General features: G+C 37.6%; 1 protein-coding gene across 1 annotated transcript; it reads right to left on the bottom strand.

Moving 5' to 3' along the window:
• Positions 1-55,238: 55,238 nt before the first annotated feature.
• On the bottom strand, positions 55,239-182,758 carry LOC101046196 (cytosolic beta-glucosidase). The gene is made up of 5 exons (XM_003927481.3): positions 182,623-182,758; positions 136,760-136,987; positions 124,456-125,252; positions 123,584-123,707; positions 55,239-57,750 (listed from the first exon to the last, which is right to left on the bottom strand). Exons 1-5 carry the CDS (start codon positions 182,678-182,680, stop codon positions 57,548-57,550), a joined length of 1,410 nt encoding a protein of 469 aa, XP_003927530.1. The 5' UTR covers positions 182,681-182,758; the 3' UTR covers positions 55,239-57,547.
• Positions 182,759-288,358: the final 105,600 nt, after the last annotated feature.

Genomic DNA, 288,358 nt, shown 5'->3' with positions numbered 1-288,358 from the left:
CAAGCATTACCTCTGCAGTTTCCTGATTTCTCTGGCAATGAAAACACAGAACTATTCAGGAAAACAAAAGCAAGCCAACGTATAATGGAGTTTTTTTTTTTTTTTTTTTAATGTAAAACTGACCACAGCCACTTCTACCTTCTAAAGGAGTGGAGAGTGGGGAGAGGTTTAGTGTAACTTAATAACTGTAAAGTATCGTGGAAGTGTCCATTGCACCAGGGGGCTACCACCTCTAGGACTGGGAAAATTAAGGGGGAAAGTTGACATCATTAAAACAAAACAGTGAAAGATACAGGGAAGCTGAAACCTAGACTTTGGAGGAGGGAGTGCTACTTGGCTGAGAGTACATAAGGAGGGTGTTCTTGCAACTGAAGTCATATTGGAAAAACTTCAACACGCCTTCAGCTGCTGGGGTGAAGAAGCATCCCCTGAGTGATACTGACATGAACTGGAAGTTGAATAAGCAAAGAGAAAAGAAATAGGAAGAAGCCAATCCCTTCTCCCCTCCCACGTAGCTCCAGTCTCTCTCTAGCACCTCCTCTTGGCAGGACTTAGGGAGGAGCAGGCAAATCCAAAGGCGGTGGCTGAGTCCAGGTCCAGCCCCAGCATCACAGAAAGGAATAGAGAAGGGTCAGTTTGGAGTGGAGAGAAAATTACTTAATAACTGACACGGGGTGGAGAGTATCATCAAGGACAGATAAAGGTGTCTACCATGTTGGAACTAGTGCTATAAAGATACAAGGTAGAGAATAAAACTTGAGGGAAGCAGAAAACTGAAATGAGAGGTAAGTAGTTTTTGGACACAGGGAGGGGAGCACTACACACTGGGGTCCGTTGGGGGGAAATGGGGGAGGGACGGGGGGGTGGGGAGGTGGGAAGAGATAGCATGGGGAGAAATGACAGATACAGGTGAGGGGACGGAAGGCAGCAAACCACACTGCCATGTGTGTACCTATGCAACAATCTTGCATGTTCATCACATGTACCCCAAAACCTAAAATGCAATAAAAAAAAACTGCAAGTCCTTGGAATTTACAAGCAAAATTTGAAATAGGATTAAACATAACACAGACCACAAAGTCAAGGTGAGGCAGTGGGGGTGCTGGGGGCAGGTGGTAGTGAGCCGGATCTTAAAGGATAAAGCATTAGGAGCAAAGACTTTGACTTAAATACAAGTTCCACTAATGACTCAGTGTATGACCTTGGGCAACTTGCTTCAACCTTATTTATTTATTTATTTTGAGACAGAGTTTTGGTCTTGTTGCCCAGGTTTGAATGCAATGGCATGCGACCTCAGCTCACTGCAACCTCTGCCTCCCGGATTCAAGCAATTCTCCTGTCTCAGCATCCTGAGTAGCTGGGATCACTGGTGCCTGCCACCACATCCAGCTAATTTTTTTTTTTAACTTTTAATAGAGATGGAGTTTCACCATGTTGGCCAGGATGGTTTGAACTCCTGACCTTAGGTAATCCACTCACCTTCATCTCCCAACTGCTGGGATTGCAGGCGTGAGCCACCACACCTGGTCAACTTGCTTGAACTCTTCAGTCTTTATTGTCCACATCTGCGAAGTGGGAATTATAATGTTCTCTATGTCATAAGGTTATTGTGATGCGTGATTGAGATAATTTTGTGAAAGAGCTTAGGGAAATACCTGCATAAAATAAATACTAAATTTTAAAAATCCTTTCAAGTCTGTTTATATGTATTATTTATACTTATTAATGATGCTATGGCAGAAACTTATTTGCTCCCCAGTATCTGCTTTTTCTTTCAAGCACAATAGTGGAATTTTAGCTGGGCATACGGCTGCAAAGTAAATACTTTATTTCCCAGCTATACTTGTCCTTATAGCCAGGTGACTAAATTGTGACCAGTAAGATATTAAGCCAAGTAATGTGTGGAACTTTTGGGTGGTGCCTTTAAAAGGAAGTTGCCTCCTCTGCTTCCCCCACCTCTTTTCTGCGGGCTGGAATGCAGACACTGGGGGAAGCCATCTTGGACTTTATGGATGAGGACAGCACCCCATAGATGGCAGAGCAACGTGATAAGAGAAATCTGTTCGCATGACAAGATCATGGAGCCATCACAGCATCCCAGACTGTGTGTAAGAATGAAAAAAATTTCCATCATGTTGAAGTCACGGTAATTTGGAGTGACCTAAACTTGATCTCTGCCCTCAGGGAGTTTATATTTTAAAAAAATTAAAGTGTAATTTTTAGAAAGATGTATCCAATAAAATGTTTTTTGTTTCAAGAAACACCTTAATAAAAACACGAAGAGACTTTGAGATAAACCTTTGTTTGTCTCACATTTTAAAAAAGGCTGGGTGTATGCAGGCTTCATTCAACAGCTCAGTAATACCGAGGCTCTATGTCAGTTTATCTGTGATGCTCTTGGATCCTCATCCTCATGATCTAATGATTGTTGTCATAACTCCAAGCATCACATCCTCTGACATGGTTTTGCTCTGTGTCCCCACACCAATTGCATATTGAGTTGTAATCCCCAATACTGGAGGAAGGACCTGGTAGGAGGTGATTAGATCATAGGGGCATGTATTAGTCAGGGTTCTCTAGAGGAACAGAACTAATAGGATATATATATATATGAAAGGGAGTTTTGTTTTTTATTTTTTGAGACAGTTTCGCCCCTGTTGCCCAGGATGGAGTGTAATGGTGTGCTCTCAGCTCAGTGCTACCTCCACCTGCCAGTTTTAAGCAATTCTCCTGCCTCAGCCTCCCTAGTATCTGGGATTACAGGGGCTTACCACCACATCCAGCTAATTTTTTGTATTTTTAGTAGAGACAGGGTTTCACCATGTTGGCCAGGCTGGTCTCGAACTTCCCACTTCAGGCAGTCCAACCACTTCAGTCTCCCAAAGTGCTGGAATTACAGGCATGAGCCACTGTGCCTAGCTAAAAGGCAATTTATCAAGGAGAGTTGACTTACATGATCACAAGCTGAAGCCCCACAGTAGGTCATCTGCAAGTTGAGGAGCAAGAAATCAGTGGCGGATCAGTCTGGGTTCCAAAACCTCAAAAGTCAAGAAGTCAACAGTACAGCCTTCAGTCTGTGGCCAAAGGCCTGAGAGCTTCTGGTAAACCACTGATGTAAGTTCAAGAGTCCAAAAGCTGAAGAACTTGAAGTCTGATGTTCAAGGGCAGGAAGCATCCAGCACTGGAGAAAGATGAAGAACGGAAGACACAGCAAGTTTGATCTTCCATGTTCTCCTGCCTGCTTTATTCTAGCTGTGCTGGCAGCTGATTAGAAGGTGCCCACCCAGATTGAAGGTGGGTCTGCCACTCCCACTCCACTGATTCAAATGTTAATCTCTGGCAATGTGGAAGAGTTTTGTCCCTTGGCAATGGGGCTCTGAGTACTGTTTCTGTGTCCTTTGTTCTGTCTCCTCTGCTGCAGAAGCTCCTAGGTGACTCTACCACAGCCCCTGTTATCCTGTGACCTGCAGGTACTGGGAGATCCCTAGGGAGGATGTGGCAGCATCCAGAGGCTGGAAAATTACCACATGAAACCCCACATTAAGTACAGTTGAAAAGAAGACCAGTAAAGACAGCCATATAGGAACAGCTCCAGAGCGCAGCTCCCAGCAAGAGAGATGCAGAAGGTGAGTGATTTTCAACTGAGATCAGATCTCCACCAGGCTAAAAAGTGCCATGAATTACCAACACAGATTTGAGTGGCAGCTCCAGCAGATACCGCAGGTCATCGTCACAGATCAGGGCGAATATTTTGACTAGCATCCAGAGCACCTGCGGGATGGAGCTACCTGCTCCCCAGAAAGAGAAGGAGCTGAAAGCTGGGAGACAGGCAATACAGCTCAGGGGGTTCCACTCCACAAAGACCAGCAAGCTAAAGCCTTCTTGCTTGAGAGTTTCACAGCCAGCACATCAGTTCAAGCTGGACCAGAGACAATCGAACTTGGTGGGGGGAAGGTCTGCCATAGCTGATCTTACCTGTGTAAACAAAAACCAGAGGAAGCTTACACAGCAGCTGGACTGAGTCCATGACAGCTCAGCAGTGCCTCTGAAGGCAGACAAGGGACAGACTGCCTCCTCAAGCAGCTCCCTGATTACTTTATAACTAAAAAGACACCTCATAGAGGAGAGCTCTGTCACAGAGATAAAGCTACCAGAGGAAAGATCGGGCAGCAATACTTGCTATTCTGCAACCCCCTACCGGTGATTCCCAGGCAATCAAAGTCTAGAGTGGACCTCCTGCAGTCCTACAGCAGAGGAATCTGACTGTTAGGAGGAAAACTAAAAAACAAAAAGAAATTACTTCAACATCAACAGAAAAGATGTCCACTCAGAGACCCTATCTGAAATTGCCAACTTCAAAAACCAATGGTAGATAAATTCTATGCAGATAGGAAGAAACCAACATAAAAAGGATGAAACCATCAAAAGCCAGAATGCCTCTCCTCCTCCAAGGGCTCACAACTTCTCACCAGCAAGGGAACAAAACAGGATGGAGAATGAGTTTGACGAACTGACAGAAGCAGACTTCAGAAGGTGGATAATAACAAACTTCTCTGAGCTAAAGAAACATGTTCTAACCCAATGCAAAGAAACTAAAAACCTTGAAAAAAGGTTAGACAAAATGGTAGCTGGAATAACTAGCTTAGAGAAGAACATAAATGACTTGATAAAGCTGAAAAACACAGCATGAGAATTTCAAGAAGCATACACAAGTTTCAATAGCTTAATCCATCAAGCAGAAGAAAGGATATCAGAGATTGAAGATGAACTCAATGAAATAAAATGAGTAGGCAAGATTATAGAAAAAAGTAAAAAGAAATGAACAAATATTCCAAGAAATATAAGATTATGTGAAAAGACCTAATCTACACTTGATCAGTGTACCTGAATGTGAAGGGGAGAATGAATACAAGCTGGAAAACACTCTTCAGGATATTATTCAGGATAACTTCCCCAACCTAGCAAGGCAGGCCAACATTCAAATCCAGGAAATACAGAGAACACCACAGAGATACTCCTCAAGAAGAGCAACCCCAAGGCGCATGATAGTCAGATTCACCAGGGTTGAAATGAATGAAAAAATGCTAAGGGCAGCCAGAGAGAAAGGTCGGGTCACCCACAAAGGAAAGCCCATCAGACTCATAGTGGATCTCTTGGTAGAAACCCTACAAGTCAGAAGGGAGTAGGGGCCAATATTGAACTTCCTTAAAGAAAAGGACTTTCAACCCAGAATTTCATATCTGGCCAAACTAAGCTTCATAAGTGAAAGAGAAATAAAAATTCTTCATGGACAAGCAATTGCTGAGAGATTTTGCCACCACCAGGTCTGCCTTACAAGATCTTTGAAAAGAAACACTAAACATGGAAAGGAACAACCAATACCAGCCACTGCAAAAATGAACCAAATGGTAAAGACCAATGATACAATAAAGAAACCGAGTCAACTAACAGGCAAAACAACCAACCAATAACAAAGTGGCAGGATCAAATTCACACATAACAATATTAACATTAAATGTAAATGACCTAAGTGCCCTAATCATAAGACACAGATTAGCAAATCAGATAAAAAGTCAAAAGCTATCTGTGTGCTGTATTCAGGAGACCCATCTCACATGCAAGGACACACATAGACTCAAAATAAAGGAATGGAAGAAGATTTACCAAGCAAATAGAGAGCAAAAAGAAGGAGAGGTTCTAATCCTAGTCTCCAATAAAATAGACTTTGAACTAACAAAGATCAAAATAAACAAAGAAGGGTACTACACAATGGTAAAAGGACCAATGTAACATGAAGAGCAAATGATCCTAGACATGTATACGTCCAATACAAGAGCACCCAGATATGTAAAGCAAGTTCTTAATGATTTACAAAGAGATATAGACTCCCACACAATAATAGTAGGAGACTTTAACACCCCACTGTCAATATTAGACAAATCTACAAGACAGAAAATCAACAAGGATATCCAGGACTTGAACACAGATCTGGACCAGGTGGACTTAATAGACATCTACAGAATTCTCCACCCCAAATCCAAATATGTACATTCTTCTCAGCACCACATTGCACTTACTCTAAAATTGATCTCTTAATTGGAAGTAAATCACTCCTCAGCAAATGCAAAAGAATGGAAATCATAACAGTGTCTTAGACCACAGTGCAATCAAATTAGAACTCAGGATTAAGAAACTCATTCAAAACTGCACAACTACATGGAAACTGAACAACTGGCTCCTGAATGACGACTGGATAAACAATGAAATGAAGGCAGAAATAAAGAAGTTCTTCAAAACCAATGAGAATGAAAACACAACATACCAGAATCTCTGGGATACATTTAAAGCTGTGTCTAGGCTGGGCGCGGTGGCTCAAGCCTGTAATCCCAGCACTTTGGGAGGCCGAGGCGGGTGGATCACGAGGTCAAGAGATCGAGACCATCCTGGTCAACATGGTGAAACCCCATCTCTACTAAAAATACAAAAAAATTACCTGGGCATGGTGGCGCGTGCCTGTAATCCCAGCTACTCAGGAGGCTGAGGCAGGAGAATTGCCTGAACCCAGGAGGCGGAGGTTGTGGTGAGCCGAGATCGCGCCATTGCACTCCAGCCTGGGTAACAAGAGCGAAACTCCGTCTCAAAAAAAAAAAAAAAAAAAAAAAAAAAAAAGGGAAATTTATAGCAATAAATGCCCACATGAGAAGTGAGAAAAGATCTAAAACTGACACCCTGTTGTCAAAATGGAAAGAGCTAGGGGAGCAAGATCAAAAAAACTCAACAGCTAGCAGAAGACAAGAAATAACTAAGATCAGAGCACAACTGAAGGTGATAGAGACACAAACACAGAAATAAACCCTTTAAAAAATCAACAAATCCAGGAGCTGATTTATTGAAAAAAATCAACAAAATAGACAGAACACTAGCCAGGTTAATTAAAAAAAAAGGAGAGAAGAATCAGATATATGCAAGAAAAAATGATTACGGGGATATCATCATCAATTGCACAGAATTGCAAACTACCATCAGAGATTACTACAAATAACTCTATGCACATAAACCAGTAAACCTGGAAGAAATTGGTAAACTCCTGGACACTTACTTACTAAACCAGGAAGAAGTTGAAACCCTGAATAGACCAGTAACAAGGACTGAAGTTGTGGTAGCAATTAATAGCCTACCAACAAAAAGAAGTCCAGGTCAAGATGGGTTTACAGCTGAATCCTACCAGATGTACAAAGAGGAGCTAGTATCATTTCTTCTGAAACTATTCCAAACAATATAAAAAGAGGGAATCCTCCTTAACTAACTTTATGAGAACAACATTATCCTGATACCAAAATCTGGCAGAGACACAACTAAACAGAAACCTTCAGGCCAATATCTAGGATGAACGTCATTGCAAAAATCTTCAACAAAATACTGGCAAACCGAATGCAACAGCACATCAAAAGCTTATCCATCATAACAAAGTAGGCTTCATCCAGGGGATGCAAGGCTGGTTCAAGGTATACGAATCTATAAACATAATCCATCACATAAGCAAAACTAAAGACAAAAATCACATGATCCTCTCAATAGATGCAGAAAAGGCCTTTGACGAAATTCAGCAGACCTTTATGCTAAAACCTCTCAATAAACTAGGTATCTATGGAATGTATCTCAAAATAATTAAAGCTTTTTATAGCAAACCCATAGCCAATATCATACTGAATGGGCAAAAACTGGAAGTATTCCATTTGAAATCTGGCACTAGACAAGGATGCCCTCTCTCACCATTCCTATTCAATATAGTATTGGAAGTTCTAGCCAGATCAATCAGGCAAGAAAAAGAAATAAAGGGTATTCAATAAAGAAAAGAGGAAGTCAAATTATCTCTAATTGCAGATGATAAGATAGTGTATTTAGAAGACCCCATCATCTCAGCCCAAAATCTCCTTAAACTGATAAGCAACTTCAACAAAGTCTCAGGATACAAAATCAATGTGCAGGAATCACAAGCATTCCTATACACCAATACCAGACTACATAAGAGAGCCAAATCATGAGCAAACTCCCATTCACAATTGTTACAAAGAGAATAAAATACTTAGAAATACAACTAACAAAGAATGTGAAAGACCTCTTCAAGGGGAACTATAAATCACTGATCAAGGAAATAAGAGAAGACACAAACAGATGGAAAAACATCCCATGCTTATGGTTAGGAAGAATCAATATCATGCAAATGGCCATAGTGCCCTAAGTAATTTATAGATTCAACACTATCCCCATTAAGCTACCATTGACCTTCTTCACAGAACTGGAAAAAACCACCTTAAACTTCATATGGAACGAAAAGAGAGCCCACATGGCCAAGACAATCCTAAGCAAAAAGAACAAAGCTAGAAGCATCAAGCTACCTGACTTCAAACTGTACCACAAGGCTACAGTAATCAAAACAGCATGGTACTGGTACCAAAATAGAGATATAGACCAATGGAACAGAACAGAGGCCTCGGAGGTAATGCCACACATCTACAACCATCTGATCTTTAACAAACCTGACAAACCCAAGCAATGGGGAAATGATTCCCTGTTTAATAAATGGTGTTGAAAGAACTGGCTAGCCATGTGCAGAAAGAAGAAACTGGACCCCTTCCTGATACCTTACACTAAAATTAACTCCAGATATATTAAAGATTTAAACATAAAACCTAATGCTATAAAAACCCTAGAAGAAAACCTAGGCAAAACCATTCAGGACATAGCAAGGACTTCATGACTAAAACACCAAAAGCAATGACAACAAAAACCAAAACAGACAAATGGGATCAAATTAAACTTAAGAGTTTCTGCACAGCAAAAGAAGCAATCATCAGAGTGAACTGGCAAGCAATAGAATGGGAAAACGTTTTTACAAGCTACCCATCTGACAAAGGCCTAATATCCAGAATGTACAAAGAACTAAAACAGATTTACAAAAAAAAAAAAATTTTAAAGTGGGTAAAAGATATGAACAGATACTTTTCAAAAGAAGACATTTATGAGGCCAACAAACAGATGAAAAAAAATGCTCATCATCGTTGGTCATTAGAGAAATGCAAATCAAAACCACATTGAGATACCATCTCACACCAGTTAGAATGGTGATCATTAAAAAATCAGGAGACAACAGATGCTGGAGAGGATGTGGAGAAATAGGACACTTTTACACTGTTGGTGAGAGTGTAAATTAGTTCAACCATTGTGGAAGACGGTGTGACGATTCCACAGGGATCTAGAAATAGAAATTCCTTTTGACCCAGCAGTCCCCTTACGGGGTATATACCCAAAGGATTATAAATTTTTTTTATAATAGTGGCACATACACACGTATGTTCATGTAGCACTCTTTACAATAGCAAAGACCTGGAACCAACACAAATGCCCATCAATGATAGACTGGACAAAGAAAATGTGGCACATATACACCATTGAATACTATGCAGCCATTAAAAAAGGATAAGTTCATGTCCTTTGTAGGGACATGGATGAATCTGGAAACCATCATTCTCAGCAAACTGACACAAGAACAGAAAACCAAACACTGTATGTTCTCACTCACAGGTGGATGTTGAACAATGAGAACATATGGGCACAGGGAGGGGAACATCATATACTGGGGTCTGTTGGGAGATGGGGGCTAGGGGAGGGATCACAGGGGGTGGGAAATTTGGGGAGGGATAACACTGGGAAAAATGCCGGATGTAGGTGACAGGGGGATGGAGACAGCAAACCATCATGGCATGTGTGTACCTAAGCAACAATCTTGCAAAATCTGCAAGTGTACCCCAGTACTTACAGTAAAATAAAATTAAAAAATCTTCTTTGGCAACACCCTCACAGACATACCCAGGAACAATTCTTTGCATCCTTCAATGCAATCACGTTGACACTCAATATTAACTATCACAGGGTGGATTTCCCTTATGCTGTTCTCTTGGTAGTGAATGAGTTCTCATGAGATCTGATGGTTTACAAATGTGTGTCAGTTTCCCCTTCACTCTCTCTCCTGCCACCGTGAGAGACATACTTTGCTTACCACTATGCCATGCCTCTCCTTCCACCATAATTGTACATTTTCTGAAGCTTCCCAAGCCATGCTTTTGGTACAGTATGCAGAACCATGAGCCAATTAAATTTCTTCATAAATTATCCAGTCTCAGGTAGAAATTATTCAGTCTCAGGTAGATCTTTGTTTTTGAGATGGAGTTTCACTCTTTTTGTCCAGGCTGGAGTGCAATGGAATGGCCTCGGCTCACCATAACCTCTGCCACCTGGTTCACGTGATTCTCCTGCCTCAGCCTCCTGAGTAGCTGGGATTACAGGCATGTGCCACCATGCCCCACTAACTATTTATTGTTAGTAGATAGAGATGGGGTTTCTCCATGTTGGTCAGGCTGGTCTCGAACTACTGACCTCAGGTGATCCACCTGCCTCAACCACCCAAAGTGCTGGGATTACAGGCATGAGCCACCATACCTGGCCCTCAGGTGGTTTTTTATTGCAATGTGAGAACAGCCTAATACACCCTTACACACATACAAAAATATGGAAAAGCAGGGAAAATGCAAAAAGCTGTGTTTCCTGTTTGTCTTTCTTTTATATTAGAATGTAAAGTCTTTGACAGCATTGTGAGCTGGTTTGGTCTTAGGTGCTACTGGTCAGGATTTGAACACAAGTCAATGCCCTGGCAGCAAGGGAGGCCAGGGAAGCAAGGAACTGGCATTTCAGCCTCTGTAGGCTTTGGAAGGGCGACTGTACAGGATAGGAAGGAGGCTGGCCATGCCGTTGGGTAGGCTTCAGTCTTTTCAGGAACCCTCCTTCGCTTTCTATAATTTTCATGTGGTCAGGTTAGTGCTGAAATTCTTCTCCAAACATACTTATTTAACTCCTGACTTCCTGTTGAATTGTCACTTTGTATTACAGAGGTAGTAGGATAAAGGTTAATTATTTTTTAGAAAACATCGTTGTAACTACTATTTAAATTCCACCAAGTGTCAGGTTCTGTGTTGAGTACTTGATATACATTATACTATTTAATAAAGCATTGTTTCTGAAAATTGCTGGTGATTGTCTTGTTACCTTCCAAAGCACTGCATTTTAGTATGAATAAAAATAAAGCTGGATGATAGAAGCCACTGTGAATCAATTTTCAATATGCTCAAGAATCAACATTACAGAAAGCAGACATCTTATTATCTTGGCCAAACTACATAAAGTGTTGGCTTAGCTTTTAGCTATGTCTTCAAATCAATTCTGATAATGGTGACAGAAAACACAACGGAAAACTAAAACATATCTGGCATTTTCCTGTCAAATGAAGCAAACACTCCTTGGGAAATGAAACATTGGTCAAGAATTTAGATCAATTCACCAGGACTGTTCCAAGACTTATCGAAATCTCTCCAACTTCTTCTTATTTGCTTAAATATTTGCTGCAGAAGTTGTGCACTCTGCCAGTTATCTGTAATGTATAAATTGCTGTACTTTCTACTTTGGAACATGGGCTTGCCTGTAAATCTGCTGAGCTTACAGAATTAATGTTTGAAAACTTTACTAAAACTGCCACCACCCTCAAGCAAATGGCTAGACTACAGATGCAGTAGAAGTTACTGTGGATGTAGTAACGAAAGTTATTGAGCCTGGGCCCGGTGGCTCACGCCTATAATCCTAGCACTTTGGGAGGCCGAGGCCGGTGGATCACGAGGTCAGGAGATGGAGACCATCCTGGTCAACATGGTGAAATCCCGTCTCTACTAAAAAATACAAAAATTAGCTGGGCATGGTGGCACGTGCCTGTAGTCCTAGCTACTCAGGAGGCTGAGGCAGGAGACTTGCTTCAACCCAGGAGGTGGAGGTTGCGGTGAGCCGAGATCGAGCCATTGTACTCCAGCCTGGGTAACAAGAGCGAAACTCCATCTCAAAAAAAAAAAAAAAAAAAAAAAAGAAAAAGAAAAGAAAGAAAAAGAAAAAGAAAAAAAGAAAGTTATTGAAAGAATTGTCCAATGAAACTAGACAGATGCCACATCACACACATGGCCAGAGATGGAGTCAGTTCTGTTCTTTAACCAATTGTGCAGGATTTCTCAATACTTGGTGACATCTATGATTCTAGATGTATAGGCTAAACAGACTATAGCATCATTTGTTATCAAACTTGGGTGGCCAAATAAATAGCATAAGGAGCCTGTGAAAAATATAGCTTCTTGTAATTTTTTTAAAAATGTCTATTCAATTGATCCGTGTTAAAGTAAACAAATCTACATTTTTAACCCATCTCCATGTACTTTTGATGTAGATAGACCACAAATCACAATTTGAGGAACATTGGCTTAGATGCTGCTTGCTTGACATTTGCTTTGCAACTTTAAGTTATAAAATTTTGTCTTTGCAAGTAATTATGAATTTGGCCTAAAAGAGGACTCCTTTAAAACGGAGAGTACAGAGGCTAAGTTATACAATAGTTAAAAATCAGATAAATTAAGGTGACATTACCATGTTGACTGGCATGAGGTTTGTATATACATGTACACACACACACACCAGCCAGGTGACTTAACAGAGGCAGAGGCTTGCATTTGTCCATGTGCAGATTGTTAATTAAAGATGTACTCGAGACTGGGAAGAAAAAGAGGTTTAATTGGTGTTACAGTTTCACATGGCTGAGGAGCCCTCAGAATCATGGTAGGAAGCAAAAGGCACTTCTTCTGTGGTAGCAGGAAGAGAAAATGAAGAAGAAGCAAAAGTAGAAACCACTGATAAACCCATCAGATCTCGTAAGATTTATTCACTATCATGAGAATGGCATGGGAAAGACCGGACCCCATGATTCAATTACCTCCCCATGGATCCTCCCACAACATGTGGGAATTCTAGGAGATACAATTCAAGTTGAGTTTTGGGTGGGGACACAGGCAAACCATGTCAGGTTTTAAGAAAAATTTCAGCTTCATCGCTTAACAAATGAATTATCCAGTGTAAAAGAGACATAGTTTAAAGACAATTACACCTATCTTAATGCCACCCCAAACATATATAATCGAGCCACCTAATAGTTCTTTACCTACTGGTGTAGCAAAGATAAACTGAAGGTACTCTCTTCCAGAACATTTTATATTAACGTTAGGGTAAATGTTGAATAGCCAAGGACTTAAGAATCTTACATATTGCCCTGACAAATAACCCTGTCTTCCCGTTAAGATTTCCAAAAAAGATATGCTTACATATTGCCCTGACAAATAACCCTGTCTTCCCATAAGATTTCCAAGAAAGATACATGCAAAATAGAGGAGGAGGGTGCTTGGAATAAAAGAACCACTAAGTTAATGGCAGCATGAGAGCCTCATTCCATTTCACTCTGTTACATGACAGCACTGGAACAAGAGTGCCTTTGTCTGTAGTCCTAAACTGGACATTCAGCTCCCTTCCTGTAAATCGAAATATTGAGACAATTATATTTGCTAAATGCATAAGGGGAGGGAGGGAGGAAGAGATGGAAGACAGAGAGGAGGATACAGAGAAGAGAGAAAAGAGAAAAAAGAAAATGAATGAGTGCTAACATGGAGAGCAGGGCCTGACCTGAAATACTCACCATAGTCTAGGGGAAATTGAAAAATAAGGAACGTAATTATTTAGGATGGCAGGCTCTTCCTATAATAAATCTACTTAGTATATAAAGAGAAATCACAGGGGAGAGGGGCAGATGCCATTTCCACCTTTCAGGACTTTAGCCATGCCTGTAACAACAGTATGGCCCAAGGAGAACTTTAGCATCTGAACAGTCTTATCAGCATCTGTTTATTGGCAACAAGTTCAAAAGAATTGCAAAGCGGAAGAGAAGTGCAAGTTTGTTCCTGCTATGGTTTTCTTGATAATTGGTTTCGACATTGAGAGGGAATGTCCCATCTCTTTCTTAACCTCTATTCACCTTTCTAAAGCTTATCCATCTTTAAAGGTTCAGCTCAAACCCCTTCTCCTGCCTGACACGTTCACACACTTTTTTCCAGCCTGATTTTTTTTTTTTTTTTTTTTTTTGAGACGGAGTTTCCCTCTTGTTAACCCAGACTGGAGTGCAATGGCACAATCTCGGCTCACCGCAACCTCCGCCTCCTGGGTTCAGGCAATTCTCCTGCCTCAGCCTCCTGAGTAGCTGGGATTACAGGCACACACCACCATGCCCAGCTAATTTTTTGTATTTTTAGTAGAGACGGGGTTTCACCATGTTGACCAGGCTAGTCTCAATCTCTTGACCTCGTGATCCACCCGCCTCGGCCTCCCAAAGTGCTGGGATTACAGGCTTGAGCCACCGCGCCCGGCCTTCCAGCCTGATTTTATGGCACACATCTATGCCACTAATTTGCCTGCTCACCATTGGACAGATTTTGAGCATTATACTTCTGTCAAAGTAATCTAACCCTTGTATGAATTCACAGGACAATCAGAAAAGGATCTTAGAAATGTTATTATGTCTTGTCTCTTAACTGAAGTCTCTATTTCTTAAAAACATCAACTGTGCTTTGAATATTTTGGTCATCTTTGTGTCACCCATAATGTATAGTTTAGACATTTCCTTTCTTATGAATATTCAATTTACAAACTTTCATAGTCAGAAAGATTCTCATGAAAAGTGAAGGAATTTGCCAAACAACCACAGCTCTTTGGGTGTGGTCTCCTGAGATGTGGCTATCAAGTCTCTTATTAAATAATAGCATATCTAAAGCATGATCACATTGCAACTTACTTGTGATTTTAAAAAATGAAAAAAAAAATATTTAGAAAATGTCTCAGAGGATTAAAAATCAGAAATTTCAAATAGTCACAGTTCTTTTACAGACTTATCTTTACATAAATTGGCTCATAAAGATTGCTTGTAAAGTATTCCAAAACATTTTAATTTAATTTTCTTAAATTTTCATTTATTTATTTCTGATACAGCGTCTCCCTCTGTCACCCAAGCTGGAGCACAGTAGTGCAATCTGTGTTCACTGGAACCTCTGCCTCTCAGGTTCAAGTGATTCTCAGGCAACAGCCTTCTAAGTAGCTAGGGCTGCAGGCACACACCACCATGTCTGACTAAGTTTTGTATTTTTAATAGGGACAAGGTTTTGCCATGTTGGTCAGGCTGATCTTGACCTCCTAGCCTCAAGAGACCCAACCACCTCAGCCTCCCAAACTGTTGAGATTACAGGCGTGAGCCACTACCCCTGACCTCAGTATTCCAGGACTTTTCAATAAACAAACCAATAACTAGCCATTTGGATCCTGATTGGATCACAAGTTAATGAATATTTAGTACCCTGTACTCGATATAATAATTACTCAGTACATTTAATTTGATTTTAACTGCTTTGACTCTACGACCACATTTTAATATTTTCAAAGCTAAGCATCACATTCTCCGTTTCTTTTATAAACCCCTCAAAAGACCAAGCCCTGTGCTAAACAACATTGTCAACCCTGGACAGAAAACCAGTTAACAAATTAGCGTCAAAACAAGCCCACAGCACATGCATGTGTGTGTGACCCTACATGTGAATGCAAACATTCAGATTAGTATTTAGCACCTTTCAATAGTCCTGAAAATTCAAATTGGTCCTTAATGCAATTCACAAGTCTGAGTGCTGCAAATAGCCACCACCTTTAGGGGCCATTTGGAGACCCTGAGTATCAGGTAAGCATCAGAGTCTCTTACAGATTTGTGTTTCTGGAAACACCTTGTCATAAGGAACAGGAAAGCAATGTTGAGTGGTCAATACTTCCGAGAAAGCATTCTGGGAAAAGGGAAGGAACAACCTTGTGAAGATCCTTGGGCACTTGAATGCAGCAGAATGTGCAGGTTCAGATCCAACAACCTGGTTTGTTCAGCTAGAGGCACCCAGGAAGTGCATCACATTGGGTAAGTACCCTAGACTCTCTGTGCCTCAGTTTATTGTTTATTCCGTTTTTGTGACTTTCTGTGCTGCAGTTTACTCTACTATGAAATGAGGGTGACAAGAATAGCAAGACCTGTCTCATACAGACACTCTGAGGCTTAATATTCATGCATTCGAAGTGTGCAGAGCGTCTGTCTGTCACCTAGCTGTCGGTGTCAGCTATTGTTTTCATGGTGTTGGGTCTAGACTCTAGTCCTGGTTCCACTGATATGGTGCCTTGTGACTGTATTTTACCTCATCTGAGAAATGAAAATATTTAAACTAGATGAACTCTAGTGCCAATTCTAACTTGGGTTGCTCAAAAAAGACAATACATGTGGTACTTGGGAGAAGAATACAGGTAAGAAAAAACCAGAGCAGAATAGATTAATTGACAGAAACAATCCTGCCTCTCTTTGCACAGCCGAAATGCACAGCAACTAAGAGAGGGAATAGGATATAGGAAGAGTTAGTGACAACATAAAAAGAAAGAAGAAGCTGTATTTCATTTAGGGCTCTATTACTTTTATTAACCGGGAGACAAATTCACTCAGAACTTTTAATTCTTCAAATAATAAGATCATCATAAACACCATTATCTGTTTGCTTGTGCCTGTACTATTTGCTGTAACTCCTTAGATTAAAACAACAGCCTCTAACGTTACAGGAAAAAGATGGAGTGAGAAAGGCTTAATGCAATTCAAGATATTCAAAGGTAAAAAGCTGCAAATGAAAATTATCACAATGAGCAAGAATAAAATTATTATAAAACTGTCACATTTCTAATATTTCATATCACTTCTGACCATAAGCTCTGCAGCTATAAAAGCAATATCTTTTCCTCCCCAGTGTGCAGCAGTGATGGTTTGCATTCTTCAAGGCTTATGATGTTAAAATGCCTTTAATTATGTCCTGGATAGCTATTCGTAAGGCATTCTTAAACCTCTCCAAGGTCAGTGTCTTTCTTCTCACTGATTCTCAGATCATCACTCTATGATTCTAGCTTCACTGACACAATTTTCATTTTATCTCTGGGAAAGATACAATTGCTGAATTGGTCACACTGGCATCCGGGACGGGAGCAACTATTTTCCCAAAAGGTTGCTTTGCTGGGCACTTGATGTCTGCACCGGTCTCCTCTGTCATTCTTTAGAGGTCAGCCAAATAGAAAATTCAGATTGGTACTCAATGCAATTCAAAAGTCCAGGCGCTGCAAACAGCCACCACCTTTTGGGGCCATTTGGAGACCCTGAGTATCAAGCAGATGGTAAGCGGCAGAGTCCCTTATACATTCGCGTTTCTGGCGACACCTTGTAATGCGGAACAGGAGAGCGGTGCCAATCACGATGCTTGTTAGGCATTTGAAAACTGAAAGTGTAAGTCTATCCATAGTTTATTCTGAATTTAAACAATTGCTAGCTATGCTGCATACAGTAATAGACTTTACTCTCTCTCAAACCATTAATTTAAATGCTCAGGCACCAAAAGCCAAAAAAGAGTCAACTTCATGGACCGCTGGCCTTGTTAGCAAGTAGAAAATGGGATAAGTTATATTTCAGAAGCACTGGCTTACCAAGTTCTGTATTAAGTCAGGGATTTCCTTTTTATTCACACACACACACACACACACACACACACACACACACACGACCCATACATCTATTTTCCCTGTGTGAAATCTCTGAAAGGTTGTGTGAAAAGCTCGAAGCCACAGAGAAAGACCCAGTACATCATGGGGTATAGAGGCATCATTTCTAGGGGCTACCGAGGTAGTAAGAAATGACTTCTTTTTCTTTTAGTAATTTTTAATAATAATTGTGATGTGATTTTTCTGATTATTAAGAAAAGTTTATGCTGACTATAGGAAATTTAGAAAATACAGAAATATTAGAATAAGTTCTGCTACCCAGAAACTCCCCTGATAACATTCTGATTTATCTTTAACAGGTCACTTTTCTAAGTGTTGCTGCATTGTTAATTTGTTTTACACCTGTTCATTTCTAGCCTAGCTCCAATCATAACCATTAATTACTTTGCTTATTTATTTGTTGATTGTCTGTTACCCAGCCCTGTCCAAAAACCCTCTTCCTTCACTAGAATATACACTCCCAAGAGGAAAAGAGTTTGGTCCTGTTCTTTGATTTCACAGAACCAGGAACATATCTGGCACTGATATGTTTGAATTAACTGAAATACAATTGAGCATGTAACTTTAGCTCTTAGCTTTTCCTCACAACATTGTAACAATACAGTGAGTGCATCTTGGAATTAATGGAGAATCTACATCAGTCCACTATCTCATCAATCTCACCACTAACTCCAAGCACTGCAAGAGTGGCCAGTTCCATGCAGGTTTTGATGGGCTTTAGGCAAGCACAGTTGGAGAGGGTCTCATACAGACTTTTGCTTCCAGCCTGAAGACTTCTCTGATTCTACAAACAGGGGCACTCATGGGGACCCTATGTACAACCTGGAGTTGTGCACATGAGGCCACTCTTGACCAAAGAGAGGCAGGATCTCCCCATTTTGTTTACTGAGAAAGCTTTTGATTACTGAGAAAGATACTTATAACCTCTGTTTTATAAGACCCCTCTGAAGGTCCTGCTGGGTTTGAACTCCAGTCAGCCATGAACAACACGAAAACGCATCCTTATATTGGCTATTTCTCTGTCACTCTCTTGTGTTCTCCATACCTGCACCATGGAATCTCACCCTAAAAAAAAAAAAAAAAAGAACCTGCACATCTCAGATTCTCCTTCCAAAAGGACCAGCCTAAGAAAAATAGCATTTTACATATTTTGATAAGTTATTCTAAGCATAATTTAGACGGATGTATAGTATTCTACTAATATGAATTACTATAGTCTATGTAATCATATTTTAATATTTCTGGACATTTAGGTGGTTGATGGCTTCTTAAAAATAAACCTGCGATGATCATCTTCATATATAAAGACTTTTCTTCATTTAGAAAAGTAAGTCAGCAATTAAGAATGATTTTTCAGCTTTTGATTACATTGACAAATTACTTTCGAGCAAAGACTGTCCCACTTTATGGTCTCAGTAGCAAAAAGGAGCCTTTTCCTTTCATTGCACCCTTGCCAGGACAAAGTATTGCCTCAATTTTATTTTTGATAAAGTGGAAGATAGAAATAATTTTTATTTTAATTTTCATTGCTTTTGTTTCTATTATTTCTCACTTAGTAATTCTGTTGTCTCTTCTCAAAGAACAATACTTTTAGAAATTTGTGAGGCTCGGATTTAGACATACTCTGTGACTTGAGCCACGTCACCTAAGAGATGACCATCAGAGTAACTGAGGGTTGGAGAGGAAATCTGAGGGAAGTTGTAGGTTGCAACAAAAATGAGAAAAGAGCTCTTCAGTGTAATAAATATGGATGCCTACTACATGCTGAGCATATTGGGAGATGTTAGAGATCCACAGATGAAAAATGGACAAAACTGTCATTTTGAAGCTAATAGTCTAATGATCATGCTGAAGAGGGAACTGAATGTCTGAATTGAAATAATTTTAGAGGAAAATTACAGAGGAACTTTCATTATATTTGGTTTGACTGGATAGGGGAAAAACTAGTCCACAACCTTCCCCCCAATCCTAGTAGATTAGAAAAAGTGGATTTTCCATTTCCATTTAGTTTAGCATTGGAAGAAATTAGATAATGTTGGTGGTTTAGAGCTGGATATAGCTGAAGCTCCAGTGATAACAAAAACGATAGACGGCAATGTGATATTATAATAGGAAAGCATGAGCATAGGAGTCAGGCAGTTCTGGTTTCAAGGCGAAATTTAACCACTTCTAGCTTACGGCCTTGGGCAAGTTAATTTCTCTAGTCTTCGGTTTTCTTATCTGTGAAATGAAAACTATAATACCTTCCTGCTAAGGTTGTTATGAGACTTTAAATAAGATAGTGTGTGGAAAAGACTGGCAAATTATGTTACAAAATAACCAATAAAAGCCATTAAGAAAAACAGTTAATTTTTTGAATGAAAGACAAAAAATTCCTCCTAAGATTATGGACTGCCGGGAAACTGGCTAGCCATATGCAGAAAGCTGAAACTGGATCCCTTCCTTACACCTTATACAAAAATTAACTCCAGATGGATTAAAGGTTTAAACATAAGACCTAACACCATAAAAACCCTAGAAGAAAACCTAGGCAATACCATTCAGGACATAGGCATAGGCAAGGACTTCTTCTCAAAAGAAGATATTTATGCAGCCAACAAACCTATAAACAAAAGCTCATCATCACTGGTCGTTACAGAACTGCAAATCAAAACCACATTGAGATACTATCTAATGCGAATTAGAATGGTGATCATTGAAAAAATCACAGATACTGGAGAGGATGTCAAGAAAGAGGAACACTTTTACACTGTTGGTGGGGATGTAAATTAGTTCAACCATTGTGGAAGACAGTGTGGCAATTCCTCAAGGATCTAGAACTAGAAATATCATTTGACCCAGCAATCCCATTACTGGGTATATACCCAAAGGACTATAAAACGTTCAACCAAACACATGCACATGTATGTTTATTGTGGCACTGTTCACAATAGCAAAGACTTGGAACCAAACCAAGTGCCCATCAAAGATAGACTGGATAAAGAAAATGTGGCACATATACACCAGGGAATACTATGAGCCATAAAAAAAGACTATTTCATGTCCTTTGCAGGGACATGGATGAAGCTGAAAACCATCATTTTTAGCAAACTGACACAGAAACAGAAAATCAAACACCACAGGTTCTCACTCATAAGCGGGTTTTGAACAATGAGAACACATGGACACAGGGAAGGGAACATCACACACTGGGGCCTGATGGGGGAGTTACGGGGGCTAGGGGAGGGATAGCAGGGGGTGGGGGGATTGGGGAGGGCTAACATTAGGAGAAATATCTAATGTATATGATTGGAGGATGGATGTAACAAACCACCATGGCACATGTATACCTATGTAACAAACCTGCACATCTGCACATCAGGAGACAACAGATGCTGGAGAGGATGAGCTTAAAGTATAATAAAACAAAAATAGATCATTTAGTCTAAGAAAATAGACCTAAATCCAGAGTCTAAAAAATGGGGAAAAGGCTGCAGAAGACAGAAACAATGAAGAAGGTAAGAAGTAGAAACAGAATTAAAAAGGGTTGACTAAAGAGAAATTACCCAACAACTTTTTCAAGAATGAAAGATGTAAAACAGCCACTTAAAAGTTATATGCTGGGCAATGCTGAGATATAACCCTGCCTTCTCATCCCAAACTACAACCAAATTAACACCTCCACAAAATATTCTATATATGTAGTCTACTATAAGTTAACTAAAAGGTACACATAGATTGAGGTGATTAGAAGATCTCTTTTCTTCCACAGTCAGGACCAGTTCACTGAAAAATGTGTTTTATTGAGTAATTATAAAAGTGATTCATACATACCTAAGATATGAGTAGCTACAAATCTCTGTATGTGAATCAATGTCTTCTCTTCAAATTAAGTTTCTCAAGTTGACTTCCTTGTCATCTCTCTTACATGCATGATACTGGTAACGCAGCATTAATTTCCATTCTGGTTTCCTCAAAGAGCTTATAGAAAGTTGAAATCCAAGCATTGTTTTAAATGCTAGAAGCATATATTTTTTTATATCCAGGTTCGTATTTTCTTTGCCAATGAAAGTTTCCTATAAATTTAATAAACGTGATTTATTTGCATCTAGTCATTTACTTGTGCTAATAATAATATCGTAAGTACTCTTAGAAACTTTGTTTTTAGATATAATTTACTTCTGTGTTTTCTTGCTCCCCACACATCTTCTCTCTCTCCCTCTCTCTCTCTCAATTTAATGGTAGCTACTTTAATATTATCTAGAACAACGAATGTGGTGGCCATGCATTAATGTGATTTTTATCCTGAGTCATTTTTTCTATTGACAGGCTTTGCTTGTTGCTGCTTTTAGATCTTTTGGCTTTCCCAATTCTGCAAGGTTATGAGTTCTTAGAACCTCTATATTCCCTTTTATTGTGCTTTGAACATAATCCTATCTCTCTTGAACAAATCATATTTTTTTAAATATTGTCATAGGCCTCCGCCTACCTAGAGAAGAACTGGGCCCTGGGAGGAAGAAGGATAAGGAAGAAGAAAGACCACATGATAGGCCACAGAATAAGTCTCAGTAAATTTAAGAAAATCAAAATTATATCAAGTACTCTCTCAGACCACAGTGGAATAAAATTGGAAATCAAATCCTCTTCAAAGGAGGCAATCAGATATGCATTTATCTCAGTGAGTGGAGAGGTGACTTTGAATAGAATGGGAGGCAGATTGGCCATAAACAGTTCCTAGCTTGACTTTTCCCTTTAGTTTAGTGATTTGGGAGCCCCATGATTTATTTTCCTTTCACAGTATATGCATCTGTCTGGATGTGTTCTCTCTGAAGTGGAGAGGAGAGAGGAGAAGACCGAGTAGAATTGAGTGCTCCTGGTTTGATTTCTTGTACGCTGCTCTGGATCCTGGATATGGATTTGTCTGACAGCAATGCCTGCAATGTTAAGAGTGTATGTGTTAACTGCCTTAGTCCTTGTGAGCATACAAAATTTCATTCTTTATGGGCTGTATCTCTTCCCATACAGCATTTTCCACCATGAAAAGCAAAGCAACAGGTTACTGTTTAACAAAAAGATGATAGTTAATGAGGCTTGCATTTATTTTAAAGTTGCCTGAATAGTTTCTGCTCAGCTCCCTGAAGAAAGTAGGATAAAATAATGGTATACCGTTTAATAAATATGCAAGGAGTTAAAACATTAAAATTGCTATTATCAGTATTACCATTATCAGTAGGGAAGTTGTATACCTAATTCTCCACACATTATGTAAAAAAAAATTAAAGTATTATGTGTAATACAATGTCAAAGACAATGTTAATAAAAAACTTAACTACAGGAAATTGAAGAAGTGAAAGAATGGAGTTCTACAAGGACAGATTTGAAAGATGGTAGCAAGCAATAAAATATTGTCAGCTTCTAGAATACGAAGTTCTCTACTACAGAGATCTGAAAATTTTCATTCATGAAAATTCTGCCTATGGTCATTTGCATTTCCATAAGTGATATGTAAAATGACCAGTTGTTAAAATGGAATTTTGTCCTTAGCTTGATGACAAATCAACAAGTAAGAGATATCCAAAAACGTATTCACGCAAATGATCACAACTTCCCAGACACTTTACTGGGCCAAAGAAGACTACAAGAATAAAATGATCCGGATTCCTGCTCAGCTGGATGTGTGAAGAAGTAAGTAAAGAGGTTCTACGTTTGCACAGTGAGTCCTTGTCTCTCAGTCTGTCTCATATTACTATAATGAAATTTTAGTTGAATGATGACTATGAGGTTGAAGGGTCCAAGTATTTTTTGAAATACCAAGGAGTAGGTAATATCTGAGCTAAATATTGAAGAAAAAATGAGGGCATTTCCAAGTAGAGAAATATTTATCTAACCAGGATGAAAGAAGAGAAAGATTGCTTTCTCCACTGAAAATGTAAGGTAACACATGAGTTGTGGATATGTAAATCCTGAGAAGTTCTGAGTGCCTGCAGTGAGGGTGGAGATCAGACTTGGAGGTAGATTGAGACATATTATGAAATATATCTATTCCAAAATGAAGAGCTTGCATTTTCTCCTACAGAAGATCCTGAGCCTTGAGGGGATTTTTTGCAGGAACATACTTGATGCAGGTTTGTTTCTATCAGGGGGATAGCTCATGTGGCAACCTGGAGGGTGAATTGGGAGAAGGGTACCACATCCTAGGCCCTGTGTTTGTAGCAACACCAAGAAGGAAAAGACACTGTCAGTGGCTTCAGGAAAAGACACTGTCACTTACAGCCTAGTGGAAGAAGCAGGTAAAATCAGAGAACAAAAAATCTTGTATAACAAGTGTTATGATAATGGTATGCACAGTAGTGCTTTGGAACTACAGATGAGAAACACCTATCTTCTTTTTTTTTCTTGCTAAAATCATTTTTTTATTGTACTTTAGGTTCTGCGGTAAATGTGCAGATCATGCAAGATTGTTGCATAGGTACATAGATGGCAAGATGGTTGCTGCCTCCATCTTCCCATCACCTATACCTGGCATTTCTCCCCACTTCATCCCTCCCCATCCCCCACTGCCTCTCCCCAGCATCCCCCAACAGATCCCAGTGTGTGATGCTCCCCACCTTGTGTCCACATGTACTCACTGTTCAGCACCCACCTGTGAGTGAGAACATGTGTTGGATAAACACCTACCTTCTAATAGAGAAGTTGTGGAGAACTTCCAGGAGAAAACGTCAACTAAACTGCATCTTGGAATTTGAATAAGGGCATATATGATGGACTTTAATTTACTACTCCAGCCACACCAGGGGTTTAAGAGATCATAACTGAATTGTATTCAACTGCATGTATTTTTTGGAATATAGCAGGGTATAAATACAAGAATAATTAATTTAATACATCATTAAAGTCACAAGAACGATATTTAATCTTGTTAAACACAGGAATGCTTAATTGTTAGTCATGCACAGAAAGTGCTTATCAAGGTCTGGACACCAAAGAAACTTCAGGAGAATTAACAGAAGTGCCTGAACTGTGGCAGGTGGAATTCCCACATTGGGAAAATGGTTAGAATGGGTGATATATCTCTAAGCCCCTTTGAGTGCTGATACCTTCCAACTCAAGAAGCTTATAGCTTAATTGGTGATGGAGATTTTTCATGCCAGAAAAAATAAAGGACTAAAGCAAGGCTCAAAAACAGCAGGAATAGGTGGGTTGGTACAAACTGAAATTTCCATGAGGGTTCTGAGAAACAAACCTACAAATATAAGCCAAAGGGTTTTGGGCAGAGAGAACAGTCTGTACTGAAGATAATGAAACAAGCTAAAGCGTGATTTCTCTTTTTCTCCCTCCTTTTATTCCTTCTTTCCTTCCAATTGATATTTACTGAGCTTAGACTTTTTTTTTTAATCGAAACATAATTTCTTCCCTGGAAGTGCTTGCAGTTGAGTGAAAGAAAACCAAAGGGAAATCTTCCTTCCCCTCTTAAGCCTCATTCTACCTTCTTGAGGCAGGAATAGGGGTTGATCAGGGGATACATCCCAAAAGATGTAATAGCCAAGCTAAATCCTGAAGGAGCTTAGAAAATATTCTAGACAGAAAAGTAGCTTATGCCAAAGCAGGATCCAGAGTGTGGTGTCTTCAAGAAACTGCAAGGATTTGCCTATAGCAGAAACTTGGAGTGTGTTGGAGAGGGATGAGGGACAACATCAGAGGGGCATTCTAATGATAACTCCCAAGACAAGGGACTGACCTGTCTTGTATGAGGGAATGGTAGGAAATCAGGCTGAATAGGTCATTTAAGGTCATGCTAGCTAGAGGACAGCAGATGGACTTCACATAAAAATGGTTCCTGATAGTCCTTCAGAACTGTGTTTGCTAAGCAATTTTGCACACTTGAAAGCAATCTGAGTACATTTAAGCCTTCCAACTATAGTTTGTGTTATCTGTAATTATTATTAATTAAGGCAGAGGCTCATGTATATGAAAGGGGTCTGAAAATCTACAGGGTTCATTTTTGTATTTGTCAACTTTTATTTGAAAACAGCAGGTGAAATTCTGATTTGAGCAACGTTTAGCCTCAAACTATCATGCAGATTGTTTTGGTAACTATGTAATTGCAAAAGACTGCTTTGGTCGAAGCTCCTGAACACTTTTTATTGCTAATTTTGGCAATAAACCTGTTAATTAGTTAATTGTAAAACATTAGTGAATCAAGCAAAAAGAATCCATCTGTTTATAAAATTTCAAAGATCTCTTCTGGGCATAACATTTAAAAACAAGAGCTGGCTTGCACTGTATTGCCTACTAACTGCAAACCGTCGCTTTTGAGTATTTGCACAGTCTCCTCCTAGGGCTAAAAGGTGATATTTTCATGTAATCATTTGCTGTACTTTAAGGTAATTTTGTAGGCTCATGGTGTTGCATACAATTTGTTTGGGGACTGTTGGAAACTGGAAAATTGGTAAGAGATATACAACTTTTTCATCTATTTCCCAAGCTGAAACGAGAAATAATTAGCCAAGCAGAAAGGAAGCAGGAGAGCATTCAACATAGAGAAAAAACATTTTAAAAGAAAGGAGAAAAAAAGTCAAAGAACTGTACAAATTTCTAAGCAAATAGTATGTACATCTAGGAGAAGGACAAGAGAGAAGACAAGTGAGCCTGGTAGGAAACAGACTGCGAAAATGTGAAATTTCCATGCAAAAACTAGTCAGGTGTGGTGTTAGGCTCTGGTAATTCCAGCTACTCAGGAGGCTGAGGCAGGAGAATTGCTTGAACCTGGGAGGTGGAGGTTGCAGTGAGCCAAGATAGCGTCACTGCACTCCAGCCTAGGCGGCTGAGTGAGACTCCATCTCTATATTAATTAATTAATTAAATATAGATTTGACTTCTGAACAGGAGCATCCAAGGGTTGAAAATCTTTAAACATCCCACCTTTTATTCATGCTTTCCCTTTCTGTGAACCTTTTTGTGTCTTAACATCACCACTATTGTCAACACCATGGGGGACAGAGTCATCACTAACTCCCACACTCATATCTCTGGCTTGACTAATGCAGACCTACCTACAACTTGTGGGTCAAAATTATATTTATTTCATGATTTTAAGGTCTTTTTTGCTTTAATATTCCTACTGGGGTTCCTAATGGGCAATTACTAAGAACTGTGATCTGTTTACACAGTTCTCACTTAACTACTCAGGAAAACTTCAGAAAGAAGAGGTACCATGATGTGATGAGTTGGAAAGAGCACTGAGTTGGGAGTCAGGAAATCTAGCCTCTAGCAAGTATTGAGAGCCATGTAGCTTTTAATTTTATTTAATGTCTTTAAGTCCTAGTAGCTTCAACTACGAAAACAGAGAGTCGGGCCAGATATCATTTTAGGTTCCTTCCAGTTGAAGTATTCTGGATTTTATTTCCCAGGATGCTTTGCGGGCTTCATTTGCTTCCAGCCCAGGCAAGCAGAGGCCGATGCTATTATGACTTGACAGCTGGAGCAATAGACAAGAATTAAAGCTTCCCTAAGTGCTCTTGATCCTCCTTTTTTTGTAAATAAATGAAAAGACTTCATTTTCCAAAGCAAATCCTAAGTCACAGATGTCATTTTTTTCCTTCATGGGAAGGTTAAAAAAAATAGCATTTAAAAATATATCAGCATGTAACATTTCATTTGTTTCCATACTGTCTGATTTCAGGATAAAGATCTTATTTCAACACTGAAAGCAAAACCTCCTAAATTCATCTAGCTTACAGGATCATTTACATATCCAATGAAACATTTATTTTATCTGACCAGAAAAGAAGATGATACAACATTCTTGGCTGAGATTAAAAATATATAAGGATGGAATATTGATGGCAATACACAATATAGAGAAGAACAGCCCAGATGAAGCACTGTGGATGCTGATAAGAATGAAATGCTTCCTAGCTAAAGTGAAATGATAACCTCAAAAGATATAGATTAATGACAGTAGTCTCCAAGATTGAAAAAGGAGAGGCGAGGATAAAAGAGGAATAAATTTAAGCATTTCAACAAAGGATGGAGAAATTTAAAGGATAATATTAATTGAATTATGTGTTGTAACCAGATAATACTCCATTATACAAAGATGAAAGCTACCGTCATATCAAACCATCTAGTGGAAAGACGTCAACTTGAATCCACAAGGGTTATTTTTAAAGTGGCAGACTCTAATATAAATCTGAATTTCAGAAGCACAATTCTTGTTTAATCTCCTTAATTTATAATGGTGATAAACTTAGTTTGATTGCTCAGGAACATGTATCTAGATTTATGACAACATTGGGAAAACTGATTGCATTGTTGCTTTTCGTCCAGAATTCATTGAGTCACACTCTCTCTTCATAAATATTTGGGATTATAAACTCAGAGGGAAATTCTCTCTCCCCATGAGAGAAAGAGAGAGAGAGTCAGAGTTATACAGAGATAATTCTCCTTTGTGTCCATAATCCCAAATGGCTCAAAAGATTCAAACAGCTCTGTTTTACGTGGCCTTCATTCATTCAATAAACCGTTCCTGAATACTTCCTGTGTGAGAAGCACTGTGCTAAAGTTCAGAGACTAGGATAAATCAATATGCTTTTTGAGGACATGAGCTATACCACCTTTACCTTTCCATGCCTAGCAAGAGTGCACAGCCTAATGCATGTACTTGGTAAATGTCTGTTAAAATCAACTAAACATCGTAGGGAGATAGACATACATGAAAATATTAACTGTTAGTTAATGAAACCACATACCATCTTACATGTCTAGAATCATTAACCCTAAAAGTCAGAAGAGATCTTACATATCAGTTAATCTGTTGTTTCCTAACTTTGTTCCGTGGAACAAAAGTAAGGATGTTGCTAAAACTAAAGGGAATGGGAGATTCCTTGGTCAGACAAGTTTGGAGAAAACAAAATTAAACACGTTTTCTTACTTCTCAGAGATTTTGATATGCTAATCATTTGTGTTTCTCTCAAAATGAAATACAGTAAATACATTTCAAGCTTTGTTTATCCAGAAGGTACTTTTATTGAGTCATATCTTTTGAAACTTATTTTCTGGGAAAAACTCAACTGGTACCTTTTTTCTTGCTGTATCTCTCAATTCCAACTATCCTTCATCCAGTGTAAGAGAACTAGGTAAGTCTGCTTCAATAATCCTGTGGATAAGGGAATCATCTTACCTTGGGGGCAAACTAGTTCTATCATTGGATAGTCTTAATTGTTAGAGTGCTTTTGAATTCTGAGCTAAAATTTGCCTCACAGTCCACTAGAACAGATACTGCCAAACTATGGTCTCTGGATAAAATCTGTCCTGTTCCCTATTTTTGTTTGGCTTTCAAGCTAAAAATGACTTTATGTTTTTTACAGGCTGTTAAAAAAATATTCAACAGGGGCCACATGTGGCCCATAAAGCCTAAATATTTATAATGTGGACTTTTACAGAAAAGAGGGAACCAATGTATCCCCTAGGGAAAGGGTCTCCAGACTTTTTGATTACTTGCTGTGTGGTGAGCAGCCCCAAAAATACTCATCAATACAAAGATGAGGCCTGGTGAGGTGACTCACTCCTGTAATCCCAGCACTTTGGGAAGCCGAGATGGGAAGATCACTTGAGGTCAGGAGTTCAAGACCAGCCTGTCCAACATGGCAAAAACACTAAATGTATTTACTAAAAATACAAAAATTAGCTGGGTATGGTGGTGAACACCTGTGGTCCAAGATACTCAGGAGGCTAAGGCATGAGAATCACTTGAACCTGGGAGGTGGAGGTTGCAGTAAGCTGAGATTGTACCACTGCACTCCAGGCTGGGTGACAGAGTGAGATCCTGTCTTACAACAAAACTGAAAAACAAAGATGAATCATCCTTTTATTCACACTCTTGTATAATCCACTTCCCTTGAGCATGGGCTGGGTTTAGTGACACATGTATTCTATTCCACACCATCTCATCCCATCCCATCCCATCCCATCTTATTCTATTTCTATTCAAATTGCTTCTATTTGATTCTGCTGAATAGTGTATGGCAAAAGTGATGTATGCCTCTTCTAAGACTAGTTATTAAAAGACTTCAGCTTATGAGTTGGATGCATGCTCTCATTCTCTCTCTCTCTCTCTCTCTCTCTCTCTCTCTCTCTCTCTGTCTCCTCTCTTTTACTCACCCACTCTGAGGGAAGCCAACTGCCATATTGTGAGCTGCCCTATAAAAGGCAAGGAAAGAAGGAAGCCCTCCAGCCAACACCCGTGAAGAACTGAGGTTCTCAGTCTATCATCAACAACCAGGTGGGTGAACTTGAAGCAGATCCTCCCTGATTGAGCCTTCAGTGTGACCCCAGCCCCGGCCAGGATTTTATGAGAAGCACTGAGCTGGAGGCAGCCAACTAAACTGCATTCAGAGTCCCAACCAGTAGAAACTATGAGATAATACCTGCTGTTGTAAGCTGTTATGTGGAGTCAGGGGGTGGTGGGGCAGTCATTGTTATATAGCAATAGATAACTAATACATATTCCCAACAGTAAAAATTTTTGGAGCATTCATTCTCCCTCCTTCATTCTTTCTGCCTCTCTTTATATATATGTTTGTGAATTGAATATGCGCTAAATATTCAAACTAAATATTAGTAAAACTTGCATCTTTTCTTACTCTTGTTTTGTTCAGCTCTATTAAGGTACATTTGGAAAATAAAACTGTGTAAATGTAAAGTGTACAATGTGATGATTCAATATATGTATATATTGTGAAAAGATTGCCATAATAAAATTAGCACATATACTATTTAATTACCATTGTGTTTGTGTGCATTAAGAACATTTCAGATCTACTCTTTTAGCATATTTCAAGCATATAATACAGTATTGTGACTACAGTTATTGATGCTGAACGTCAGATCCTCAGAACTCTTTCAGTCTTGTAACTGTAAATTTGTACCTGTTTCCTCCAACCCCCATCCCCAGAAAACCTCCATTCCACTTAGTTTCTGTGAGTTTCACTTTCTTGTATTCCACATGTAATCGTTTATTGTGAAGTATTTGTCTTTCTCAGTCTATGCCATTTCACTTAGCATAATATCCTCAAGGTCCATTCACGTTGCAAATGGCAGGATTTCCATCTTGTTTCCTTTGAATATATATATTTCAACCAAGCTGTTTATTTGCAGATATAAAACAAGATCCAACGAGTGGATCCAAAAGTGGAGAAAGACAGACAGGAGGACCGGCAGCAAGGACATCCCAGGCTCAGCTGCAGCAGTGCCTCCAGAGCCAGAAAGGGTCTGTGGGACCAGAAATGTCAACTCTCCCCCATCCCCTAGTCAAAAATAATTGGGACTCCGAGCATAAGGGTTATTCCACTTAAAACCAACTCAACTAAGAAGAATGAGACAGACCAAGGGGGATGTCAATGAATACAAGAAAGTGAAACTCACAGAAACTATATATATATATATATATATATATATATATATATAGATATAGATATATATATATATATATATATATATATATATATATATACCCACAAGTAGAATTGCTGTATCATATGGTCATATTTTTAATATTTTGAGGAACTGCCATACATTTTTGCATAATGCCTGTACCAATTTGCACTCTTGCCAGCAGTGGACAAGGGTTCCTTTTTCTCCGCATCCTCAACAACACTTGTTTTCTCTTGTCTTTTTGATAATAGGCATTCTAACAGGTGTAAGGTGATATCTCAGTGTGGTTTTCACTTGCATTTCACTAATGATTAGTGATGTTGAGCACTTTTTCATATACCTGCTGGGCATTCGTATATCTTCATTTTAAAAAAGTCTGTTCAAGTTATTTTTCCATATTTTAGTTAGATTTTTTTCTGCTGTTGAGTTGTATAAGTTACTATTTTCCTAATTGTTAGATAAAAATGAATATAGAGAGATGTTTTAATAACTTGTTCTCATACCCACTAAATTGCTTTGTCCATCCCCAGATGTAACCACATTTTACATTGGAGAACACTGTGATGAGAAACATACAAATTATAACAATATCAACACTCCCAAAAATTGTCAACATAGGATAATCTTATTTATCTGATTACTATAGCCTTCCAGTAGAGTCAGATCTCCTTGTCTGAAATACTTTATTTGTTCGGAAGTGTTAGCTCTTCATTTATATTAATCAATGAACAACTTATCACAGATGTCACCTTGGAAGCCTATACTTAGGTCTGCAGAAAATTTTCAGATGTCTTAGAGAGTTCTGTCTTAAGGGTTGCTTGGCTACTGAAGAGAAATGTTAACAGCTGTGGGAGAAGCAATTAGTGTCCATTCTGTCCTGATTGACAATTCTGCAAAATGCCCAGTAGCATTTTCTCTGGTTTTACAAAATGGCGACCTTCTGTTTCAGAGTGCTGGGTAGCTATTGAGTTCTGGTACAGTTATCACCATGCAGATGCCCCATGTGGCTCCCAATTAGGGAATCAAGCTTAATTTCACTCCCCGACCAGACTGAAATATAAAAGAGAAAGATAAGACCTTCATAGTGAGATATGAACAGAGATTTCTGGCAAGCAGAATACATGAATATAAACTTTTAGGAGTATTCAATTAAAAATGCAAAGGCAGAGCTCTCTGAGAAACTGGGAGGCACTGGATGAAAGGAGAGAGATTAGTGAGAACCCAGCAATGAATGCACTGTTTTCATACAATGCCCTAATCAGGAGGACAAGTGATAGTTGTTATGAAGCAGTAAGATTCAGAACAATGCCTTTCCCAGGAAAGTAGTCACCACAAAACAAGGGCTACAGTCGCTGCAAAACAAGACAATACTGACTTGAACACATGAAAGAGAATAATTCCTTAAAGACATTATGCCTGACATGTGCTGAGCTTCCTCAGTCCAGAAACAAAAATAGTAAGAGCTGGAAAATGGTGGGTTATTTTTCATTTGGCTTCCAGACTTATTTTTCTATGTATTTCATATTATCCCAATTATCTTAGTGTATTAATACAGAAACACTATGGTTTTCTATTTTCCCTAATTAAGACTATTAGGAAGATATTTTATGCTCTTATTTTTTTAATGAAATTGAATTTAAAGTCACTGTATCAGATCTTATTAACAGCTACATTATAATATATAATATTTCATTAGGGGCAAAGTGCCTAAATCAAAAATTAGATACAAACTTCAAGAATATAAACTATGATAGTGACATAGCCATGGTCCTTTGCATATATTTTACCCTGTATAAAATAAAAACTTTGCTCAAGTCAACTTTTAATCAAGTATGTCCCCAGGGAATACTAAGATGTGGAAGACCTGTGAAGAAATTTTGCCATTTTATTTTTTAAATCCAAAGGAGTTCAAAGTAAAGGTTGCATAATATATTTTAGGGGAGGATGAGAAATGAATAAAGGAGTTGACCCGCACTGTACCATTTTATTTTAAAGAAACTAAATCAGAAGTGTTTATTCAATTAATTAATCAAGTATATGTAAACACTGCTTGCATGCTGACCATGGAACTATTCATACTGGGATGGCATAGGTAGTTGGAGGCAGATAGCCCTAGTCTCCAGCACATTGTAACTTTTCCAAACAATATGTATTAATAAATGGACAAAGACCTTGTTCTCTTCTTTAAATGAATAATCCATTTGAAACTAACAGAATCTTCATCATACACATGTAAGGAAGGAAATATTTTAAGCTAATTTTGTAAAGGAGGAAACTGAGGCTCTGAAAGGTTATTTACTCACAGTCAGAGAACTAGAGAGTGATAGAACAAAGAATTCAGCCTCATCTGTCTGACTCTAGAGTCCCAGCTATTGATTTAGACTTGCATCTTACAGTTGCTACTGGGTCTCTGTTCTAAGATCTGGAGACCGCTCTCAAGGATCTCCTGTTAGTCCTTCAGTCCTGTACCCTTTTAAATATATTTTCTTCCTTTATCTGTTATTCCCTCCTAGAAATGCTATTGAACAATTCAGCCTCCTATGGGAAATCTTCCAGCTATAATTATGAAAACACAAGAAAGCATGTACCCGCAAAGCTTAAGGGCAAACCATATTTCAAGTCAAACCTTGAGGACTGCCTGGCAAGCCATTTGGAATGCACCCGGGGCTCAGAACAACCATGACCAGGACAACCAACATGCAGGGATGTTTTCCTTGTCATTGCTGGACAGCAGAAACCTCTCTCAAAGATTTTCTGTCACCATTTGAAATGATAAGTGTTATGAACAGTTTAATGGCCAAATAAAGGATTTCAGGATACCCCATGGAAGGGATTCTCAATTTTGCAGTTCTCCCAGGACATTTCACAGATTTGCCTCAAGGACACATTGATGTTCCAATTTTCACCAGGGTTCAGAGTTGCCCACTTCTCCCAGACAGCTCAAGTTCGGGAGGGCCCAGCTGAGACTAGAGATAAAACACATGGTTGATAGTCAATAAACTATGAGACCTTGATTTTAGCTGATGATAATAGAAAGACTCTTGGTGTACAGTTTAATTGTTTTTCAAAACCCAAATGCATTTGGATAAAAGTAACTGTGCAGTAGATAAATACACCAGAAAATAAGAACGGCAACTGGGATTTTCAAAGCTTATCAATAAAAGTGAGTTGTTTTACAAAACCAAAATAACTTGTTATTTGTTTTTGTTCTTGTTTTTACATCATTTAATACTTAAACGATACCATTCATTCTTAATACCCTATCATGCTTGTGGGATGTTCAATCATACTTGGCCAGGAGGCTTCATCCATTCACCTAAAATTAGATCAGACAGCTCTGATTTCTTAAAAAACAAAAAACTGACATATTTCCAAAGGCAACTATGACAAGAGACCACAGAATTGGTCATAAGTAAATTTTTCAGGACTGTCTAATTCATAGCATATAAGCAGTCACTGCAATCTTCCTGCTAGCATGCCTGTTGGAGATCAGAGATTTGCTCTTGCAACCCTCTAGGACACCCCAAATTTTTGAACAATTGTTCATGACGGAAACTCTCCAAACATACGATCATGATGAAAGCTAAGAAAAAGGTTTTAATCTCATAGTTTTTTTTTTTTAAGTTTACAAAACGCTTTCAGATATATTGTATAATTTAGCCCTTATATATATAACTTGTATAATGACAAATTCTTATAAAACATGCATCCTACAGTTGAGGGAAGACATTTGGAGAAATTTAATGACAAGATTAAGATTAAGATTGTCAAGACATTTATACAGCAGAGCTTAAATCTCTACTCAGGTCTTCTGATTTTTAGGGCAATCCTCTTTCACCTCTCATGATTAGGGTTACTTGACTCATTGGTGTACACCAAGGACTCTCAAATGGGCAGAAGCAACAGCAGCAGCACCTGGGAACTTATTAGAAATGCAGATACTCAGGCCCCACTCCAGACCTCATGAATCAAAAGCTCCAGGTGGGGCCCAGCGATCCATGTTTTAACAAGCCCTCCAAGTGACAATGATTCCCACTGAAACTGAAGACCATGGCATATGCTAAATACAGTAGCTTAGATCATACTGTGATTGACACACAATTTTGAGGACCCTCTAATATCTTCCTGCTTTGGTACCATGAAGCTATCATGTAAATAGTTCCTATAATCAAGCCTCCCTTGACCTCAAAGTCACGAGGAGTGAAATGTTTCAAGCTTATCCATACAATGTGAAGTGGCCATTACTTGCAGCTTCTCTTCCCTATATTCCTACCAATGGAAGGGAAAGGAAATATCTTTTCCTTCTTAAAATCAAGATGTCAACTCTTCAATTTTGTTAGAGTGAAACATCTTTACTGTATCCAAGTTCTGTTTCAAGGGCTTTCAATTTTTTGTTCAGTTTATGGGCCGCCAGATGGGATGACTCCCACCCCTAACCCTTCATGCATATCAAGCTTCTGAACACCAACTCTTTCAAGAGCTTTCTTGCACTACAGCTGAAAATGTGTATGTCTTGGACTTCATACAGAAAAGGAAAGGAAAGTTAGGGTCCCCTTATCATATGTCCCATAGCACTCTGCATTTCTCCTTTACAGTACTCGTCACGCTTCTAATTACTTGTTCAATGTCACTGTCTCATTGCTTGTTCCCCACATGTTCTCTGTTAAGAGTTTGGAGCCCCTAAGCTCTGACAAGATAATGGTGTGTCTCTTCCAACATCAGACGGATTTTGAAATTTTTTAAAAAATCAAAACTAGCCAGGCGCGGTGGCTCAAGCCTGTAATACCAGCTCTTTGGGAGGCGGAGGTGGGTGGATCACGAGGTCAAGAGATCGAGACCATCCTGGTCAACATGATGAAACCCTGTCTCTACTAAAAATACAAAAAATTAGGTGGACATGGTGGCGCGTGCCTGTAATCACAGCTACTCAGGAGGCTGAGGCAGGAGAATTGCCTTAACCCAGGAGGAGGAGGTTGCAGTGAGCCGAGATCGCGCCATTGCACTCCAGCCTGGGTAACAAGAGTGAAACTCCATCTCAAAAAAAACAACAAAACAAAATCAAAACTTTAGAATGAGTTTAAGAAATTCAATAAAGTTTCAATTTTACCCATTATGAGTATTTCTTTGCTTTGCTTCAAATATAGTATGCTAAACTTTAATTTTTAAAATAAATTTTAGTGTGTATACTTAAGACATATCACATTATGTTATGAGCTATATATAGACAGTAGAAAGGTTACTATCATGAAGCAAGTTAACATATCCATCACCTCATAGTTACCAATTTTTAAAAATTTAATGGCAAAGAGCAGCTAAAACCTACTCATTTAGTGTGAATCCCATATGCAATAAAATTTTATTAACTGTGGTCCCATGCTACATATTTGATTTCTAGACATTTTCATGCCATGTGCCAGTTACTTTGTATCCTCTGACCTTCATCTCTTCATTTCTTCCCTTCTCCTCATCTCCCACTCCTAGTATTTTTTTTTTTTTTTTAAGATTTCACATATAAACTTGAGACTATCATGAAATAGTTTTATTTCTGGATCTGGGTTATTTCACTCAGCAAAATGTCCCCCAGGTTTATCCATGTTGTGGCAAATAGCAAGATTTTATTTTTTAAGGCCTGAATAATATTCCATTACGTATACATGTACTACAGTTTCTTTATCCATTTGTCTATTGGCAGATACTTAGGTTGTTTCTATATCTCAGCTATTATGAACAATGCTACAATAAATATGAGAGTGTAGGTATTTTATGAACTGGTGATTTCATTTCCTTTGGGGATATTCCCAGAAGAGAGATTGCTGGATCATATGGTTGTTTTAATTTCTTTAGGCCATGCTATTTCCCATAATGGCTATAACAATCTACATTCCTATGAACAGTACATAAGTGTTCCCCTTTACACTCTCACCAACATTCATTATCTTTTGACTTTTTGTTAATAGCCATTCTAAAGAGTGTGTGTTTGTATTTCATAGTGTTTTTTGACTTCCATTTCCCTGATGATTAATGATGCAGAGCATCTTTTTATATATGTTGGTCATTTGCATGTCTTCTTGGTAGAAAATTCTATTCAGGTCTTTTGCCTATTTTGTATCCATGTTATCTGTTTCTTGACTATTGGGTTGGGTTCTATGAGTTTTTGATAAATTCTGGATGCTAACCCCTTACCAGATACATGGTTTGCAAATATATATTTTTTCAATTCATAGGCTAATGTTTTATTTCATTAATTTATTTTTCCATGCAGAAGCTTTTTGGTTCAATATAGTCCCATTTATTTATTTTTTCTTTTGTGGCCTGAGTTTTTGTAATGATATCCAAAATATCATTGCCAAGGCCAATGTCCAGGAGCAGGAGTTTTATAGTTTTTGGTCTTATATTTAGCTCTTTTATTTATTTTTTGATTTAATTTTTGTGTATGATATAAAGTTCTAATTTCATTCTTTTGCTTGCAAAAATTCAATTTTCCCAGCACCTTCCATTGAAAAGACACTGATCTTTTCCCCATTGTGTCCATTTTGTATCTTTGTCAAAATTAGTTAACATTTTTGTTTTTGGGTTTTCCATTCTGTTCCATTAATCTGTGTGTCTGTTTTTATGCCACTACCATTCTGTTTTAATTACTATAGCTTTGTGCTGTAATTTTAAATCAATAACTGTAATGACTCCAACTTTGTTTTTCTTTCTCAGATTATTTTGGCTATTTATGGTGTTTTATGCAGTCATACGAATTTAGAATTGTTTTTTATATTTTTGTGAAGAATGCTACTTGGATTGTGATAGGGATTGTATTGAATCTGTATATTGCTTTGGCTGTATAAACATTTTAAAAATACCAATCCTAATCCATAAGCCATGAATATTTTTTCATTTTTGTTTCTTCTTCAATTTTTTTCCATCCATGTTTTATTGTGCTCAGTGCACAGATCTTTCACTTCTTTGGTTAAATTTACTCCTGGGAGGTTTTTTTTTAATACTACCATAAAGAGGATTGCTTTTTTGATTTATTTTTTAGTTAGGTATTTCTGTATTAAAATGCTATTGACTATTGTATGTTTATTTTTTATCCTACTATTTACAGAATTTATTTTTCAGTTCTAAAATTTTTCATGGAATATTTAGGGTTTTTGGGTATAGAATTCTGTCATCTACAAATAAAAGTAATTTTTCACTTCTTCCTTTCCAATCTGTATACCTTTTATTTCTTTTTCTTGTCCGATTGCTTTAGTGAGTATAGTTGACACCTGAACAACACAGGTTTGAACTGCACAGATCCACTTATATGTGGGTTTCCCACTTCTGCCACCCCGATACAGCGAAATCAACCTCTCCTCTTTCTCTTCCTCCTCCGCTTACTCTATGAAAGATGACAAGTATAAAGACTTTTATGGTGATACATTTCATTTAATATGTAGCAAGTATACTTTTTCTTCCTTATCATTGTCTCAACAATGTATTCTTTTCTGTAGCTTACATTACTGTAAGACATGTATTATATATATATATATATATATATATATATATATATCATACAAAATATGTGCTAATCAACCATTTATATTATCTTTAAAGCTTCCAGTCAACAGTAAGCTATTACTAGTTAAGTATGTGTGAAGTCAAAAGTTATATATGGATTTTCAACTGTATGGAAATTTGTGCCCATAACCTTGACATTGTTTAAAAGTCAACTGTCTACTTCTAGCACTATGTTGAATAGAAATAGAGAGAGTGGGTATACTTCCCTTCTACCAGATCTTAGTGGAAAGCTTCTAATTTTTCCCCATTTATTTTAATACTTGCTATAGATTTTTTTCATAAATGACCTTTCATATATTGAGAAACTTTTCTTCTATACCTAAACTGTTGAGAAATTTTATCAAGAATGGGTAATGGGCTTTGTCTAATGCTTTTTCTGCATTGATTGGAATGATAAGTGACTTTAAAAATTCTATTAATGTGATGAATCACATTAACAGAATGAATCTCATTTCATCATGATGTATAATCTTTTTAATGTGTTGTTGGATTCAGTTTGCTAATATTTTATTGAGAATTTTGCATCAATGTCCATTAAAGAAATTGGCCTATAGTTTTCATTTCTTACTTCATTCCTTATTTCATTTCATTTCTTATGGTATCTTTGTCTATCTTAATCATTGATATAGTTCAGATATTTGGCCCCACCCAAATCTCATGTTGAATTATAATCTCCAGTGCTGAAGGTGGGGTCTAATGGGAGGTGTTTGGATCATGGGAGCAGATCCTTTGGGGCTTGGCGTTGTCTTCATGATAGTGAGTTCTCATAAAATCTGGTCATTTAAAAGTGTGTGGCACCTCCCCTCTACTCTTTCTGTCTTGCACCTGCTTTTGCCATGAGTCATGCCTGTTTCCTCTGCCTTCTGCCAGGATTGAAACCTCCCTAAGGCTTAACCAGATATTGAGCAGATGCCAGCACCATGCTTCTTGTACAGCGTAAACCATGGGGCAATTTCACCTCTTTTATTTACAAATTACCCAGTCTCAGGTATTTCTTTATAGCCATGCAAGAATGGACTAATACAGGCATCAAGGTGATACTGGCCTTGTAAATGTGTTTAGAAGTCTCTTCTTTAACTCCATTTTTCAAAAGAGTTTGAGGATTGATGTCAATTCTTTGAATATTTAATAGAATTCAGCTGAGAAGCCATCTGATCCTGGTCTTTTCATTTTTGGGAGATTTTTTACTACTTCTTTAATCTATTTTATTTGTTATTGGTCTCCTCAGGCTTTCTATTTATTCCTGACTCAATCTTGGTAGGCTGTATTTTTCTAGGAATTTTCCATTCTCTCTTAGTTAGCTGATTTGTTAGCATATGCTTATTTATATTAGTCCCTAATAATCCACTTACTTCTCAGGTGTCGGCTGTAACATCTTCATTTTCATTTTTGCTTTATTTATTTTGGTCACTCTTTTTTTCTTAGGATAACTGAAGTTTTGTCAGTTTTATTTATTTTATAGAAATAACTCAGTTTTATTAATTCTTTCTATGGTTTTTTCATTATTTGATTTGTTTCTGTTCTAATGCTTATTATTTTCTTCCTTCAACTAATTTTTGGTTTAGTTTTTTCTTTTTATATTTTCTTGAGGCATAATGTTGGACTATTTATTTGGAATTTTTATTATTTTCTAATGCAGGCATTAATTGCAATAAACTGTCCCTTTAGAACTCTTTGCTGCATTATATAAGTTTTTATTCATTGCTGTTTGTCTAAAGTTATTTTTTAATTTCTTTTTTGATTTTTTAATCCACTGATTGTTTGGAAGCATGTTGTTTAATTTCCACATATTTGTAAAGTTAAGATTTCTCCTGTTATTGATATCCATAATATTGTGGTCTGAAACAATAGTAGGTATGGTTTCAATTTTCTTAAATTTGTTAAAACTTATTTTGTGAACTAGCATGTGGTATATTCTGAAGAACATTCCGTGTACACTGGAGAAAAATATTCATTCTACTACTATTGAATGCAAAGATTTTTTATATATTAAGTCCATTTGGTCAAAAGTGAAATTTAAGTTCCGTGTTTTCTTATTAATGTTCCATCTAGTTGATCTATTCATTGTTGACAGTGGAGTATTGAAGTCTCCTATTATTATTGTATTGCTCTCTATTTCACCCTTCATTCCCTTAGTATTTCTTGATGTATTTTGGTACCCCAATGCTAGGCGCATACATATTTACAATGGTTATTCTCTCTTGAAAACACAACCCCTTTATTATCAAATAATAACCTTCTTTGTCTCTTGTGAAGTTTTTGACTTAAAGTCTATCTCATGAGATATAAGTATAGTCAGTCCTACTCTTTTTGGTTACTATTTGCACAGAATATCTTCTTCTATTCCTTCGCTTTAAGTCTGTATGTTCCCATACAGCTTAAATGGATCTCTAGTAGACAGCATATAATTATATCTAGTGTTTTTGTTCATTTGGCCACTCTATGTCTTTTGATTAAATAATTTAATGCATGTACATTCAAGGTTATTATTGATAGATAAGGGCTTACTATTCCATTTTGTTGATTGTTCTGAAGTTGATTTTACTTTATTTCACCTTAATTTCTGAAGCACAGCTTTGCTGAATATAATACTCTTGGTTGTCAGTTTTCATCTTTCAGTATTTTGAATATATTATCACATTCTCTAACGGTCTGCAAGGTTTCTACTGAAAAATCTACTGATAGTGTAATGAAGATTTCCTTACATGTAACTTGATACTTTTACTTTTTAAAAAATTCTCTTTCCCTTTGACTTTGGACAATTCATTAAAACGTACCTTAGAGAAGATCTCTTTGGGTTGAATTTATTTGTGGACCTACAAACTTCATTGATCTGGGTCTTCATATCTGTTTCCAAACCTAAGAAGTTTTCAATAATTATTTTACTAAATAAGCATTTTTTACTTTCTCTCTTTTCCTAATAAAATTATTATAATGCAAAATTTGTTTGATTAATGGTGTTTCAGAAGTACTGTAGGGTGTCTTCATTCTTTTTCATTCCTTTTTTCTTTATCTTCCAACTGAATCATTTTGAATGACCTGTCTTCAAGCTCACAGATCTTTCATATGCTTGATCTTCTCTGTTGAAGTTCTCTTTTTATTTAGTTAATTTAATTCCTCAGCTCTAACATTTGTTCTTGTTTCTTTTTATGGTATTCCTTTCTTTGTTGAATTTCAGTCAGATCATAAATTGTTTTCCTGACTTTACTGAATTGTCTGTTTGTACTCTCTTGTGTCCCACTGAGTTTCATCGAGATTATTATTTTGAATTTCTCTTCAGGCAATTCCATTTTTTTGAGGTCAGTTTCTAGACAATTACTTTATTCTTTTGGTGGTATTATATTTCCTTACATTTTTGTTTTTCTTGTCTCCTTGTATTAATGTCTGTACATCTGGTGGTGTGGTCACCTCTTTCAAACTTTACAAAATGGCTTTCATAGAGGAAGACTCCCCTGAAGATTAGCCTGAGGGTGCTGATCTGGCAGGGTGCAGTGGCTCTGGTTCTATGTGGGCATAGTGGTGTAGTCTCTATGCAGCTTCTTCAGTTGGGATCAACATTAGTTATGACTGTGGGAGTGTCAGTGGTCTAGGCTGTAGGAGCTGTGACTGTGACAGTAGCTACATAGGTTATTAGAGTAAGGTCTTTAGGGATCCTTTTGTTTTTATTTCCTCACAGTGAAGCATCTTAGCTGATATGTCTGTCTCTTTGTGTTGAGTCTGACACAGCTTGAGGGAAAGTATTCTCTTTCCAGGTCCACAAGTGGGCGTAGTTTTAAGGGCAAGAACTTCCCAGTGCCATGCCCGCCTCCCATCTCTCTCCATCCAGCAGATTTAATTGTCTTTGTTTAAATTTTTGCCGGCCCAGGAAGGTGTCAAAAGCCAATCACTCCAGTGGAAGTTCTAAGGAACTTCTTTCATTTGCCAAGGGACTTGGAGAGGGAAGGAATTCCTCCCAGGTTAAAAGTCCTCTTCTTCCACACCCCTTTGGGACTCTATGTTTGGACCCCATTCCATGAACACTCCTTTCATGGAAGCTTTCTTTCTCTCTCCTGGATTTCCCCTCTGGGGTTCCCTTATACACATTCTCTCTCTTGTGGAAGCTTTCTCCCTTCCTCTCCCTTTTCTCTTTCTTTAACTAAATAAATCACTTTTCTGCAAAAACTTTTTGAGTCTGTTATTTTCTTTATGAGTGCACCTGCCGTGGTCCCCTCTCTCATTCTTGAGAGAGCAGGAGACCAAGAACCTTGGAGAAACATCCTCTCCAGGGAGCTAAGGGCTCCTCTGAACCCCTGAACCTGGAAACAAGCCGATAGGGAGCTACATGAGTACCAGGATCCAGGGCACAGGTGCTCAGAGCAGCTGCACAGTCAGGTTCCTGGGCTCAGAGTCTTGTGAAACTTTTGTTATAGCTGGAACTTGAAGCATAGTTTTGCTTTCCAAGGCACAAATGGGTGTAAGTCAACCACCAAGTTAGAGTCTGTTGCTCTAAGGCATGTTGCAGCAGCTCAGACCCAGGGGGCTAGAATGCAGCTGTGGTTCTAACTCTGGGGTCAGAATACATCATTGGCATGACTTCTGGGTGTAAGAGGTGTTCCAGAGGCTCAAGCCACAGGGAGTAGAGCACAATTACAATTCAGGACCCAAAACCAACAGGGCACAGCAGCAGCTCAGGCTCCAGGAAATAATAAACCATGTAGTGGTGACTTCAGACTCTGGGATGATGGGATGCAGAAGTAGTCCAGGTTCTGGGATGTCAGGGGCAACAGCAGCAAGGACCCTGAAACAGCATGATCCCACTGTGGCTTGGACCCCAAGGGGCAGAAAGCAGTGCAACAATGACTCAAATCCCCAGAAAGGCAGGTGGCTTCCTTCAGTAGCTTGGACCACAGGAACTAGTTAAGTTCCATATAGAAAAGGAACATGGATATTTGGCCTGGAGGCCAGGGTGGCACAGCTCACCCATCCCTGATTTCCTGGGATGTGAGGCACTGCATCTGTTTGGCCATACAAAGTGCAGCTACATGGGTTAGCAGAGCCTCTGGATCTTTCAGGGACAGAGGGAGGCAGCATGTAAGCTGTGGTGTTAGCAGGTGCAACTGCATCAGTGTGCCAGAATATCAGAGCCCTGAAGGGGTGGGGGAATAGGGCGTTACTTTGGCTGTGGTACCAGGGGCATGGCTGCTCCAGTAATTTGAGGCTCTGGATCCCTGGGAGCAGGGCACCATTTCAGCTTGGCCCTAGTGGGAGGGTGTACTAGTGACTGGGATGGGAAAATGAAGTATGGGAAAATGAAGGGGATAAGGGTTAGCAGTAGCTCTTCTTGGAAATGATGTGTTTGGGTGGGTGCAGTGAGGCAAAAGCTGCATCTCAGGAGTGGATGGATGGATGCAATGGGTCCTCATCCTCAGGAAGGATGCACTGTAACAGTGGCTTCTGTTGCAAGATGGTGTAGAGAAGCAGTAACATGGGCTGCAAGCATGTGGGGCACAGCTTCAGCTTTTTCTCTGGGGGTAGCTCAACATGTTGACCCAAGAGAGTTCTCTTAGATGGGCTCCAAGTCTCTGAGGACTGTAGGATTCTCCAGTAGCAAAGATTGCAGGTGTCCGCAGTGGTGATGGGGGTTGCTGGGAACTTCTTGTTTACCTTTTTGCTACAGGGAGAAGTTTCTCCTGGTTCTGAGCTGGCTGTGATTAGGGGAAAGAAGTGGTAGAGGCAAGATGCTTCCTCCTCTTCTCCATGCCATCCTGAATTTCTGTGGTCTTCAGGATTTTGCTGCCTCTTTCCTGTTCTCCAGTGCTCTCCTTTAGTTATTTTGATCAAAATGCAGTTTTTTGGTTTCTGTTTGTTGGTTCTTTTGGCATTGAGGGAAGGGGAGCAGGGACTCTCCCTGCTACTAGGAGCTTCTAGCAGACCTTCTTGCTAACATCTTCAAACTTGAGTTTTAACATATGAGAAAAGGATGGATACTTTTTTGCTATTACTGTAAGCACAGGCTTGGTCTTCCTACTGGATAATACAGCAATGTTTTCACATAAATTGTAAGTTTCATGAGGATCAAAACTATTTCAGTCTTTTTGAGACGAAGTTTCACTCTTGTTGCCCAGGCTAGAGTGCAATGGCGCGATCTTGGCTCACTGCAACCTCTGCTTCCTGGATTCAAGTGATTTTCCTGCCTCAGCCTTCTGAGTAACTGGGATTGCAGGTATGTGCTACACCGCATGGTTAATTTTGTATTTTTAGTAGATACAGAATTTCTCTATGTTGGTCAGGCTGGTCTGAACTCCCGACCTCAAGCTGATTTGCCCACTTTGGCCTCCCAAAGTACTGAGATTACAGGCATGAGCCACTGCCTCTGGCCAACTATTTCAGTCTTAGTCACAATGTATTCTCAGTGCCAGCACAATGCCTGAACCAAGATGGGTTCTTAAATAAATGTCTGATTAAAGAATGAGTGGGTGAGTGGATGGAGAGAAATAGAATGAGTAAAAAATATAAAGTAATGGAGAAGAAAGGGAGAAGAGAAGAAAAAGAGAGGAGAGATAACGGTAAAGAAGGAGGGAGAGAGGAAAGGCAGTAGAAAGTAAACCAGTTGGGGCTGGTTGGGCTCACACCAGTAATTACAGTAATCTCTTCTTCCAAAGTGCTGGGATTACAGGCTCACACCTGTAATCCCAGCACTTTGGAAGCCAAGGTGGGGGGATCACTTGATGTCAGGAGTTCGAGACCAGCCCAGCCAATCTTAGGAAACCCCGTCTTTACTAAAAATACAAAAATTGGCCAGGCACGGTGGCACGTATCTGTAATCCCAGCTACTGGGGAGGTCAAGGCAGAATTGTTTGAACCCAGGAGATGGAGGTAGCAGTGAACCAAGATTGCACCACTGCACTCCAGCCCAGCCTGGGTGATAGAGTGAGACTCAGTCTCAAAAAAAGAAAAAAAGTTGGTTACTATCTTAATTTTGCTATATGTTAGGAGAGAGGTGTGTTGGTCTTAAACTTCCTGGTTCATTGCTAGAGCTCAAAGAATCATCTGTTTCATTATTGCTTAATTCTGGAATAAACATTGCCATCATCCTTTTGTACAATTGTTAACTGGATCTTTATTTACTTACATGGCATAATTTTCAAATACATGATAGCCCATTGCTCATGTTGTCTTTTTCATGGAATTAGGAAAATGTAGCCTAAGTCTTAAACTTGCAGCTGCCATCCAGTGAATGAGTAAGGCCTGCTTTGTGGATAGGGCTGTGATATGTGACATTAGCTACCCAAGAGTTATAGTCCTTGGGATTGCTGAATTCTGTCACCCTAGATAGTGAACATCATTTGTGCTGACAGCTTTTTCCCCCTCCTCAGTCCTTTCTAATGAATCTATTCTAAACTAAGGTATGTATTTAAATACATTTTATATAATATATTGAAACAGCTATATTAACTTGTGCCTACAAAATCCCACACAAATTACAGGAAGCTTACACATTTGAAAAAATTTAGCCAAAATGGAGCTTTTAGGTGGTATCAATCTTATAAGGTGCCAATGAATGACATTGATGCAGACCTTATTTTCTACTTTCTTGATAAGAAATAACACAATGCTTTGACATAACATCCAAATTCATAAAATAAGCAGCCAAGAAATAGATTTATTTCACAGGCTGAACTAGAGAAAAGAAGGCTCATATGCTGTGAAAACAACAACAATAACAATGAACAAAAAAAAAAAAACTCCTCCTATATCTTTAGGTCCCCAGATCCTAATGTGACAAGGATATTATTATCCACTGGAGTCATAAAGCCTTTTATAGAGATATTTCCTGCCTTAGCCCTGTTATTTTAATTTGTGCACAGATTTTAACACAGGCAATTTCCCTCTGCAAGGGCTTTTCACTAATAGAATTATACTGCCTAAGCGAAAAATGGCCTTTGGTTCTTAGTCCACTGGGCTCAAAAGATTATTTTCTTGTGGTGGAGAGCTCTCCACACTGCCTGGGAGCCCACTATTATCTGCACTGAGCACCCCAATCCTCTACATCCTTCAAGAGGCTACACAGCTGGACTCAGCATGAAAATGACAAGCATTAGAAAGCTCCAAGAGTTTATTTTCCTCTGGCTGGGCATCACGGCTTCTGGATTCCCGTCAATGCCATCACAATGCATGCCTTTCAATAAGAAGTGATCCTAACAGGATTAAATGTAATTTAGAGTCAATAAGGAGAAGTTTGCCATCAGGCAGAATTATAATAGACAGTATGATTAGAAGGTGGAGAATCTGGAAGGTTTTCAGGGATGCATTCTATTGTAAAAATATGAAACACAGAGGGGAAAAAAATGTTCATGCTCAGCCAAATCTTTCACTAGTTTACTCTTGCACACAAATCCACTCATGGTTTGTATCACTCCATTCTCACGCAGCTATAAAGAAATACCCAAGACTGGGTCATTTGTAAAGGAAAGAGGTTTAATTGACTCAACGTTCAGCATGGCTGGGAGGCCTCAGGAAACTTACAATCATCGTAGAAGGGGAATCAAACATGTCCTTCTTCACATGGCAGCATGAGAGACAAGTGCAAAAAGAGAAGAGGGAAAGCCCCTTATAAAACCATCAAATCTTGTGAAAACTCACTCACTATCAGGAGAACAGCATGGGGTACTGCCCCCATGATCTAATCACCTCCCACAAGTTCCCTCCCCCAACACATGGGGATTACAATTAAGATTATAATTAAATATTAGATTTGGGTGGGTACACAGAGCCAAACCATATCTCATTCTATTTAAGTAATACGAACTGTGTACTGCACTTACAGAGAGGAAAAAAAAGGAGAAAGGCATTTGCAGGAAAAGAAAGAACACAGTGTGATTTCGCTAGAGTCATCTTCATTGCTCTACAAATGCTAAATAAAATGTTTTCACTTTTGCATGACGTAGAACTCAAACCCACAAAAGACACATGGAGCCCACTACAGAATTATGCTTCATTCAGGATAGCTCCTGAATCATCACTCAACAGGCAGTAGCTTTGGGAGGTGGCCACTCTTCTGGAAGGCAGCTCTCCACCTTCTGGGCAGAGTGGATCTGAAAAAGTAGCAGAGGAATTGAGAAATTCTAGTCCAAGGAAGAACAAGCCCACACTGCAAGATTAAGATGCTTTCATGGAGCTACCATTGAATGTCCTTCACTGGAGTCAATTGCTCCGTAATAATGCAATGGATAAGAAAGTAAGGTGGGCATGTAGCATGAGTTGGTTGTCTGTGATTAGTTCCATAATGTTAGAGGCTTTACAATAAAATTAATGGTAAATAATTCCAGAATCTACAAAGAACTAAAACAGATTTGCAAGAAACAAACACACAAGCCCATTCAAAGTGGGCAAAGGCTATGAACAGACACTTTACAAAAGAAGACATACAGGAGGCCAACAAACATGAAAAAATGCTCATCATCACTGGTCATTAGAGAAATACAAATCAAAACTACATTGAGACACCATCGCACACCAGTTAGAATGTCGATCATTAAAAATTCTGGAGACAACAGATGCTGAAGAGGATGTGGAAAAATAAGAACACTTTTACACTGTTGGTGGGGGTGTAAATTAGTTTGACCATTGTGGAAGACAGTGTGGTGATTCCTCAAGGACCTAGAAATAAAAATTCCATTTGACTTGGCAATCACACTGGTGGGTATATATCCAAAGGATAATGACATATGCACACGAATGTTCATTGCAGCACTGTTTACAATAGCAAAGACTTGGAACCAACCCAAATGCCCATTGATGATAGACTGGACAGGGAAAATGTGGCACATATACCCCATGGAATACTATGCAGCCATAAAAAGCAATGAGTTTGTGTCCTTTTTAGGGACATGGATGAACCTGGAAACCATCATTCTCAGCAAACTGACACAAGAACAGAAAAATCAAGCACTGCATGTTCTCACTCATATGTGGGTGTTGAAGAATGAGAACACATGGACACAGGGAGGGGAGCATCATACACTGGGGTCTGTTGGGGGTAACTAGGGGAGGGACAATGGGGAGTGAGGAGTTGGGGAGGGATAACATGGGGAGAAATGCCAGATATAGGTGATGGGGAGGAAGGCAGCAAACCACATTGCCATGTATGTACCTATGCAACAATCTTGCACGTTCTTCACATGTACCCCAAAACCTAAAACACAATAAAATTATATATATATATATATATATATATATATATATACACACACACACACACACACACACACACACATATATAGATAAATTAATGGGAAATAATAATAGCTACCACTCAATAGGCATTATAATGAGCATTTAGTGGACAACGTTCTAAGTTATTTTACGTATATCATCTCATTTAATTCTTACTGCAGTTTTATAAGGTATTTTTTTTTAACTCTCACTTTACAAATGGTGAAAATGAAAGCAAAGATATGAGTAAGTTGCTTGAGGTCACACATTCCATGAGATGTGGAACTACAATCACACCCTGGGTTATGTGACACTATCCTTGTACTTAACCCTCTGTTCAACTGGTGACTGGAAATGCAAAGCTTTAATCATGGGGATAATTTTAGCCTGGGCCATATCATTACTGGGAAGAGTAACAAGCTTATTCGAAGACAAGATTCAAAAACAGAATGGCCTGGGTGAAGGTAGAACCAAAGAAAATAATTTTTGACGTGGATAATTGTAATCTTAGGAGAAAAGAAACTATACCTCCACTACTCTGTGTAATGACTAGCTGTGAGGTATAGAAAATTGGCTGAAGTTTCAGAGACCTAGCATTTTATGTTGTGGTGTGGTGGTTTTGGGGCAGCACACTGAAAACAACCAGGAGTCAAGCCCTAGTTCCAGGCCTGGTTCTGCTACAACCTTGTTGGGAAAGAATACAAGGCAGCACATTAATGTCTACAGTCAGAGTGTGTGGGTCTCAGTACTGGCTTGCCACTTCCCAGCTTCATGGTTGACACAAGTTACTAATTTCTGCTCTGTCTCAATTTACAAATCTATAAAATAGGGACAATAATTGTAGAATTTACCTTATAAAGTTTTTGTGAAGTTTAAGTGAGTCAATCCACATCTTAAGTCTCTGTTGCAAATAAGAACTTGACTACTTAATATCTACTCCATCAACGGCTTAATATGCACTTATAAATTACTTAGATATGCCAAATATTGTGCTAGGTACTGGAAATATAAATATGAATATAACTTAAAGTTGTTCATTTGGAAGAACAAAGTATCTCAAAACCAAAAAACATTGAAAACATGTGTGCATCATATTACACCGTAAGAATGATTATTATCTAAAAGACAAAACATAGGTGCTGACGAGGATGGGAAGGGAAGTAAACCCTTGCCCACTGTTGTTGGGAATAGAACAGCTATTCTGGGAAATAGAATGGGGGTTTCTCAAAAATTAAAAATAGAACTGCTATATGATCCAGCAATCCCACTACTGGGCATATATCCAAAGAAAATGAAATCAGAAGTTCAAAGGAACATATGCATTCCCATGTTCCTTATAGCATTATTCACAATAGCCAAGATACGGAATCAAGCCAAGTGTCTATCAACAGATGAACAAATAAAAAAAAATGTGGGAAATACAGACACATACATATGTATGAATATATGTACATATATGGATGAACTATATGTAAACTAATGTATGTATATACACTAAAATACACACAATAGAATACTATTCAGACTTTAAAAAGAACAAAATTCTGTCATTTGGGCAACATGAATGCCTGGCAAGTTAATTGAAATATGTCAGGCATAGAAACACAAATACCAGGTAATCTCACTTATATGTTGAATCTAGACAAGTGAGTCTCATAGAAGTAGAAAGTAAAATGGTGGTTACCCAGGACTAGGGGTGAGAGTAGAAAGAGTTGTGGAGATGTTGAATAAAAAGAATTATGTGTGACAGAAATATAAATTAGTGATTATAGACTAGAAGGAGCAGTTAATTTTTAAGTATCTCAAAACTGTAACAAGTACTTTTAAAACATGTTACAAAGAAAAGATAAATGTTTGAGGTAATGGATACTCCATGACCTGAATTTGGTCATTGCACATTGTATTATATGGGTATCAAAATATCACATGTACTAAAAATTACAATTTTTGCATATCAATTTAAAAATTATTAAAATGGAAAAAAATATCTGTTGTCTTAATATGCACCTAGCTGAAGTAATGTATATACTGGCCAATTTCTATCAATGTTATCATTGTTTGTATTCAGAGCCATTGCTGACCTATCCATTTCCATTCTCCAAATATCCAATAAATTTTCTTGACCACTGAAGTTTGTCTTTAAATGTGTTTTTCTAATTGTAAAAGAAAACAGAAGCTAAGTATGAAAAAATGGGAATAAATTATAAAGAAGAAAGAAAAATTAGCTGTAACACCACAACCTAGAAAATGGCCAAAAAATCTAGATATTCGTAGTGGTTATTTCTTTCCATCTGTTCTCTTTGTCTGTCTGTGTGTGTGTGTGTGTGTGTGTGTGTGTGTGTATAGAGAGAGAGAGAGAGAGCAATTATAATATATATCCTATATGTAAGGTATTGCATGAATATATTATTAACTCTTCCATATATGTTTTTCATTTTTCATTTTGAGATAATTTTGTATTTACAGAAGATTTTCAAGAAAGTACACAGACTTCTATATATTCTTCACCAAACATTCCCTAATGGTAACTGTCTTATATTTATCAAAACTAATGAGTTAACACCGATAAAGTAGTATTAATCAAACTGCAGGCTTTATTTGGATTTCCCAGTTTTTCCACTACTGTCCTTTCTTCTGTTCCAGGATCTAATCCAAAAAGCCATCTTGCATTTCAGTTCCCATGTACTTGAGATACATTAATTACAATTATAAATTAACTTTCCGTGTATGTACTTCCCAGCCCACATAGGGCTCTTAACACATCGACTATACTCTGCCATAGAAGCTTTAAATCTGGTTCCTATATCCCACTTCCTTTACTATTCCTCAAAATGTTACCTTTAAATAATCACCATCCTGCTCAGAAACCTTCAACCTTACTCTAAGAGAAAAACGAAGGTTCTTTGGAGAATGTTAGAGACTCTCCACATTCAAGTCTCAGCCTGCCTGCTCCATTCCCTGGGGGAAACTGGCCTGGGCACTGCCCACAGGCTTTATGCTTTCTACTTCCATATTTATATATATATATTACTTGTATTATTACTCAGATTATTTTTTAATTGTATTCTTTTCCCTTGCCCATGAAAGCCATCCCCACTCACCTCGTTCTCCTCTGCTTATACACAGTCATGCATCCCTTACTGACAAGGATACATCCTGAGAAATGCATTGTTAGGCAATGGCAGCACTGTGCATACTTACGCAAATCTAGGTGGTATAGCCTACCACGCACCTAGGCTTCGTGGGGAGCCAATGGCTCTTAGCCTACAAACCTGTACAGCATGTGACTGTACTCTAGGCAATTGGAACACAAGACCAAGTTTTTGTATAGCTAAAAATATCTAAGCACAGAAAAGATATGGGAAACATACTGTATAAAAGATTTTTTTAAGATAAAAAATGATAGGACACTTACCACGAATAGATCTTGCGAGATTGGAAGCTGCTCTGGGTGAGTCACTGAGTGAGTAGTGAGTGAAAATGAAGGCCTAGGACATTACTGTACACTAAGACTTTACAAACACTGTACACTCAGGTTATACTCAATTTAGAAAAAGAAATTTTCTTTAATAACAAATTAATCTTAGCTTAAAATAATTAATTTCCCTAATTTTTGACTCTCATAATAACATAGCTTAAAACACAAAAACATTTTACAGATGTGCAAGAATGTTTTTCTATCCTTTTTCTGTGAGCATTTTTCTATTTTTATTTATTTTATTTGACTTTTTTTCACTCTTTTGTTAAAATCTGTGACATAAACACACATTGGCCTAGGCCTACTCAGGGTCAGGATCATCAATATCACTGTTTTCCATCTCCACACCTTGTCCCACTGGAAAGTTTTCAGGGGCTGTGAAAGGCATGGAGCTGTCATCTCCTGCGATAACAATGTCTTCTTCTGGAAGACCTGAAGAATCCTCCGGAGGCTATTTTACAGTTAACTTTTTTTCATAAGTAGAATGAGCACACTTTAAAATAATGATTAAAAGTATAGTAAACACATAAAACCACATCAGTCGGTTATGATCATTATCAAATATTATGTATCATACGTACTCATATATGCTAGAGTTTTATGCAACTGGTAGCACAGTAGCTTTTACACCAGCATCACCACAAACACATCTTAGCACAATGATGGCTGTGGTGTCCTGAGGTGATAAGGATTTTTCAGCTCTATTATAATTTTATGGGACCATCACCACGCACGTGGTTTGTCATTGACCTAAATGTTGTTATGTGACACATAGCTGTAGAGCTCTGATTCTCTGAAAATTCACCCAGTATTGTTTGCTATCATTTTAGTCTCTATCCTACTTCCTCAACCAGTTCCTGAGCTTCTTTGGAGAACTGTCTTGTCTGCAGTATTGCATCTCTTTAAAGTATTGCACAATTTGGTTCAATCAATATGTACTGATTCAGCAGCTGGAGAACTTCAACTCTAATGATATAAATAATGCCATCTTTCGGTGTCCAGTCCAGCACTTAAGGAGCTTGGAAGTTGTCACTCCCATCATTTAAGGAGCTCAGAACTTGTCACTCTCATCCTAACACAAGCAGAAAAGCCAAACAGAAAATTAACATCTTTTTTTAGAGGCATCACAGAATTAAGTCATAGAAAAAACCACTGTCACCAAAATTAGAGACACAGACAGGCAAAAGAGTGAGTCCCAACTTAGCAGAACAGAAACTCACAAACAGGTACCTCTGCAGGAACCAGAGATATTCCTATAACAGGAAAACCAAAACTATCATTGATAAATTGCTGGGGACTCAGTGTGGACACATTTGAAAGTTTAAAATAATAGCTCGACACTAACTGTGCCTTTACCATGCTCCAGCATATAAACATGTTATATGTACCAGCTTAATCAACTCTCACAACAGTCTTATAAGTAAGTCTATCTCAATTTTACAGATAGGGAAACTGAGGCATGGGAAACTTCTAAGAGGTACTTATTGTCAAGTGGATAATAAACGCAGAGCCAGAGTTTGAATTCAGGTGAGTTGGCTCTGGAGCCCACACTTTTTTTTTTTTTTTTGAGATGGGATCTGGCTCTGTCGCCCAGTCTGGGGTGCAGTGGTGTGATTTCGACTCACTGCAGCCTCCGCCTCCTGTGTTCAAGCAATTCTCCTGCCTCAGTCTCCAGAGTAGCTGCAATCAGAGGCACAGGCCACCATGCCTGGCTCATTTTTGTGTTTTTAGTAGAGATAGGGTTTCACCATGTTGGCCATACTGGTCTTGATTTCCCGACCTCATGATCCACCCTCCCAAAGTGCTGGGATTACAGGCATGCACCACCACACCTGGCCGAGCCCTCACTCTTAATGATGACATTACATTTGCCTGATACCAGGCAGAAACAACCACTCTGGCAAGGTCATGTAAGTCGGTCGTTGGTCGGGTATCACATTAAGACACTGGTAAAGCCTGGGATCACAGGTCTTGTCTTCTCTCTTCAAGACGTACTCAGCAACTCACACAGTTGGGGATTGTTCTTTCCTGTGACCGGCCCTAACCAGGCATTTCAACCTCCACCTCCCCATCTTACCTACTGCCACAGTTAACAAGGTTTATTCTCTCTTCCCATTGCCATAGCCCATATTATGAAAGACAATCATCAAATGCCTCTATGCCAGTTTTTTTTTTCTAATTTCATTCTTTAGGGCTCATCATGCTTTGTACTCTCTACCATGTCCCCTCTAGGACAACAAGAGCCTAAAATATTCTGATCAATGATGAACGTGTGTTCTCCGGGTGAGGTGTTTCGCTAGTAAAAACAGTATTAATTCTCCCAGCTCCGATTATACTCTGCTCTCTCAGTAACGAGGGTCAGTATTCTATTTTCATTCTGCCTAGTACTGAGTAATAGAATTGGTGTTTAAGAATTATCATAGAAATCCGTTTTTTGGTCAGCCAGTGTTAAAGATTCTTTTTCAATATATTACAAACGTATTCATTATTCCCTAGTTCATAAAAATAATTAAAAGCTACAGGCCAAAGACAAATTCCCAGAATGCAAAAACCTGACTGGCATTCTACTGCCAAATACCAAGGTTGCCGGCTTCTGGAGTTTATGGGTTTCTTAATGAGAAATTCTACCTCCTCATTCGATAATGGGCTTAGGTGGACAATTCCTCCTGGTGTTCCTAGCATAATTCCTGGCATAACCAGGAGCTGTAAAACTGAAACCCTACACATCTAAAATGAAACAGGGCTACTGTTATTTTATATATGTTTTTAGAAATTTAGAAATGACTTGCCCTAAAATAAAAACTGTCAAAAATAAATCTCTTGAAAGTGATTCCCAGAATGTAAATAACATGTGTTCCTACTCTTCCGAAAAAGAAATGAGGGAAATAATAGAGAAAGAAATACAAATAGATCCAATTCATCATTGTGATACCTAAGCTTCTCCTTAGAAAAAACAGACATAAAACATGTGATTTACAAGTCTCAGTTGACCTTCAAGACATCTAAGTACAGTATCTATGGATTTTTAAGTGTAATTAACAACTCTTGTTTTTCTATTTAAAGAATTTTAGTTCTGTTTCCTTGACAGGCAAAAGTCAATCAATCTTGTTCTCAAATGCTAATACAAGCAATTAAAAATAACATTAATTGAAATACTGCAGGGGCTGTTAGGTTTTTGGATGGTGAGCTGATTTTTTTTTCCCCATCATAACCTGTGGCAATTCTAATTTATAAGACCAATTAAGGAAGCGTCCTTTGTATGATCCATCTCTAGGACAAAGAGCTGGCCTTTAAAACCCAGCAAAGAACCGCAGAAGGCCACCGCACTGTGAGTCAGCTTGGGCGCCAGCAGCTAGAACATTTATTTCACCTGGAAGACCAAACATGACAGATCATCTTATTTACAGTGTGAATATTATTTTTTTGGTTTTGGTAACGAAAATACAGTGCTCATTTGTATTGCTGGAAAACTTGTAAATATGCCCTGCAGGATAAGTAATATTCACAGCAACATCCTAATTAAAAGGAAAACTCAGTTGTCTTGCAAGATAATATAAAAGGGCACATAAATTGTAAATAAGATACATGGTAAAAATGAAAAAGACAGTCTTGATAGGAGAGGAATGAAATAAGATTTGGAAATGTGCTTCTTAAATGAGCACAAATAGTGAGATAATGTCTCATTGAACAATAAAAATAACAAATCAGTGGCAAAGATGTAATAGAATTTCCTCTGTATACCATTTTAATCTTAATATAATTTTCCCCAGTTCATCCACGTTTATTGAACTACTACAACCGTTTCTTTCTCACTCTGTCCAAAGTTACTGTGAGTGTGTTTTTCTGCTGTAAATAATTCCGATTATGAACATGAAAATGATCTAGAAATTGACCACAGTTTATAAAAGAAAAAAATGACAGAGCAGCTGCTCAGGGCCAAAAGCCTTACAAGAATGCCAAAAGCCTGTGCAGTTTCCTCCAGGAAGCAGAAGCTGAATGCAAAAAAACCATCTTCTCTTCCTCCTGCATAAGGCAACTCTACACCTCTATTTCTTTGTTCCTCTCTTCAAAAAATTCAGAGAAGACTTCCATGGTACCTCAAATGACAGTTTGCCACAATGGGAGAATAGGGCTGATGCCAAGGAAGTGCCACGTCCAGTTAATCAGAACCAAAATGGCTTGAGAAAGATGCTCATCAGTGTGGCCTCAGTTTCTCAGTCTGCAAAATGGGGATGATCATAGTTAAACCTCTTAGCTTCAAGTCTAATATGTAAGTGGGTACTTCGTACGTACTAATCAAATATAGATGGCAGAGGCCAAACTCCACATATGTGAAAGGTTTGCTGGAGGGGAAACACAGAGTCCAAAAGGAGCCCTGAATCTACTCCTGACTCCTGCCTTAGGAAGTTCAGTAAAATCTCCAATTCTAGTCAACCCCATACTAATCTTAGATATTTCAACTACCAGGGTAATAAATCCCTGCCCCACCTTTGCTTACACTGAGGTTGCTCATTCCCTTTATGTATTTTTTCACAGGGTTCTTAAGGATCTAAAATTTAAAGAAATATTCAAAAGTGGAGATTATGCCCTGCTTATCACTTGGCTTTTAATTTGTTACCACTCTGCAGTTGGAATCTGTTTTTGACTGAACAGCAACACTCAAATACTTTTTCTGCCATTCAAAGTCTAATTAATTCTATTAATTTATTATGTTTCAAAAGTTCATTGGGCAAGAAGGAGTTGTATTTGTTCAAACACATAAAATAAATGGCCAATATATTAACAAATAGATTATCAATTCACTCTTTTGTTGAACAGAATGTACAACTGTATAACGTGACTAAGTTTTAACTTTGATTTTTTTTTTTTTAATTATGGACCACATGACAGTGGATCTTCTAAGCAAAAATAGCTTATGGAACCAGAATAAGTAAGTTCACAAACAAGTACTCTTATAATAAGTGGTCTGCGGTTACAGCTGCAAATCATGAGCATGTTATCTTTATAAACTTTGCATTATTTTTTCCTAGAAAAATGTCTAAGGATTTAAATTTATGTTTCCAGGTCTATCTGATTTTGTAATATGAAAATCAAGGTTACTGCTTTTCTCTTCTACTTCTTTTTAAAAACCTCAATGATCGAAATACAAATAAAGTAAAGGCCATGATTAAATACTTCACCGGGTATTCCATAGTCAGACTTTATAATCACAGATTGACGGATATTAGATGTTGATTACAGAAGTAAGTTGAGATTGCCTGAAAGATCATCATCAAAGCAGATTTTCTTTCCAAAAGCAGAGGCCTCGCCTGTATTTCTCAGCCATTTTGCCTATAGATGTTCCTCCAGGCCATTGTTTCGGATGATCTTGGCATATTCCTTGGCCGATGTGTATGGGACTCGGGGTCTAGCTGGGTCTTCAAAATCAACATGGAAGAGACCAAACCTGCTGCTGTATCCCTGGTTCCACTCAAAGTTATCCAGAAGAGACCATGCACAATATACTTGAAGATTGACTTTATCAAGTTGGATCGCTGAAATTAAAAAAAAAAAAGAAAACCATCATTTCTGGGAAGGCCTTATGAGAACACAGACAAAATTACTGATGAGCAGTTCTTTCTACTTCTCTGCAGGAGACCACAGTGCAAGAAGACAAAACCTATTTTCCATCCCCTTTTCCACACAAAAAAAGAAATAAGTGCATAAGATAATGCATGCTAACTTGATATAGCCATTCTATAATGCTGTACTTATTTCCAAGCATCATGCTGTACACCTTAAATATATCCAATTTTTATTTGTCAATTTTAAAATCCCATTTTCCAGTTTTCTTCTTGAATCAAGCAGGGGCTTAATTCAATAAGCTATTTATTCTATTCCAATTATTTGGCTATTCATTCATTTTGAATGTGTTTTATTCATTTATTTACTCAATGAACAATTTTTCAGTCCCTATCACTGTTCAGGCACAAAGACACACATACAAGTTCCTCTCTGGTACCCAGAAGGGTATTCAGTAAAGACACTGTGCAGTTTCTAAGTACAGCCTCCAGATATTACAGAAAGTCCATTAAAAAATTGGAAGAGATAATAGTAGCATGCCTCAGGAAGTCTCAGAGCTCGCCTGCTGTCCCTATGGCCAAACTGAGACATGTCTTCATACTGGCGACAGAGCCTCCAAAATGAAAAGGATCAAGAGTCAGCACGCAGCTTTAGCCATGACTGTATCCTAGACCAAGTGAATACAGAAATGCTACAACATCCTTTCTTAGTCTGATAGGGTGGCTATAATAGCACACCATACACTCGGTGGCTTATAAAGAGAAAAAAAAATATTTCTCACAATTCTGAAGGCTGGGAAGTGCAAGATCAAGGTGGCAACAAATTTGATGTCTTGTGAGGGACTGTATCCTGTTCATAGATGAGTGTCTTCTTCCTGTGTCCTCATATGGCAGAAGGGGCCAGGGAGCCCTTTCATATCATGAATCCCATTTATGAGGACTCCATCCACATGACTTAATCACCACCCAAAGGCCCCATCTTTGGGATACTGGGAGCTAGGATGTCAACATGAATTTGTGAGGGGCGGGGGTTGGGAACAAAACTTTTCATCTATAGCACATCCCCTTTACCCCATGTCTAAACTGTGAATGGTGCTTACGCCCTTTAAGAGCCAAAGCAATAGAGTATCTCTCCCCTAAGGGTATCCATATATAAATATTCAGTATGATTTTATTTGTGAATGCTCAGAAGTCCATCTACAGACTACATGTTAAGACATCAAAATGTGGATTCCATGCATATAACTATTCTCCACATAGTTTTACACTGATTTCCACCAGTTTAATCAGGGAATTAACTTACATTTTCTTAGTATTTTAACCTTGGCAAAGCTCTGAAGTCTTGTTAGTCTGTGCATTGTGCATTTTCTTTTTTAAAACCAGAATAAATAATTCCAATCTATAGGATACACTTCCAAAACCACCAAATATCCATTTCTCAATGCAGAAATTAAATGAAAAGGCCAGTTGCTTTACAAGGGGGATATGTTTCTAAATAAGCTGGGCAAGAATAAACATTCATACACTAAATCATATTTTAATTGTTTCAGAGATTGCTTTCAACCAAAATGACTCCTCAAGCTAAATATTCAGCTAAGCAACACCTAACCTTTAATTTTTTCATTGGTGTCCACTTTGTCTTTCAGGTCTCTTAAAAGCTCTACATCTATATTCCACCTCACATGTGTTGGTCTCCAAATATTCTTGGTATATTTTTCTATGGATATTTCATAGACAAAAGGCCCCTCCACATTTGTGCATGGAGGCAGAAGATTTGCTTTGCTTAGAGAATTTCTTATACATATCCTTAAGCCAAAAATTAAGCCAAGCTAAATTGACTCCTTTTAATTTTTTTAATTTTTAATTTTTGTGGGTGTGTAGTAGGTGTATATATTTATGCAGTACATGAGAGACTTTGATATAGCCATGCAATGTGTAATAATCACATCATGGTAAATGGGCCAGGGCACAGCATCAAACATAAGACTGTCCTCACTGTGACACCAACCACAACTACATAGCAAATGATGTGATTTACCGTGTTGCTATTATTACACATTGCATGCCTATGTCAAAGTATCTCATGTGTCCATCTCCTTAAGCATTTATGTTTTATGTTGTAAACAACCCAATTATACTTTTAGTTATTTTTAAATATACAATTATATTATTATTGACTATTGTCATCCCATTGTGCTGTCAAATGCTAGGTTTTATACATTCTTTCTAATTTTTGTACCCATTAACCATTGTCACCTTTCCTCCCCTGCAAACCCTGCATTACCCTTCACAGCCTCTGGTAACTATCATTCTACTCTCTATCTCCATGAGTTCAATTGTTTTAATTTTTAGCTCCCAAATATAAATGAGAACATGTGAAGTCTGTCTTTCTGTGCCTGGCTTATTTCACTTAATATAATGTCCTCCAGTTCCATCCATGTTTTTGAAAGTAACAGGATCTCATCCTTTTTATGGCTGAATAGTACTCCATTTGTATATGTACCATATTTTCTTTAACCATTCGTTGGTTGGCAAACACTTAGGTTGCTTTCAAATCTTGGCTATTGTGAATGTGCTATAACAACATGGGAGTGCATATATCCCTTGAATACACTGATTTCTTTTCTTTAAAGCATATACCCAGCAATGGGATGGCTGGATGATAGCTCGATTTTTAGCTTTTTAAAGAACCTCTACACTGTCTTCCATAATGATTGTACTAATTTACATATTGGCTCTTTTAAAATAAATATTGTTGATAAATAAGAAATATAGCAATAAGCACATTATGCTCTGCAGGAATAAAAACATTATTAGATATCCCTTTTTCTCCTACCTGTCCACACCTGCTATGTGTGCCTCCTCCTCACTCTGTCAGTTATAATCTGGAAAATCAGTTTTTTATATAATTTGTTTTTAAGGGCCCAGTTTAAGTACTGTATCACATATCTCTAAGAATCAAAATGATCTGGCCAGTCACAGTGGTGACTCATGCTTTAATCCCACCACTTTGGGAGGCTGAGGTGGGCAGCTCACCTGAGGTCAGGAGTTTGAGACCAGCCTGGCCAACATGGTGAAATCCCATCTTTACAAAAGATACAAAAATTAGCTGGGTGTGGTGGTAGGTACCTGTGGTCTTAGCTACTTGAGAGGTTAAGGCAAGAGAATTGCTCTTACATGGGAGGCAGATGTTGCAGTGAGCCAAGATTGCACCACTGTACTCCAGCCTGGGCAACAGAGCAAGATTCCATCTCAAAACAACAACAAAAAAGATCAAAGCCAAATACCAGGCCAGAAAACAATAGTCTCTTTTGCCTTGTAATTCAACCTGGAGACATGTGAGAATCTGCATATTTTCTTTCTCATTTGTAGAACTACTGCCCAAAAAGAAAGCCTGCCAGGTATAAAGCCAGACAGTTTCTGAAAACACACATGGTCCCACTGATCATATATAAAAGGATTTATTCATGTGCTAAACCACTGGACAAAAATGATGCCTTGTGTGCTTGGAAGGGAACAAAAAGGAAATCTTGACAATTTCATTGTTAACTGCCAGGAGTTCCACAGTAGGCACTAAACTGCCGGAGTGACACTGGTGAATGTCTGTGCATTTTCATTGCAGGAACGTTCAAGTAGAGAATCACCTAGTTAGGACTGAGGAACTAGCCTGCCGGAATCCTCCTCACTGTGCCACCACCAGGAAAAATTACAAAACCACATTGGACCTGCAAGCCTATCATCTTCCAATCTCCTCAAGAACCTAAAGAGACCATCACTACATTTCTTGCCACCATGATTTATGAGGTCCTAAATCTTGCCAGGGGAAAAAAAAGTACTTCTATGATGAGTTCACTTTCTGTTTCCAGAGTTGAAGCCAAAATAAACACAGGAGTTTTGGATGAGTATGGAGCACACTAGGATAACAGTGACATGCAGCACAAAGTCAGGGTGTAAGTTTGGACCATAAGACCAGTGGAAAACGTCTCACAGTAAGCAAATTGGATATAAAAATGTAAGAAGAGAAGTATCTAAGCCTTACTAATATGGTCTAGCTTCCTTTGGGCTGTTCTAATTATAAAAACCCTATGCTGGCTGGGCACAGTGGCTCACACCTGTAATCCCAGCATTTTGGGAGCCCAAGGTGGGAGGGTCACCTGAGGTCAGGAGTTCGAGACTAGCCTGGACAACATGTAAAAACCCCATCTCTACTAAAAATACAAAAATTAGCTGGGCATGGTGGCACATGCCTAGTAGTGGTAGTCCCAGCTACATGGGAGGCTGAGGCAGGAGAATCACTTGAACCCCTGAGGCAGAGGTTGCAGTGAGCTGAGATTATGCCATTAAACTCTAGCCTAGGAGACAGAGCAAGACTCTATCTCAAAAACAAGCAAAAAATCTATGCTAGTGTTGTACTCTACACATGCACACACATACACACTCTCACAAACACACATGCACACATAAACACACTACCTGCTTAGCCAGACTGAAAAGGTTGAGGTCATAATATCAGCCATAAGACTGTCCTGACTGTGACATCAACCACAAGATCGAGGTTTGCCAAAACCTCCCTCAGTTTTGGTAATCTGCTAAAAAAGACTCACAAAAGTCACAGAAAGCTGTTAGATTTGCAGTTCTGATTTATTACAGAAAAAGATAGATTGGCCAAAAAAAAGAAATATATAGCACAGGATCTGAGGGGTTTCAAACATGAACTTTCTATATCTTCTCCCTTGGGAGTCAGATGCTCTGTCTTCCTGGTATTAACATGCACAATATACTTAGAGAATTGCCAACCAGGAAATCATACCTGAGCTTCAGTGTCCAGAGCATACCTGAGCTTCAGTGTCCAGAGGTTTTATTGGGGGCTGTATAAGTCAGGGTTCTCTTAGAGGAACAGAACTAATAGGATATATATATATGTATATATATACATATATATACACACACATGCGCGCACACACACACACACATATGTGTGTGTGTATATATATATATATATATATATATATACATATATATATATACTCCTTTATATATAAAGTATTAACTTACACAATCACAAGGTCCCACAATAGGCTGTCTGCAAGCTGAGAAGCAAGAAGAAAGAGCCAGTCTGAGTCCCAAAACTGAAGAATGTAGAGTCTGATGTTTGAGGGCAGGAAGCACCCAACATGGAAGAAAGATACAGGCTGGAAGGCTAGGCCTGTCTTGTGTCTTCACCTTTTTCTGCCTGCTTTATATTTGCTGACAGCTGATTAGATGGTGCTAGCCCAATTAAGGGTGGGTCTGCCTTCCCCAGCCCATTGACTCAAATGTTAATCTCCTTTGGCAACAACCTCACAGACACACCCAGGATCAATATTGCATTTTTTGGTTCAATCAAGTAGACACTCAGTATTTGCCATCACAGGGGCTTTATTACAAAGACATGATTAATCAATTGACTGCCCAAGTACATTAATTCAGTTTCCTGTTAACTGATGCCAAGAACTTAATGCCCCCACATTAAATGTGATTGGTCTTCCTGATATGATAAGCTCCCACCCTAAATGAGATTTTATCAATTAAAACACAGATTGCTTCTTAGAAGCTGAGTGTAAAAACCAAAGCACTCTTTGGGCAAAATTTATTTCTTCACCACACCTGTGTGTATACACACAAACATTATTTTAGAAATTCATTACTTCATGGTGGGGACAGAATCTTTTCAAGTTACCGGTTTATGAAACATCCTTATTTATGCCTTTGTCACATTAAAAAATTGTAAAAATTGGAAGCTCAGCATCAGTGGAATTTATTTTTCCACAATTTATAAATAGAGATAGTCTGTTTTCAGGATGGTCTAGGACTTATACAAGATACCCATGAATGTGACAAAACTATCAAGCTATCAGAAAATCCACTCATCCATAGATCCAAGCTGCCATGTAGAGAATCAATGGAAAAATTCAGGACAGTGCAAAAAGCAGTCACCTCACAAAGGAAAAAAGAGAGAGCAGTAAAGTCCCAGGAATGAGCAAGGGAAAAAAATATATGGGCTTCTAGATTTTTGTGATCAGCTAATGGCAAGCTATAATATTCAAGGAAACCTTCCTAAGGAAAACTAATAAAGAATGCTGAACATGGTTTTGAAGAAATAAACCTTCTTCAAAACAATGGAAAGCTGACAAGTTAGTAGAGAATAAATAGGTCAAATTTGAAAGTGGAAATCGAGGTCGGTAGACATGGGAGCTACTTTTGCCTGATGGAATTTTCCAATCTTAGGAAATCTAAATCTTTTTCTGTTTCCTGGGGTAAAGCTAGATGTCAAAACTCAGAGTCATAGCACGTGGGAAATCTGGTATGAGACCCCACCCAGAGAAGACCATAAACCCGAAAGACAAACGCTCAGTGTAATATGAGAGAGAGCCAGAGGCAAACTAGTCATTGGAAAGTCTCGAGTTTAACCCCTAGTGGTTCAACAAGTGGTCAAGTCTGGATCTTGGTTTCAGGTGATGCAACACTGGTAGTACCCCGCAGATGGACATTCAAATTATTTTTGAAAAGAGGGACCTATATATTCTAAACCTCTGATTATTACTACAATATTTTAAGTATAATAATCATTAGCACATAATCAAATACAACCAGATAAACATGGAGAATTATGACATAAAGAAAAAGAAATAACCAGAATCAACAGACAACAGAAACAAACTCACAAAGCACTTAGTTATTAGACTTGTCATACAGACTGTACAATAAACACATTCACTGTGCTTACAGAAGAGAGACAAATTTGAAGAATCTTAAAGGTTTAGGAACCCAGAAAAGCTGAGGTGATATGTTTGGAAAGGGAACCTCTGCAGGCTTAAATTTTAATCCCAGGTGTACCAGCTAGCTAGAAGGAGCCCCTCATTTCTCATGAATACAATGGAAACACTATTATCTATTCCTAGTGCTGTTAAAAAGATTAATAGAAATAATAAGGAATGCAGAATCCAAGGTAAAATAAAAACCAGGAAGGCACATGGACAGAGGAAAGACCATGTGAAGACACAGCGAAAAGATAGCCTCTGCTGATAAATGCCATATCTCCTTCCAGGAATGTATGGAGACCACTCAGAAATGAAGATGATGCTGGAGACTCAGCAGGGCCAAATGCCTTTTTAGCCCACTGCATAGTTGTGAAATCCAGCTTCATCCCCAGTGGATCAGGAAAGGTTCTCTCAATTCACAATGTGTGTGGGTTAATGGTGTCCCTGGCACCATTAGGATAAGTCTGTCTACCCAAAACTTGTGAATGTGACCTTATTTGGAAAAAGGGTCTTTGAGAATGTAATTCAATTAAAGATCTCAAAGTGAGATCATCCTGGAAGGTAGTGTGCCTTAAATCCAATGGCAAGTGTCCTTCAAAGATAAGAGAAAGGGCAAAGGCATGCAGGAAAAAAGACAATGTGAAGACAGAGGCAGAGATTGGGGTGATATATCTGCAAGCCAAGAACACCAAGGGTTGCCAGCAGCCACCAGAAGCCAGTACAGAAGCAGGAATACATTTGCCCTTAGACCCTCCAGAAGGAACCGGTCCTGCTGACACCTTAATTTTAGACTTCTGGCCTCCACAACTGTGAGAGAATAAATTTCTGTTGTTTCAAGCCACCAGGTTTGTGGTAATTTCTTACGGCAGCCACGGGAAACTAATGCACCATGCTCTTTTAGAGTGGTTGCCAACTGGGCTCTGAGTCCCAAGCCACCCACCTGATCTTGCTGGGGGCTTATGAGAACCTCTCTCAAGGCCTGTCAAAGTTGGAGAAAGAAAGCCTTCCGGGGACTCCGTTTGAAGCCAATTTTCTGGCAATTGCACCCACACTCACTTTGAAAATGTTTCTGCGGTTGAAATGCACAAGAGCATCACAATTGGAGTGCATCTCTAGCTGGATAACAGATTTGCAAGAAAACTGGTATGCTGGTTGTTTTCCCTTTTCACTGGAAAAATAAAAATAAAAAAACATCAGGAAGATCTAAACATAGAAAATGCATCATAAGCCCCCCGCTTCAACTCCAGCTGAATATCAGAGCCTGGACAACATCTGTGAAAAATGCCCAAATAATCCCAGTGCAGGAAGCCCCACCTGCAGATGGGAACTCTTAATAGCAAAAACTGTGACTTTCTGAAAAGAGAGTCATTGAAGACCAAAAGCTAATTTTTAAATATTTCATAGGAAAATGTCAATTAACTGAAAAAACTGCACAGATTTCTTAATTGTCAGTATTATTTCTACTACTTACATTAGACTTTGGAAGGAAAAACCTGCAAATAGCAAGTCGTTGAAAGGAATTATATTTTAAAAATCTAAATATTAAAACTGTTCTGAGTCTAGGTACATGTTCTGGGTCATTGTCTATAACTTCTCAATCAATTTTTTTTTTATAGTATCTTATGCTCCAGTGGAGAAGTTTCTCTTATGGGAACCAAATTTCTTCTCGGTAAGGGAAGTTCTCTTCTATTGGGAAAGCTGCCTTCCTTACCGAGTTCCCTCCCTTTCTCTCTACTTGCCTTCCTTTCTTTTGCTTTTCTCCTCTGTGGTTTACTTTCCTCTTCTGCAAAATGGGGTTATAGGACATTTTTCATAGACATGTGGTATTAAATAATGAATAATGCCTAGTAAACACCCAATATAAACTACTTTGTTGTTGCTGTTGTTTTTAATTCTCTCAGAGTCTGGGAGGGCAATGAATGAAACCTGTTTTATCTCTTTCTCCCATCTGGCTTCAAACAGCTTTCAAAGGGTATAGAGTCAGCACAAAATGATTAGTGCTGAGAAGCAGAGAAATCAGGCCATAGAGGGAAAGTTCAGCATCTGGGACAAGGTTTGTGCACTGTGAGAATGGGTCATTTGTGGGTCATGAAAAATAATCAGCAAAAACAAGCAGGTTGGGGTGATTCTACCAGGAACACTGGATACTGCTGAGGCTCCCCTGCTTTCGTGTGCTGGGAGATGGGGAGGGCATCACTCGAGGTTTTGGGGATCCTGCAACATCTATCCTACATGCATTAAGTAAATACACGTTGTGCTAGGAACTGGGAGTACAATGATGAACAGAAGAAGCAGCCCTTCATTTACAGCTTAGGTGGAACGCATATCTAAATCAAATGATCTCTCTGTGAGTACTGAATTATAGTCTGTGAAAAGTAGTATGAAAAGAAAGAAGTGGTTGACATGAGAAAGATGACACATTAGTTAACATTGACGGAACATTTGGTTACCACTTTAAGGATTTCATGTATGCATTCATCCATTTGGTCTTTACAACCAACGTATGACTTACATAGTTGTTATCAGTGTCCCTATTTTACAGGTAAGGAAATTGACACACAGAGCGGTTAGGTAACTTTTGCAAAATTCATACATCAAATAAGCAGGAGAGTTGAGGTAGAAACTCAGGCAGGGTAACAACAGCAGCAGCAGGCCAAGCCGGTATGCCATACTGGGTCTTGACAGCACAGCAGCGTGGAAGATCTACCATAATCAGTAAAAGTGGGAGAACGAGGCTAGTGGAACAGTTACCTGGGGTAAACGAGCTGAATGCCCACGAATGAGCTGAAGTTACCAGCCCTAACCACCAGGACTCTTTCTCAGTTGTAAGCAGCAGAAGCTTTGGCTATTGAAAGAAGCATAGGAAGGGTTGGGCTGATGAAATAGGCTCAGATAAAGCTCTCAGGAACAGTGCTCAGAAGCACACCACAGAACTAGCTGGTTAAAGAAACTTCCTCAACTGCAAATGACCCAGTGAGCATGAGCTTCTGTAGTTCATGTGGCTGCCCAAATCCAACTTTCTTGCAATCCTAGCAGCCACCAACATCTTGGCAACTTCTGTACCAGAAACTAGACCTTACAAGGACTGTCATTCTCAAAAGCTGGATGTCTCTTCTGTCATCCTTACCAGCACAATAGGTTCCGCCTTTGTCAAGCTGTTCATTTTTGAATTAAATTTACACATGGATGAGTCTGATTGGTGGGACACATGTCTGTGCCCTTGCTTCAGAGAAACCTGGAGAATCTCATTCTCTACCTTGGCTAGACAAAACTCATAACGCTGGATATCTTTCAAATGTAACCAATGTGTTCAACAAACTCTAGACAGCAGAAAACATGACAGATGTCTACTGCACTAGGCAAAGAACGACAAGAGCAATCCAAGAAAAAAGAGCAGCTCATTTGAAAGCTCAGATATGGGAAGGGCTCCCAGCACATGTAAGGAACTTAAAGAAAACAGTTCAGCAGGACGAGTTATAAAAAATCATGGGGAGAAAGTCACAAGTAGTACCTAAAACACGCAGGTCCCTATAAACGTTTTTAAAAGTTTGATCTTTATCCCAACAACAACAACAAATCGAAGGATTTCAAGTAGGGAAGTTGCTTTAGCTAATTTGTATTTTTTTCAGGTTTTTTTAATCTTATTTTATTTTACAGGTTCTGGGGTACATGTGCAGTCATGCAGCATTGCTGCATAGGTGCATTCATAAGCACGTGGTTTGCTGCCTCTATTCCCCCTTCATCTATATCCGGCATTTCTCCCCATGTTATCCCTCCCCACCCTCCCCATCCCCTGTGCTAATTTGTATTTTTAAAAGATTACTGTGACCTCTGTGGAAAACAGATTTGAATGCAGCAAGAACGGAATCAAAGAGAGCATTTAGGAGTGATTGCAGTATGTCACAAGGGAGATGATGAGAGCTTGGTCTTGGATGGCTTAAGTGAAGATGGAGAAAACAAGATGGATTCAACAGAGGAGATATTCAGATAAAAATCAACAAGATTTAGCAATTCACTGGCTATCAGTGCAGAAGGAGATAAGAAAGCAAAGTTAGCACAATTTAATGAATGTTGGCAATGTCTGAGTTAGAAAATATTGAACATAGATAAGTTTTAGGGGAATGGCAGGGAAGATAATGAATCAAACTTTGGTTATGATGACTTTACATTGCCTTATTTTGACCACCAAAGAAAGAGTTGAAAAAGTAATTGGATAGAGAAATAAAGAGCTCAAAGTGGAGTCTGAGATGGCAATGGAAATTTTGGACCATGATGTGGAAATGTCAATTGAAATCATGGACGGTGAACAGAATTTAGAGAATTAAGAAAACAAGACTTTGGTACAAGCCTTACAGCATTCCAGCATTTAAAGACAGCCTGGAAAAGGAAGACAAAGAAAGAGGGTCAGAAATAAACCCAGACCCTTAAACTGATAAAATCACAGGAGATGCTTTCTGGGGATGTGGTTTCACAGAAGTCACACAGCCAATACAAGGAGAACTTGAGGATAGAACCAGAGACTATCTGACTCCAAAGCCCATGATCTTTCCATAGGGATAACATTTTGCAAATGTAGAACACAAGGACTGGAAGTGACAAGCAAAAGTCAAAGCCACTATGGAAAGAACAATGCTAGACCATGTGGAAAGCATGAAGTGGGTGGAAGTGGAAGAAACACCTGGAACACCAGACCCCTAATAACCAAAATCCTCCTATGACCCTCAAGGTCCTAGATGATGAGACCCTGCCCTCTACTTGCCATTTGCCAAGCACACTGAGATTCTTTTTCTTCTTAGAAGGTGCTAGCTCCTGACCATCTCATAGCCTTTATACTAGCTTTTCCATCTGCCTAAATCATTCTCCTAAGTCTTCACTTTATGAGTCTTCATTACCATGAAGGTCTTAGTTTCGACTCAACCCCATAAGAAGTCTTTCCTAACTCTCCAATTTAAAATTTTATTCCCAACCAACCCATTCTCTCCCATATCATGCATGTATTATTTTCTTTGTGGCCTTTATGATTAAAATAAAATGTTTTATTCACATATTTATTTATTTTGTAATGTTTATTTACCCTCAGAAGATTAAAAGGGTCATGAGAAAAAAAGACTATCTTCATCTATTCTTTTTTTCTTTTTTCTTTTTTCTTTTTTTTTTTTTTTTTTTTTTTTTTTTTTTTGAGACGGAGTTCTGCTCTGTCACCAGGCTGGAGTGCAGTGGTGCGATCTCAGCTCACTGTAACCTCCACCTCCCAGGTTCAAGTAATTCTTCTGCCTCAGCCTCCCGAGTAGCGGGGACTACAGGTGCATGCCACCACGCCTAGCTAATTTTTGTATTTTTAGTAGAGACGGGTTTCACCATGTTGGCCAGGATGGGCTCGATCTCTTGATCTTGTGATTCACCCGCCTCGGCCTCCCAAAGTGCTGGGATTACAGGCGTGAGCCACTGCGCCCAGCCCATCTATTCTTTGTAATATACCCCACCCTGAGAACAATACGTAGCACAGAGTAGATGCCACGTAAACACTTGCTGAAGGAACAAGTGGAAAAGGGAGGGAAAGAGACATGATAGGAGAAGGAATGAAAGAAGGGAGGGAAAGAGAGAGGGAGGAAGAAGGAGAAGGAGTCAAGAGGATCATCTTAACATGACTTTAATAGGACTCTGGTCTCACTATTCCCATCTGGGTGGTGGAATTGCTGCATCTCCAGGCTGAACAACAAAGATTTCAATGACCATTTATTTAAAGTCTTCATCCAGCATCTTAATCTCTGTTGCAGCACTGCTGATAGTCTCTGTCTCCCATACATACAGCCTCTGCTTCCACTCCCAACCGGATGATTTTAACTCTCCAACCATTCAGGCCAAATATTCCCCATCACTTCCCACTGTCCTTCTCCTTTGTGACACTGTCTAAAATCTCCTCCACTGTCTCTCTGGCTGCTACCACATTTCCAACTCTGATTCCCAGTGCTTCTCAAGAACTCCCTATTCAGCCCCTGGCTGCACTTCTGGGTAGTTCTCTTGAGTGCTTCCCCTTGATCTGTTAACTTTGAAAGCTTCAGATATTCTGGGGTAATAGCACCACACTTTTCTGGGGCCCAGCATGAAACTTGTATAGTGTCTCTCTGGTCCTGGGAATCCCTTAGGTTACCATAGCACAGATGTAAGAAAACATTTTCCATCATATGATTTTATCCCTAGGCCTAAGATACACACTTTGAAATGCTATCACTTTTTAGTTCATAAGAATATTGATCTACTTGTATATAGAAATAGCTCATTTCTACCAACCAAAGACCTAAGAATATCCCCCAAAGTAAGTAACAGATACTCTGAAGAGAAAGATCCGAGTTTTATATTTCTGTACTGAAGTAAATGTTAAGTTCTAGGTTCTATGACTCTAGAAATGGAAAAGTAGTTATCATGGGTAAATTTTAAAATGACAACCCTGAATGTGGGGGCAAAAGAAAAATATGTAGCTTTCAATTTAGGGCTTTCATATTATAATTCATTAACTTGTATCCTGAATAAATGGAATAATCTTAACACTTTCTTCTTACTTGCATTCCTCCGTTATGTCCACAAATTTTTATTAAGTAATTCTATGGTTTTAACGTGTTCCCCAAAAAGCATTTTTTGGAAAATTGATCCACAATGCCTCAGTATTGGGAGAGGGGACTAATGGGAAGTATTTATATCATTCTCTTTCTTTCTCTCTCTCTCTCTCTCTCTCTCTCTCTCTCTCTCTCTCTCTCTCTCTCCCCACTCCCACCCCGCTTTCTCTTTCTCTCTCTCTCACTACATGATAGCTTCTGCCAGTTTATGAAATAGCAAGAAGGTCCTCAGTCTTGGACTTCCCATCCACCAGAACTGTAAGAAATAAATCTCTACTCTTTATCTATTAAGCAGTCTGATGCATTCTGTTATAACAGCAGAAAATGAACTAAAATACTATATACAAGTTATTGTTTCAGGCAGAGTGAATCTTTACACAGGAGGAGAGAAATCTGATGTAGATTTTTCCTTTAAGGCAAGTAGAATCCAAAGATCACACATAGGTTTTCTTGCTAGGTGCATTCATTCAGTATCTTTCACTTTCTTTTTGTAACATATGTAAGACATATAATTAACTATATGTTCAATGTCTGTCTTCTACTTTAGATTCTAAGTTCCAGGAAGGCAAGAATCCTGGGGATCTTGCATTCTCAAGTCTTAGCACAGTAGCTAGTAAAGGACAGGTGCTTAATGAATATTGTTCAAATGAACAAATGGCTACCAATATATATAATATTGAATGTCAGCAATAAGAGAGTGGAGAAAAGACAGTACTGAAATCGACAAGATATTTTCCTTGGCCAAGATGACAAAATTCAACTTCAAGTTCAAATTTTCCAAATAACCATAAAGAGATATGAGATTTAATCTTCTCCCATTATGATCAACTCACTGCCCATTTTGTATGCTAGGAACCAGAACATCTTCTTGTGATCACTGGACTTCAAAACCAAGTCTCTTGTCAATAACTGCCATTTGTATAAATATGCAATAAATGATGAATAAATTATACTAAATCCCCCTTAAAAAAGACATTCTCAGAGGAGTCAAGGCTACCCTGTGATACAAAAAGAGATCCCATGTTAGCATCATTCTCACCATGACACCACAGAAACCCCTTAAGTGCTTATGGACAGCAGTCACGGCAGTTGCCTAGAGTTGAGAGAGAGAGGAAAATGAATACAGTTGAGAAGAAAGAACAGTGACGCCTCTTTAAAATGCTACTGTGTAAGTTTTCATATTGCTGGCACCAAGTTCAAGCCCAGGTGGGCACACCTCACCCAGACTGTCCATCCTGACCTAATGTACAAGTCTCGCTAGTCTGCTTTTTAAGGACAAGGAAGGACACTGCTCGGTGATCTGGCCACAAGCTGTTCAGGGAAGAGACTTTGCTCAGCACATTTCAGCCACTGAGCAGGGCTGGGCTCATTTCAGAGAGCCACATAAAATAAATAATCATGCAAAAGCAGATTTGTTCTGATAGGTCTCTGACAGCCGCTCCGAGAGGTGGGTCCTTGCAAGCCCATCTTTCAACAATGATCTGACCCAAAGATCCAGGAAAGCTCCAGACAGGACCATATGGCCTAGAATAAAAACATATTTCAAACTCTGTTTATTATGCATATCTTTCAAAGGTTCACTACTCTGTGATGAAACATTGCACCTGCAAGGCTTTAATAAGCTCACCAACCAAGTACAATTATAAAATCGCAGGCACCTGAAGAATTTGTCTTCTCTTAGACTTAGCCATGCACTGCCCACCAATGACTGGTCTCATTATTTTTAATTATATGGGTTTGCAGTATTTTGTAAGCTGTGATCAATACTTATTCAGAAAATAAAACTCCTTATAGACTTCAGAATGAGAGCCACGATATATCTCTCCTCCTAAACTTGGAGACTCCATTGTTGTATACAAAACCGTCTGGTCTTCCTGAAAAGAAAAAGAAGCAATGCAACTGTGCATCCTGCAAAGACAGGAGAGCATTTGATATAAATTTAGGCTGGATATCATTCATCAGGAATGTCAGGGGCAGAGGGGATAGGAACAGCTTTTCTTCACAAGTGAGCCCTGTGACTTCACATCTGGTCCAAATATGTGAGAAGCACAGTTTGTTCATTATCACTCCACAAATATCCACTGAACAATTATTATGTGCCAGACTCCAGGCTAAGAGTGATGATTTAGAGATAAATAGCATGTAGTTTCTGCCCTCAGGTATAAATGCTCTCATCAGAAAAGCAGACCCAAAAGAACTGGTCTGGAAACACAGAGAAACATGAGCTATAAACGAATTTGAGGTACAAAGGAGGAGATCATTAACCCGTCTGGGAAGTTCTTGGACAACTTTCCAAAGGAAAAGGGATTTGAATATAAATTTGTAAGGTAAATAATGTCGTGTGAGCTAGTCATGAAAGAGAAGGTATGAGCCACATTGGGTTGAAGCTATGTTCACATGTCATTTTCACTAACCTCTCCCAAGGCCCTGAGCAGTGTGATACACTTTGATGCCCCAAGTGTTGTTTCCATCTCTATGTTTAATGAGCTTATCCATGAACAAGACATGTGTACCTGTGAGTGCTCACGTGATTAAATGAGTGGTTTGGAATGGATGATTATTATAGATCCGCTGCACTCAAATCTCTTCCCAAATGAAGAGTCTACGTAAAATTTGAAACTCTTTTATTTCTCTACCCCAAAACAGTGTACAGTGGTACCTGTTAGGGTTTTAAGAATGGATTTTATATAAGATGGCTTAGTCTAACCATTATGCACAACGATAGAGGGGCTGAGTCTTGCCTGCTAAGATTCTTTCTCCCCTAAAGCCCTTGTTCAACATCAAAAGAGGCTTTGACTTGTGTCATAGAAGGATTATAGCATACTTGTACTATAAAATGAAGAGTGTAGAACCAATAGCAAGAGATGAAATGAAGATTTCAAATACAAAATTACATGGTAGACATGGAGACGCATAAAATAAGTAACTGTTGCTTCCTAGAGGTACTATTGATGGCATCAATAACATGCAAAGAGATGAGCCTCTTTGACCAAGGGTTGTTAATTGGGAGACATATTGAGGAGAAGGAAGGGAGGAATGGAGGAAGGAAGGAAGGAAAGAAGGAAAGAAAAACGGGAGCAAGGGAGGGAGGAAGAGACAAAGGGAGGGAGAGATGGAGGGAAGGAAGAAAGGAGGAGGAAGGGAGGGAGGGAGGGAGGAGGATTAGAAGGGGGCAGGGAGGGAAAGGTTGGAGGCAGGGAAAAACATTTACTTACACAATCAACAGTATTTCTAAACTCTTTTTATCTCTAAGCTCTCAACAAATATGTAGCCATGATATTATCTTTCAATGCTTTTCAGATTCAAGGAGAACATCAGAAGACTGCCAAAGATGGTACCTGATACTTCTCTTGTACATAGGAGAAAGAACAGCTCTTATATATTGCTAAAACTCATGCTATTTACAAGAATCCTTAAAGAGTGATGCTGTTAAGTCCATTATTTGGACATAGAAAATGAAGTTCAAAGAAAATAAGTATGTTCAAAGTGATTAAGAAAAATGATAGAGAAAGGATTGAAATCCAGATGTCTGCCTCCAAAATCCATGCTCTTTTCAAGATCCTATCCTGCCCTTTTGCTGATTAATCTTCATCAGAGTTCATGCCCCAGTTTCAGATGTAAAGATTCTCTGGTATTTTATTTATTGTACTTAACGCTTTGAAAGATTGTTGATCACAGCACTGCAAGTGGCCATGGCAAATGAGGTGACACAGGAACTCTTGACAGGTGCCTTGCACTGAGCATGTGACTGACAGTGATATGCCAACTAGCATCTCTCCTCATTGGACCTCCCTGTCTTTTATATATCAGTTATTCTTTTATCAGTTTGAATATTAAAAAGACAAAAGTATTACTAAAAGGAATCAGCAGAAAGGGAGGATGATTAGAGAATGTGCATGGGAATTAAAGACCTTGTATTTCACTGTGGACTGCAGGGCAGAGAAAACCATCAGACAAAGGGAAAGGAGATAAACAATTTCTTTTTTCTGGGTCATGCCAGGATCTTTTAAGTCTGTGAGTTCCATTGTTTTACCTTATATTTACTTTGCTGGATTTTAGTAAATGCATTCTATTATGAGCTACTTCCGTGGGGTCAAGGGAATCCATAGACCAGCTCTCAAACCAACTTCATTGACCACCTCTAATAGCAACTATCTTGGGTGAAGGATGAAGTAAGTTTACTCCCACTTTGGAGCTAATAAGACAGTAGAAAGTCACATTCACTGGGTGTTTACAGGACACCAATAACTGCTTTAAAAGTTTAATATGCATATTTCGTTTAGGCTTTCCAACAATAAGGAAGGCAGATACGATCCTATAAGGTAGATACTATTTTTATTCCCATTTTACAAGTTGAGAAAACCTATGCAGAGAGAGTCTGTGTCATTTGCTCAAAGTCATTCATTTAGTAATAAATCTCAAGTATGATCTCTTGTTGAGAAGAGTGAATTAGCAATTTGGACATAGTTCTTGAAAGGCAGCTACATCATCCTATATTTTTTATTAATTATGTATATTCTTTCATTCAATCAATGTTGAGTGTTTTTTGCCCAACCCACTAGGAATCCAGAAATAAGTAGCTTGAAAATCCTGAAGGTTTCCTCCATAAAGGACAGAAGCATAAAGGAGCAGCTATGGTACCATGTGATCAGATCAGAGCAAATACGGGCTGCAGTGGGAGCACAGAGGAGGGACATTGAACTCAGCAAGGGTGCTGAAAGGGACTGTCAGAGAAGGTTTCTTTAGAGTACGTGTTAGATGTAAGATGCTAGAATAATCTTGAAGGGTAAGTAGGGGAGGATGGGAAGGAAAAAGCTAGAAAGCACAACAAAGAGACAAGGGCGTTGTGTAAGCCAGGGTTCCCCAGAAAAATGAAACCAATAGGAAATATACATGAAGAAGAGAGAGATTTTTAATAAGGAATTTACTCCTGTGATTATAGAGGCTGAGAAATCACAAATCTGCAGTCAGCAAGCTGCAGACCCAAGGGAGCCGATGGGAAAGGTCTAGTCTGAAGGCAGAGGCAGGAGAAGATGGATTTCACCAACTCAGAGACAGCAAGGCAGGAAAAGCAATTTCTCCTTTACTCAGGCTTTTTATTCCACTGGTGCCTTGGACAAATTAAATGAGGTCCACTCACAATGGGGAGGCAATCTGCTAGACTCAGTCCACAACTCAAATGTTTATCTTGCCCAGAAACACACTCACAGACACACCCAGAATAACGTTTAGCAAAATATGTGGGCGTCTCATAGCCTAGTCAAATGGACACGTCACGTGAACCATCAAAGATACATTCTGGGAACCATGTTTAATTTGGTGTGACAAAGACCAAAGGTAACAGTGACACTAAGGAAGTTAGTGAAAGCCATGACATGGAAGGCCTTGCTTGCCATGCTAAGAAATCAGAATTTTATACTGAGGCAATGAGGGACCACTAGGGAGTTTTAAGTAAGGGAATGACCAGATGGAATTTGTACTTTTGAACAATCATCCTGCTAGCAGACTAGAGACTGGAGGCAGGAGGCCAGTTAGGAGACTGCTAAACGCCTATCTTAAGGAAGTTGCAATGAAATAGGAAGAAGTGGCCAGATGCTAGAGATATCAACAAATCTTAAAGGCCAACTAATTGGAAAAAAAGAGCTCAAGATGACTCCTAGTTCACTAGCTGTGTCATTAGGACTAATACAAAAGAGAATTCAATAATAAGAACCAGATTTGGGGAATTAATGATGATAATGAACAAGAAGCTTTACAGTGTGGAAATGAAATTGATAGATGTTAATTATTTTGTGACTATTCCTTTAAACAGCCCTATGAATTTGGGGTTTTTCTCTCTTGGGATAAGAACACTAAGCTGAAGGAGTAAGTGACTTGCCCAAGCTCCCAATCATAGTAAATGGAATAATCAGAACCTGAATTTTTCCAAAGCCCATTTTTTCCACTGCACAATCTGACACAAATAATAATAGTAGTAAAATAGTCATGAGATAACTAATATGTCTTGAATGCCTACTGTGGCCTGGCCATTCTTCTAAGTACCATATTTTTGTCAATTCTTAACACTCACAACAACACCATAGGGTAGGTATTATTGGGTATCATTGCTAGCCCTATTTTATAGATGAAACAAATGGGGAACAAAGAGGTGACAGCAATAAATGGTGTCACTTGGAACAAATAATCTACATGTTACAGTTTCCCCTTTGGGCAGGATCTGGGATAATGGTGAGTAGAACAACAGTGTGGTAAAGCTCAGTGACTTGACCCCTTTTACAGGAGGCCATGCTTCCTTCAGAGTATGTGAGCGGAGGAAAAACCCAGAAACAAGCTCCCATTGTTTTCACTCATAAGTGAAAGGTGAGAACTATTTCCCCCAACCACCTCCAGCTTAAAAGCTTACACCCTAGTACACCCAGGACCACCTGGCTGGCCTCCTAGTGCTGAGTTGCAAAACTACGTATTGGCCATTATGCTCACTACCTGGATGACAGGATCATTCATACACCAAACCTCATGACACACAATTTACCTATGTGACAAACCTGCACCTGTACCCCTTGAACCTAAAATAAAACTTGGGGGAAAAAAAAGAAAGAAAAGAAAGAAAGAAAGCTAGAGCCAGGCTCTGTTCATCCAGTTGAGTTTTAAATAGAGAATCATTTTCCAGCAGCATTAATGTGCTGGGCTGCGTGATCCTGGAGTGGGATAAACAACCGAGGCTTGACTGCCTGATATGTCAGGCCTGGGAAATAGCCCTCTGGAGGACACCACTCACCCTAAGCCCATTAGCCAATTACTCAGAGCCCTTTTAGTAAATGAGCTCTTTCAGTGTACTAATTGGAGCCCTGTGAAAGTAAACTTGCAGCAAGAAAGAAGCTGGCTTTCTGTGGTCAGATTTCCCTCTCTGGTACACCACAGGACCTGGTGGGCTGGACGGGCAGAACGGGGTGGGGGCACAGACCACTGGCGCTAAGCCTGGACCACCTAGGCTCAAATCTCAGCTCTGATGCTTGCCAGATGTGCACCCTTCAACAAGATATTCTGTTTTCAGTTTCCTCATTTGTGAAATGGGGATAATTTCAGGAGATTTAGGGGTCTCAAATGAAGTGATAAACCTGTATCCCACATATAGGAACAATTCAATAAATGTGAACCAATATTATTTACTGTTCCTGCTTATTTATATGCAACAACCCACCTTAATCCAAGAAATGGGATTAAAAAATAATGTCAGGAGAAAAAATAAATTTACTCAGGTGTTGAATAAATAAATTTACTCAGGGCCTTTGTTGTATCCCCTACTCTCTCAATCGGCAATTAAGTTATATTTTATTATTAGTTTACATTACTGTGTAGCTAAGCAAATTATCATATGCTTGAGCATTAGGTAAGTCTTAGATATAATTTTCTCATCAGTTTAATTTTATGCTCCTTGAAGACAGGTTCCATGTATACTTTCATAGCCACCAGGAACATTCATTCAACAGATATTTGTTTGTTGATTGACATTCTTGATTTCTGTCATTCCTGATAAGAATCAGCTAGACTGAATATTGGTGAGTTAACTCTACTACCCATGAGTACTAACGCTTTGAGATTGAATAATCCCAACCATTTAAGATCTAGTCATGTTTTGGTATTCGATTAGACAAACATGCAGTCATATCCTACCTTAGTCCATTCATGCAGCTATAACAAAATACCCAAGACTAGGCAAGTTGTAAAACACAGAACTTTATTTCCTATGGCTTTGGATCTGGGAAGTCTAAGATCTAGGTGCCAGGAGTTGTTGTCTAGTGAAGGCTTTCTTACCGTGTCCTCACATGGCAGAAGAAAGAACCAGCAAAAAAAGATCTAGGTAGTTCCCTCCAGCCCTTTTGAAAGGCTGTTAACCCCATTCATGAAGGTGGAGCCCTCCTACCTTAATCATCTCCTAAAGGCCAACTTCTTAATACCATCACATTGGGTCTTAGGTTCCAGCATATGAATGTAGAGGGGACACATACATTGAAACCCTAACAGGTCCTTAGAACAAATTAGTAATTTTAAAAAGCCAAGAAAAAAGCCTACCTTACTCCTGAGCCAAAGGTGGTTTATTTTATGAGGACTTCAAAATAAAATCAAAGGTATGAATACTAAAGCCTTCATGATCTTAACTCCTCTAGAGTTGGGCAACAGCTAGCCTAAGAAGTAGAATAGACTCTGAAAAGTAAATTAAAATCCTGCCCGAATTAACTGTAATTATCATTGAAGCTGTCCAAGCTTGATCAAATAATTTTGTGGTCTACAAAAATTTAAGTCTCTTTTAGTATATAAGAATATTACACGTTTAGTATTATTGAAAAAGCATTATCCCTGTAACCATTTTACAAGTTCGAGTACTTGATGATCATTGATTGAAAATTATAATTGTCAGGGCAAATATTGAAGATAATCAGTTTCTAATATAATACAAGTCAACTTTTCATTTATATTTAATCTCTTTTAAAAGAATAAAAATGGGTCTGTTTAAAGAAAAAATAGAAAACATATTACATCTTCTGTTTAGCAATATGTAGCAATTAAACAGAAAAGTCAGAAGTGGATATCTTCAGGCTTGTTATTTGAACACAATTCCGGAAAGAACTAAGTTGCTTCTCATTAAGAAGTTCCTAAGGAAATATTTTTGTACTTTAAAAAAAAGTTTTTAAAAAAGCACCTTGAAATAGCTTCTCTTCTTTAGTTCGGTCATTTTCCTGATTCCACAAGCAGAAGCAAATACAATATGACTAGCTAATTCCCAGCTGTGTAAAAATTTAAATCCATGTCTGAAAACTGAACAATCAAATTATGTAGTAGCACAGTAGCCAGAAATAAACCCTATGTATTGGGTTTGAATGCTGTTTATTCAACATTATTAACACAAATAAAATTTACACCTACAGTCCTGTGCATTAAAAATAACTTCTCCCACATCAAATGGCAACATTTTCTTCTGCCAATCAAATTAAACCAATAGAAACATATGGAAAGAAATCAATTATATAACAAACCTTTGAAAAGTATGGCATTTATCATGTTCAAGACAGGTTAATTCTAGCTCTAAATAAACTTTCTCCTTCCAAGTTAGGGCTTTTATTTTGCTTTCTTTCTTTTTTTTTTTTTTTTTTTTTTTTTTTTTTGCTGGAAATGTACTCAACCCAAACATTCTGTTATTCCAGCCATAAAATCTTTTTTCTCCCATGCTACATAAATTAAAAGGGAAAAAAATCACACACCCACACACATAACTAATTTTATTAGACCCAGACAAATATAAGTGTATTGATTTTAGGCAAAAGTGTAACAAAAATCTTATGCCATGAATGAAAGGCTAAAAATTCTGGTGAAAAATGTTTACAGAAAAAGCCCTGTCCCCTGTTCCCTGTCAACAACCTCAGAGACTAACTGAAAAATCACCTCTGCAAATCTCCCTGACTAAAGGGAAAGAAGCCATTTTTAATGGCCTTCAGAACCTTAAACTCCACACAGCTCTACAGATGAGAACTGATCGCCTCAAGCAGCACCTTAGTCTGAACAATAAGTGCATATCCACACTACCTGAATGATATTCTTAAATTAGCGGCTTCTCCAGCCACCATTAACTCAGACTTGAAAGACATAGTCAAGATCAGTCTTCCGTATCATGTCCCACGATAGCTTCATCTGCAAGTTATGAGCAGGCGAACAATACAGATGAGGCCAAAAGGAACAATGTCTGCACTAAATGCACACAGAACGGAATGGAAGGAAAAGAAATGCACAGGGTATATATTTTAGACTAAAAAGAGATCTTACCAGTTATCTAGTCTGGTCTTGTAGCTTCCATCACAGGAGCGTGTGGGAGTAAAATGTGGAATGTAGTAACAGCCCCACCGGCAAAGCAGAAATGAATGTATGGTGCCAAGTGCCCACAGGACTTCTCATCATTTGTGCAGCTCCCTAGTTATTTCTTACAAAAATGGAAACAGTCAAAACTATTGTGTCAAAATTAAGAGAGGAGCTGGCTTTTCTGTCGGGGATTTGAAATTTGCATTTGGTTAAAACCAGTCAACTGGAACTTTGAAATAAGTTTCTTTGTTTTGTCTCAATTTTACTATACCCATTTTTAATGTATTCATCTGTCATTCACTTATTAAGTCAGCAAGTATTTACTTACTAAGAGCTACCAATTGTCAGGTGCCACCCTGACTGCAAGAGTATAGCAACTAACCAAACAGGAAAAGTGCCTGGGAGAAAATTGTCAATAAACAGATACAGATACACATGTACCTGGTGGTGATAGATGATATAAAGAAAAAGAACAAGAACTGAGACTGTCAGAAGAGGCTACTTTATATGAAATGTTCAAGAAAGACCTCATTGATGAAGAGTCATTTGGGATAAAAGTTATAAAAAATAAAAATAAAAGGAACAAATCCTGAGAATATGTGGTAAGAACATTCTAGGCAGATGGAACAGAAAATGCAAAGGCCCTTAGATGAGAAGCATTTTCAACATGTACTAGAACAAGAATCGCAGGTTAGATGTATAGTTAGTGAGCAGAGGAAGAATGAAAGAGCAGGTAGGAGAGAGGAAGGGTAGTGAGGACCAGATCAGTTAAGGGTCTTGAAGGCCACAGCAATGATTTTGGATCTGATTCTGAGAGTGCAATGAAAAGCCATTACAGTGCTGTGAGAAGAGAAATAGCATAATCTGACTTGGCTGCCACGCAAAGACTGGAGGACTAGGAAGCAAATATAAGCAGGTAGATTAGTTGGGATGTTATTTCAATGGTCCAAACAAAAGATGATGGTGAAGTGAAAGAGTAGTACTAATGGAGATAGTCAGGATTCTGGACAGATTTAGAAGAAACGGATGTGAAATATGATATAAAGTTAAGAGTCAGTAATAGCTCCACAATTCTTAGCTTGAGCAACTGGACGTATCACTTATTTGGGCAGAGAAGATTGTGAGACAGTTCTTCAAATTCCTTGACAACACGTTACAATTTGAGATGTTTATTAGGACTCCAAGTATAAACCTTGGGTAAGAAGTTGAATGTACAAGTCTGGAGTTCAAGGAAGAGTTTTTGATGGAGTTATAGAAATGAGAATCTTCAGCTTATAGAGTTACCTAAAGCCATGAGACTGGCTGAGATTCTCTTGGAAGTGAACATGGATAAAGAAAATTTCTGGAGACTGAATCCTCATGTAATTCAGTGTTTAGAGGTCAAGAAGAAGAAAAAGATATGCCGAAGAAGCTGAGAAGGAGCTGCCTGTGAAGTAGGAGGAGAACTAAGAGAGAATGAATTGTGCCTTGGAGACCAAAAAAAGAAAGTATAGTAAGGAAAAGGGGAACAACTATGTCAATTGCTGCCTACAGATAAAATAAGACAGGACTCAGGAATCACCATTTTATTGGGCAATTAGAGGTCACTGGTTTTCTCATAAGAAATGCTTTATTGAAGTAGTGGGTACAAAGGCCCAATAGAATGGGTTCACAGACAGAACTGGGCATAATTATGAATATCTAAGTGTTTTTGAATAAGCTTTCCATACACAATTAACCTGGAAATAATAAATTCTTGGACATACATTGCAATGCTAGCTTCAAAGGAGATCCAAAGAACACATCCCCACTCTGTCATATACACAAATGAGAACTGAGCAGACAGAAGAGGCTGCAGGAACTGTGACGGCCATTGTGGGAGTTCTCAGGACACAGGCTGGAATGCCCAGAACCTAGTCCAAAATGCCAATAGCAAGGCCATACAAATAAAGAGTCAGAATTAGAACAGCAGGAAGAAGAAACAAAGTAGCAAACCAGGCTGGCTTGACCTACCAGTGAGATTAACCTGAGACTGAGATACTAAAGTTTCATGATGACCCTTGAAACAGTAACAGGAAAAAGAAGATGAGTCTGAGACTTTGTCTTGAGACAAAACTCTGTGAAGGAGGCTGAAATATTTCAGGAACAAAGGGGATCCTCAACTGCCAGCAGAAGCAAAGCCTTCTCCTTTCAGATGCCTTACCAACCGGTCAAGCCCTTTATCACTGCTCATGAGCCTGCATACACTTTATTTCAGGCCACGTCTCTTTTCACACCAAGCAGATGGCCAGGTAGACCACCCAAAGCTCTGTCAGTTGGGTGGATTTTCCTCTCTCCACATGGCTTCTTCTAGGGCCACTGCTAAGTAGGACTGTAGTAAAGCAGCTGTCCATTTCCACTTGCATCTATACATCCAGACTACCACATACACTCATCTCTGCTCAGATTCAGCATCTAGGAGACCAAAGATAGAATAAACACTCCTATTTGAGACCCTTTCTGGGATATTACCCTTGATAACTGAGTTGGAATCTCTTAGCCTTTCATTTTCTTTGTAAACAACTTCAAGGACTACAGTACCACAATCAGGCTTATGTTATTGTTGGTTGGGTACTCACAAATAAATTCACTAGATGGTGAGCCCCTTGAAGGCAAAAGCTATGTCTTTATTCCATTTTTTAAGAAATATTATTGTAAATATAGAGGAAATAGGCTCTGACTCCCAAATTCGTTGGATATAAAGAAAGTTATGAAACCTCTCTATGCTTCCATTGCCACATCATTAAAATATTAAAATACTCATCTTGCAGTTCAGATTTAAGAATTCACAACAATATTTATACAACAATATTTATATGAGTACAAGGCCTTAGAGAAAGCCCAGTAGATGGGTCCTAATGTTGTTTTATATGATTTGAATCCCTAGAACCTAGCCCAGCAGCTGGCTCATAGGTTACAGACATGAATTAATATTTACTGCACTAAATCAAAAGGAGAAACATCACTTAAAATACCACATATGGGGAGATATTGACAAATGTGTACAATTCTGAAGGAAAAACTTGGCAGGCAGAGAATAAAGTCTTTAAGTTTATTTGACAAAAGTTTATTTGACAAAACTGACATCACTTTAAAGAATTTTTAGACCTGTTCACTTCATCTACACAGGACTTGTATGGTAGGATGAGGTTAGGTGCAATATGTAATCTCATTTTTGCAGCAATCATAGTTAAAACCAAAAAGTCACTGATTCCTCCACTTCCTAAGTTTAAAGAACTGTCAGGAGTCAAAGGCAGCTGCTTCCCCACAGATCTTGCTTCATTCTGGAGCTTTGTTTACCACCCATCACCATGATCACCACCAACTCCATCCAACTTGGTAGATCTGACTAGAATAAGAGGTGTAGAGAGGTCACTTTATAACCATTTTTTGGAGCAGTTGACATCCTTTCTTCTTGGATTTCTCCTTCACTCCCTTCTATAATATTGAGGGAACCCAAATGTTCTCTTCACCTCCACTAAGTCAGGGACTGTTGATCATTTCTTGCCTGAAGGGCTGAGCAATGGGATCCTTAGAGTGCTTAATGCTGCAAATATGTAGGAAAAAAAATGCAGGAGTTGAACAGCAGAGGTATGACAGGCACTATTAACCATGGCAATCATAAGGGGATTTTCCTATATGTTGATGAGATGTCAGTGTACAGATGGATTTAAGCACTCACAAAAGGGCCACTCAATGAAAGAGAGGACCCTGTAGCAAGGGGAGACATGGTGGGTGTTTTTCCAGCTGTGGGTTGAAGCTGTCAGGCAGAGGTCAAAACTCAGCCATGATTCTGGGTCAGCAGACTGTTTAGGGCAAGTGTGAAGAGGGCTGTACTATAAGTGTCCAAGAGGCAGCCCATTGGGAACCTGCCACACAGAAGAGTGACAGCAAGTCAGTGAAGAGAAGCAGATCACAGGGCTCCATAAATGCCTGCAAGAAGCCTCTTACCCTAAAACTATTGCCTTTTATGTAATAATAATGTAATTCTAGTGATAGGTCATCAAAGAATTTGCAAAAGTAGCTGTTCACACATACAATCTAAACTGTCAGAACAACCCAGTGAAATTGTTCTGCATTAAAAATGTCATCATGGGGTGGAATCCTATTCATCTCCTCCCTAACTCATTCTATGAAGCCAGAATCTCTTTGATACCAAACTCTGGCAAAGGCACAATAGAAAAAGACAACTACAGGCCAATATCCCAGATGAACATAGAAGCAAAGATCCTCAATAAAATACTAGCAAACCAAATCTAGCAGCACACCAAAAAGTTAATTCACCATGATCGAGCTGACTTTATTTCTGGGATGCAAGGTTGGCTCAACATATGCAAATCAATAAATGTGATTCACCACACAAACAGAAATAAAAACAAAAGCCATATGATCATCTCAGTGGACAAGAGAAAACTTTTGATAAAATCCAACATCCCTTCATGATTTGAAAAAAAAAAAAAAAAAAAAAAACCCTCAACAAATTAGGCATTGAAGGAACAGACCTCAAAATCATAAAAGCTGTCTATGACAACCCCACAGCCAAGATCACACTGAATGGGCATAAGCTGAAACCATTCCCCTTAAGAACTGGAACAAGACAAGGATGCCAATTCTCACCACTTGTATGCAACATCATTCTGTAAGTCTTAGCCAGAGCAATCAGGCAAGAAGAAGAAATAAAAGGCATCCAAATAGGATGAGAAGAAGTCAAATTATCTCCCTTTGCTGATATGATTCTATACCTAGAAAATCCTAAAGACTCTGCTAAAAGGCTCCTGGAACTGATAAACAACTTCAGTGAAGTTCCAGGATAAAAAAAAAAAAATACAAAAATCAACATACAACATCAATCACGCAAAAAATCAGTAGCATTTCCATACACCAATAGTGTTCAAGCTCAGAGCCAAATTAAGGACATAATCTCATTTAAAATAGCCACAAAAAGAATAAAATACCTAGGAATACATCTAACCAATTACGGGAAAGATCTCTCAACAAGGAGAACTACAAAACACTGCTGAAGGAAGTTAGAGATGATATGAAAAAATGGAAAAACATTCCATGCTTATGAATTGGGATAATTAATATCATATAAATGATCATACTTTCCAAAGCAAACTACAGATTTAATGCTATTCCTCTCAAACTAAGATCATTTTTCACAGAATTAGAAAATCTACTCAAAAATTCCTATGAAAGCAAAAAAGAACCCAAACAGCCAAAGAAATCCTGAGCAAAAGAAACAAAGCCAGAGGCATTACATTATCCAACTTCAAACTGCAGTCTACAGTAATCAAAACAGCATGCCACTAGTACAAAAAGAGACACATAGACCAGTGGAACAGATTAGAGAACTCAGAAATAAAGTGGTACACCTAGAATAAGCTGCTCTTTGACAAAGTAAACAAAAATAAGCAGAGGGAAAGAACATTCTATTCAGTAAATGGTCCCGGGATAACTGGCTACTCATAAGCAGAAGAATGAAACTGAACCCTTGCCTTTCAAAATACACAAGAATTAACTCAAGACAAATTATAGATTTAAATGTAAGACTTCAAACTCTAAATATCTTAGAAGAAATACCATTCCAGGAGATAGCATTCTGGACATCAAATCTGATGAAGAATTTATGACTAAATCCTCAAGAGCAATTGCAACTAAAACAAAAATTGACAAATTGGATCTAATGAAGCTAAAGCACTTTCGTACAGGAATGTGCAAAACTGTGCTTACTCAATAGAGTAAGCAGACAACTTACAAAATGAGAGAAATATTAGCAAACCATGCACCTGACAAAAGTCTAATATCAAGAATCTATAAGAAACTTAAACAACTAAACAATCAAAAACAAGTCACTCCATTAAAAAGTGGGCAAGGGACATGAACAGACACTTCACAAAAGAATACATACAAGGGGCCAGTAAACATACACAAAAATGTTCAATATCACTAATTGTGTTAGTCTTTTCTCACACTACTAATAAAGATATATCCAAGACTGAGCAATTTATAAAGAAAAGAGGTTTAACTGACTCACAGTTCCGCATGGCTAGGGAGGCCTCAGGAAATTTACAGTGATGGCAGAAGGGGAAGTAAACACGTCTTTCTCCACATAAAAGCAGCAAGAAGACGTATAGAGGGAAATGGTGGGAAAAAAAATTTATAAAATCATCAGATTTCATGAGAACTCATTCACTATCACAAGAACAGCATAGAAGTAACTGCCCCCATAATTCAATTACCTCCCACCAGGTCCCACTCACAACACAGATTATGGGAACAACAGTTCAAGCTGAGATTTGGGTGGGAACACAACCAAACCATGTCACTAATCATCAAAGAAATACAAATCAAAACCGCAATGAGATACTATCTCACATCAGTCATAATGGCTAATAGCCGTTATTACTAATAGTAATAAGTCATAAAATAACAGAAGTTGGTGAGGCTACGGAGAAAAGGGAAGGCTTATATATACACACTGTTGGTGGGAATGTAAATTAATCCAGCAATTGTGGAAAGCAGGTTGGAGATTTCATAAAGCACTAAAAACAGAACTACCATTCGACTCAGCAATCCTATTACTGAGCATGTACCCTAAAGAAAATAAGTGATTCTACCAAAAAGACAAATGCACTCATATTCGTCACAGCACTACTCACAATAGTAAAGGTATAGAATCAACCTAGGTGCTCATCAAAAGAGTATTGGATAAAGAAAACATAGTACATATGCACCATTAATGCTGAATAGCCATAAGAAAGAATGAAATGATGTCCTTTGCTGCAAGTTGGATGTAGCTGGAGGCCATCATCCTAAGCAAATTAACACAGGAAGAGAAAACCAAATACTGCCTGTTCTGACTTATAGGTGCAAGCTAAACACTGAATACTTATGGATGTAAAGATGAGAACAACAGAAGTTGGTGACTACTAGAAGAGGGAGGGGAGAGAGGGGCAAGGGCTTAAAAACTACCTATCAGATATATGCTATCAGTACCTGGGTGATAGGATCATTTGTATCTCAAACCTCAGTGTCATGCAACATATCCAGATAACAAATCTGCACATGTACTCTCTGAATCTAAAATAAAAGTTAAAACTATTTAAAAAATGACATTATCAGAAATTCTGATTAAATAGGAATAGCATATGTTTTCCTTTGACAGAATTAAATCAAAATAATTCAACAGAATTTTTATGATAGTTCTCATTATATACACAAACACACCCCCCACACACACACATATAGAAAGACAGAGCGTGGTTAAGAGTATTTGCTTACTTTATTTTTGTATTTTTTAATAATCCAAATTTTTAAAATTAGGCAAAACTATCACTTTCTAAAATTTATAATTTATTTTTTCATCATAAATATGAATAACCTAAGAAATGTCCTTGTCTGTTGGAGGATAATTAGATTGGCATTAACCTTTCCCTACTTTTTTAACTGTGATTCCATAGGCATGCCACTTAGATTTTCTGAGGCTCTACCTTCATGAAAAAGTTTGAATATAAACAGGGGGGGTCCTAATCCACAGACTAACAGTATTCTGGGGAGGGTTCTTCCTTACATATTCTCCTTCCCATTCTGTTATTACTGCAAGATATCGTGGAATTCACTGGTGACTGTCTCACAGGCATATACTGGTTTTGATACCTTACATCTATCTTCCACCAGCCACTCCACGTTCTCTAGAAAAAACATTCTGTTCACACTCAGGACACATAATTTCAATGGGCTCTGAGTCTAGGTATGGACACAAACCCTTTTTCAGTCCAATCACTCTTTTCTAAAACTGAAGTCACAGTGATTACTTCAAAGATGGACTTCTTACTCAAGTTGTCTAATCAGAGGTAAGCCAAGGATTCGCTGGAGAGAGATAGGAAGTTTTTCACTTTTCTCTGGTCCTGAACTTAGAAGATCTAAGCCTGGATCTGCTAACAGCCACACAGACAGAGTCTAGGAGTTGAAAATCCACAGAAAAGCTGAGCCAAGAGATGGAAAAGAAACATCCCTTTGAGCCTCTGAGTCCTGCTAATTTGAAGAATTATTCTTGGACTTTTCAGTCACTTGAGCAAATAAATTTTCTTGTTTCTTATAACAGATTCTAAGTTTTTGTAACTGAAAAGCTGTATCTAATATATGCAATCTATAGATTGACTATGCAATCTAGTACAAAGATGTTCAAATATTTTAATATATGTAGATAATGTGCTAAGTAAAATATAAATTGATATAAAATTTTTACATGTTTCTATTGGGATTTTCTCAACTATATATAGTACATATATAACTAGAAAATTTTAGCAATCCCTTCCAATTCTAAAACTCTATGATGTTTAAGAGATTTTGCATTACATAAATCAAGGTATAAACCTGCATATAAAATGGTACAGAGGACATTTGTCCTCAGAGATTAATCAATAAGCAGCTGTGTTCCTTTGTGTGATATTGTGAAATGCAGTAACTTTGAGACAATGATGTTACATTTTGGAATCTGCAGATTAGAGATGTGGAAATAAGCTTGTGAATTCCAAATAAGACCAGAAATAATTTAAAAATCCAAAAGATACCTTTTCAAAAATACTTCTTTCAGTACTAATGGAGATTTCACACTGGGTAATATAAATCGCCGATATGCTAATTAAGCTGTGTTTTTCACTTTAAGGTCTTTTTGTGCTTCCCTGAAAGTGATAACAAATGGAACATGATCATTTTCTTGAGATCTAAGATCAAAATGTCCACAAGCAATATACTGTTGTAGTGATACAATAGCAAGCAAAAAAAATAAATAAATAAATTAAATAAAAGCTCTAAATATCACCCAGTACAAAACTTGGAATATAAAATGTGAAATTTGCAGAGGCATGACTAATGTAGTGATTTCTATTTTTTCAGCAACGGAATAACCAGTTCATGAACCAAGCACATATAATACTTAGAAAACAGTCTTAGAGAAAACTGACAGATATATAGGGTATTTTATCTTGTATTATGTGATTTGTAGAAGTAATCTCAACTGGAAGTACTTCAAAGGAAGGCATTAAACAAGTGCAAAATAACTAATCTACAAGTATTTATTAAGCATTTGCTATGTAGCCAGCCAAATCTAAGGTGACTGAAGAGAAAATAAGAAAGGGAAATCTAAGGACCCTGTTGAGAGTAACCTGCTAACTGTGTCCCCTCTTTCAGCCTCTCTGTTTCAAACCACTAGACCCATGGCATCCAGGCTAATTGGCTGAAAGCACAGCTTGCTTCCCTTTGATCTTCCATGCAAACACCTTTGGTGGTCCCTCGTTGTACTACCCACATTCTCTCCATCTCTCAGGTAGGCATAACATAGTCCCAACCTTATCTTCCAGCCTTATCTCCCAGTATTGCCCTTTGAGTGACAATAGATGCCAGTTAGCATTTTTATTTAAAAAGAAATTGGTTCTAGAACGGCTATGACAATGACAACAGCAGGGATGAAGAAGAGGAGGAAAAAGAGGATACCAACATTCATCGATTGGTTACCATGTGCTGAGTATTAGGTATATCTAAGTATTTAACATCCATAGTCTCATTATAACCCTATAAACTGAGTACTATTATCATCTCCATTTTTTTCTATTGAGGTGAAATTCACCTGACATAAAATTAAACATTTCAAAGTAAATTAATTAGTGTATTTACAATGCTGTGCAACCACCACCTCTATCTGGTTTCCAAATGTTTTTATTGTTCCAAAAGGAAATCTCATACCCATTAAGCAGTTAATTCTTAACTGCTCATTTTTCCCTTCACTCAGCCCACGGCAACAGCAAATTTGCGCTCTGTTTCTATAGCATCCCCATTTTGCACATGGCGGTAATGAAGTGTAAGAGGTTAGACTGCCTTTCCAAAGTCTCACTGCTAAATGTAATAGATCTTGGGTTCTTTCTCCTTCCTCAAAATAACTAAGGTATGTATATTAGGGTTCTCTAAAGAAACAACTAGTAAGACAAATGTACATATGAAAGGGAGTTTATTAAGGAGAATTGACTCATATGATCACGAGATGAAGTCCCACAGTAGGTCATCTGCAAGTTGAGGAGCAAGGAAACTAGTGGTGGATCAGCCAGAATCCCAAAACCTCAAAAGAAGGGAAGCGAACAGTGCAGCCTTCAGTCTGTGGCCAAAGGCCTGAGAACCCCTGGAAAACCACCGGTGTAAGTCCAAGAGTCCAAAAGCTGAAGAATTTGAAGTCTGATGTTCAAGATCAGGAAGCATCCAGCACTGGAGAAAGATGGAGGCCAGAAAACTCAGGAAGTCTGCTTTTCCATCTCCCCCTGCCTCCTTTCTTCTAGCCGTGCCGGCAGCTGATAAGATGGCACCCACCCAGATTGAGGCCTGCTCTGTCTCTCCCAGACCACTGACTCAAATGTTAATCTCTTTTGGCAACACCCTCACAGACACACCCAGGAACATGCTCTTCCTCATTGTTCCCTGTGAGTAAATGCTATTATTGTCTCTAGTTTACAGATGAGAAAACTGAGGGACAGAGGGAGTATTAACAATTACCTTGCCTTTGCTAACTAGCCCCAAAGTGTGGGGACCAGGAGTTGAACCCAGGCAGTCTTACTCTAAGTTTGCTTTCTTAACTACCCCTCTAGGCTATGTCTCTGACTGTTTTCGAGGAGAGAAGGAAATGTCACTTTCTGAGTAAACAGTACGTCAGGCAGGGCCATGCAGTAAAGTTTTGTACACTGTTTCTCTTTTTTTAATTGATAATAAAATCTTTACCTATTTATGGTATACAACACATTTTGATATATCTGTACATTGTGGAATGGCTAAACCCAGCTGATTAACATATGCATTCCATCATACTTTACATTTTTATGAAGAGAACAGTTAAAATCTACTCTCAGTGATTTCCAAGAACACAATGACTAAGTCATCATGTTATACAATAAATTTACTTAACTTATTTCTCCTAATTAATTTTGTATCTTTTGACCAACATCTCCAACCCCCACTCTACCCCCCTTCCCCTGGTAGCTACTCTTCTACTCTCTTCAAGATATTGGTGTGCTCAGTGATTGCAGATTGTGGTATCTGAGAGGAAGAGTGTACCGCGAATGTTAGTCTGGGTGAGTGTTGTGTGTTGTGTGGTGAGCATATTCCATCTCTTGAAGTGGGTAATTTGTATAGCTGGAAAATGCAAAGATCAAGTGCCTTAGGTCACCCATGAGCATCCAAAGTTACGAGGCACAGCAAGAGGAGCAGGGCAGAAAAATGCAGGAAAGAAAAAGAGGTTTTGCTTACTGAACAATTTTCCCTTCTCTGTGAAGCATGAGCTATAGGATGGGCAGGCTAGAAAATGAAAAGAGATAGAGTCTGCAAAAACAAGCATATATTATAGCAATCCTCAGATGGGATGATCCTCCTGAGAATTTTGCCATGTTCTAGCTAATTAGCTAAATAGATAATTCATTTTACTCTTGAGAATCAAGTTTTCCCTCAGGGGGTAAATATTCAAGGTCTGCAAAAAGAGAGTCCAAGACTGCTGCAAGTGTTAACTAAACACCAAACATCCATCCTTCAAGGTTTGAGCCCAGCAAGGACAAAGCAAAGGCAAATTATCTGTCTTTGGGACTAGCCACTCCCCTCAGACTTCCCTTCATCCCCATCCGTCTAATTTTCCATCCCCTCCCTCAGCATTTAGGCCTGGAGATAACTCATGCTTTGGGAATGCAGATCCTGAAGAGAATTCCTTTTGCTACTGCCAAAATATTCATACAGCAGGGAGAATCGTGCAGTATGTCATGGGTGGAACACAGGCAAGGGGAACAAAAGGCATGCCCAGAACTCAGTGAATTAGAAAAGCATCATCCGTGTAAAAATTAGTGAGAGCAGACAACTGCAGAAATCCTCTTGAACAGCAATTTCTTCCAGTACAATACAGAGCTGACCAGAGCCAATATGAAGGTACGACTACACCTAAAGACAGGGTGTAGCAAGAGAAAGGAGACGTTCTGCCATAAAAACAGGAATCTAGGCAATTTGTCAATATGTACACAGCACATCCAGGGACTGGACACCCTGGGCAACTAGTACAATATTCTGTGCCCCCAAGTAGAAATAACCATAAAATAGAGACAGGTGCATCTGACTAAAAGATTAAAATGCTCTTAGTCTTTGCCCTGCCATGATCATCTGGCCATTTTTTAAGCTTGGCTTCTGCTCACATATAGATATCTTCCAGAAAGATATGCCACCTAATTGACATAAATGTCTTATGTCCTTGACAGTTGTATTTTAAATCATAAATTTATAAATTGACATTTTGGATTATATATCATTGTCTTGAGAGTTGCTAGATATGAATCTATTTCATGAGAAATCGATATTCTCTAAGAATGCTGAGAGAACTTTAGTTTCTGAGCAAAGAAAGCTGAGGATCATAGTTATGATGATGCTGCCAAAGGGCATTGCCTCCAAAGGGCATTGTCCAATTGTCTGGCTGGACTCTCTAGGTGTCATCCCTTTTGCTCATGTCCTTCAAATTACCACAGCCATGCAAGTCATCAGGTTAACTTCATTGCAAAGAATCAACTTCCACTCTAGTCAGAAGCATAGAAGAGTCCTTTATAGGTTGAGATACTGTGATCCTTTCATTCAAAGTAGCCAAAAGTCAAAACACTATACAGAATTTAAGAGCTGAAATGAGCCCCTATGTCACAAGTGATGACAAAATGGTCTTAAATGACTTGTTTGTGGTCACATCTTTTTGGCCTAGGATTTTTGGGTTAAATTTAAGGTTCTTTTCATTGCATCACAATGGTCCCCTAATACCACAAAAATTATCACCATTCCACAAAAAAATCTTGTTTCTAACATTTTTTGCATACACAGTTATTCTTAATTGATTTGAATTTCAAAACATAGCCAATCTCAGTCTGCATCCTCCCTCCACCACATAGTGTACCAATTGTTAGTGCATTTTCAAAGTGAAAAATGCCCTGTTCTCACTTAGAAGTGGGAGCTAAATAATGGGTACTTATGTACATAAACATAGAAATAATAGATACGAGGCACTCCAAAAGTGGAGAGGAGAGAGGGGAGAGAGAGTGGAAAACTTACTAATCAGGCGCCATGTTCACTCTTTGGGTAATGCGTACACTAGAAGCCCAATTCCTACCTCACATGGTGGGATTTCCCTGACCACCTTCGATAACCAAAGAATCACCTGTCTTTAGTTTTGCACTTTAGTTTCAAATCTATTGAATTTCATATGGTAGTTTTCTTTGAAGTGTTCTCTACTCCCATATGAAAGCAAGTAGACAGACTACAAAACACCCATTTAAATTACTGCAAGAGCTAGCTCTTGGTGTACTTGTAGTACATAAACCACCTTTTTTTTTTTTTTTTTTTTTTTTTTTTTTGAGACATAGTTTCACTCTGTCACCCAGGCTGGAGTACAGTGGTGCAATCTCAGCTCACTGCAACCTCCACCTCCCAGGTTCAAGTGACTCTCCTACCTCAGCCTCCCCGAGCAGCTAGAATTTCAGGCACGTGGCACAATTTCCAGTTAATTTTTGTATTTTTAGTAGAGACAGTTTTCACCATGTTTGCCAGGCTAGCCTCGAACTCTTGACCTCAGCTAATCCACCTGCCTCAGCCTCCTTAAGTGCTGGGATTACAGGCGTAAGCCATGGCACCTCTCCCACCTTTTTATTTTTTAATTTCAACTTTTATTTTAGATAGACAGTGCACATGTGCAGGTTTGTTCCATGGGTATATTGCATGATGCTGAGGTTTGAGGTACAGGTCCCATCACCCAATGAGCATAGTACCAAATAGGTACTTTTCAACCCAACCCACCACCCTCTCTTCCCCTTCTCATGGTCTTCAGCGTCTATTGTTCCCATGTGTGATGGCTAATACTGAGTGTCAACTTGATTGGATTGAAGGATAAAAGTATTGATCCTGGGTGTGTCTGTGAGGGTGTTGCCAAAGGAGGTTAACATTTGAGTCAGTGGACTAGGAGGGGCAAACCCACCTTCTGGGTGGGCACCATATAATCAGCAACCAGCTTAACTAGAATATAAGCAGGCAGAAAAATGTGAAAAGAGAGACTGACCTAGTCTCCCAGCCTACACCTTTCTCCCATGCTGGATGCTTCCTGCCCTTGAACATCAGACTTCAAGTTCTTCAGTTTTGGAAATCAGACTTGCTCTCCTTGCTTCTCAGCCTGCAGATGGCCTATTGTGGGACCTTGCAATTGTGTGAGTTAATAATAAACTCCCCTTTACATATATATGTATGTATACATATATGTGTGTATCCATATATATATATATATATATATATACATATATATATATATATACACACACACACATGTATATCTATTCCATTAGTTCTATCTCATATATATGTGTATATATATACAATGTGTATATATATACACATATACATATATATATTTCATTAGTTCTGTCTCATATATATACATATATATGTGTGTGCATATATATGCATACATATATATATTCCATTAGTTCTGTCCCTCTAGAGAACCCTGACTAATCCACCATGTTTGTGTCCACGTGTGCTCAGTATTTAGCTCCCATTTATAACTGAACATATGCGTATTTGTTTTTTTTCTGTTCCTGCCACAAACTACCTTCTTTAAAAATCGCCTCTCCTCACTCGGGGCAGTTGTCTGGGTGCAGTGTTGAGAAAGAACTGCAGGAATAACAGCAGCAAGGCAAGTGTGACTGGAGTGGGATGTAAGAGAGAGCAACAGAAGGTGAGGTCAAAGAGTTTGAAGAAGAAGGGGACTGTGCAGGACTGTTCAGTTAAGGGTTTGACTATTACTCTCTGTGAGATGGATAGCCCCTCAAGAGTTCTAAGCAGAACATTTATAAGATATGACTCATGCTTTAAGAGGATAATTCTGGCTGCTGCAAAATGGACAAATGGGAGACCAAGTAAGAGCAAATTCCATGAATCCAAAAAAAGATGATGGTGGCTTGAACCTAGGAGTTTGCAGATTGATTTTCTGAGAGCATACTGTATATATATAAAGACAAGAGACAAAAATGACTCCAAGATTTTAAACACAAGTAATTAGAAGCTTGGAGCTGTCATCAAATGAGATGCTTTAAGAAGGCACTGGGCCATACAGAAATTACCAAGACACAGTGGCTCTAAGAAATCACAGTGTAGGAAGAGAGACGGACAAGTATAAGAGTATCAGTAAAAAAAAAAAAAAAAAAAAAAAAAAAAATTCCATTTATTGGACACTTATTTGGTGACATTTAGTTTCAAACACTGAACTAAATATTTTGCAAATATGACATAATTCAATTCTCATAAACACTTAATTTGGTAGATATAATTAGCCCTGTTTTACCAGTAAGAAACTGAAGCTTGGCAGAGTGAAGTGGCTTATTCAAGATCTAAGAGCTGAAAGAAGACCAGTCTGCATCTACACCTGTTTAACCTCAAACTTGTGCTCTTAACTTTTATACTTTAGTTCAACTCTAGCTAAACTTAGTCTGAAGAAATAAGGTAGGCAGGATATATGAAGCAAGCCCCAGAGTACAGGGAGCAGTTTACGTATGATAGAATGATTGCACAATCACTATTAATCCATAAAACAAGAGGGATGGACTCTACGATTTCCATGGCTCCTTCTAGCTCTAAAAGCCTATAATTTTAAAACATGGTGCTGCTTCTTTTCACTAAAGTAAAAATTATTTTTATTCCTTAAGATTGAATAGCATATAACACAATTCTCTTATTTATACAAAACGATTCCAAGTCAGGCTAAATGGTGCATTACAGATAAAAGAATACCAGTGAACAAAGAAGGGTCAATGAGGAAAAGGAAAGGTCACATCAAGGAAAGGAAGGCACCATCATGAATCAGCAAATAATTAAATAAACAAATAAAATGCGGCTCAAAAAATCATTTTCCCTAGAGCTGAAGAATTTTTATATCTATCTTTTATACTGAGATATATTGAGTGCTGACTATAAAGTTCAGTGACAGCTGAAAACATATATTTTTCATTAACAGAAACTTTAATTTTCAGTCTTTTTTGCTCCAAATTCTGGTGTATAACATCACATCTTCAGTTTATCACAATTGCAATATCGTATGAACATATTTGTCCCCAAAGAGGACATAAATCATGCACCTCTAGGAAAAGATAATATAATGTATTTATGTCTGTCTTCTCTTTGGGATGTGTTTGTGAAATTAAAGTGTGGCCTAGATTTAAGGACTCATAAAAACATCTTTGGTTTTAATTAGAATGCAATAAGCAGCATATTTCTCTGCATCATCATTGCTAAATTTATAACGAATGTCCATTTTATATATAAGCATGTGTGTATGTATGTAGGCAATAAGCAGCTATGAGGATTTGCTGATGCTGAAGACAAATGAAGTTACAGGAAAATGATACCTAAGCGTTTGATGAGCATGAACAGAACAGAAAGCTCTAAACTCTGGTGTTTAAATGGTGCCTCATGAAACTAGAGTATTATAGTCAAGAGCGCAAAACTCTGAGCCCATCTCCTTCACTTCATTCTCATTTATTTGTCTTCATATGATGTCATTCATATAATAGCATCTTAAAACTATTACTTTAAGCTTGAAAAAAGTGTGTAAAACTGCAATCAGGATTATAATAAATGGATTCAATATTTTAAAATATTTAAAAATTGAAGACTTTGCTTCATATATTAGAATCATCATTGTCTCTAAATAACTTCCTGGGGATTGCTAGGTGAAATGGCATTCATTTAGGATAATGGATATTGTTTTTTATAAAAATATACATTAAACACATAAACCAGAATAGAATGTTCAAATAACATGGACAGACACCTGACAGCAGAAACTCAAATAAACTAATAAGTAAAAGATTTTGACTTCTACATAATTAACTGTAAATAAAAATAACAAAAATATACTTGTAAATGTATGTATCATGTCAAATTAGCAAAGTGAGTGTTGTGTGCATATGTGTTTTAAAAAGACTATTCAGTATTGGTGATAATGTGTGATATGGTTTGGCTCTGTCCCCACTCAAATCTTACCTTGAATTGTAGCTCCTATAATTCCCATGTGTCATGGGAAAGACCTGATGGGAAGGAATTTAATCAAGGGGGTAGGTCTTTCCCATGCTGTTCTCATGAGATCTGGTATGGTTTTATAAAGGGTTGTTCCCCTGCACACACTGTTTCTGCCTGCCACCATGTAAGACTAAGACGTGGCTTTGCTCCTTATTCACCTTCCACCATGATCGTGAGGCCTCCTCAGTCATGTGGAACTGTGAGTCAATTAAACATCTTCCCTTTATAAATTATGCCATCTCAGATATGTCTTTATTTGCAGTGTGAGAACAAACTAATACAATGTGGCAAAATGAATATCCTAACAAGTGCAAAGAGAAAAATGTCTAGAAATCAACTTGAAAATGTGTATCTAAGTGCTTTTAAAAGTACATACTCTTTGAAACAGACAACCCATAGAATGGCAGCAAATATTTGTAAAATGTGAATCTGACAGAGGACTAGTATCTAAAATCTACAAGGAACTCAAAGAAATCAGCAAGAAATAAAACAAATAATCTCATTTAAAAATGGGCAAATTAGATGAACAGACATTTCTCAAAAGAAGATATACAAATGGTCAACATACTTATGAAATTGCTCAACATCATTAATCATCAGGACATGCAAACTAAAACCTCCATGAGATACCACCATACTTGTGCAAGAATGGTCATTATTAAAAAGTCAAAAAATAATACATGTTTGTGTGGATGTGGTGAAAGGGAATGCTTATATACCATGGGTGGGAATGTAAATTAGTGCAACCTCTGTGGAAAATAGTATGGAGATTGCTTAAAGAACTAGAAATAGATCTACCATTTGATCCAGTAATTCCACTACTGGGTATCTACCCAAAGGAAAAGAAGTCTTTATATAAGACATCTGCATATATATGTTTGTTGCATCACAATTCACAAATTGCAAAGATACAGAGCCAACTTACATGCCCATCAACCAATGAGCGGATAAATTAAATGTGGTATATATACACTGTGGAATATTACTCAGCAGTAAAAATGATGAAATAATGTATTTTGTAGCAACTTCGACGAAGTTGGAAGTCATTATTCTAAGTAAGATAACTCAGGAATAGAAAATTAAATACCATATGTGCTAAGCTATGATTATGCAAAGGTATACAGAGTGATATAATGGACATTAGAGACTCATAAAAGAGAGGGAGGGAAGGAGGGAGGGATGGAGGCTAGAAATCTAAAAACTACACATTAGGTACAATGTACACTACTTGGGTGATGGGCACACTGAAATTTTAGACTTCACCACTATATAATTCATCCATGTAACCAAAAACCACTTGTACCCCAAAAGCTATTAAAATTTTTTAAAATTAAAAAATAAATATAAAATACAAAAAATATAAGTGTATATTCTTTGACATAAATATAAGTTGGGTCAAAAAAAAATTTCTCCAAAGATTTATCATGATTTTAGATAATCTATTAGTGTGAAAACAAGTAGCTAATTATCCCAATTTCCGTATTCCTATGGAACATTTTTAAATATATAGTAAGTAAAACCTGTACTCCCGTTCTCTCTCCCTCTTTCTCTTCCTCTTTCTTTCTTTCATTCTTTTTTTCTTTCTTTCTCTCTTTCTTGTTTTCTTTTTCTTTTTTCAAAAAAAAAAACTTGTAATAACTCTGAAAACCATAAAAGATATGTTTCATTTGCCAAAAAATGTAGTTTCTGGTTTGTCCTGCTTGAGAGAGGATAGATGGCACCAGGGTGAAGGAATAATAGAAGATAGCTCAGTGTGAAGAGGAAGTAGAGAAAACTCATGTGAAAAGTAGGCATCACCAGCAGGAAAATTACAGCCTGGATCCCTCCCAAATGAAGAAAAAAACAGATCCTTGAAAAGATACTGCCTCTCATAAGAAAAAAAAACCTCCAAAAACTTACAGAAAATAATTAGCTCTTGTATTTGTTTGTTCTCATGCTGCTGATAAAGATATAACCAAGACTGGGCAATTACAGAAAAAAAAAAAAAAAAAAAAAAAAAAAAAAAAGAAGGTTTATCGGACTCACAGTTTCATGTGGCTGGGGAGGCCTCACAATCATGGCAGAAGGTGAAAGGCAGGTCTTACATGGTGACAGACAAGAGAAAAGAGTTTGTACAGGGAAACCCCCATTTTTAAAATGATCAAGTCTTGTGAGACTTATTCACTATCATGCAAACAGTGCAGGAAAAACCCACCCTCATAGTTCAATCACCTCCCCAATGGATGTGGGAATTGTGGAAGTTACAATCAAGATGAGATTTGGGTGGGGTCACAGCCAAACCATATAAACTCTGAAAGGGACTTATCACTGGAAAAGGATGCATGTTTAGAAAATTTTTGCCACTTTATCTCAACAATATGTGTAACTCTTATTGTATTTATGAAACTAGAGTAACTAGCCACAAGATCAGAAAAGAACACAGGGAGAAAATAAATTTCTCAATTAAAAATCACTGCGATGGTGGTAGAGATCAGAAAATTGGGCATAGCTGAAAATCAAATCAGTAAAGTGGAAGACAGGGTTGATAATCTGCCCAAATCTCAGAGAATGGTAAAAAGATTTAAATATAAGAGAAAAAATAGACATGGAGACTGGATTTAAAAAAATCCAATAACCTATATGTAAAAATTATTTCTCAGCTGAAGTACAGATGAGGGTGACCTGATTATTATAGACATGAAGGCATAACTTTTTTCTGAAATTACAAAATCCTTGGCCGGGTGCGGTGGCTCAAGCCTGTAATCCCAGCACTTTGGGAGGCCGAGGCGGGTGGATCACAAGGTCAAGAGATCGAGACCATCTTGGTCAACATGGTGAAACCCTGTCTCTAATAAAAATACAAAAAAAAATAGCTGGGCATGGTGGTGCGTGCCTGTAATCCCAGCTACTTAGAAGGCTGAGGCAGGAGAATTGCCTGAACCCAGGAGGTGGAGGTTGCGGTGAGCCGAGATCGCGCCATTGCACTCCAGCCTGGGTAACAAGAGCGAAACTCCGTCTCAAAAAAAAAAAAAAAAAAAAAAAAAATTACAAAAACCTTGAAACTATTGATGCAAATGGCTTACTGACAGATCACATAAATAAAAAAACAGAGATCATCTGTATGTATTTCAAGGATAAACAAATGTTCTTATAAGCATTCATGAAGACACTTGATCACTTACAAAGAAATGAAATCAGACAGACTTCTCTTCCACAAACTAATGTTCAGAAGAAAATGAAGCAAGACTTTAATTAGAAGGAAACGAAGGAAGAAGAAGAGAAGTATATTTCTACACAGAGTATTGGATTTTCTGAATCTGTTCTTCATGTCTTTTATTTTTTCTCTTTAAATCTTTGTGACCTCCTGTGAGGAGAAGGAAGAAGAGGAAGAAATGAAGAAGAAAAATAATTTTAGACACACATATATTACTATTTATGTGCAAAGGCAGCAGAATTGCGTTTTCAAACAATGCAGTCCAGAAATGCTCTGAAAACATTGCATTTGTTACAAACTCTTTCTGAAGTCTTTTTTAGAAAAGTTATCTACCATCTCACAATGGCCAACATAAGTGAGAAAGCCTAATGAAGTATCTCTTAAAAACTGAGGCTTTTTCAACTCTTACGTTCACAGGCAGTCTAGGTTTCATGCAAATAATGCTTCACAAATAATAACACAGAAGTTTTAGATTTCTTTTTAATATTAGAAGATCAAAGCCCTCAAATCAATGATTCTTTACATTCTCTATGTTAGAATTCTGTACATTACAGAATTCTTCACATTCTGTACATTACAGAATTCTTCACATTCTGTACATTAGAATCTCCTGTAGAATTTGTAAAACCCAGGCAGCACCCCAGACATTAAGACATTTAAATGTCCAACTGGGGATGGAACCAAAATGAAAGTATATTTTTAATCTTTCTGGGTGATTACAATGCAGCCAAGATTAAGAAGCAGTGTCACACAATGAGATACCTTCACATGTCAGTTAGAATGGTGATCATTAAAAAGTCAGGAAACAAAAGAGCCTGGAGAGGATGTGGAGAAATAGGAACACTTTTACATTATTGGTGGAAGTGTAAATTAGTTCAACCATTGTGGAAGACAGTGTGGTGTTTCCTCAAGGACCTAGAACCAGAAATACCATTTGACCCAGCAATCTCATTACTAGGTATATACCCAAAGGATTATAAATTATCTACTATAAAGAGACATGCACATGCATATTTATTGCAGCACTATTTGCAATAGCAAAGACTTAGAACCAACCCAAATGCTGATCAATGATAAATGTGACACATATACACTATAGAATACTATGCATCCATAACGAAGAATGAGTTCATGTCCTTTGCAAGGACATGGTTGAAGCTGGAAACCATCCTCAGCAAACTAACACAGGAACAGAAAACCAAACACCACATGTTCTCACTCATAAGTGGGAGTTGAACAGTGAGAACACAGGGAGAGGAACATCACACACTGGGGCCTGTCCAGACGGGTGTAGAGGGAAAGGGGAGGGAGAGCATTAGGACAGATAGATACCTAATGTACGTGGTGCTCAAAACCTAGATGGTGGGTTGACAGGTGCAGCAAACCACCATGGCACATGTATACCTATGTAACAAACCTGAGCATTCTGCACATGTATCCCAGAACTTAAAGTAAAATAAAAATTTTCTTAAAAGAAGCAATGCTACAAATCTTTACTGGGCACACAGCAGCAAACACAATAAAAAAGGAACAATGTGAGGGCACTGATTTCTCCCTATCCAGAAGGTACAACTTTCATTCTAATATTTTTAATTTGTCAGATATATTGCTTTTCCAGCTAAGAACCTTTTAAAATACTTGCATGCCATACTAAATGGACACTTTGGGCTTTGCTGGCTGATCACCCTTAGCAGCTACAGAGCAATGGCTTGGGAAAGTTGTTTTCATGAAAGACTACCTCTGTACTACATTTCTTCCTCAAAACAGAATTATCAGAACTACATTTGGAGAGCATAATTTTAAACTGGATTAATTTCAGCATCCACAAATGAAAAGTTGACACACCCAAAGAAATTTCAGCCAATAGAAGAAAGAGCTAGGGCCCCAGACTATATAGCAAATGAATAATTTAAAAGACCACTCAAGTATTTTGTATATTTATGAATATATTAATGAAAGCGGATATTGAATATCTGGGGTTTTAGTCTACTCTGGGTCAAAGTGGTGTCAGTGTGATATTAAGTAGCCTAAGAAGTGGACACCTTAACTCTTCAGGTCACTGTGATAGCATGTGCATCAGTGAGCTGTAGGAGGCATTATGTACCTTAACAGGACTCTAATACACTTGCTTCTGAAGTGTGAGAAAGGCAGAGAGGCCATATCCATGTCTTCAGCATAGGCCAGAGAATTCAGACCAAAACGTTAGGTTTTTAATATAATATCCAGATTTAATCTCAAAACTGTTCCATACATTTATTTATTTAAATTCTCTACTGGACTAAAGGAGGTTTCCAAGTCAAACACTTTGTGATTGAGACAGAGTTGACTTTAAAGAATTAAGTGTATTTACTTATAATTCCATAAAGTCTCCACTTTGCAATTCATACTTTTGTCATGAATGGAAATTACAGAGATTCAATTCCAGTGCAAAGATATTTATCTTGACAGAGTTTGACTAAATAAGGCTGACACATGTCATCTGGAGCTCAGAAGTTATATTAACTTTCAAGACCAGAAGAGAAGTGAACCAGAGAAAAGAAGCTAATTTTAATATGCTGAGATCTTTCATACCACAAAAGCCAAGCCAAAGCTGAAATCCAGGGACAAAAGCGGGACTTAGCTATGAAGTGGTGTTCTGCACCATATCCTTCCTGCTGGGAGTAAGGTCAAACATCACCACTAGGCTAGTTGCGTTATGAGACCTCATTACTTCAGACTGCTCTAATGTGGAATTTGTGAAAAGTTCATCAAGACTCTGGCTAAAACTCCCTGGGATTCACAGAATTTAGAATTGGAAGATGATCACATCCAGACAGCAGCTGTGCCTGCAACTTTCTCTATCCCTGACTAAAGCAAGTGCATGGTGGGTACTCAATAAATAGCAGGTGATTGCACGCACTTGTGGAATGACCCTCCCACATGGAGCAGACATCCTCCCAACAGCATCTTTGGCAGATGGGAATCTGGCATCTGCTTTTCTGCCATCTATCGACAGGTCTCTAATGATCTCCCGAGGACACTCATTCTCTTATCAGCCACTCTAATTGTTGGAAAGTTCTGTCTTAATGTTGAACTAAAACCGGTCTTTGAGTAATGGTCCCCCACTAGCATGAGTTCTGCCCTCTACAACAACATAAAATGAATCTTTTTAGTCTTCTACCTGATCGTTCTTAAAAGAATTAGCAGAAGATAACAGGCTTCTCCACACACACGATCATCCCAGATCCTGTCTTCTGGGTGTAATTTATATTGTGAATCTTAATGTTCATATCCAAGAAGATAGTATCACAGATATAAACAGAGTGATGTTATCACATCTTAATTTAGGCAAAGTTTTAATGACCACCACATATATGATTGCTTCCATGAAGAATATCCATCATTTTCCACCAGGTTTCTAATCTTGAGGACTTCCAAATTTAACTTCTAAAGTCAGTTTCCAAAGCAGGAAAGAATTTTTTCCCTACTAACTTTCATAAATAATAGAGAAGACATTGCATTGCCCGGTGTGGAGTTGTTTCCCTACCCAGACAAAGCCATCTAGTGAGGACCAGTAGAACTTGGATAAATATAAACTTATTTCAGTGTTTTGGGACTTAGAGCATCAGCCTTCCTGGGAGGCTCACTCCCTCCTCTGGATGCAATTCAAACTTTCCTTCCGAGGGCAAGGGCATATTTGTCTTTCCTAGGAAACTTGCCTTCGTCAGTAGCACACTGGTTTGTTAGCAGATGGAGGCTGGTAGAAGCCTGCACTGTGTACATATCTACATAGACAGTCCTGAGGGCTGAATTCTGGAAAGGGGGAAACTGATGGATAAGGCATCCTTTACAACATCAGTTGGGCCTGCCATTGGCCTTGTAACCTAGAAAAAACCAAAAGCCTTCCACACCCTCCTCGTGTTCTTTACTTGCAACATATCATTTCTGAAGAAAGCAATTTCCCCAGTCCCTGCATTTAGTTAGAAAAACCTCATATCATAGAAAGGCTAACCACACGTCTTTTATTTAGATTAGCCTCTAACCTGTTAAACGTACTAGTTCACCCAAACTCTTTCTAAACCACAGGTTTTCATGGTAACATCCCCTACATACAGAACTATTGCTTTTTTTTTAATGTAAAAACTTTAAAGAACACACTGACATAAAGTTATTGCAGGTTTGTATCGTCTTTACAACCATCTTCTTAACAATGTAATGTTTTCGAGGAAGGGAACATTCATTCTAATGGTACAAAGACATCACGTGAGCTAACAGTAGGGCTGCTTCATAAACTCTCATGTAAGAAATGCATTTTAAGCCTATGAGCCACTCAAGGATAGCCAGTGCAGCACTGTGTATAAAAATGAAAAAAAAAAAAAGGAAAGACCCCCATACATCCATCAGCAGAAGAATGGATAAATAAATGTGGTCTGTTCATACGAATACTATAGATCCATTAAAAAGAATGACTTGGAGCTAAAAGGATCAACATGGATAAATCTCAAAGAATATAACGTTTAAAATATCGATATGTATAGTGTGACACCATTTGTGTAAATAGTAAAATGCAAAAAAACATTATACAAATAGGTCATAGATGTATAAATCTGTAGCAAACTGTGTAGTGCACACACTTCAACTTCAAGATCAGAGTTAGCCCAAGGGAAGAAGGAAAGCAGATACAGAAAAGATATAAAGACACTTCATCTGGGCCTTTCATGCAAAATGTGTATAACAAAATATTAGCATTTGTTAAATCAAAGCCATAGTTATATGGGTACCTGTATTTTTCTGTATGTTTGAAATAACTCATTTTTTTATGTGAAAGAGAAAGAAAGTTGTGCTTTATTTCCCCAAAGGAGCTACTATGTTTCTTCCCCTCTGATAATGAGGTCCCTGTTATTCAGTGGTTTTCCAATTTTTCTTTTTTTAGCACCAGAGCTTCCTTTCAAATCAAATTTTTTATGGATTCCTAATAGACACAACCAATAAAAGCAGAGGTACCCTGGAGCTCTGCTTTTCCTCCTTCCCTCTGTGCACCTAACTGAGCCCCCAGAGATATCTCCATGGATCAGAAAGCTCCAGAGAGCACAGTTTGAAAACCAATGGTGAAAACTTTTGACCTGAATGCCAGGAAGCTATAAGCCAGTGTTCACACTTTATGTCAACAACTACGGTTAGGATATTTACATCCTCCCACTTCCCTCCCTGGCACTGGCTTATGAGCTGGTATTTCATTTTATCAAGAACTTGAATGTAATAAAATGGTCCATCTTCGATAATTGACGAAAATTAATACATCTCAACAATTTAAACTGACATTCCTTAATTGCCATCCTACCATTATTATGAATCACAAAGGTTTTACAGTACAGTAGTTCCCTGTAGCCACAAGGGACACGTTCCAAGGCTCCCAGTGAATGCCCAAAACCGTGGTTAGTATTGAAACATATATGCACTATAAATGAATTTATTTTTCCTTCTTCACAATTTCACAGATAGAAGATTCATTCTTATCATAGATCTGAGTAATGTCAGCATACAATTTCTATACAATTTCTTTTCTTCCCTTACTAATTTGAGAGCTTTCGCTTGTTCCCTTAAAGGAAGGACTTTATGCTTTTCTTTGGAATATCCAAATTGCCAGCATCACTACACTTGCACTTTGGGACCATTATTAAGTAAAATAAGGGTTACTTCAACACAAGCACTGTGATACTGCAACAGAGGATCTGATAACCCAGGTGACTCCTAAGTGACTCATGGGCAGGTAGCACAGACAGCATGGATATGCTGGATAGGAGGATGATTCATGTCCCGGGAGGAGAGAGTGGGACTGTGTGAGATTTCACCACACTACTCAAAACGATGAACAATTTAAAACTTGTGAATTGCTTATTTCTGGAATTTCCCACTGATTATTCTGGCATTGTGGGTGACCTCAGGTAACACAATTTTTGTGTTAACGCAAACATAGTAGCTTCCCCTTAACCAAGGTTTCACTTTCTGTGGTTTCAGAAAATATTTTTTAAAATATTTTTTAATGGAAATACAAAGGGTACATTTTCTTAATAAAATAAAGTGTCCCTTAAACAAAAAAAAAAACCACTGCATGATTTAGAGTAAATGTAGTTACACAAATTCATGAGAATCCAGCATTAGAAACGTCAAAAGTTAAAGAATATGGTATATAAATGGCCTTCAACTACCATCTAACACACATTTTTATTTTCAGATTCTATGAGCTAGTTTATTTGGAACCCCATGGAAATGATTTTCTTTTCTTTTTTTTAAATTTTAACTTTTGGTTTGTGGGTACATATGAAGGTTTACTACATAAACAGGTGTCATGGAGGTTTGTTGTACATATTATTACATCACTCGGGTATTAAACACAGTACCCAATAGTTACATTTTCGGCTCCTCTCCTGCCTTCCCTCCTGTCTTCTCAAGTAGACCCCAGTGTCTGTTGTCTCCTTTTTTGCAACACGCTTATTAATATGGCATTTTTTCATTTTTTTTCTTTTTTTTTTTAAGACAGAGTCTCACTCTGTCACCCAGGCTGGAGCGCAGTGGTTCCATCTCGGCTCACTGTAACCTCTGCCTCCTGGGTTCAAGCAATTCTCATGCCTCAACCTCCCAATCAGCTAGGATTACAGATGCACACCACCATGCCAAGCTAATTTTTTATATTTTTAGTAGAGACAGGTTTTCACCATATTGGCCAGCTGATATCAAACTCCTGGCCTCAAGCAATCTCCCTGCCTCAGCCTCCCAAAGTGCTGACATTACACAGGCGTGAGACACGACACTCAGCCTAATATGACATGCCTGTGACCAATATTGTATCCATACAGAAAGACAGTGCATAGATGCTTTCACTTCAATTTTGTGAATGTTCGGAGATTTTCACACATTCTGTTGACATACATTTATTTTTTCTACCAGGTGATTTTATGCTACATTTATGAAAATGTCACATTTTTAAAAGAAATCTATTCAACAAAGCATTGCAACTGACCAAACATATCAAAGGTCAAAATCATAGTTCCCAGAAAATTCAGAAAAGCCCAATAATATACATATGGTTTGCCAAACATGAAACGTATTTGCAGTAACTAAATAGACCACTTTACCATCAAGTTACTGACTTTTAATATATGTCTATATGATGAGAAATATCACTTTGAGGAGAAATTACACACAGTAGCAGTAACGGGCAACTTGCCTGACCAACTGAACTATACCTACCCAGTGAGCTCCATATCAGAGAAATCACAGAAATAGAGTAGAATGCTAGTTGTTGCTGCCTGGCTAAGCACCCAAGCTTCCAGTTCTTACCAGGCACCCACTCAGATGTGACCAAAGAAGTCTTCTGCATTTCGACAGGAGAATCCCAATCAATCCTACCCTCACACCAGGGCCAAGTATGGCCAGAACTTAGAGTAAAAAATATTTCTTTATCAGCTGTTTTTCCCCTCGGCCTCACACTCCCTTTAAGGGAAACAAGCAGTCTCTGCCTCACTTCATTCACTGGGTATTAGGGATGTCAGCTGGGATATGAAGGACATTATGAAAAAGGAGAGTGTCAGGTTGCAAAGAGGGACTTTAGGGTATGGCAAATATTTAAAGGAAGGTGGAACAGGGAGACAAAAAGAAACTGATGAATCCTACACCCTGTGTTCATCCATCGAACCACAAAAATCAATCCGCTTGCCTGAAAATGTACCATAATCAAGATCGCCATGGAACAATAATGTGAATGCATTTTTGAAGAGATGCTTTTTAACACAAATCAGGTGCTAAGGCACCTTTTCCAGCAACATATGATGTTGGTGTGTTGAAGGAAAAAAGACAAATGGGAAAAAATGTGGCAAGTTCAAAGAACCACAAAAATGATCAAATGCATAGTGAAGTTTTCATCAGGAAGGTTATATAGCCTGCAAAGCCTAGTGAAAACAAGTACAAAACCTGATTGAATAAGTGTGGAGGCTGATGAAACACCAAGATAGATTGATTACTAAAGTCAGCTGAGATGTTCATCTCCAGAAATTCATAGGAAAAGAACAGACAACCTCAGAGCTAGAAGACTTAGGTACTCATCTGCACCAAATTAGACGTGATGACCAGGACTAGGACCCTGTGATCAATATAACACATGAAAAGCACCTGGTATAGATTTTAAGACTGTTGTTCAAGGATACAAAAAGATTAAATCTAAAATATCCAACCGTCAACACATTGGCTCTGAGAATGGATAGAAGACTGGTGTGAAGAGACTCCATCCAGCAAATGCCCAGTGTATGCATGGGGCAAAGTTTGAGTTCCAACAATCTGCAATAAACTCCTTATTAGCTTGATAGTCGGGGAATGTGGTGCCCCAGCTAATCAAATGTTTTTTGTTAACTGTTGCCACATGCAGAAGGATTACAAATTTTTAAAGAATGAGAATAAATTAAAATACACTTAACACTGCAACTAAACTGATTATAATTTAATCTTTCTCTAATTATTCAGAATGCATTCCGGGGTCATCAAGAGAAGCATAAATTATCAGTGCTTGATGACTGTGCAGGAAGTCACAGTTTTTCTAAAATCCTGGTTACTAGATGCTGGTAACAAAGAATTCACAGCAAAATTTATCATTTAGAGGATTTATGCGGTAGATATTTCTCTAGGATATGAAGTATGTCATTAATCTGCACCAAAAATAAATTTTCAGAGATGATGAACTAATATTCCTAGAGGTAGAATAATGTGCCCAAAGTTCACAAAGTGAAAGATTATGAGAGCCAGATTTTGAACACAGATCTGTCTTTAAAGAATTTGCTCTTTCTGAAATCATGTTTTTCGCAGCAGCATAGATGAAGTTAGACACCATTATCCTAAGTGAAATCACTCAGAAACAGAAAATTAAATGCTGTATGTTCTTACTTATAAGTGGAAGCTAAACAACAGTACACATGGACACACAGAAGGAAATTAATTTAAATAGACAGTAGATATTCCAAAAGTGAGGATAGTTACAAGATGGATGAAAATTGAAAATTACCTATTGGGTGTAATGTTCACTATTTGAGTGACAGGTACACAAGAAGCCCAAGCCTCACCATTTTGCAATATATCCATGTACATCCTGCACATGCCCCCCCCTCCCTGCCAAATCTATCTAAATCAACCAACCAAAGCATATGCTTTTTCACTATGTCAAACAAGCAAATCCTTGTGGCTTAAGAGTATTCATAAAGTTATCTGCCTATGTGTACAAAACTTGTACACAATCAAGGGGTCAGGCTATTTATTTTTCTAGAAATGCTAAAGGATTTTTCTGAGTCATTCTTGACATTGTTACCATCTATTCATGAGGATGGCAAACTTTGGCCATAAAATATTTTTGAACCTTCCTTTTTTTTTTTTTTTTAAGGCCAAATTGTCATTCAAAGTATCAAGAACATACCCTGAACATCTTTGGGGGGAAATATTTTAAATGAATAAACCCACAAAGCCTCAACGACATGAAAATGATCTACTAATAAATGTATACACTTAAGGTAGACTCATTTACTTTATGTGCTGATCTAATTTTTTTATTATTCTGCTCATTTTCAACATGAAACATATTTGACTTCACTACTACTCATAAAAGAACATGTCATTTAAAATTATTTTAGACTTTGAGCTTTGTCTACATCTATTAAAGAAGTGAATTCCACTTGTTGCCAGGAGAGTAAAAAAGGTTATTTCATCAGCAAATGTTAAAGATTCCTTCTCCTACCCTACTCCTATTAGCTATTGTGTAGTCCCCACTCATTAATGTTTTCACCTGAAACACTGATGGCTTCCTGTTCACCTTCACTCACCAGCACCAATTAAAATTCTTCAGGCTTCAAACGCCTTCTCTTCCTCCACCCACAATAGTTTCACTTATTTTTAAAGCAGTCAGTGATTCCCATAATGGACTTTCACAACAAGCCAGGAAATGTGGCTGAACTTTAGAATAGCACAAACTAATCTCAGGCCTTGATACTGTTTCATTAGCTAATCTCAATCACAGACAGGAGACTTTGCTGTAGATGAGATGACCCTTTTCAATGAGACAGTCCTCCCTCCCCCACCTCTGCACATACTCTTTTCAGATAAGCCTTAAGAATGACTTTCTGAAAGAAACCATTTTCATCTCCAGCACCAGGCTGATAGTTTCACTGTATTGAAGAAAATGCTACCTAAATAATAACTTGGGATAAAAGCAGCACTGATTGTCATAAGCTCTATGCTCAAAAGTCAGAATAGAAGAACAGACTTGCCTATGTGAAGTCTCTGCACAGACTTAGGATGAGACCGTAATTCTGAAAATGCTGCAACTTGATCTCTCCTTCTAATTCAGGATCTTGCCCAGAAACAAAAGTTGAGTGCTCAAGTTAAATATAAGGAAAGTTAAAATTACTGCGCTAATTGAAATAAATTACGCATTTACGACAAAGCTTAAAAACTCACACTTATCTTAAAACTTAATAGATTAGGAGCCTCTTGCCATAATCGTGTTTTGAAAGGTGATTTTACTGCTAGTGATTGTAACTGCTGTGAAGTTGTGCAGCTGGGGATTTTACACTAATGCTTTGAAATGAGTTGGTTCATTCAGTTTCCTCTCTGAGATTTTATGCTCTCTACAGTAACTTTGTTAAACTTGAGTCTGAAGTGCCCTTCTGACTGTGTGAACTCTGAAGGAAAACTTTCTCAAGCAAAGAAAGGTGAGGTTCATTTTCAATGTGAATGAATAGAAGAGGAAACACTCAGATAGAAGGTCAAGAAAATCTGGAACTTGAATCAATATCAATAGAAACAGCGCATTGAAGAGCAAGGTCTAATTTTATGCCCATATAAGAAAGGTATTAAATTTCAAATTAGGTAGCTGGATAAGAAGAATGAAGAGGGTTTTTTTTTTTTTTTTTTTGTATAAAAAAGACCATTAATTATAATTCCTTGGACTAAATTTTATGGCTTAAGAAATTATAAAGAGTTCTAATAAAATGTGATCCGTGACATATTTCTGCAGAAGGAGTATCTAGAAGGTCACAAAATTCTTAGGCTGGCAGTATCCCAAAAGATCAGCTAGTTCAACCCTTTTATTTTTCAATTAAAGAAACCAAGGCACAGAGCGCTTAAGAGATTTTATACACGATAGCTTTAAAACTCTGGTGTATATTTAAATTATTGTTGCCCCAAACAGAAGTTTAATATCGAAAGAATATAATTAGCATTCATGCATATTCCAATGCATACAAATTGTTTAATATAGAATAAGCAATCTGCTACTTCTTTAGAAGTCAAAAAAGCACAATGCTGGTATAAGTCTATGTTTCATTGAAATTCCCAGAAGTAAGTAATTCAGTTTTTCTGCTAATCTAGGCTCAATCTCCTTATCAGTTATTAAACATTTACTGAGCACTTACTGAATGCTGAGTATATAGCTCAAAACTCCAAAATTTTATTCTGGTCAAAATTTTGTCTGTATGTACATTTCTTCTGCCTATGAGTTCTTATACCTTTTAATAACTTTCATTTTCTCCTGAAAATGGTTTTCTTCTTTTTTTTTCAAGAATTATCATGAATATTGTCTTCAAGAATCAAAGTATCTCTCAAGTTCCATATATTCCATTTTCTTATTCAATAAGTATTTGTTACAACACTGCAGTTAGAAGCCGATGAAGTGGTCATGGCATCAATGTTTAATGTTTTTAATCAGAATATTGCTGCTTTTTGTCTACGTTGTATCAGGCTCACTATTGAAAAAAATAAGATAGGATGTAGTGAACCGGTAATTCACACAATTAGGAGTCTGTGAAAGTTGGAAGAAACAATAATTATATCACTGTAGAGCAGGCGTCCCCAAACTACAGCCCACGGGTCGCATGCAGCCCTCTGAGGCCATTTGTCCGGCCCCCTGCCGCACTTCAGGAAGGGGCACCTCTTTCATTGGTGGTCAGTGAGAGGAGCACAGTATGTGGCAGCCCTCCAACGGTCTGAGGGACAGTGAACTGGCCCCCTGTGTAAAAAGTTTGGGGACGCCTGTTGTAGAGCAACTGACCAATATAAACAACACTGAAGCTATGAAAAGATAATATGAGAAGACTACAGAGAGGAAGCTTATAGAGCTGGTGAGGTCAGCACCACCTAAAATCTGATAATCAGCACTGCAAATCCACCACTTCGTTTCTTTTCACTGCACCCAGAACTAATCCCTACTAATAAACAAGATCTTTATTTACAAAATCTAATGTCAATGTATTAATTTACAATGAGGAATATATCTTTCCAAACATCAGAAAACTCATGTTAAGTTTCCTGAGCTGAAAAACTAACATTTGACCATCTACTTATTTGGATTCTTTCCATGAGCCCATAGCTATCCAATAGAATCCTTAACACAGTTATCCAGGCAATGCTTGTGAATCACTAAAGTTGAACTCTACTGGCATCATTCAAAGGCAGTGCTTTTTCACTTCCAAGATGACTAAGAGGCAGATAGTAATCTGGTTATTCTGGAGATCAGGGAATAAGAGCTAATGCAGACAGATGCTTGAGGACCACTTCATCTACACTCTGGGGGAAACCTGAGAAATTCACCTTGCTTCAATTCTAGTAGCCCTCTAATCACTTGAATATTCCAACATGGCTCTTTCCTGAAGCAGTTTTTAAAAATCATTGTTGAATCCTCCCTGAATCTATCTAGGGAACAGAAAAAATAAATACATCAATAAATAATAAAAATCATTATTGAATTTTTTCTCTTCTACTCCTTCCCTTTTCTAGTTTCCATTCAGCCACTCTTCCCATTGGAAAGGCTACTTTTTTTAGATAAATTATATTTCAATTGCTTTCCTTATTGGTCTTTTTCACAGCTATGAAAACAAAAACTGAGCTTCTGCTTACTGTTAGACTACACATTTCCATGAAAAGAAAATGAAAGGTTAGTTTGAAATCATCTGAATTTCCTTAAAGGCTCTATGTATTAAAATTCACTGGACCTGAGGTGGTAAGAGACCTTAAGTAATTATCACTTCAGAGTCGTTGAAACTGAATTTAAAAGCCCAAAAGAAAGTCCACCAGTTGGGGCACAGCATATGTATTGGAATACTACAGACAGAGAATATAGTGGTTTCCAGTTAAAAAGCACAAGGGAAGATTCTCAGATGTGATTGAACTGCTTCTCACATGGGCAACTCCCTGAAACCTGTTCTTGTGAAACAGATACACCAGGTTCTATGTTTCTAAGAGAATGTGTCTGATAAATGGTTTAGGTTTCTAATCACATCAATATGTACCTCACCAGACAAGTGTGGTGAAATAGCTCATCAAAAAACTTACATAAACTTACATAGATAGATAATACACAGATAGATAGATGGATAAATATATACATACATACATACTTATATTTCTCTCTCTCTCTCTCTCTCTCTCTCTCTCTCTCTCTCTCTGTGTGTGTGTGTGTGTGTGTGTGTGTGTGTGTGTGTGTGTTATTCTGGAATTTATTAAGCACTATATTAATCACTTGGTCATAGTTTTCTAAAAATCATTAAATTTATCACACTTTTATAGCAGTAAAGAAAATTCAGGAAAATAAATCCATAAAAATCTGAAAATCTAGATTTTTGAAAAGACCCAAATAACGAGCACCAACTCCTTTCCTTGGCAGTGGAGAGTGTTGAGGTCCAGAAGATGTATTTTGACAAGAGTGATGGATGCGTTCAGAGCATATGTAGGTATAAATGATCTCATTTTATTTTCACGACTGACCTTGGGTTAGTTGGGTTAATCTGAACAGAAGTTAGGATTAGTCCCATTTTACAGATGAGGAAATTGACATTTAGAGAGTACTAATGATGACTTACCCAAAGGAACACCACTAAAACACAGAATTCTGTTCATCTTCCCTCTCCAAACCCTGCAGACTTTCTACTTGGATGTACACTACTCTACCATGCTTCTCAGTGAGAAGGAAGGGCAAATGGCAAGCATGCTGCTGATGGAAGTAGCAGGGAAGAATAAGTGAGACGGGCATCTGGCATATCTCTCTTTAAGGTTAACTCTGTAACCTCTGGCTGTCTGAGTCTAAGTGTGATCTACATATGTAGACTAGTGGGACACAAATATAAGAAATTATTTTCTTAATGACTTTTCAAATTCCACAAATAAAACTACCATATATCCAAGGGAAATGAAATCAGTGTGTTAAACAGATACCTGCATTCCCACGTTCACTGCACCATTATTCACAACAGCCAGGATATGAGATCAACCTACATGTCTACAATGGATGAATGGATAAAGGAAATGGGGAATACAGTGTCCTTTTTCACAGATTTAGAAAAAAAAATTCTAAAATTCAAATGAAACAAACAAACAAAAAAGAGCCCAAGTAGCCAAAGCAAACTTAAGCAAAAGAGCAAAGCTGGAGAATCACATTACCCAACTTTAAACTATGCTGCAAAGCTATGATAACCAAAATGGCATGGTACTACTACAAAAACAAGTATACAATGAAACACAATAGAGAACCCAGAAATAAAGTTGCACATTTACAGCCATCTAATCTTCAACAAAGTCAGCAAAAATAAGCAATGGGGAAGGTACTTCCTATTCAATAAATGATGCTGAGATAACTTGCTAGTCATATGCAGAGGAATGAAACTGGACCTCAACTTTTCACTATATACAAAAAAAAAAATTAACAACTCAAGATGGATTAAATATTTAAATGTAAGTTCTCTCAAAGTATAGAAATTCTAGAAGAAACCCTAGGAAATATCATTCTTAACATTAGCCTTAGCAAACAATTTATGACTAATTCTCAAACGCAATTGCAACAAAAACAAGAATGGGTAAGTGGGACCTCATTAACAAAAGAGCTTTTGCACTGTAACAAAAAAAAAAGAAAAGAAACAAACCAACAGGTCAGTTGCAGTGGCTCACGCCTGTAATCCCAAAACTTTAGGAGGCCAAGCGGGGCAGATCATGAGGTCAGTAGATGGAGACCATCCTGGCCAACATGGTGAAACCCCATCTCTACTAAAAATACAAAAATTAGCTGGGCATGGTGGTGAGTGTCTGTAATCCCAGCTACTTGGGAGGCTGAGGCAGGAGAACCACTTGAACCAGGGAGTTGAAGGTTGCAGTGAGCCAAGATTGTGCCACTTCACTTCACCCTGGTGACAGAGGAAGACTTCGACTCAAAAAAAAAAAAAGAAAGAAAGAAAAGAAAAGAAAACCAAAGCAAAACAAAACACAAAACAGAAAAAAAAACAAACCAAAAAAACTATCAACAAAGTAGACACCCTACAGAATGTGAGAAAATATTTGCAAACTATACGTCTTACAAAAGTCTAATATCCCGAATCTAAAAGAAGCTTAATCCAATAAGCAAAAAACACATAAACTCATTAAAAAGTAGGCAAAGGACATTAACATACGTATCTCAAAAGAAGATACATAGGCAGTCAACAAATATGAAAAAACATTCAACATCACTAATCATCAGAGAAATGCAAATCAAAACCACAAAGTTTTACCATCTCACATCAGCCAAAATGGTTGTTATGAAGAAGTAAGAAAATAACAGATGTTGTCAACGCTATGGAGAAAAGGAACACTTACACACTGTTGGTGGAAATGTAAATTAGTAGTCCAGCCACTATGAAGAACAGTTTGGAGGTTTCTCGAAGTACATAAGTAAAACAGGACTACCGTATAACTGAGAGATTCTATTACTAGGTATATCCAGAAGAAAACAAATTGTTCTACCAAATATGTATATCACAAAATACAGTTCAACATTAAAAAGAATAAAATCCTGCGATTTGCAACACGGATGAACCTATCAAACATTATGTTAAGTGAAATAAATGAGGCACAGAAAGACCAATACCACATGATCTCACTTACATGTGGACTCTAAAAAAGTGGATCTCATAGAAGCAGAGAGTAGAATGGTGAGAATAACATCCAACATTTTAATGCATTCAGAGCATATCTAGACATAAATGATCTCTTTTATGGGGCTGGGGGCAGGAGGATTCAGGAAACGTTGTTTCAAAAGATGGAACATTTCAGTTAGATGGGAGGCACGAATTCCAGAGATTTATCCTACAACATGGTGACTGTAATTAATAACAATGTGCTATATTCTGTTAAATTGCTAAAAGAGTAAATGGTAAGGGTACCTATCAAGCACAAAAAGATGATACTATGTGAGGTAATGCATTTGTTTAGGCATTTTGGATTGTATTCATGTTTCAAAACATGTTGTACATAATTAATACAATTTTTGTCAATTTAAAAAATTTAAAAACAAAAATTGCACACTGTATACTAGCACCCACTAGCTATTCTCACACTCAGCCTTTGAACCTTGTTCTTTCTCTGTGTTCTGACCCGGCCCCTTGTGGCTAGCAGCCATCCACTGCAGCCAGGAGCAGCCTTGCTAGCAGTGCAGAGTCCATCCAAATCCCTCCCCACGTGACCCCAAAGCCATACAGTTATACGTAACACAAGTTACGAGATGGACTGCTTCCTAGGGGCCAAGGTGACAAAGATGTCCTCTGAGAAGCAATAAAACAATAGATACAAAGTGGGAATCTATTTTCAGGTATTTGGATCTCTCTTCTGAGTCTGCAATGGAGTTTTAATTGGTTGGTGTTTCTAAAAGGTCACTGTATTAACCTTTGAGATCTTTCCCTAATGCTTAGGATTTTTTTTTCCAATGCACATTTAGAAAAACACAGGTGCTTAACATATTTTGTCCAGTTAAATGGGCCTCTGTGATCTGAAATTGGCGTAGGCAGGTGGCTGCCAGGTCTGCACTACTTTGGGAAATGGATGTATTTCTCCTTTACCTGCTCTCCATGGGAAGGGAAAGACGTAGGGGGAGGGAGAATGCCGACAGACAACAGCAGGGTGATTCTGTGCTCAGCATCTTGTCTTGGTGGTATACCCAAGCTGCAAGATTTATAACCTTCTTGTTACAATGTATCAGCTTCAACACTTTCAGTGAAGTCTTCAATAACTTCGATGACATCTTGCTGAGGGGTTTTGTCATTAAAAGCCGAAAGCTGGTCATTAACAAACCTTCTCTGCAATCATCTACCGCTGTGCTAACTCAGGCATGGATCTGCCTTGAAAGTTGGACTGGCTCAGAAACTTTTCAGAAGGCTGCATTTTTTTAAAATGTGTAGGGTATATTTCTTCAGGGAAAGAAAATATGCCTCCCAATCATTTAGTCATTTATTTCTCATTATTCATTATCTAGCCCTTCCATAATAGAACCAAATTCAACAAATATGTGTAGAACACTGCTATACAGCAGTCATGGTGCTTAGAGCTAAAGATATAATTATAAAAAACAGACACAGCTCTGGTTCTCAGAGAATTCACAGCACTGCCACCCCCAAAAGAATTAGTCATTATTTTTATAGAATCCTTAGTAAATGTGCCAGACTTCTTTTAGGCAACATAAGCACTAACTTGACCATTTTTTACCACTCTTTAAAAGAATCAATGTTCTTATTATCTCCATTTTAGAGATTACATGACTGATGTGGTTGCCTGTTTCAGAATTTTCCCAAAGGTTTTGGGCTCATGAGGGGCAGAATGTGCTCTCTGACTACAAGCACGCTCATCTACTTCAAACAGGACTGGTCCAGGAAGAATGCAAAGAGGATCACATTCCAGGTGGAGGAAGGATCAGAAGCCAGGCTGAAAGCACATACATGCTGGATAGGTATGAGGAACAGGTTACAAACCACTCGGATCAGAATTTAGGTGATGGGGGCAGTATCAGCCATTGGAGCAATAACCTCTGACTCCGCATCTTTCGTCATCTCCTTGAAAGCATTTAGACTGGACAGGTAGCCATTTGTGTGCATCTACATATGAAGCCAAAATTGCCCATTGACTCTGGAGTATCGAGGACTGGGGTAACTGTTACTAGGGTAATAAAAGTTCCTATGATATGAGAAAAGTTTAACCATTTGAACATCATTGAATTCCAAACTTACACAAAGATTCATGTGTCAGAACAATTCCCAGTTGCTTGACAGCAGTTTCTGCTGTCAACGATTTGACTTTTCACCTAATCTGGTCTCCTCCCAGAGGGAAATAATAAATGGGCCTGCTGCTTTCTCGAACTCCATGCAATTCAGAACAGAAAAAGCCAGAGGATCAGTGTTATAATACACATCCAGAAGTTCCTCAAAAAGAAAGAGAAAAACACACATGTGGGGAAATAGTCTGCTAAAATTTGTGAGGGGGATAGAAAAATAACAAGTCTTGAAATGGCATTTTTTAATAAGAAGAATAACCTGGAGGTGATAGATATGTTTTTAAGAGTGCACATTTTGTATAATTGTTACTGTTGATTAAGAAGCTACTATGTGTCAGACAGTTGCTAAGGTAATCTTGCACATTAGCTCATGAAATGGAATCTCTATATAACAACCCTACTAGAAAAATCAATAATAACCATTATCCCCATTTTTATAGATAAGCAAACTGAGGATTAGACAGATTGAATACTTTGCTAAAGATCCTTTATTGAATAATTTGCGGAACTGGAATGCAAATCTAGTTATATGTTATTTCAAGTTTTTGGTACCCTTTGCTCTTACCTGGATCTACAGTAATTAAAATATAACCTATTTAAAGGTGTTTAATACAATTAAACAATGCAAAGATTAAAAAGGCACTAGCTGATTTCTCTCTTTTTATTCTTAAAATGACATTTTTTCTTTTTTTTTCCATACCCCAAAAAGAAACAGAAACATTAGCATACATTTTAATGCTCGATTAATTGCTGTGGGATTCTACCTGAAGAGATCAGTAAGACCCCCAAACAGACCCCATTGATTCAACTCTAGAGTCATTATGTGCCTGTCTGTATGTGTGTGATGTTGGAGGAAAGGCTTTGTTTTTGGGAATCACAGAGCCGTTACCCATCTGACTCCGCAGGTTTTGGTGAATTCTCACCTGCAGCACTTCCCAGGAATATCTTCCTTGGACTGCTATTATTTTTAATTGCTCACAGGATGCCTCTTACTAGCAAAGTTCTTGCCAACCAAGATCATCAGCACTACCTTGGAGGAGTCTCAGAAAATTGATTAGGAAGTTCAATCCTGTTCTTTTGATGAGAACTAGGATATGGGGCATCTGAGTTGTGCTCAAGGTCACGAAACCTGCCGGCTCTTTCACATGAGATGGCATGAAGCACTTTCAAAGAATACATGCAAACCCAAAGTAACCAAACATAATGAAAAGTTTCTGTGTGGTGGGACAAATTAGCACTTTAACTCCCAGAGCCCTGAGCTCACAGATTATATCTAACACCAAATAATTAATAACAATAATAATAATAATAATAATAATAAACATATATTTGGCCTCATTCTAGGAAATACTACTTAGTACCTTTATGATCTTCAGCAAATAATGTAGCCTCTTTGAAATTCAGTTTCCTCATCTATAAAGTAGGAGTAATGAACTCATATCATCGTTTTGAGAAGGAATAAGATGATGGTATAAATTAAAACTCTTTTTGATCAAGAAATAGAAGCCCAATTAGAATAAGATTAAGTGCAAAGAGCATTTTATTACAATGAAACTAATGTCGCTTAAGAATTTGTGTGCATACAGATCTCAGGATAAACGAAAAGCAGAGGCTCTAGTGATGTCTGGAAGTTGTCCATGTTTCCTTTCCCTTACCTTAATGCATTGGTATCTTCCCTTCTCACTATGCCTGAGCTTACAAGGTAGAGCCCAGCCACTGGTAACTCACAAAGCAACATACATCCACCCAACCCAGTCCGAGGGATTAAGAAACAAATTGGTCACGTTCTAGGTCCCAGGGAAGAACTGAAATTGTCCAGCTCATGTCCCCATGCCTACCGTTGGACCAGTCAGTTATCTGCTGACAAGGAGGAGGATTGTATTCCGCTTACACGGCTGTCGCTATGGTAAGCGTGTGGATGGGGAGATTAGTACTTCTTAGAAGAAAGGGGAAACGGAGTTTCACCACAGCAGAAATCATTGCTGTCCACTACCAGAATACATAAAAAAGTTACCACACCACTATACCTAGTCCAGAACAAATACATTTATGCATATGTTTTTATTCTCAATATACAAATTTCTACAATTTAAAAACTGTACAATTTTTTTTAAAAAAGCAAAACACTGTGTCAATTACAGTGAATATAGCTGGCCTACTGTTCAGATTCAGAAGAGAACAGAGATGCTGTAAATAATAAATGTTTTATATGCTTAATAAATTTCTCATCAAGTTATTTGAAGACAAACTAGAATTTCAACAAATTGAAAACTGATTTTTTTGTTCCTAACCCTATTCTCCTTTCCTGTCTGTTAGAAAGCCAATCTTACATTTTCCAATCCTCTGTTATTTTTCTATCCTTAAATCAACCTAGTTTGGGAGTCCATCATTGAGTGTTTAGCAATAAAGATCTAAAGGATGGTATAAAGTACTTGAAACTATTTGAACAAACAATGAAATGTCTCTATATGATTAGCACTGAACAGAGTACCAGGCTGGGAATGGAAAAAAAGGATGGGGGGCGGGTATTTCTATTTATCTCTCTTTTCCTAATACACAGAGCAATTTTAGGCAAGTCATTTGTGCTCCCTGTAGCCATCCATAAATCTGCCTGGTAGTAACTAACCTATTTGTTCTTCAGGATAAAGGCTGAGAATATCAATAGATTAACTATGAAGAGGACCCATCTACAGGAAGAAGTGGAGTGGAATCTCAGAAAACTAGAGATTTTGCTCTCTTATCAGAAGATGAACTCCTACCCGGAAGAATCTATTTTGGGTGTAATACAAAATAATTCCCTCGCTTGGGTCAAACTGTAAAGATCCAATTGCTCTCTGCCAGTAAGCTCCAGGCCTGAGTGAAGGATCCAGTCAATGAATTTCAGGTTTTGGAAAATGATCACTTTGCATCACTTTCCAGAATCCCTTCTGATTATTACCAGTGTAATATTGAATAATTTTGGAAAGAATAATGTCAGAAACTCGCAATTAGAATGATAAGAAATAAGTGTGGCTATCAAGGTTTTTTTTTTAAAATAAAGGAAATTTAAAGTCTCATTTTACATTGGATTTTGTTGCTATGACATGATTACTTCTTAAGAAGGAGGAATTGGGCTGGGCATGGTGGCTCATGCCTGCAATCCCAGCACTTTGGGAGGCTGAAGCAGGTGGATCATGAGGTCAGGAGTTCAATACTAGCCTGAGCAGCATGGTGAAACCCCTTCTCTACTAAAAAAAAATATATATATATATACAAAAATTAGCCAAGCGTGGTGGCAGACGCCTGCAGTCCCAGCTACTCAGGAGGCTAAGGCAGGAGAATTGCTTGAACCCAGGAGGTGGAGGTTGCAATAAGCCAAGATTGCCTGGCAAGGGAGCCAGACTCCATCTCAAAAAAAAAAAAAAAAAAAAAAAAAGAAGGAGGAATTAAATTTGAGAAGCAGCGAATAATGGGAGAGGAGTTGCTAACTGGTCTAAAAATGTGTGTTACCAGTTTAAAGCTCATTCCTTCATGACTGTTTTCAAATATGATAAGAATTCATATGAAAAGAATTCCACAGAGGGAAAAGAGGCACTAAATAATAACATTACCTTAAAACACAGCTCACATTTTCCATATGACAATAAAAATGTTTCTAACTGGGCTGCATGGTTACAGCTTAAATGCAACATACATTGATGGAAGACTCGTGCCATTTTGAAGTTTATTGCACAGATGCTTAATTTGGGTTCTTTAAAAGTCCTGTCTTTTCATTTTTTTGGTAGTTAGGATATTAAAATATGCAAATAAGCATGTTATAGTTGATCAGTGCTAATCTTTTCTGTAATAACTGATGTTGTCTCTCCCAACAGCCACCACTCCTTCTGTTCTTGTCACCTTCACCCAGGAGTCACAAAATGCTGAAGACAGTCGCTTGTGACTTGATTCAATTTCAGGAGGTTGTAGCTAGGCCAAAATCCTCCCCTTCCTCTTTCCTAAATACTGTTTTCCCCCTTTCCTAATTACATGGCTTTACATTGATTTACATGAATTTCAGCTTTCAAAAATCATTGGTCTTTGCTGAATGCAAATAAGCAAATGGGAAAATTATATTAAGACTGCACAATTGATCTTTCATCATCTCAAACAGTACCTTTGAGCAGTTCCTGAAATGTCTGTCTGAAATACTCCCAGCGTTGAGTGTCATCAAGAGGTGCCGGGTCACTCTGGGGAAACCCGTTCTCAGTGATATAAATTACAGGGTTATTATATGCATCCTAGAAAAAGAGAACAGGAGTTTAATTCCAAACAGATGTTTTTAAAAAAAAGAAAGCTCATAAAATCAGGTGCATTACCCTCTATCTTCTGTAAGCTACAACCCCAAAACTAGTTTTCATCAAATTGCACTGACCCTATTAACTTAATTTTCCATGCACTGACCTTTTATAACTAACAACGGAAACGCAAAACTGTGCAAATGTCCATGAAGACAGTCCAATGACTCTTATTATAATGAGAAGACAGAAATATCTTTCTTCCATCAGCATCTGTTGATTGTCACTGCTCCTTAACCCCTCAATCCTGCCAGCAGCTACATTCTACATCCCCCACAGGAGGGGTCCTGAAAACCTGTACTTGAAATTTTAATTTCAGCTAACTGGATGTCATCCAATATAGCTGAGACTCAAAAAAAAAAAAAAAGGTCCAGCTATCACAATCCTTAAAATGTCTTTTAGTATAATCGCAGTTGTGACACCAGATTGAAAAATATGTCCAAACTACTTCTATACGCAAAACTAACTTTAACAACAAATCCTAGACTTTGACCACTGTATTTGAAGCCTTTACCAGCTAGTTACCCCTCACCAACTCAAATCCAAATTTTATCTTCCCAGGCCAGCAGATGTATATGCTATTAACTTAAAATAATTTTTTCAGGTCCATATATACATATACATATGCCTGTCTTGCCTACCTTCACATATTTGAGTGTATATGGACACACAAAAAAAATCATGCATTTACCTTAATATATTTCAGTAGTTTACGTACTCCCCATGGTACCACATAGATCCAGTCCACATTTTTCCAAGATGGATCTGGAAAATATTCAATCTCCACATCCTGGAGAATGCCTAGTTCTCCTTTCTTGTTCTCCTGATACTTGATTAAGCGAGTTGTATAATATTGCACAGCAAAAAAATCAGCAGTGCCTTTGATCATTCTCTTCTGTTCTTCTGTGAATTCCGGCAGCCTTGATGATGGATACCCTTGCTTTTGACTCATGGAGGCAATCTGAGACTTGACAACTTCAGGATAATCACCATCAATGAATATGGGTTTAGCAAAGAAATCCAGATGGAAAGCAATGGCTCTTTTAGCAGCTTCCTGGTCAGACACTGAGTTGGGATCTGCTGGTTCCAACCAGGTCACAAAAAGTGATATGGACACCATACCTTTCTGCTCTTTTCGAAATAATGAATCATAGCTGTGCCAGGATCTGGCATGAGCCTTAATCAAATTATGAGCTGCCTGATAACCTCCAGTTCCACAGTGAGGGATACCTGGAGGAAAGGTACCTAAGTCATATGCCATCATGGAAAGAACATTAGCTTCATTTATGGTGATCCACTGCTTGACACGATCCCCAAAGGTACTGAAGCAAAACTGAGCATATTTGTCAAAGATTTCAATGATTGACTCTGACAACCAACCTCCTTGGTCTTCTAAAGCCTGAGGTAAATCAAAGTGGTAGAGTGTCACAATGGGAGTAACCCCATTTGTTAACAAATCGTCGATGATCTTGTTGTAATAATCAATTCCTAGAAAGAAAAAAAAAAGTCACCCTAAGAAGAAATGCTATTTATAGTATGTTGGCAATAAGTTTTAAAAAGGTATGAAATCAAGAACAATTTTCTGAATGACTTTCATTCAAAACAAGTTTATTACTTCCGCGATATAATTAATAAAAGACTGAGAGGAAACATTGAGAATTCCGAAGAAGAGTAGTTGATCAAGAAGGAAGAGTGTAATGGGGTGACATGATTGAGAGATAAACGTATTGAAATGGATACATTTGGGCAGATCGCTGTTATCTGACTGTGTTATTTTCATACTTACTGAAATGATTTCATGCATTTCTATGTATACTCACTTTGTCTCTTAGTCCCACTAGACTACAAGCCCCACGATAGCAGGGGGCTTGCTTAATCTACCTCTGGATCTCCAAATCCTGGGACAGTACCAGAAATTTAGAAGTTAATAAATATTTGTTTTATAAATGCATAGATCTCAATGGTATTAAGTATAAAGTAAAGGAACTGATCCAGATGACTGTTTTAATGCTTTTCCATACAAGTCTAGGAATAGAGATCTACTGAGAATGAATGAGAGCTCTCAAGGGCAGACAACCAGAATCTGGGTAACAAGGGCAGACAGCCAGAGGTTTAGGACATTAAAGTACCCGGCTGAAGTTTGCTCTAAAACCTTGACACAGTTCATGAGGATACATAGCCACCTCTGGCTCTCATCTGATTCTTCCAGGAATGCAAGTGTGTAAGAGACAGTTTTTAGGCTTGCCGAAAGTTCAGAAGAATGTTACTAACTTGAAGATGGCCTGGCTCAGAATTTATGCCAAGAATTCATTGAGTCTAGCTCAATGATGATGCTTAGCTTGGAAGAGACTTTCTGGGGAGAGGCTGATGTTAGAACTTCATGTCGTTTTATATTTGAAAGTATGGAGGCAACCTAAGCTTAGACAAGAGAAGTTGCCCTGTTTTAAGAAGTTGTTTCTTGGATAAAGATTATGAAATCATATGTAGAAGTGTGTTGCATTGAAAGTTTGCCTAAGGAAAAAGTCTCTTTCTTTTTTTCTTAACCTAGGATCCTTCCATTTTTAAAAGTAACAATTCAGACTTTCAGATGTATTTCATTCATTCATCATTTGTTTGTTAATTCCTTTAAAAACACACTTATAGAGAAACTACTATATGCTTGACATGCAAACATAAGCAAAACAAACACCACCCTTGTCCTTAGGGAGCTTATTAGCAGAAACTATAGAAAAATTCATAAACAATTACAATAGAGTACCCGATAAAGTATAGAGTCCTACTTAAAATATGGGAAAGGATATCCATCCTAAACTCAGGGTATTTAAAAATATTCTGAAAGCAATGTAGCATAATGGTTTCGAGAGTAAATTATAGTGCCAGACCACCTAAATTCTGTCCTAACTCTTTTACCTACTATCTCTGAGAACTTGGACCAGTTCCTTAAATTATCTTTTCCTGCATGCAAAATGTGGATAATAATAGAAAGCATCTTCAATTAATTGTTGTGAGTTTAATGAGTTGATAAATTAAGCATGTTTGGAATAGTTTTTGGCATAAGGTGAGGGCTCAGTACAGGTTAGCTATCATTGAAATAATAATTATGGTTATTAGTGACATCTAAGCTGACATTTAAAATATGATACAAATTACCTGTGTAAGGTAAGGAGAAAAATGTGATTCTGGAAGAGAAAAAGAGGAAAAAAATATTTAAAAAAAGGAAATGTTAAAATAAAGACCACTCAAATGAGAAAAACAGAAAACAGACTATTTACTCAGAATTTGCTGTAGCAAGAGTCAGTCACCAATACTTGCATTTGGCAGGTATCCAAATGCAGTCGGGACAGAGGAAAAGCTTTATAGTGGAGAAAAGAGAACCCTTGGGTGTGCCCTGATTAAAGGCTGTTGACATGGGGAAGCTATAGGAGAGCTAACTAGAATTCTAGCAGGGCATCTTTTGTGATTAGTTTGGCGAGCACATGTGGTTTTCTGTGGTTGCTCCTGATTTGGAAGCAGGGAGCAGGGGGCAGAAAATAGAGAAGGTATCAGTTGACCAAGCTGTGACTATTCTGGGCTGATTGCTGCAGAGGCTGTGGTTTGGTTTCCTGAGCTTCCTTTGTCAGCCAGAGTTTTATTATCAGATATGGCCTGGCCAATGTTTGTACATTCACTCTTTTTTTGGGAACTTAAAGTTTAGTGTAAGGAGAGTTACCAAAAGAGAAATAAGAATGGTGAGAGACGAGCAAGGTAAGCACAAGCCAAATTATGCACAATCAGGTGTTTTCTCTCTGTCTGGGTAAGTGGTTATCTTTGACACCAGCACATTCACTTTGCAAACTGGAATGTACTGTGAATCATGCATAACAACTCCATATTTGGAAGGCACACTTTTGTGCTTTTTCTCACTTAGTAGCAGAATAACACCTCCTCCACCGCCAGAGATGTTCATTCTTTAATCCATGAAATGGGTCAACATGTTACCTTACATGGCAAAAGGGACTTGGCAGCTGCATTTAAGGTGTAGACCTTTAATTGTGAAGAGTTCCCCAGAGTGTCCAGATGGATCCAATGTAACCATATGAGTTTTTAAAAATGGAAGAGTAAGACAGAAGAGTGAGTCAGAGAGATGCAACAATGGAAGAACAGGTGGAGAAGCGGCAGCTTGAGAGAAACTCAACACACTATTGCTGGCTTTGAAAATGGAGAAAGGGGACCGCAAGCCAAGGAATGCAGATGGCCTCTTGAAGCTGAGAACAGTCCGTAGCTGATAGCCATCAACATAATAGAGACCTCGGTTTGACAATCACAAGGAACTAAATTCTGCCAACAACATGAATGCATCGAAAGACAGACTCTTCCAAAGATCCTTCAGAAAGAAATTCAGCCTTGAAGGTGTCTTGATTTCAGCCTCACAGAGACCCATGTCAAACTTCTGACCTATAGAACTCTAAGGTTTTAAGCAACTAATACGTGATAATTTGTTACAGTGGCAGTAAAGCTAATACACTTATCAAAATTTGTAACTTTTCCTTTCTCTCTCTCAATGAAAGAGTATTTTGCCATCCCATCCCTGGGCCCGTGTAAACTCACATTTCTACATTTGTAAATGAGGTATCTAGAAATAGTATGATAAAATCATCTGGGTATTGGTATGTGGGAGGGTTTTTATAACCAACTCTTTCCATTGACTTTGAACATGAAAATAATATTAACTTTTATTTATTGAACTCATACCATATGTACAAGATTATCATACATTTTGCTAAATCCATACACTAAGCTCTAGAGATGGGTGTTTTTTATGCCCATTTAAAAATGAGAAAACTGAGATTCAGGGAATCTCAATGTTGATAAGTTGCATGGTCCACGTTTAATCCCAGTCTGTCTCACTATAAAGACTGAGCTGTTCTCAATATGACATCCCACTTCTCATGTTCCTGAACCAGAAATATGTGACTCTATTTTACCAGCCTTCGTGGTCACCTACTTCAGACCTGAACATAATATCAAATTCCTTTTCTCCCCCTTTGCGGAGAAGTCATTAATAATGGTCAATCAATGTAATTCAAACAACATGATAACTGTCCATTGAAGTAAAGACAAGTAAATTTTAAGAAATTTTTTTCTCAGCACAGCAGGGAAACAGAGCATAATTAATATTCACTATCCCAGAATTAGGCACTTTACTTCTTGGTCATACAGTTTATTCAATGTTGTAACAAAACTTTTCCACAAAGAAGTGGAGTTGGATTTTTAGGAGGAGAGCCCCAGACTCAGAAAATTCAGCCAAAGGATCTTGAACAAATCTCTTGGTCTGTCTATACCTCAGTATCCTCATCTGTAAAATGGGAAAGTTAATTCTTCCACCTTATGAGTGTATGAGTATTGAAGGAGAATGAATTTGTCAAAGCGTTATTTAACTTTGTTTTTCAGAATGGTGTAAGTCACTGATAAACAAATTCTCTGAATAAATGTGTCTTTTTTAAATGATCATCTGTTACCAATCTAGGGATTTTGAAACTGAGATGTTATCTGGATCCCATTCTGCTTCTGGGTATTTAGAACAGAATTGATTATTTTAAGGATTAAAACTTCTATAGCTTTCTTTCATAGTCAACATATTCTCTGTTTTAATTAAATCCATTTCTGCTTATTTGATCTTAGAAAATATAAAATATGTCTGAAGTAGAGGTCTTCTGGATATCAGAAAAATAAGCCAGATGAACTCAAATACAAAGGTGGTGCTAGGGGCAGGTGAGTAGTAGATGTAGATGCAATGGACATTATTTGAAATGACAGAAATAGAACAGGGATGCAGTGACAGAAAGTAACAGCAAGTGGAACTCAAAAGAATTGAAGCTGAGAGCTGAGAAAATCTTTGCTTCTCAAGGAAAACTGGTCTCTTCCATCCCAGTTTCTTTCAACACATCTATTCCATTTCTTTTCTTCCTTCAGAAACAGTTTTCCCTTATGATTCAAGCAGCAGAGATAAAACCAAAAATATATATTTAAGAAAGAACCACTTTTCTTTACACAACCAATCTGTCCTGATCTCAAAATGGCCATCCCACCTGCCAAAGTTACTTCTGAGCCCCAGTGCCAACCACCAACCAACTCAGCCTCTCAGTGCCTCGATTCCAAACATCCTTGAGGGAGGAAAACAATGGGTCAAGTTTATATTCTTTGATGAGGTCACAGTTCATTATACATCACAGGGAAAAAAAGTCTTTACTTTATCCTGTCAGCTGTGACCTGGAGTCAAGCAGGATTATATGAAACAAACATATGAGGGAATTCCCTTAGAAGAGGGTGTGGCTGCGCATAGCCAAGTCAATTCTAAGCAAAAAGAACAAAGCAGGAGGCATCACACTACTGGACTTCAAACTATACTACAAGGCTACAGTAATCAAAACAGCATGGTGCTGGTACCAAAACAGAGATATAGACCAATGGAACAGAACAGAGGCCTCAGAGGAAATACAACATACCCACAACCATCTGATCTTCGACAAACCTGACAAAAACAAGCAATGGGGAAAGGACTCCCTGTTTAATAAATGGTGTTGGGAAAACTGGCTAGCCATGTGCAGAAAGCAGAAACAGGACCCCTTCCTGACACCTTACACCAAAATTAACTCCAGATGGATTAAAGACTTAAACATCAGACCTAATACCATTAAAACCTTAGAAGAAAATCTAGGCAAAACCATTCAGGACATAGGTGTAGGCAAGGACTTCATGACCAAAACGCCAAAAGCAACGGCAACAAAAGCCAAAATAGACAAATGGGACCTAATCAAAATCCACAGCTTCTGCACGGCAAAAGAAACAGTCAGTAGAGTGAATCGGCAACCAACAGAATGGGAAAAAATTTTTGCAGTCTACCCATCTGACAAGGGGCTGATATCCAGAATTTACAAAGAATTAAAGCAGATCTACAAGAAAAAAACAAACAAGCCCATTCAAAAATGGGCGAAGGATATGAACAGATACTTTACAAAAGAAGACATACGGGAGGCCAACAAACATATGAAAAAATGCTCATCATCACTGGTCATCAGAGAAATGCAAATCAAAACCACATTGAGATACCATCTCACACCAGTTAGAATGGCGATCATTAAAAAATCGGGAAACAACAGATGCTGGAGAGGATGTGGAGAAATAGGAACACTTTTACACTGTTGGTGGGAATGTAAATTAATTCAACCATTGTGGAAGACAGTGTGGCGATTCCTCAAGGACCTAAAAATAGAAATCCCATTTGACCCAGCAATCCCATTACTGGGTATATATCCAAAGGATTATAAATCATTCTACTACAAGGACACGTGCACACGAATGTTCATTGCAGCACTGTTTACAATAGCAAAGACCTGGAACCAACCCAAATGCCCAACGATGATAGACTGGATAGGGAAAATGTGGTACATATACACCATGGAATATTACGCAGCCATCAAAAACGATGAGTTCACGTCCTTTGTAGGGACATGGATGAACCTGGAAACCATCATTCTCAGCAAACTGACACAAGAGCAGAAAATCAAACACCGTATATTCTCGCTCATAGGCGGATGTTGAACAATGAGAACACATGGACACAGGGAGGGGAGCGCTACACACTGGGGTCCGTTGGAGGGAAATGGGGGAGGGGCGGGGGGAGGGGAGGTGGGAAGAGAGAGCATGGGGAGAGATGACAGATACAGGTGAGGGGGCGGAAGGCAGCAAAGCACACTGCCATGTGTGTACCTATGCAACAATCTTGCATGTTCATCACATGTACCCCAAAACCTAAAATGCAATAAAAAAAAATGAAAAAGAAAAAAAAAAAAAAAGAGGGTGTGGCTGGAATTTGCAAAGATGATGTCTCAAATTTAATTTTTTTTTTTAATTTAGAATCCTCTTTCAACAAACAAAGTAACGTAGAATTCACTTTGGTCTCCAGCCTACCATGCATCAAGTTTACAACTCTCTTTAGTTCACACCGTTCTAGATTCACACCATCAGTTTCTGTAATTGCCCTGTGTTCTCCTGCCACACTGCCTGTATCAGTTTCCTACTGCTGCTGAAAACAAATTAACACAAACTTAGCGGCAGGACCAACACAAATGCATTATGTTATGGTTCCTGGGCCAGAGATCCTGCTCACTGGGCTAAAATCAAGATGTCAGCAAGGCTGCATTCCTTCTGGGGGCTCTCAGGTAGAATCCATCCTCTACATTTTCCAGGTAGTAGAGGTAACCTGCATTCCTTCCCTCATGGCTTCTCCCATCCTCACCCTCACCTCTTCTCTTCGACCTCTGCTTTAATCATTATCCTTTTCTCCTCTCTCTGACTCTGATCCTTCTACCTCTCTCTTTTAAGGACACAGGTAATGACACTGGGACCACACAGATAGTCCTGAACAATCTCCTCATCTCAAAACCCTTCCCTTAATCACATCTGTAAAGTTTATTTTACCATGCAAGTTAATATACATGTAATTCCTAAGAATCAGAGCATGAACACTTTTTGGAGGGTCATTTTCAGTCTATTATAGTGCCCAACACAAAGTACAAGATTAATGTTTGTTTAGTTAATTTATTTAAACCATTCCTTCTAAGTGCACTCATATTTTAAATCTTAAAGTGAGCAAGAAATTCTGCATAAATATTCCCTCTTTTTTTATTTCCAATGCTTGGACTTCCCATTAATCGCCTGAAATTTACATTTGTGGCAGATATGATGAACATGTACTTGAACAGTTGAGAAATACAGGAATATGTGATTTCAGTTGCCAACTCAATCTTTTCTTGTTAAACCTTGAAAAACAGACATTTGAAAGAGACAGACTGTGTAACAATTCTACTTCATAAAAATATTCTTCTAGTTTGGGGACATAGAACTTTACAAGTTTCCAAATGTCCTATAATCAAGCTCTGAAACGGATAGTCAAACACAAAAAGAGTTTCCTTGGGAAGAACAGCAACAGGGATTTTCTAACTCTTTGCATGTTTTTTGAGAAAATGTTTAAACGGGAGGAAAAAAAGATGGCCTTTCCAAGTTAAAACCATTCCAACTGCTTCAACAGATCACTGCACAAGAATGAGCAACTGCTTATTGAAATTCCACCTCCTGGATGCACCTCCAGTGCCCTCTTGTTCAAAGCAAAGTCTGTAATATTAATCAGCTATGGTTTTGCCAAAGCAAGGGCCAAACACAAGAAGCTCAGTGCTATGGGCATGTGATCCCCACATGAGATCTGCATGAGCAATTTCTCCACAATATTCAGGCGGCTTCCATGACTCCAGTACCACCACCTCCACTCTCCAGTGGCTTCTGTGTCTTTGCTCTTGGACTGCTGATCTACAATGCGCCTCCATAAACTTCTGAGTATCTCAAGTTGGTTTTCAAAGCTTAGTATGTTGACATATTGGTACAGGTCCACAATCTTTTATCTAGAAATCTTAGGGTCATATGAGTTCAGAATTTTTGAGTTTTAGAAAGGAAACACAGAACATATATCAAATATTAACACCTCCAGTGAATCTGAGTATCTTTTAATATTTCTGCAAATACATAACTATTCACACCAAATAGAATAAACCAAGATTATTTTAGATATTCACAACAATTCAAGTCAGCTTTTGCTGACAATTTCATTTTAAAAAGATTTGGTAATAAAAGCCTTTTGGAATTTAGAACTTCAAATATGGCATTGAGGACCAATACTACAAGTTTGTAGGTTTTTGGTTGTTGTTGTTGTTGACTACCCAAATGGAAGCTCAGCAAAAACTCCAAACTCTTGGAATAAGTGCAAGAAGTTTTGGTGTCATGGCGCCTCTACTTCATTTAACCAACAGGGAAACTGTAGCACAGAGAATTCAAGTGGTTTGGCCAGACTGAGATCTAGACTAGATACGAGATTTTTATGTCAGACAAACCTGGGTTGAAACTAATTAAATTCATCATCTTGGCAAATGTATGCCTAACCTTACCGCCCATGTTAGCATTGTTCCTTCTGTTTAGAGATGCCCCTCACTCAGAAGGCTGTTATGAACATTAAATCAACAAAATTAAGTGCAATGTTTGCATGGTGAGCTGAGGGTGATTTTTATGATTTTTATTCATCTAATTCAATTGAATTCAGTAATTGTTACTGTATCCCTCCATGGATGGTGCTGGACTAGATTACAAGGGTAACAGGGCAGAACTGTCTACCCATTATACTGTAAACACTTCCAAGGATTCTCTAATATGCATGTTATGACTACTTAGCACAGTCCCTGACACAAGAGACATTCAGCACAGTTTGGTTGAATTGAATTCAACTTAAGGCACCATCGTCTAACATGGGATATGGTAACAGTTAACAATGAAGAAGGTGAGAAATATTCTAAGAGCTTTGCAAAGTGCCATGAGAATAAAAAAGAGAGAGAGATTTTTTTCTGGCTTAGAATAGAGAAAGACTTTAAAGAAGAGGGAAATTGTGCTAGACCTGAACAGCAGCACAGGCCTTCAGTAGGTATAGCTGGAGTTAAAGAAAGCCCATTCCAGGCAGAAGAAAAAGCTTCAGAAAATTTCTACAAGGTGGAAAACTGCATGGTATGTTTAATAAGTAGTGGGTTACTTATGCTTACAGAAAAAAGATTATAGACCTGTACCAATATGTGTTTGGGATATTGCATGATCATATGAGTAGGGGAGTTTTAGCCTGTAAAGTTTTGGAGGTGATTAAGTCTAAGTCAAATAGAGCCTGGAATCATATATGAAGAAGAATAGACTATGTATTGAGGCTATGGGTGACTAAATTATTTTTTTAATCTTGCCTCATTTTTATCAGGAGATGATCCAAACCAATACAATATGGGTCAAGCTTTAGAAAAATTGCTATGATGGCATCTTATAGAAAGTAAAGGTTAGAGAGAGGGGGAAAACAGATAGATCCATCAAGGATATATCAAAAAACCCTGCGAGAATGATAAATGCCTAAACTAGGGCAGGTGCAAAAAGAGTGGTTAGAAGATAGGTTAAAAAGTCATAATTAGAATGGACTATACTAAGCAATACATTAGAGGAAGGAAGAAAAGAAAAGAGAATTCAAAGATTACTTTCCGTTTTTAGAGTTTGCAGTATGGTGCCAGAAAGAAGGGAGAATACCAAAGTTGGATTGGGAAGATTGAAGATTATGAGTTCACTTTTAAACTAAACAATAAATTATGTCTCGTTCAATGTAAAATATAAAACCGATGGCAAATAGTAGACATTCAATCGGCAGCAACGGGTCTTAGAGTAAGAAATGGGTCTGCTGATCCTGAACTGTCCCTATCTGGGGGAAGCTACGCTAAGGCTGATGCTACATGTGAGTTCATGAGTTGCAATTCTATTGCATGTGAAGATTACCCCACCTTAAATAAACGAGCTTTTCAAGTGCACAGGCTCATCTGGGAATTGTCATCAAGCATTGTTCTATATAGACAATCACGTAAGTTACTCAGGAATAATGCCTTTGTATTAATGAAGGTTCTTGGGGAGGGATGTATGGCGAGGCAAGCAGGTGCTCTCTTAGGTCATGCAAGCCATCGGCCATCCTGCATTTAAGAGGCTCTCCTTAAATTGTATGCTGTAAGCACCTACTTGCTTCATCTAGTCCCAGCCTTATGGACAGTGTAAAATCTTTTCCAAGACAAAGTAGTAATAAAGTATCTTTATTAAGAAGACAGCAAACCACACTGCCATGTGTGTACCTATGCAACAATCTTGCATGTTCTTCACATGTACCCCAAAACCTAAAATGCAATAAAAAAAGCAAGTGCTTATCATGTGAGTTAAGAAATAAGGCAATTTATCAATCATAGCTCAATAAAGCTGATGACCTAAAAATAAAAAAAAAAAAAAAAAGAAGCCATATGTTGTAGCACAAGGGTTGGCAAGCTTTTCCTGTAAAGGACCAGATAGCAAATATTTGAGACTGCAGGCCTTATAGTCTCTGCCCCAACTACCCAATTCTGCCATTATAGTGGAAAAGTAACCTTAGATGATGTGTAATGAACAGGCATGGCTATGTTTCAATTAAACTTTATTTACAAAAACAGATGACAGGCCACATTTGGCCTTTGGGTCAAAGTTTTCCAACCACGTTTTGTGGAATGAGCTACCTAGACCTTAGGTTTAAACTCCAGCTCTACCATTTGCCAAATATGTGGATTTGGACATACAATTCTGTAAAATATGATCACTATGCCTTCCTTAATGTTGGTAAGGATTAAAGAAAATGGGTGTAAAATGCCTCATAAGTAACAGGCATTCAATACAGCAGTGAGTGGCATTTTTATTTACAAGGCATAATAAGAATAATAGCTAACACTTACTAAATGCTTATAAAATGTTAGCTACTGTGTTAAGCACTTTACAAAGATTGTTTCATTTAACTTTCCAGCAATTGTCTGAATTAGTCACTATTACAGGATTCTTTTCTATTCATGGGGAAACTGAGGCACTGAGAGATGCCCAAGAGATGTTCGTACAGATAGTAAGTGATGTAGCTGTCACTTAAGCTTAAGTAAGCGAACTCTGGGCTCCTTGATGCTAACCCCGATGCTAGTTAACTAGCTCTATTAATTCAGCCCTAATTGAAGTGCTTAGAATCATCTCAAGTTCTTCAGGACTTTTCGTAACTCATCACAGGGTTACACAACTTAAAATAGTTTAATACTAATTTTTAAATTTTACCTTCAGATTAACACTCATGTTACATAATAAAACGCTTATTCTAACCTCCTTCCCACTCACCAACCCCCATCTCCACCCAGAAAAGATCTCAAAAGTCAAAGGAAACCAAAATATTACTGTGAGAACTAATGCAAATACATTTCCAAAAAATTTATTCTATAATCACCCTAAAAACTTGCAATTTCAAAGCTACATTGCAGAATAGCATACTGGATTAATTATGCCAGACTGCAGCAATAACCTTGAATTAAAGCTGCAACCTTCTATTTTTAAGAAACACTTGCCTTTCTGGTTGATGAAACCTGTCGTCCCATCAGGTAACAGACGTGACCAGGAAAGAGAGAAGCGGTAATGAGTCAATCCAAGCTGTTTGATACATTTCAAATCTTCCTCCCACAGAGTGTAGCTGCCACAAGCTACATCGCCAGTCTGGTTCTTGAAAACTCTCTCTCCTCCCTGATGAGTAAATGTGTCCCAGACACAAGGGCCTTTTCCATCTGCATCCCAGCCTCCTGAGAAAAAGAAGAAAATGAAACAGTTACACTCTTGACATCAAGAGGCATATGTGGAATGTAAATATTTGTCACCAAAAGAACATACCTCATTAACTCAATGTGCCATATTTATAACTTTAAAATATGCCTTTAAAATAACATGCATGAGCAGGTTACGTGTTTAGCTGTCCTTGATCCCTGAAGCTGACTGGTGGCAAGTGAAAAATTATTGCATAGCGCTGCTGCATAGCAGGCTTTCATGGTTCATTATCTGAAGATCTCCCAGCTGGTAAACAGAGGCAGGCCCCAGCTTATGAATATCTGAATTGAAAACATCTCCTCCTTGCAAATATTCCCCCTGGCCGTGACTGACATGCTTTGTCCTTATGCCTGACAGAATCTTGGTACTTTCTGCATCGCCCTCGATATTTAAACCCTATTCTCCTGTTCTCTGACACTAGAGGCTCTGATAGTCCAGTCCATCTCTGGAGTGGACGGAGCCCTAGTTTCCACCATTGTTGATATGATATTACGATCTGAATTTCATTCATTCATATTGCACTTGATTCAATAAATGTTATGTATCAGGCACAATACCAAGTCAGGGGATACCAGAGTGAACTATGCCGTGTCTCATGTTCTTAGGGAACTTACGTAAGAGCCAATGTAAAGGCCCTTTCTTTTTCAGAAACCAGGGAAAGGCATTTATCCAAGTATGAACTGGAGTGGAAAGAGGTCTCTTTCTCCTCAATTTTTCTGTAAGCCTAAAACTGATCTAAAATATAAAGTCTATTAATTTAATAAAAGAACATATCCAGTATGTTTATGATGTTATATGTATTTAAAAATATGTAAACAATCCATGTATGTTCTGAGCATATACATGTGAGGTAGAAATATCACATGCCTGGGAATGGTCAATTCAGGTGAGTGGTTACCATTGAGGAGAAAGAAGAGGAAATGGAACCAGGCAGGGGTCTACAGGGCCTTCAAATGCATCTCTTATGTTTCATTCATTAAGCAAGGTAGAAGGCATATGAGGGGCTGTGTATTACATTATTCACAATCCATTTTTATAAGCCTAATGTATAATATTTTATCATAATTACTATGCAAGAAAAGAGGTCACAGCTAGAGTAAAGTAGATGAAAACAGTTACAGGAAAGGGCTTTTCATCCAGATCCTCGTTGGGCATCTATATACTTATATTTTCTGCACAGATCTAAAAGGATTAGGTATGGTCTGCAGTTCCAACCTCAGGACAGCAAGAATGATAAGAAGTCTTGGACAGCACCATCAGGAAAGAGAAGAGGCTGCTAGAAGAATACTAAATATCTATACAAAAAGCTATGAATATTAAAAAGTATTTTACTTTGGAGCCATGTAATTATAGAAGTAAATAGTTTCACACATTTCAATGATTCTCAAGTTAGGTCTACATATGGGGTTTAGAGGAATGGGGGAAAAAGAATAGTGGTATTCATAGAATGAAATAGGAACAATCACAAAACTAACATTTTTTAAAGTATGGTGCTCATAGTTTTGAATGATTGATTTAATAAATGAAAATACTTAATCTCAGAGAGCTTAAGCACTGATGTATTGGTATATATTTAACTGGCTATATGTTTAAAAATAAGTATAGATCTATATGTATATATGTTTATCCTCAATTTTGCCAATATAAAGTATGCATAATACACAGTTTACAAATAATACAGGAAGTTCTTTTAGATTTTTGGCAATGTCATATTGGCAGTTGTATTAGTCCATTGTTACACTGCTATAAAGATACTACCTGAGACTGGGTAATTTATAAACAAAGGAGGGTTAATTGACTCTCAGTTCTGCATGGCTGAGGAGGGCCTCAGGAAATTTACAATTACGGCAGAAGGGGAAGCAGGCACCTTCTTCACAAGGTGGAAAAAAGAAAGAAGTAGTAACGAGGAACACTTCCTTTCAAACCCTTATAAAACCATCGGATTTTGTGAGAACTCGTTTACTACCACGAGAACAACATGGAAAACCGCCCCAGGATCCAATCACCTCTCTCCCTTGATGTGTGGGGATTACAGGTCCCTCCCTCAACACATGGGCATTACAATTCAAGATGAGATTTGGGGGGCACACAGAGCCACACTATGTCAGCTGCCAACCTACAGTTGTAATTTGACAAATGTGTGTAGTTATCATCTGACTGGTGGTTAATATTTTTGCTTCTATTCACAGGCAGAAGGAAAAGCAAACAAAAGATGTGCCAGAACTCCACTTTTTACCAGTGACATGAGGGACTTCTTTGCTGAATCAGGTAACAGTTTTCAAACACTGGAAGCCATCTCAAATTTTGGTGCTACTCACAGTGTCACAGCCACAGACATGACACACTTTTAAGTTTAATCTGTATTATTAACATGTTCTCTATCACTTTCTAAGGTCTAGACAACTAGCAAAACAATAAATCAAGTACTGACTTCTAGCACCAGCCAATTTCTGCAACTGTGATATCACTGAAGGCAGAGCTGAGAAAAGATGAGCATTAGCAGCACGCCTTATTATAGTGATTCTCCTATTCAGATCCCAGAGATCTAAATTACCCAAAGGCATAGAAAACAGTGAAATTTAGTAATTAGTTAAGTAATGATAATGATTTGGAGTATTTACTACCTTTGGTTTTGGTATACATTATTTACCTATAAACTTTAATAAAGCCTGTGTTAAAGAATCAGCTCACACAAACTCAATAGGCTCTGGAGAGCCAGCACAAGCTGGCTTCACCACATCACTTACAAGCAACTTGACTCAGATCACACCGTTAGTAAATAATAGTGCCAAGATTTGTATTCAAGTCTTAGAAGTCTAAGATTCTGCCACTGGACCATGCTGCTCTTAGTAATAATTACTTAGAGTGATGAAGAAAAAGTCAACTGATGACCAAACTACTCCATTTGTCAGGCTAAGAAGTGCAAAATATAATGTGTGCATTTTGGAATGGAGTTCAAATAAGGTAACTAAAACAAGTTTTGACAATTTTAAGAGGTCAAGGTCACTCTGCAAAATGTCAGTTAGAAAATTTACTGATGTGAATTTGCTCATTCTACACATGTACTAGCTAGACAAAGCATAACCAAACAAGATTTGTTTCTACAAAAAACTAAGCTTCCAATTGAAGATTAACAATTACAGGCTGCCATTGATGGCTCTTGCCTGTAATCCCAGCACTTTGGGAGGCCAAGGTGGGCGGATCACCTGAGATTGGGAGTCCGAGAGCAGCCTGACCAACACAGAGAAACCCTGTCTCTACTAAAAACACAAAAAGAAAAGAAGAAGAAAAAAAAAAACATTAGTAGGGTGTGGTGGTGCATGCTCCTCGGGAGGCTGGGGAGGTTGGGGCAGGAGAATCGTTTGAACCCGGAAGGCAGAGGTTGCAATAAGCCAAGATAGCATTATTGCAGTCCAGCCTGGGCAACGAGAGCAAAACTCCATGAAAGAAAGAAAGAAAAAGAAAGAAAGAAAGAAAGAAGGAAGGAAGAATGGAAGGAAGGAAGAAGGAAGGAAAGAAGGAAGGAAGGGAAAGAAAGGTCAAAGGAAGGAAGGAGAGAAAGGGAGGAAGGGAGGAGGGGAAGGAAGGAAGGAAGGAAATGAACAATTAGAACTGAAATTGGACAAAAATCATATAAAGGCCAATATTTCTTAGTACTTTTATCACAAATCTTACTGTATGAATGATATTAATAACTCATTTGTCCATTAGAAATTTTCTCCTGTTGCAATTATGCCCACATTCTAAAAGTATGATGTCCTTTATGATTAATAAAACTACTGTTTCCAGGTGGACTGCATACTCACAGCCATCCACCATACAATTATTATAGTTGTGTCAAACATAGAAAATACACTTTTTAATGCTTTGTTAATTTAGCAGGAGGTTAGGTGACCCAAAAATAAAGTGAGAGGGTAATTCAGAGGAATAAGTGAATAGCGATGCAGGCTTTTGTACTGGGAGTGTTTGCCAAGTTCAGACCATCTGAGCTTTTATTTTAATGGCTTGTGGAACAAGGGAAAAATGAGACAAAGTCTAAGGTGCACCAAAGATGAAAAGTATAAATAGAGATGGTTACAAAAAGCCAGTATGCAAGGACTTTATATCCTGTGCAAGAAAAAATGAGAGACAAACCCAATCTGCAGAAAGAGAGAATTAAAAACTTAGCTTGATTCAAACTTGAGTGGAGAGGGTAAATTACTCCTCAGTATTTGTAACTAGAGTTCAGCTATCAAACCATTAAGCATGAGAATGGGAAATATATATTTTCAGATATATGAGCTCTCAAAAACTTTTCTTTTTTGGATATTACTGGAGGATAAATTTTACTACAACAATGATGTAAATCAAGAAAGATAAAGATCTAAGGTGCAGGAAACAAGAAACTCAGGAGAGGAGATTGACAAAGAAAATTACTGAGTGATATTGTATTATTTCGTTCTCATGCTGCTAATAAAGACATACCTGAGACTGGGTAATTTATAATGGAAAGAGGTTTAATTGACTCACAGTTCTTCAGGACTGGAGAGTCTTCATTAAATTCAGTCATGGTGGAAGGGGAAGTAAACAAGCCCTTCCTTACATGACAGCATCAAGGAGAAGTGCAGAGTGAAGACAGATGAACTCACTCACTATCAAGAAAACAGCATGGATATAACTGCCAGCATGTCCCTATCATGACATGTGGGGATTACAGGAACTAGAGTTCAAGGTGAAATTTGGGTGGGGACACAGACAAACCATATCAGATATGGACTAATTGTCGCCCCTCAGAATTTATATATTGAAGCTCTAACCCCCAATGTGATTAGATTTGGAGATAGGGTCTTTAAGGAGGTAATGATGGTTAAATGAGGTTATAAGAGTAAGAGTCTAATCCAATAGGACTAATGTCCTTATAAAAAGAAGGAAAGAGAGAGAGAGAGAGAGAGAGAGAGAGAGAGAGAGAGAGAAGGGGAGAGAGGGAGAATCAGGGATGTGTGAACACAGACAAAAGGTATTTTGTTTTGGCAGTCCTAGAAAATTCATACAGGAGTATGATCGCAAAGGGATACTTCCAGGATGATAGCTATGCAGCAGACACAGGGAGTAACCAGTCTGTTTGAGCAGGTAACTGGCTGTGAGAGCTATTCCTTGAGAAGATGATACAAAGAGAGTATCTAGTATATTGTATTAGTCTGGATAATCCAGAGAAACAAAACCAACAAGGTATAGATATATATTTTTTATATTATAGTAATTGTCTCACTCAATTTTGGAAACCAAGAAGTCCCACTGTCTTCTATCTGCAATCTGGAGAACCAGGAAAGCAGTTAAGCTGGTGGTATAATTGAACCTGTAAGTCCGAGAATCTGGAGTGCCAATGAATGAGAGTGAGACGTAAGTGTCCAGCTCAGAGCAAATTTTCCCTTCCTTGCCTTTCGTTCTATTCAAACCAACTGATTAGATGGTGCCCACCCACATTGATGAGAGTAATCTTCTCTACTCAGTCTACCAATTTCAATGCTAATCTATTTCAGAAACGCCCTCACAGACACACGTAGAAATAATATTTCACCAGTATGTAGGCATCTCATAGCTCGGTAAAGTTGACACATAAAATTAACCATTACATAAGTTTTATTAAAAAAAATAAATTATCATGGGACTTTCAACAGTCGCAAAAGTAAAATAGGATGAAACCCATGTACTTGTCACTCATCTGCAGCAGTTTTCAACATTTTGCCAATCTTTTTTTCTCTGAATCTACCCAAGCTTCCTCATTCAATCTGTAAACAGTTTAATGTGCATCTTGAACCAATAAAAATATTTTTCTAATTGTTGTAAAAAACACAACATAAAATTTATCATCTTAACCACTTTTAGGTCTATAGTTTTGTGACATGAAATGTATTCATATTGTTTGGCAACCATCAACACTATCCTTTCTCTAGAGTATTTTTTAATATTCAAAACTATAACATTGCAAAAATTAAACAATTGCTCAACATTCCTTCCGCCTCCCAGCCCCTACTAATGACCATTTACTTTCTGTTTTTGACTACTCTAGATACCTCAAATAAGTGAAATTGTGCAGTATTTGTCTTGTCGCAGCTGATTCATTTCACATAGCATAATGTCCTCAAGTTTCATTCATGCTGTAGCGTGTCAGAATTTTCTTCCTTTTTAAGGCTTGGTGAAACTTCATCATACGTATGTACCTCATTTTGCTGATGCACCATTTGTCAACAGACACTGGGTTATTTCCAGTTTATTCTGAATAATGCTGCTATGTACATATTATGCAAATATCTCTTCAAGACTCTGCTCGCAGACCTTTGGGGTATATACCCAGAAGTGGAATGGCTAAATCATGTGGTAATTCTCTGTTTAATTTTTTTGGAGACCCACCATAGTGCCTACACCATTTTACATTCCCACCAACAGAGCACAAGATTTCCCATTTTTCCACATTCTAGCTGACACTTGAAATTTTCTGCTTTTTTTTTTCTTAATAGTAGTCATCATATTAGATATGAAGCAATGTGTTATTGTGGTTTTGATTTGCATTTCTCTAATGATTAGTATTGATTAATACATGAAAGATTTTACATCACTAATCACTAGGGCTATCTAGTATGTTAGAATGAGAGAAAACGTATAGAAACACAAAAATATTAGATTTCAATAGCAATAAATGCACAGAAAACAAAATGAACAAATAAAAGACAAATATTAACTTTGTGTGAAAATATTGTTCTGGAAAATAAAAATAATGATAGTATACTATGTGGTTCAGGTGTAAATAAGTTTCATTGGTTACAATAAGGTAAAACCTGACTACTGATCTAAATACAATTAAAATATGATTATTTGGGAGGATTATGGTGTTGGAATCTTGCACGGAGTAGTGAAAGTAGGAAGGTAGAAGGAAATAAAACTAATAAAGAGATAAATCCTCATCTTTCACAATGAGAATTTAACAGATTATGCCTACAGTAGAAAACAAGAACTAGCAATACTAGTATGCTAATTTAAAATACAGAAGTCAGTGTCAAAAAGATGAATTGAAAGAGTCAAAAGAGTTTTCCTATAGAGAAGGGGACATGAAAGGGGCAAGATACTGATGGTTTCAGAAACAATCTTGTTTTGATTATTTAAGTCATTTTATTGTATAAAATTTGGCATGAAAATAAATTTAGAAAGAACCTTAAATTAAACCTTAGAAAAGACAGAATAGTAAAAAAAAAAAAAAAAAAAAAAAAAAAAAAAAGTAAATTTGTAAATAATCTAAACAAACTGCTAACATATAAAGCAATAATAAAATTTCTATTTTGTGAGAATTAAAAAGAATAACAAGTTGGTTATTCTTTTTAAACTAAAACTAAAATGCTATAGCAAAAAAGAAAAACCCTAGAAATCAAACAGTAAAAAATCAGAGTTAAAGTGTTCTCAAGCATTTATAAAGAAGAGGAAAAAAAGATACTGATTAACATCTTACTTTGTTACATTTTGTATTTAGGTCAAATTTTATAGTAAAGCATGTTTAGAAATGAAATTTGTAGTTTTTAAAGAAGAGCCAAACACATCTATAGCAACGTCTGTGCCAGGTTCCATTCCAGCATTTTATATACATTAACTCCTCACAACAACATTATCAAGTAACTGCCATCTTTAGAAAAAGAAACAGCAATAGAGAGGTTAAGTAACTTGCCCAGATTAGTAAATGCTGAAACTGAGATTCTTTTTTCTTTCTTTTTTTTTGAGACAGAGTCTCATTCTGTTGTCCAGGCTGCAGTGCAGTGGCACTGAAAAGATATTAGCAGACTTGATTTAATTGATATACATAACATTGCAAAATAATAAACACCATAATTGAAGAATACATACTTTTCAAGCAGACAAAAAACACTATGAAACTTGTACACAAATTGTTCCATAAATAAACTCTTCATTCAGACCAATTAAGTTAGTTCAAAAGTTCAGAAATATGGAAGTGCACATATGAAGAACTTAAGAGAAAAAGAAGGAATAAATAATAGTATTAACCAAACAATAATAAAAACTAAATAACACAAAATATTAAAACATCGTGTCATCTGGTTTAAGTGGTACTTAAATAGAAAGTCTTAAAAAAAATAGCCTTAATGTATGTATTAGAAAAGAAGCAAACCTCAAAGTTATTGAGCTAATCACTTAAAGGAAAAGGAGGAAATGGAAAAATAAAAGAAGGAAGAGGAAAATGGTCAAAAAAAAAAAAACAGAAGGAGAAACTAAGAAACAGAAAGAGAAAAACTAATGTAAGATTAAGAAATAATCAGAAAAAAAAAACAGAATAGAGATTAACAGAATCAAAAGATGGTTTTTACAAACGTCTAAAAAAATAAGGATTATAAATCATTCTACTATAAGGACACGTGCACACGAATGTTCATTGCAGCACTGTTTACAATAGCAAAGACCTGGAACCAACCCAAATGCCCAACGATGATAGACTGGATAGGGAAAATGTGGTACATATACACCATGGAATATTACGCAGCCATCAAAAACGATGAGTTCACGTCCTTTGTAGGGACATGGATGAACCTGGAAGCCATCATTCTCAGCAAACTGACACAAGAGCAGAAAATCAAACACCGTATATTCTCACTCATAGGCGGGTGTTGAACAATGAGAACACATGGACACAGGGAGGGGAACACTACACACTGGGGTCCATTGGGGGGAAATGGGGGAGGGATGGGGGGTGGGGAGGTGGGAAGAGATAGCATGGGGAGAAATGACAGATACAGGTGAGGGGACAGAAGATAGCAAACCACGCAACCATGTGTGTACCTATGCAACAATCTTGCATGTTCTTCACATGTACCCCAAAACCTAAAATGCAATAAAAAAAAAGTTAAAAAAAAAAAATAAAATAAAATAAAATAAATAAGAAGTCCTCTGAGGTGTGTATTTTTTTAAATGAGGAGGTAGAAATAAATGTCAGAAATGCAAAAGGCAACATAGCTAAAGAAGATGCAGAGATTAAACTGACGGCATCAATGTTATTTTACAAACTTCATAAAACACATTTGAAAAGTTAGACCGAAATAAATTCTAGAAAATTATAACTTATCAAGATTGGCTCAAATAGAAATGAGAAACTTAAAAAATTTTTGAGAACTTAAGAAATTAAATCAGTAGTTACTAATTATCAGTAGTAAAATCTTCCACAAAGAAAACACTAGACCAGTTGGTTTTACAACTGAGTTCCAACAAACATTTATAAAATGAAACAAAAAATTTTACTCTTTTGCAAAATCTCCCAGAAAATAAAAAATAAAAAAAATTCATGTCTTCATTTTACATGACTAGTATAAACTTGAAAACCAGAAAATGGTACTACAATAAAGGAAAAATTATAAGCCAATCTCACTTATGAACAGAGTTGCAAACATGCTAAATAAAATAATGAGTTGCCAAACTGAACAGGTATAAAAAGGAAGTTTTACAAACCTGAGTTACTGTCAGTGTGCAAGACTAGTTTATCATTAGAAAATTCATTAATGTAATTAAACACTGATTAAAGGATAAACACCCACGTGGTCATCTTAATTCATACAAATGTTAAAATTATACAGGTGTTCATAAATAAAAGTGTTAGTAAATTGGAAATAAAAGCAATCTCCTATTGTAGTAACCAATAGTTAGAAAAAACCTACATACTAAAACACATTCTTCTTAAGATCAAGAAAAAGTCAAGGACGTCTGCTGTAATCAATTCTGTTCAATATTACATGAGATTTGTTAATTAAAGGTATAATGAAATAAAACTAACTAAATAGTATAAGCCATAGAGAGGAAAAAAACAAAACAATCACTTGTTAACTATAAGATTAGCTATGTAAAACCTCCAAAAAATATAAAGATGAATTATAAGAATAAGGGTTTACATCAATGACAGACTGGATAAAGAAAATATGGTACCTATGCACCATGGAATACTATGCAGCCATAAAAAGGAAAGAGATCATAGACACAGGGAGGGAAGCAATACACACTGGGGCCTGTGTGGGGCAGGGGATGTGGGGGAGGCACAGCATCAGGAAAAATAGCTAATGCATGTGGGGCTTAATACCTAGGTGATGGATTGACAGGTGCAGCAAATCACCATGGCACATGTTTACGTAACAAACCTGCACATTCTGTACATGTACCCCAGAACTTAAAATAAAATAAAATTTATAAAAAAGCAAAAGAATAAGAGTTTAACTCAGTAAACTTGTTTGATATAAAATTAATAAAAGATAATGCATTCTATACATAGTAACAGTTTTAAAACATGACATTCATATAAATAGCAGCAAAATACATAGATGTATATGTAATAAAGGAAATGTAAGCATGTTATCTCGAAAATTATAAAACTTTATTGAAAGATAAGAAAGGCAAAATTTTCTTTCAAGAATATCTAAATAGATGAAGGAATATAATATTTATGAATGGAATGATTCAGTGTCATCAAGATTCTGAATCTCCTAATAGTGATGTATAGATTGTATACTATTTCAAACCATCCTGACAGTTTTTTAAGGAACTTGGTAAGTTGATTTAAAAATTTGTATGAAATATAAATGGGCCAAGAGTATTTAAAATCTCTGAAAACAAAATGTATACAAGTTGTCTTAAAATATACTAAGATTCTGAATAAATTTATAGTAAGTAGCTTAGCATGGCACTGGCATAGGCCTACATAAATAGATCAATGGACTTAATAGAGAGCTCAGAATAATATCATGCATATATACAAATTCAGTATACAAAAGAGGTGGCATTCTAGTCAGTAAAGAGGCACTTTTCAGTAAATAGTGCTGGGAAAATAGGTTTAAATATTTTTAGTGAAATTGGATCCCCACCTTACTACACATATACATAATAAACTGGAGGATTAAATAGGAAAACTCTGAAACATTTAGAAGACAACAGAATATTTTTGTAGCCTCAGGTTACAAAATAAGATCTTTAAAAGACCCAAAGAGCTTAGACCTAAAGGGGGAGAACTCATAAATTCGACTACATTAAGAAATCCTATTTACAAAAAGAAATTATTAAGGAAATTAAAATACAAGGCACCAAGTAAGAGGATGTATTTGCAACATATATGACTAATAATAAACTTTTATCTAGAACACATAAAGAACCCTAAAAATCAATACAAAGGACCTGAATTTCTTTACCCAGCCCAGATGTAGTAACAGGGTCTAGATTTACTCTCTCACCTAAAACAACTGAAAACCAAACAAAATATCGGACTTTAGTGAATTTAAGACGTGGCCTCAGACAACAAAGAACAGTGATCATCCACAGCCAGAGAACAAATGAGCCCTACAACTGCTCTATCATGTTACCTTGTGAAGTTTCCGGGACATAGTGCAGAGAAGAGAAACCCAGTCTGGCAGACTTCTTAAACTGAGGAGGCAAAGCTGAGGATCTAGGGAGACCATGATGTCTAGAATTCTCAGGGCAGAGCACCAAAGAGGAAAGAATTCCAAAGAGAGAGACCATGGAAGGTTGCATTTGAGCATGCAGAATACTGATCCAGGCACATGTGTAAAGAAACCATCTTGAGTTTGATGGAAAAATCACCCAAAGGATTAGAAGTGACAGTATTCAGAACTCACATAGGAGTAGTGCCCTTGCAATCCTAAATGTTTATGCACGAAATAACAGAGTTTCAATATACATGCAGCAAAACTTATAGAACTGCAAAAAATTGACAAATCCACAATTACATTTGGATATTTCCCTTTAAAAAGCCAACAAGACTATAGAAAAATGGATAAAAGATGTGAGCAGTTTCTTCGCAAAAGGGAAAACACATGGCTCATAAACATTTCTTTAAAAAGGCAAGAGAGTGTTAAACATTTGGAAAATGCAAATGAAAGCCACAATGAGATACCATTCTACACTTACACAGTTGGCACACATTTAAAAGTTGGGCAGTACCCAGCGTAGGAGAGATTGCTGCTCGGCAGAAATGTGTATATGGTGCTGGTGGGAGAACAGTATGGAAACATCTACTAAAATTGAAGAAGCGCATATACCAAAACCCAGTAATTCACATAGCATTGTATATCTACAATGGACCAGGAGACATATATATCCATGATTGCAATAGTCTGGGGGGAAAATGAAGAAGAAGGAGAAGGAGAAGGAGAAGGAGAAGGAGAAGGAGAAGGAGAAGGAGAAGGAGAAGGAGAAGGAGAAGGAGAAGGAGAAGGAGAAGGAGAAGGAGAAGGAGAAGGAGAAGGAGAAGGAGAAGAGAAGGAGAAGGAGAAGGAGAAGGAGAGGAAGAGGAAGAAGAAGAAGAAAAGAAGAAGGAAAAGAAGAAGAGGAAGAGGAAGAAGAAGAACAAGAAGATGAAGAAGAAGAAAGAAGAAGAAAAAGAAGAAGAAGAAGAAGAATATCGAAAAACAACTCAAATTTCCTTTGTTGGGACAATAAATCAATAAACTATAGTGTATTTAGATAATAAAAGACGGTATAGGAGTAAGAATGAAGTAATTCTCATACAGATCAATGTGCATAAATCTCCCAAATATAATATTGAGAGGGAAAAAGCAAGTTGCAAAAAACACACATAATACATTGCCATTTGTAAGGTGTCCCAAAGTATGTAAAACTAAATAATAAATTATCGAGCTATACATTCTCATGTAATAAGACTAAAGACTATATAAGCAAAAATTTGATAAATGTAAAATTCATTTTCATGTATACCACTGGGCAGAGGGCTAGAGAGACAATATTGGAGGAGGTTCTGGAAATGGATGAGTATGGGAATATCATTTTTAATATTATATACAGACATTATAAATATTATTTTATCTATTATGTATCTAACAAAACCAATTTTATAATTTCATTGTTCACAGTGAAGGCTATTTACTGAGCACGAGTTTTCTGTCCACACTATACCAACAATTTACTTCAGCCATCCCATTTTTTTCCCTCATTCCAACCTCTTGAAAATGCACTGTGATTATTCCAAATAAGTACTAAAGGAAACAAAGGAATATAAATATTGAGTTGATTTCCTGTGATCACATAACTGATAACTGAACAGCAAAACATGACACCCTTACAATCTTATCCTTATCAACACCAATTGATTAACCTCCTTGAAGACTATTATTAATACTTACAACTTAGGTGAGTCTTGAACAAAATGAAATTTTTTTATGAATTAATGTTTTGTTCAACATTTATACATTTCACAGGTTAATTATTGCATATTAAGGGTCTCACAATCTAGTTGATATTACATAAAGAAATTCTTAGACTGCATTTGGCACAGTGGCTTACGCCTGTACCAGCATTTTGGGAGGCTGAGGTGGACAGATCACGAGGTCAGGAAACTGAGACCATCCTGGCTAACACGGTGAAACCTCATCTCTACTAAAAATATAAAAAATTAGCTGGGAGCAGTGGCATGCACTTGTAGTCCCAGCTACTCAGAAGGTTGAGGCAGAAGAATCATTTGAATTGGGGAGGCAGAAGTGGCAGTGAGCCGAGATTGTGCCACTGCACTCCAGCCTGGGTGACAATGCGAGACTCTGCCTCAAAAAAATAAAAAAGAGTTGTGTTTAAAAAAAAAAAAAAAAAAAAAAAAAAAAAAAAAAAAAAAAAAAAAAAAAAGTAGGAAAATTAATGACAGGCACTCAATAATTAACTCTGCTGTTGGGAGTCAGGTATACTTGCCCAGGAGAAAACATTTTAAGGCAGGGTGTTCAAAGATGAGTAAGAGTTCTCATCAGGGAAAGCCAGTGTATAATTCAGTGGCTGTGCGTGGGTGATTGGAGAAAGAAGGCACAGAGACCCAAACACCAGTTAGCTATGTTGCAATATGTTTGGCAAGAAATGATAAGATCCTGTATTTTATTTTTAGTAATTTGGAGGAAAATAAAATTATGTTTGAAATTCCCATTCTATTAGAACAAAGAAGGGATTTCCACAAAAATGTAAAATACTGATATTTTATCAAATATCAAAGACTTCCCAGGCTGCAGAGGATTATGAAGACAGCATAGGCTCTGGAGGCAAGTATAAATCAGTTTACGTCTTGTTTCTACCCCTTACTTTTTACATGATGTCTCTGTGTGTAAAATAGGAAGATAATAGCTACTTCATAGGCTTCTAGTAGCCAAAGCAAAAATGCTTAGTAGTGTACATGACGGATACTTAATAATATGTGCTCAGTTGCTTCACAGACACGTGCAGAAGTTATCTTCATCATGCTTTTAAGTAATGGAAAATTCTTTATTTGAAAGGTGAAATGTGACTAAAAGTTAACTAAATGCCAGTATAAGTTGCTATCTGGTGCTCTTTCAGAAGAAAATATTTGTTTATACAACCAACATTCGTTAAGTGTATTACATATAAGTACTGTATGGAAAGCTTTGAGGCTGTGGTAAGCAAAAATGTCTTCATCTGCCAGGCACGGTGGCTCAAGTCTGTAATCCCAGCACTTTGGGAGGCCGAGGCGGGTGGATCACGAGGTCAAGAGATCAAGACCATCCTGGTCGACATGGTGAAACCTCGTCTCTACTAAAAATACAAAAAATTAGCTGGGCATGGTGGCGCGTGCCTGTAATCCCAGCTACTCAGGAGGCTGAGGCAGGAGAATTGCCTGAACCCAGGAGGCGGAGGTTGCGGTGAGCCGAGATTGCACCATTGCGCTCCAGCCTGGGTAACAAGAGCGAAACTCCGTCTCAAAAAAAAAAAAAAAAAAAAAGTCTTCATCTAGAAGCAGCACTCTGTGCCCTGAACTAATCCTGACAGGACAAGTGCCCCCGAAGTCACAAGGGAAACCACCACATCACATGGAAACAAATTTTTTTTATCATGTCACAGGAGGATGGAAGTTTCCAGAAGGGTCCCTCCAAGGAAAGAAAAAGAAACTGAGAAAGTATCTGACATGTTTGACTAAATCAAGACACAATTTACATTTCTGGCAGACAGTGGGAAAAAAAAAAAAAAAAAAGAAAATGATCAAATAAAAGGAAGACAACAAAAACAAAGACAATTATTAACTCAGACCAAACAAAAACTCTACCAAAAAAAAAAAAAATTAGTCTTAGGACATTTGTGGCTCTGTTGTTACATTAAAAATGATGTACGAACTAACAATTTAAACAAAATGTTAAATAACCAAATTAGAAAAATGGAGAAGATAAAGTTTACTTTGTATAATGTTGTATTCGGACTAGAAAAAAAAATCATCGTATATAATAGGAAGTCAATATGTTTTCAACTAGAAAAATTAAATAACTATTTATGAATATATTTGCGTAGAAGTAAGTACAATTAAGTGTTGGCATCCAAGAACACAAGAAGTAGAGAAGAGTGGTAAGAAAGATTATTCTTTGCTAGTGAGTGGTATGACTCCCAATGTTCTATTTCAGTTTTTAAACCATGCACATATATTACAGAGACAAAACTAAACATTCAGTTAGAAAAATAAAGATAACCACCAGAGAAGAGAAATCATAGACTTTCAGATCCCAAAGTAGTGAGCACCTATTTGCAGTTCAGAGAGGTATGACATCCCTCGGAGGCAGGTGGAAAGGAACAAGTGTTGTTTTATCGTCCAGATGACAGGGATGCTACTGATATTTAGTGGCACAGCCAATAATAAGGTGGAGAGCAGCCAACACAACAAGAAACGGCCGTGTTGAAGATCAGTAGCAGCTCTCCCAGGAAACACTGCACTAAATGGGAAAAAGAGTAAAGCAAAACATAATGACGGTGGGAAAAGGTAGAACAGGGGAAAGAAAATACAAAAAGAAACTATAGCATTAAAAAATATATACCATAGGCCAGGCGTGGTGACTCACACCTGTAATCCCAGCATTTTGGGAGGCCGAGGCGGGCGGATCACAAGGTCAAGAGATCGAGACCATCCTGGCCAACATGGTGAAACCCCGTCTCTACTAAAAATACAAAATTAGCTGGGCATGGTGACGCGCACTGGTAGTCCCAGCTACTGGAGATGCTGAGGCAGCAGAATTTGCTTGAACCCAGAAGGCGGAGGTTGCAATGGGCCAAGATCACACCACTGCACTCCAGCCTGTTACCTGGCAACCTGGTGCCTCGCAACGGAGCAAGACTCTGTCTCAAATAATAATAATAATAATAATAATAATAATATAGCTAAAAAAAGTTGAAACATATTGGTAAGCACACAAATTACCAATTCATTAAATATTCCTGTTTGATCAAAGGTAAGGGTTAAGAGAAAAAAATTACCATACAAACATTTCCAATATTAATAACATTTAAATTAATACAATTAGAAAGCATTAAATTGAATGAATACTAATATTTTCATATTAAAAGTTACAGTGTACCAAAACTATATAGTAATAACTTTTATGTATCTAATAATCAAGTTTTGAAATCTACAGGTAGAAACCTCTTTAAATGCAGGAATATGTTGAAAACTCCACTAACACAATGAAAGACTCTCTAAGAATTGAAAAAGAAAAAGATAATTTGATTAAAATAGTTTGTAAAGTTATTCTCTGTGGCATACACATGTGTATATATACCTATGCATATTTATATGCATATGTATGAGTATGTTTACACATACAAATGATATACCCCCACATATGAAGGAATGAGAGAGACAGAAATTCATACTCAATGACAATAAAATTATTTTCAAACACATATATAATTCATAAAGGCTACACTCATATGTGTATATATGTCTATGTATATTTATATGTGTATGTATGCATATACACATATACAAATGACACACACACACATGAAAGAATGAGAGAGATAGAAATCCATACTCAACAATAAAACTATTATAAAATTGTGTGGCACACACATATGTGTATATATGTCTTATGTATATTTATATTTGTATGTATGCATATATACACATACAAATAATACACACATACATATGAAAGAATTAAAGAGACAGAAATTTATACTCAATAATAACAATAAAATCACTTTTAAACAGCCATATGTAATTCATACAGGCTACATGATCTGACAACCAATCAGAAAAGAGGAAAAAAACAGAGTAGGAAGGAAAAACAAAAGAAAAAAAGGAAGGAGGAGAGAAGGGAGAGAGAGTGGGAAGGAGAAAGGAAGAAAGATTAACAACAAAAAAATAAGTCTATGCTTCACTTTCTCAAATCTATTTGCTTGGAATTTTAATAAATTCTAACTAAATCTTAGATTAAACAGGTAATAAAAGCAGAATGATTTTAAGGAAAACTGTGTTACTAACATTGTTTTAAGAAAATAAAAATCTTTAATGCAGCTAAATGCTTTAAAATGAACTTTTCCAAATTGGAGAGTTTACTGTACAGATTTTCAGAAATTTCTACCTTAGAAAAATAGGTAAGAATTTGACTATGCATTATATCGTGCGTGTTAGATTATCTCATTCACAAAGACACAGTGAAACCCTAAAATCAACTCAGCATTTCAAGAATCTTCACACCAGGAATGGTCTAGACAAATGACATGACTCAAGATTTCTCTGCTAAGAAATAAAGTCCCCCAGTCCTCCTAAGACCAGTATCTCTAGGACTTGAGAAGTAAATTACATTCCCGGGCTAAGAGACTCAAGCTCAGTCATACTTGCTTTTATCTCAGTGTGGAACTTAACAGATGGAAGGAGTTGGAATTCAGTTTTGTCACTAAGTTTAATTGTTTCTTCAAGGTATGGATGACTGGTTGATCGTCTGTGAAATCAGACAACCTACATAGTTACTTCATGAGATATAAGTGTCCAAACTTGTCTTAAATATTTTGAGAGTATTGACCTGATGGACTGTTTGTTTAAGATTGGCCTTTCCCCGTTCTGCCTACCAGGACATTCCCTCCCAATACCCTCACCAACACACACACACACACATGCGTGCGCACACACAAACACACACACACACACACACCATATTTCCTCTGTAGACATAGCTATAACCTAAGTTCGTTTTTAAAAAGGATCACTAAAAATGACCAAACTAAAATAAATACATATTAAATTAATGAATTATCTAAATAACTGGTTTCCTGACATTAAAAGTATAGACTAGATGGCTGAATAACTGTACTCTCTCTGTCTCTCTCTTCCTCTCTCTCTTTCTTGCTCTCTCTTTCTTCCTTCCCTTTATTCACATAAGTACTTAACAGTATTTCAGTGAGACTGAAATGAGATTTTGAAAGCTGAGTTGAAATGAATAAAAACTCTAAGATGAATAATACCAAGGAATACCAAATACGTAAACTAGAAACAGATATAACTAGTGCAACATACATATGACAGATGACAAAATAGAATGTCAACTACAGCACCAAGATAACAATTAGTGTTTTGGGTGCTAGCCTAAGCTGCACACAAATGCATTGTCCCAAACAGGGTCACAACACTTGACTCTCTCACCCACATCAGGGGTGGAGATCAGTGAGGATTTTTCAAGAGGTATCTTCCAGAACTGTCCATGTAATGTGAGTCTCATGCCTCACAGAAAATGGGAAGATGAGTCCATAGAGGACACTTGCTACGGACTGAATAGTGTTCCTTCAAAATTTATATGTTGAATTTCTAACCCACAATACCTTAGAATATGACTGTATTTGGAGATAGGGCCTTTAGAGAGGGAACTAAGTTAAAATGAGGCCACTAGGGTGGGGCCCTAGTCAATATGAGTTGCTTCCTTATAAGAAGAGGAAGAGACAGCAGGGACGCAGGCACAGGGCAAAGGCCATGTAAGGACAGTGAGAAGGTGGACATCTGCCAGCCACGGAGACAGGCCTCTTGAGAAAACTAGCCTGCCAGCACCATGATCTTGGAATTCTAGCCTCCAGAACAGTAAGAAAATGAATTTCTATTGCTTACACCTCCAGTCTGTGGTATCTCTCTCAAGCAGCCCTGGAAGAGCAAGTCAGCACTCAAATGAACTACTCAGGAGTCACGGGAGAGAGAGATCCAAGATGGCTGATAATTAGCAGCTCGGGATTGTAGCTCCCAGTGAAAGCGCAGAGAACGAGAGGATGCCACACTTTCAGATGAATTTCTGTTGCTCACGCACCAGGAGATTCCCAGCAGAGGAGCCCCACGGGTCACCAGCGCTACTCTAGTGACCGGCGAGGCGGTTTTGCCGGCGCCTCGGAACATTGGTTCTTGGTGCAGAGTCAGAAAAGCACCATCAATCTTAACGCCGCTGTTTTAGTTGGTGCAGTGGGTTGCTCAGATTTCAGCGCTGAGATTCAGTAAGTTGGACGTCCACTCAGAAACCCAATTACAAAGACGGTAATTATAAAGACCACAGATGGATAAATCTACAATGAAGGGAAGAAAACAGCCAAAAAAGGCTGAGAATACCCAAGATCAGAATGCCTCTCCCTCAGCAGGGGATCACAGTTCCTCATCAGCAACGGAACAAGGCTTGATGGAGAACGAGTGTGTTCCAATTACAGAAGCAGGCTTCAAAAGGTGGATGATAAGAAACTTCTGTGAATTAAAAGAACTTGTTCTAACCCAATCTAAAGAAACTAAGAACTTTGAAAAAAGGTTTGATGAAATGTTAACAAGAATACACAATTTAGAGAGGAATATATGTGAATTGATGGAGCTGAAAAACACAATACGAGAACTTCGTGAAGCATGCACAAGTTTTAACAGCTGAATCGATCAAGCAGAAGAAAGGATATCAGAGGTCGAAGACCAACTTAATGAAATAAAACAAGAAGACAAAATTAGAGAAAAAAGGATAAAAAGGAATGAGCAAAGTCTCCAAGAAATATGGGACTATGTGAAAAGACCTAATCTACGTTTGATAGGTGTACCTGAATGTGACGAAGAGAACGAATCCGAGCTGGAAAATATGCTTCAGGATATTATTCAGGAAAATTTTCCCAACCTAGCAAGGCAGGACAATATTCAACTCCAGGTAATACAGAGAACACCACAAAGATATTCCTCAAGAAGAGCAACCCCAAGGCACATAATCGTCAGATTCACCAGGGTTGAAATGAAGGAGAAAATACTAAGGGCAGCCAGAGAGAAAGGTCAAGTTACCCACAAAGGGAAGCCTATCAGACTTACAGCAGATCTCTCAACAGAAACCCTACAAGCCAGAAGAGAGTGGGGGCCAATATTCAACACCCTTAAAGAAAATAACTTTCGACCAAGAATTTCACATCCAACTAAACTAAGCTTCATAAGTGAACGAAAAATAAAATTTTTGTGAACAAGCAAGCACCCAGAGATTTCATCACCACCAGGCCTGTTTTACAAGAGCTTCTGAAAGAACCATTACAGATAGAAAGGAACAAACAGTATCAGCCTTTCTAAAAACTACCAAAAAGTGAAGAGCATCAGTATAATGAAGAACTTACATCAACTAATGAGCCTAAAACCCATCGGTATGCTGCATCCAGACCCATCTCACATGCAAGGATACACAAAGACTCAAAACAAAGGGATGGAGAAAGATTCACCAACCAAACAGAGAGCAAAAATAAATAAATAAACAAAAAGCAGAAGTTTTGCCTCTGATAAAATAGTCTTTAAAGCAACAAAGATCAACAGAAGCAAAGAAGTACATTATATAATGATAAAAGGATCAATGCAACAACAAGAAGAGCTAAAGATCCTAAATATATATGCACCCAATACAGGAATACCCAGATATACAAGACTTATAAAGAGACTTAGACTCCCACATAATAATATTGGGAGACTTCAACGTTAATATTAGACAGATCAATGAGATAGAAAATTAATGATATCCAGGACTTGAACTCAGATCTGGAATAAGCAAACTTAATTAACATTTATAGAACTCTCCACTTTAAATACACAAAATATACACTCTTATCAGTACCACATCATATCAACTTACAAGTTTAAATGAAATATTGGTTGGCTCCTTGTTTGTTATTTCCTTCCTTGTTTGTTATTTTCTTCCCTCATTTTTTTTCATGTCTCCATTATTAAGCACAAATATAGGCATACCCATATTTAGACTGCATTCTAGCCCAGGCAATAAAGCAATACCCCCATTCTCTCTCCCTTTTCCTCTTTCTCTTTCTTCCTCTTCTTTATTAAGAAAAAAAAAAAAAAGAGTCACGGTATGTGTTCCCTTCAGTTGAAGAAATGTGATGAATTGTAATCTTAACTTCTACTAAATGAATCAAGAACCTAAGAGAAGAACAAGAGGAAAGAAGCAAAGAAGAGGAAAGGAAGAAGAAGTAAGGGAAAAACTGAAGCTGGGTTAGGAGCCTCCTGCAGTCCTAGAGACTGACTGAGAAAAGGATGTACTTGCATTTCCCCTGGACAAGACACCACAAAGGGAAGAGCAGAAGCACAGGGATGCGTTAGCACCTTTCCAAGGAGGACTACAAGGGCAGAGTTTGTATTCCTGTCCTTTTTTTTTTTTTTTTTGAGACAGAGTCTTGCTCTGTCACCGGGTGCCAGGCTGGAGTGCAGTGGCACAATCCTGGCTCACTGCAACCTCTGCCTCCTGGGTTCAAGAAATTCTCTCGCCTCAGCCTCTTGAGTAGCTGGAACTATAGGCATGAGCCACCATGCCCAGCTAATTTTTGTATTTTTTAGTAAAGACGGGGTTTCACCATGTTGGCCATGATGGTCTTGATCTCTTGACCTTGTGATCCGCCCATCTTGGCCTCCCAAAGTGCTGGGATTACTGGCATGAGTCACCGTACCCGGATTATATTCATGTCTTAATGCTGCTGTAACAAATCACTACATGCTTGGTGACTGAAGACAATTCAAATTTATTCCTTCATAGCTGTAGAGCCCAGAAGTCTGAAATCAAGATGTTGGCGGGGCTGGATCCTTCTGCAGACGCTGAAGTAGGAATTGATCCCATGCCTCTTTTCCACCTGCTGCTGCCATTCTTGGCATTTCTTGGCTGCTTGAGGCATCACTCCAGTCTCCGCCATTGTCTTCTACTGTCCTTGCCCTTTGTGTGTCTCGGTGTCTGTTTTTTTTTTTGTTTTTTTTTTTTCTATCTCTCATAAAGGACATTTATTGAATTTAGGGCCCCTTCTAAATCCAGGGAAATTTCATCTCAAGATCTATATCTTAATTATACCTGCAAAAATCCTATTTCCAAAGAAGGTCACTTTCATGGAGACCAAGGGTTAAAACTCAGACATATCTTCTTCACTCTTCAAACCACTGCAGACTTCAATGAATGGAAGCAAGAATAAATGGCTAAATGTGCCACAGACAGAGAAACTGATGAACTAAAGAACACAGCATCACCTGCATCTAAGATACTGAGGAATTCTCAGCGGTGGGCCACACAAATGTTTGTACAAAAGAAGAATCAATTCTAAATATCTACGGAAATCAGAGCATGTGATGACACCTTAAGAACTTTCCATTTTATTACTTCTTCTGCACCTAGGTCAGAAAGTATGGTAAACAGGCAGAAAGAAGAGGAGCAAAGAAAGAACCATGGCCTTGCTCCCTCTTGCAATAGAGCTATAAAAGACTGAATTCTAAATTTGATTTGGAGTTTCAACTACTTCTTAGTCAGATTATTCTAAGCATCAAAATGAGACTGTATTTTGCAACTTAAAGTGTCCATATACATCAGCCAGGGTCCCGGCAGGAAACAGATGGCACTCAGACCAGGTCACTGAGGAAAGCTTAAGACAAAGACTTCACGACGGTGTGAGCACGGTTCAAGGAAAGCAACAAGGGATGGTGTAGTCGCTCAGGGCTTGCAACAGGAGGAAGTCATTGCTGCCCATGAAGGGGCTGGGGTAGAATTGGTTTCCAAAACCTGCAGAGAGTAACAGTTTGCCAAAGGCTGCTGAGCAGGAGAGGAAGCCCTAGCTGTGGGATGCAGCCAACCCACTGCAGTCCAGCAGGGAGGAAACAGGAGGGTAAAGATTTTGGTTTTTCTCTCTCCTCCCGCTTACCTTCCTATCTCCTGCTAATGTTTCCCACTGATCAAATCCAAATGGAAGATAAAGGACAATGGAACCCACTGATGCCAACCATGTGGGTTCGCCTCCCGAGGCCCAGAGCAAGGAAAAGTAGAGAGTGGATATGGATAGGCAAATAGAAAATATCCAGTACACAATAAAACTTAAGGTGACCAGAGGAACCGAACTTACCTATGTTTTCTTCCAAATGGAAGGGAAGAGCTATCCCCACTAAGCAATCGTAAAAGGATGTTACAGAAACCAAGCTACTTGTATAATTGTTTCCTACAAGTTCCACTTGTTGACCTAACCAGTATAATACGTAACAGAATGTGATTATAATTCAACTACTGCCTTGGTAATTTCAAGAGGTGACAAATTCTTACAGGAATATATCAATCTTGGTTCTGGGACTTGTTCTTCTGGACTCCAATTGTGCACTGGTGTTGTTTATTTTCTTATCGTCATTTACTAAAAGATTTCTCAAACTCCATTTACTTTAGTTCTATTTAAGACTTGCGGCTTTTTGTTATAGCTGCTTTTGCCTCTGCTATTCTACAGCAATTATTATTTTATCTTTCAATTATGTCTCTTTGCATTCGGTCATTTATGCATTGAATTGCGCTTTCTAGTGAAAGACTCTTTGCTCTGTCTTTGCAACAAAACCTTGACTCTTCTTTCTATCCATCAGAGCATTGCATTGCTCTATGCTGGCTTCAGCTTCTGATTGTCACTATGCTAATCTGAGCTCCATCTGGAAGGATAGAATGGAATTGTGGAAAAAACACCATGAGAGTAATAGTTGCTATCATTTATTGAGCCCTTACAATGGGGTAAGCACTTTGTCAAGCACTTTACATGCTTCATAACAACTCACGTTCCCTCTCTCCCACTTAAATATGAGGAATCTGAAGTTTCATTGAGTTCAAGGATTTGGAGAAGGTCATAGATCTGGTGGTTGACAGAACTAAAATTGTAACTCAGTTGTGACTGAGCAAAGCCTGTGCTCTCCAGCCTTTCAATCAATATTTTCTATACATTGATTTCCCTCTGTAGCTTATGATCTCTGTGACCTTAGGAAATTCACTCAACCTCTCTGCGTCTCAGTTGCCTCATATGTAAAACAGGAATGAGAATAGCACCTGGTCTTCCTGTTTGGCAAAGTTATTGAGAAAATTTATTGAATTTAAAACTGACTTGCTGGGAGGCAGTATATAAACGTCATTGTTAATTCACAGTTTCTATACCTACTATACTAGGCTATATTTGCTCATGGTCTGCCTCCCCATAGAATAGATCTCAGAGTAACTAGTCCTTGAAATAACCCACCCTTATCTAACTAGCCTTCCAAAGACTGCAGTCCTGGTTTCTTCTTACAGACTAGCTGGTGGCCTGGATGCAATGCCTTGCCAGGCCGGGGATCTCTCGGACCTGTGGGTGTGCCCACTGAATCTTGCCCATACATCTCTGTATTACTTCTGATGCATGTAGTCAGTCATTACTCTGGGCTCTAAGAACCTTGAGAAGGACATTCATCATGTTCCAGAGCTTGTGGACAGGAGAGAATGGCTCCTGTACAAAAATGCACTGCAAAATCTGTCCCCAAGGGCAGCAAGTATTTTTCTCAGTAGACATTCTTTTTTCTGTTTCTCTTAAAAAAAAAAAAAAAGTTGTCATATTACATAACTGTAGGACAAGAGTTCAAACATTAATACTTAAAATGCAAAAGGTGTCCTACTTTCGAACCTCTGTTGCCCAGAAGAAGCACCCTTTGCAACACTTAAATCCTTTACCTCCTTCATCCCTCTGCTACATGAACATTACAAAGTTCTGTTGATCCTTAACTTCTTGGTGATGTCACGTGAACCATAAAATACCCCAAGAAACTTCAACTCTGAGGAATTTGCCTGGCTTGATTCCAAAAACAAAACAATTCAAGAATTTTATAAGCACTAACTCAATTTTCACTATTTTCTTATCATTTACAAGTTGAAGGTTTTCTTTGTACAAACAATTAAGCACAAAAATTGACTCCCCGAATCTATTCTATGAATTAGGCAGAATAAATTGATTCTGTTTGTCAGTTAAATATCAATATCTTATTTAAAATAATTCGATTTTGATACATGTTTTTTAGAATACATATATAAGTTTTTTTCATAGAAATGAGCTAATGCCATCCTCTTTTGACTAATGAATATTAGAACATTGGGGACAATTATATCTTTCTTTTATCAGTTCAACTAATATTTATGAAGCACTATAGTGCTGCAGATACCGAGGCATAACTCTGAGGTTTAATTCCTGGTTTCTATTTCTCAAGAGAAGAAACAAGGGCTGGGAGCAGGTGGATTTGAAGAACTATACATGAAGAAACATGGATTACAGCCTTATATTAGCACCTGAAAAAATTCTAAACCTATCAGCTAATGAGGCAAGAATTCCTGACTTGCCTAAGCAGGAATGTGGATTTGTGGAGTATTTTGTGTAATTACAAAAAATTTTTACATCTTCCACATTGCAATTCATCCTGGGTAACTTTACTTCTTTGAGTCTGTGTCCTCCCCTATAAAAAGATAATAATTATCTCCACCTTGCAAGGTTTTTGTAAGGATGTGTGTACAATGTCTGGCATAGTGACTGGCAAATAATAGTTGTTTTATTAAAGGGCAGCTATTGTTATTATTCTCATCATTATCATGATGGCGAGCTTTTTCTATGTGTGATTTTTATGTTTTCAAATACATCATTAAACTTGCAGTATATTTTGATCCATGCAATATATCCAAATGCATTTAATGACAGGCTATGTTACAAGGCAACTCTGGTATAGTTTTTGTCTTTTAGAAAAATGCTGTGCAGAATCAATGTATCATAGAAATTAAAAGCCCAACTTGAGGCATTATTGTGTCATAGTCCATTGCTTGAGAGCAGAACCATCCATCCTTCATGGACAGGTCTGCGTTTGGTACAGATGGGTTGCACTAGATTTGTATGTGCTGTAAGTTTTGTTATACTTGAAATGGTTAATTAGAAGAGGTAGGGGAATCTGAAATGTCACAGCAAGTTCCTCTTGGCCCACTGTCACGTTTCATGAATTCTTTTGCTGAACCCATTTGTATTAAGCAGTGACCCAATCCAAACAAATTGCTTTTGTGCCTCTTATCTCCTATACCTATTTATGTTCCAATACATCTGCATGGTGTGGCTCAGTAAGATCCATTAAGTCCTTGGGCAGTGTTTACGGCTGATTTTTTCTTCTTTGATGCTCTGATCTCTCACAATAACATGATAGAAAACTATGGTGCAAGAGTAAGTAAAATACTTTTTAGAAGAAAGGGAAAGAAGAAGTCTAACATATGCAATTTCAACCTGGGAATTCTCAGAACAACCCTGTGGATAAGAGACAATTATTTCTTGCAGATTTTAGGTAAAGATATAATTGAACTTTATTTGCAGACACAAAACTCTAAGAAAACATTGCTTGCCGTCAATGCCTCTGGCTTTAAAAATATTTATGAGGTTGAAATAGTTACCTGGAGGCAGACATTTCATTTCAATGTCATAGGTCAGGTACATTGGCTAACACCCCAGATAATATTTATGTACCTTCAAATTTTAAAATAATATTTATACCATTTATTTATTTATTCATATATAGAGCACCCATCCTGAAGTATCTGGGACACTGAACAACGTTTACATAAATCTGACTGTTTTTTCCTCTGGGCCATTTGGCTCTGTCTGGTAGACCATAAATATTCAATAATACTTTACAATGACAAAGCATCTTTTATGCAAACATCTCTAAGCACATTATTCACTAATATTACAATCTCCTTTTTAACCTACTGGTAAAGTCACAGAAACTAATTGACTTTCTTCAAGGTCCCAGCACAAATTGTTTATTTTGTAGATTAGAGTCCAGGTGTCCCAATTCTAGTTATAACTAAAGGGAGAAACAAACAAATAAACACATTTTTTAGGTGCTTAAGCTGATGACCTACACTAAATATTTCTAAATTGAATCCATTAGGCAAGACATCTTTCTTAAAGATGTTAAATGTTGTGATGCATCCAAGTGAATTTTATAACTTTTGTTCTCATTTGCCTAAGGCCAGTTACCATTTTCAGAGCCCCAAGAATGACCTAGTTTAATTGAATCCTGTTGCAAACACTTAAACTTTCACACTCTAATCAAATCAGGTTTCTAAATAGAAATTAAAGTTGAAACAAAAAAAATAAAACTTTTTGTGAAAAGGTGTAGTTGAAGTAATAGCAAAGCTGTACCAGAATATTCAAGCAAATTAAAAAGCTGAACAATTACTGTGAGACTTGGGCAAGTCTCAAAGACTAAATGTCACCCAAGCAAAAAGAAATATTTTAATTATTTATTTTACTTCTTCCCTCAGATATTAAATAATGCAGGTTAAATAGAGATAATTAACAAAATACCAAAAAGTGAGATTTTTTTAAATCACCCACAATTTTGTCTGTGACACCTATAAAAACACACCATACAAACCTACCTCCCACCTCGGGGACTATAACTGACTGAGCCCTTAGACACTGAGCATTAAAACATGTCTCAACATTTCTACCGACACCACAGTTTCCCAGGCTGATCTCAGCCATTGCAGAGTGTGGCAAAGCTAAGAAAGAAGGCCTGTTTCTGGAGGATGGAGGATGTGGGGCTCTTCTGACAGATGACTTTGGATCAAGGACCCTCCACAGATCTTGATGAACTTTCCTTTGAATTGTACTGTAATCTAAATGGTTCACCCCCAACTCCCTTTCTTCCTTTTCTCTCTCCTTCACTTGTCAGACATGCATGACAGCCTTTCCTGGCTCCCTCCCTGTTTTCTCTCATGGTCATTTCCCTTAATAAATTTCTTGCATGTTGAATATCATCTTGGTATCTGTTTCCCAGAGGATCCAAACTAACATACCACCTGATGGCAATAATGGTGAGGATGATGAGCAGGTTGATGATGGTGATGATGATGATGGTGATAACAGCGCTGGTCACAGTGGTGATAAAAATTACGGTGACAAAAGTTAGCATTTATTAAAGTTATTTTTTTAAACCCAAGGCTTGTATTAAAAGATTGCTTAAATTATTTTATGTTGCACTGCCAATAAAGTGCCACCTGAGATGAGTAAGCCTTAAAGATACTAAATAACAAGGAGACCACATTGCTTTTGAATATAAGAAGTCAGATTAGAAATTTTGTTTTTTAGTACAGTGTAGAAGTACTAATAGTAAAAACCTCTGCTTTATATTACCTCTCTGTATTAGTATTTTGCAGTATAATCTTCGAGTGATTTTCCTGGATATTTATTATACAATTATAGTTATCTCAAAATAACAGAAGTAACAAGTAAAGCTTATTTTGCAAGAAATTGAATTGTGATCTTATTTTGGGTTTTGCCAATGATTTTGTCCTTAGATTCAGGGGAAATCTTTGCTTCTTTGTTACATGGGTATTATATGTATAATGGTGGAAATTGAGCTTCTAGTGTACCCAGCACCCAAATATTGAAGACTGCACCCAGTAGTAATTTTTTAACCCTCATCCCATCCCACCTCCCAGAAATTTAACTTTCACTTGAACCTTTTGATTCTCTAAAATTTGCAGTTATCAACTTCACTTTGATTGTATAGACCTAATCCAATCATTCAATACTACTAATAAACTTACTCTAATAAAGTATTTTCAGATTTGTATCACATATATCAAGAGCCACTATATCGACTCTGTACAGTTTGGAGAAATTTTTCCAAACCATTAAAACAGACAAAGGTCAAGCAAATAAGCCAAGGCCAAGCAACTTAGACAATTGAGATCATTAAAGCATCTAAAATAACAATGCCTGGTCTCCCGTTTCAGAATTTATTGACACTATTAAATAGACCACTTAATAATAAGCCAATGGACTTTTTCAAAATGAAACAATTGGTACAATGAAATGCACTTAAAAAGATTTACATCCCATAGCATATTTCCAAGAAGGAACATTGGCTTGGAACTTGTAGCAGCTTATTAAATTAAGTACAGAATTCTCTGGTGGCAGCAATGCCATTTAGGATAATTTGAGGTTCCTTTGACTCAAAAATGAATTGACTTTCCTCAAGGTACCTCAGAAGTCATTGGGGCGGTCTTTAGTCTTGGCAGATATTTTTCCAGTGTATCGAAATGGCTCCCTGAATGCAGTTCATGCTAAACACTGATAATGGTAGCTACATATGGTAGCTGCTGTGTATCTATTGTCAGCATAAAGAAAGGTTCCATCAGCAATGTTTCAGGAAACTTCCTTAAATAAATATATGTCTTACCAAGAAGAATGTTCTTGTTTTCCAAAGATGACTTTAAGATATGCTACCCAGATACTAACTGCCAAATGCATTGCCTTTCCAAAGCCCTTCTTGCATGGAAAAAGACTGTGCTTCATTCTAGCTCATCAACACGCCCCTCCATCAAATTTCCACTGCTACTGGAACTCGGATTGGGGTCTAAGTAGTAATTGTGACATTACCTAGATCAGAAAAGCCTCAATTTTGTAAATGTTGAAAAGATCCATTTTCTAACTTTCTCCAACATAATACAAACCTCTAACTCTGACTTTTAAAAGGGCAAGAACATGAATCCCTGAATATTTCCTTAGCTTCTCAAAACCTACCACGTCTACAACAACTTTACTAAATATTACAACTCAGGATGTTAACTCTGTCCTTTGAAACCCCATATTGTTTGCACCACTCATTTTGGCTATGAGTTTCGCATTGCCTTTTGTTGTTTTGTTTTTTATGAAGCTTATCACATCAATATGCTCTCTTTCTGCCTCTAATGAGTCATGTAGCATTGATCATGTCAACCAACTTCTCCAGCTTCTATAAAATAAAGAAAGCATATTGATGTTTTAAAAGCCATACTCCCTGGAGGAGAGTCAAAAGTTGCCACACAGGGAAGGAGAAATAAAGAAGGGAATACTTGTCAGAAAGGCACAAGTTCTTCCACCCTTCCCCTTCAACCAGAGAAATGCCCTCTGTATCTTTTAGATTTTTAAAGTTTTTAGTCAGATTTGCTTGAAAACCTGGTTTTGCTATATCAAAAACACATTTGAAAGCCACCAGACTAGAAATTTTCTAAAGTTATTTCCAGTCATTCTAAGGTTCTGTAAGAATGTCAGTTCTATGTGAGTTTCCTCTGAGACTTTCGAATTCTTCTACAGAACATAATCCAGACCTTGCAACCTTGCTCATCTTTGCTTCTCTTGTTTCCCTCTATCACCCTCTTTCAAGCATTCTCTTTCATTATGACTTTCACCATCAGCTGTGGTTGTCTACCGGAAAATTCAACCTGAAATGGAGACAGAAATTTTCAGTTGCCTCCCAGACAATTTTCTGTGAATACCCTAAGGAATCTCAAATCCAAATTGAACCTATTAAATTTCTACCACGCAACCAAGTCTGTTCCTTCTCTGGTGCATTTTACTTCTCTTCATGTCATCCTCAGGCAGTTACCTAAACCATAATCACAAACATCACCTTAGTCTTTCTCCTATTTCTCTTATGCCCTAAGTTGCATTCATGAACATATCCTTCTGGTTTTCCCTCAATGTTTCTTTACTCTTCTTTTCTCCATTCTGTTCTCCATGCTGTTCCTGACCCCCAAATTCTGGTCTTCATCACCTGCCTCATCTGTGGCAGTAAACTGACAACTTTTCCCAAGCCTCCGTATCTCCTTTTGGTTTATCTTCTGCACTGCCATCAAAACTCTTTCAAATATACAGACCTGACTGTACTACTCCCTTTGCTTAAGAATATTTTATGGCTTTCAAATAGCTAATGCACATGATACTAACACTGATTCCTTAGCCTAGTACTTTATGTGCGTCACAACATAAAGCTTCAGGTTCTGCCATTAACCCTATCCTCAGAAAACACAGCCTATGACAGACTTTATCAAAGCATGAGCAATCTACAAAACCATCATATAGGCACTTACAGAAAATGTAAATTCCTGGCCCCCATCTGTGAATACTGTTATGATTGTCTCCTATGTGGCCTCCAAATCTATAGTTCAACTAGAACTCCAAGTGATTCTAATACATTCTAAATTCTATTAGAATTCTAACCCATGTACCTACTTAACTGTACATGACTACACCATTTCTAAAATACAACAGAAGTATTCACGCTTTTATGCCTTATGTCCAAATATTTTTTTCTGTTGATATGCCTTTTCTTGTCTTTCCCTGAAAACAAAACAAATGAAACAGAAAACATGTCCTCATAAAATGCAATTTAGATGCCCCAACTAATCTCGCACACTTTATTCTTATTTCCTCATCCTGCCCACCTTTGCCACAAAACACCCCAAAACACCCTTTTGTCTGTCTACTGTTAGGGCTGTCACATCCTGCTGTAGTCAGGTACCTACCTTTCTCCTCACCCAGAATGTTGGATTCAAGTGATTTTTTTTCACCTTTATATGCCCAGGCTTTATCACCCGCACTAGATAAATTTCTAATTAGGATTAACTACTAGCTCCATAAAAAAATAAAATTTAATTTAATTATTCATTTCATGCTAGGGAGACCAGGTCTCCAAAGACAGCATGGGACAGAACTTCAAATTCTAGAGGACTTAATCCAGATGTTGCACTCTTGGTCATCTTTGCAGATGAGCATCTTTGGACTAGAACTTTTCTGGATCTTCTTACGTAATTTTCTCCAAGCATGAGAAAAGTCATTATCCAGCAACAAGCCAATCACATCATGTCTTTAGTATGGTTGCATCTGGTCTTTTTTTCAGCCATGGAAAGAGTACTAGGATGACCCTAGGGGGATATCTGGCCTCAGGTGTATAATATCTATGCTGAGAACCTCTCAGTTCTCCCTTCATCAAAATAGTCGGGCAATAAGAATTTATGTGAACCTACATTTGTAAGTTATCAGCACTAGAAGGAACCAAAGGATACACTATAGTCAGTCCCCATTAGCCCATTACCTCCATCACTGCATCCTGTTCTTCACACAAACACAATAGGGAATGAGCAAATCCCCTTCATGATATTTCACCCTGTGAAAGAGCCTGACTCTTCAGCACCATTAGAGTGGCTAACGTGCAGCTCTAACCTGGGTCTGCAATTTAGTTCTGGGTAATAACTTAGAAGATAAATGAAGAATGGATCATCAAGAGAAAATGTTGCTTTTTCAAAGATCTTCAAGTAAGTATCTGCATGATGGACTACAATGACTCCAAGGAAGATTATTGTCTTTAGAGTAAATAATATGCCTTTTTCTCCAAGTCTCAAAGCCTATATTTAAATGATTATTCATAGGTGTTGTGGGAGACGTTAAGTCTGAGCTTGGCAATTCCCAACGTAAAAATGGGTAATGTTTCAAAAACCTTGTTTATGAGTCACCTGCCCAGAAATTCACCATTGCCTCTTACATTTTGTTCCAAATTCCCAGGCCGACCCTGAAATCTATTTACCCTCATTACACACCTGAAGAGTATTTAGTGACACCTACCCCCATTTACAGCATTGTTCCTTTGGGAAAATGTCCTCTCAGTTCCCAGTCAAGTGGCATGCAAATACATTTCTACCTGCATTTGGAGGGGCATGGGGCATGGGGAAAGATCAAATAATGAGAATGAGAAATGAATTTGATCACATATTTCCAGAAATCAGAATTCTGTTAATAATATACATACATTTTTAAAATGTCTGTCTTTAAGTGATTATCATTCATTAAGAGCAAAGAATTGCAGCCTCCACTATCAAGAGAAAGATTTTCTGAGTTTTGAAGTGGCTTCTACCCTCTCTGTGTTATCTTGATGAAATATAAACATGGTTTTAAGAAGATTTGACATTGAATCCAAAACTTCCAACTTCTGTATTTTTCATTTTTCCTTCAACTCCATTAAGTTCATATTGTAATTAATATACATCTTAAATAGGTTTTAAATGGGTGCATCATAGAAAATATTTTCCTACTTTGAAGTAATTTGAAGCCAAATAAATTTACAGCTTTAAAATACAAAATAAGCTTTTTCAGATTAAAAAAAAAACACCTTTTTTTTCTATTATGAAAATGTAAAGGATTTTTAAAATCTCATTTATTTTGTCAATTGGTTCTGCTTAACATTCTTCAGCCCAGTCCACTCTCAATTATCCACGCTAAGGAAGGGGGATCAGTGGCCTGGATAATCTAAAACAGCAGACAATTTTAAAAGCCCTTGTATTTGGCCTGGGCATACTTTACAATCAAATTCTGATTATCCACACTAATGAAAGGAAGAGCAGGCACCTTGAGAAAGATCCAAAGCCAATACAGACCTGCTCATCTGGTTGAGGGTGCCCCAAGGAGGAAGGCCACATCGTAGAGCAGAAGGAAAGCAGCAGGGCCACAGCAGCTGCTGACGGCACCACCCACAACACGCAAAACACACACACACAGCTGCAGTGTTCATATCAACACTTCTTATGATGTTATCATCTTTAGATACATGGAGTTATGTTCAAAAGCCCTCAGGTAAAAAGGCATATTATCCATGCTGTTCCAAATGGATAATATAGTAACATTTGTTCATATATACTAAAAACCTCGTTTAGGGGTTTCCTTTGCCCCATTAGTCACTGAGTCCTTTACTACCACTGCCAAGTTCACAGTAACACACTTGGGAGAGTAGCATAAAAGATAAAGATGAAAGAGGCAGTGTGCTGGAGTAGCTGAAGCTCTAGCCTAGAGGTGAGATAAGCTGGATCTTTGTCACCTTTTGATCTCAGTTGATGCCAATAGTCATGTATATTAAAGCAAAGGGAACATCCATGTGCAAAGGTACAGAGGCATGAGGGACATGGCACATTTAGCAAATTGCATATGCTTTACCTTGGTCAAAGAGTAGCATACATATAGAGAAGAAGTAACAGGAGAAACTGGAGTTGTAGTCAGAGAGAAAATTGCAGGGTTCTCCATTGTCAATATTAGATCAACGAGACACAAAATTAACAAGGATATCCAGGACTTGAATGCAGATCTAGACCAAGCAAACCTAATAGACATCTACAGAACTCTCCACCACAAATCCACAATATATACATTCTTCTTAGCACCACATCACACCTACTCTAAAACTGACCACATAATTGGAAGTTAATCACTCCTCAGCAAATGCAAAAGAATGGAAATTATAACAGTCTCTCAGACCGCAGTACAATGAAATTAGAACTCAAGATTAAGAAACTAACTCAGAACTGCACAACTTCATGGAAACTGAAAAACTGGCTCTTGAATGTTGACTGGATAAACAATGAAATGAAGGCAGAAATAAAGATGTTCTTCAAAACCAGCGAGAACAAAGACACAATGTACCAGAATCTCTGCGACGCATTTAAAGCAGCGTCTAGAGTGAAATTTATAGCAATAAATGCCCACATGAGAAGTAAGGAAAGATCTAAAATCAGCACCCTATTCTCAAAATGGAAAGAGCTAGAGGAGCAAGATCAAAAAAACACAAAGGCTTGCAGAAGACAAGAAATAACTAAGATCAGAACAGAACTGAACGAGATAGAGACACAAAAAAAAACCTTCAAAAAAAATCAATAAATCTAGGACCTGATTTTTTTAAAAGATCATCAAAATAGATCACTAGCCAGATTAATAAAAAAGAAAAGAGAGAAGAATCAAATAGATGTCATAAAAAATGATAAAGAGGATATCACCACCAATTACTCAGAAATACAAACCACCATCAGAGATTACTACAAACAATTCTATGTACATAAACTAGTAAACTTGGAAGAAATGGATAGATTCCTGAACACTTGCACCCTCCCGAGCCTAAACCAGGAAGAATCGAAACCCTGAATAGACCAACAACAAGGGCTGAAGTTGAGGCAGCAATTAAGAGCCTACCAACCAAAAAAAGCCCAGGTCAAGATGGGTTCACAGACACATTCTACTAGACATACAAAGAGGAGCTGGTACCACTCCATCTGAAACTATTCCAAACAATCTAAAAAGAGAGAATCCTTCCCAAATCATTTTATGAGACCAACATTATTCTGATACCAAAACCCAGCAGACACTGAACAATAAAACAAAACTTCAGGCCAATATCCATAATGAACATAGATGTGAAAATCTTCAGTAAAATACTGGCAAAGCAATTGTGACAGCACATCAAAAAGCTTATCCATCATGATCAAGTAGGCTTCATCCCAGGGATGCAAGGCTGGTTCAACATATGCAAGTCTATAAATGTAATCCATCACATAAACGAACCAAAGACAAAAACCACATGATTATCTCAATAGATGCAGAAAAGGCCTTTGACAAAATTCAACAGTGCTTTATGCTAAAAACCCTCAATAAACATGGCATCGATGGTAGGTATCACAAAATAATAAAAGCTATTTACAACAAACCCACAGCCAATATCATACTGAATGGGCAAAAACTGGAAGCATTCTCTTTGAAATCTGGCACTAGACAAGGATGCCCTCTCTCATCATTCCTATTCAATATAGTACTGGAAGTTCTAGCCAGAGCAATCAGGTAAGAAAAAAGAAATAAAGGCTATTCAATTAGAAAAGGAGGAAGTCAAATTGTCTCTATTTGCAGACGACCAGATTGTATATTTAGAAAACCCCATCATCTCAGCCCAAAATCTCCTCAACCTGATAAAGAACTTCAGCAAAGTCACAGGATACAAAATCAATGTGCAGAAATCACAAGCATTCCTATACACCAGTAACAGACTAAAAGAGAGCCAAATCAAGAGTGAACTGCCATTCACAATTGCTACAAAGAGAATGAAATACCTAGGAATACAACCAATGAAGGATGTAAAGAACCTCTTCAAGAACTACAAACCAGTGCTCAAGGAAATAAGAGAGGACACAAACAGATGGAGAAACATTCCATTCTTATGGTTAGGAAGAATTAATATCATGAAAATGGCCATACTGCCCGAAGTAATTTATAGACTCAATGCTATCCCCATCAAGCTACATATGACCTTCTTCACAGAACTAAAAAAAAAACACCTTAAATTTCATATGGATCCAAAAGAAAGCCTGCATAGCCAGTACTAGAAAACTTGGTAAATGCAGAATCTGTGTTCAGAAATTGAAGGAAGTAATAAATTATGAAACGTGCAAATGGCTTAGATCAGCAACATCACAAGCAGATGCCTAGACATGTGGTCTTTCTCACCCCCAATCCACTATGACTTTTCTTACAGCATCTGCGTATTTTGCTTTCTCTTGTTATTCTGTCTGAAATTCCATTAATTCCACATTAGCTCATTTTCTTAGTCCATTCTGGCTGGTAGAACAGAATGCCATAGGCTGGCTGGCTTATAAAGAACAAATATTGTTCAATTCCCACTTATGAGTGATAATGTGCAGTAATTGGTTTTCTGTTCCTGTGTTAGTTTTCTGATGATTATGGTTTCCAGTTTCATCCATGTCCCTGAAAAAAGAACATGAACTCATTTTTTATGGCTGCACACTATTCCATGGTACATATATATATATATATATATATATATATATATATATATGCCACATTTTCTTTATCCAGTCTATTTTTGTTGGGCGTTTGAGTTGGTTCCAAGTCTTTGCTATTGTAAATAGTGCTGCAGTAAATATACATGTGTGTGTGTCTTTATAGTACAGTGATTTATAATCCTTTGGTTATATACCCAGTAATGGGATTGCTGGGTCAAATGGTATTTCTGGTTCTAGATTCTTGAGGAATTGCCACATTGTCTTTAGGGAAGGGAATACCACACACCAGGGCCTGTCAGAGGATGAGGGGAAAGGAGAGCATTAGGACAAACAATTCATACGCACGGGGCTTAAACCCTAGATGACAGGTTGATAGGTGCAGCAAACTACCATGGCACATGTATATGTATGTAACAAACCTGCATGTTCAGCACATGTATCCCAGAACTTGAAGTAAAATTAAAAAAAAAAAAAAGAACAGAAATGTATTCCTCACATTTCTGGAGACTGGAAGCCTAAAGATCAAGGTGCCAGTCCAGTCAGGTTCTGGTAAGGGCTCCTTCCTGGTTGATAAATGGCTGTCTTCTTTCTGCATTCTCACATGGCTAGGATCCCTTTTATTTACTATGAGGCAGAATTCCCATTCATGAGAACTCTGCCTTTCTGATTGTATTAGTCTTTCATGCTGCGAATAAAGACATACCTGAGACTGGGTAATTTATAAAGAAAAAGAGATTTAATGGACTCACAGTTCCACGTGGCTGGGGAGGCCTCACAATCATGGTGAAAGGTGAAAGGTATGTGTTATATAGCAGCAGGCAAGAGAGAATGAGGACCAAGTGAAAGGGGAAACACCTTATCAAACCATCAGATCTTGTGAGACTTATTCATTTCCATGAGAATAGTATGGGGGAAATTGCCCCCATAAGTCAATTTTCTCCTACTGGGTCCCTCAGGAAACCACGTGGGAATTACAGGATCTTTAATTCAATATGAGATTTGGGTGGGGACACAGCCAAACTGTATCACTGACTAATCACCTCTCAAAGGCCCCACCTCCAAATACCATCACATATGAGGATTAGGGTTTCAACCTATGAACCCGAGGGGAACACACACATTTAGTATATAGTACTCATCTTCTTTATTAAAAAGCATAGGACTAGAAAATTTCTAGAAATTGGATATATTAGTGATGACGAGGATGACAATGGTAAAAGGGTGGGGGAATTCATTCATTAACTTTGAATAGTACCTCATGATTTATGAGGCACTCCCAAATATTAATGCATGTGAATAAAGACTTCTACATAAGTTAATATTATATTAAAATCTTTACTTGTGTTAATAAAGATTTCCAGTTCAAGGTGGGGAATGCAGTGAACATATTTAATTCCCTTTCTTCTCACAATCCAATTGCAATAACAGTAAATAAGAGAAGAAATCCGTAACTGAGCTGAAAACAAAAGAACAGAAATGGTCCCAGAATACCACATTTACTAAAGTACTTTTCTAGGATAACCAATGGGGAGAGAAGAACAGGCCTCAGAGCAATCATTATGGTAATGAAAGCATTATCTATCTTACTGCTGATTTGAAGGGTTTTTCTTCTCCGTAAACAGGGTCATTGGTTCTGCTTTTAACCCATGTTGAATTCCTAAGAAATGCTTCATAAAAGTGAGAGGTGTGACTGGGTAGGACTCCTATCATGGGTACTAAGACCACAGAAAAAAGCAGAACACACTCTAGAGCTAAAAATATGAACTTGAAAGGACATGCAAAGAAACACAGAAGTTAAAATCAAACACACTTTTCTTTTAAAGTCCTTGTTATCTGGCAGTTACCAAGGTCTAAATTTTGACTGTCTCCCTTCATGCCCATAATCATTTGTGAGACAACTGACTGTCAATAGATCCCACCAACTTACACAGAATTCTATTGCTTATGGAGCAGTCCCTGACTCAGTTAATAGAACTATCTAACTTCAAAGTAAGTCTAAATCAGTTAATGGTATTATCAATAAAATCATTCATTCATAAACATCATAAGGCATTTGACAAAAAACAAGTAACCTGAAAAATAAGGACCAAAATTATTTTTATGATACATGCAAAAAAAGAGAAATTAATTTTTAAAGTTTTTTATTATAAATTGATCATTTATAATTGTGTATGTTTACAAGATATGAAGCAATGTTATTTATAAATACAAATTTTAAAAATTAAATCAAGTTAGCTAACATATTCATCATCTAAAATACTTAACTTTTTTTGGTGGTGGGATAATTTGAAATCTACTCTCAACAATTTTCAAATGTATTATATTATTAACCATATTCACTATCCTATGCAATAGGTCTCAAAAAAAAAAAAATCTCCTGTCTAACTGAGGTTTTTTACCCTCTAGTCATCATCTCCCAAGATTCCCCCCACCCACTAGCTATGTAACCACTATTCTGTTCTCTGCTTCTATGGGTTTGATTGTTTTAGATTCTACATGTAAGTGAGAACATGCAGTATTTCTCTTTCTGTGCCTGCCTTATTTCACTTAGCATGATGTCCTCCAGGCTCATCCATATTGTCTCAAAGGACGGAATTTCCTTTTTTATAAGGCTGAATAGTTTTTCGTTGTGTATATATTCCACATATTCTTTATCCATTCGTCTGTTTATGACACTTAGTTTGATTTCAATAAGGATGTAGTGAATAATGCTGAAATGAATATGGAAATGCAGATATCACTTTTACGTACTGATTTCAAATCTGTGGGGTAAATACCCAGAAGGGAGATTGCTGGATCAGGAACTTAATTTTTAAAATTAGCATTATTAAAGAGATTCGAGAGGTGAAAACATAGAGAAAATAAAACAGGAGTTCCTAAGACAGAAGCAATTAAATAATTAATTCCTAAAAGTTAGAAATATGATTTTCAAAAATAAATATTCAACAGAGGAGTTGAAAAATAGAATGAATTCAGCTAAAGTCCTAACATAGCTAAAGTATTAAAGGAATTAACCTAGATCCAAAGAAGCACAAAATGTAAGAAAAGGGTCTCCAACATTCATCTAATGAAATTTTTTAAAAAGAGAGAGATCAGCATTAGGAATTTGCAAGTGAGAAATTGGAGACTTGGAGAAGTGATTCAACTCTCCAGTAATAGTCTATAAAAGGTGAGTTTGATATATTTCAGATGTGTCCCCCTCCTAAGCACAAGGCTGAAATTCGATGAATACATCTAAACGTGGCCTTGGTAGTTGTTTATGGCTGACATCCACTCTGACCTGCCAGTGCAAATGCCAATCTAGTCTATGCCTACTGTTTACAGTTGGCATCTGATGGGTGAGCATGGCAGTAAATCTGTTGATTAATATTTGAATATCATCCTAAGTTATAATCTTTGAATGATGCCTACATCATTAATTTCATGGTACAATGAAAAAGGAGGAAAATATTTGATATTTTGTGAATTTCAAACTTTTTGCTGTTGTTGTTGTTGTTTTTGAGACAGAGTCTCACTCTGTCTCCAGGAGCCGGGCTCTAGTGCAGTGGTGCAATCTCGGCTCACTGCAATCTCCGCCTCCCGGGTTCAAGCAATTCTCCTGCCTTAGCCTCCCAAGTAGCTGGGACTACAGGCGCGCACCACCATGCCTGCTAATTTTTGTATTTTTTAGTAGAGACAGGGTTTCACCATGTTGACCAGGATGGTCTCGATCTCTTGACCTTGATCTGCCCGCCTTGGCCTCCCAAAGTGCTGGGATTACAAGCATGAGCCACTGCATCCTGCCTTGAATTTCGAACTTGAAACTGGGGGAAAAAAATAAGAGTGGTTTCTGTCATGTCAACTTTGAACTACGATAAATTTCATTGGTAAATATCCACTTCTCTGCTCCCTGTTTCCTTAAATATCAAGAAATAAATGACCAAGTCTTTAAGTCTGCTTCCCTTCCTTCTTTCTTAGGTGGTCCAGAAAAGGAGCAGATCTATATGGATATTCCTCTTCTGGATGAATACCAAGGGCAGCCAAGAGATCAAGTCTCAAACTGCGATGCTTATTTAATCCATGAGGTTTAGCAGAAAACAGAGAAAAGACACACAATTAAAATCTGTTGAGTGAAGAAAGAAAACAGGAAGTGGTCTTAGAGAAATATAGGGCCTGTGCTGACATTTACAACAAGCAGAAGAAGTGTGCCTCCAGCTCAGGTTTGTGTGGATCAGTTGAGTTTTTTGTTTTTTTTTTTTTAATAAGGACCAAACAAAAAATGCCTATATAGAAACACCATAAACTCAACTTAAAGCCAAAAAAATGTAAGTGCCGTGTTTATTTTCCAATGTTTTAAGAGAGAAAAAAAAAAAAAAAAAACACCCAAATGTCTTAACTATAAGAATCTACCTTTAACATATCATGGCAAACAGAGTGGACCCAAACCTGAGGCAAACCCCAATTTCTGCGACCATAAAACCAAAGTCAAACTTAAAATCGACTATTATATTAGCATCAAGTGCAACATCAAGGATTCACAATAACATTCATAAAACTGATGCCTTCGGCTCCTTAAGAACCACAAACTCAGATCACACTAGGAAGCATTAACACAGTAGTTTAGACTTTGCTTAGGATTTGTGGGACTTTGCAAAGCATGTTCGAACCCTTAAGAGCCTTTCCTGAAATCACTGGGAGTTATAAGCTCATAAGAACTGTAGAATTGGGTCCTAAATGTCATTTCCATAGCTCCTCGGTGGCCAACCATCAAAGTAAACAAAACAACACAGAGCTACTTGGTGGTTTTGTGACTCACGTTCCCTCCAGCCAAAAACAGAGGACAGAGTCCACTTTACAAGGGGTTAAAAATCATGGGAATTTTTCTGTACTTAAAAGTATCGCGGGAGACTCACTTCTGCATGTACAATGATTTTTGCACTTGCTTCCCTGCCTCTTAGTCTAACAAATGCATTTTATAGGTTTTACACCGTTTTTTACAACTCACCTAAAACACATAATTTTCCCCCTGCTTTTATCATTTATTTGTTATTTATTATTAGATTTATATTGTGCTTTCCTCCAAAAGGCTCAAGGCACCATGCAGTCAACTCTTAGATAATAAACATTAAACTCTTTCTTAAGACCATAAACGGTGAAATAGCCAGAGGAGAGAGAGAACGGATCTGAACAAGGCCAGAACAAAGGAAAGGCGGTGATTCTGGCAAATACCCAACCAAGGAGTCAATGTGTTAGGAGACCCAGTGATAAGGCCCAGTCCCTGCCCTGCTCAGCGAGCCCCACCTGCAAAGACCCCAACAGTATTTTCTATATGAAGACAAAATATTTCCATTTTTGCAATGAGAGTGAGGGAAGGTACCCTAGTTATTCTTCAGGGAATTCAAGAGAGCATCTCAAAACAAATATATGGATACAGACAACAGTATTTTGAAATACGGTGGAGAGACAATAGAAAGAGATATATGGTAATGTTTTATAAGAAAACTTCAAAGTGTTAGATTTTTTTTTTTTAAACACAATTCATGCTCAGTCCTCAGTTCTGCTGCGTGCCTCTGACTTACAAAGAATCTACAGACCTTCAGGGGTCAGGGCAGCACGAAGTGCAAAGATCATCAAAATTAAAAAGAGACAGGCTGTCCTCAGCTTTAGAGTCCAAGCCATACTGATTTGATAAAGCCACAAGTTAACTTCCTGCACTGTAATCCAGTCAACGGTGGGAGAAATGGTTAAACAGTAACTCTCCTGGCAACTGCTGGTGAACTAGCCAAGCATGAACAAGAAGGGAATAGATTCTAATTAGCAATCAAAACAAAAATGACCATTTTCACTAAATGGAGGAGACAGTGTAACTCTCCTTCTCTCAGAGCACAATAGAATTCAGCCAGGAACAAGAAAAATAATAATAGTACAGGCATTAATATCAGTATCTAGTGAGTACTACATGCCAGGCACTCTTACACCACAGTTGCATATGCTTACCTCTTCAATCCCCAGAACAAATCTAGAAAATGAGTATGACTACTTTTCAAATTTCACAAATAAGGAAACTGAGGCTTAAATACATTATTTGCCCAAAGTCATTCTGCTAGTAAGTGCTGAGCTAAAATTCAAACACAGCACAAAAGGATCAGTAAGGGCTCCTAGGTTAGAAAGCAAGCAGAAATGCAAAAGTTATTCTGAGAGTTGACAAAGATAGCAGACTGATGGCTCTTGGCAGAGCACGCTGGATCAAGTACCCTACCCAGGAAGCTATAGATAGAAAGTTAATGGCAGGTCAGAGGCTGCAAATAAAGACCTCAAAATATGGCAGAAACAAGCCCAAGTCCAAAGAGCATAGGACAAGCTGGCTCCAAGCAGACAGAAGAGATGCAACACTATTGAGATCACGTGAAGAGACGAGCTCAGAATGGACCAGTTAAGGTTACCTCCAGGTCCTAAGTGGGCAGGAACCGAACGCTGGTAGTTGAAACCCACTCTATTGTCTTATATAACTAATTGTATATTTATGCCAAATTAACTGTTGAGTTCCACAGTGTATCATTCTTTGTAATCCTTTTGTGAGCCCTCCAAGTACGAATATCATACATTGAACACTTACTAAATGCCAAGCACTTAACACATACTATCTTATTTAAACCTCATAGCTGTGCTACACAGGAGACTCCACAAGAATCTCCATCTTACAGGTGACGAGGCACAGAGAAGATCAGTCATTTGGTCAAAGTCACAAATCTATTAAAAGGAGAGATAGACTCCAAATCTAAAGAGGCTTGCCCCACAGCACATCTTCATAATCACCAATGTTTTGTCGTTTTTAGAATCTGATTCTATTTACTCCATTCCAGTGCTCTACCATGCTTTCTCTAATTTTTCTGACCTCTCTTCTGAGAAGGAAACTCACCAAGATCATTGCTTTTGTTTTTATTCCCAGAGAGTCGGCCTATTCAGTCACCCTCTGCCACAAAGTGGAAATTATCAGGAAGAAGACAAAAGAAGATCCTGTATAGCAAGAAAGGTAGCGTGGAAGCCGAGTTAACCAGGACATTGTCAGATGTCCTTTTAAAAGAGCTTTGTTATAAGAAAAATAAAAATAAAATAAAAAGTAAACAATTCAGAGTTCATATATATAAGAAAAAAAGAGTTTTGTATCACAGATCATATACGTGTAATAATATACATAATCACTCAGCGGGAGATGTCTTCTACATGGCAGTTATCACAACTGTGTAGCAATGATTCCTCATTCCCATTCTAGAGGATGGGGAAACAGGTATCAAAGCTTGGAATCACAACCAGCATGGATTGTACCGAGATCAACTTGTCCTGTTTCTTTGTCTAGAAAGCTCTCCCCGTATTCAAATGGCACTCTCCTCCTCACCCCTTAAGTTTAGATGGAATAATGCTAGTTCACAGAGATCCTCCTTGATGACCCATCCTGAAGAACTGATTTCCACATGACCCTTTCCCACGACATCCTATCATCACCGCAGCACTTAGCAGAGCAGTCATTATTTCATTGATTGATTAACCTGTTTTTCTTGGTGTAGAAGTTTTCCAGGCGTGCTGAAACAAAGAGCCACAACATGAAAGGCTTAAACGACATAAAGGTATTCTCTCACAGTTCTAGAGGCTGCAAGTCCAAAATCAAGGTGTCTGCAGGTCCATGCCTCACCAAGACTGTAGGTAAAATCCTTCTTGCCTCTTTCTACTTTCTGCTGGTGGCCACTGCTCTTTAGCCTACAGTAACATTCCAATCTCTCTCTCTTGTCCCATGATGTTCTCCTTGTCTCTGTGTCCACATTTTCTTCTTTCTTGCTTTCTTTTTTTTTCCTTTTGAGATGGAGTTGGAGTTTTGCTCTCGTTACCCAGGCTGGAGTGCAATCGCACGATCTCGGCTCACCACAACCTCCGCCTCCTGGGTTCAGGCAATTCTCCTGCCTCAGCCTCCCGAGTAGCTGGGACTACAGGCGCACGCCACCACACCCAGCTAATTTTTTTGTATTTTTAGTAGAGACGGGGTTTCACCATGTTGACCAGGATGGTCTCGATCTCTTGACCTCGTGATCCACCCGCCTCGGCCTCCCAAAGCCCTCAGATTATAGGCGTGAGCCACCGTGCCTGGCACACATTTTCTTCTTTCAAATTTCCAAATGTCTTGGTGTCCAAATTTCCTTCTTCTTAGGATACCAGTCATATTGGATCACAGTTCTGCCCTATGCCAGTATGATCTCATCTTAACCCAGCTAATTACATCCTCCGGTGGCCAGTTTTGGCCTCTAGACTGTAAGAGGATAATTTATGTTGTTTAAGCCCAGCAGTTCATGACAATTATTACCGCAGTCCTAAGAAACTACTACAATAACTCACTGAGCTGTGTTTAATCCAGGGTTTCACATACTTATTTGATCAAATAAATATTTTCCCCTTGGTAGCTATTAACAATCTCTAACTCCCTTGGGTGGAGGGAATATATGTGTTTTAGAAAAGTAAAGCTAATCTTCCTATTTCACAGATGAAGAAACTGAGACTTAAGGAGGACAAAGAATTCACACACTCGTGTGTGGGAGGATGAGGACTAGAACTCTGACTCCAAGGCTACTCTGCCTGTTTTTTGCTATTTGCTTCCATTTACTTCTCAGCTGCCCCAGGAAATAGGGTGGCACACAAGATTAGGCTTGGGACTCACTACGAATAGAACAGGGAACTTTTTCCAATTAATGAAGGGCTCTTTGAAAAAACTGACCCAATATTTTCCCAGCCAGTAGAAGAAATGGTTCTCCTTTGTAGAGGAGTTGAGACAAATGGGTTCTAGAAACCAATTATAAAAGCAGCTGATCCAATGTAAACTGATGTCTCAGCTGAGTTTGGACTCAGTGAAAATCCAGCTACAGCTTAATTTTCACCTCTTCATCCCTCCACCCTTGTGTCTAAAGACAGAGACAAGAGAATGTGAGCCTCCACCCAGACATGTTCGAAAAGGGAAACAAATTCACTGTGGACTTGATACATTGTTCAGTTCCTTGCTGCTTTTCTTTGTGCCTCTTTACCCCACCGTGTTCCTCAGGTACACAGAACACACCAAAAATAAAGCATTCCCACCCCAGTGAAGGGGAGAGAGTGGCCCCTACCTTCCACTTGATAAGCTGCGGTGGCTGCCCCCCATCCAAATCCCTCAGGGAAAGCCATGGTTTAGAAGCTGTCTACCGGAATCCTCAGCTGCCAGAAACAGAACGCCCTTTGGCCAGAGGAGCCAGGCAATTGTGCAAACAGAAAATGAGCTCTCACTCCAGACTGGAGCCTCAGAAGGCAAATATTGATGCAAACAAGAAGGAAGCAGGACAAAGGACACTGGACTGCCACCGCCTTGATAAGAATCCAAGACACTTTGTACAAGGCCATCAATTGCACTTTTCTTCTCCCAGCACTCCCTGATTCCTCACACAATTGATAACCCTGGGTGCTAAGGCCCTCATTTCACCTATTTACCTTTTAAAGTAACATGCACATTGTTTTAAAAAGTCATATAATCCTATAGAATTTTCCCTTAGTCATTCATCCCAATTCCTGATCCCTACTCTATAGAGGTAACCACTTTCAATGATTTCTTCTGGAATTTAATCCCATGTTGTTTAAAGAATAGGCTATTGCTTCTTATTTTTTCTTTTCAATTTTAGGTAAGTGTTGACTTCTGAGTAAAGGGCAGAGGATCTAGTGTTCTCTCTCTTGCTCTCTCTCTCTCTTTCTCTCTCTCTCTCTCTCTCTCTCTCTCTCTCTCTCTCTCTCTCTCTTCCCCCTCCCTCTTACTCTTCTACCTTCCCCCATCTAGCCAACATGGTAAAATTACCTTTTCATCTAAATGAATTCAATATTTATATTACTATTAGTCTGTACGGCTCAAAGCTGAGCCATGTAGTATACATACCTTGCTTACATGCAACTTTCAATTTTCTCTGGGGTTAATCCACTGCCTGATCTTTATGTTTATTTTATTTTCTCTATACCTATTACTAATTCATCCCCAAACACTCTGACAGAAGAATACATCTCTGACTTGTTCAAACAACTCTGTCTTCCTGCTCCATCCCACACTGTTTATTTTTTAAGCCACCATGGAGCTTTGATCCACGATCTTCACGTCATTCAGACGCTCCCTCAGTCTCCCCTGGTCTTTCTCTTTCTTTGTTTCTTCTCCTTCTTTAGAGAAGCACATCCTCGAATAACTGTCTGATCAAGGGGGCCTGGTACATAAATATTTCAAAACTCTGTAGCTGCTCTGGAATTATCTTTAGTCTAACATTGCTCTTAATATGCAGTTCTGTGCAGGATTTTGTGGTGAAAATAATATTCACTTAGAATTTTGAAGGAAGTGGTTCCTGGTTTTATAGTATGGCTACTGAGAAATTTGATAACAATCCAAGTCCTGTTCTTTTATGGGTAAACTTTTTGGTTCCCCCAGCCCACCCTCACTGACCCCCAGGTTTCTATTTCTGAAATTTCAGTCATATTCACTGGCTTGCAACTTCTGTCCATTGTGCCAGGCACCTAGTGGGTGTGGCTTTCTACAGAAGTGTAGATGCTGACAGTCAGGGAAACTGGATGAGGGGGCCATCAGGACGCCCTGCACTATCTTTGAAGCTTCTGTGTAAATCTAAAATTGATCCAAAATAAAAAGATTATTTTTTTAAAAAATGACTATGGATTGGGAGGCCAAGTTGGGCTGATCACTTGAAGCCAGGAGTTCGAGACCAGCCTGGCCAACATGGTGAAACCCCATCTTTACTAAAAATACAAAAATTAGCCAGGTATGATGGTAGGCACCTGTAATCCCAGCTACTCGGGAGACTGAGGCAGGAGGATCACTTGAACCCAGGAGGGGGAGGTTGAGGTGAGCTGAGATTGTACCACTGCACTCCAGCCTGGGCGACAGAGCAAGACCCCCATCTCAAAAAAGAAAAGACTATTGAAAGAGGAGGCAGGTATAATCAAAGTGAGGTAAGTTACTTGTTCAGTTTCCCTACATTCCCACTCAATCATTCTACATTGTAATGACAGGAACATAAAGTTTGGAACAAGGTATAAGTAAGTTGAAATCCTACTTTCTCCAGTTATCCTAACCCTAAGAAGAAAGAAGAGATTATATACAAAAAGAAATGGGAAAGACATTGAGGATATTTAAAGGTACATGTTTGGTGAAATAACCTTAAAAATGCATGGCACACCGTTAAATTTGGCTTAGGAAGTCATTCAATTCTAAAGCAATTGTAAATTAAGGGGAAAAATAAATATTAAAATATGTTCAAGTTCAAGATAGAACACTAGATGGCAGTATTGCAACTTTTTAGGTTTGCAAGTTGCGGTATAAAGCAGTATTAAATTCAGTTATTTCACTAATGGCTGTCTACACCAGTCTCCCCTGGCTAATTACTACTGCTCTTGTAAAGATACTTCTCCAGGAGAAACAATCTATCTTCGCAGTGCTTCACATACTCTGAAGTTATTAGTCCACAAGTGGTAGAATTGATTTCTCTCGACACTGATTGGGTCCTCTAATCCAACATTCTCAAGTTTTTTGGTGTCAGACTCTCTTTACACTCTTAAAACTGTAGTTCCTAAAGAACTTTTTTTCTTTCATGTGGGTTATATCTACTAATATCTATTGTATTGGAAATTAAAATTGAGATTTAAAAATATATATTTATTGTTGACTTCATTTTAAACAGCAATGAAGAGCATGTTAACAGAAGTTATATATTTTAGAAAATATAGCCATATAATTCCAAACAAAAAAAGTATTTAGTGAGAGGAGTGTCATTGTTTTACATTTTTACAAATTTCTTGCATGCCTGGTTTAATAGAGACAGCTAATGCTCCTATCTGCTTCTTACTCAATTTGTTGTCTCTGGAAAACTCCACTGTACAGTCACAGAAGAATGAGAGACAAGCATGGAAAAGGCAAATGGTATCTTAGCATCATTATTAAAAGAGTTTTGACCTGATAGACACCCAAACGGGTCCTGAGGACCTCAAGGAGTCCACGGAACACATTTTCATAACCGTAGCCCTCCTAGAACTTTCTTTCCACCTCTCTCCCAAGACCTTGCATTGCAACCCAGCACCCCATGTATCTTTCTCACGTTTCTGAGAGCTCATTTCACTCAGGTTCCCTGCACTAAGGCCCTAATGGCTCTAAGGCATGTATTTGTAGCCATCTTCTCAGGTAAGAAAGAGATACTGTATTTCAGATTTTTCTGTATACAAAAAATAGTCTGACTTCATGGTCTCATCCAGGAAGATTGGTAATTTAATTTGTCATTACTGTATTTGGGTTCCCTCCACTTCATTTTTGAGCCATAAAAGAAAATTTGGGTCTTATGAAGACCATTATTTAAAAAAATCTGGTGTTTCTATTCCTCTACCTCCCGGTGTTGGTCTGTACTAGTTAATGCCAAGGTGCCCACTCTCCAGGTCTACTATAGTCTCTTCAAGTCCACTGATTCTCTGGGCTCAAGCCTTCTCCAAGGGTGAAGCTCTGAGGTTTTATGTTCAACTGCCGCTCATCACAACCACACAGTAGATCCTTTGGCTTCCTGCCACCTTCCAAAGATACTGCCTCAGAACAGCAAAACAAATCTTTTTATTCATGAGAGCCACCAACCTCTGTTTACTCCCCAAGCTGAAAGCAAACTTAAGTTACTTGCATTATAATTTTGTCTACAGGTGTGTTCTCTCTAGAAGTCCCAGGACTGCTAAGTATATTTATCGATTCTCATGCTGCCGTAAAGAACTACCTCAGACAAGGTAATTTATGAAGCAAAGAGGTTAAACTGACTCACAGTTCTGCAGGATATACAGGAAACAGGGCTGAGAGGCCTCAGAAAACGTACAATCCTGGTGAGAAGATGAAGGGGAACTAAGCATGTCTTCATGTGACAGCAGGAGAGAGCAAGTGAAGGAGAACTACACACTTTTTAACAACCAGATCTCATGAGAACTCACTCACTATCATGAGAACAGCAAGGGGGAAATCCACCCCCATGATCTAACCAAATTCCAGCAGGCTCCTCCTCCAACACTGAAGATCATAACTCAACATGAGATTTGGGAAGGGACACAGAGCCAAACCATATCACGAAGAGACTAAATTCAAAGACCTCTAGGTAACAAGAAACAAAAATCTTACAGAAAACTTTGTTAACTGTGAAACAAACTGTTCTTTAATAAGCACTATAAGTCATAATCTTGACCCCTCCAATTTGAATTGCTGAGATTCAAAAACTCTGGCACTCGAAATATTCTTGTGTACCTGTGTAGAGGAAAAAGTAAGATTCTGAATGAACACTTGTCTATCTGTAGCAAACATGCCTGTGTGTTCTAGCCAATCTTGTTTTCCTTTCCATCTGGGCACAATTTTAGACTACATTTTTCAGCTCCTTTGCAAATGGCTGTGGCTGCATGACTATGTGTCCTTGCTAGTGGCATGTAGGCAGAAGCAATGTGTACCACTGCCAGTGAGACACTAAAATCTGCCTATGTAATCATTCGTGTTTCAGCCATGTATCATTATTCTTCTTTCATCCACTGGCTGGATATACAGGCTCCACTGGAAGACTCCAAGGACCTAGGAACTTAGATGGAAGGAGCCTGGTTCTCTGTATCACAGCATGGAGCAGAGCACCATAACAGCCCGCAAACAACCCACTTTAAACTATGGTGTAAATAAGAAATAAATTTTTATTTTTCTAAACTACTGAGAGTGGAGAGTTGCTAATAAATACACCCTCTGAAAACAAACTGCTTCTTTAAGCCTTTTTTTTTTTACACAGTTAAATGATTTTAAAGTATTTTCTTCCAGAGGAGAGCCTCTTCGGTGAAATCATGCCATTGGAGAAGAAAGGAAATGGAAGGGAATATGAAGGAGGGCCAGGTGCAAAAGGCACATGTACTTGCAATGGTTTGTGCAATGGATTATTCATCATGATTTTCTGCATTTACCAAGAAAGGGCTAGCCAAATTTTGACCTCAAAAGGCACATTTTACAAAATTTCTTCCCGAAAAGGTCCCTGACTCCTGCAAATAATCTGCTATGTTTAAGATTTCAATAATTCTAATTGCAATAGTACATTTACTTCCTGTAAGGTCTCCCAGGGTACTTAAAACATCAATTGTATTTCTCTAATATTGGCTGGAATTACATAAACTCATTGTGGTAATACCAGCTTCTCCATGAAAATGCAAAAATGAATTAGTTATACTATTGCTCTCAGTTTCTTAGTAGACAGAATCTGTCAAAACATGAGGTGTAGAAAGTAATACAGTAACAAAGGGAATCTTTGACTGTGGAAATCTTAACAACCATGTTGTGCATGTGTGTACATGTGTAGGACCCAGGGGTAGGAACATCTAATAACATGAGCCACCCAGGATTCAGCCAACCTACCTCTTGGTAAGAGAATTTGATTTTCTGTTGGGTACCTGCCTTTTACCCTGTGCAGCCTAAACGGTTCTGGAAAATCTGACCCTGGGCCCCACATAATAACCCATCAGCTCCAGGGATTCATTTAAGGCCATCTTCATATTTCATCTCGTTGGCTACAGGGATTGAATTAGTGATGGGCTTGAAACCCAATTCCAACAATAAGAAATGAGAGGTCTGTTAAGGTTTCTGAGAAAAAAGCTTCCTCACTTTTCCACATAAGCTATCCAAAAAGACAAACTCTTCCTGCTACACCGCAATACGGAAGTTTTCAGCAGACATTTCACAAACATAAAGAGGACTAATTTGGGGAAATGGATAAAAGAGGGAGTAGAATAACCCTGGTGTTCCTTTTAAGGTTTAGGCGTAATTGAGTTTGATTTCTTGTTACTTGCAACCAAACAATTCAAATACAGTAAACCTGTGAGTGTGCATATATGTATAAAGATGTGTGTGACACACTTATACGTGCATGTGTTATGTGTATCCATGCACGTATTTATGCAGATGTAGATGTGTGTAGACCTGAAAGTAGATGTGTGCATGCATGCATGTATGCGTGTATGGTTCACATGTGTCTATGTATCATGAATCCCTCCACATAAAGCCACTTCAAAACCTGTACTGGATATTTTTTCTGGCTGTCTCGAATGCTGGCCCACATCACCAGCCTGGAAATGAAGATATATGTGAGATAATTAATGGCAGGCTCAAGAGGGATTCAATTGCATTATTTGCATTTATTTATTGAAGGCTATACACCCCATAAGATTTAGCATGAAAGAAATCTAAAACAACAGCAGTCCATCACTCAACCTTTCAAAAAGCCATACTGCTGTATAATTAAGGATTTGCTATTGAGGAATTTTCAAAACAAACAAAAAATGTTCTGCCCTTCAAGGTGTTGACAGGCTGACACTAACAATGGCAAACAAGTAATCACAAAACCCACTCAATACCACGCAAAGCTCAACCGTTGAGCCTCGTGCTTTAAGAATAAAAGGCAGTCAGTAGAGGCAGGGCCCTTGGAATCCCTTTTGGGCGCCTTCCAACGAACACCCACAGCTGTGGAGTCAAGTTCCAGCAGCAGCATCTTTCAGGACATTGTACCCAGTGCAGCTGCTAGAAACTCTACTTCATCGATGTGATTCAGATTCCTCAGATAAATTATTTCCACAAACTTGGACTTAGCCAATCATCTTCCCAATAAAAATGCCTCCCTCAAAACAAGCAAACTCCCCTGTATTCCTACAGAGAAACTGGAGAAGCGTTCAGCTGAACTGAGATGACAGTCAGACAAGAAAGGCGCCTCAGGGGCAAAATTTAGGGAACTGCACACTCTCACTGCAGCTCCAGTGTTAAATACCAGCAAGAGAATACTCAAGTTTAAAGGCCTTGCTGTAGACATGAACTGGTGTTATCTCCGAACTGTTTGTGGCAACGCACAGGTGTGCCACATGCCTCAGGACTAGACTGTAGCTAATCCACCTAAGTCCTATGAAGATTTGCACACTGGAGAGGATCTTTGATTATTAATCTTGCTTCAGGGATTGGGTTTGGAACTTCAAAAGCACTTTCCTCCCACAGTAAATCAAGCAAGGCAATGGAGCCCCATGATCTGGAAAGGAAGCATGAAAGAACAAAATCAAGCCAAATAAAGTTTTTTTAAAAAGTGAAACAGAACAATTTCAGTGATGGTAAAATTATTTTAGATAAACCAGATTGGAAAGCCAGCACAGCTTTAGAACTGGGAGAATCTGCCCAGACCTTTCTCTCTTGGGTCCATAATTAAAGGGTGCTGCAGAGCCTGGATGCCATCTGAACCCTTCATTTATCCTCCTCCTACTTCCTGCCACCTGCGGCCCCTTACAAACACTGTGGACTCTGATTCTTTGACATGTCTTGTGTATGTCAATTTACCTTCATTTCTGCGCCTTCTTCTCTAACCAAAATCAATAGAAACCCTTTCGGGGATGGAGAGGTTTAAAAAGGCTCCCAACGTCCGGTTTTGCTCCATTCCAACATACTTCCCCACAGCCCAAGCCCTTTCCAAAACACACACTGTTCAGTGATTGCCTCTGTCCCTGAAGTTCAGACTTCTTGATATCAGCGAGGCCTGTATGATCAGTTTCCTGTCTCATTCTGTTTGCATGCACACCAGTGTTCTTCTCAGAAGCTGATTTAACTGTTTTCAGCTTTTCAAATCTACTATGGTCCATGCTCTTTCTTGGCACTGACTCTTCACAAATGATGTTTACTTGTCTGGAACTTGTCTCTTTCTTATCTTGGCTAATTTTTACTTATCTTCCATGGACCAGTTCAAGGTTACTTCTTTGAGAACTCACCCCCCAGGACAAGCCAGGTCCCCCAGCACGGTGTTTCCATTGTCCCTTCCATGCCTCTTTGCATAACACTCATATAACATTTTGTTTTAAAACAGTCACCTGTCTTCCTCGTTAACTCATAACTTCTCTGAGAGTAAGGATTGTCTTAATCAAGCAAGCTAAGAATTAAAGACTCGTTGGGTCTTTTTTCTTTTTTTCATCAATTAATTCGCCAAAAATATATGGAGCATTTACTATGGAACCAGCCACCATGCTTAACTCTAGAAAGATGATGGTGAACCAAGCAGACCCAGTTAGTCCCTGAACATGTGGTCCAGATTTAAATTCGCCTACGGTCTACTAATTGAAGTTCCCCAGCTTTGTTTTAATAGCCTCCCATTTTTACTCCTTGTTACTCGGGGAAGAATCTAAGAGTAAGTAGACAATTATCTTTAGTTTTCTAGAGGTAATGCCTCCTCCCTACACCTTATAGACTCAGAATTGAGAAACAAAACAGAGGCAGAGGGAAAAGTATACCGAAACTATGGGATGTTGCCTTGCTCTGTTGTGTTCATCAGGTCGTTAATGAAGAAAGGAAACCTTTGAGAGCACTGACTGAAGTGAAATCAAGGTTTAAGCTCAGGGAGCAGGCAAGGATGCTCCTCAGTGGACTTCATCAGCAAAAATGGAAGGTTTCTAATCTTAGTGTAGTTGGTGCAAAGCTCCATCCACCCGCTGTGGTGTTCTGATGGTGAGGGGCATGTCTCTGGTTCTGTACCCAACAGAAAGCGTCTTCTCTCCATCTTCCGTAAGGCAACATTGTACCATACTCACATTCTCTTTTTTGAGGGGAGATTCTGAATTGAATGGTACACAGCACAATAAGAGCCCTGAACTTAACATTTCTATCCATAACATTTGGAGTTACAATATAATCTGTCCATTTTAAGTGGTTATAAAAGATTATTATATTCTCATCTCATGTGTTTTATATGTTTGCATTCTTACTAATGATTTTTTTGCATTGCAATGCTCATATATAATAATCAAGATTCAAACAGGATAAACAATATATTTTTATTCTTCCTAAAAACAAGGGGAGGTCATAAAATAGGCAGCAGCAGTCAAAAATCAGTGGGAGGAAGCTTGTGACAAATGTGGATTATCTTGAAAGCTTTGTTTTATGGCAAGGCTCTCGTGATTCACGGTTCATTGAAAAGACAGACATCACTCACACCAATGAAAAGAGAAAACACAAAGTCATTACAACTAGGATAAAAACAAAAGTTCTAGCTTCTTATAATTACAGAGCTTGATGATGGCAGATTTACCCTGTTGCCAACTTTAATTGCAAACTAAAATGTAAGAGCTAGAACAACTTTTTGAAGGACCTGAAGATTTTGCAAAAGTGGGTAGAAGCTGGAGAAGTTTCAAACCATGAAAGAAACGTTGATCTTTCTTCAGTTGGGAAAGTGATTTGAATATTGAGTTAGTATTTGCAAATTACACGTGACACTCTTTTCGAGAATAATGAGGAGTAGGGGCATAGACTTGGGTATCAACCGAGAAGCCAGACATGAGGCACAGTTTGGCTGTTTTCTAGATATGACTTAAGCTTGGTGCATTTCTTGACCATCTTGATGCATTTTTTGACCATCACAAACCAAAGTGTTTATGTCTGTAAAACAGTGATCATCACTGCTCATTCACAGGATTGTTGTGGGAATTAAATGAGATGATACATGTGAATCCCTGAGAATAATGCCAGACCCATAGCTGGTACCTTTGCAAAAATAGCCATGGGTAGGGCCTTGCTATTTACTCAAAGTAGTAGCTTGGGTTTCAGAGGATTCTTAGAGCATAATCTGGGTTCTTCACGAATTATTTTCCTAAGAATACAACACCCAATATAAGCCAGTTGACAACAGGGTATGATTCAATGGTAATAAACTAGGTGAAGATTAGCAAGTCCTGTTTGTTCACATTTTTCACCCTGTTCCTGAGTCTTCTGAGACAAGGATTTTTTTTTTTTCTTTTGGTATTTGAAGAGTGTCCCCACATGAGGGCCTTATGACCTACTTTAGGGAAGAAGTGCAGGAAAATGTCAGAGAGTGACCTTCCCAGATTTTATGACCTGCTTCAGGGAAGATTAGTGAGGGGAAGGTAAGGGTGACTTTCTGTGTCTTGTTTTCTCCAATGTCAAAGTGTGGTATTTTGGAGTAATATTGTCCTGAAATTCCATCATAACCTAAAACAAACAAACAAAAAACACTCAACCCTTGCCATCATTCATTTTCATGTTCCAAACAGTATTTTCACTGAAGGGTGACAGGATGTGCCACCCCAGAGTTGGCAAAAGGATTATTTTGAGCTCAAGGTGCTTAAAAAATAGCGGAAACACAAAGGACAATCTGCTCTCTCTGTACCGAGAAAAAGGAAATAGTCTTGTTACCAGAGACAGGAGAGAAGGCCCATGTGAAAGATGCCTACCTTATACCAGGAGAGAAGAAACGTTTTTGTCGCAAGACACAGGCAGTCAAGGCTGAGAAAAATCTGTACAAACATATCTTGCTATAACTCTTACCTTCCTTCAGCCTCCCCATATGTTTTAGCAAGTTTTCCACAATTGCCATTTTTGGTTCTACCGAGTATATAAGCACTCAGGTTTTGCCACATCTCTGATGTGGAGCCCCCTTACAGGGGCTCCCATGGACATGTAAAAATCTGCATGTTTTCCTCCTGTGAATCTGTGTTAGTTTAATTCTCAGGCCCAGCCAGAACCCTAAGAGAGTAGAGGTAGACTTTGTTTCCATGCATTACGCTTGATGCAATTAAATTTCAGCCCTATTGTACAGGTTGAGATGTTCTTTATGTGGTTTTGTAATGGAGTTTTCCTTATATTCTTTAGTGAGGACATCTAAGCTCTAAAAATGAGGTAAGAGATAGGGAATATTCAGGAGGAGGTCTGACCCCTTCTATTCTAATGCATTCAGATATTATTTTGGAAAAGACAAAAGACCCCTATGTGTTGTCACACTTATTTCTGGATTACCTCCCCCAGCTTGAAGGGAGCTTTTGTTTTATTTCTGCCTCTGCTGTTCGGAAATGTCCAAGCTTGAACTAAAGATGAAAACTTTGTTTCATGGCATAAATGCTAATGCATAAAGCTAATATTTAGTTTGAAGGGTTTTTTCCCCTCAAACCAATTGACTACTAAATCAATTTTTTAAAGATAATTTGATTGTCAATTATTAAATGACAAACATTGTTGGCCAAGCACAGTGGCTCACACCTGTAATCCCAGCACTTTGGGAGGCTGAAGCTAGTGGATCCCTTGAGGTCAGGAGACTAAGAGCAGCCTGGCCAACATGGCAAAAACCCATCTCGACTAAAAATACAAAAACTAGCTGGGCGTGATGACGTGCACTTGTGATCTCAGCTGCTCGGGAGGCTGAGGCACAAGAATCACTTGAACCTGGGAGGCAGAGATCACAGTGAGCTGAGATCACACCACTACACTCCAGCCTGGGTAACAGAATGAGGTTCCAACTCAAAAAAAAAATTTTTTTTAATACAAAATGAATAAACAAACAAATAAATGACATCATTAAACTTCTTCAAATTGTCTTCATTTCCCCACAATGTTAATTTATTTCATTTTGTCTCCGGTTTATTTTTATTTTTATTTTGAGACGGACTCTCACTCTGTCACCCAGGTTGGAGTGCAATGGTGCAATCTTGGCTCACTGCAACCTCCACCTCCCAGGTCCAAGCCATTCTCCTGCCTCAGCCTCCTGAGTAGCTGGGATTACAGGCGTGTGCCACCGCGCCCAGCTAATTTTTGTATTTTTAGTAGAGACGAGGTTTCAACATCTTGGCCAGGCTGGTCTCGAACTCCTAACCTTGTGATCCACACACCTCAGCCTCCCGAAGTGCTGGGATTACAGGCGTAAGCAACCGCACCCAGCCCCTTGTCTCCAGTTTATTGAGTTATGTCCATGATATTCTTTGTTTCCAGCTCTCTCTTGTGGTACCCTTTTCTCTTCTCATGCGCACACATCTAGACTTCCAAAAACTCTAGGAACTGGAATTTTGTGGTAGCAGAAAGCAAGGCACTCACCAAAGATCTTTCTCCTTCATGCCAACCACTCATATACATCTCCACTAAAAATAAAAAGCCTCACACATTTAAAAGAACTGTGATTATTTTACCTAATTTTTTAATACCTTAAGCAGAACTGTCAATTTTGTCAGGCAGAGGAAAAAAAAATTTATTTACAATATCGTCCACAAATACCCTATGTATGGCTTGTATAGTTTTAAATGCATCTTCTCCTCCAAGTGTAAATATTTTCTTGGGATGAGAAATCCAATGAAACCACAGATCCCTAGCCTTTGTGGTTGATTAAAAAAAAAAAAAAAAAAAAAAACCCTGCTTTTTGAACTTTCAATCTCCAAATGTGACAGCCGCAGATTTTATTTTAAAGGTTACTCTTTGCATTTTAAAAAAATGTGTTTGCAAGATTTATTCATCTGTGGTTAAATGTTTCCATGTCTCTGAAGTCACCTGCTAGGATCAGCCCCACTTTACATATGGGAAATCATTTATGGGAAGTGAACAATATTTCCTTTGTAGCTTTAACCACAAGCTGGCTCAGCCTCACCTTTACAATTAACTGAGTTTCCAAAATTATTTTCCTGGTGTGCACTGATTCTTTTCTTCCCTAAGAAATAGAGAACAAAATTGCCTTATCCCAAGCCCATGCTGTAGCTTTTAAATGTCAACAACACTTTCACTCTCCTGAAATGCTTAGCTGAGTCCCTGAGGAAGTGCGCTCTAGTATAAAGAATCTGCAGATGCAGCAAAGGTTACTTCTCCACGTCTCGATTTCCATATGTATGCGTTTCCTATCACCCTTTCCCCTTTGGCTTTTTACAAGATGTATTTCCAAAATGTGGTTATGTCTTGGTGTTGAGGTTATGACAATATTTATTTTCATTTACATCTGTGTTTTTACAAATGTCGTACAATAAGAAGGCATTATATGTAAGTAAGGGGAAAGCAATCTTCTTGAAATAAGACCACATGAAGAGTAGATGAATTCTACAGAACCATCGACAGACCCTGATTCTAGCCACTAATATTTTTTTGAAAGCAGGTTACATGTGCATTCCTCCTCACCCAACTGGAAGAGAGAAGAAAAATAGCTACACAGGCTTACTGTTCTCTCTAGAGCACTTGCAACAACTGTTTGGAATGGCAACATGGGTGCATTGAGCAATAAAGTCACGACTGGCTGCCAATCACTTTGGGCTAAATAAAGCTAACATTCCAGAAGCTCTTGCCCTTCTACTGGTTAGTCTTTTTTTTTTTTTTTTCTGCACTTCAGCACAACGTTTTTCTTTTGTGTAGGAAGGAGAAGTGTTTGTAGCGCAGCTGTTCTTTGTGCCGTATGACAGAGCAGTTAACCACCCACAGTCTCTTCCCAGAACTTTGTCCGCCTTTTCTACAGTGGTCACAGGAGAGGAAGATCTTCATTCAGAATCATAAAACATAGCACCGAAAAGGCTCTGTTCATGGAGTTTCGAGAGGAATTCTCAGTTGAGTCATGGAGCTTTCTGAGATGGAAATGATATTAAGGGTTATTTAGTAAGGCACAACATTTATAAAAGAAGAGAACCAGAGAATTACCCGAAGGGGCTCTATAATAAGTCCACAAAGCCAGCACTCATGTCCAACTTTTTTCATTCCAAGTCCTGTCTTTCTTTCCAGCATTTTAATTCCATTCGAAGACAGAGTCTATTATCATTCTAGAAGGCAGAACATATTTCTACCGTAGAGTTCATATATCAAAGAGCTTTGCCCAAATTTTCTTTGCTATCTTAGTATGCTAGGACATCAGAGAATTCTATGCCCCTTTTTATAGACACATTCACTTGGTAGTTCCACTTTCCAATAGGCATATTTCCAACAATAACCAAGGGATCACAAAAATTCCACTCCTGGCCAAAGTCAATGCACTCCGTTCCTATTTTTTAATTTGTTTTTGAGAACAAGTCTCACTCTGTCACCCAGGCTGGAGTACAGTGGCATGATCTCAGGTCACTGCAACATCCACTTCCCAGGTTCAAGTGATTCTCTTGCCCCTGAGCCTCCCAAGTAGCTCAGACTCTAGGAGTGCTCCACCATGCCCAGCTTTTTTCTTTTTTTTTTTTTTTTTTTTTTTTTTTTTTTTTTGTATGTTTAATAGAGATGGAGTTTGGAGTTACACCACCTTGGCCAGGCTGGTCTTGAACTCCTGACTTCAGGTGCTCTGCCCAACTTGGCCTCTCAATGTGCTGGGATTAGAGGCATGAGCCACTGTGCCAGACCACTCCATTCCAAGAAGAAGAAGAAAGACGGCCAGGAGGAGGAGGAAGAAAGGCAGGAGGAGGAAAAGCAAGAAGGAGAAAGAGAAGGAGAGGAGGAAGAAGAACAACAACAACAAGAAAAAGAGGAAGGAGGAGGAAGAGGAGGAGGAGGAGGAGGAGGAGGAGGAGGAGGAGGAGGAGGAGAAATTACCACCTCTACTCTTTCCCTTTCTCTGGTATAAAAGTAAAAGTGGCAAATAGAGAAACAACTCTGGAAATACATGCTTGGCACTGGGTTTAATAACCACAGTAAAGAAAACCCGTGATATTGTGGCTCACTCAAAAATAATTGGTAGCACATTGACTAGAAAACACTAAACCAGGTTCCCAAACCAAGAAGGAGATTTCAAGTGAATGTCATATTTTGCACAAATATCTCTTGCCAGGGTCAATATACTACCAGAATCTGGCACTCCATTTCGTTGGATCAGCACTATACTCAAGGAAGAGAACACTCCCAAAATGCTTTTAAATTTTTTTCCCCATGTTTTAAATGATGTTATAAAAAGAAGACAAAGAATCTACATGGGTTAATTTACATAGCTTAGAATAATACTTTTTAAAGGTAGCTTGCCTTTGACAAGGTGTTTGGAATGGTGTGATACCTTTTCTACCCCATCAAAGAGTCATGACTGCCAATCCTATAACAAAAGACAGATTAAATGGATGGAACTGGAGGGACATTATGTTAAATGAATTAAGCCAGAAACAGAAAGTTAAACACTGCATGTTCTTACTCATATGTGGAAGTTAACAAAAGTTAATCTTATGGAAGGAAAAAGTAGAACAGAGGATACTAGAGGCTGGGAAGAGTAGAAAGAATAGATGGGGAATTGAGAGAGAGTTGTTAGAGAATTAAAAATTCGGCTGGGTGCAGGGGCTCACACCTGTAATCCCAGCACTTTGGGAGGCTGAGGTGGGTGGATCATGAGGTCAGGAGTTCAAAACCAGCCTGCCCAATGTGGGGAAACCCCATCTCTACTAAAAAATACAAAAATTAGCTGGGCTTGGTGGCACATGCTTGGAGTCCCAGCTGCTCAGGAGGCTGAAGCAGAAGAATCTCTTGAACCTGGGCAGCAGAGGTTGTAGTGAGACAAGATTGAGCCATTGCACTCCAGCCTGTGACAGAGTGAGACTCTGTTTCAAAAAAAAAAAAAAAAAAAAAAAAGAAAAGAAAAATTTTGGCTAGATGATAGGATAAAGCCTATAGAAGTAGCATCCTATAGAACTGTAGTATGACTATACTTAACAACACTATATAGTCTCAAATAGCTAGAATGAGGATGTTGAATGTTTCCGAAATAAATGATAAATGTTTGAGATCATATATATGCGAATTACTCTGATCTGATCACTATACGTTACACCTATCAAAACATCACTATGTACCTCAAATATATACAAATAGTATGTGTCAATTTTAAAAGCTTATTTTAAAAGCAGGTCAATAAAAGTATAACAAATTTATTTAATCAAAATTTCATGTGACACAGGAGCCTTCAGCTATGAAGACCCAAAGACCCAGGAAAAATTGTGTTGCTCTTTATGCTTAGGTTAAATGAAGAATGGACAGCCATGTAGAAATATTACTGGTCAAAAGGGTATGCTCTAATGGTGATAGGGGAAGGCCAGCAAGGCCAGAGTATTCAGATACTGCTTGGCCTCTCTATGTAGCATTTCTTCCTCCTGGGTATGAGACAAGATCTGTCTGAAATTATTCACTTCAAAGGAAAAGAGGAAGTGTGACTTTTTTAGGTTTTGTGGCTTGCTTTGGGGAAGATGAGTTTTTATGACCCACCTTAAGGGTAAAGAATATTAGTTTCTCGTTTCATTTGAGATGGCATCACACTCTGTCGCTCAGGCTGAAATGCAATGGCACAGTGTTGGCTCACTGCAACCTCTGCCTCCAGGGTTCAAGCGATTCTCTTTCCTCAGTGTCCTGAGTACCTAAGATTACAGGCGCATGTCACCACGCCCAGCTAATTTTTGTATTTTTAGCGGAGACAGGATTCACCATAGGTGAATAGGGTATATTGGGTAGGCTGGTCTCGAACCCCTGACCTCAGGTGATCCACCCATCTTGGCCTCCCAAAGTGCTGGGATTACAGACATGAGCCACCATGCGCAGCCAAGAATATTGGTTTCTATGAATCAATTCCAAAGGAGAAAGTATAGAGACAGGAGGATGAAAAAAAAAAAGGCAGAAAGACTTTGCTTCTGAGACCCTTCCAATCTATTTTAGTTTTTCAAAGTACTCAGTGCACAAAGGTGACGTAGTTTGTGTATCATTTCCTGAGCCCCAAAAACATTCGCAAAAACAGGCAGGAAAAAAGTCAGCTCAAGTCAGCTCCAGCGCTTGAATTAAACCTCCGCTTGATGCCACATTTCAGAACACAGCCTGAGTCTGGAGACCTGCTCTACAGGGTCAGTTCTGGATAAAAGATAGAGTAGATTTTCCAAGCCAAGACTTGATCATTTACATCTCTTCTTCTTTAGCACCTAATTCATAGATAAACTATAGATGATCTGAAGAAAAAGGAGAGGTCAGAAAAACAGACAGGCAGATATGTCATCTTTCAGTAACTGCTGACAATATGTATGGAACTTGGGTTCACAATGCCCAGGCCTGGGCAGGTTTAACCTTCAGTTTATCTTAAGGCTTTTCTCATTTTTCATAATGAAACCAGGTATAGAACCAAGTGTGACCAGGCATTATTCTACCCACTTTGCAAAGCTGATTTAGCTCCTCTTCACAGGAATCCTAAAGGCCTCAAAGTATCATTTTCCTTACAGATTTAGAAATGGGTTTTATCAAGGCTAAGCAATCTGATGAATTCAAAGCTAAAAAGGAGTGGAATGGGGATTTATTTGACAGTAAAATCTACTGGCTTTGGCCCCAATCATGACTCTTCCTTATACCACGAAACACTCAAAGCTAATCTCCAACGTGTGAAGAGGGTGTGAAGATTCCGGCTCTTCACTCAGCAAGAGGACAACCCCGGCAGCCCCACCCATTCTGCTTTCTGTGAGGCTGGATTTTGTAAAAATTATCATTTTCCATTTAGGCAAAATCCAGACTTTTCCAAACCAAAAGTGACTGAGAAGGAAGAGGCTTCCCATAGAAGTAAGATTGTTTATTTATATCAATAGATGAAAGGAAAGTTATTTGAAATGTGGTAACTGTGGTTTGACTGTGTGGGAAACACTGGAGATTAAGATCCAAGTGCCATCCCCCTTTTCTTTAGGACACTCACAGAAGCATGAATCATCTTTGCTTGGGGCTCTGACTTCTAACGACCTAGACTGTTATGACCTTTATTTAAAGGATTATACTAACAGACTGTTTCCTTTGTCTAAAAGAGGATTGCCATTTCTTTTCATAGATAGATTTTAATGTCCTCGAGTACTTGGGCCCTATGTTATCTATTGTGGTATCTACAAAGAACCTGTCCTTGACTTCCCAGTATTTTCATCGAAGAAGGGAAGCAAGCAGGGAAGGAAGCATTAGGAAAAAGTAAGATTTGGTGAAAGAAGAGAAAAAGAAAGAAAGAGAGAACGAGAGAGAGAGAGAGAAAGAAAGAGAAAGGGAGAAAGAAAGAGAGAAAGAAGGAAAGAAAGAAAAAGAAAGAAAGAAAGGAAGGAAGGAGGAAAGGAGGGAAGGAAAGAAAGAGAAAGGAGGGAGGGAGGGAAGGAGGGGAGGGAGGGGAAGGGAAGAGGGAAGGAAGGGAGGGAGAAAGGGAGGAAGGAAGGAAGAAAGAAAAGAAAAGAAAGAAAGAAAGAAAAAGAGAAAGAGAGAAAGAAGGAAAGAAAGAAAGAGAAAAGAAGAGGGTAAGGGAGGGAGGAAGTGAGGGAAATTGACTCAAATGTGGCTATCTACAGCTCTGTCACATCTTTGCATGTCCATCTTCCATGAATCATCTTGGTCATACTTTCACCTCTTGAGGCTTCCCTTAATCTCTTTAAAACCCATAAATTGAAGAAACCATTACTTACTTGTGGTTCAAATATACTCTATTAGCAAAATTTAATTTTCTTTTGGTGAACAAGCCCAGACCCACAACCTCACAATTTGTGAACTGTGTGTAATTTATAAGTCACTCCAAGAAAATAGTTTCATCAGCTGCACCTGATACCCATGGCAAGCATCACAACAGCAGGTGGAAGTAACTTTTGATGCAATGATATGAAGACAAAGCAAAGAAAGGTAAAATGTTGATTGTTGTTACTTCATATCAGAAAAAGTTTCTTAGAGTGTATTTCCACTTGACTTAGTTTATAAATGAGAAATGTATGACATTGATTGACAGTTATAAGAACCATGGGAATCGGCCCCATAATTAATTGCCTTCTACTTGCTCTTAACATGACAAAGCTAGGTTGGCTGGAGGGTGCTCATAAAAAGATTAGAATGCTACAAAGATCATCTTAACAGCCACTGGGAAGACTGTACATTTGAATTATTACTTTCACATAAATCACTGTGTAGATTTGCACTGCAATTGTTATTACAAAGCATTGTTATAGATATCCAGTCAAGCCCAGAAATAATTCTGTTATCTTAAAAATGTCACTTACTTTGCATTTATATTAACTGTTAAAATAATTAATTGGGTGGCCATTAGGCTGAGACGACTTCAGTGCCTTTTTTTCCTACTAAACAGACCAAAACCCGAAACATGCCAGGGCCAGTAATGAGGATGCCCAGAAAATTCCAAGCCCAGAGTCAGATCTGACTAACCATTAGGAACAAAGTGGGCTTGGGAACATTTCCAAAGATACATTTCTCAAGGTTCCTCATCCGCCTGCCACCGTTATTGTTTAAGGATCACATAAATCCTACAACCTGTTATAAAATAAAATAACATGATACAAGAGTAAAATTGGATTATTGGTTTTAATATTGATTTTGACAACATTAATCTAACAATACTTTTTATTAAAGTTTGTTATAAATTCATTCTATATCAACTTCCAACCATTTAAAACACACTTTTGATTATGGGTTCTCTATCATGATATCCTCAAAGTAAAACAAAATTCCTTAGCCTGGAAATCAAGGCTTTATTGGATTTTGCAGAGCACATTTTCCCAGACTTATATACGTAAGTCTGGTCAAACTGAATGACAATTCATGATTTATCTTCACAGACTGAATATTTATTCCTTTTCTAATGCTATTTCTGCTGTGTGGAATACTTTTTCTTCTCCATCTTCATTTGTCCAATTCTTACTCATACTTCAAAGTTGGAACATCATTCCTATGAGGGTCTATCTAATTTCCCTGGAGTCAACATTTTTTTTCATTTTCCAAACTAGTGTTTTATTTGTATTACGGGAAATCAAATTCTTCTGACATGTCACTTCATGTCAGCAACCATAGCAAATGACTCTCTCTTTCACAAATCGATTCTGCTTTTCTCTCCCAGGTGTATTTGCACATTCTGTCTCTACAATCTATGATGTCCTCTATCTTTTAATTCACTTGGTGAGCTTCTCATCCTGCAAGCCTCAGTCCAAGTGTCACCTTGTCAGCCAAGACTCCTATGGGCAGGTGAAGTAAATTTTCCTCACCATATCATACCACCAAACTGACTTCAAGAAGTGGTAGAAGAACATATCGTTATTTTGAGTATGTGTGAGGGTGTGTGTGTGTGTTTTATTTTTAGAGATAGGGTCTTGCTATATTGCCCAGGCAGGAATGCAGTGGCTACTCAAAGGGGCAATCAGAGAATACAACAGCCTCAAACTCCTCACTTAACAAGATCCTCTTGCTTCCTATAGCTAGCACTACAAGTGCATGCCACCACACCCAACTAAGAAGTTGTATTTTTTAACACATGAAAACCCTGTATTTCAATCCTAGCTCAGTCACTCACCGATCTAATTATTTAGGTTAAATCTACTCTAAATTCCAATTTTCTCCATTAAAAACTAAGACAGGAGAAGTAGAGAATACCAAATAATTCAAAATAATTATTTTGAATTATTAGGTATTCTCTACCTAATAATTCATTAAAATAATAAATGATTTTTTTGAATTATTAGGTAGAGAAACTACAATAGCTTACAAAATCATGAGAATGTATGAATAAAATACATGAATAATTGAGGAAATAAATAAGCCACAAATATATCCACATGACTCTACGTTCATTCCTATCATAATACATAACAACTACTTTTATATTGATGCCCTTTCTGGACCATGGGCCCCCGGAAGGTAGCTCTCCTAAGAAACATGGAGCTTTGGAGCCTGATAAACACCTGGGTTTGAATCAGCTCTGTTGCTTACCAACTGTGGGAATGGTAAACAAGATACTTCATCTCTTTATGCCTCAATGTTACCACCTGTAATATGCATGTACTAAAATTGGGTGGGTTGTTGTAAGAATGAGGTAGGTATAAATAAGCTCAGGAAAAAAAGTCTAGCAAAATAAAACTTCTCAAAATATAATTTATTATATTAGTAACTGCAATCACAAATTATAGAAAATAGAAGATGCTAAATAAATGTTTTTTGAATGAAGAAATGAGCAGACTATAAAGCACTATGAAAATATTCAGAATTATTTTAACTACTGACTTGATGTGATTATTTTGACTCTAAGATCCAGTTCCCAGCTAATATGATAATTTGTTTATGTCTGTGTTTAGCCTGTAAAAGCCTGCTCCTCATGTTACTGAAGTGAAGATCTCTGAACATCTTCTAGTTTTGAGTGCTGCCCAATTCATGAATTTTTATGTAAAAATAAACTCTATTCAATATAGTTTGTGTAAAGTTTTTCTTTAAATAAAACCAAGGCCCCCAAACACCCTTGCTCTTGAACAAAAAAAAAAAAACAACAAAAACCAGGAAGGTGTACTGATTACAAGCATGTGCTCTATTCCAGGAGTTGAAATTCAGGCTCTGATACTCAATAGCTATAAGTACTTAAAGTCAAACTTTGTTTCAATTTTTCCAAGTACAAAACAGAGATAGTACATACTTTTGACAGTTATTACAATTAACTTATTTCATTCACAGGGAACATTTAGAACTATTTCTGATATGTAATCGTCATGAGTGATGATATATATATACATTTATCTCATATGTATAAATTCACCATATATAATAGTTAAATATGATTTCAGTAATACTCCATATCTTTGTGAATTTAACCCCAGGATCCAGATAAAATATATTTCATCTCTCTTTGAAACATTCTGGAAAATATTGTTACATGAATGGTCAAAGTTTATTTTTGTGCAATGAGATAATCTACCTAAGAGACCAAAGCATTCTTCAGCAGGCTTCTGTGAGTCAAAATAAAGAATTTTTAATTTTTATCTTCTAGATAATTCTTTTTTCCTAGATACCCTTCTCAATCCCTGTAACCAACAAACAGACATTAGTTGAGAGTCTAATATTTGGCATTTGTAAAACAAGAGGCTTGGGGCTAACTATACTTTTAAGAATCCTTTAAGGTCTAAGGTGCTCAGCTCCTTGCTGCATTCCATGAAAAGATGACAAAGTATGAGGCATGTACCTTACCAACAGAAAGCACATAGTAAGCGAGAAAATATTTTTAAATTAAATAAGAAAGAAAGAAGAGCTACTGAGTAGAATAAAAGTCTATTTATTCTTGGCTTAAAACTGAAAACACAACATATTCTTACTCTGGGCTATTTGTGTGTGTGTGATCTGAATCTTCTGATTCTCCATCACTGTATACATTGCAGAATATCATGTACACAGTTAAACACCCAGTTTTACAGCAAAGGCATTTTCCATGAGTCATCTCTTGACTCCTTCTTGTTTATCTTATGCACGCTTCCGACAGCCTAACAGCATCACCTTTCTGAGATGTTTCACTCTCTTCAAGTTCTCATCCACTTTATCTTGGACATGTGCCTGTTCTCTCACTTCAAATATGTCACCAGTAAAGGTGACAGTGAGTTTTGGTGCCAAAAATAGGGAAATGAAGCATATTTTTTACTCTCATTGAAAGAGCTTTTAAAATCATTTAGGTTTAAAGTTTATGAGCTGTAAGAATTACCCATTTTACAGAATTTATGCTGCTATGTGACTTCCTTAAAATTTTCTTAAGTAACTGATTCTTTGTATCCCTTTCATTTTTATTATTGTTTTACTGGTATAATTCTAATTTAACATGTACTATTTTAAAGGATTTGTACATTTATCCTATCTCCTCTAAAAACAGTCAACAGTTTTAAGTACTTAGTATGTATTAGACATTGTTCAATGTCATATAATCGTCCAAAAACAACTACCTAAGAAAGGTATTATTATTAACCCCATATTATAGATAAGAAAATACAGAGAAAGTAAGAGCATATAATTTTCCCAGAGACTTATAGCCAGGAAATAGAAGAGCAGGATTGGAACTCAGTTTTTCTGACTCCAAGTTCTGAATCTTCCATTTCTGTCTTAGCAGCTTCTCCAGAAGTTTGAGCTTCCTTTAGAACAGAAACAGTGATACTCTAGTTTCTCTTCATAACAAATAAATCTTTTGCCTTTTACTGAAGAACAGACCCAGTGTATTGCTCTAATTTGTGTATCGCTTCCTAATACTAAGCACAGAGCCTCTTGCATAGTAACTTCTTACTAAATAATTGAGAAAAAGAAGGAGGAAGAAGAAGTGCAAGAGAAGGAGGAAGAAGAAGAGAAGAAATGAAAGAAGGAGAAGGAAGGAAGAAGAGAGAAAGGAAATGGATTCCAAGAATAGTATAATGACTGTAAGAAAGCTTCCTCTTTCTTAAAGATACTTCCCCACTTCACAAAACCTTGAGCTCCAGCCAACAGCACCCACTCGCCATTCCCAGCTTCCTGTGTAGGGGATAATAATGGGAGGTGAATGGGAAATGTGTTTCCAATTTTCTGCATGGATGCCTTAGTTACTATTAAGATATTGTCAAAGGGAAGTAATTTCAAAGAGAAGCTAGCCTGATTAAGAAATTCGATTAAGGTTTACTTTTGAAAAAATATTAAAAGCTCAGAGGAAAAAAAATATATTAAAATTGGGAGCCATTAAGGGAAACCCTCAGATATCAAAATGGCAGAAGACAACTGATCACTGGCATAGCATAAAGCCTTTATATTGACATCTTTTATGATAGCAATCACAAGCATGCATTGTCAGCGTGTCCAAGGCCAAGCATACCCATATTAGCTGAGATTCTAATAAGCTTCATGTTTCACTTCAAAGCCTGCAGTTCCTCTGTTTAATCATACAAGTCTCCTTGTCTTCTCTTGCTGGGCCACTAAGCATTTAGCTCCTAATCTTAGCACATGAAATTAGCCTAGTCTCACCCCTCGAGATCTTGTGAATTACTTTTTTTCTCTCCTTAGAGATTTGCTGAGACCAAAATAACTACCCCAATCACCTCATACTTAAGAGATTATTACTTTTAACCAAGAATCGCACTATATGTCAAGCTCCTTGCCTGTGAAGTCCACTGCAGACCATCAAATCCTTCAAAACACCCTTCTCTTCCTGCCAGAGCTACCCTGTAGTTGATGATCTGGCATTTGGCTTCAGGAGCATAGCCAAGAAAGGATGTCAGAGACTGGTCTTCTAGGGAGATCTCACAGATGGGTCCTCTGGTAACAGCTGACATCCATATTCCTGACCTTTACAAATCCTACCTGTGGCTACTTCTGGATTTTATATCTGCTGCAGAATTTGAAAGCTGCCAAAGTCACTCAAAATGGGCTCTAGCCACTCATTTTCTGGCCAGTTCAAATATTCTCTCACTTGGTGCTTCTAACACTAGCCGAGTGAGGAGAAAGCTGCCAAGGTGACCACTGGCAGAACAGCAGCCAATACGGAATGTCTCAAGTCTACTACAATTGAAACATTTGAAATCCCTGGGAAAGACAAGGGATAAGAAATGAAAATTTCCAGGGAAGTGGAGGGTCCTTTTAATTTTTTTTTCTAATATTCCTTCAGGGTAAGAAGTAAGGTACTGAATTTCAAAAGCCCACACTTCTATAGATTAAAAAAATAATAATGATATTGCCACCCAAGGATTTTATAAGACAAATGAAAGCTTTCATGTTATTGTGCACATGTGTGTGCTGAACATTTATAGAATATCTCAATTAGTGAGGCAGAACAATGTCTTTCTCAATTTACAGGAAGAAATGTGAAACTGAAAGTGACAGCAGTCTGAAACTTTACACTTCCCACCAAGATCTATGTAATAACATTCTACTTTAGACACCCCAAATTGTATATATATTTGAAGAATGCAGAGATATGAAACAAAACAAAACAAAACAAAAACAACATGCCTTGGAATTAGACATTGGAATTAGGTTATGTTCTGATGTTACACCTCCTTTTCTCAATTCAGTAAACTCCCAAGAATTGTGAAATAATTCTATCATAATACTTTTGGGTTCTTTTGTATGTAAATTGTATTCCATTTAAAATAACTTTTACTTTTTTGTTTCTAAAATAATGAAGAATTATTGTAGATGCATTAGAAAGATTAGAGAAGCAAAAATAAGAAAATAGGAATCACACTCCCAGAGGTAATTAACATTTAACATCTTGAAGTACATCCTATCAGTTATCATGTTATGTTTTGTTATTTTAAACAGGAGAACCCCTTTTTATTACATAATTCTTCACAATGTTCTTCTGTAAGACAGAAAATGGTTATTTTAAACCAGTTTTTAATATCCGTGGAGAAGAGCTAAGGGGGCAGAAAGATGGGGCATAGCATCTTTGTGTATTTTCATGTGCGTAAAATCCAAGATAACTTGTCAAAGCTAAAGCCTACTTAAAATTAAATATGGTTAAATGAATACTGCTTTATGTTGCGTTTAATCCACCCTTCTTTCTAATAATCTGTTAAAATAACAATGTAAGGATAAATTGACAAATAGAATAAGAAGAGATAACAAAGTGTGAAAAATGGGAAAGCAATTGGACAAGTATTAACAGATTTAGCAAAAGAGAGTAAAACAAAACCAAAGTTACCAGTGGGAGACAGTGCAGAAGCAAGCTGGCAAGCTGACTTAGCCCTTGGAATTCCAAAATATAAAATTATATTGCAGGTAGGGTTGAGCACTGAAGAATTTATCAAAAATATGTTTTATATACAGTCAGATAAGATCCAATGCTGTGCTGGTAACCACCTCTCTACTCCACCCCAAACCCAATAAAAAGCCCTGTTTGCCAATTTTCATGATGAATATTTCCAACATGGTTAATTTCAAGCTACCAATATAATGTTATTCAACACAGAACTGGAAAGACATGAACACATGTCTTCCACAGAGCTGGCTCAAGCCAGCTCCAGCACAACTCTTGTTTGACCCTATTAAGCAATAGAGGAATTATCCTTTTTTTTCTGCGACAAAGAATGACTGTTTATTTTCTGAAGAATTGTCAGAGACACAGGACTTAGAGATACGTGGAGTTTTTTTAATTTTTTTTTTTTTTAAGACAGGGTTTCACCATGTTGGTCAGGCTGGTCTTGAACTCCCGACTTCAGGTGATCCGCCCACCTTGGACCCCAAAGTGCTTGGATTACAGGCGTGAGTCACCATGCCCAGCCCAGAGGCATGTGGTTTAATTAAGAAAAAGTTACAGCATGAAAAGGCTGACTACATGGAAATGTATTTATTGTACAGCCGCTTTCCTTTCCTGCTTTCCAAAACTGTCTACTGGTTGGAAATTGGAGAATCTCTTTATAGGGGAACTGAAAACAGAAGAAAAATCAAGGAATAATGGCACTTGAGGTTTCCTTAATGAAACCACCCAGCCACATCACACCAAAGTGGAGCCCCAACCTGAGAGGCTCTTACCCAGAGGCTCCAATTGGCATTTCAGTGGATCACTTTTAAAAATAAACAGTAATGTGGCTAGGCACGGTGGCTCAGACCTGCAATCCCAGCACTTTGGGAGGCCAAGGCAGGTGGATCATAAGGTCAAGAGATCAAGACCATCCTGGCCAACATGGTAAAACCCTGTCTTTACTAAAAATACAAAAACTAGCTGGGCGTGAGGGCGTGTACCTGTAGTCCCAGCTACTTGGGAGGCTGAGGCAGGAGAGTCGCTTGAACCCAGGAGGCAGAGGTTGCAGTGAGCCAAGATTGCAGCAGTGTACTCTAGACTGGCAACAGAGCAAGACTCCATCTCAAAAAAATTAAAAAAGGGTGATGGAGTGAAGGAAATACTGCCCCCAAATATGACACCTTGGAATACTGACTATTTTAAGTTGAAGGAAATTAAGAAAATTGCAGAAGCAGAAATGTTCTTATGATCTCCTTCTCTGACTTCTCCTACCTTTATCTCCTGAGGTCATGAAAATAATTCTCTGACCTACTTCCCCTGAAAGTATGTGATATGATCTGATACAACTCATTCCAGAGGAGTTCTGCCTTATACCTGGAGGCAAAGAAGCATCTGAACAAATAGGCCTTGCTAAGTTCCCCCCAGTTTATTACCATTAGATCATATCCTTTTGTCCTCCAGTCACAATTCTGCACAGATCCATAACAACTCTCAGTTTTCCCTGGGTCTTTAGATCATTTCTGAAGGTTCTTGTGCCATGTAAAATGTTGATGAAATGAATTTGTTTTGCTTTTCTCTTGTTAATCTGTCTTTCTTTTTAGAGGAGTGTCAGTCTTGAATCTTGTGATGGGTGAGAAAAGGAAAATCCTTTTTCTCCTCTACAATAGAAAATTATATTGGTTCTGGTAATAATAATAATATTAATAATATTGAGACAAGACTTCACTTTGTCACCAAGGCTGGAGTGGGGTATGATCTCGACTCACTGCAGCCTTTGCCTCTTGGGCCCAAGTAATCCTCCCACCATAGCCTCCCAAGTAGCTGGGAGAACCATAAAAGAACACCATAAAATTAGCCACCATGCCCTGCTAATTTTGTATTTTTTGAAGTTATGGGGTCTCACCATGTTGCCCAGGTGGGTCCCAAACTCCTGGGCTCCTAAAGTTCTGGGATTAAAGGCATGCGCCACCATGCCAGTGCCAGTAATATTAGTCTTGCTATTCTGACACGACTGTGTATAATGTGGGATGAGCACACATGTAATTTGGGAATATTACGTCGTCCCCTGCATCCTTAAGACCAGAAAAGGGAGGGTAAATGTAACATAGAAAGACTTCAACCCTCACATGAATAGCCAATTGATTTTTATCAAAGATATCAATGACTTGTCATTTTTGAGGAAAGATAAATGTCAAGAAAATTGGATTTTCATACACCAAAAATATAAACTTTAATTCAGACCTCACACCATCTATAAAAATTAACTCAAAAATAGATTATGGACTTAAATATAAGAGCTAAATGTCTAGAAAAAAACAGAAGATAATCCTCACAACCCTTGACTAAACAAATATTTCTCAGATATGACACCAAAAGCAAAATGCATAAAATGAAAAAATAATAAATTGGATATCTTTGATAAATTTCATCAAAATTAAAATATTTTTCTCTTCAAAATATATAACTTAATAATGAAAAGGCAGGACACTGACGGGGATAAAATATTTTCAACATATATACCTAAGACTTGCACTCATGATAAAAAAAAAAAACAAAAAAAAAAAAAAAAAAAAAAAAAACACATTTTTTTATAACTCAGTAAGAAGCAAAAAAAATCCATTTTTTTAAGAATGGCAAAAGATTTGAATAGACATAAAGAAAGATACATACATGATTGAGAAATGCATGAAAAGACATTCAACATGAGTAATCATCAGGAAAAATCAAACTAAAATCACAGTGAGATACTACTACACAGAGACCAGAAACGCTAGAATCAAAAAGAATGACATTACCGAATATTGGCCAGGATATGAAAAAACTAGATCCTCTATCTTGGCTAATGGGAGAACACCTTGAAATTTGGGAAATCAATATGACTATTTCTTAAAAACGTAAACATAAATTTACCATACAACATAGCAATTATATTCCAGGCATTTACTTGAGAGAAAACTGATGTCCACCAAAAATATGAATGATCATGGCAGCATTATTTATAATAGCCAAAAAACCGGAAGCCACTCAAACAGCCAACAACTGGTGAAAAGACAAGCAAAATGTGATATATCCATACAGTAGGACACTAGTCAGTAACCAAAAGGAATGAATTACCACTTTTCACATATTACAACATGGGTGAGCCTCAAAAACATTATGTTTAGTGAAAGAAGCCCAACACAAATGATTGCAAATACTAGATTATTTATATGGAATTTTCAGGAAAGCAAATCATAGAGGTAGAAAGCAGATCAGTGCTTGCCTGGGGCTGGGATTGGATATGATGATCGCCTACAAGGGAACCCTTTGAGTTGACAGAAAGGTTCCAAGGCTGGATTGTAGTGCTAGCTGCACAACTTTGTAAATTCACTAAAATTTACTGAATTCCGCAGTGATAATGGGCGGATTTTATGGTACGTAAATTATACCTCAATAAAACTATTTTAAAAATAGAGAGATTCACAAGACTTATTTAAAAAGTGAGCAAGACTGAACTTTGTTGTCTCTCATGCACATTTTGTTGGTGAGTCTACAAAGAATCAAAAGGAAGTGATTATTACCTCATCTTTCGTTTTCTGTTTATCCCGGATTACCTTAACGTTCATTATCCCAAGGGTAAAAACGATATACTAACAGATGGTCCAAATTTCCTAATTTTAGAACTATCTGTTTCTGTGGGATTTCCTGCTTCCTGTAAACTCTTCAATAGCTAATTCTAGATGTCCATAAGAGTGTCCCACTGGGTTCATAAACTGAACTCTCAGCCCAGATTATCTCATGGGATCAATTATGTTCTTCCTCTTGTTGTCCAACTCCTTTTGTTGATATACATAGATAAGCTATAAAATATAAATTATATAATTTTTGTGATTTCACATGTGAACTAAACGCTCTTATAGCTGCATTTAAAATTGGCATTGTACAATATAAAGACAAATAATAAGGCCTATGTTAATAATTAACTTTTTTAAGTTAGGATGACTTGAAATGGAAAAAAACCATAAAAGTTCGAGAGAACCTGTAGAAGAAAGAAAACAACTTTATATTTAAGCATCTTAATACTTTTTTTTCAGTATTTTCATTTTTTTTTGGGGGGGGGTGGTCGGAGTTTCGCTCTTGTTACCCAGGCTGGAGTGCAATGGCGCGATCTCGGCTCACCGCAACCTCCGCCTCCTGGTCTCAGGCAATTCTCCTGCCTCAGCCTCCTAAGTAGCTGGGATTACAGGCACGTGCCGCCATGCCCAGCTAATTTTTTTGCATTTTTAGTAGAGACGGGGTTTCACCATGTTGACCAGGATAGTCTCGATCTCTCGACCTCGTGATCCACCCGCCTCGGCCTCCCAAAGTGTTGGGATTACAGGCTTGAGCCACCGCGCCCAGCTTTTTTCAGTATTTTCAAAAGGACCCTTACATTTTCGTTTTACACTGGACTCCAGAAATTCATAGTTGACTTTCACCCAAAGGGAGCATTTTGATTTAGACAATGACGCTTAGGTATGACAAGTTAGGTCAGACACTGATAATTAGAGAGGCTGTGCAAATATTTTGGTTTCTTCCTGAGACCTGGGACTTATGCACAAGCCTGCTCCCTACATTGGCAGAGTACAGGACAAGAGCAAAAATGGAAAGTCACATGCAATATGGCTAAATATCAGAAATATAAGTGGTGTTAACAAACTCTCAAAATAAAATAAAATACGTTATGCTCTTTCACCTTGAAAAAAATTATTTCTATGTTACAACTGGAAGGCCAGACACAAATTTAGAAGTTTAAGAGTTCTTAGAATTCCGTTTCAGAATGTGAAAATGTGAGGCTTGCCCTCCCTGACCCTCAAGCCCTAGCTGTGCCATGCTCCCATTTTCTCTCCACCTCTTGCTTCAACCCATACCAAATGGGCCTCATGCTGTGTGCGGACACCAGAGCCCACACATTCAAGCTGTATTTCATATTAGTCCATTTTCATGCTGCTGATAAAGACATATCTGAGACTGGGTAAGATATAAAGAAAAAGAGTTTTAATGGACTCATAATCATAGCAAAGGTGAAAAGCTCACATGGCAGTGGGAAAAGAGAATGAGAGTCAAGCGTAAGGGGTTTTGCCTTATAAAACCATGACATCTCGTGGGTCTTGTTCACTACCACCACAACAGTTTGGAGGAAACTGCCCCCATGATTCAATTATCTCCCACCAGTTTCCTCCCACAACAAGTAGGAATTATGGGAGTTACAGGTCAAGATGAGATTTGGGTGGTGACACGGCCAAACTTTATCAATCATATCTACACCGTCAAACAGCCATCCCTTGCCTTCCTCACAGCCCTAAACACAAAGAGACTGGATATAGAAACAGACAATGGCTAGATCATGTATAATTGTAGAACTTTGACACATAACTTATAGCAGCCTTTTCAGGAAGCCAACTCCCTCATGGACAAAAAGCATCCTAGGAAGTCAGCCTGCTATAAATCAGACTTGCAGCAAGCCAGATCATTATTTCTGGTGAAAATCCAGGAAGCCAAAAAATAACTCCTTTAACACTCAGCCCAAAACATCCAGGACTTGATTAAAAACTGACAGCTTCCTTAATTTTTGTCCCTGCTTCCAACTTAAGGCCAACCAAAAAAAGCCAAATATGCACCCCTAACCAATTACAAAGGATAATGCTTCTATTTAGCTGTCTTCAGCTTCCCAAGGTCAACAGCCTTTCATCAGGGCACATCTGAAAACTTCCATTTTAGCCACTATGAAGCTTTTCCACACTTCTGCCTGCCCTTAAGTCTCTGCCAAAAGGCAAGTAATGGTGGCTGACTCCCTTGTGATAGCAACCTCTGGAAGAAGGGCTTTTGCTTTTATGTTTGATTGGTGTTTGTTTAATCCCTCAACGTACACCGGGTATTATAGCCTATCATTAGGCAGACCGATCCAGAGGAGAGGCCTGCCAACCAGCAAACCAGAGTGGGCAGCTCTGAGGTCCTCCATGTATACAGCCTGTCTACAAAAGGAGAACTTGGGATCCAGGTGGGGGGATCTCAGCTCAGGACACTTGGTAGCCACCTCTATCTTCCCCATGCCAACAAGATATTCAGACACAGCAAGAGACCAGAGTGAGGCCTTCTGAAACCCAGGCCCAGGTCGGGAGCTCCTTTTCCCTAGGTATATGGGAGATAAGAGATTGGATTTCTTCTAAGACCAGATTGATGGGACATTGTTGTCAAAATTGAATTGACTTAAAAAAATAAGCAGTTTTAATTTTTTTTTTTAATTTCTACAGGTTATTGGGGAACAGGTGGTATTTGGTTACATAAGTAAGTTCTTTAATGGTAATTAGTAAGAGTTGGGTGCACCCATCACCCGAGTAGTAAACACTGCACCCAGTTTGTAGTCTTTTATTCCCTACTCCCTTTCCATCCTCTCCCACCGAATCCCCAAAGCCCATTATGTCATTCTTATGCCTTTGCATCTTCATAGCTTAGCTCCCACTCATGAGTGAGAACATATGATGTTTGGTTTTCCATTGCTGAGTTACTTCATTTAGAATAATAGTCTCCAATCTCATCCAGGTTGCTGCAAATGTCATGAGTTCATTCCTTTTTATGGCTGAGTAGTACTCCATCACATATATACATATATGTAACACAGTTTCTTTATCCATTTGTTGATTAATGGGCATTTGGGTTGGTTCCACATTTTTGCAATTGTGAATTGTGCTGTTGTTATAAACATGTGTTTGCAAGTATGTTTTTCATGAAGTGACTGCCTTACAAAAAAATAATAATTTTTTTATACACAACTCCCTAGAGTGCTTCGGAATCTACCTGCATTTTTGTGGTACTTCTCAGGATCATCTCTTCCTGTGACCTAGAAAAACCTTCTCACAATGATTGCTTCTGAGTCTAAGCGGCACTCCTCCACTGATAATCCTCTGTGCTGCCTGGGTGAGCCGGGCCCAGCCTCAGTTTGTGAGCAGAGCAAGGGTGCTTCATACCAAGTCCTGGGCCTGCTGCTTGGCACACAGGGGCTACCGTTCTACCTCCGGTCCCACTTTTGACTTTGTAAAGAAAGGGGAGAACTGAGTTGTTAGCAGCTTCAAATCTCTGCCCTAGCCCTTCTGGACACCTTTAAGGACCCTCCCTCAAGACTGGACTTGCCAGTGCCTCCCTCATAGAACCACAGCATTAGCCCAATGGGCGCAACCTTTATTTCAGTTCTCAAGCCCTATGGGACTGCAAGTATGTCTTAAAAATTAATCAGACACTTGCTAAAGATGGAAAGGTAGACAGACTTCAGTTAAGAGGGACAACTGCAGTGGGGATTTTGCAGTATGAGACGGAGATAAAGCTCAACTTTGACTACAAGTCGTGAAAGACAGAGATGGAGAATTATAGCCAAGGAGTAGGATGGGGAGTCCGTGGATGGAAAATTACTAAGAGAAAACTTCAAGGCTGGGGGTATTCTTGCTAGACTAACCCAAAAAAGGATTACTGCTGAAATTAGACTAAGCAGGCTAATAGCAGATCTCCCAGATTCCGAACCTAGTCAGAAAGAGGACTCAAAGGAGCTTGACTCAAGTTTGGTCAAGGAACAAGGCTTTCTCAGGTAAACATCACTCTTTTCCCACTTTTTTGTGCATTAGGGTTGTGAAACTGCCCCACAGCTACTGCAGCCAAGGGCAATCTGTTCCTCTCACCTCCATGGTGAGGGAAATACTTAGGGCTTGATGGTAGGAAGATCAGAATTTGATTCTGGGATCCACTTCTTAGAGCTGTAGGATCTTGTGCAAATCACTTATCCTGCTTAATAAATCTTTATTTCCTTGTGTATAAAAATTGAAATAATACCTGATTGAATATCACTGGAACAAGGCTTATATTGGAGATAATGTAAGTATAGAGTGTGTCATATAGTGTCCTATAAATAATACTACTACTAGTACTAGTACTAGTACTACTAATACTAATACTAATACTGGCACTATCACTATTGTGGTTAGAGTTTTCTTTCCATCCTTTTCATATTAGGTCATTCTCACCGTGCTACAAAGAGCTGACTCTATGTAATTTACAAGAAAAGAGGTTCAACTGTTTCACGGTTCTGCAGGCTGTACAGGAATTATGGTGGTCTCTGGTTCTGGAGAGGCCTCAGGGAGATTTTATTCCTGGCAGAAAGCAAAGCAGGAACAGGCCAATCACATGGGCAAAAGCAGGAGCAAAGAGAGAGTGAGGGGGCAAATACCACAGACTTGTAGACAACCAGATCTCTCGAGAACTTACTGTCATGAGAACAGCACCAAGTGAACAGTCACCTCCTACCAGGCCACACCTCCAACACTGGGGATTACATTTCAACATAAGATTTAGGTAGGGCAGCATCCAAACTATATCCTCAGCATCCTATTATTTTTATCTAAACAAGAGTATCAAATTGCTTATTTATATAGCTAAAGGAGAATTCTAATACACACACAGGCACACACACACACACACACACACACACACGCACTGCATTTCAGAGAATAATCTTGTCTTGAGAGAAAGAAAGATAATGATACCCAATGGGTCTTTTCCATTTCTAATTTCAGTCACTCCGTGATCTTGCAATTATTACAGCCAACTAATCAACTAAACATAATTATGCACAATTCCAAACACATTATGAAGTAATAAGGCCTTTATTTTTCATAGTACCCTGAATCCTTATATCAGTTGTGAAAACAAAATATAATTTGGGCCTACAAAACGAAAAGTCAAAAGGATGAAAGGGAAGATAAGAAGGCCTAGGTTTTTTGTTTTTTTTTTTCTCTCTCTCTTTAGCTTAGAAGTATCTAAACACCTAGATAATATTTTAATAGGGTATTAATAGCCTTACAGCTGCCAGATTATGCATAAGACTCACCCTATTCAAGTCAATGTTGTAGGAATTTTATCACTGAATTCTTTGATGACACTTGTAAATAAGTATTGGAAGTCTCTGATGGAATTAAAATGATCAAATGTGTCCTGGAAGAATTGAACATTTCTATGTTCAAATCATCTGACATGTTCAAATTGTCCCACAGGCTGGCAAATGTGGCTAATTCTGTGGGTTTCTAAGGTCAGACTTGTAGGTGAGAACTAAAAATTTGATTTCAGAAGTATATTAATGAAAACAAGGAGGAGCATAGGTTTTCACAAAGTAGTTATATAACTTCTGTAGCATATCATTAAGAGACATAGGAAATGCCATTATGTTTTGTACCATATAAAGTGGTGGACTAGATAGAATCATTATTATTTCCAGTGACAAAACCCCAATAAGACTCTCGCAATTAGCCACATAGAACCAAGTTATGCATCTTACAAATACAGCCTGATAGCTAACAGTATATGCTTTGAAGAGGAAATGAAGCAAACCAATAAAGAAAAGAAGAGAAAATCTCACAATTATTTAGGAAATTGTTTTAACCATTACTTTAAGAATTAGAAGTGGAAATATGATAATACCAAGCCCAATTTCCAAAAAATTAACAAAACTATAAGTTATTTTAAATTCTAGATGTATTATATGTCACTGTATCTCTTGCAGCCTCTCTAATTTTAATCAATACAACACAAGAGTTTGAGCTGTGCCCTTTCAGGTCTCTTTTCATATTTGTTATATAAATTTCCTTGGCAAAGACTGAGCATAACTAAAACTTCACCATTCTCTAGGTAAAACCACATATGAATGTGGATTTGAAATTCTCTCCCTTCTCTTTCCCCCTATATGGACATACATGGAAATCCTAGCTGACTTCATGAGAGTACTGTCATGAATAAGATAGAAAAAATTACAGTATTTAAATCCAACTAGTTGTAGCTGACATTTCAGAACTCAGGAAGGTAACACATCATATTCATCTCCTCAGCTCTTTACTTTTATGTATCTTCTATTCCCTTAGAAGTTAGAAGAATTTTGAGCTTAACATTGAAGACAGATTATCCTTTGAAAGAAACATTTATCAGAAAAAAAAACATTAATTGGTTACCGGAAAGCACAGCTATGAGAACAAAGGAATCTGGAATGAAGTGAGAGATAAAAGCTGGAAAACACAGCTAACGAAGAATGGAATTTCCTTTTATGCATGTGGGAGCTTGCACGCATGTGTTCATTTTTCCCAAATATCTAAGATGTTTAGATGAGCAACAACATGCCGTTCACATCGCCAGGCAAGTTTTACCTTTGCCTTTTCCAGTTTCTGTGATAGGAGACATTTTCTCCCCTTATCCTCTTGACAAATTTTGTATAAATTCTGCTCCATGTTGCAGAAGCCCACACTGCCACTTATGCTCTGACAATTGCAAGCTAGGGATACAGAGGAGTGAGATATCCCACATGTACACTTGTGAACTGATGGAAGATGCAGGAAGAGAAGCAAAAAAGCATGAAGACCGCTTTTTGCCCTTCAAGGAGGGAACAGTCTCCTGACAGCATACATAGGAGTTTCAGCTGGGTTTACCTGGCCCCAGTCTGACACACTGGAACCGTGCACACAGTAGTACCCATCTAAGAGTGGAGTGGGGTTGGGTGCATACAGAGTGGAAGGACAGTGGCCTCTTGGAAGTTATCAGGAAGATGGAGCAGAAAGATGAATGTTAGCAATCCTTCTTGCTTATTAATTTCTGATCCATTGCTTAATAACCACCCCCACCAAAGGGATTAGGAATCAAAGAACCAGATAAAAAAGAAGTGAGATAAATTACTTCCTTTACTCTGGCATTTTCCAATTTTTTCAGCACCAGAGACCGGTTTCACGGAAGACAGTTTTTCCGTGGATGAGGAATGGTTTCAGGATGATTCAAGTCCATTACATTTATTCTGCACTTTATATTATGATTGCATTGTAATATATAATGAAATAATTCTACAACTCACCATCATGTAGAATTTGTGAGAACTCTGAGCTTGCTTTCCTAAAACTAGACAGTCATCTGGGGGTGATGGAAGATAGTAGCAGATCATCAGGCATTAGCTTCTCATAAGGAGCACACAACCTAGCTCCCTTGCATGCGCAGTTCACAATAGCATTCAAACTCCTATGAGTATCTCATGCTGCCACTGATCTAACAGGAGGCAGAGCTCAGGCAGTAATGTGAGTGATTGGGAGCAGCTGTAAATGCAAATGAAGCTTTGCTTGCCAGCTCCCTGCTCACCTTCTGCTGCACAGCCTGGTTCCTAATAGGCCATGGACTGGTACCAGTCCCTGGTCCAGGGGCTGGGGACCCTTGCTTTACTCTATCCCTACCTTTTCCAAATGTTGGATCATCCTAATTCATTTCTTTTCTTTTTTGAGATGGAGTCTCACCCTCTCATTCACGCTGGAGTGCAGTGGCGCAATCTCAACTCACTGCAACCTCCATCTCCCAGGTTCAAGCAATTCTCCTGTCTCAATGTCCTGAGTAGCTTGGATTACAGGTGCATGCCACCACACCTGGCTAATTTTTTGTAACTTTAGTAGAGATGGGGTTTCACCATGTTGGCCAGCCTGGTCTTGAACTCTTGACCTGGTGATCTGCCTTCCTCTGCCTTCCAAAGTGCTGAGATTATAGGCATGAGCCACTACACCTGGCAGCATCCTAATTATTTTCTGCCCTTTATAATTCCCTTCAAAACATACACATACTGATAGTGTTTTGGGATACAAGATTACTCAAGAGAACTTTCCCTTGCCAATTCTCCCACTTTCCAGCATTCCTCTCACCTAAATTTGAGAGCTTTCATGCCCCAAAGGTCTTATCACTGATATCGATAATAATAATATCTAACACTTACTGAACACTTATTATGCATTAAGCACTACACTTAGGGTCCTTTACTCTTTTAAATCACACATCGCCCAACAGCCCTGTGAAGTACGTACTATAATTGCCATGGTTTTAATGTTTGTGTCCCCCAAAATTAATATGTTGAAATTGGAACCCCCAAGGTGATGGTGTTAAAAGGTGGGAACTTTGGGGAGCTGGTGAGGTCACGAGGCTGGAGCCCTCATGGTTGAGATTGGTGCCCTGATACAAGAGGCTCCAGGGAATTTGTTTGTCCTCATCTACCATGCAAGGACACTGTGAGAGGCGCCATCTATGAATGAGAAAGAAAGTGAGCTCTCATAGATACTAAATCTACTAGCATTTTGATCTTGAACTTGCCAGCCTCAGAATAAATTTCTATTGTTTATAAACTACCAACTCTATGGTTTTTTGTTCTCACAAAACAGAATCATATAATTATTATGCCCATTTTAAAGGTGAGAAAACTGAAGCTTAGAGAGCTTTTGAGCAAATTGTCTATGATAATAGAGCTTGCATGTTGTGAGGCAAAGATCTGAACCCCAATCTCCTGACTCCAGAATGCACAGTTTTAATAATTACTTGTTATCAATATTCTTATCCCTATTACCTCATAAAAACTTAATGTCCTATCAGCTATCATAAATGGAACTACTTATGTAAAGCTCCTAGACTGTCTGCCAATACTTGGTCTCTGTTAATATCAGTGTCCCTCCCCCTTTCCTTCTTCTCAACAGTAGATTATAATATGAACCAGCCTAGACATCTTGTTCAATTGCTCAACATCCCCGAAATAACAGTGCCCTAAATCCTTAAAGAATGGAAAAGATACGGAAAGTCTCAGGCATCTTGGGAAATGGAAGGAGGGATTTTTTTTAGAGTCCCAGTCTAGTCCTGGTTATAAACTTTAGTGGAGGGGCGAACACTGCATTGCAACGGGGAATGTCAAACGACTGTCAAGCCGAAGCTGTGTTTTCCTACTACAGAGGCATCATCGTTACAGTGGAAGCTTAGCTCAGGGCCTCTAGTCAAGCACAACAAGATGCTAGGTACCAGGGTTTATTAATGAACAACACACCACCTGTGCTCAAGGGGAGCTAGATAATTAAGAAAGCAGTATGATGAAGTCCCAATAAAATACCACCTCTCAAACTATATTACTGTGTCGCAGCATTGATGTCAACTTTACATAAATTAAAATAAAGACCAAGGGCAATTCTTTGAAGTTTCTGAAACAGTTCTAGCTAGTCAAGTAAGGAGAAAACAGAAATTTTTAGAAAAAGAAGGGGGAAAGTATATATATCTTGAGGTAGGAGAAATGATGACATGTTTAGAAATAAGGAAAATCCAATGAGATTACTGTGTGAAATATCTATCTTCATGAAGAGAACAGCTCCAGAGAAAGCTAATAAACTATTTATTTAAAGGACTTAGATTTGGGACCTAAAACATACTACAGTTTCTTTCTAAAGAAGTAATATTCCAGGCATGAGACCTGTAGTAACTTGTCTCACCCATGCATGTAATGTGTGGAAAGATACATCACAGCAAGAAAGATTCTATCTTTTTCTACACTCCTGTTCTTGCTAATCAAATATAGTTAACCCTTGAACAATGCAGGGTTAGGGGTCCTGACCCCTTATACAGTCAAAAATTTGTGTATAACTTTTGACTCACCAAAATGTTAACCACTAATAGACTACTGTTGACTGGAAGCCTTACTGATACCATAAACTGTCAATTAACACAAAGTTTGCATTACATATATATAGATATATAGATATACTATGTACTGTATTCTCATAAGGTAAGTTAGAAAAAAGAAAATGTTATTAAGAAAATTGTAAGGAAGAGAGAATAGACTTACTGTTCATTAACAGGAAGCAGATCACCATAAAGTCCTATATACTCGTCTTCATGTTGTGAAAGCTGAGAAGGAAGAAGGAAAGGAGTGGTTGGTCTTGCTATATCAGGGGTGGCAGAGGCAGAAGGAAATCTTCATACAAGTGGAACTGTGCAATTCAAACCCACGGTGTTCTAGGCTCAACTGTAATATGGCCCTTTAGAACAAATGTCAAGAACACATACCAGAGAGAACAAGGGTTTGGAATATTTCCAACACTGTAAGTCTTCCTTGAAACCAGTCAAGAAATAAAGGAGCTAGAATAGGCTTAGACCTTAGCAAGAGGGATTGCTAGAACTTGGAAATTCTGTGAAGACATCTGGAACTTTCATCCTGTACCTGACTCTACCTGCAGGAGAAGAAGCAGGTGGGCTGGCTGAAAAAGAGAGGCCCTGCTTTTAGGACAGTAGCTCCTCATCCCGAGAGGAGAGGGAAGGAAAGAGGAAGAAGAGAATGGGAATCATCAGGAGAGCAGGACAAGAAGAATGAGGCCTAGGAGACAGGCTCATCTGGGAGAAGAGGGATCTCTGGGACAAGGAGGTCCCTGCTAGTCTCAGCCAGGAGCCTGGATTGCTGAGCAGCAGCCTCAGGCACCCGGCACTTGGCTGGGCCAGCAGCCCCTCTGGGGGTGGAGCATGAATACTTTACTGTATAAAATGGGATCATTGACAACAATAACAACAAAAAAAGTACTGGGAAAGAACCCAGTACTTTCCAGGGACCGCTCATATCATAAACTCACCCTTACAACAATGTGTAAAAGAACACATGGTTCATCAAAATTTTAAAGTTATCTTTATCATAAAATAGAATTTTTAAAAATGAAAAGCATGTCAGAGTAAGAGAAAATGTATGTTATTTATGCACACATATATAATACATATATATGCATATACGCATTATATATGTACATATGTGTTTATGTATATATAATGCACATATATAGTATATGTGTATTTATGTATAATGTCTATATGTCTATATGGATGTGTATGTGTGTATATATACATAATGCCCAAAATATATAAAGAATTCCTACGAATCAATAGTAAATGACAAATAGCCTAATTATTTTTAAATGGGCAACAGGCATGAACAAATATTTCACAAAATAAGATAATCAAATGACCAAAAAGCATATTGTAAGGTGCTCGATGTCAGTAATCATCATGGAAATGAACATTAAAACCAAAATAAGGCATTACTTTTTATCCAGAAGATTAGCCAACATTTTTTCAATGTAATTTCAAGGGCCCACAAAGATGAGGAGCAATGGGCGCTCTCATGCAAAAATGACACAATCACTTTGGAAAACTATTTGAAAGGTTTTTTAAACATTAAACATGTTTCTATCTATGACAATAATTCTACTTTTAGGTATTTATCAAAAAGAAACATATGTGCCTACAAAGAATTGTGTAAGGATCTTTATAGCTGTTTTGTTCACAATAGCCCAAACTGGAAACAAACAAACGTTCATTAACAAGGGAAAGGATGAATAGATGTATATTATAATAAACATATAGCATAGTAGGTATTTTAAACATAAATTTACAGAAATTATTTGTATGTAGCAATAAAAAACAATTACAAACTACACAAAATAAAAAATGGATTAATCTGGAAAGCATTGCATTAATCAAAGGAAGTTAGACCCAAAATAGTATACACCATATGATCTCATTTATATGAGGTGCTAAAACAGGCAAAATGAAACTGTGACAATAGAAATGTGAACACTGGTTCTCTCTGATTGATGGTAGAGATTTACTAGAAGGAGACAGACAAGGCCCAGCATGGTGGCTCAAGCCTGTAATCCCAGCATTTTGGGTGGCCAAGGCAGGTGGATCACTTGAGCCCAGGAGTCCAAAACTAGCCTGGGCAACATAGTGAGACATCATCTCTACAAAAAAAAAAAAAAAAAAAAAAAATTAGTCAGGTGTGGTGGCACAAGCCTGTAATCCCAGCTTCTTGGGAGGCTGAGGCAGGAGGATCAATTGAGCCCAGGAAATGGAGGCTGTAGTGAGCTGTGATTACACCATGGCACACTCCAGCATGGGCAACAGAGACAGACTGTGTCTCAAAAAAAAAAAAAAAAAAAAAAAAAAAAGACAGAGAGAGACAAGATGTTCTATAATGATGGAATGTTCACTATCTAATTTATGGCGTTGGTTAAATAGGTGTTTACATTTGTCAAAACTTATCTAATTTTACATCTAAATTCTGTACACTGTATTATAATAAATTATGTCACCATTTTTTGAAAAAGTTTTGGATTAAGAAATATTGTCTACCAGAAAACGGTATCCAAACCCAAATTTGTCTCATTAGACACATTTTTTGTCTCCTAAAACTATGAGTGTGTCTGTCATTTAAGAATTAGTTCTCAACACAATCAAATTACTATGTACATCGCTAAACATCACCTTTGTGACTAACACCATTCAGTACTCAGAGAAATACTTATGTTCATTCGTGACCTATCTTACCTAAATAAAAAATAATTATGTTCAAATGCTGTGGGCTGGTGGGTTGTGCTGCTGCCAGTGACGGAGACAGATAGGGGTTCAGAGTAAGCAGATCATTTAAGCAGAAGAAATTCAGCAGGAGAAAATATGAATTAATTAACTTGAAAAGACATTCTCTTCCATAGCATGAATACAATAGATTCCTGCATTGTAAGTATAGTTTACCCCATTTATCTATATTCTTTTTTCTCTTCGTGTTTCAGTTCATAGTTGCAAATTCGCAACTATGAATTAGCTACATTTTTTCAAACATTGCAAATGGCGGATAAAGATCATTCAGAAATACTACACAATCACAATAAACTTAAATTTGTATAGATGTAGGTCTAGAGGTAACATTCATAATGGGTATTACTAGTTCATTACATTGGCAACTAGATAACATCAAATAACAGAACTGAATAAAAATGAATGGCAAAGTTAAAAAAGAAACATACATATTTAATACAAACATATTTAATAAAGTGTAATTAAACTTTGAAAGATTAAATTAAAAGTTTAGCTTCATTTAAATAATTTGTTTTGAACATTTAATATCTTGATTATAGTTTAATAAATATAATTTTTTTCTATTAATTTTAATAGATCACTTAAATATTTTAAAGGATAACTATATATGAAAAACTGTTTCTTTTAATATTTGTTTTAGTTTACATTTTTAATGAAAATACATTTAATTGTGTACAAAAATTAAATATTATTTTGTTTTTAAATCTTTTAGATTACGGTCAGCAAACTATGGCATGTAAAAATAAAGTCTTATTGGAACATAGTTTCATCCATCAGTTTCCATATTGTCTATAGCTGCCTTAGTGCTATAAGGACAGAATTGACCTGTTATCACACAGACAATATAGCTGGAAAAACCTAAAATATTCAGTAACTACTTCTTTAAGATGTTTGCTATCCCTTACTTTACATTATTCCGGCCAAGATAACACAAATTATGTAAAATTTTGATGACAATATAATTAGTGATTCTGCTGAAATGTAGACTACATATTTTATAAACTAAAAAATACAACATATATATTCTATACATACTTATCATTTATCCGTAAATCTTTGATCCATCAACAGAACATCTAACCATTTGCAACATAATAAAATCAGTCATCTTTGATACATTTTGCCAAATTTCAGTCATCTGAAATTCATAGCTTTACACATATTTTCCATTTTGTCATTATGAAAGCACATTTTTTCCAGGTAGGAAATAACTACATGTTGTATTTAATGATTTATTATTTGATTTATAACTTTCGAACAATTAGACCTATGGTATTTGGGTCTCCATTTTGTCTTGTGCCCCAGGCTCTGCACACATTAAAAAAAAAAAAAAAAAAAAAAAAAAAAAAAAGATGAACACTCTCATATGCCTGTAACCCAGAAATGAGCCTCTCTACTGCAGATCTCCCTTGGTAGAGAATTTGTGCAATAATCTAGTGTTTGCCTTCACAGGATAGGCCTTGATCTCTTTCTTGCCTCCAGACTAGTGTAAAGTGAGAGAATAACTCTTCATTCTTCCTACAGGCTTCTGGTCTCCCATGACCAACGCAAATACTTGCTGAGAGGAGATGGAAATGGAGCTGAGAAGAGGAGTACTTTTATTTTTTAAATTTACTTTATGCCTTTTTTCACTCAAGTAATCAAATAAATTATTGCATGATAAAGACAATTACTTACAGAGTAAGTAAATCTCCAAAGGTTTCCCAGCCCAGAATGGAGATAATATTTTCCAACATTATGAAAACTTTCATGTCTCATTTTTTCCTCTTCCTTCTCCAGCCCAAATGAAGGGTTCAGAGCTAGAAGAAGGATATTAATATTCCCAACACAAAGAAATGGTCAATGTTTGAGACAATGGAAAGGCTAATTAGCCTGATCTGATCACTATATATTACGTGTATCAAAACATCACTATGTACCATGAGTGTGTACAATTATTAGTCAACTTAAAAATAAAAAAGAAATTTAGATCCTTACAATGACTTTCGCTCTACTTTTCCTCATCATTCTTAATTCTAGAAAGCCTCAAGAGAAGCTTAGAAATTTGCTTTTTCTTCTATTTTAATCTGCATCAAATTTTTAGGCAAGATTTCTACCTACCAATGTTCTTTGTGACTTTGGGAGTAGGGAAACTGTACAAAGATTTATTTTCTTGCTTTTTATAAATAATTATGGATTTTGTCTAGTTTTTCTAAATTAGTTTAATCCAACCAAAAAGAACAGGGTTTTTGTTTTTATCATTTTGTTTTGTTTTTCTCTTACTGCCTACAATTCTAGCCCACTAGATCTACATAGTCCTGCTACTGGTCTAATGCTGTTTGAGGTTTGCAAATTCACTATTTCTTGTGGGGCAAAACGTTGCCTTGAACAGAATGGGTGCCTCCTAGAAGATCTACTGCAAATCTGGATTTACTGGGAGCTGATGAAGTTGACACGCATGTCTATTTCAAAAGCCTGGGAAAGCCCTGGCCATCTATCAATATAAATAAGCTGTTGCTAATTTCCCACTGAAAGAACTTTTGCCAACTATGCAAACCCACCCAGCATGATAAGGTCATGGGCAGTAGACTGCATCATGGTATGATAGTGTCATAATTTGTATTTTTGGTCATTCATAATGAGTAGTTATTAAATGCTTACATATCAAATTTTACATGCATAATTTGTATTCTTCATCTTAAAGAATGTCTCCTATAATATATATACTTCTGACCCCATAAACCCAGATTCCTCCCAGAATTTTGTTGCCAAATGCTAGGGGTTTTGCCTAGGCCTGGTTTCTCACTGCACAGAAAACCAATCACTGAGTTAACAAGTTGATATGGTTTGGCTGTGTCCCCACCCAAATCTCTTCTTGAATTTCCATGTGTTGTGGGAGGCACCCAGTGGGAGGTAATTGAATCATGGGGACAAGTCTTTCCCATACTGTATTAGTGATATGAATAAGTCTCATGAATTATTCACTACCACAGGAACAGCATGGGAAAGAACAGATGGTTTTATAAAGAGCAGTTCCCTGGCACGATTTTCTCTTTGCCTGCCACCATCCATATAAGACACGACTTGCTCCTCTTTGCCTTCCTCCATGATTGTGAGGCCTCCTAGTCAGGTGAAACTGTATGTCCATTAAACCTCTGTTTTTTGTAAATTTCTCAGTCTTGGATATGTCTTTATCAGCAGCATGAGAACAGATTAATACACAAGTATTAGCAAGGAAGAAGGCTTTATTGCAAGTGACATCAAAATGAAGATAATTTTGTCCTCAGAAAACGGGGACAAGTTTCAAATCCATTCTTAATGGATGTTCAGTAAATATTGGTGCAAGAATCAATAACCTTCAACAATCAGATAAATTTCAATTAAATTTCAATGTATCTGATATAATATCTTAAAGTTCAATTTGCCTGAAACAATATATCGATTTTATTTAAAATGTAAGGTAGCTAAATGAAATGCCTGAATCTTTAAAAAACAATAATATATTGGAAAGAGGTAGTAAAAGCATGCACTTTAGAGTCAGGTAGAAATGGACTTACATCCTTCCTGCTGGTAGTCTAAACCTGATCAAATTGTTTAATTTCCTTGAGCCTCATTTTCCCCATCTGTAAAATGATGATGATACATTTCCTTCACAGAAACGTGCTGGGGATTAAATTTGATGATATATGTGTACCATCAAATCAGACTACTGAATAGGCAAAAGATATTTGAGGAGCATTAGGAGGCATAGTGTGAAGGTTGAACATACGGACTCTGAAATCAGATGACATAGTTTAAATCCTCGCTCTTCGGCTAGTTAGCTACACAATCCAGGACACATTGTCCAACCTCTCTGTACCTTCCTATCCTCATCATTAAAATGGGAATAAAAGTTATAACAATATTAGAAGGTGGTTATGAAGATTAAATGAGTTAAGATTTCTTTAGCACCAAGAACTTGCCTTTGGCATCTAGGATGCTATATTTAAGTATACATTACATTGTGAGCTATTTATTTACTGAAAATCTTTATTCCAGTAGACCAGAACTGTTCTATTAGGTACATGCTATAGAAGAACAACCATAGAATTATCTCTGAAAATGTGGGAAGTTTGTTCTAATTAAATCCACATTTCATTGTTTGGGTTTCTTGTAGCTGCAGATTTATAGACAATTTCCTGAAAAGCCAATGTTTTGAACCTATGGTAGCATGCTTTGTCTTGTTTCTATGCATCCAGACTCCAATTATACTACTTGATTACTACCTTCAAAAGTATTTTTGATAACAGTTGAAGAAAAAGAGTTCCAAACATATATATATATATATATATATATATATATATATATATATATATATATATATAGTTTTCTCTGGAATCCAAGAGAGTTTAATTAAAATGCCAACATGATCAAGCATGCTAGGAATGTTTTCTAATTATTTCAGTTAAGAGTCAGTAAGATTTGATTAATATTATCCTAAGTGCTTGGGGCTCTGGAAGATCTGTATATTTTCATTTTGTTATTTATCTCTAGTATATCCTATTAATTATCTTTCTCTCTGCCTTTTTCTTCAATAAAATCATTTTTTAAATAGCCTCCAAAGTTTATCCCTTAAAATAGTAAGAATTATTTTAAGTGTTACAGTCAATTTTACTCAAAAGTTTGACTACTATTTGAGTTAATTCATATCTCAGATTCTTCATATAAAAGGAATATGTGTTTTAAAAAATAGAGCTTTCCCAAGCTTGAGATAATTTACTATGTAATTCAGTGTCTACCAGAGAATTAAAATGATTATTTATGTTCCCCAGACTCAGAGCATTAGGAAAACATTGAACTGTGCTGATTTCTTAAAACACACAGTTGAAATTGTTTAGTAATGCTTCATTTGTATGCAGAAAGTCCAACACATATTAAAATAGGTATGCAAATTCTGTGTTGATTTCAAGGAAATGAAGGCGAGCCAGTTTATCATCAAAGCTCATATATTCAATATCCACCCAGAAACTATATAAACGCAGTGCCCCATCTGAGATATTAAATAGACAGAAGTCTAAAATCCACAGTTACATCTCCCAAAGAAATGATCACTTGTTTTTTACGTATTTGAAATATTAAATTTCTGGCCTAATATATAAGTCTGAGTAAGTATATGAAATGGTTTTCTTTGGGAAGATACCTAGGTAGTGCTCTTTTTCAGCCTGGTAATTGTGTTGATATTTTAAAATACGTTATTATACCCAGAAGTTTTGGAAATGGCCATAGGTTTTATAAAAATATGAATAAATATGAGATAGAATTATGCTGTAATTTCTGTGAAAATTATAATTCTGAATTGAATGACTTTTGTGTTTTTAAACCTCACCTTCATGAACATGAAAATAAAATGTGAGTTTTAAAAAGAAGGGTATCTGTAATTCTTTTATGTAGTTAGTTTCATGCTTATTTGTGTATATATGCACACTCACATACACACAATTTTTTGTTTCTTTTCTATTAAAAAAACTCTTTAAAAGTTACAATAACATTAAGACAATTTATTAAACATAATTGTATAAAGAGTTCCTGCTTTTTATCCTTGGGTTAGTTTCTTTCTCCTCTCTATCTCTAGTTTCCTTATTTAAAATTTTGAAAGAGAAAAAAAATATGCACATGCTCTTTCTCTTATATCCACTACCATTGCAGCTGGAAACTACCACACCTGGCTCCTTTTTTCCTCAGGTATCAGTTTATGTTAATTCTTAATAGTGCTTTTATACACAGAATGCTCTTTCAACTTCACTTACCTAGGCTGCATTAAAGTAAAAGATGGAAAGAATTATTATGATTATAATTACTATAATTCTACATAATAAAAAGCCTTAATTTATCCAGCTTTTTGTTGATGGTGTAAAGAGGGAAATTCTAAGTGATGAAATATATCTTTTATAAGAAATAAAAAATTAATGCTCTTAAGTGAAAGAAAAATCTATCCAAGAAGAGAATCCAATGTAGCCTTCTGATTCATTCTTTGATGACAAAAAGAAAAAAAATGTGATTTGGTGATACTATAATCATTTTATTGCAAAATCAATGAGCACCTGTCACTAACTGTGTTCTGTGCTAATTCTCTCTACTGTGCTAGTCATTCTTTACCTCATTTCAGGTTTAAAGTTAAGTGAACAATTCACACTTCTTTCTGGGTTGGTGACAGGCCTCAGTGAAATAATTTGCATAAAATATTTAGTTAATGCCTTTATACAGCGGATGCTCAGCAAATGGTTATATTTATTTCAAAACCAGATTTTTTAAATTACTTTTTTTTAACTATCTGTATATATTGACACTTTTCTCTTTCAAACTTTAACAATTAACAAGGAGAAGAGACAACTCACGGAATGGGAGGAAATATTTGCAACCATACATCTGATAAGGGGTTAATATCCAAAATATATAAGAAACTCAAACAACTCAATAGCAAGAAAATTAAAAATCTAATTCAAAAATGGGCAAGGAAGTCAGACGCAATGGCTTACACTTGTATAATCCTAACACTTTGGGAGGCTAAGGCGGGTAAATGGCTTGAGCCCAGGTGTTCTAGACCAGCCTGGGCAACATGGTAAGGCTCCATCTCTACAAAAAAAATAAAATAACAAAATTAGCCAAGTGTGGGGGCTGCTACCTGTGGTCCCAGCTATTCAGGAAGCTGAGATGGGAGAATCACTTGAGCCTGGGAGGTCAAAACTGCAGTAAGCTGAGATTAAGCCACTGCACTCCAGCACTCTAGCCTGGGTAACAGAACAAGACCCTCTCTCTCTCTCTTTCTCTCTCTCTCTCTCTCAAAACAAAAACAAAAATCTAAAAAAACATTTCTCAGAAAAAGACATACAAATGACCAACAGTATCACTGATCATTAGTGAAATGGAAATCAAAAACACAGTGAGCTATTACCTCATGCCTGTTAGAACAGCTTTTATGAAAAAGATACTGATAAGAAGTGTTAGCAAAGATGCAGAGAAAAGGGAACTCATGCACTGTTGGTGGAAATGTAAATTAGCACAGCTCTTATGGAAAATAGTATGGAGGTTCTTCAAATAAATAAAAATAGAACTACCATAGGATCTAACATGACCACTTCTGGGTATATATCCAAAGGAATCAAAATCAGTATGTTGAAGAGATATCTGCACTCCCATATTCATTGAAGCACTATTCACAATACACAAGGTATAGAATCAACCTTAGTGTCCATCAATGGATGAATGTTTAGAGAAAATATAGTATACATACATGACAGAATACAATTCAGCCTTTAACAAGAAAAAAATTCTGTTATTTGAGAAAATATAGACAAGCCTGGAAGACATTGTGCTAAGTGAAGTAAGACAGACACAGAAAGACAAACAGCACACAACCTCATGCATATATGGAATCTAAAATTGCTGATCTCATAGAAGCACAGAGTAGAAGGATGGTTACTAGAGTCTGGGGAGGGGCAGTGAGGAGCAAGAAAATGGAAAGTTATTTGTCAAAGGGTACAAAGTTTCAGATAGGAGGAATAAGTTTTGAGATTTATTGCATGCAGGGTGACTATAGTCAATAATAATATTTTGCATATTTCAAAATAACTAGGACAGTAAATTGCAAATGCCTTATCACAAAAAAGAAAAATAATAACAATAATAATAGGCAAGTAAGGGCCAGGCATGGTGATTCATGCCTATAATCCCAACACTTTGGAAGGAAGAGGCAGGTGGATCACCTGAGGTCAGGAGTTTGAGACCAGCCTAGCCAACATGGTGAAACCCCGTCTCTACTAAAAATACAAAAAAAAAAAAATAGCCCAGTGTGGTGGTGGGTGCCTGTAATTCCAGCTACTCTGGAGGCTAAGGCAGAAGAATCACTCAAATCCAGGAGGTAGAGATTGCAGTGAGCCAAGATTGTGCCACTGCACTCCAGCCTGGGCAATAAGAGTGAAATTCTGTCTCAAAAAATATCAAAAACAACAACAACAAAAATAAGAAAATAAGGAAATGGATATGTTAATTAGCTTGATTTAATTATTCCATATCATATACGTATACCAAAACATTACATTATACTTCATAATGTATACCTTTATGATTTGTCAATTAAAAATAATCTTAATTTTATAAAACATATATCTTACTCCCATGCTTATAATACACAATAGTGTTTCTTAATAGAATGTAAGTACTTTTCCATGATTCCTTTAAATTTTTCTATTCACTTGCTTTTAAATTTGTACTCATAAAAAGTACCCTTTTCTTTCCATGATGAAACAGGTTCTTATACACTAAATGTGTTTTGAAATCAAGCTGCCCTAAATATGAAATCTTTATCAGTTGCAAATTGTTTTGCAGTTGAGGAATAGGAATCTCCTCCCATTTTATTTTATCAATAGCTGCAACATCTACAAATGACAAAAGCTTTAAACCACCATTTTTCCTTAACCATGAATTATTGACAACATGAAAAGGTTACATAATTTAAGTTTCTTTACAGATCTTTAACAATTTTGTTTCTAGGAAATAAACATCTTGTAGCAGAGCCTCCTGAACACTCAACAATTCAGTTAAAACTCAATCATTTTGGAAAGAAAATAAAATTACGTTTAAATTTCAACATTATTGGAATTAAGAATGAGAGAAAGAAAATCTGAAAGTAACAATTGGTTGGACTTTACTGCGTCTCATCTTTGTGCCTTTGTGAGGGTGCTTAATTTTAACTACGTAAATTGCATTCAGGATGCAGCAGCTCCTTTATCTAATCACAGGATGCCAAGAATCTGTTCAGACACTCACCTGGGTTAATACGCATATTATTGTTTTTCAGTTTGGAAAATGAAGCTTCAGACAGAATCCATTATCTGTGCCTGTTGGTTTGCCTGAGCAATTGTTTCCCAAATGTATATTAATTTTAATTTGATTATTTTTAGCTCTTCTCCATCTGGGTCTTTGTGTCCTGAGCCATAGCTCAGTCCTTGGATAAAAATATCTGTGACAAGTAGTGGGGGCTTGAAATGGCTTTCCAGTGTCTCAGATTGTGTAACCTTGAGAGATGCTGACCTTCCAGTGAGTCATACTGGGCAGCAATCAGTGGAGACCTTCCAAATGTCTCCTCATCATCCACAGTGAGTTCCCACAAGCCTTGTCTCCCAAAATGCTAAAAAAGCAACCTGTGGTCAAAAAATTGGGAAAAACTGTATACCATAACCCCAGTGGAGAAACAAGTTGTACATTAGTGATCATATTAAGCTCCTGAAAAAGCATTAAAAAAGTCTAATTTTGTTTAACCCCACACATCCTAAATGTATTTGAGCATGCGACCCTTTAAAGAAAGCAGTCAGAAAGAATTTTTCCTTTTGACTTTCATGTGTTTTCCAAGTTTTATTTTGCAATAAAAAAAAAAACTATTACTAACAAAGAAAGCAACGAATGCATGGAAAACGAAACAGTTAAAATTGCCATATTAATAGACTAGAATGCCTGTGAGCAGTCTGGAAGACCTGGATTTTCCTCACCACATTTTTTCCATACCTGAAGCACAACAAAAAGCACAATCTGACCTCTGTGTTGTTGGAGCAGCATTTTTCAGAGTAGATTCTATAGACCATTAGTTCCCAGAGATATTAGTGAATGTTTCACAGAAAAGAATTTCAGTGTAAAAAAAAACCCGGAATGTGCAAAGTTGTGACTAGACTTCTCAGAAACTTAAAATTGTAATGCACATTGTGCATTTCCCAAAGGGATAAATTGGCTGTGCTTTATCAAATTTATTTGACCCTTTTGTTAGTAACACCTTGAGGTACTTTTTTCTATCAAATGCATTATGGAGAACACTGATTTAAAATTTTAGCTCAAAAAGAGTTTGAAGACACGGGATAACATGGATTAAAATGCTTTTCAGCAGTTGACCTAAGACCTTGGCTGAACTCCGAGGTTTTGCCAATGGAAAAAATATGTAAAAATTTTCCATTCCTTGTCAGAGATAGCTTGGAAATGCAGGGACTTTGATTTTAAATGTTAAGGAAAGATAGGTAAATTAGATAGGCAGATAGATACATACATAGATAGATAGAAACATAGATACATAGATACATAGATTATCACAATGATAATGAATTTTTCACATGTATAACCAACATTTATTTTCCTGACTAAATGAAATGTTGTGTGTGTACTTATGCACATTTCCTTTCATTTAGTCAACCAATATTTATTCAGCATCAATTCTGTTCCAAGAATAAATGCCATGCTAAACATACAAAAGTGCTCAGGTAAGTCCATGACCTCTGAAAGTTTAGTCTCATTGACAAGGAAGCCATGCAAATAAACCCAAGAATACTATGACAACTGTAAGGACAGAGTTACATCTAGAGAACCATGGGAGCCTAGAAACGGACGCGGAGCTGACAGAGACAAGGCTCAGGAAGGGTGAGCAGTTTCTTGAGCTAAGATCTCTAACTCCTGTTCCATCCAGTTCCCACCATTGCTTCCACTTGAAGATCTTATAAAGCATGAAACTGCGTCCTATATATTTAATCTTCTCTTTGTAGCTCTGACAACAGTTTGACGACAAATGGCAATCTTTTCAAATTTTCATTGAAAGCCATGTTTACACAGTGGAAATAAAACTGTCATTAAAATAATAAATGTGACATACTGTGCTTAATACAGAATAAAAAATTATCACTAATGAAGATAAAAAAGTAATATTGGCTCCAAGAATGAGGTGGAACTATCATTTAGATCATCCGTGTTGAAGAAATACTGAAAATCCTCTTTTTTTGCTGACTGTAATCTGCTACTGAATTGAGCCTTTGAACCATGGAGTCATTAATTTTTTAAAATCACATTTTGCCAGCCAATTACTCAGCATTCCATGACATGATCAATGATGTTAAAGGTTATCAGCTCATTGTATTAATCAATTAAGCACAGAATATAAACAAAAAACAACTGTCAGCTGATCTGGATCCACTGCAGATGAACTGCTATTTAAAACAATTAATAATGAAATCGTGCTTGAAAACTAAGGGCAAAGGCCTAATTGATTTTTCAAAAGTAAGAACACTCTAAATGCTCAATTAGTTAATAATTTGTCTCCTAATTGATTTCTTCAAGGTGTCTAACTGGCGAAATTGAGAAAGGTCCTATAATTGCTACCCTTCTACAAAAAGCCTGTTTCAAGGCATCTAGGAAGGTTAGAAGATCAGTTTAGACTCCCATTAATATTGTAGAACACTTTCTCCAAGGATAAAAATGCTACTATCACCAACAAAGAAATTATCAACTAATAAAACTCTGGGGAGCCCTTCACGAAACCAACTAATTTTATGAAGAATACTAGTAAATTAAAAAGGAAAAAAAATGGTGCAAATATCTATTAGAAATAACATACATTTACCAAATGCAAAAGGCCAGGTCTGAGACTGTGAGACTTGTGATTACGATGCTTTTAATTACAGGTAATGAAGAAAATAAAGAGAAACGAACATACGAGGATGCCAAGAATTCCTCTAATTACACTGTATTCCCTAATTCTGTATTTTCACTTGTTAAGTCAAGTTTAGCCTAAAGCTGTCTCCTTACAATATTTTAAGTTCAGTCTAAATGTTTCTCTTCAGATAGTGAACTATAACCTAAATAATGTTATAAACAGACTGTAGCCTATGCTTGTGCCAATCACCGAGTTTTGGGCAAAGGGGGCAGCCAACTGTTCCAACTGTGTTCAAATAAGGCAACAGCTGAGCTGTAACCTACTCAGCTGTTTCTGTATCTCACTTCCATTTTCTCTACCTCACTTTTCCTATCCATAAATCTCTTTCCACCATGTGGCTGTACTGGAGTCTTTTGAGCATACTCTGGTTAAAAGGCTGCAGAATTAGCCAATTGTTCTTTGCTCAGTTAAACTCTGTTAAATTTAATTTAGCCAAGAATTTTCTTTTAATGCACCGTGCAGGGCAGGTTATGTGACTGTTGGTAATGGAACCTAATGAATGTCATGTAGATGATACAATAGAGATGATATAGTTCAGATGTTGCACCACCCAAAACTCATGTTGAAATCTAATTCCCAGTGTTGGAGGTGGGGCCTGATGGGAGGTGATTGAGTCATGGGGGCAGATTTCTCATGACTGGTTTAGTCCCATCTTTTTGGTACTCTCCTCAGGATAGTGACTTAATTCTCCTGAGATCTGGTTGTTTACAAATGTATGGCACCTCCCTCTCTCTCTTGATCCTGCTTTCACCTTGCAATGTGGCTGCTCCCCCTTCACCTTCCACCATGATTATAAGTTTCCTGAGGCCTCTCCTGAAGCCAAGCCGATGTTGGAGGAATGCTTCCTGAGAAGCATGCAGAATGGTGACCTAATTCAACCTTTTCTCTTACAAAGACCCAGTCTCAGGTAAATTCTTTTCAGCAATGCAAGAACAGACTAATACCATAATTTATAGAAGCTAAAAGAAATCTGAAAACATCTAGAGAGTAGATTACAATGCTCACAGTATGAATATTAGTAGCTAACATTTATTGGACACTTTCTATTAGCCACTTCACTAAGCATTTTTCATTCATTAACTCATTTAATCCTCAGAAATTTCTACAAGAAGCAAAATGTCTTTCCAGCTGGTAAACAGTATGCCTAGTATTTGAATGCAGACAATCTGGTTGCAGGATCCGTGTTCCTAACTTCTTTATTATCTTTTCTCAAACCATGCCCTGTTTTAGCACTTTGCATAGATTTTCTTACTTAATCTCACCACAATCCTACTGTTAGATACTCTGTATTAGACACTAGATTCTGACAAAAAAAAGTCTAATTGAATAAATTTGCTCAAGGGCCACTGGGCCAATATAGAGTCACTAAGAAACTTACAGGACTGATATCAGAGTACATGGTCTTTGGGCACAGGTATCAACAGACAGATTGAAGTCCTCTCACTAATTAGCTGGTGACCTTTGATTTTCCATTGCTCCTCACCACTACACTTTTTCCCCTCCCTTCTCCCCCAGTTCTAACCCAGCCACCTGATTTCACTTCTCTTTCAGGGGTGCTATAAAAAGATTTTTCATAAGTACAAATTGAACATAAAAATGATTAAGTAGGAAGATATTTACACTAGTAAAAATATACACATACATTTATGTGTTTAAATATTCTAAGTTCAGTAGTATAAGTTGTCTTAGATGAGGACCAAAAATCTAACAACAATAGTAATAAACCAATGTTAGCCAAAAACATCAAGCATACATTAGTTGCTCAGCTAATGACCAGGAAATAATTTCCACTTAAAGAACCACTTGGCAAGGTGGGATCCAGTGGACTAAGAAGCTGGAGAGAGGAGGCAGATGGGAGTTCACTCCAAGTGTAGGAACCAGACCTGAGACCAAGATCTCAAGCTTTGATCTCTAACTTCATAGTCACCCTCAGTGGGGAGCAGTTTCTCCAGTCAACACCAAATGATCCAAGGCCCTGCCAAAAGATTGCAAGTCTTTCCTTCTGCCCTTTCCTATCCTTTTGTTTATCCCTCGAGTAAATAGAGATGCAGACAGAGTGAAGCAATAAACAGAGTTTAAAGAATCAGGAGCACCAGCTTTCTTCTTGCTTTATTCCTAAAGAATCTTGACTTGAAACTGTATGATATTGACAAAAGATATGATGCTTAATCAAGTGTTTAAGATTATAACCCCAGGTCCTATATTTTCTTATTATAAAATTGGAAATCAACATTCTTAGCACTTTCTGTCAATGTAAGAATCAATCGGATAATGTATCCAATGTGCTCTGACCTGGTAGGTGTCAGTGCATGTTGAACCTCCTTCCTTCATGCCCACTCCCCATAGCACCGTCAGCTCTCTTTTCCACTTCCTTCCTCATTGCATGGAAGAGAAAATTATGGTACCCAAGTGTTGAAAGCCAGTCGTCCCTCCCCATGCTCGAGTCCCAGTCATGCAAGTTAAATCTTCCAAGGTACACTTTTTCTCAACTTCTCTTCTCCTCCCCATCTGTAGTTATACTTGGGTCACCCAGGCCTGAGTAAAAACCTAGAGTTTATTATTTTTTTTCCCTTTAACTCTGCCGCAGTGCAGTGAGCTATACGCATTGTTTGAGAGAAGGGATTACACCAAATAGAGAGAACAAAGAGTGAACTGGCTCTGGAGTACCAAAATTGTTCCTGAACCTCATAGTTATAGCAATTAACTTATAAGCACCTAGATTTTTTTTTTCCTTTTCTCTCTCTTTATATTAAAAAAACACAAAAAACAAAAAAAGTTGGATTTTGTGTATGCAAAGCCAAGCTTCAAAGGAATTGAGTTACAAAATGTATGTCCAAACAAAAGACCAAGGACTAAATAGTTGAGGAACCAAAATGTAATCTAGATTACTACATGAAGGGTTTCTTCTGAGAGAAGTATGCATTTCTAAAACAGTGCGGCAGGCAATGAAGGGGAGGTAGATAGGAAGTATGGTGAGTTTAGGAGAAATCCAAGGACAGAGGGGCTTCAGCCAATAAAATTCAGTTTGTAGAGAGTCTTAGAAAGACGTCACCAGGACAACCAATGGCAGCACCAATACCCTGAAGCAGCATCGGGAACACTGGGATGATGTGTACAGGCAGAGAGAACCTGAGCCAACACTCTGGGTTTTTGTCAGCTCCAAGGAGTGTGAAAAACCATCCAGAAGTGTATCATGATCTTGAAAGGATCAGGGAAGTATATGAGAGGAGACATCAAACCAGAAAAGACCTTTCACTGGATAACGCACATCCTCAGTAAGTGCATTAATCTCTTACTAGCAATGATGGAGAACTACATAGATTTTTTTTTTTCCTGTAGAATGGCAGTTCAGGACAGTGTTCACATATAGTCATTTTTTTCCTTTAAAAAAATTTTTGCCGGGCGCGGTGGCTCAAGCCTGTAATCCTAGCACTTTGGGAGGCCGAGGCGGGTGGATCACAAGGTCAAGAGATCGAGACCATCCTGGTCAATGTGGTGAAACCCCGTCTCTAATAAAAATACAAAAAATTAGCTGGGCATGGTGGCGCGTGCCTGTAGTCCCAGCTACACAGGAGGCTGAGGCAGGAGAATTGCTTTAACCCAGGAGGCGGAGGTTGCGGTGAGCCGAGATCGCGCCATTGCACTCCAGCCTGGGTAACAAGAGCGAAACTCCATCTCAAAAAAAAAAAAAAAAAAATTATGTTGCCGACAATCATATAAAAAAAGCTTAACATCACTGATCATTAGAGAAATGCAAATTGAAACCACAATGAGATATCATCTAGCATCAGTCAGAATGGCTATTAAAAAGTAAAAAAAAAAAAGAAATAGCAGATGCTGGTGAGGTTATTAGGAACACTTACACACTGTAAATGGGAATGCAAATTAGTTCAACCATTGTGGAAGACAATGTGGTGATTCCTCAAGACAGAAATACCATTCGACCCAGCAATCCCATTATTGAGTACATGCCCAAAGGAATATAATTCATTCTATTACAAAGACACATGCATGCATATGTTCATTCCAGCACTATTCACGGCAGCAAAGACATGGAATCAATCCAAATTTCCATCAATGATAGACTGGATAAAGAAAATGTGGTATATACACACCATGGAATACTATGTAGCCATAAAAAAAGAATGAGATCAAGTCCTTGCAGGGACATGGACAGAGCTGGAGGCCATTATTCATAGCAAACTAACACAGGAACAGAAAACTAAATACCACATGTTGTCACTTATAAGTAGGAGCTAAATGAGGAGAGTACAGGAACACATAGAGGGGCCTATCCGAGGGTGCAGAGTGGGAAGAGGGAGAGGATCAAGAAAAATAACTAATAGGTACTAGGCTTATTACCTCGGTGACGAAATAATCTGTACAACAAACCCCAATGACACAAGTTTGTGTAAGTAACAAACTTCCACCTGTACCCTAGAACTTGAAATAAAAGTAAAAAAAAAATGTGTTTTTATACCTAAGTTTATGATCCATAAACAATTATGTCCTCCACAGTGTAGAAGGTTTAATTCAATAGCTGCTTAAACCCTTCCAGATCCACCAAAATGAATTGGAAATGTTGTTGCAATGAATTACAAAGTAGTCCATCTGGCTGCTATAACAAAGTAACAGAAACTGAGTCAACAGAAATTTATTTCTCACAGCTCTGGAGGCTTGGAAGTCCAAGGCTGGGAAGTCAGATATAAGTGTATCTGATAAGGGTCTGCTTTCTGATTAATAGATGGTGCTGTTGAGCTGTGTCCTCAGAAGGTAGAACAGGGGAATGAGCTACCTTGGGGTTCTTTTTTTTCTTTTCTTTGATATGGAGTCTTGCTCTGTTGCCCAGTCTGGAGTGCAGTGACAGAGTCTTAGGTCACTGCAACCACCTCCGCCTCCTGGGTTCAAGCAATCCTCCTGCTTCAGCACCTGAGTAGCTGGGATTACAGGTGCACACCACCATGCCCAGCTGATTTTTGTATTTTTTTAGTAGAGACAGGGTTTCACCATGTTTGACGATGTTAACCTTGTGATCCACCCACGTTAGCCTCCCAAAGTGCTGAGAATACTGGTGTGAGCCACAGTGCCCTGCAGGGGCTCTTTCAAAAGGGCACCAATTCCATTTATGAAAGTTCTGCCTCATGATTTAATCACCTCCCAAGCTCCATCTTCTAATATCTTCACCTTAGATGTTAGGATTTCAACATAAAATTTTTGAGGGATCATAAACATTCAAATCATACCAATGACTAACACTGACATCAACTTGTATATTTTAGGATGTCTAAACAAAAATATTTCGTGAAGCACATCCATGTTTGTAATAGTATTGCTCATGATAGCCAAAAAGATGGAAGCAAACCATTTTTATGAATGAATAAGCAAAATATTCATTGATGTTTAAGAAATGTCCTTTCCTTTTCAGAAAGAATATTTCATTGCATGTATTCATATATTCCATTGTAAATATGCAATGTATCCATATACAACATCCATATACAATCCACATACAATGGAATATGATTCCCTCTGAAAAAGAAAGGAAATTCTGACACATTCTACAGTATAGATGAACCTTGAGGACATTATGCTAAGTGAAATTAGCCAGTTATAAAATGACAAACACTCTATGATTCACTTATATCAGGTGTCTAGAGTCTAGAGTAGTAAAATTCGTAGAGACAAGAGAGTAGAATGGTGGTTGGCAAGGTTAGGAGTAGCAGGGAATACGGAGTTATTTAATGTTTAATGGATATAGAATAGAGAGTTATTTAGAGTCAAAGGGCTAAGGAGGCTCACTGCTGCACGAGAGGAGTTCTGTGGGTGGATGATTGCAATGGTAGCACAACAATGTGAGTGTGCTTACGTACTCACATTGTTAAAGAGTACACTTCAAAAGGCTAAGATGGTAACTTTTATTTTATCTTGATTTTTAAAAGAATTAAGGCAGGCAAATATTTTGTGGAAATACAAGGAACTTCTTTTGTCTCTTAACTACACAGCTTCTTCATATAAATATTTAAAATATAACAATCCTCTATGCAAGTAAGTTATAAGATTACCCAGGGCTGTGTAACTGACAAATTCATATCCAGTTCTTCTGAGTTCAAACCTGGTGTTCTCTCCATTGCACTCTAATAAACATACCCTTGAGTATATATGAGCAAATAGCACATACACAGTCCCACAAATAAAAGTACTACACACACACACACACACACACATATATATATATATAATTCCAAGGATTTGATCTTATGCAGTGTGTATAGTTCTTACTAGCAGACAAAACAGTAAATGCACTTTGCTGAGCATTTTAATATTACCTTCAATTTGTGAATTTCAGACCAATATATTTATAAATAAAACATATTTTCAATGTCTTTGATGCTCAATTTTTCTAAGTCTACTTACAGACTTTGTTCTTTGAAATAGCAAATCAAGTTTACTAAGTATTTAAATGGTTTGTTTTTATTCTATCTAACTCTAAACCAACAGAAATTTATCCTTGTCTGCTTCTTTAAAAGTATATATGAATTTTATGTGGCACCCATTCTTACTGAAGCCTAATAAAAAATCTATTTGTTTTATGTATATATAAAATTGGAAATAGATGGTTGTCATTAAAATTAAAAATTATTTTGATATTATAGAATATTTGGACATTATTGAAAAAAACTCATAAGTTCCAACAAACTAAAAGCTTATATTTAAAGTGGCATAATGAATAAATCTGTATTTATGATTGTTTATTTAAGAGCTTATTTTATTACATTTTGTATTCATTTGTGGTTTTCTTTTACTGTGGACTTTAAAGGGAATAGGATCTTTCTTCCCCTCAGTCATACTTGAAAGAGAAGCAGCATTTTTATGGTAGAAAGAGTATTGGCATGGAAATTGAGTATTCAGGTACTTCTGCTACACAAATTTGAACAGGTCATTTCACCTCCCTTTAACTCATTTTTCTCCCCAATAAGGTAAAGAACTGAGAGTAGCTGGACTCTCAGCTTTTCTAACTTTTATATTTCAAGACTCAATGCTTCTGAGACTTTGATGTACTTCTGGTCTTATGTATCCAACACACCTCATACCCACAGTCAACTTATTATCCTTCCTTTAACAGACTTGCACTAAACCAGCTTGAATCAATTTATAATTCTTGAGGGACTTTATTAATGATGATGACGATAATGATGACGACAGTTAAGATTTCTTGAGCACTCTGTGCCAGGCAGCATTTGCACTACCTTGGTTTTAAAACCAATGTTTTTGTAATTATCCAACAAAATTTTGTAATTATCCAAATTATCCAACCCCCAACTTAATACCCAGGCTCGTTGCGGCTCCCTGAATTATGAGGTGGAGTCTATCTCCACAGTTTTTGAATCTGGGCTGGCCTTGTGGCATGCTTTTGTCAGTAGGATGTCATGGTGTGCCAGCTCTGAGCCTGGGGGTTCATGCTTGCTCTTGGAACTCTGCCACCACCATGAAAGTAAGCCCAGGGTATCCTGCAAGAGATGAGAGAACACAAGAAGCAGAGAACACCAAGATCCATACATGGGAGAAAGCCCAACCATGATTAGCAGAGCTTCATAACTGGACCCCAGCTGGCCAGAGATGCATGAGTGAGCCCAGTGAAGCTCAGCTCATTTCAACAGAACCACCAAGCAGAAATAAATGGTTCTTGTTCTAAGCCACAAGTTTTGGTGTGGCATGTAATGCTGCATTCTTCTGTCAACAGATAAACTGTCACCCTGCTCTAAACACATCGTAGTTTGCTCATTTACTCCTCATGACAGCCTTATACAAGAGGCATTATTATCCCACTTTAGAGATGAGGAAATGAAGGCACAGAGAGATTGATAAATTTGCCCAAGATCACAAAGTTACTATATTTTGCAAATGATAAAATACCATTGATTATAATATGCACCGTTATATACCACTAAGAAAGAAAAACAATGAGACTTAAAAAAATGGATCCTAATTTGTTACATTAAAAATGTGGGGGGAAAAAAACATCTTAGAATGGATGAAATATGGGAGTAAGTGGTGGGGGCCAGGGCTTTGGGTTGAGAAGTTTCATGTATTTGTAATAATTTGAGATACTTAAGCATTTAACTGATAGTTTTGAGACTATAGGCATCTTTTACAGTTTTCTAGAATGTCAGATGATGTACAAGGAATTTGCTCGTCTTAAAAATTGTTGTTAGTTTGGCTGGGCATGGTGGCTCATGCCTGTAGTCCCAGCAATATGGGAAGCCGAGGCAGGCGGATCACCTGAGTTGAAGAGTTCAAGATCAGCCTGACCAACATGGTGAAACCTCATCTCTACTAAAAATACAAAAAATTATCTGGGTGTGGTGGTCAGCACCTGTAATTCCAGCTACTCGGGAAGCTGAGGCAGGAGAATCACTTGAACTCCAGAGGGGCAGGTTGCAGTGAGCTGAGATCACACCATTGCACTCCAACCTGGACAACCAAGAGCTAAACTCTGTTTCAAAAAATTTTTTAAAAATTGTTTTAGTGTTCTGGGCTTTTATGTCTTTCTCTGCTCACTTCTGTGCATAGTGCTAAATCCATTATCCTCTAACTGGAACTCCTCTTCTTTGCCATATATTTCATTGCTTGCATTATTTCATTAACAATTTCTCTTCCTAAATCCCTCTCTGGTTGGTTGGTCTTCTAAAAATTCCTCCAATTTATCTATGTCTCTTAAAAGAAATTAGATGCTCACTTACAAAATATAGTATTAATGAGACCTAATCACTAGTGCTGAATTAGATTAATTACCTTGCTTGTTTTGAATGTGACACTCATCGATCAATTAATATTTCACATATGTGTGATTGCCCCATTGTATTTCTGAAGACAGATTAATCTGACCATGCCTTTTGGAGGTAGATAGACCAAGATCAAATATTGCTTCCTTCTGCCACTTGCTATTTATATAACCTTGGACAAGTTACTTAATATCTTTGAGATCGAGTGTCCTCATATAAAACTGGATATGAGCACATTCCAGGCTGTATCATTCAGGATTTGTTCTCAAAAGGTGAATCAGTGGAGAAGGGCAAGGAGAGAGAGGATTGTATATATGATTAATTCCAAAGATTTGATCTTAAGCAGTTGTGAGAGCCAATTAGATCATCAAGGTGAGGCTGAGTTTGGGCTATAGCCTGAAGTCATCTGGGCCAGCACTCCAGAAGAAGAGATGAACATGAAGGACAAATTGTAACCTGCAATGCTAAACAGAATCAACTAGAATGTTCTGGAAACCATATAGGTGTCACTATCTCCCAGCCTCCAGTATGAATAATAGGAGTATCCTAATGGGGAAGTTGCTCCCTCCATCACAGAGCTACACACACACCTGGCCGAAGCTTAAGGCCTTCCGAACCCAAAGGATATTGCAATCGCTGGAGGTGCTCTAGATCTGGCTCCTTCCTGGGGCTTAAAGATGAACCACCTATCCACAGCGACATGCGTGGCAACACTCAGTGTTGCCAGTTTCAGCAAATAAAAACAGAGAATATTCAGCAGCTACATTTACATTTCAGATAAACAACACATAATTTTTAGGCACATATAAATGTGTCCCAAATAGTCTTTTTTTTTTTTTTTTTTTTTTTTTTTTGAGACAGAGTCTCACTCTGTTGCTAAGCGCCAAACTGGAGTGCAAGGCGAAATCTCCACTCACTGCAATCCTCACCTCCTGAGTTCAAGCAATTCTCCTGCCTCAGCCTCCTGAGTAGCTGGGACTACAGGTGCAAGTCACCATGCCCAGCTAGTTTTTGTATTTTTTAATAGAGACAGGGTTTCGCCATGTTGGCCAGGATGGTCTTGATCTCTTGACCTCGTGATCAGCCCACCTTGGCCTCCTAAAGTGCTAGGATTACAGGCGTGAGCCACCACAGCCGGCATATTCTTTTAACATAAATATGTGTCATACAGTATTGAGACATACATATACTAAAAAATATTATTTTTGTTTATCTCCATTCAAACTTAATTAAGCATTCTGCATTTTATTGGCAACCCTAACTGCCTTGGCTTTCATAAAAAGATGATGTTTTCCACTTTATGTCTGACTTCCAATTCATGTAGAAAAAGTGTCTATGGGCAAATCAAGACCACAGTGACATCTCAAGCCCATTAGGATGGCTGCTATCAATAGAGAACAAGTATCAACAAGAATCCAGAGAAACTGGAAGCCTTGTGCACTGTTGATGGAAGGTAAAATGGTTCAGCCACTACAGAAAATAGTATGGAGGGTCCTAAAAAAAATTAGAATGGAATTACCATAAGGTCCAGCAATCCCACTCATGGATATGTAATTTCATATGAAGTAGAAAGGATTTGCTATCCTAACAGTTCCAGAATCCCTCTTAGTAAATAAACTCTTTGGGAAAATATCTTGTAATAAGTTAAAAATCAAAGCGATAGTAGAACATGACCAAATCTCAGAAGAATTCAGTATTAAATGATTCTACATAAAATAAAAAGAAAAACTCGACTGTTTTGGAAAACAAGGGAATGAAAAGTAAAGTGGGGACAGAAACAAGGGGAAAAAGAGAGAAGTCAGCAAGATAAAAAATTCTAGAGAAGAGGGAGTCTGGGGTAGGAGAGCTGAAGGTCCTTCTCAGAGTCACACTGTCTGACATTTCCTTTTCTTGGTCAAATAGACTCTTCCATCTGTTTCCTCCACCGTTCACTACCATCCTAACTACAACAGTCACAGGTTTTGGTTTTGCCTATATACTCATGAACAGAGAGAGAGGATTTTTATTGCAGTTGTGACTGCTTGGAAAGAAGCTGGGTGTCATGTTTGTGCACAAAACAGAGTATAAATTCAAAGGAAGCAGCAGCCGTGAGAATATAAGTTACCTGGGAATTCAAACAAACCTAGAATAAGGTAATGGAGTTTGCCAGACAGATTTAAGTCAAGCTTAAGATAAGTTTATCCAGTCCTCAAGGAGTTGGAAGAGTCCAGCTAACAACTGGATTACATTTTTTTTTTTTTTTTGGTGTTAAAATGGCCTCTCTTCAGTAAAATGGTGGTCACAGCTGTTTCTTTTAAACTGCCATTCTAACGTAGTCTCCCAATTTAAAAACAATTGTCATAATGCTTTCTAGAAACACACACACACACACACACACACACACACACACACACACCCCACCATACTTAGAAAACATATTGTGGAAGAATTATATACCAGATTGCTCACACTGATTATGTGAAAATACAATGCCTATTTACTCTCAACATGAATTTATTTTTGTTTTTTTATAACTATAACTGAGTTTTTATAACTAATATGTATTGCTGTTATAGTTGGAAAATAAAGATTTGTAAATCTGTAAAAGGATTTTTTTGTTTTCTTTTATCAAGCGATAAAAGAAAATTTAGAACTAAGTACCTCATCACAGTGAGAATTTTTAACATATTCCCCCCTAGCAATTGACAACTAAAACAGACACACACAAAAAGCTGTATAGATAGAAGGCGTTTAAACAACCCAAGTAGCAAACTTGATCTAAGAAATACATGTAAAACACTGCACTTAACAAGTACAGAAGATATTGAATGTTTATAAAAATTTCACCACATACTAGACCATAAAGCAAATATCCACAATTTTTTAGATAACAAGTCTCACACAGATCACATTCCTTGATATAATTAAGATGTAAATCAATGCCAAAAAAAATTTCAGTAACCCATAAGAATAAAAATAAATTATTGAAATTAATAAAACTGTTCACAATAAAAATATTACATATAAAACATTGTGGGAGATAATCTTCCCACAATGTTAAAGTGGTGTTTACCGGGGGGGGGGGGTGTTTACAGCCTCTTATGTATATATACAGGTTGTGTGTTCTTTATCCAAAATGCCTGGGACCAGAATTTAATTTTTTTCACATTTGGGAATATTTGCATTATATACTTATTGGTTGAGCAATCTTAAACCAAAAATCTGAAATCCAAAACGCTCCAATGAGCACTTTCTTTCAGTGTTATGTCAGTGCTCAAAAATGTTTCAGATTTTGAGCATTCCCGATTTTGGATTTTTACCTTAGGGATACTCAGTCTGTATTAAAAAAAAAAAAAGAATTTGAAAATTAAGCTGTAAGCATCCAAAATAAGAAGGTAAAGAAAGAACTATAATACGTGCAAAAGGATAAAAAGAAGAAAATAACAAAGATAAGAAATGAAATTAATAAAATAGAAAACAAATATACTGATATTCAATCCAGCCAAATGTAAGTTATATTAAAATAAAACTAATAAAATTATGAACCCCTGGAAAGATGAATCAGGAAAAAAAAGAAAGCAACATGAAACAATACTAGAAATTTAAAGGAAATACAACTAAAGATGCATTAGATATGAAAACACCACAAGCTTTATAAAACTCTTGGCCAATAGATTTTAAAACTTAAGTGAGAGGACAAACTCCTAGAAAAATACTGAATTACTGGAGCTGACTCAAAAAGAAACAGAAAACGTGAATGCTTCATGACATAAAAATCACTCATTTTAAGTATTTCTGTAAAGAAGCACCATGTTCATTTTACAGTCATAATCTGTCACATTCTAATTTCAATATTATACAATTTCTGTGAAAGAATAAAAGGTGTGGAAACAATTCCCAAGTCATTTTCCAAGGTTAATATAACATTGACACAACTACCAGACAAGGACAGTACAAGCAAGGAAAATTATAGACATATCTCACATACGAACACAGATGCAAAGCCCCCAAAATAGTTTCATCATAGCAAACTGAATACAGCAATGAGTTAAAAAAAAAAAAAAAAAAACTGACAATAGGTCATAACTAGTTTGGGTTTCTTATAAGATAGGAGTCTGGTTCAACTTTAGAAAATCTTGTAATGAACTGTTTCTGGTAATACAGTAGGCTGAGTTCCCATACCGACCCTTCTACTAAAACCAACAAAAATTCAAAATAAGTCCAGGTGCAGTGGCTCATTCCTGTAATGCCAGTGCTTTGATAGGCTGAGGTTGGCAGATCACCTGAGGTCAGAAGTTCAAGACCAGCCTAGCCAAAATGGTGAAACCCCGCATCTACTAAAAATACAAAAATTAGCCAGGCATGGTGGTGCATACCTGTAGTCCCAGATACTCAGGGACTGAGGCAGGGGAGTTGCTTGAACATGGAAGGCAGAGGTTGCAGTGAGTCACTGAACTCCAACCTGGGTGACACAGTGAGATCCTGTCTCAAAAAAAAAAAAAAAAAAAAAATCAAAATAACATTTTTTAAAAGTCATCTTACAAAAAAAAATCAAAATAACATTTTTTTAAAAGTCATCTTACAAGCATCAAAGGACTGGCTAGAAAGTAAGTAATGGTTTGACCAGAGATCAAAGGGAGGTGGATAACCCAGAGGGCAGAGGAGCACTTTAACATGTGATGATCTTCAGCATGAAGGCATTAGTTGAATCCTGGAAAATTAATCCCTAGTTTGTCACACCTCTGCAAGTACAGGAGACAAAACCTAAGGTGGAAACAAATACAGGAGACAAGGCCACCCAAAGTGGGGAAAATAATAGGAAACACTCTCCTCCAAAGCAAGGATGCCAAAGGAAAAATTATTCAATGGCACTTGTGGAAGCATGGTAAGGCAGACTTTACTAAGGATCACTATAAAAGGTATAAGCTCCCCTGCAATGGGATTTTTCAGTGGAGAAGAGAGATTGGGCTCAATTCTGAACACAGCCTGGGCAAGTGGGAATTTATAGTCAAGGGGCAAGGTAGGGGTCAGTGGATGGAAAATTACTAAGAGAAAACATTAGGGATAAGGAGGTTCTAGCTAAACCCACCTACCAGGATTTCTGCAGAAGGCAGCTCAAGTGATCTGATGTTATCCCAGGACTTGGGTGGAGGATGAGGGATATGATCACATATCAAGAATAATCAAACATTGGGGATTGGAGGGTTCTTGCTAAACTGACCTAGCAGGGTTCTTTGCTAAAACTAGATTTTATAAGAAAGTGCACAGATAGGCCTAGGAAAAAGTTCAGAAGCCTGACTGAAGTTTGGCCATGCAAAGAACCTTTGCCAGGACTTGTCTTCAAAATAAGGGTGAGCTAGAATTAAAACTTTCATTCTACACCCCCAGACATCTATAAGAAGTAGCTGTCTGAAGTCTATCCCGTAATAAAGGAGAAAAGCATTCTGAAGAAGTTTTAATCACAACCAGTTCTCACATTGATCTGCAGTCTGAGTTGGCAGAAAGTGGGTCGTCCAAAACACCCCAAGCAGAGAATTCTGTTTACAAGTGTCCTGGGAATGGGCAGAAGCATCAAAACGGCGGTAGTTAGAGATAAAGGACTTCATAGTGACTTATATGACCACAGGTTGGGAGGAAAATACGGAAAAAGAAGAAACAACCATGTCATTAAAAGACAGAGGAAGAGTTAGAGAAGGACGGACTTGAGAGGCAAAGTCTACAGACAGATGGAGAGTAGGATGAAGAGAGGCAAGAAAGGAAGACCTTTCTACTAGCAGACACAAAATTAATCAAGTGGTTTTATAGTTCAAAGCTGTGGTCCTGAGGTTGGTTGTCCCTCATCTCCCAGATATTTAAGATTATGTTGTTGCCGGGCAGGTGGCTCACACCTGTAATCCCAGCACGTTGGGAGGCCGAGGCAGGTGAATCACCTGAGGTGAGGAGTTCTGAGACCAGCCTGGCCAACATGGCAAAACCGATTTCCACTAAAAATACAAAAATTACCTGGACGTGGTGTTTGGCACCTGTAATCCCAGTTACTCCGGAGGCTGAGGGAGGAGAAATGCTTGAACCTGGGAGGCAGAAGTTGCAGTGAGCCAAGATTGTGCCATTGCACTCCAGCCTAAGAGAAAAGAGTGAAACTAGGGCAAAAAAAAAAAAAAAAAAGAAAGAAAGAAAGAAAGAAAGAAAGAAAGAAAGAAAGAAAGAAAGAAAGAAAGAAAGAGATTATGTTGCAGACTTCTCTTAGCCACTGGCTAATGCCCCAAGGCGATTGTGTTTTCCCATTTTAAATCTAAGGCTGTCACAAAATAGTAAAAATTATGAGTCCCCTTCTGGGCTTTTCAACTCTTCAGTGGTATCTGTAAATTATAGAACTCCCCCTTGTTTTCATGATTATTTTGATATAGTTAAGACCTAGAATTTGCATGTCCTTGGTTAACTTGCAGGAAGACTTCACAATGAGACAGGTGCATACTTAACAGTGATATTAAGCACAGTTCAGCCATGGGATTGACAGAATTTCGCAGGGCACAGTCCACCCAGGTACAAGGCAATTTCAGTCCAAAATGCCTTTACACAGACCATCTCCAGCTGGAAGGAATTCATTGGTATAGAATACATTATTGAACTGGTAGCCCATGTGTATAGACACAAGGAAATGTAGTCAGAACAAGTATTTGTAAATGGCATTACCATGTTCTCTGTTGTGTAAATGGCATTACTGTGATGGAAGAACACTTAGCAGTGGGATCACCTCAAGCATTTGCCTTTTAAATACTACAGTTGGCTACAGGAAATAAAATGTTCCTGGGTATTTAATAATTCTTATAAATTCAATGAGCAATGCTTCTAAATAATGTAAACCTAATGTTTTATTAGGTAAGATAAAACTGTATATGATTACTTCTTACAGTCATAAATTAAATAGTGCATATTATTTAGATAACCATTTCAAATTATTTAAGGCTGTTACTCTACTGGTCAATAATATGTTTACTATTAGCATATAAAATATCAGCAAGGCAGTGCTTCCTTCTTAATGTAAAAATATTAATTCTGATTGTCTTAAACATTTCTGTACTTAGTTATAAATATTCTCAGGTTGAAAAATATGCTAATCCATATGGAGAAAACAATTCCCATGCCTGTTAATTGACATTATTGAGAGAAATTTATCTCACAAGGATGCTATTTGTTACTATGGTTGCTGAACCCAATTTATGTTACACCAGTGATTCACAACTCTAAGAGGATCGATCAGGTAGCCTACTTCATGGATTAGGGTTATCTGTATGATCTAATTATTTAGTGTAGTAAGATTTCTTTCACTCAAGTTGGAAAACTTCAAGTAATAGAAATGTGATTCCTCTCTTAATTATGAAGGTCTTTGCCTTTGATGGGCTCCTGAGAAATATAACTTTAAATATTTGGGCTTGATGACTCTTGAAATTTTTTTATTCTTAAAACTGTAAAACTACAGAAAAAAGACAAAAAACATAATTACTTTTGCACCAACCTAACACATATATATTAGTATATGTGTTAATATATTACTGGTAATATATAATATATTGACATGTTAATATATCATGATATATGTTAAAACATATATCATATTAATATATATCATGATATATTAATATATAATGATACAACATATCAATATATCTCATTATACATTGACATATAATGATATATATTATATAGAAAAAATGAAGCAGGACAGATGATGAGATACTGTTATTTGAGAAAATCAAAGCAGCCTTCTCTTATTGTTATTATTTTATTATAGTCCAGTGTGTCACTTCATAAAATTATGTATCAATATATAATATATGCCATTATATGTTACCAATAATATATTAGAACATATGGTAATATGTGTGTATTAGATTGGTGCAAAAGTCATTGTGGTTTTTGCCTTTTTTCTTTTAAATGGCAAAGAACACAGCTACATTTGCACCAACCTAATGCATATATATACACAATCTAATTTGAATATTTCATGTCTGATTTAAGGTCACAACTTGTGTATCATTCTACTCATATTCCCTTTGAGTCAGAAAATGCATTGAGCTGACGCATTTACACTTTTTGTTTCTATACTCTCTGGTCATACAATAAATTAGTTAATAACACTAACATGATTGAATAACAAGACTCAACACTTCAGTTATTTTTTTTCTCTTTTGCACATTATTGAGAACTAAGTTTTTCGATTTACAGTGTGTCAACTGACCAAAGCCCTTATCCTCCTTTTGGTGCTCAAATTGTCTCAAGTACATCTTAAATTGGTTTCTGTAGTCTTTTGACATCACACCATTAATCTTCAAAAGTTTCCTGCTTCCTGGCACAACCTGATGGTAGAGTTTCACATGGTCCTTTCCAGCCCATACATGGAACCAACCATTTTCTAAGAAGTCCAGTGCTCTTGAACACTAGAGTAGGTCACAGAACGACCTTGCCCTGGACTATGTCAGTGAACAGGGCTAAAAATAATGTTTCCTACCCATGGAACAGCACGAATTTATATTAATCTTTCCAATTCGCTTCCAATAGTGCAGCATTCTTATTTAAACTATTGATTCAGATATTACATCTCCTTTTTCTTACACTGAAATTGTTGACTTGCAATGAAACAAATTACTGACTTGCTTGCTTTACCAACAATACCAAAAAAAAAAATCTAAAGTAACAATTTAAATTTAATCCAAAGTTAAACATAGCTACCAAAGTTCACATACTTTGTTTCTTTTGTTTTTAGATTGTGTTCCAGGAAGCTTCTGATGTCGAATTAATTTGTTCTAGATTCCCTCAGAATTCTTCATTTTCTGTGGTTATAGAAGCACTTATCTGATGGATAGTTTGGTTTGACTATTTTATTTAACTTTCACTTTGGGAGTATTGGCATTCAAATGGCTATACTGGAAAACTCCATAAAAGTGGAGGTTTTCAAACACTCCTCTTTTGGAGATTGTTGGTAAAAGGAGAAATAATAGGAAACCTCAGCTCAGTTTCCAAACTTCTCCCATACAGAGGTTTTATTTCACCACTAGGTTATCCATCTAAAGTGAGTATTAAAGACCATCTATATTATTTATATATACACAAGATATAAATATATGTGTATAAATAATACATACATACATATATTGAATGACCAACTTTTAAAAAATTGCTTCTTCTATGTTTCTATTTTCTAGCAATAAGAACCTACATATTTTCATATATTCAATTCATTTTTGTTAACTCTACAAATTCCCATCTTGGTCTTAAAGCTTTCAAATTTATTTTCCTTCCTTATCTGAACAACAAGCTCTTCTTTGTTTTATGGTATGCTGCTTTCGCTTACCAATATAATCATGCTATCAATTGTTATATCAAAGTTTACAACATGCAAATTCAAGTAAGATTGCAATATTGAACCTCAATGGGAAGTAACTTATACTGATTTCCTGCCCAGATGATAGCCAACATCTTTAAAAAAATAATAATAATGCTGAATGTATTCATTACAGCAAGATCATCATGCTGAATTCAGTCATTACGGCTGGTCTTACGTTGGCTATTTCAGCTATTGTTAAATCCTGAAGGTTGTAAGTTGGCAGTTCATAGGCTGTTCCGGCTCACCAAAATGTTTGGTTCATGTGGTGTTAGCCTGCAAAATAATTTTTAATCATGATAAAGTACATGTAACACAAAATTTATCCTCTTAATTATTTTTTATTATTTTATTTTATTTTTGAGACAGAATCTCATTCTGTTGCCCAGGCTGGAGTGCAGTGGCATGGTATCAACTCATTCAACCTCCACCTCTGAGATTCAAGAGATTCTCATGCCTCAGCTTCCCAAGTCACCAGGATTACACACACCCACCACCATGCCCAGCCAATTTTTGTATTTTTAGTAGACACAGGGTTTCACCATGTTGGCCAGGCTGTTCTCAAACTCCTGACGTCAAGTGATCCATCTGCTTTGGCCCCCAAAGTGCTAGGATTATAGGCATGATCCAGGGTGCCTGGCCATCTTAATCATTTTTAAGTGCACAGTTCAGTGGTATTAAGCACATTCAGATTGTTGTGCACCCATCACCAGAACTCTTTCATCTTGCAAAACTGAAACTCTATATCCATTCAAAAATTCCTTTTTCTCCTCCCCACCCTCGCCTCTGGCAATTACCATTTCACTTTTGGTCTCTATGAATGTCACTGCTCTAGATACCTCATACAAGTGGAATTACACAGTATTTCTCTTCCAGTGAGTAGTTTATCCCACTTAGCTTAATGTCCTTGAGATTCATTCATATTGTTGCATGCGTCAGAATTTTCTTTCTTTTTAAGGTCGAATAATGCTTATATACATATAAATATACTAAATGTATATATCACATTTCATTTACTCATCTGCTGATAGAAAGTTGAGTGGTTTCCACCTTCTGGCTATTAGAAATAATACTGCTATGAACATAGTTGTACAAATATCTCTTAGAGATTCTGCTTTTAATTATTTGGGGTTTTTACCCAGAAGTAAAATTGCTTGATCATATAGTAATTCTAGTTTTGATTTTTAGGGGAACTGCCATATTATTTTCCATAACAATTACACTGTTTTACATTTCCACAAACAGAGTACCAAATTCCAATTTCTCTACATTTTCACCAACACTAGTTATTTTCTTTTTTTATATGTAATAGCCATCATAATGAATCTGATATGGTATCTCATTGTGATTTTGATTTGTACTTCCCTACTGATTAATGACATTGAATATTTTTTCATGTGTTCTTTGGTCATTTGTATATTTTTTGGGTGTAATATCTACTCAAAATAGCACAATATTTTAAATTAGTTTGAGCTAGGAACTCTAGAGTAGGCTTAGGACAGAGACATCTACTAAGAGATCAGAGCTTTGGCATCAGGGTTTCAAAGATTGTCAATTCTGGCAGGTTATGAGGAGAGAGGCATGTGAAAAACCCACTGAGGGACATGAGCCACCCTCTGCCCCAGATGGTCTGCAAATTTGAAAGGATTACTGTCTCAACTGCCCCCCCTTGCCCTACCCTGAACTTCATGTGTATCAGTTCCATTCATTTTAAAGAATATTTTGGCCTAAGGCAAATGAGAACACTGGAGAGCAGTTTGAGGATAATCTTTCAGAGCCCTGCCTAATCTAGAAAAAACTATCAATGTCTACCACCACATGTTTTGACATGTATTTCCCTACTCCCTCCCACTAAGCTCAGCCTCAATTCACTAGAACTCAGGTTCAACTGCTCCTTTTAAAAGAGGGTTTTTTTGTTCTACTTTAAGGCTCTGTCTACCATTCTCAATTGTATTCTCTACTGCTTGCCCTGTTATAGCTCAAAATTTGGTCTGCATATTAGTCTGCTTGGGCTGGGTAATCTTAAAAAACAGATATTATTTTCTCACAATTGTGGAGCCTAGAAGTTCATGGTCAAGGTGCTGACAAGTTCAGTTTCTGGTCAGGGCTCTCTTCCTGACTTGCTGACTGCCACCTTCTTGCTGTGTCTTCACATCACCTTTCTTCTTTGTAATGCAGATCTCTCTTTCTCTGTCTTTCTTTTTCTATAAGGCTATCAGTCTTATCAGGTTAAGGCCCCAATCTTATAACTTTTCTGAATTATCTCCAAAAGATACTATTTTCAAATACATTTACATGGGAGATTAAGGGGGTGAAATTTTAGGGAGCACAATTTAGTCCAGAAGAGCCTGCATCCTAATTTATGTTTGCTACCTAGCCTCTGTAGGCTGTTAACTTTATAACTTCTGAAATACAGAGTCCAGTTTTACCATTTACACTACCATATATTATACTTTGGAATTGTCCATTTACTAGCTGTGACAATTTCTTTGCCTATTCATTTGGTGACCTTTTATCATTTGCTGCTGCTCATCAGTATCTATGAGTCATTTTCTTTAGTCGTTTTCTGCCTTTCCAATAATAAACTAGTGATTAGGTTTTCAATCCCTTCATTTTTATTTAGGTGAGCCTCTGAGAAAATCCTGAAAAATTTAAGGATCTTTAGCCACAAACTCCAGAACTCAGCATACTCATCTTTATGTCCAGTTTCAATAAATGTGCTAATGCTTTGTGCCTAATATTTGATACATATCTTTTACTCTAATCAAAATGAGATCTCTACCTTGGCCTTTTCACTTACATCCTTATTTTGGAAAATATCTCAGTATTCTGGCACTTCTAGAACAAGAGTTCTGCTTGCTTGTCTAAGCATCCAATAGCTAGGACCTTATTCCCCGTTGATAGACTTTCTGGTTGCTTGCCCTCTGATTGCCCAATTCCTAAGCCTTCCAAGGCCAGGAACTGCATTGTGTCTGCCCTGGTCTCACTAAGGCTTCAGTCCCTGGATTATAGTGATCCTCAGATATCTGTTTAATTAATTGTCTCTTTCATTTCTGAGTATCACCAGTTTTTTATTCCCCTGTTGGAACACCCACTTATTAAACAGTGAACTGCAGACCAACTAATGTGTAAAACCACGACCTGTTATCTGTTGGCATACTTCCTGGTTATAATTAACTGTTCTATCTTCTAGATTTCCTATCAGCATCGATAGCTATGGTTCCTGGGTCTATTCCAATTTCACAATTTTATTTGCAGAAACTGGGCTATTCTTTACTAGATCCAAAGCATGACACTAGCCACAGTGTGACTGTAGCAATTTATTTGATCTCTATCTCTAGATCCTGGCTTCTTCATCTTTTGAGGAAAAATGTGAGACTAGCTAATCTCTATTTTGCCTCCTCCTCATCAGTCTGGGCTCAAGGACTGTTTTGACCAATAGAATATAACAAAAGTGACAACGTGCAGACCTTTAGACCTAGAAATTGGCAGCTTCCACTTTTGACTCTTGGAATATTTACTCTTTGAGCCCTGAGTGATGATGTTAGGAAATACAATGATTCTGCTGGAGAGATCATAAAGGTGGGCTCTGAGACTGTATAGACAGAACAAATCAACTGAGTTGAGACTTCCAGCTGTCCCTGCCGAGGCACCAGAAATATGAGTGAAACCCTCTTGGACCTCCAAACCAGGTAAGCCTCCAGCTGGAAAACACAAATGAACCAGCTGATGATATATAGAGCAGAAGAATTACCCAGCTGAGCCCTGTTCAAATTCTTAACCCACAGATCATAAGCATAATCAATTGATTGTTCTTACAAATCCTAAGTTTGTAATATTTGTTATGCAGGGATAGATAACCAGAAAAGGTGGATAGAGTTTAAGAAATTTAAAATGAGAACTCTGCTTCTGGAAATATTACAGTCTATGCATCCTTGAAATCTTTCCATTACAAAACACTTTAAAACTCTAGATAAACTTTTTTTTCAAAATGATTTTAAATGCATAGTTAAGCTCACAAGAGAATAAGAAAGTATTCAGAAGTGAAGGATCCCAGAATGAATCTAGACTAGTAAACAGGCTCTAAAGTTGGCAGCTACCCCAAGGGCATTGGCTGACCTCCAAAAAGCAAGAGACTTGGGTTTTAATAGCTAAGAGTCTTAGGCCTTCACAAAATAGGGAGTTGAAGTTGAAATGCTGACTAAAGCCAAGAGCCTAAAGGGTTATGCTCTGAATGGGAGGCTGAATAGAAAAAATATTAGCCTTGCAAAAGGATATAACTAGGAAACTATTTTTTTGGCCTTGAGTGAAGGAAAATGCAAAAAGAACATCTCCTCTGAGAATCTGTTAACAGAAGCAATCCTCCCACAATGTATATACATATCAAAATATCATATTGTGACTTATAAATATATACAATTACGATTATTGCTGTCAATTAAAAAAATAAAAATAGAACAGCAAAAAAAGAAGCAGTCCTCAAGTAAATTTGTGGATCCAACTTGAAACTATCTGCATGCTCCAAAAGAGCTAAGAAATTAATGTAAAATGATCTGACATTGGGAACAGTTCCAGGTACCCAACAAAAGCAAAGGCAAATTCCCCATAAAGAATGAATTCTCAATCCTAATGTAGTAGAATTTCTACAGATAAGGGTTGTGGTGGTCTGAAGCTGTCACTTGAGTCAATTGTGTGCACCTCTTTTCAACTTCACATTCAGTGATGTCAAACTGGTAATACTAACTGACACATTGGATCAAAATTGACTTTTGTGGGAACATTTACACCATAGACATTGGCAAACAAATTCGGTTTTTTATAATGGGAACCAGTTTATTAGCACAACACTAGATAAAGGCCCCATATATATGTATATATATGTATATATATATATATATATATATATATATATATATATGCTTACTACTAGAAACAATACAAACAAGAGTCATTAGAAAGATTTTTTAAAAACAACATAATTAAACCCCTAAAGGATTCCTGTGTTAACTTATAAGATAAAGAATATAAAGTAGGAGGCTGGGTGTGGTGGCTCATGCCTGTAATCCTAGCACTTTTGAGAGGTCAGGAGTTGGAAACCGCCTGGTCAACATAGTAAAACCCATCTCTACTAAAAATACAAAAAAATTAGCCATCTGTGGAGGTGGGCACTTGTAATCCCAGCTACTTGGAAGGCTGAGGCAGGAAAATTGCTTGAACCCAGCAGGCGGAGGTTGCAGTGAGCCAAGATCATGCTATTGCACTCCAGCTTCGGCAACAGAGCAAGACTGTGTCTCAAAAAAATATATAGGGGTGTGTGTGTGTGTGTGTGTGTGTGTGTGTGTGTGTGTATGTGTGTGTGTGTATCTCAAAAGTAAGAATCTTACATATGCTTACACAAAAGGGAAAAACACAGCCATGGACAAAGAATAAGAGATGGCATATAGTGTTACTCAAATACTTGTTTATTTGATCTGTTTATTTGGTACCCAAATATCTGTCCAGATAAGTGATGGGAAACACCTAAAGCAAGGAAGGAGATGGAAACAAGGCAGCCTGATCATCTGAGATCTTCTAAGAGCCTAGGGAGACTCCTTAATGCAGGTAAAGAGTGAGTGGCCCTCAGAGATCCACATTCCCACCATAGACTCCTATAACTCTAGCCATAGGAGAACTCAAGATACTAGCAGGCCCCAAAACTTACCTAGAGAGCTTCCTGGAAACTACAGGAAGGCATTGTTCCTGAGAGAGAGCTCACACTGGATTTCACATACCCCTGAGCCCTAAGCAGCTACAGCAAGATACCCTATGGAAAGCCTAACCCCCACCAGACTATATCCTGGCTGAAGATCCCAACAGCTACTGTATCTCCACATTATGGAGCATCATTGACATTCCCCGCCTGTAGTCACTGCCATGGCTAGCTGCCTCAACCAAAGCTGAAGTGTGAGCCATTAGCAGTTCCTTGTTGCCAGCTGCCAACTGTGCATTTTACATGTCCCACCAGCAGCAACTGCCACTGTGACCTACCAACACCTTGAAAAAACAAGAGAAAAACAAGTATTCCCCATGCACCTAAATACAGCTGCTGCCACTGAAAGCAGCCCCAGTCTTACAAGCAGCAGGACTAAAGTACAGTCACTGCTATCCAACCCAAGCATTTTGTCGGGTGCCTGGAGATCTCCCCCTGACTATCACAGTGCCTGCACACACCACCATGGGGTTTGATGACAGGTCTTCCTGGCCCATCTTTGATTTTCCAGTGCCTAAGCACACCATTGAGGGGCCTGGGGACCACGCAGATCAAGTCATCACTATAAGCACCTAAGCATTCCTTTCGAAGGTGTGAAGTTTATCCCACCCAACTTGCTGCTACCACCACAGCCACCCACACATACCATCAAGCCTGAGAATTGGCTCACCCAGCCCATCACAGCCACCACCAACACCAGCACAAATTGCTTGGGAGCCAGAGAATTATCCTGCCACTGCCACTAACATTATCAAAACCATACCTGTTTTCCAGTGGCACAAGAACCTGCCCACCCACCTAGCCCATGGCTGCCACTACTGGCACCAGAGTAAGTCTCCTTGAGGCCCAAGAATCAGCTTGAACTTGGAACACTAGTGGCAATATACAACACACTTGGGCCCAAGGACAAGAATGTGTGGCCCACTGCTGCCACCACTGGGGCTCAAGGAGAGGCCCACCTGATGTCCAAGTCCCTAAAAAAACTTCTCCACAGCCTCCACTAACCACCACATTTTAAGCCACTGAGGAAATTACAGACATTATTGATGCTGTTTACAGCTAAGAAATCATATGGAGACCATACCACTGCATACATCCAGAATCAAAGCCATCAAACACTACCCAATCAATACCAGAGATATATTTTCAGGAAAAAAGTCCTGCCCTGTGATAGCAAAATCAGAAAATTGAAAGAAGCAACTGTTATACCAAATGTGCAGATATCAATGTAGGGACACAGGAAATTTTAAAAAACAAGGAAATAAGATGTCTTCAAAGAAACACAGTAATTCTTCAGCAATAGGACCCAATTGAAAAACAATTTTGAAATTCCAGAATAATTCAAAATAATGTTAGAGAAACTCAGTGAAATCTAAGAGAATTCAGAAAAACAATATAAAGAAATCAGAAAAATAATTCAGGAAATGAATGAGAAAGCTACCAAAAAGATATTATTTTTTAAAACTAGAAAAAAATTGGAAAGGAATAATTTATTAAATGATATATAAAATACATTTAAAGTTCCAAGAATCGAGTAAATCAAGCAGAAGAAAACGTTTCAGAACTTGAAGATAGGTCTTCTGAAATAGCATAGTCAGATAAAAATATTTTTTAAAATTAAAGAAATGAACAAAGCCTATGGGAGTATGGAACATCATAAAATGTTCAAATTTCCAGTGTCAGTGTCCAAGAAGGAAAAAAGAAAACAAAAAGGATAGAAAAAATTATTTAATGCATTAATGGCTGAAAACTTTCCAAGTCTAGCAAGAAATTTGGATATCCTGATACAAGAAACTCAGAGATCTCCAAACAGATACAATTCAAAAAGGTCTTATTCATGGCACTTTATAGTCAAAAATAAGGGAATTCTAAAAACAGTAAGAGAAAGTTATCTAGTTATTTATAAGGAAACTCGTGTCAGAATAACAGCAGATTTCTCAGCAGAAATCTTACAAGCCAAGAGAGAATGGTGTGTTGTATTCAAAGTACTGAAATAAAAACACAAAATGTCATTCAAGGATACTATACCCAGCAAAGTTAACATTCAGAAATGAAGGAGAAATAAAAATCTTTCTTTCCCCAAAAAAGCAAAAGCTGTAAGAATTCATTTCCACTAGACTGGTCCTGTAATAAATGCTTAAGGGAATTCTACACCTGTAAGCAAAAATAAAGTATCTATTATCATGAAAACACACAAAAGTAAAAAACCCATCATAGAGCAATCATACAAATAAGAAAGAGAAAGGATTCAAATGCTACCAATATGGAAAAACACCAAACAACAATATTAAATGATCTTTATTAAATGCTATTACTACATAATACCACCAGAAATGGTAAGCAAACTCAAATTGTCCCTTTTTGCACCTGACGTAATCTTTTATCTAGAAAAACCTAAACAAATCCAAACAAAAAACTTTCTGATATAATACATAAATGTAGTAAATTTTCAGGATATAAAATCAACATACAAAAATCGGTATTTCTATACATGAATAATGAACTGGCTGAGAAAGAAATTAAGAAGGTAGGCAATTTACAATGGCTCATCCCTGTAATCCCAGCACTTTAGGAGACTGAGGCAGGCAGATCGCCTGAGGTCAGACCAACATGGTGAAACCCTGTCTCTACTAAAAATACAAAAATTAACCAGACGTGGTGGTGGGCACCTATAACCCCAGCTACTCAGGAGGCCTCATGAGGCAGGAGAATTGCTTGAATCTGGGAGGTGGGGGTTCCAGTGAGCCAAGATCATGCCACTGCACTCCAGCCTGAACAACAAGAGCAAAATTCCATAAACAAACAAACAAACAAACAAACAAAAAACAGAAATTAAGAGGTTAATGTTATTTATGATAACTATAAAAATAAAAATAAAATACCTCGGAATAAATTTAACCAAGGAAGTGAAAGACTGCAAGGAAAACTACAAAATACTAATAAAAGAAATTGAAGAGAACACAAACAAATGGAAAGATGTCCCATACTCATGAATCAGGAGCTGTGATGTATGATTGCTATGACATCTCACTAGGCAATAAGAATTTTTCAGTTTCATTATATATATATGTATATACATTGGAGATGAAGTCTCACTCTGTCACCCAGGCTGTAGTGCAATGGCACAATCTTGACTAACTGAAGCTTCTGCCTCCCAGGTTCAAGCATTCTCATGCCTCAGCCTCCAGAGTAGCTGAAACTGCAGGTGCCCATCACCACGCTCAGCTAATTTTTTGTATCTTTGGTAGAGACGGGGTTTCACTGTGTTGGCTGGGCTGGTCTCAAACTCCTGACCTTGTGAACCACTCAGCTAAGCCTCTCAAAGTGCTGGGATTACCAGCATGAGTCACCACACCTGGCCTCGGTTTCATTATTATCCTATGAGACCACTATCACATATGTAGTCCACTAATCAAAATGTCATTTTGCAGCACATAACTGTCTATGCATTGAAAATATTTTTTCCTGGTTCATGGCCTATCTTTTATTTTCTTAATGTTATCTTTCAAAGAAAAAAAGGTTTAATCTTTATGAAGTCCAATTAATTTGCCAGGTATTTTTTCTTCTGTAGTTCATGCCTTTTGTGGCCTACCTAAAATATTTTGCCTATCCCAAGACCAGCAAGTTATTCTCCTATTATTTTAGTTTTATAGCTTTCTAAATATTCACTTTATTTATATTGATAACTTTATATGTTATGCTTCATTTCAAGTAAATATTTGACTATGGCATGATATAGAGGTTGGGTTTCATTTTTTTTCTTATGGATATCTGGTTATTCTAGCACCATTTGTTGAGAAGACTATTATTCCTCCATTATTCCTTGGCACCTCATTGAAAATTGGTTAAATGTATGTGTGCAGGTGTGTGTTTACAGATTTCTGAACTCTCTATTCTATTCAATTAATGTATTTTTACATTCTAATGTTAGAATCTCATTGTCTTGATTACTATAGTAAATCTTCACATTGGATAATATTAAGCCTTGAATTGTTCTTTCTCAAAATTCTTTTTGACTATTCTAACTTCTTTGCATATACACTCTTTTTTTTATTTTTTATTTTTTAGATAGAGTCTTATTTCCTTGCCCAGGCTGGAGTGCAGTAGCACAATCTCCAATCACTGCAGCCTCAAGCTCCTGCGCTCAAGTGATTTTCGCATCTCAGCCTCCTTAGTAACTGGAACTACAGGCACTCACCAACATGTCCAGCTAATTTTTAGATATTTTGTAGAGATGATTTTTTTTGCCATGTTGTACAGGCTGGTCTTGAACCCATGAGCTCAGGTCATTCTCCTGCCTGGGTCTCTCAAAGTGCTGGGATTATAGCTATGAGCCACCATGCCAGCAACAATGTTTAATACATTTTTTTCATTTCAATAAAAAAAGTTTTCAGTTTTTTTGTGTGATTTATTATGTAACCCATGGGCTGAATTTCCATATTTGGGGATTTTCCCCATGTCTTCTGTTATTCGCTTCTAATTTAATTTTATGTGGTCAAGAAAGATAATATGCATGGACTCTTTTACTCACAATACTGCTGACACTGAATATCTGCCCCACACCAACCAATTCTCCAACCCTCTAGACACCAATTAGGTATCCTACAGTTTAATTCCATTCTAACTTTATACACCCAGACTTATGGCAGACCTCACAAGACTGCCCCCACCTCAGATACCATTTGAAATCCAGTACTCCTATACAGTAGTTTTGAGCAGCCAGCTACAAATCAGGGGTTTCAATGATCCCTCTTTGGATTTGACAATTTATTTGAACAGCTCACAGACTTGAGGAAAACACTACTTAGTATTACCAGTTTATTGTAAAGGATATAACTCAGAAACACCAAAATGGAAGACACATATAGGACAATGTATAGAGGGCATGGGGTGTGGCTCAGAGCTTCCATGCCCTCTCTGGGCATGCCACCATCGCAGCACCTAGATGTGTTCACCAACCCACACGCTCTCAAAACCACATCACTTAGGGGTTTTATGAAGGTTTCATTAAGTAGGCATGATAGGTTAAATAATTGAGCATTGGTGATTAATTCATACTCCAGGCCATCTCCTTTCCCTTATGTCAGGGTATGGAGCTGAAATTTCCAACTCTCTAATCATGCCTTGGTCTTTCTAGTGACCTGCCACCATCCTGGAGCTATCTAGATGTTCACAACCACCAATCGTCTCATTTACATATTAAATACACTCTAATCATTCCAAAGATTCTAAAGATTTTAGGAGCTATGTGTCAGGAACTGAGGATGAAGACCAGATATTTATTTTTCATTACATTACGATGTATAATTTCAGTTAAGATGTATTCACACCTGCTTTATAAACCAGTTTATGACACATTTTAGTGAATGTTTTGTGTATTCAAAAAACATTTGTTTTGATTTTTTTGGATGAAGTCTTCCACAAACGTTCAGTAGTTTAGTTTGGTCCACAGTGGTTAACAGTTCAAATCTTCTGTATGCTTCCTGATGTTTTGCCTTCTTGCTCTATCAACTAGTGTAAGTAGATCCACAGAACCTCCAGTTACAATTGTGGATTTGTCTATTTCTCCTTTCACTTCTGACAGTTATTACTGTACATATTTTAAAGCTCCCTTATTGATGCATATTCACTGAGGATTTTTATGTCTTTTTGATGGATGAATTCATTTATTATCATTATAAACTGTCACTCTTCGTGCCTGGTAGTATTCCTTGTTCTGAAATCTATTTTACGTGATATTCACATACATGCTTCTGTTTTCTAATCTTAGTGTTTGCGTGACAGATCTTTTGCTCATTTGTTTCCTTTAAATTCATATATGTCTTTATACGGAAACTGAGTTTCTCAGATACACCATATAATCAGGTCTTGTTTCTTTCATCTACTCTGATAATTAATATCTTATCATTGGAGTGTATTGAACATTTACATATAATGTAAGTATTGATATGGTTTGGTTTGTATTTACTACTTTGTTATTTGTGATTTCCTTTATTCATCTGTTTTTTACACAATTTATTCTTTTTCAGTAACTTCATTTGAGATTGCATATATTTTTATTCTTATATACTTTTTTTTCTTCATTTCTTCTAAAAAATGGGATACATGTGCAAAATGTACAGGATTCTTACATAGGTATACATGTGCCATGGTGGTCTGCTGTACCTATTGACTTGCCCTTTAAGTTCCCTTTCCTCACCTCCCCATCCCCCAACAGGCCCTCGTGTGTGTTGTTTCCCTCTCCATTTCCATGAGACACAAAGTGTCTAGACACGTGTTCCAATTCCTCCACAGACTCACCAGTACCTATTGTTTCCTAATTTTTTAATAATTGCCATTCTGACTGGTGTGAGATGGTATCTCATTGTGGTTTTGATTTGCATTTATCTGATAATTAATGATGTTGTGCTTTTTTTCATATGTTTGTTGGCTGTGTAAGTGTCTTCTTTTGAGAAGTATCTCTTTATATCCTTTACCCATCTTTTGATGGGATTGTGTTTTTCCTGTAAATACATTTAAGTTACATGTAAATTCTGTATAATAGACCTTTGTCAGATGGGTAGATTGCAGCATTGAGAACTCAATGTTCAACTTTCATTTTTGAGTGAGAATTTGCAGTGTTTGGTTTTCTGTTCCTGTGTTAGTTTGCTGAGGATGATGGCTTCCAGCTTCATCTATGTCCCTGTAAAGGACATGCTCTCATTCCTTTTTTTGTCTACATAGTATTCCATGGCATATATGTACCACATTTTCTTTATCCAGTCTATCATTGATGGGCCTTTGGGTTGGTTCCATTTATTTGCTATTGTAAATAGTGCTGCAATAAACATACATGCACATGTTTCTTTATAGTAGAATGATTTATAATTCTTTGGGTATATACCCAGTAATACAATTGCTGGGTCAAATGGTATTTCTAGTTCTAGATCCTTGAGGAAATACCATACTGTCTCCCGCAATGGTTGAACTAATTCACATTCCCACCAACAGTGTAAAAGCATTCCTATTTCTCCACAGCCTCACCAGCATCTATTGTTCCTAACTTTTTAATAATCACCATTCTGACTAGTGTGAGATGGCATCTCATTATGGTTTTGACTGTTGTTTCTCTGATAATTAGTGACGTTGGCCTTTTCTCATGTATTTGTTGGCTGCATAACTGTTTTCCTATGACAGGTATCTGTTTATATCTTTTGCCCAATTTTTAATGGGGTTGTTTGTTTTTTTCTTATAAGTATGTTTAAGTTCCATGTAAATTCTGGATATTAGACCTTTGTCAGATGGGTAGATTACAAGAATTCTCTCCCATATTTTTATTTTCCATTTTATCTCCACTGTAGGCTTATTAGTTAATAACTATATCTTTGTTTTTATTTTTTAATGGTTGCTATAGGGTTTTAAATAAGTATGCTTATTGCAACTCAACTTCAAATAATACTATATTACTCTCATGTATAGTGAAAGACTTACAATGATATACTTCTATTTCCACAATTCTACATTCTGTGCTATTGTTGTCATGTCTTGTATAAAAATCTATATACATTCTTGAATGTTGTGCTATGTACATAAAAATAATAATTTTATGTACATTCTATACCCCATATGTTGTTAACCTTTAAATAATTATATTTTACAGAAATTTTAAAATTAGAAAAAGTATTTGTTTACTTGCATATTTATCACTTCCAGTGCTGTTTATTTCTCTATGTAGATCCTAATTTCTACCAGATACCATTTTTTTTCACCTAAAAAAATGGGTAATTTAATATTTCTTCTAGTGCAGAGTTGTCTGTAATGAATTCTTTCAGCTTTGTTTATTCAAAAATAATTTTATTTGCCTTCATTTTCAAAGGATATTTTCGTTAAATATAGACTTCCAGGTGGAAATTTTCTGTCAATGCTTTAAAGATGCCAATTTATTTTCTTCCACCTTGCATAGTTTCTGATGATAAATCTTTAATAACTCTTATTTTTGCTCTATTGAATAGACTGTCTTTTCCGCTTGTACCACTTTTAGGATTTTTCCTTTACCACTAGTTTTCAGCAATTTGGATATGATATGCTTTGGTATAAGGGAGTTGATGGAGTGTTTTTATGTTTCTTGGGGTTCATTGAGTTTTTCTGTAGCTGTGTGGTTATACTATTCATCATATTTAGCTTATCTCAACCATTATTTCTTTAAGTATGTTTTCTGTCACATCCTCCTTCTAAGATTTCAATTAATAAAGATTAGACTGGTTGACCCTCTGCATTTATATATATGTAACCAGAACATTACAGTCACTTTCTTCAGGTGTTCTTGTATTAGTTTCCTAAGGCTGCCATAATAAAAAAAAGAAAAAAAAAAAACCCATAGGCTAGATGGCTTAAACAACAGACATTTACTTTATCACAGTTCTAAAGGCTAGAAATTCAATATTAATATGTTAACAAGTTTTACCCGAGCATGATGGCTCACACCTGTAATCCTAGGCCTTTAGAGGCCAAAGTGGGTGGATCACCTGAGGTCAGGAGTTCAAGTCCAGCCTGACCAACATGGTAAAACTTTATCTCTAATAAAAATATACAAATTAACTAGTCATGGTGGCAGGTGACTGTAATCTCCTTGAACCCAAGAGGTGAAGAGATCACACCACTGCACTCCAGCCTGGGCAACAGAGCAAGACTCCATCTCAAAAACAAACAAAAAGCTTTTAGCAGGCTTTGTTTCTCCTAAGGCTTCTCTCCCTGGATTGCAGATCACCAACTTCTCACTGTGGCCTCACATGGCTTTTTCTCTGTGTAGACACATATCTAGAACCTCTTTAAGGCCATCAGTAATACAGCATTGGGGCCCCAGGCTTATATCTTTATTTAACTTTAATTATCACTCTAAAAGCCCTAACTCCTAATTCAGTTCCATTGGAGTTCAGGACTTTAACATACAAAGATGGAAATCTAAGCTCAGAAAGCCGGGTTTATAATGCCAGAGCAAAATTAATTTCCAAACTAGTGAACAAAATAGTTCCCCAAAAGATCTCTATTTCAGATGTTAATGCTAGAGTAGCTAATTCTTGTTATAAAAAATAAAATTATTATAAGCTTACAATAAATATGCACTGAGAACTTAATGTTTTGGAAGTACATCAGAATATATAACTTGGAAAGCATCCTTGCTCTATTTGCAACATTGTGTTCTTATGCAGATGAAAAATAATCAGCTAATACATATTGAATATCGTCTGTCTTCCTTCATCTTTCATTCTCCAACAAGAAGCATTGATTTCTAAGTAGACACTCTGCCATACCTACAAGAAAAAAAAAAGAAAGGAAAGAAAAATTAATTTCATGGTCTACAAGATTTATTGCACTAAAAATTTAAGTCAAATTGTAAGTTTAAAAAATTATAATAAGATTCATAAACCTATTATTACCCTGAGTTATTGCTCTGAAGCCTCAAATTTTACTATCTAAAAATATGTTAGGAAAGAGGGATATTTTCAAAAACAATCTTTGTTTATAATTTTTAATGTATATGTTGTATATATCCTAGATTTACTCATTGTTTTGCAAATTATTCATTTATGCCTTCCCAATATTGGCATGCACTGAAGGCTGATATTAGCTCTCTGATCTTTGTGAACCTCTGCAAATGTCGTTTTCAACAGAGATTTTCTTTTAAATAAATGTATAATTTCTATTATGACCAGAAAATGCCATTGCTTAAGAATGAGAAGATAAAAACAACTCTTAATGTACCTATTAAAAGCAAAGCTTGGGAATACATTATTTCAAAGTCATTTCAAGAAGCTAGTAATCACAATTTTTAAATTAAGTAAATTTACATAGTCTAACATATATTTTCGTTTCTTAAAGGAGTTATATTTTTAAAAATGGACTCTGGAGAATATCGGACTTTAGACAACCATTTAAATTAATGCTCCATTAATCACAATTAATCTTATTTAGAAGATTAGCTCATATAATTAGTTTACATACACTTTATTGGAACAATAAAAAGCTCTCAGTTATGTAGTTGTTCATAATCAGAATATTAAGTTACTGTCCTAGTTTTTTAAATTTCCAAACAAGTTGTCTAATAATTATTTGGTATTTACTCAGCTTATGTTTGTATTGCTAAACTTGGATTTCTACTTGCAAAGCTCAAATATGATTTGTTTAATAGGAGGAAGAAGATAAAACATTTAGGTAAATGTCAGTATAGTTGATTATGTAAATTTTGGAAATAGATGCAAAAGATTATAATCCTTCTGACAGCACCTTAAAACCTAAAATAGAAAAAAAAAATCATATCATCTTTAAGGTGTTATCCATGCAGAACAGAGACTTATTAGCGTTTTGTTTGAATCTGACTTTAAAATCTATGGTAATTCTAAACCATTTGTCTCTGACAGTCATATCCCCAGTGAAGAATTAATCTATCAGAGTTGCTGTCTCTTTCTCTTCTTTCTCTACTTTGTCTACTGCTCTCGTGTATTCTCTGTCTCTCCCACTTTTTTACTTTCTTTTCCTTTTTCTTTCTTTCCCTTTTTCTTTCTTTCTCTCTCAATGCAACAAAAGTTTACTTAATAAAACCACAGGTAATACACCTGACATCCCTAGAATTCCATTATTATAAGCATTTCCTTTATAGAATTATCTGTCCTAACCATGGCAAAGAATAATGGGTCTTAGAATATATGGCAGTTAGTTCTCATCCAGACTGTTTCTAGCCTCAAACGAAAAATTTCAAATTTGCAAAAATTTGTATTTTACCTTATTTTAAGAATAAGAATTAAATACTGTAAAAATGCAAATACCATTTTCAAGTTTGTTAAAGCTTCTTTCATTTTTAAATTTATTTATTACACTTTAAGTTCTGGGGTACACGTGCAGATCGTGCAGGTTTGCTACATAGGTATGCACGTGACATGTTGATTGTTTGCTGCACCCAAAAGCTTCTTTCAAGGCTTTACCTGGAAGCTACAGAAAATAATTTGATTCACTTTTCAGAGGGTACCTGTTTGGGTTGACTTCATATGCTGAGGTCCTAACCTTGAGGAACAGTGGACTTATTTGGAGACAGTCTTTATGGAGATAAGCAAGTTAAAACTCAATCATTAAAGTAAGCTCTAATCTAACATCCACTGATGTCCTCATAAAAAAGAGAATTTGGACACAGAAAGCACTATGTGAAGCTGGAGGCAGATATTGGAGTGCAGCCGAAAAATACCAAAGATATACCAGTAGATAGCGGAGAAGCATAAAACTGATTCTCACAACCCTCAGGAGGGACCTACCCCCGTTAACACCTTGAGCTCAGATTTTGGCCCCCAGAACTGTGAGACAACACATTTCTCTTGTTTAAGCTACTCAGTTTGTGGTACTTTGGTAAAGCAGCCTTAGCAAACTAATGCAGTAGCCAACTTTTCCGTGATTTATATTTTTAACTTTGGGGATTATAATTCTCATGTTTTTATTTGAGTTGAGAATTCATTGTTATAGGTGTAAAAAAATGAAATGAGAACACAAGTAGGAAAATAAATCTCAACTCACAGAATATTAAGGTATATCAATCTTCAAATTGAAAAACCTCAAAATCCAAGCATTATAGAATTGGTTCTACAATATTATAACAAGCTATCTGGCATTATTAATATATTTCAGCATTATGTGTCAAAAGAGCACTGACTCAGGATTTTAAAACAAGATTTACCTCAGAATGCAAGGTTAACAAAACATCCAAAAGTTAATTAACGTACTACACCATCCACATGAATAGAATGAAGAACAAGATTATCTCCACAGATGTAGAAAAAACACTAACAAAGCAAACAACTTTTTTTTGATAAAAAGTATCAACAAACTAGGAATAAATAAAACCTTTCTCAACTTAAAGGGCATCTACAAAAAACCACAGCTAGCATCATACTTAGTGTAGGAAGACTGAATGCTTACACTCATGCTTTCCAAATTCAAACTTACTACAAAGCTACAGTCATCAAGACAGTGTGGTAATACAATTTATTTGGTAAGACAAATAAGTTCTTGGAATAGTATAGAGAGTTCAGAAACAAATACACATATTTACGGTCAATTGGTTTTTGATGAAGGTGTCAAGATAATTCAATGGGCAATGAGAAGTCTTATGAACCAATGATGCTGGTAAAACTAGATATCTACATATAAAGAATAAAATTGGAATTATTTCTCATTGTATACACAAAAATTAACTCAAAAAGGACCATAATCTTAATAAGAGCTAAAACTATGAAATTCTTAAAAGAAAATACAGGCATAAATCTTCATGACTGTGGGTTATGCAAAGCATTGTTAGATATGACACCAAAATTATAAATAATAAAATAAAAAATAAGTTATATTGTATAATTCAGGGTCCTCCAGATAATTAGAACCAACAGGATGCATATAAAAAATTAATTATAGTGAATTGGCTGAAATGATTATGGAGTCTGAGAAGTTTCAAGATCTGCAGTCAGCAAGCTGGAGACCCAGGAGAGAGTCATTGGTGTAAATTCCAGTCTGAAAATCAACAAGCTTGAATCTCAAGAAAGCTAATGTTCCAGTTCAAGTGCAAAGGTGGGAAAAGACCAACATCATTGCTCAATAAGCCAGGGAGGAGAGAAGGTTCCCTCTTAGAATCAGCCTCTTAATTTTAGTTTGGCCTTCAGCTAATTCAATGGGGGTCCCCCACATTAGGAAGGGTGATCTGTTTTACTTGGTATATCAATTCAAATATAAATCTCACCCAAATGTTTTCACAGACACACTAAGAGTAATGTTTGACCAAATATTGGCACCCTGCAACCCAGTAAATTTGGCATATAAAATTAACCACACCACATAAACTTTATCAAAATTAAAAACTGTTGTGCTGGAAAGACTATAATCAGGAAAGTGAAAGATGACTCACAAAATGGGAGAAAATATTTCCAAATCATATACCTAATAAACGATTCATATCAAGTAAAGAACTGTTAGAACTCAATAATAAAAAGATAAATAACCCAATTTAATAATAAGAAAAAGATGTGAGTAGGTTTTTTTTCCCAGGGAAGATATGCAAGTGGCCAATAAGCATATGAGAAAAAAATGATCATCATCTTAGCTTATTTTATGTTTCTGTAATAAAACGCCACAGATTATCTCACTTAAAAGGAAGAGAAATATATTTGCCTCATGGTTCTGGAGGCTGAGAAGTCCAAGAGCATAGCATCAGTATCTGGTGAGGGCTTTTGTGCTGCATCATTCCATGGTAGAAGGTGGAAGATCAAGAGAGCAAGATAGCAAAAAAAAGCAAGCCAGCAGGAGAGGGCCACACGCACTTTTATAAACACCTGCTCTCAGAATAAGAAACTCACTTCCATGATAAGGGAAGAGGTCTCCTGGACTAATGGAAAGCTGATGGTTCCACCACTTAATACTAAGACAAAGGCAATTAAATTTCAACATGAGTTTTGAAGGGGACATTCAAACCATATCATTCTGTCCCTGGACCCCTAAAACTCATGTCTTTTTCACTTACAAAATATATTCATTGCCTCACAATAACCATAAAAGTCTTATTTTGTTCAAGCATCAACTCAAAAGTTCAAAGTCTAGAGTCTCATCTAAATCAGACATGGATGAAACTTAATATACAATTTATTCTGAGGCAGATTTATCTTCAGCTGTGAGCCTTTGAAATTAGCATATTCCATGTTTCCAAAATAAAATGGTGAGATAGGCATAGGAAAGACATTCCAATTGGTGAGATATAGACAATAAAAAAGGAATAACAGGCCCCAATTGAGTTCAAAATCTCAATAAGGAAAACAGCATTAAACTTCAGAACTCCAGAACAATTTTTCTTGGACTTTGTGTCCTCCCTTCTGGGCACATTAAGTTGAAAGTTGGGCCTCTATGGCCTCAAGCAATGTTAAGGGCACCCAGGAGCTTCCACAGTTTGGAGTTTCTGACTATGCTGCTCACGGGCTAGTGTTGCATGGTGATAGCTCTACAGTTCTGCAGTCTTGGTGGTGGTTTTGGGGCACTGCTACAGAGCTCCACTAGTGTGGAGTTCCACTGTGGACTTTCTGCAGTGGCTCTATCCTTGTGGCAAGTTTCTGCCTGGGCCCCCAAGCTGTCCTTAATACTCTCTGAAATCTAGGTGGAAGCTGCCATGATGCCACAGCTCATGAGCTCTGTGTGTCCTCAGAGTCAGCACCATATTGACACTGCCACGGCATATAGCCTGAAGCCTTTGGAGCTGCAGCATGAGCCATACCTGGGCATGCTTAAGCCATCCCCAAACCAGCCCTGGGTAGCAAATGCTGAGGTCCAACCTGACCTCTCTGAAAACCTTGCCCTCAAGGTTCTAACATGCCTCCAAGATCTCTGAAATGCCTTCAGAGTTATTTTTCTATTATTTTGATGAATAGTACCAGGCTCTCTTGTATTACTAATTTCTTTAGCAAACAGTCACTGGATCCCACCTTTGGTTTGCTCTCATAAACATACCTTTTTAGTCTTTATATGGCCAGGCTGTGAATTTTCCAAATCTTTCTATTCTGCTTCTAATTATAAATTTTGTTTTTAAATTTTTTTTTGCTCTGCTTGAATATTACTGTGTGCAATTAAAATGCATGAAGCTTCTCCAATATTTTGCTTAAATATTTCTTCTGCCAGATATCCCAGTTTATAACTCTTTAACTCTATCTACCATAAAGCCCTCAAGCATGGACACAGTTCAACTTAGTCCTATGACACTTTGTAGTAAAGATAGCCTTATTCAGTTTTCCATTCCTCATTTCTCCCTGAGATCTCATCAGAATGGCCTTTACCGTCTAAACTTTATTCTAACCGGATTCTTATCATGATCTTAATTGATCTTAAAAAAGTTTCAGATGTTTCCTAAGCCTTTCTTTCTCTAAGCCCTCACTGGAATTGCTCGTAATGCTCCATTCATAGGAATCTATGCTTTCTAGTCCACTCCTTCAAATTCTTTCAGTCTCTACCTGTTACCCAGTTCTAAAGCCCTTTCTACATTTTGAGGTATTTGTTATAGAAATGCTCACCCTTTGGTAACATTTTTTTGTCTTCATTCATTTTGTATTCTTATAACAGACTACTACAGATTGGGTAATTTATTTTTTAATTACTTCCCACAGTTCTGGAAGAAGCGGGAAGTCCAATATCAAGGTGCCAGCATGTGGTGAGAGTCTTCTTGCTGCATCATTCATGGCAGAAGGTAGAAGAGCAAAGAGCGTGCAAGAGCAAGAGGGAGCTGAACCTGCTTTAATAACAACCCACTCTCATAACAACAAATCCACTCCCTCACTGTTAACACTAATCCACTCCAAGCTCTCAAAGTCTGCTCACCTCTTAAGAGTCCCACCTCTTAATACCTTCATAATGGCAATTAAATTTCGACATGAGTTGAAACCACAGCAACATCATTAGCCATTAGGAAAACACTAATCAAAATTGTCTCATACACACAAAGATGGCTATAATAATAATGAAAGGCAATAAGAAGTGTTAGAGATGTGAAGACATTGGAACCTTCACTGTTGAGAATGCCTAATGGCAACACTGCTTTAGAAAACAGTTTGACACTCTTCAAAATTTTAAACACAGAATTATCACATGACAGCAGTTCTACTCCTTTGTACATCCATACAAAAATTTGTACACAGGTGTTTATAGGAGTATTATTTGTAATAGCCAGAAATGAAAACGATACAATTTACATCAACCAATGAATGTATAAATAAATGTATCCACACAATAGAATATTACTCAACAAGAAACAAAAATGGATTTGTGCATACTACAACACAGAGGAATCTTGTAAACATGTTAAGTAAAGAAGCCAGACACAAAAGGTCATGTATTGTCTAATTCTATTCATATGAAGTGTCTAGAATAGATAAATCTATAAGGACAGGAAATGAATTATGATTGCAGGGCTGGGATGAATTGGAGAGGGGACAGGGGAGTGATTGTTATTGGGTAAGAGTTTTCTTTTGGGGGCAGTGGAAGCATTGATAATGCTTTAGAGTGCAGAAATAATTTGAAGAGTGGAAATGCTTTATGAGCATCAACAAATTGATTTACCAGACTTTTATTCTCAGGTAGCATAAATGCCATAGATTAGTGCTTAAGTATCTTTTACTGTCAGTATGTCAGGATGTGGTTTAGGAGGTATTCAGGAATTAATTAGCATGATATTTATAATATTGCACATGGTAGCTGGTGGATATTTTGTAATAGTGATTAATATTATCTCAAATATGTGCGAAGCTTAATGACAACTTTACATTAGCAATTTGATGGATGAAGAATACAAGGAATGTAAATAGTTTTATTTTTGTAAATGTATTTAAAAATAAATGAATTTCAGGTTTAATTAGTAATTTTGAGTTAAAAGTTTTCTGTCTGTTATCCATATTTATATTTTGAGCAATCTGGGATAGAATTAACTTTCTGAAAAGAATTTTGACTTTTTAATATTTTATATTTAATTCGTATTTTAATGAAAACATATTGAAATGCATATATTTAGGATAAAATGGAAATTTTTACTCTTTTAGATAATTGCTAAGTGGAGTATAACATGGGAAAAGTATTGAGTATAATGTAATTATTGATATTGCTGAAATGGAGAAAAGATAATTTTAGGAAACACACATTAAAATTCATAAATTTATATTTTATCCCTCATCCAAACATTATCATTTTATCAAGAAGACAGGCATATGCAATTAATAATTAAATTGAGCCATCTTTATTATTTTGCTATCAATCATATAAAAACCATAGTTTTACACATATGTTTGTGTTTTGTATTTGAAGGTATATTTTTCAAAGCAGGCAATTAGTATATCTTTTTTTTTTTTTAACAGTGTGTTAGTTTTGTATTTATAACCTTCAGATATTTAAGCCTTTACTAACTAGGCCTCCATTTGCACTTTTGCTCCAGAGCCCACAGATGTTTTGGGAAAGCCTATTTCCTTCTAGTTTGGACAACTTGAAGGTCAGATTTGATTTGTACCTTGTTCTGGTGGTGGTTGTAATGTGATTGGATTCATTGACCACGGGTCTCTGGCTCATTATGCGAAGCAGACATTCAATGAGAAGTGTTTATCTAAGGTCATAGGCTATTGGGCTGTACAACTACGGAGGTTCATAAGCCAAGCCAGCTGGGTGCAAGGCAGGTATTTCATTGGAATTACTTCACGTAGACTCTGGATTCAGATATATATTGATACAAAGTCTTATTGGCAGCCTCAGACCCATGATGAAAATGAACTTGGAAGGGCAGTGCATCTTTGACAGTGACAGCAACCTGTCTGCTAAGTGTTGAAGGAAACAGTGGAAATATGAACTGCAAACTTCATGGCCCATCTAGTAATAATTCCATATGTTCTAAGCCCCATCGTTCTTTAAATTCCGGTTCCCATGTTCACTACGTTAACTGAAAGTACTTCAGTCCTCTTATAGTTTGTTTTCTTGCAAAGGTACTGTGGTACTTTCCTAAGGTTGCTGTAGCGAATTAGCACAAACAGTGGCCTCAGACAACAAGACTTTGGAGAAATAACAGAGCTACAATTCACTCATTACTACAAAAGGACCTCACTCATATGAGGTCACTGTGAAAAGGTGTCATCTATGAGCTAGGAAGTCAACCCTCACCAGAGTGTTGACAGTACCTTGATCTTGGACAGTACCCAGACAGTACCTTGAACTGACAGTATCTTGATCTTGGACTTACAGATTCTAAAACCTTAGGAAATAAATTTTGATTGTTTATAAGCCACTCAGTTTAAGGTATTTTGTTACAGTAGTCCAAATAGACTAAGACATCCGCTTAATTAGTATTATCTTGCCCCAAAAACAGTGTGCTAGATTTAAATATTTCTATAAAGGCTTCCATTCTTCTTCCTTTAAAAGTTGGAGTTTAACTCCCTTCTGCCTGTCAAGCCTGAACTTAATGATTAACTTCTAGCAAACAGAATATAGTAAAGTGATGCTGTCTGACTTCTAAGACTAGACTGGGGACCGGGCTTCCAAAGAATCGTGGCTCTCTGCCTGCTTTGCCTTGGCTCACTTGCTCTGGAGGATGTTAACTGACATGTTGAGCTGATACTCAAGCAACTCTATGGAGAGGCTCACATGGCCCTGAGACCTCCTGCCATCAGCAGTGAAGAACAAGGCATCCAGCCAACAGCTTCTTGAGTGAGCCATTTGGAAATGGATCTTCCAGCTTCTGTCAAACCAGCAGATGACTGTAGGTCTGACATGTTAACAGTGAAATGAGTAACTCTGAGCCAAAACCACCCACTTAAGCTGATCCAGATTTCTGACTCTCAGAAACTGTGTGAGATAATAAGTGTTTGCACTTTCGGCCTAATATCTGGGGTAATTTGTTATGCAATCATAACTAATATAATCAATTAAAATCTTCAAGATTTTCTGAGGGGAAATCAGTGTGTACCTTGCATCTTATAATTGCATATGATTAACAGAAAACAATTCATGTAAATACATGTGAACTGTTAAAACTTTGGCTGAAACATTATTTGACGCAGAATCAAATGTAGGACATAATGTATATAATCAGTATCATTATTTTAATTATAAATAAATCAAATATAGAATTAATAAGACACTGCATATATACAAATATTCATTGTTTTTATGTCATACAAATTCATATTTGCCACTAAAATAATGTTATAATGTTCCATAATATTAACCACACTGTATCAAAATAAAACACTGCTCCTCAGATATCATTGTTACATTCAATAACATATCATTTTAACACAGATAAGAAAGAAAATCTCTTCCTGGCTGTGGCCACTGTCTGAATGTAGTTTGCACATTCTCCCCACGTTTGTGGGTTTTCTCCAGGCACTCTGGTTTCATCCCATATCTCAAAGCTGTGAACACTGGGTAACTTGGCATGTCTAAATGGTGCCAAGACTGAGTGAGGGTAGATAGGAGTACATGTGCGAGTGCGCCCTCTGATGGGATGGTGTCCTGTCCAGGGCTCGTTCCTGCCTTCTACCCTGAGCTGCCTAGATAGGCTCCAAGTACCAGCAACCCTAATCTGAAATAAAAGTTGGCTAAATAGCAATCATACTTGTTTTTATTAATCATTCTTAAGTATATGCATAGCACACATTTATTTTAATGTTTACTGTTAGAAGTGTTTTGGTCTTTATTTAGGAGCTTGATGATGTTTTTGTGACCAGAAATATACCATAAAAGCTTAACTATTACTTATAATCACCTTGCATATAGCAAAATCGGCTTTGTGATACGTTATTTTGCTTAAAGTCACTGTTCCCAAGAAGCCATTGATAACTTTAAGTGACTTACTGTACAATTAAATTTTTAAGATTTAATTGAGACCTGGATATTATGTGAGACATACTTTCATACCAACCTGTTATATGCACCATTGTACCCTTCTCCTCCCCCAAAATTCACATGTTGAAGCACAAACCCCCAGTATCTCAGAATGTGAATGTATTTGAAGATATGATTTTTAAACAGATAATGAAGGTTAAATGAGGTCATGAGGGTGGGCCCTATGACTATTTGACTGATGCCCTTGTCTGAAGAGAAAATATGGACTTAAAAAAGAGAAATCAGAGATGCACCCACACAGAGGACAGGCCATGCAAGGACAGAGAGAAGGCAGCCGTCTGCAAGCCAAGGAAAGAGGCCTCAAAAGAAGCCAAACCTGCTAACTCCTTGACCTTGGACTTCCAGCCCCCAGAACAGTGAGAAAATTAATTTCTGCTATCTAAAGCGCCCAGTTTGTGGCATTTTGTTAAGGCAGTACCAACAAACCAAGAAAAGTCAAGAGGACACGTCTCTATTCATTATTCATTTTTCCAGATTACTTGGGTGCTGCGCAAAATATTTTATATAAAGAATTAATTTTAGGCCAAGCGTGGTGGCTCAAGCCTGTAATCCTAGCACCTTGGGAGGCCAAGATGGGTAGATCATGAGGTCAGGAGATCGAGACCATACTGGCCAACATGGTGAAACTCCGTCTCTCCTAAATATACAAAAATTAGCTGGGTGTGGTGGTGCACAGCTGTAGTCCCAGCTACTCTGGAGGCTGAGGCAGGAGAATCTCTTGAACCCAGGAGGCAGAGGTTGCAGTGAGCTGAGATTGTGCCACTGCACTCCAGCCTGGCAACATAGCAAGACTGTATCTCAAAAAAAAAAAAAAAAAAAAGAATTAATTGTAGGGCAAAATTTTCAAATACTTCATGGACTCAAATATACAGTGTCCCAATACACAACATCACATTTTGTAATAACTGTACTTACCACTACAAAACTGATGAATTTTCCAACTTTTGAAATCACATTTTGAAACATAAAAAATTTATTCCAATTTGGAATAAATTTTTGGAATAAATAAAAAATCTTCCAATTTGGAATATTTGCTGTAGAAAATAAATGAGATTGAAAAATGAATCTTTCAACCAAGAAGGAAGTTGTTAGTTTGTTTTGACTTTCCCCTTCTTACTGTGCACCATTATCTTAGTAAAATCAGGAATTTTACTATTAAGCAAAGTGGGTTTTTTGTTTGTTTTTTTTTTGAGATGGAGTCTTACTCTGTCACCCAGGCTGGCATGAAGTGGTGCGATCTCGGCTCACTGCAACCTCCACCTTCCAGGTTCAAGCAATTCTCCTGCCTCAGCCTCCCAAGTAGCTGGGACTATAGGCACTCACCACCACGCTGGCTAATTTTTGCATTTTTATTAGAGACCAGGTTTTACCGTATTGGCCAAGCTGGTCTCAAACTCCTGACCTTGTGACCTTCCCACTTCGCCCTACCAAAGTACTGGGATTACAGATGTGTGTCACTACGCCTAGCCCCCTGTGAAGCAACGTTTTAAAGACAACTTTTTCTTTTTTTTTTTAGGGCCCTCCCTTAGGGTCAAAACTTTCACCAATTAATTGGCCTATGGTTTGTTCTTAGCAGCCCCAAATTAAATGTATTATGTGAGTTTAAAATTCAGTAAGAAAAAAAAAGTCTTGTTTTAAAAATTGTTTAGTTCTTGTACTTTTTGGTAATACAGAGACACTAAGATTTATATCATGTGTGAACTCATCTTATGTCCTAGAGTTAGTTAAGTGCTGCTATTCTCAGGTCTGGGCTGTTCTACATTTCACCAAAAGTACACCAGATTGTTGTAGGAAAAGACCACAGGCTCACTATGCAGTGTCAAATGACAGAATTACAACAGATTTAAAGATATTAATTGGCTTTGTGATTCTATAATCAGGCAACACCTCATTCTATAAAATAGAATAAGTATTCCAATGAGCTGAGCAGAGAAGTTTGGTTTTATAGCCAGAAAAGTGCTTAAGAAAGCAGAAACATAGAACAAAAAGTAAATTGATCATCTCAAAGTTACTTTCTCTGTAATGATTAAGGCAGAGGGTACTTTCTTATTATGCCAGCTAAAACTGACCTGTCTGGGGATTTGGCTACTATCTCTTGCTCTCATGATTTCTTGGAAGGTCAGAGAAACCACTAAGTTCTGCCTTGGTGACATAGAATTTTAATGTGAGTGACTTCATTTTGGCTTGGTCTCTTAGGCCTGGAGCAAGAGCTCATCCAAACCAGTGGCCTCTTATAAATTTTATTTAACAGTAGTATATAAAAACAATAGTGTAAGAAAAAATATTTTTTACCATTCAGGGTTTGGAGATCCGCCAATGTCCATGACACTTCAATTTAAATCATCAAAATTAAAAGCTTTTTTAATACTCAGTGTACCCTCAAAATTCCACTTCCTTTAACATTTCCTTTGTGTTCAGCAGAGATCCTATGACCCTTAAGGAAACTGAGTTATTGTGGCATTCAGCAAGGTATCGGGAAAGTAGCACTTCTTGTGAGTTGGTAAACTTCAAAAAACCATTTAAAAAGCCATTGGTAGGCTGAGTGCAGTGGCTCATGCCTGCCATCCCAGCACTTTGGGAGGCTGAGGCAGGCAAATCACTTAAGGTCAGCAGTTTGAGATCAGCCTGGCTAAAATGGTGAAATCTGTCTCTACTAGAAATACAAATATTGCCCTAGCAGGGTGGTGCATGCCTGTAATCCCAGCTACTTGGGAGTCTGAGGCAGGGGAATCCCTTAAACCCAGGAGGTAGAGGTTGCAGTGAGCCAGGATTACACCACTGCACTCCAGCCTGGGCAACAGAGCAAGACTCCCTCAGGGGGAAAAAAAAAGCCATTGAGGTTATATGAATTTGGAAGAGTTTGAAAATGCATGTCAGATATAACATTTAGGATCTAGAAAGTATTACAGAATTTATCTTCAGAAATAAAATGTTGCCCAGGGAGCAGTTGTTATGCCTGTAATCCCAACACTTTGGGAGGCCGAGGCAGGCAGATTACGAGGTCAGGGGTTCAAGACCAGCCTGACCAACATGGTGAAACCCCCTCTCTACTAAAAATACAAAAATTAGCCGGGCCTGGTGGCACGCACCTGAAATCTCAGCTACTCAGGAGGCTGAGGCAGGAGAATTGCTGGAACCCAGGAGGTGGAGGTTGCAGTGAGCCAAGGTCATACCACTGAACTCCAGCCTGGGTGACAGAGTGACACTCCATCTCAAACAAAAAGAAAAAAAATGTTGATTATCTATAAAAGAGTCACATGGTTGTCCAGGGAGAAAATCATTAGAGATCTTTATTCTTCTTTGGTATTTTTAAATTATAGAATATGTGACAACAAGTTCTGTTGATTATAGAGCAGCTAGTTTCTTGTTGAACATTGCCTACTGAGTTTTACAATACTGTGTAAATTGTATTCCATTTAAAAGTCTTTGAACCCATGGACTTTCAACAAGAAAAAGTAAAACTCACAAAAGCAGGAATATTAAACAATGGATCATTTAACCCTGATCCCTGAGATAGATCAGTTATTTACATAACACATTAGAAAATGTTTATGAAAATTCTCAGGGATTTGGAATTAAAAAAAAAAATCTGGCTTTCTTTTTGAGGAGTCTAGCTCCTAGTTGTTAAAAATCAGTGTGTCATTTTTCAAGCCTGACCATAATCTACACATGAGGACCCACATATGGAAAACTGCTCTCCCCACACACCAGACTGGGAGTCTCTGAAAGGAGCTGCAGTCAAAAACCCAGGCTCCGCTAATTAGCCATGTTCTTCTCATATTTATGTTTCTATCCTCCATGTGTTCATTCCAAAGTCTCTTTATCTGAGGTCTTGGGTAGAGGTTCTTTCAGGTGCCTCTTCTGAGATCCATATGAGAGAAGAGAAAGGAAAACTTGCAGACACCTTTTCCCACTTTGACTCAGTACCCAGCACTTTTTTACTCTTAGTCCTCCCCTTAACCCTCACCATCACAGGGAGAAAGTGGCCATCTTCAAGCTGAGGAGAGAGGCCTCAGAAGAAGCCAAACCTGTAACTCTTTGATCTTGGACTTCTGGCATCCAGAACTGTGAGAGAATTCATTTCTGCTGTCTAAAACAAACAGTTTGTGGCATTTTATTATGGCAGCACCAAAAAACTTACACACAACCAAGAAAGGTCAAGAGGCCCTTTAAGCATACCAGGGCCCTTAAAAATACCAGAACCTGTTGCTTGTTACTCCCTCAGCAGTAAGAAGACCCCACATCTGTGTGATCTACCTAACCAGTATGCCATTCTATGGGGAACACAAAACAGGGGGAGCTGGTATTTTCTCTGAAAGCGGTAAGTCAATAATCACTTACTGTGATGGCATAAACAAAGCTTAACTTCTTGTTTATGCCATCTCAGTAAGTGATTATTGACTTAATGCTTTCATTTTTGGCTTATTGCTATAATTGAAAATTTCAATGCTTGGTAGCTCAGCTCTTCCAGCTCAACTGAGCTTCTGCCATCCCACTGGCACATTTGGGCCATTATATCACAAACAATATAATTAAAACAACTTTGAAACTGCCTAATTTTGAGTTTACCAAGGATGATTCTTCCTAAGAAACAAACCAAAATAAACTCTGATCATAAAAATATGTTGGAGGCTGAGCATGGTGGCTCACACCTGTACCCCCAGCACTTTGGGAGGGTGAAATAGGCAGATTACAAGGTCAGGAACTTGAGACTAGTCTGGCCAACATAGTGAAACCTCATGTCTACTAAAAACACACTAAAATAGCCAGGTGTGGTGGTGTATGCCTGTAATCCCAGCTACTTGGGAGACTGAGGTAGGAGAATTGCATGAACCTAGGAGATGGAGGTTGCAGTGAGCTGAGATCATGCCACTACACTTCAGCTGGGTGACAGTGCAAGACTCTGTCTCAAAAAAGAAAAAAGAGAAATAATGTAATGAACAAACTTTAATGTGTAGCATTTGGAGTCAAGATTTCCTTATAAGGCTTTATTACTTATTTTGTAACACTACGCACCAAACACATTTTTATTCAAACAAGAAAACCAAAATATGTTTCTCAAAATCAAAGAATCTTATCCACCTTGCTGTTCATTCACACATGTATATAGAACGTTTTTGTTTCAAGTAATAGAAAACTCAACACAAAGTAACTAAAGTAATAAAGAAAATTTATTGGTTGCTCTAAATGACAGACCAGGAAGTAAGGCAGACAAGACTAACCCAAGACATATTGTAATCGAACTGTCAAAAATCAAAGAAAAAGAGAAGTTTCTAAATGCAACAAGAAAAAAGAAGCAAATAACATATAAAGGAGTTTGAATATGGCTCACAGCAGAAACCTTACAGTCCAGGAGAGAGTGGGATTATATATTCAGAGCACTAAAGAAAAAATACCTGGCAGCCAAGAATACTATACCCAGCAAAGCTGTCCTTTAGAAATGAAGGAGAGATAAAGACTTTACCCGAAAATAAAAGCTGAGGGAGTTTGTCATTACTACACCTGTCTTACAAGAAATTCTAAAGGAAATTTTTGAAGCTAAAATAAAAGGATACTAGTAAGTGGCATAAAAATGTCAAAGTAGAAAACTCATTGGTAAATAAGTAAAATTCAGAACACTATAATAATGTAATGGTAGTGTGTAAATCACTTAAATCTTAAGTATAATGGTTAAAAGACAGAACTATTAATAATAGATACAATCATTTGTTAAGGGACATGTAGAATAAAAAGATGAGAACAGTGACATCAGAGACATAAAATGCTGGAGGAAGAATGGAATAAAAGTGTAGAGACTTTTTTTTGTAACCCAAGTTAAGTGGTTATCAATTTAAAATAACCTGTCATAATTATAAGATGCTTTTTGTAAGCCTCAAGGCAACCACAAAGCAAAACCTACAGTTGATAAACAAAAAATAAAAATCAAGGAATCAAAACATACTACTAAAGAAAATCACTCAACCATAAAGGAAGATAGCAAAAGAGAAAGAATGAAACAAGGATCTATAAAACAACTATAAGTCAATGAACAAAAGACAGTAGTAAACCCTTAGCTACAAATAATTACCTTGAATGTAAATGAATTAAATTATCCGATCAAAAAACAGAGTGTCTAAATGAATTTTTAAAAGGCCTAGATATATACTGCTTAGAAGAGATGTTCTTTTTTTTTTTTTTTTTTTTTTTTTTTGAGACAGAGTTTTACTCTTGTTACCCAGGCTGTAGTGCAATGACGCGATCTCGGCTCACCGCAACCTCCGCCTCCTGGGTTCAGGCAATTCTCCTGCCTCAGCCTCCTGAGTAGCTGGGATTACAGGCACGTGCCACCACGCCCAGCTAATTTTTTGTATTTTTAGTAGAGACGGGGTTTCACCATGTCGACCAGGATGGTCTCGATCTCTTGACCTCGTGATCCACCCAACTTGGCCTCCCAAAGTTCTGGGATTACAGGCTTAAGCCACCACGCCCGGCCAGAAGAGATGTTCTTAATCTGTAAGGACACATGTAGACTAAAAGTGAAGGGATGGAAAAAGATATTCCATGCATATTAAAACCAGAGCAATTGGAAAAGGAAGCAGAGGTAGCAAGAAAATTGGAGAATGGTTACCAGGATCTGGCATCAGGGCCTGGGAAGATGTTGATCAAAAAATACAAATTTTACTTAGAAGAAATAATTTCAAGAAGCCTATTGTACAGCATGGTGATGTGAACCCCAAATATCTGGGAGAGGTCTCAGTCAATCTGGGAAGTTTATTTTGCAAATTTAAGGGCACACACCTATGACACAAACTCAGGAGGTCCTGATAACATATGCCAAAGTTGGTTAGGGCACAGCTTGGTTTTACACATTTTAGGAAGACATGAGCCATCAATGGATATATGTAAGATGTACATTGGGTCTGTCCAGAAAGGCGGGATAACTCAAAGTTTGGAGGGGCTTTCAGGTCATAGGTAGATAAGAGACAAAAGGTGGCATTCTTTGGAGTTTCTGATTAGCTTTTCCAAAGGAAGCAATCAGATCTGCATTTATCTCAGTGAGCAAAGAGATGACTTTGAATAGACTGGGGGGCAGGTTTGCCCTAAGCAGTTCCCAGTTCCTAGCCTGACTTTTCCCTTTAGCTTAGTGATTTAGAGTCCCAAAATTTATTTTCTTTTCACATTGAATATAGTTAGTAACAATATATTTTATTATTGGAAAATGCTAGAAGAATAGATGTTAAGTGTTCTCACCACAGACATGATAACTATGTAAGGTAATGCATATGTTAGCCAGATTTAGTCATTTATACACACACACACACACACACACACACACACTTCAAAACATTATGTTGTGGGCTGGGTACAGTGACTCACCCCTGTAAAATCCTACACTTTGGGATGCTAAGGGTGGATCACCTGAGGTCAGAAGTTCAAGACCAACCTGGTCAACATGGTGAAACCCTGTCTGTACTAAAAATATAAAAAGTAGCCGGGCATGGTGGCAGGTGCCTCTAATTCAAGCTAGTCAGGAAGCTGAGGCAGAAGAATCACTTGAACCCCACAGGCAGAGGTTGCAATGAGTCAACATTGTGTTACTGCACTCTAGCCTGGGCAACAAGAGTGAAACTCCATCTCAAAAATAAAAAAAACAAACAAATATTATGTTGTGACAACAAATACATAAAAATGTATCAATTTAAAATATAAAGTAATTTAAAAAGAGTAAGGACAACATACAAACCACAATTTTTCCTACAGTAACTTCAAAAATAACTCAATTTTGCCATTTCTAAAAATAAGTTGATCACAAGAGATTAGTTAAAACACTCAATAGATAACAGCATTGGTTAGATTCAGGTTAGCCACTGAACTGGTTTGAACAAGCAAGTAGAAGGTGTAAGAGACCAGAAAAATCACCACAAATTATGACTGTAGGACACCCTAAATATGCCTTTAGGCCTAAGTATTATTTGGAGCTGATTATTTTGAGAAATAGCATACACAGGAAAACCTCTGAAAACAGAATATGTCACTCTTTTGTAAGAGAAATTTCCATGTATAGAGAAAATATCCATTTGTAAGAGTCTCTCTCTCTCTCTCTCTCTCTTTCTCTGTACCAGGAAGAAAAGACACAAAAAAATTCTTATCAATGGAGAGGGTACTTACTTATCTACACAACAAACCTTACTCCTGTTATTATTCTTTTCCTGGTCACCTTCCTTTAACTTGCCTCTCTCACCACCTTTTTTCTTTGTTTTCCCTAAAGATGGTATTTAAGCCCATTTCTAGCCACCTATTTGAATTTACTCATCCCTAAGTTTCACCCATGCATATAAAAGATACACGTTAAAATATCTTTTTAAAAAAATCTTATTAATCTGTCTTTTGTAACATGGGCCCCTGCTGTGTATCTAAAAGGGTAAAAGAAAAAGATTTTTTTCTCTCCTATGCAAATGACATGTTTGCAGTATGTTAAAAGGCAAAAAAAAAATAATAATAATAATAATTTAAGCAAATAGCCCCAAGATCTTCATACGGTCTTTCACAGCCTGCCATAAACATTAAGTACTTTCATTAATTCTGGCTTCCAACAAATGACTATATCAGCTACTTCTTCCAGTTAGTTAAGACAGATAACATGACATTTAACAAATTTTCGATTGTCATCAGTATAAAATGTGTAGCTTAATTGGATTATCCTTATTCAACCTACATAATACATTCACGTTGAGATTAGAAAGTTTATAAAAAGTCCATAAAAACATATAAAAATTTAATCTTACAAAACGTTTCAAAATATAGCTAAAGTGTGCATAAACATGGGTGACTGGAATCTATGAAATATTGTCAAGAAGTAACCCTCTTTCATATACCAATAATGTATCAATTTTTTTTTAAATCTGAATTAGGTATATGGATAATTCTATTATTTGTATAAACAGATATTTATAGGATGTCTCAATGTGGTTAGCAATGAGATTACAAAGATAAACAAGACAGTCACTGTATTTAAGAATTTTCTCAGTCTACTGTGAGAGGGAGAGACGTAAACAGATATTAGTTCTGAGGGCCCAGGAGACAGAGAAATTCTCTTTACCTATATTTGTAGAAGTCACACAGAGGAGATACCATTTGAATTAACCTTAGGTTGGACATGGTGGCTCATGCCTGTAATCCCAGCACTTTGGAAGGCCAGGGCAGGTAGTTCACCTGAGGTCAGGAGTTCGAGACCAGCCTGGCCAAATAGTGAAACCTCATCTCTACTAAAAATTCAAAATCAGCCAGGCATGGTGGTGCATGCCTATAATCCCCAGCTACTTGGGAGGCGGAAGCATGGGAATCACTTGAACCTGGGAGACAGAGGTTGTAGTGAGCCAAGATCACACCACAGCACTCCAGCCTGAGTGACAGAGCAAGACTCTTGAGATGGGGTTTCACAATTTTGGCAAAACAAATAAACACCAAAATAAAATAAATAATAAAAAAGAATTGGATCTTAAAGCATAAGAAAGTCTTTTATAGTTAGAAGAGAGGGCAGGGCATTCTAGGAAAAGGGCCAAAGTCGGTCAACAAAGAAAAGAAAATTTGGAATTTCTGGAACAAAGGGA

This window comes from Saimiri boliviensis, chromosome 3 (assembly GCF_048565385.1).
Source record: "Saimiri boliviensis isolate mSaiBol1 chromosome 3, mSaiBol1.pri, whole genome shotgun sequence".
Classification (NCBI taxonomy): domain Eukaryota; kingdom Metazoa; phylum Chordata; class Mammalia; order Primates; family Cebidae; genus Saimiri; species Saimiri boliviensis.
The sequence above is the reverse complement of the archived record's forward strand: the minus strand, read 5'-3'. Positions and strand labels throughout refer to the sequence as shown.

Coding starts and splice junctions, on each gene's coding strand:
- LOC101046196 (XM_003927481.3), bottom strand. CDS start 182,680: ATGGCTTTCCCTGAGGGATTTGGATGGGGGGCAGCCACCGCAGCTTAT. Junction 136,988..182,622: donor CGCAGCTTATCAAGTGGAAG/GTAGGGGCCACT, acceptor TCTTTTTCTCAG/GAGGCTGGGATGCAGATGGA. Junction 57,751..123,583: donor ATTTCAGGAACTGCTCAAAG/GTACTGTTTGAG, acceptor TTTTAATTTCAG/CGATCCAACTTGATAAAGTC.